We start from the raw sequence: 282,668 nt of genomic DNA, 5'->3' as shown, positions 1-282,668 counted from the left end.
TACAGTTCTGAGGCTAAGTGACCGTTGAGTGTTCAGTCCAAACTGGAACACCTGCATCACACCAAGGCCCAGGGAATATCACAGAAGTGCTTCTAACAGACTGGAGAGCCTGGGGAGTGGGAAAGGGGTGGAGTGTTGCAGAGTACTGTCTGCTGGGCATGACACGGCCTTGCATTCTTGAACTCCTGGTAAGTTGTGACTCCAAGAATAAGACATTCGAAAGCTTTGGCTGGTCAATTCTGACACGAAGATGGGAGGGGCTCTTGAGGCCCCACCCCTCTTTAAAGATTTATAGGCAGCTAACTACTATTTGTAAGGAGTGACTCATGGGGCCTCACCCCTCCTGGAGGATCTATAGGCAATTAGTGTTGCTGTGGTGGGAGAGACATTTTCTTCAGTGATGTGGCCACTGGTCAATTGCCCATGTTCCTATAAATAACTCTTCATCCTGCACAAAACCCTAATGCACACGCAGAGACATGAGCAGAAAGGGAAAGAGTTGAGGAGACTGGTGAGCAAGTAAGAGGGAGAAGAGGATAATGAGAGGTGACTATGATCCAAGTGCATCATATACGTTCATGAAAATGACACAGCGAAGCCCATTATTATGTATAATTAAAATATGCTAATTAAAAACTTTCAAAAATAGATCTTTATCAGATGCGACTGCCTGAGCTTGAACCTTTCAGCCTTCAAATTCACCAGGCAAGGGAAATCTTTTTTATAAAGCACCCACCCTTGGGTATTTTGTTATAGCAATATGACATTGTGACATCAGTTTAGAGTTCCCTGACACCAGACTGAGTTCAGATAGTAACACTGGTAGGGCCTGGGCAAGAGTATTAATGGAGACCCACATGCTACTTGCCAAAATTCTTAAAGGTTCTAAGTCAACTACATACCATTAAACTTAAAAAAGGAAAAAGAAAAATGAAGCACCCTTATATCAAATACATCTTCATGAAAACCCGAAAGACTAAATTCAAGATCCTCGGAGTTCTGACACATACAAAACATGGAGGAGATAGAGAGATGACCCTTGTCTTCTTATCCCTGGTTTCATCCTGTTCTGTTAGGGAGTGGCTCTTGTTTAAGTACCCAAGCTATTTCCACCCATCCCTTGCCAACAGCTGTCCCTCCAACACCTTTGAGTCTAAAGGTGCTGACACTATGCTTTCTGTTCTCAGGAAAACACATCCAGCCAGGAGGTGGTGGTGCATGCCCTTCAATCCCAGCACTTGGGAGGCAGAAGCAAGTGGCGCTCTGTGAATCCAAGGCTAGCCTGGTCTACGGAGTGAGTTTCCAGGATAGCTAGGGCTATGCAGAGAAACCCTGTCTGAAGAAAAGAAGAGAGAAGGGAGGTGGGGAGAGAGATACAGAGAAAGACAGAGACATATGCAGAGGGAGAGACAGAGATACAAAGAAAAATGAGATGGAGAAAGAGAGAGGCAAAGTAGAGACATGGATAAAGACAGAGGCAGATGGAGGAGGAAGGGAGAACAGAGAGAGAAACACATCCAGGGGAAGAGCCCACGTAGTTCTTGGAAGCAAACAGAGGCTTTGGGTGTAGGAAATTCCAGATACTGAGGATGGGCCAGAAGTGAGAGGCAGGGACTTTGGGTAAATAATTAATTCCCTTTGCCCCCGTGGATTTCTTATCCTAAGGAGAGAAGCTGGCACAGAAAAGGGCCCAAGCAAGACCCTTTAGACACAGGGTCCAAACCAGAGCTGCTTCTTTTTCAGCTCTAATAGAAACTGTTTATATAAATATTTATATAAATTATGGTCCAACTAGATTCTGTTACTCTGCACCTCCAGAATCTCAAAGGCCCCTGCCAGTTTTATTGTCTGTTGCCTCATGGGCCACAGTAGTGTCTGGTACAAGCCCTTATGCCTACCAAATGTGCCAGAAGCAAAGAGGTAGCTTTTGCTGTAAGTTCTGCCATTTGTGGAAAATTAGTTTAGACTGCTCATCGTGACCTTACTCTCCCAACAACGTATAGTATATATACTTTATCTCCAATTTGAGATTTTGAGCTTAATAGCCCAAATCCTATATTACCTTATTTCTGAAACTATATCAATATCATATCAAAGTTTATGAGTTCTGCCTCTCATCTGGCTTAGCATTACTCCAAATGAAAACAATGTTCAGATATTAGGTATCAAAGAGTGTGAGGTGTCCTCTGTAAGCTCATCAATCAGGCCTCAGAGCTGTCTCCCTTGGAGGAGACTCTAGCCTTCTTCCTTGGGCAGCCTTTATTGTTTTCTCTGGGATGCTGGACAGACACTTGCTGTGAGTCCTGCCTATCACTCCTCCATCCACCTTTGCATGCATAGATTGCGTAACAGCAATCTGTTCTGGACCTTACAGTCAAAGGCCACCATGAGCACGATAGCTAAGGCAGACGGGAACTTCCTGCTAGGCCTGCCTGACAACCTGACTCTTAGGAGCCTATGAGTGTGTGTAGTGATACATCCCTGTGCTCACAAAACAACTGAGCGTCATGGCGCAGGTCTGGGCCCCCAGATGCTCTGCAACAAGAAGTAGGGAGATCAGTAACCTGATGGTCAACACAGTGACATCTGCCTCTTTAAGAGAGGTAAAGAGGCAAGTGGATCTCTGAGTGTGAGGCCAGCCTGTCTAGAGAGCTGTTCCAGGCCAGCCAGGACTACACAAAGAAACCCGGTCTCCAAAACACAAAACAACAAAAATTGCTTGGATGAACACCACCACCACCCTCACCCTCCGAGCTGAGGACCAAACCCAGGGGCCTTGTGCTTGCTAGGCAAGTGCTCTACCACTGAGCACTTCTGATTTGGATTGGCCCTGACGATGTCAAATACAGAGTTAGAACACTAAGGATGTTCGGGAACCTGGAAGTTCTTCATTAACATTGTGATTGTTTTTGATTTCCTGGGGTTCATAAGTGGGAGCAATTATCAGGGGATCTTCTGGGCCTAAGGGTGTAGCTCAGTCATAGACAGTGCACTTATCATGCCTGAGGCTGTGGGTTCAATCCCCAAAACTAATAATACTAACAACAACAACATTTTAGATGTCTCAATAGCCTGTGTTTATGTCCTGTCATCAACTTTTATGAAGATTAAACAAAATTGTTGAAGTGATAAAAGGACACCTTCAATCTTGAGTTTTTCATAGGGCCCAGTACCACCGCTGTCATAATATGACTTTAGTTGTGACTCAGACCCGGCTTAAGCCAAATAAATCGAAAGGTTCATGTCAGGAACAGAGGGCAGAGGTGCTACAACCATGTATGATAGCTAACCTTGGCTGTCAACATAACTGGGAAGAGAGAGCCTCAGTTGAAGAATTTCCCAATTACTTCAGTCTGTGGATATGTCTGTGAGGCATTGTCTTGATTGGGAATTGATGAAGAAGGACCCAGCCCAATACGGGTAGTACTGTCCCTAGGCAAGGAGGCATAGGTTATGTAAGAAAGGTAGCTGAAGTTTTTGAGCAAGCCAGTAAGCAGCATTCCTCCATGGTTTCTGCTTCAGTTCCTGCTTCAGCTTCTCGCCCTGGCTTCCCTGTATGGTTGGCTGTAACCTGTAAAATGAAATAAATCCTCCCCCCTTTGGGCTGGGTGTTTAGCACAGCTGCAGGAAAGTCACTGGAACACAATGTTAGCAAGGATCTGACTCGCTCTCGGTTCCCTTTCCCTCAGATGCTTTCCCCGGTATGGACCCAGCAGATCAGGTTCATACTCCACCCAAGAGCAAGCCCATTCCAGCAGAATATAAGTTGTCATATGGTAACAGAAATTCTTGGGGACAGGCTTGTCCCATTGGGTCACATGGTTAACCTGGAACTAATCACTGAGCCTAGCTAAAGGGAATGTTTTCTTTGGTTTGGTTTTGGTTTTCTGAGATAGGATTTCTCTGTGTAGCCCTGGCTATCCTGGAACTCACTTTGTAGACCAGGCTGGCCTAGAACTCAGAGATCCAACTGCCTCTGCCTCCTGTTAAAGGCATGAGTCACCAGTGGCTTCCTTTCTTTAGAATGCAACCATTTTCTTTTTCTTTAAATTCATTTATTTTGATGATGATGATGATGGTGACGATGACGACGATGACGATGATGATGATGATGATGATGTAGGGGCTGGTGAGGTGACTCAGCTCGTAAAGACACCTGCTATGAAGCCTGACAACCTGAGTTCAATCTCAGAACCCCCATGGCAGAAGACCAGAAACAACTCAAGTTGTCCTCTATGATGTCTGAAACAGCACCATAGCATGTAATCATATACAGTAAATGTATATAGTCATTTTTTAAAAGGGACTGTAAGGGCCTGGAGCGATGGCTCGGCACTTAGTGAACACTTGCTGCTAATACAGAGTACCCAGGTTCACATCCCAGAACCCATGTAGTGACTCACGACTATCCTTAAATACAGTGTGTGTGTGTGTGTGTGTGTGTGTGTGTGTGTGTGTGTGTGTGTGTGTGTGTGTGTGTGTGTAGGCAGGAGGTGTGTGTACTGAGGCTCTCCTGACCTCTGCAGGCGCCAGGCATACATACATACATGTAGGCAAAACATACACATAAACTAAAAATAAAATAGAACCTATGGTGTAGAATGTAGAAACAATAAAGTTTATCAATGGGTCTTTAAGGTGATTTCAAAATTCATTCCTCTCAGTTAATACAGACTTCCTGGGTTATTTCCTAGTGTCTGAGTTTTCTTTTTTTTCTTTAAGATTTATTTACTTTATGTATATAAGTACACTGTAGCTGTCTTCAGACACACCAGAAGAGGGCATCAGATTTCATTACAGATGGTTGGGAGCCACCATGTGGCTGCTGGGATTTCAACTCAGGACCTCTAGAAGAGCTGTGTTCTTAACCTCCTTTGGTGTGCTTGTTTGTTTTTGTTTTTTAAGGATATTCTTTTTAAAAATACATTTATTTTATTTATATAAGTACACTGTAGCTGACTTCAGAAGAAGGCATCTGACCCCATTACAGATGGTTGTGAGCCACTGTGTGGTTGCTGAGAATTGAGCTCAAGACCTCTGGAAGAGCAGTCAGTGCTCTAACCATTGAACCATCTCTCCAGCTCCGCTGTTGTCTTTTAAAGGTAAGGTCTCAGGCATCCTAGGCTACCCTGGAACTTGCTATGCAGCCCAAGATGACATTTTCACCTCTGAAGTACTGGGATAAAGGCATGTGTGCCCCACACCTAATGTTGATGTTAGTATGTGTGTATGTGTGCATATTTGTATATGTACTATGCATGTACATATACATGCCAGTGGAGGCCAGACATTGACATCTGATGTGTCCTGGATTGCTCTCTACCTTGTTTTTTGAGACAGTGTCTCTACCTGAACCTAGAGCTCACCAGTTCAGCTCAACTGTCCCGCCAGTGAGCTCTAAGACCACACCTGTCTCTAGCCACCTCCTTCCAGCACTGGGGTTATAGACTAAGCTATGGCACTCAGCTTTCACATGGGTACTGGAGTCTTCGTGTATGCGTGGCAAGCATTTTATCAATTAAGCCATCGCTATTCCCCATGCTTGGTTTTATGCAGTACTGGAGACAGAGCTCATGGCTTCCTGCATAGTAATAAGCAGTCTGCCATCTAAGCTACAGCACTGCCAGCCCCTGTGTTCTGTCTTTTAGTTTCTAGTCTCCTGCTTCTCTCCCCAGAACTTAGCCACCACTAGGGGCTAGAGAGATAGCTCATTGGTTAAGTATTCATTGCCCCATCGGAGGACCACAATTCAGATTCTAACATTTCACAAATGTCAATAACTCTAGACTCTGCTGGGCTCTGCGGGCAGCTGCACACATACGAATGCCCACGTGCATGCAGACACACACCTAAATAAGACAAATGTTTGAAAAGGCCCACCGTTAGAAATCTCTCCTGTCTCATCCTCACACATAAAGTTGTGAATCGCCGGAATCCTTGATGGGCATCTACAGTCTCTTCTGTTGAATGATTTTTACTTGTTTTTTGATAGCTGGTGCCTTATACTTTGTTGACCAGCCTGATCCTAAACTCCTGAGTTCATGAGAACCTATGGTCTCTGCCACCTGAGGAGCTGGGACTGAGGGCCCATGGCGAGGACTGCGTTTTCTTTATTTGGCGATCTGACCAGTCTTCCCTTCTTTCCTTCTATTATTTTCAGCAATCCTGGCAGCTGGAATTTCTCCCAAAACTTTATCTAGGAAGAGATCTAATGCTCTGTGGTCTACACAGGATCTGCCGATTGGAGATTGGACCTCCGATTACTGGACCTTCTGCCTTCCGTGGAAATTTCTCCAGGCCGATTCGTAAGTGTCTCCTCCACCATGCTTTGTATCTGCTACTCAACACTGTTAGCAGCTCAGTGGAGTGCTCTGAGCAAGGAATCTCTTTACTCATGCTCTGAGCGACTTTCCCCCCAAACACCATCAACTTTCAGGTCCTCCCAAGTCGCTAGATTAACTGAATGTCCTTTCCTCTCACCTGCCCTCAGCAATAGTAATGAGACCAATGACTTTTGTCTGGGGCTACTATGTGTTTTTGGCAAACTGAATGAATTCAAAAGTATATCTCATGAGCCAGGCAGTGGTGATGCACACCTTTAATCCCAGCACTCAGGAGGCAGAGGCAGGTAGATCTCTGAGTTTGAGGCCAGCCTGGTTTACAGAGGGAGTTCCAGGACAGCCAGGGCTACACAGAGAAACCCTGTCTTGAAAAATGAAGAAGGACAAGGAGGATAAGGAAGAGGAGGGGGATGAGGAAGAGAAGGAGGGGGAGGGGGAGGGGGAGGAGGAAGAAGAGACAACCAAGATGTCTTATCTCACACTAGTCCCATCAGAGACCTGATGAGATAGCTTAGTGGTTGCCCTTCCAGTTGACCTAAATTCCATCTCTAGAACCCACATAACAGCTGACAACTGTCTGTTACTGCAGCCCCAGGGAGATCCAACGCCCTCTTCTGGCCTCTTTAAGCACTGTACAAACCTGAATTTAGGCAAAATACCAATCAATACACACAAAATAAAGATTTTAAACCTTTTTTTTAAAAAAAAAGATTTACTTATCTATTTTATGGATGTGAGTACACTGTCGCTCTCTTCAGACACACCAGAAAAGAGCATCAGATCCCATTACAGATGGTAGTGAGCCACCATGTGGTTGCTGGGAATTGAACTCAGGACCTCTGGAAGAGCAGTCAGCGTTCTTAACCGCTGAGCCATCTCTCCAGCCCCCAAACCTTTTTAAAAGTGTTGTTTTATTGCTTGCTAAAGGCTGCCAGTCAGCATCTGTCAGTGCGCTCCTGAACGTGGCTTCCGACCACCCTGCCTTCACACAGGTATCCTGACCCCAGACCCTCCAAGAGTTCACAGCTTTTGACCCAAGACCCAGCACAGTTTTGTTTTCTTGAATCACTGACAACAAGAAACTAACATTTTGGGGTTGGGGATTTGGCTCAGTGGTAGAGCGCTTGCCTAGCAAGCACAAGGCCCCTGGGTTTGGTCCCCAGCTCCAAAAAAAAAAAAAAAAAAAAAAGAAACTAACATTTTGTGTTTTATAATAAACCCTTAATTTAATATTCAAAAAATAATATGATTTTTTGTTGTTGTTGATTTTGAGACAGGGTTTCTCAGTGTTTCCCTGCCTCTGCCTCCTGAGTATTGGGGTTAAAGGTGCGTGCTACTGCTGCCTGGCTAGAGGAGGGTATACATATTTAAAACATAAAACTCAGGTTTTGGTAGAAATCTTATATCGAAGTTGTAAACTGCCAGTCTGACAACTTCAAAGAGTGGAAGGTGTCTAATAAAAGGAAACAGAGAGCGTCATCTTCACATTGGTATCTCTGTTCCCTGAGCCACTTCTGGACTGCAGACTAGCCAGCATACTTAGTAAACTGGAGGGAGGCTACAGTGTCTTTCCTCCTAAAGACCTTGCTAAGTCCTCTATCTGTACAGATACAGCCCACGTTTTCACACTGTCTTTCATTTCTTACAGTTCTCTTGAATCTTCTAATTCATAAAGGCTACCAGATGTCCCCATCTCCATGTGCAAATCATTCCATATTTTCTTAGTTGTTATACTCAGTATTGATATAGGCTTGCTTGCTTGCTTTGTCTTTTTTCGAAACAGAGTTTCTCTGTGTGGTTGTCCTGGAACTCACTCTGTAGACCAGGTTGGCCTCTTAACTCCAGAGATCCGCCTGCCTCTGTCTCCCAAGTGCTGGGATTAAAGGCATGCACTACCAGGCTGGTGACAATGTGCTTCCTCTCTAGAGGTAGTAAGGAGTACATGGACCAAATATAATCTTCAGCAATCTTCTGATAACCCCAGGTAAGCTGGAGAGATGGCTCAGACCTTAACAATATGTACAAACAGCTCAAAATGGCCATAACTCCAGTTCCAGAAGATCTGCACGCTCCTCTGGCCCCTACAGGCACCTATGCTCATGTGCACATAGTCTAACACAGAATTAACATAAAATAAAGGGTTTTTTTTAAACCTCCAGATAGATAGAATGTATAACCTATATATCCGTGGGCCATTTCTCTGTAACTACTCAGACTGTTTAACAACTATTTTGTTAAAGGTACTCCAACATGAACAAAACCTTCCCTTCTTGTAGGAATCAACTGTCCAGTGACTCTCAAGGCAACAGTAAGTCCTTCTGTGCTTGGTCATCTTGCAACTCCACCACTTTTCATTTTCTGCAGCACATGCGCCAACGAGCTTGCCCCATTTCCGGTAGTGATCGCGTGCACCGGTAGTGATCGCGTGCAGCAAGTGATGTTGGCCTCTGGGAGCGATAATTCTTTCTGTCTGGTGAATCTGGAAAGTGCCTCTTCAGGTGAGGCTGCCATCACCGCTGTCCTGCTGCTGTGCAACTTCCTCTTTCCCGCTGTTTTAGTTTCTCGAGATCCGGGTACCTGGGTTATTCAGACTTCTCCAACTCTTGTCATTTTCACGGGAGTTGAGAAGGAGGAAAGAATCAAGAATGTCTGTGCTAACCCCCAGCTCTCTTCTCACAGAGAACATATCGGGGCCACTATGCAATTATTTCACCCCATGTCTCTCTTTCTTCTTTTTTTTTTTTTTTTTTTTTTTTTTTTCGAGCTGGGGACCGAGCCCAGGGCCTTGCGCTTGCTAGGCAAACCCTCTACCACTGAGCTAAATCCCCAGCCCCCCATGTCTCTCTTTCTATGTAGACTACAAACTCCTCATTCACCACAGTGTGTGACATTTTATTAGCCTCCTCGTCAATGCTCATTGAAGGGGGCTACTAGGCTAGCTTACGGAGTACAGTAAAGGCATAGAAATTATTCTTTTCCAGAGACATTTGAGTAAGAATCAAGTGAAAGGGAGAAACTCCCCTTAGAGAGCATAGAAAAAGTGGTTCTTAGAGCTTGGTCTTCACAGATAAAAATAAGAATTCACAAGGCAAGCCAAATATGACTGTACCTATGATCAGGAGCTGAGCGATTAGAACTCAAGTCCAACCTGGGATGCAGAGTAAGACCCTGTCTGGAAAAGAAAAGAAAATGAAGAAGTGAAGGAAATAAAGAAAGAACTTACCAGGCAAAAGAAAAAATAGGGGCCAAGCCATTAAAAGAAATCCAAGTTAAGCAGAGTGGTACACACTTGTAATCGTTCAAGGGATGCAGGCAAGAGAATCATGAGCCTGATGTCAACCTGAGATACACAGAAAGACCAAGCCTAAAAACAGACAGACAGAGAGACAGAGAACAGTGTATCAAACAAGGCAGAAACTTCTTTTTCCTTTCATATAGAAGCCCAGAAGTAGGCTATCCAGATCAAATAGAAGATCCCTCTATATGCCATGCCAAGATTCTTATTTTGTTTTGTTTTATTTTATTTTATCTTATTTTATTTGAGACAGGGTCTTGGTAACCATGGCTATCCTGGAACTCTCTATGTATACCAGGCTAGCCCCAAACTCATAGAGATGTGCCTCTGGAGTACTAGGATCAAAGGTGACCACCACACCTAACTATAAAATTCTATTACCAAAAAGAAGGAGAGAATGGTTACAGCTGTGAATCCCAGCTGGAGGGAACACTCTAAACAAAGCTTTTTCACATAAGAAGAGAACAGCCTATGTGAAGAACCAAAAATGTTCATGTTTGCCTAAAATGTGGAGTGTAAGCCGCTGGACGTGCCAGGAAGCAGGGCAAGTAGGCAGAGTCCGGATCATAAGTCTGTGTCTTGTTTCACACACAAGCACCCTTCCACCTCCACCTCGGCCCTGGATCAGAGAGCAGGACAGAGAGGCCTCAGATCTATGTTCATCTGCCTGGGATGTTCCTTCCCCCACATCTTTACTTCTGTGCCTTCCTCTCCTTTGAGTCTCCGTTCAGATCTCATGTCTTCAAAATCAATCATCTTCCCTCACATCGCTAGCCAGAGGGCGTGCTCCACAGCAGCTTCTACTGTGAGATTCTTTGCTTTGTTTCAGTTTTGGGTTTTTGAGGCAGGGTCTCTGGGTGTAGCCTTGGCTATTCTGGAACTCACTCTGTAGACCAGGCTGACCTCCAACTCAGAGATCCGCCTGCCTTTGTCTCCTGAGTGATGGGATTAAAGGCCTGTGCCCCACCCCCCACCCCACCGCTGGGTCGGGATCCTCTTTTTTATTTTTGATAAGGTTTTCTTATTTACGTATATGAATGTTTCTCCTGCATGTATGTCCAGAAGAGAGTATCGGATTCCCTGGAACTGGAGTTACAGGCAGTTGTGAGCCATCTGCCACATAAGATCTGGGAACTGAATCCAGGTCCTCCGTAAGAGCAGCAGGCTCTGAGGCATTTCACCAACTGTGGGGTATCCTACTTTAATTTGTGTATTATGTGTTTATGGTATGTCCATGTATAACTGTTCCTTATGTAGAGATGTGTGTGCATACTCATGTCTGCGGAGGCCAAAGGTCAACGTCAAGTGTCTCCTCCTTTTGCTCTCTATCTTTTTTAATGAAAAAAGTTTTAAACTTTATTATTATTATTATTATTATTATCATCATCATCATCATCATCATCATCATCATCATCATCATCATCATCATTATGAGCGTGTGGTGTGTGTGTATATGTGAGTGTTTGCCTACATCTATGTGTGTGCACCAGTTGCCTGCCTAGTGCCCTTGGAATCCATAAGATGGTGTCTAGTACTCTGCAACTGAAGTTATGAAACACTGTGGGCCACCATGGGTGTTGGGAATCAAAACTTTGGTTCTCTGCACGAGCAACACCCATCGAGTCATTTCTAAAACTGCTTTCTCCCAAACCCATCTTTCTTTGAGGCAAGATTTCTCACTGAACCTGGAGCTCATCAGTTCAACCAGGCTGGCTGGCCGAGGGGTTCCAGGGATCCATCTTTTTTAACCTTTACCTGCTAACCCTCTATTCTTCCAAAGCCCAGTTACAGACACATTCATGGTACCCAGACCTCATGTAAGTGCTAGGCATCTGAACTCAGGTCCTGTGTCTGCACTGCAGCCATCATCCAGCCCCTGGTACCATATTTGAATTTTTATAAGCATTTACCACTATCTAAAAAAATAAATGTACTAAATAAATCCTTTAATTTGTTTAATTTTTAAAAATTTGTTGGTATTTGCATGTGTGTGAGGCTGAGTGTCACCGTAGGCCTGTAGAGGTCAGAGGGAAGCTTGGAGGGATGGGTTCTCTCCCTCTACCATATAGGACCCAGGGATCCAGCTCAGGTCATCAGGCTTCAAGGCAAATGATTTTACCCAATGTTCATCTCAATAAACAGTGTTTGTTTCTTTGAGACTGAATTTCATGTAGCCTAAACTGGCCTGGAGCTTAGTATGTGATCGAGGATGATTTTGAACTCCTGATCCTCCTGCCTCCACCTCTTAAAGGGTTAGTACATGTGAATACCACCATGCTGAGCTTTTTAAAACTTTTATTTGTTTTGGGGGTGTTTGGAGACAGTAGCTTGCCTTAAGCTCACATACTCCTATCTTAGCTTTCTGAGCATTTTAACACCATGCCAGACTCATTTTTAACCACTCTGAAAGAAAGCAAAGTATATCCTCTTCCAAGTTGTATCTGTTCTATTTCACCCTTTAATCTCAGCACTCGAGAGGCTGAGGCAGGGCTACACAGAGAAAACCTGTCTCCAAAAAAAAAAAAAAAAAAAAAAAAAAAAGTATGTTATCTACTTCCTAACACTTGAAGCTGAGGTAGGCAGATCATAACTTCAAGGCTAGCTTGGCTGCAGAACAAGCTTGAGGATCCTGTCTCAAAAATAACCAAGCAAAACCAGAGCTGATATGGCTGAGGAATACAGTCTGCTGTCTGAGGTCAGTATCCTTTCAGCACCTCACTCTTTTGATTATGTATACAGTGTTCTGCCTGTATATATGCCTGAAGGCCAGAAGAGAGCATTGGATCCCATTACAGATGGTTGTGAGCCACCATGTGGTTGCTGGGGATTGAACTCAGGACCTCTGGAAGAGCAGTCAGTGCTCTTAACCACTGAGCCATCTCTCCAGCCCAGCACCTCCCTCTTGAGTCATCCATTTTGTCCTTCAACATTGATACACAGTTTTTATCAACACTTGAGTTTAGGGTTTTAAACACTTCCCATTGTTTTGTTTTGTTTTAATTTCACTCCTTTCTTTTGTGGGGTAAGAATGCTGCAGTGCATTGTTCAAGTTAAAAGAAACCTTGAGTTGGTTCTCTCCTTCCATCATGTGGGTCTACGGGACCAAGCTCAGGTCCACCTTGGCAGCTCGTGCCTCTCCTGAACCATCCCATCAGCCTCCACAGTCTTTTTGTTTTCCTTAAATGATTGGGAGGGACCAGTGTGTGCACATGTTACACACACAAAGAAAAGAAACTTTTTTTTTTTTTTTTTTTTTTTCGGAGCTGGGGACCGAACCCAGGGCCTTGTGCTTGCTAGGCAAGCGCTCTACCACTGAGCTAAATCCCCAACCCGAAAAAGAAACTTTTTAAAAAATATTTATTTTATTTATATGAGTACACTGTAGCTGTCTTCAGACAACAGCAGAAGAGGGCATCAGATCTCATTACAGATGGTTGTGAGCTGCCATGTGGTTGCTGGGAACTGAACTCAGGTCCTCTGGAAGAGCAGCCTGTGCTCTCAACCACGAGTCATTTTTCCAGCCCAAAAAGAAACTTTTTTTAGTGGTTGGATTCTAAAGAAAGGAAGCCAAGATTTTTTTTTTTGTTTTGTTTTGTTATGTTATGTTTTTCTGAGACAGGGTTTCTCTGTGTAGCCCTGGTTGCCCTGGAACTTACTCAGTAGACCAGGGAGGCCTTGAACTCAGAAATCTGCCTGCTTTTGTCTCTAGAGTTTTGGGATTAAAGACATGTACCACCAAGCCCAGCTAAGATATTTTTAAGTTTTACTTATTTTTATTTTCAGTAAATATTTTGTTTCATTTAAGCAGAGTTACTTCTTTATTTGTGTGTGTGTGTGTGTGTGTGTGTGTGTGTGTGTGTGTGTGTGTGTGTGTGTTTATGTGTAGGCCCTGTCGATAGATCCCCTCTAGTGATGGTTGGTTCTGAACCACCATGTGGGTGTTGGGAGTCAAACTCTGGTCTTGTGCAAAAACAGATGCTCTTAACCACTATGCAGTCTCTCCAGTCCTTGTTTTTCATTTTGTTTCAAGGCAAGGTCCCATTCTGTAGCCCAGGATGACTTGAGGCTCACTGACTTCAAATTTCTGGCAATCCTCCTGTCTCCGTCTTCAAAGTGCTGGGATTATAAACCATCGTGCATGCTGTCTTCTTACATTTTTATTAAAAAAAAAAAAAAAAACAGTAGGAAGAATTCACTGCTTGCTCTATCTCGGTGTGAAGATTTCCTCTGTGGAAAAAGGAATCGTATGTGACACTTCTGACCACGAAGAGTCAATTCTGCCTCCTGGAATCAAGAGTGCTCTCCAGAGAAGACATCTGTGCTGCAGCAGCCATTACCCCATGTGCTTGTCATCAGATCGGCAGCAGGGACTGCCTGGGTGTCTCTGGGCTGTCTGTCACGGACCCTGAACTGAATGGGGCATTCATCACCCAGTTATAGATAGATCAGCTGACATCACGCACAGGCCCCAAGAGCCTATCAATTAGCCCCTGTTGTTTGCTAGCCCTTGTCCAAGCACACAGATACTCTGGCTCTGGTACTGAAGTCCCATCATCAGTCTCCTCCAGCCTCTGAAGAGTGATAAGGCATAGCTTGCTGTCCTCCACCATCCCTCATCTCCACTTGGATAAAGTGTCAGTTAATTAGCTAATGTGAGTAAAAATGTCTGACGCCAATTTAAAAAAAAAAGACTCAGCTAAGCCATTGTACTGGGCCCCCTACCCGAAACTCTTTCCATTCCTAAGTCTGCCCACAAGACTCGCCCTTCAGTCTCTCAGTCCAAAATCTACACAAGGGACCGGTGAGGTGGCTCAACAAGTAAACCAGGCTTGACCACCCAGTTAGATGCCCAGGACCCACACGGTGGGTAGAGAAAGCCAACTTTTGCAGTTGTCATCTGTCCTCCACACGGTGCTGTGACACATGTGCTAATACACAAACACGGACAATAAATAATATAATAAAGAAAAAGAGGAAATCAACTTATTAGCTTCACAGCACAGCACGCCCCCACATTAATCAAATTTTGGGGTAAACAGACCATTGACGGTGTCAACCACCTTCTTGTAAACAATTGTGCAGAAATCATCCCCTTTCTGCTGCACATTCGCAGACATCCCCAGCACTCAACTCAGTCCACTGTGTCTCCATCCAAGTTCTAAAGCTCTAAGAAATCTCTGTTAAGAAAGCTGATCCCCACAGGGAGTCAGAATGACTGAAATACCCCTAAAATACCCAAACCTACAAAAAATTCCCTGCGGTTTGTCCAATGTCAAAACGGGAAGGTGCCCAAGACAAATGTGCATCCCTGCCACCTACCTCCCCTCTCTTATAAGGTATATCCGTGGGATACAACTGGAAATAGCTAACCTCTATCTTAGCGCCCAATTTCCTTGGGCCGCGTTTGGGCGATTCCTCTATGCTCTCTGAGGGTCTTTAGAGAGGGGCTGCAGCGTCCTTGCCCCTGCATCCTATTATCCATTTGTATTCCTAAGGCTCCATCAGCAACAGTCCCTCTGTCAGTTCTTCCAGGTTCCCCGATTGTCCCACTGCAATCCTCCCCCTCCCCCAACCCAGCCGCGGCCCGTGGGATCACTTGAAGACATAATTATGACTCTGTTGCTTCCTGCCCCAAAGTGTTTGATGGCACAGTGTAAATCCACACTGCCTCACTCCACCATCCAAGCCATGCCGACCATCTCAGGCTGTTCCCCTTTCCTCCACTGTGACTTAGGAGTGTCTGCGCGCGGCTTGCGCCCTTCCTCCTGCATTCATGTAAGCCTTTCCTTGCGGCTCAGTGCTTCACAGCAGCGGCTGCTCTTCCTGAGGACCTAAGTTCCATTTTTTACAAAATAAGTCTGTCCTCAAAGGTCTGCCTAGATGGGGCCTCTTCCAGCAAGCTCATCCCTGAGCTCCAGGACATTTTGGTTGTTGTCCCCTTGGGCCTAACTTTGCTTTTTTTTTTTTTTTTTTTTTTTTTTTTGGAGCTGGGGACCGAACCCAGGGCCTTGCGCTTGTTAGGCAAGCGCTCTACCACTGAGCTAAATCCCCAACCCGGGCCTACTTTGCTTTTTATGGTAACTATTATGCTCAGATTTTTTCTTCCATAGACAACAGGCTGGGGACCGAACCCGGGGCCTTGCGCTTGCTAGGCAAGCGCTCTACCGCTGAGCTAAATCCCCAACCCCCAGACAACAGGCATCTTAAGAACATTCTAGCTACCGGCCCTGACGGCACTCAGGAGGCAGAGGCAGGCGGATCTTTGTGAGTCTGAGGCTAGAATGGCCTACAGAGAGAGTTCCAAGACAGCCAGGGATGTTACACAAAGAAACCCTGTCTCAAACATGGTTAGCACAGTATTCAAAGAAGCAGAAGCAGGCAGATCTCTGTGAATCCAAAGCCAATCTGATTTATACAGTAAGCTCCATGCCAGCTAGGATCCTGTCTACAGGAACAACAACAAAAGGAATAGACTTTTTACTAACCTTTGATCTGTAAGTCCACTTCCAAAAAGTAGAAAATAATTAAAAATATAAACAAAATATGGACACACAGATTTTCATCATCACATTAATTTTTTCCATGTATGTTTGTGTGAGTGTGCGTGCGTGCGTGTGCACGTATGTGTGTGTGTGTATGCACGTGTGTGTGTGTATGTGTGTGCGTGTGTGTGAGTGTGTGCGTGTGTGTATGTGTATATGTGTGTGTGTATGTGTGTGTGTGTGTGTGTGGGTGTGTGTGTGATAATCCATGTGTGAGAGTTAAGAAGCTTTGTAGAAATATTTCTTTCATTGCACCCTGTGGGTTCTGAAGCTTGAACACAAATGCCAGTGTCAGACCAACTATGTTACCTGATGACCTGCGGCCACCATTGTAACCGTTCAGTTAATGTAAGCTTTGTTAGTGTTTTATGTCTTGTTTGGTGTTGGTGTTTGGAACTGGGTTGTTAGGCTTTTGCTTGTTTGTTTTAAGACAGGTCTTTTGTGTAGCCTAGGCTGGCCTGGAACGCACTATATATACAGTAGGCTAGCCTCTGATTCATGTGGCTCTGCCTGCCTCTGCTTCCTCAGGGCTGGGTTTAAAAGGGTGCTACCATGTCCCCCTGTGCATGAGAGTTGTGCCTACATGTATGTAAGTGGATCATGCAGCAATGCACGAGTGCTACAGAGACCAGAAGAGAGGGAGAGGGCGGATCCTCTGGATATGGCATATGCTTTTGTTCTGTTCTGTTCTGTTCCGCTTTGCTTTGCTTTGCTTAGGTTCCAGGGATCAAACTTGCAATCTCACCAGCCTGAGCTTGCTTTTCTAGGATGAGATGTCACTTCAGCTACCTAAAGATCGGAACTACAGCCATGTATCCCACGGTTAGCCTTTCATTATGGCCTCATCTGTCTGTCTTATTTGTTCATTCGTTTTTATTATTGTTGTTTGTTTTGGTTTTGTAAACAGTCTCACTGAATATCCCAGTCTGGCCTGGAACTAGCTATGTAGACCAGGCTGGCTTCGAGTTCGGAGACCTGCCTGCATCTGCTTCCTCAGCACTCAGGAGGCCAGGAGCAAAGGCCAGTGCCACCAAACCCCACAACCTTTTTTAGAAAGTACTATAATTTTTTAAACCTCTATTTGTATTACGTGTACAGATGATCTGCCTACATGCATGTCTGTGTACCACATGTATATAGTGCCTAGAGAGGCCAGAAGAAGAGGTTGGATCCCCCAGGACTGGAGTTACAGATGGTTGTAGCTACAATGTGGAGGCTGGGAATCGAACCCAAGTCCTCTGCAAGAGCGTCAAGTGCTCTTAACGGCTGAGCCGTCGTCTCAGCAGCCTCCAAAATTTAGTCTTTATTTTATGTGTGTGCATGTTTTGCCTGCATGTATGAATGAGCACTGAATGTGTGCTTGGTATCACCAAAGGGGGTACGAGATATCTCTCTCTGTCTCTCTCCGTCTCTCCGTCTCTCTGTCTCTCTGTCTCTCTCTGTCTCTCTCTCTCTGTCTCTGTTTCTCTCTCTCTCTCTCTCTCTCTCTGTGTGTGTGTGTGTGTGTGTGTGTGTGTGTGTGTGTACTTTGTTTTTATGAGTCAGTGTTTCTCTACGAAGCCTTGGCTGTCCTGGAACTCACTCTGTAGACCAAGCTAGCCTTGAACTCACAAAGATCCATCTGCCTTTGCCTCCTGAGTACTGGATTAAAGGCATACACCACCATTGCCTGGCCTCCCCCTCCCCCTTTAAGATATAAGAGCTTACTATCGGGGCTGGGGATTTAGCTCAGTGGTAGAGCGCTTGCCTAGGAAGCACAAGGCCCTGGGTTGGGTCCCCAGCTCCAAAAAAAAAGAACCAAAAAAAAAAAAAAAAAAAAAGCTTACTATCTAAAGTGTCCTAGACTAACTGGGAACACAAAGTCTTCTGCTTCATCCTTCTAGTTGTTGGGACCATCTGTATGTGGGTCCTGAGATTGCAAACCCAGGTTTACACTTGCAGAACAACACTGACCAACTGAGTCATCTGGGCCATCTTTCCCAGCCCAGAGTTTTATTTATTTTATTTTATTTTATTTTATTTTATTTTATTTTATGTGTATGACTATTTTGCCTATATGTTTATTTGAGCATGTTTGGTGTCCTCAGAGACAAGAGGAGAGTATGGAACTTGAGTTAACTATAGTTGTGAGCTGTCATGTGGGTGCTGGGGTTCAAACCCAAGCCCCCTGGAAAAGCAGCGTTATTACCCTGTGAGTTATCTCTTCAGCCCAAACCTGCAAAATTTTAGTGGTCCTAATTAGCTAATAAGAATGAGGAGATTCTTTTACTATAGCAGTCTGCCTTGAGCCATGTGGACCTAGAGAAAATGTTTAACGGGTGACAAGTGAAAAGTTAGCAACCCTTCCTTCCTCCCTTCCTGCCTTCCTTCCTCTCCCTCCTTCCTCTCCTTCCTTTCTTTTTTGTCTTTCTTTTTGCTGAAATAGGTCTATGTGACCTATACTATGTGACCTGGCTTTGACCTTGATAGTTGAAGAACAGACCTATTCGGTGTACTAGACTTAGATTAGGGGTGTGTGTGTGTGTGCGTGTGTGTTACAACTCCTATTCCAAGGGATCCAATAATCTCATCTGGCCTCTGCAGACCTATGAGCAGGCAAGTTACACAGGCTCAGAAAAGAAATAGTTTATTTTATTTTAATTTTTGAGACAGTCTATCATGTAGCCCTAGATATCCTTGAACTCGCTGTGTAGACCAGACTAGATTTGAACTCACAGGGATCTACTTTCCTCTCCCTCCTGAGTACTGGGATTAAAGGTGCGTGCCATAGCCCTCAGCCTGAATATATATTTGTTTTGTTTTTACTTTTTGGTTTTCAAGACAGGTTTCTCTGCATAGCAGCCCTGGCTGTCCTGGACTCACTTTGTGGACCAGACTGTCGTGGAACTCACAGAGATCCAAACCTCTCCCTCTCAAGTGCTGGGATTAAAGCCATGTGCCACCTCACCCGGATGATAAATATACATGTTTTTTCCACGTAGAAAGGTTTAATGAGAGAAGAAGAGTAGAGGGGGGGATAAGTAAGGCCGGCCATGAGCACATGGAGGGAAATGGGGGATGGGGAGAGAAGGGACAGGGACAAAGGAGGGCAAGAGAGCAGAGAAGAGTAAGGACAAGAGACATATATATATATATATATATATATATATATATATTTTTTTTTTTAAAGACTTTGAGATTACTGATTTGGCTATGCTGATTAGTCAGTGAGCCCCAGAGATCTTTGCCTCTGCCTCTGCCTCTGCCTCTGCCTCTGCCTCTGCCTCTGCCTCTGCCTCTGCCTCTGCCTCTGCCTCTGCCTCTGCCTCTGCCTCTGCCTCTGCCTCTGCCTCCCTCTGCCTGCCTCCCCATTGTTTGGGTTACCTTACACTCACTCAGCTTTACTGTGGGTGCTGGGGATTGAACCTCAAGTACTCACGATTGAGCAGTCAGCCTTCCTACTAAGTTAACCCCAAGCAACACTTTATATCTTTAAAAACTTCTTCCCAAAGCTGGGGAAATGGGTTCATAAGCATGGTGACCTCAGTTCAAAAACCTCAGAACCTACATAAACAGCCAGGTATGGTTGTTCGCTCACCTGTAACCCCAACACTGTGGGGAAGGGGGAGCAGAGGTAGCTGTATCACTGGGTCTGAATGATAGACGTGGAACCAGTGTCCTCCTCGGGCTTCTGATGCACACAGGCACGCACAGCCCGTCCTTTGTCTTCATAGTCTCACTAGGTTTGGCTTGGAAGTAGCTCAGGCTGGCCGCGAACAGAGATCCAACTGCCTCTGCCCCCAAGTGTTAGGTGCGTGCCACCAAGCCCAGAGTGCCAGTCTTTCTTTCTTAGACAGACTCTGTCACTTCATCACATGATGCCTTTTTTAAAACATTCATTTGTTTGTCTTCTAGTGGGAGAGAGGTTGCTCAAGTACTAAGGCATACAAATGGAAGTCAGAGGTAGGTAGACTTAACACGAGGTGGTTCTCTCTTTCCACTACTACAGTTCCTGGGATCAGACTCTGAGTGGCCCTACCTGCTAAGTCATCTTGTTGTCACCTCCCCCACCCCCCACACACACCTTTTAAAGTAAAATAAAACATAGGAAATGAACACAATCTTGTGCTGAACCCTGATACGAAGATGAACAGGTACCAGCGTCCAACGGATAGTGTTGCAGCCACACAACCGAATCCCGGGATGATCGAAGCTAAAAACTGTGGCCTGCGGCCCGTCTGAAGGAAGCCCGCCTGCCCTTGTGGAGGTCTGTGGGCACATTCTGCCTACGTGCCCCTTAGATGACTGGATATGCCTTGCTGCAGGCAGTGGCTGTTTGCCAATGATCGCTGGCCAGGAGTTCAGAATGAGACTATGTTTTAGGTTATACAAAAGGCATCACCTACAGGAAACTTTGTTTCCTTCTCTGGTCTTCAGCAACCTTCCCCGACTGCATTGCTCCACTCGGGAACGTTGGTCCTAGTATTTTCCCCGTCCTCTTAGAGCACATGTCAGTTACTACCGCGAGAATGCATTACACACAGACCTTTATCCGCACCTCAGCTCCGTACTTAAGCGTGAGCCTCAGTTTTTCTCAGCTATGAGGTGGCGTAGAGTATCATCACCCTCTCTCAACAACCCAATCCCTGTGCTGACATACTATGACCGCAGCCAAAGAAACAGCCTGGCACTCAAACACAATACGGGGAGACACACCTATCTGGCCCTGCTCCATGGTAACATCAGCCTCACCCCAGACAACATTCCCTTTTCAGCCCAAGCCAAGGAACAGCCAATCAGCAATAGGTACTCGTACTCCATCCCATCTCAGGATATAGTAATTGCCAGGTGAGATTAAAAGACCCCGATTAAGGGTTTGTCTACTGGTATAGCCACTGGCGTGTTCGAAACTCAGTTCAGCTGCTCAACAATATGTTACTCTTCCTTCTTCCTACTCCGAAAATAGCACCACTGAAGACCCAAGCTGGAAATCAGCACAACGTTCTCATGAGTTTGGGGTCTTCAAGGCTCATGTGTTGAAGGCTTGGTCCTCAGCCTCTGGCTGGAATGAAGGGACATCCCTGAAGGCATGCTCTTAAGGGAGGTATTAGGACCTCAGTCCCCAGTCCCATTCTCAGGCTTGCTTCTGGCAGCCTTTAGGTAAACAATCTTCTAGGATACACTGAGCGACCACAAGTGCAAAGCATCAGAATCAAGCCCCATGCACCCAAAACTTTAAAGCCGTGATCCAGATCTTTCTTCCTTTTAAGGTTATTGCCCTGGGTATTTTGTCACAGCAACAGAAAGCTGACTAACATGTCTTCTCGCGTCTTCCATTCAGTCCACCACTAAGAGCTGCCACTCCTATCTCTCTCAGAACCATTCCTTTCTTTTCATCCAGAGGCCACCACTGGAGTCTGTTCTGCCAGTCCCCTTCCCTGTGACACTGCCACCCCATCCTCCTTTACAGCTCTCCCTGCCCTCACGCCATCGTCGCTGGGAACCCAACTCCTGCTTTTACTGAAAAACCCTCAGGGGCTGTCAGGATGAAAACAGGTCTTGGCAATTTCAAGACCCCATCATACCGTCCCTGCTTGGCTGTCTAACTTCATCTCTCATGCCAGACCTCACGTGTTGTGGTGTCCTCTTTCTCGACAATGCTATTCCCTGTCACTAACATCCTTCTTTTCATCCCAATTTCCCATAGCATTTAGTCACATATTTAGGCTTAGCTGGGACTTCTACCCCGCCAGGGCTTGGCTCTACCATTCTTCTGAAGGAGGCTAAAGGTTCTCATTACTACTTTGGAAGAATGGTTCTAAATACTGTTCTTAAACTCCCTTCTCCCTCACAACAAACCTTGTCTCTACTTATTCCTATTCCTATTTTAGGATAAGACAAGTGGGATTTGATAAAGTTGAAGAAATGTGCAAAATGGTAAATGGCTAGAGCAGACCTGAACTTCGGTTTATGTGTTTGTTAATGAAATGTATTGTCTTGAATTTGTTTTATTTTCTGTGTATGAATGTTTTGCTTTCGTGTATGTCTGTCCACCAGACATTAAGGAACAGAAGAGGTCACTGGATTTCCTGGAACTGGAATTACAGATGCTTGCGTGGTGCTGGGAATTGAACAGCCAGTGCTCTTAACAGCTTAGCTGTCTCTCCAACCCTGTCTTTCTTTTCTTGTCTCTTGTTTGCTTGCAAAGGAGTTTCCTAGGTTGTCCCAGGCTGGCCCTTAAACTCCTGGGCTCAAATAATTGGTCCTTAGCCTCTGACTCCAGAGTAGCTGTGAGTAGGGTGAACACCACTGCTCACCTGATGTGTCCTTGGCTACAAAGCTTGCTTTGCTCTGGCATGCTCTAGTCAACGTGTGTGTTCCCATGTTTATCCATAGAAGCACACTTCACCACAGACCGTCACACAGTTCTACAGCTCTGTTTCCTGAAATTGGAGCTCCATGCATTCCCTTCTTCCTGCTCCTAGCTGGTCCCCTGCGAGCAATGAGGAAGTCCGCAGGACAAGGTGGGTGGGATTAGTCCTCTCTAGCCAAACTTGTATTTGGGGCAGCTCCTCAGTGGTCTGAAGATTCCAGAATCCTCGATCCCACCAACTTTGCTCACTAATCGGAACCTTCAAAATTTCCCTTCCAAAACATGTCACAGACCTCTAGACCAGTGTCCTGCCTGCTCGTTGCCACTCCTCTCAGACTCTGAGTCCGGAGGGTTTACTGGACATCAGTTTTCTTCTCCCAGTGCAGCCCACATTAATTATCCTGCCAAGGAATTCCCAACTTCTCTCCTACCCTCAAAAGCCTGGATGGAACCAAGGGATTCCTAACCAGGAGGGAATTCCCATCTCAGGTCCCACTGCCTTTAGGTCAGAGCCGACAAGGAGCCGTACTTCCAGCCAGACCCTGGCGCCTGTGCGCCTCCTTCGTCTCCTTCACGGAAAGAATGCCTTTACTAAATCCGGAACGGATTTGCATCACTGCAGCAAGGGAAGGGCTCAAGGATCTCACAAAGCTGTAAAGTTGAGCTGAGGGTGCGTCCATCCCACCCCAACCCCAGAACTGCTGAAGCTGCTAGAAGGCAGTGAGATGTGCACACTGCCCCTGAAACCTGCTTTGTGGTGGTTGCTAGCACCTCTGCCTGTGTTTGAGCCAGACCTCAAGTTGCGCTTTAGGGAGAAGAGAAAAGAAAGATGAGATGAGAGAGAGGAGTGTGCGGGAGGGTAGGAGGGGGAGGGGGGAGCCCTAGTCCAGCACTCCCCACACACACAATTAAGAATTTTTTTAAAGACAGCCATGCCTGGTGGTACATGCCTTTATATTTTTTTAAAATGTCTTTTTTAAATTTGAATTTTACGTTTATTTATTTGTTACTTATATGAGTACACTGTAGCTGTCTTCAGACACACCAGAAGAGGGCATTGGATCCCATTACAGAGGGTGGTAAGCCACCATGTGGTTGCTGGGAATTGAACTCAGGACCTCTGGAAGAACAGACAGTGCTCTTAACCGCTGAGCCATCTCTCCAGCCCAAGAATCTTCTAGTGAGTAGTGGAGCACAGCTTTAATTCCAGCCCTTGGGAGGCAGAGGCAGGCAAATTTCCAAGTTTCAGGCCATCCTGTTCTATAGAATAAGTTTAGGACAGCTAGGACTACACAGGGAAACCCTGTTTCCCAAAACCCAATAATGATAAAAGAAAGAAAAAAGGAAAGAAAGACAAGAAAACTGAGCACTAAATGTAGGGTCTTCTCAGGTCCTCCTAGCAGCTACCTCTAGACCCTTGGGGTGTGGAGGGGTGCGTCTCAGGGGCTGCTACTGTGCTCACAGAGTACAGAAGGTTCAGACTCTCAATATCAACCTTGTCTCTCTTCATGCCTGTCTCAGAATTCCACGCCCCTCATGCTGTTTCTTAGAAAAGTCTTTCCCATGCTGCCTCAGCTAAACTTTTGCCAGTTCTTTAAGCCCATCCTAAAAGACGCCTCTGCCCTGGGCTTGGTGGCACACACCTGTAATGCTAACACTCGGGAGATCGAGGTAGGAGGATTTGCATTCAAGACCAACCTAGCAAGTTCTGGGCCAGACATGACTATGCAGTGAGACCTAGTCTCCAAGGAAAAAAGAAAAAAAAGATCTGAATCAAGACCAGAATCCACTCCTGTGGAGTACCTGGAAGGTGATGGGAAGAGAGATAGTGGCTGTTGTGTGACCTTTGTCACGTCATATTCCCTCTGTAGATCTTGGACTCCTCTCTCACTCTTAGATGGATCTGGGTGAGATGACCTTCAGGGCTGCCTCCGACTCCAGCCCTATAAAACTAGTGATTTCTTGGATCTCTCAGCATCTATAACAGGATACTATCCCAGTGGTAAAGTCTTTAACGCCCCAGGCTACTGAGGACCAGACTCACTCAGAAAGCCTGGAAGCCTCGTTTACAGCCTCCTTTCAACACGTACGCACTGTCTCATGAACACCAAAGGACCCACTCAGGGTCAGCTGGCTACTACTCCAGTCTCCAGCCATCTCCAACAAGGTTCATTCCTCCTCCCCCAACCTCAGTACCTATCACATACCCTGACTGAAGCTCTTCAACCCTTCAGGCTGGCCATTTGGACCACTGTTCCCTAAGTCTCCCATCCATGGGCTCTCATTACCTATTGAAGCCACACAGAATTAATGCTAATCTGAAGCCAAGGCCCTCAGATTCAGATAGAATCTGACTTGCCATTCCAGTTCTGTTACAGCCTAGGCAGGTAATCTTAGACATGCTATTTACCCTCCTTGAGCCTCAGTCCATTAATCTATTAACAGAGCAATGAGGGCTTGAGCGGGGAGGGGCATTTTCCTGTAAAGTGCTCCCTTAGCGTAGTCAAGAGGCCCTGGGTTCAGTCTGTAGAACAAAACTAAACACCAGAGTGACAGTTGTGGACATTTTATAAGATTTATGAAAACACACATCAATGCAAGAATGTCAAGTCGTAAGCATTATTTGTTTGCTGTTTGCCTTCATTCTCTCAGGAAACTATTTAATGGGTTCTTTGGAAGCTAGATATAGAGATATCTAAGGCAGGGTTTCTCTAAACACAACCAGGACTAAATAATTTTAAATGCAGCCAGGTACGGTGGCTCATACCTTTGATCCCAACACTCAGGAGGCAGAGGCAGACAGATCTCTGTGAGTTCAAGGCCAGCTTGATCTACATAGTGAGTTCTAGGACAGCCAAAACTACACAGTAAAATCCAGTGTGTGTGTGTGTGTGTGTGTGTGTGTGTGTGTGTGTGTGTGTGTGTATAAATGTTGTCCTAAGAACCCAATTATAAACTTCAATTAAAGAAGGTTTGAGGCCCAGAGAGGTGACATGCTTTGCCAAAGGTCACACAGCAGGTCTAAATATGTAGAATGGCAGGTAAGGAAGGGCAGGGTATGAGATAGGAGTGTGAGTGGAGGTCAGAGTAAAGACATTGAACTGAATCCACAGACAGGTGACTGAATATGACCTTCAGCTGACATTGCCCTGTTTCCCGTGCCCAGTAGGGCTTGGAATCTGGCTGTCTTTGGAGCTGCTCCTGCAGGAAGTTTGCAGTAGCTTCCCAGAAACACCAGTAAATAAGTCTATTGTTAACTAGTAACCAGCCCCAGAGCTCTGCAAGGGTCCCCATACAACTTCTCCCTCAAGATTAACAATGTGGCAACGCATGCCTTTAACCCAGCATTTGGGAGGCAGAGGCAGAGGCAGGTCGATGCCTGTGTTAGCTTACAGGTGACTCTGTTAGGCTCCTCCCAGGAACCAGCAAAGGTTACAGCATCATCCCCAGATGGGGATTACCATTACCAGCCACCCCCAGATGCAGGCAGCATATAATAAAGCTGCTCATCACCCCAGTTCTTTCTGTTCCCACGTGTACCTGGCTGGTCTCTCCCCTTTTCTGACCTCTACCCTCATGGCTCTGCTCCCATCTGTCTACCTTTACCCCATCTCCAGCCCCTCACTCCCATCCCTTCTCCCAAATAACCCCCTTTATTCCGGATCTGTTGCATAGTGTGATTTCTTAGGGGACACCTTATCATGGGTCTGCCAGGTACCCCTTACCTCATTTTGTTTCATAATAGTGATTCTGAGGCCAGCCTGGTCTACACAGCGAGTTCCAGGCTGATCGGGGCTACATAGTGAGAATTTGTCTCAGAAACCAAACACATAAACGTCTCCTTTCTCGTTTACCATCGATTTATTTTATTATTTTTGTGGTTTTGAGGGACAGCCCTTGAACCACGTGAGCTGTATACATTGCAAGGCTCAGGTTAGCTGGCTCCTTTGGATATCCAGCTCCTTCGAGAACCGCCTCAGACAGATGCCCTCAACAAGATTCTCTCTCATGATCCTTATTGTGGGACTCTGAACCCCATTGTACCCCTAGGGCACAGTCTGCACCTAAGAGAGACCCTAAGAAAAGCCCAAAGTATGTTTTGTTTCATATCTTTTCAAAGAAGGTAGTCTGACATAGGTTGTTGACCTGCAATGTAGTCAGGGGCCTCCACTAACCCCAGGGAATGTTTTGGCTTTTTTTTTTTTTTTAATTGTTTTGATTTTGATGGATTTATTTTGAGACCAGGATCTCACTGTGTAGTCCTGGCAGACTTGGAACTTGCTACATAGACTGGAGGAGCGTGCTCCCACACCAGGCTTGTTTTGTTTTGAGACAGGGTCTCCTATAGCCCAAGCTGGCCTCAGATTCACTATATAACTGACTCTGGCCTTGAGCTCCTGATTCAGTGCACTGAGCTAACCTCCAGCAATGTCCTTGGCTGAGGTTAACCCAACCACGGGGAAGCCGAAAACACCAGGAATGGTGTCAAGTAGTGACCAGGAGGGTGTCACTACTTGACATCCCCACACCTTTTTTCATTTTTCATTTTCTCTTTTTTGAGATGAGCGTCTTGCTACGTAGTTCAGGCTGGCGTTAGACTCATGATCTCAAGTGACTTTCCCGCCCAGCCTCCTGAGTCCTGCGACTCCAGCTGTGTGCCACCACACCCAAGTGTGGTTCTTTCTTTAGGCCGTGCCATTGTTTTTATAGTTCCACTCTGTCTCCACCTGCAACGCTTCCCCTGTCTTCATGGACAAAGTCTGCCTCTGTCCAGTTTATTGCAGGGTTATCACTTCAGCCTGACCTCAGGCACCCAGGGTTGTCTGCCTGTCCCCCTGAGCACACCCAGGGCTGTCTGCCTGTCCCCCTGAGCACACCCAGGGCTGTCTGCCTGTCCCCCTGAGCACACCCAGGAGCTGCTTCTTGTCTCTGTGGCAGAAAATGTGGCCTGGGCATCCACCTGACTGTGGGACTTCACTGACACCTTAAACTTCTAATTTAAGCACAGTCTAACGTGTGGGGGTTGGGCATGGGGTCTGAGATTCAGTAGATTGTCCAGCCTCTACCATTTTATCCATTTTATAGTAAAACTCTGTGAACTTTATGAATCCAGAATTACACGACCTTCTGTGTGTTTAATGAGTGTTGTTTGCTGATGTGGTAACGACAACCAGTGCCCACTTGGCCTTGGTTTTTGTGTTTATTTCTTACAAGTTGCAAGTCTCAACTCTGGGCTGTCTTCTGCGGGTTCTACTAAAAGCAGGAGGAGGAGACAGCTAAGGGAACAGAGATTTCCACTCGTCCGGGGACTACAGGCAACCCACTGCTAAACCCCAGCACTCAGTCTACCCTCCAGAACCTGAAGGCAGCAGCAGAAGTCAGCTCTCTCCCAGTCCTTTCTTCCTACTTGCCTCAGAATCCAGTGGAAGAGAGTTGAGTGGGAGACTGGTGTTGCTGAATGGGTAACTGGAGAGGGAGGGTTAAGGACAGGGCGAGGAGCCAGGGGAGGGAACACAGCCATTCCCCAGGGAGTTCTGTAGCCTTCCCCAGAGATGAGGAAGGAACAGAGGCCGGAAGTGGGGGTGTGGGTAAGAGCACTGGTAAGGGTGGGGTGACCAGTATTGCATTGTGGGCCTGGAGCTGGTTTTCCGGTGATTGACCATTAGTGACAAGGGAACTCCAGCCTCCTGCCCCAGGGACTGTCTGGTTCAGCCAGACCCTATCCTTTGACTGTTTGTCCTCCAGCCTGAGTCAGACTCCCAGAAAAAACTGATTTCAAAAAGCCCCTTCCTGTGAGGGGTCTCTGGCCCAGAAAGGAAGGAACCAGGACTGTTAAAGCATCGTGCTAGGGTTTAGGGTAAAACAAGGGTGCCCAGTCCAGATCTCAGAATGTTCCCTGAACTTCATCATCCCTGAAGAGGATGACGTGGCCCGGGCCACCTCCCAGGAGCAATCTGGACCCCCTCCTCCAGCCCTTCCGGCAGCACAGTTCTGCACAGCGCAGAGCTGAAGCTGCCAAACCCGATTTTCCGGTGGCTGCCCAAGGCTGGCTAGAGCAGGAAGCCCTCCTCCTGGCATGGACCCCTCAGGCTACCGTTCTCCTCCCCCTCACCTGATTCCCTGCCTCGGCTGTGCCTTCTGCACCTGTGCCAGCTGTCCCAGTGTGCCACCACTTCCTCCTCCACCTGCTCTCCATCTCCCCTGGGCTGCTTCCCGAGGCACCATAAGGTGTGGGCCAGTGCTAACCCCCTCTAGGATTCAATCTCCTCAGTCTCCAGATGGAGAGCAGTGGCCTTCCCACAGAGCAGACTCAGGGGAGGGGTCTAAAAGTGGAAGTGAATAGCAGAGCGCCCGCGGTTTGCTGGGTGGGTCGGCGGTGTTGGGAGCACAGCTAGGGAGTGAGAAGGAAGCGTTGCTTCTGGAAATCTCTAGGTAGAATATCTGAAGTGAAGGGGGGTGTGCTCCCTCCGGATTCCTTATGTTACCTAACCTTTGGGAGAAGGAAGAAAAGAGGGAGAGACAGACGTCCTCCTTGAAGCTGCTAGATTCCCAGCGTTCTGTCTCCCATTGAGGAAGGCCTCTCATTTTGTCTTCACCTGTCTTACCTCCAACGTGAACACCTCCCTTAAACACAGCAAGCACTGACGCTACAGACTGAGAAGCCCAGGCCCCCGGGAGAGGCAGACCAGACAGGTCCACTCATCTAACCCAGGCCCCACAGCTCAAACCCCCTCTTCCAGGCTGGGGATCAGCCCTGTCCTCAGCCTCCAAAGAACTCTGGTTGGATGAGAGCCGCTGAATTGCACCCAATCATCCGGCAGACCACCTAAACTGAAGGAGTGGGTACTCTCTGGCTGTTGCTATCTCTGAGAGCCTGGAGGGGGAGGAGAATTGGGAACCTGGAGGAGGAGGGGTAATGGAGGAGAAGTCATTGCAGATGGAGCTAAAAATAGCTAGAAGAGATGATGTCATCGAGTTCCCTCTGCTTATCAACCCCCTCATACACACGCATAGAAACACACACTCAAAGACACAGATACACAGAGACAGAAGGAAAGGCATGTATATGCACACACTGCACACAATAATATTGGGGAGGGAGACATCTGGGCCTCAGAGCTGAAAGTCAGGGAAGTCTGGTGAGTGTGTCTATGCGTGTCTGGGTTTGCACGAGTATGATTGCACGTGTCATGTCTGTATACTTGTGAACTTGTGTACTTATGTGTGGGTGTATGTATGTTTATGTCTGTGTAGGGGCATGTTTCCTGCCAAGGGGCGGCTGGGTATCTATCGAATTCTTGCTAGTGCTGACCTCTGCTTATAGATCATGTGCCTGGATACATACATTTGCTTCTTATGTTGTAGACCCGTGAATTCCTTATATTTACATGTCAATATTTGTTTGTGGACTATGTCATGTGTTTGTATGTACAGAACCCCTTATGGACCTTGGACACCAGTCCAGCCACCTTCTAACTGATAGTAATGTCCAGTAGCTTGTTTCCTTCACAAGGAGCCCAGCACACCCAAGAACCAGTGTAACTGCAAATTGTCTGCCCCAGCCCTCAGCCTTCCCCTCAGGATCCCACACTCTGGCAAGCTTAGAGTAGATGTACATAACTCAGTTTTCCTCTAAGAGACAAATGATTTTAGTTAGACTTCTAAAACCCGGAGGATAGGCCACCAAAGGTCTTAGGAATTACCCCCAGCCCCCAACTCTCACACTAGCCCATGAACATACAAATCAACACATCAGAGACAGAGACCCTCATAATGTTCCTTCCACTAGACACAACCTCATGGAAACCTATTTAAACCCGATGACACATGGGCACGCATTCAGAAATCCAAATGGAAAATCCCCAGGCCAGACAGAGTGCAACACCCTCCCCTTTTCCTGGGCTCAAACTCAGTCTTGCCCCACCCCCAAGTGCCCCAGCTCAGCAGGCAGTCCTGGAAAACGCTGACCTCAGAGGATGGCTGGGGGGGCTGAAGGTGACATGTCCTTCTCCTACACTAGCCATTCTGAACACCCCTTTTCCTGCAGGCTGCCCCCTCCCCCTCCTGACCTTCATTCTCAGCTGAGCCAATGCCATTATGGTTTGTCTCTGCCCTCTCAGAACGCTCCTCAGGCTCCCACAGCTGACAGCTGAAGCACATTCAGTCATAAAGGCACACTGGCCACATGTGCCATAATGTTCCTGTTCTGTCACAGCTAGCAATCACACCTACACCCTGACCAGCACCGTGTACCTCATTCTAGAGCACTCGTGGGGTTCTGTCTTTCATCCGGTCTCCTTTCTGTGCCTTCTTGTCCTCTCCAAGATGCCTTGTGCCCATGGGAGTGTGAGGCAGGAGAGCCCCTTATCACAGGGCAGATCAAAACACTGAGGACAAAGATGGGTTTGTCTGGCTGACCTTGTCCTGTTCCTCTACTTCGCTGTGGTCCACAGTGATCCTTGCTGCTGTCTCTTAAGTTTATCCCTAAGCGGATCCACCCCCAACCCTACCCTCATGGCCTGCATAGTTGAAACACTTCAGAATGGGGTAAGACGCTTAAGCAGAATGACTGTATTTGTTGTCCACCACCAACAGCCCTCTGGAGCAGCAGGTCAAGTGCAGGCCAAGCTTCTGGGTGTTTCTAGAGGATCAGAAAGCCCCTAGGTTGACAGAGGTGTCTGAGAACTGGAGACAGGAAAAAAGGAGGGAAAGTATTATTTAAAAAAAAAAAAAAGGCATATCTGGAGGGTGGGAGATGGTAAAGTGTTTAAAGGACCTGAAGTTAATCTAGAATCCAGATGAAAAAGCTGGGCATGGTGGTCCACGCTGATCAATGCCAGCACTGTGGAAGCAGAGACTCATGGACCCCTTCTGTCTCTTAGCCATTCTAACCTACTTGACAAACTCTAGGCTAATGTCTCCAAAAAAGGTGGATGTCCTTTGGCCTGCACATGCGTGCATGTGCCTATATGCATGTGTACATGCACACCGAAGAAAAATAGGCATTCGCGAAAACCCCACTGGCCCTTGCACTCACCCATTCCCCCATGCCCTCTAACTCAGTCGCAGTCCTGACATAGTCCACTAAAGCGCTCATTATCTGATGATGCGTGCCTTTAAAACCCAGCTTGGGTGGAGTTTCCCAGGTTGTCCTTAGAGTACATTAAGCAGGACAGAATGCTTCTGTTCTTCAAATCCCCTCCCTAAGTCACAGATTCCCCAGCTCCGTATTCCCCACTAACCTTGAGGTGAGAGGATCCACACACTGGTGGTAGTGTCCGTGTCACTGATGTTTGTGGCCACAGAAGACGGATCAGTGGCAGTTGGGCCTCGGGGTTTCTGCCGGTATGTCCTTCGGCTACACTTGAACATCTTGGGACACCGGCGCCTGGGTCCACCCATACCTGGCCTTCGGTAGGGAGAGCTCATGCCCCGAGGCCTAGGGGCTCGAACAAGCTGAGAAGGCCCCATGACTGCAGAGAGCTCCTGAGGGGCTCTGCTGGCCAAGATAACTGAGATCTCTATGACATACGAAGCCTGCCTGAGGGTGGTGCTCTTTGTTACAGGTTTGTCCCATCCCCCACCCAGACACAGCTCGGACTTCCTCACAATCCTCTTCATGAACTCTAGCCCAAGAGCCCAGCAACCACAGAGTGGTCCCTTGGTGAAAGGGGCTTTGAGAAGCGGAAACAAATCACTTGTTTTGTTATAAATTTACCCACATTAACAATACTAAGAATGCTTACCAAGCACCTACTGTGTGTCAGACACTAAGCTGAGTATGTCACAAAATATGATTTCATTAAATTCCCACCACAGACCTATGCAGAAATTCTAATATTACTCTTACTCCTAGAAGTCAATTTTCAGTCTTCCCAGCAGTACAAATACTAAAGCAGGGTATAGTAGCACAGGCCTTTAATCCCAGCACTTGGGAGGCGGAGGCAGGTGGATCTCTGAGTTCGAGGCCAGCCTGGTCTACAGAGTAAAGTGCCAGGACAGCCAAGGCTACACAGAGAATCCCTCTCTCAATAAAAGAAAAGAGAAGAAAAGAAAAGAAAAGAAAAGAAAAGAAAAGGGAGGACAGGGCACCAAGGGAAATCGAGGTATTTAACGCAAACATTTCCCCTAAAGTATATCACAGCTTTCTTATATAATAATAATATAATATAATAATATAATATAATATAATATAATAATAATATAATATAATAATAATCAGCACAGCTGGGACTATTTGGGCCAGGAACTCTACCACCACCATCATCACCACCAACAACAACAACACAAACAAAACAAAAAAAACTCTAAAAAACGCGAATGCAAAATAATGATTGTAATTAGACTGCTGGGAAAACATCGGTTTATAGGAGCTAGAACATGTTTCTGAGGACAGAAAGTCCTACTCAACAGACCTCCGCTGGAAATGTACGGCAGGCACTCAGAACCTTCACTTCTGTGGACATCCTCTGTGAGTAATTGCAGAAGTGACACAAGAACTGGTCTCGTGGTCACAAATGAATGTAGCGACTAGGTGAATCCAGGGCTATGGAATCTGAGTAATGGAGTTTGACAGTGAAAGGAAACCAGCTTGGTGAGGTGTAGTCACAGAACTAGAGGCAGCTGAGGGGCCGAACCCAGAGCGTTCGTGTTCATATTTCGCTGTTCTGCGCTCATTTATTTATTTATTCAGGTCATTTGTTAATGACCAGGAACATGGGAGAATGTGGACACCCAGGGCTCTTCCTGAGATGAAAGAGAAAGCCTTATGGATAAAGGGGAAGAGGCTCTAACTCCGGCTTCCCCGGGCTTGTAGGAAGCAGACAGGAACGGCAGTGTCTACCCTGCCCTCTGAGAAGCTGAGGAACTTAGGATTTGCCCATTTTCCCACACCTCTGTCTCTTTTCTGTCAATCTCTCTGCACCTTGGAGCCTCGCCATCCCTTGCTTTGACCTCGTTAACTTTTAGCCACTATACCTGTGAACCTCTGTCCTTATTCAGGCTCTGGGCCCAAGTCTCCTCCCTGGTTCTCCATGGATGTCACTCTCCTACCTCCTTAGAGACTCTGTGTTTAAGGTTGACTGACAGGTTGAGTTCTGCTGCTACCACTCACAAGTTATCTGGCCCTAACAAGTCCTTCAGCTTTCTGGGCTTCTGTGTTTTCCCCACATTTAAAATACAGATTAAAAAGAAAGTTTAAAATGGGTGTGGCAGCATACTCCTATATACCTAAAACCCACCAGGAGGTGGGAGGCCAGCAGCATCAGGAGTTCGAGGTCATCTTTAGCTTCATAGAGTCAGTGGCCATGATGGCCAACTTGAGACCTACAACAGCAAAAAACGGAACCCAGCCAAATAAACAGACAAAACCAACTTAGAGCGGACAAGCAGTCCATTTTATAGGTTTGTTGTGCAGAAAAACAAAACAAAAAATCCAAAGCACGTTGCTCATTTAAGGCATTCATTTAAGCCGTCTGGAACGGCTCTAGCTGGCCTGGAACTCGGAGACCCACATGCCATTGCCTCCGGAGTGCTGGGATACCAGGCACTGACCGTCAAGCTCAGCCCATTTGTTTCCATTTCAATGGGATCTCACTTCCTCTTGGCCAGAGGGTTTTAAACTTATAGGATCAAACGATCTTCTTGCCTCAGCCTCCAGAGTAGCTGCTAATGTAGGCATGTCCCACTGGCTTCTCACCTGTAATAGTATCTGCTTTCTCCCTGTCTCTACAGCTGCCTCCTTCCACTCAAAAATAACAAACTAAACAAAAATCCACTTCCGGGCTGGAGAGATGGCTCAACAGTTAGGAATGCTTACTGCTCTTGAAGAAGACACCCAGCGCCCTCATTGGCTGGATCCAATCATCTGTGACTCCAGCTCCAGGTGATCTGACGCCACTTTCTTTTGACCTCTGTAGGCACTTGTGAACACACACACAAATAAAAACCCACTTCCTTGGGTGTCGTGGCACAAGACAGAAATCCCCCCCAGTTCGTGAGGTGGAAGTAGAAGGAAGATCACTGCAAGTTCAAGGACAGCTGAGGCTACACAGTGAGTCCTACACAAGCCAGGATTACATAGTGACACTGTTTCTCAAGAAAACAAAAGTCAAGTCATAAAAGTCAATCCACTTCCTCAAGTGACAGAGCGTTTGTCTCTGGTATGCAAAGCCTTGGGTCCAGTCCCCAGCAGCGCACACACACACATGCTCTCTGCCGTCATCATCCCTCCCCTAAATCCATCCCATAATCACTCTAGTGCTGCTCTCCGTTCTGACCTCTTAGTGCTCCTTGCTGAGTCAACTATTATCTCACACAGACCAGGAAACAAAGACCGAAAAACAAATCTTGGCCGAGTAGCGGGGTGGGATGGTGCATACCTGGAACTCTAGCGTTAGGGAGGCTGAGGTAGGATGAGCAATAATTCCAGTTAGCTGGGTGTGGTGTTTCACACCTGCAATCCTAGCGCCTAACACAGTCCTTCTACTTCAGTTGTCTGAGTTTGAGGCTAATCTGAGCTACAGAGTGAGACCCCTTCTCAAAAGAAAGAAAGCCAGATTGGTGACTCACACCTATGGTCCCAGCACTCTGGAGGCAGAATCAGGCAGGTTTCTAAGTTCTAAGTTCAAGGCCAGCCTGGTTCTCTCTCTCTCTCTCTCTCTCTCTCTCTCTCTCTCTCTCTCTCTCACACACACACACACACACACACACACACACACACACACACACACACACAAAGGAGAAGAGATGGCTCAACCATTAAGAGCACTGGCTGGTCTCACAGAGGACCCAGTTTGATTCCCAACACTCACATGGGGATTCCTGTCTGTAACTCCAGTTCTATGAGATCTCCTCTCTTCTAGCCTCTGGACTGGGTACACAGACACACATCACACAAAACATCCATACATATTAGATAGAATTTCAATTTAAAAATAAATAAAATAGTCAGACACAGTGACATATGACTTTATTCCCAGCATTTGGGAGTCAGAGGCAGGCAGATCTCTATAGGTTTGAGCTGGCCTGGTGTACATAGTTCCAGGACAGATGGCCAGAGGTAGCTAGTGAGACCCTGTCTTGGAAAACAAACAAACAAACAAAACAACAAAATCCAAATAAATAAACAAATAAAAATTCCCAGGGCCCATACAATTAAGAAATTACAGAACCAGAATTTGAGCCTCTGGTCTGAATGGCTGGGGAACAAGGATTGTGAAGAACCTCTCAGCCAGGAGGAGTGGAGTGAGAAAACAAAGAGGGAGCCCCAGAAAGGACGGCTTGGAACCGGGGGACCAGTGTCTCCTTTGTAGGCCCACAGTGCCACCTGCTGGTAGAAGGACCAGGGCCATACACTGGATTCCAGAACACGGAGATGGGGGAAAAAAGAAGAAAAGGGGCGTGGCAAAGGATGAAGTGAGGGGGCTGGAGAGATGGCTTAGTGGTTGAGGTTGCAAAGGACCCTGGTTTGATTTCCAGCACCAACATGGTGGCTCACAACTTCTTATAATTTCAGTTCCAGGGCTCCAGGGGATCTGATGTCCTGCCCTGAACTCCGTAAGAACCAGGCTCACACATCAGAGATATGCAGGTAAAAGGATATAAAAAAAGGAGGAGGAGGAGGAAGAGGAAGAGGAAGAGGAAGAGGAGGAGGACCTCAAGGTCTTGTAGGTTTTGTGAAGGAAAGAGAAAAAAATAACCATTTCCTGTTCTGAGGTGAGAACAGAGGACCATGATCATTTCCTTGAAAGTGTGTGTGTGTGTGTGTGTGTGTGTGTTCATGTGTATGAGCATGTGTGTGTGTTCTCATAAGTGTGCACATGAGCGTGCATTTGTCTGCATGTGCATATGTGTGTGTGCATGAGGGTATGTGCTCACAAGTGTGTGCATACACTGATGTGTGTGTGCACACGCAGATGAGTGTGAGACGTGTCCATGCACATTCAGGAGTACCACTCTATGTTATATATGTGACTGTGAGTCTTGTGTGTAAACATATGGATGGATGGCAGCTTGAGCAGGTGTGGGTGCCAGTGAACACACGGATTCGAGGTAAGAATCATATCACACATGCTATTGTGAGCAGGGCACCCCGAAGTTCTGGGAAGCTACTTGTCCGACTCCTGACACTGCTGCCCCGCATATCCCTTTCTAGTAGAGGCAGAGCCTATGGTGACCTTTCCAGGGGGAGATTTGCTTATTGGTTTTAGTGTTGGGAACTTATCTCCAGGCAGTAGGGGGCAGCAGGGGCAAAGAAGGTTAATCAGCCTTGGGTGGGGCCAGAGGGCGGGCGAGCGGGCAGGAGGCTTTTTAAAGCACCTGCCCCACCTGTAGGCGAGCAGTGTTGTGTGAGGACTTGCCGTTCCTTCAGCATTCTGCCCGCGCACTGAGTGGCTGTTTCCTGGAGCTACTGTGTTCCTTCGGGAGTGCAGCAGATCCCGTTCAGAACCTATTGCCAAGAGCCCCGAGCAGGTGATGGCACAGGCCAGGGATTAACCTATGAAGAGATACCAGTCTGGAAACAGGTTTGGGGTGCTAGAAAAAGCCATCGGGTGGGTACTGAAGAATCTGAGATTGGTTTAGAAAGAGGACTAGGAAAGACAGGTGTCCGGAAAGGGCGTTGAGTGGTCTGCAGTGTGGGATCAGGCTTGTAATATCTGTGTAGGGATCTGGAGATAGTAAGATCTGAGAAGTAGTATAGGTGGGCATTCGTGTCAGCATAAAAACTGGAAAAAGTTCTGAGATATTAAGAGTTAAGATGCGGGGTTGGGGATTTAGCTCAGTGGTAGAGCGCTTGCTAGGCCCTGGGTTCGGTCCCCAGCTCCAAAAAAAGAAAAAAGAAAAAAGAAAAAAAAAAAAAAAAAGAGTTAAGATGCAAGGGAAATTTGGTGAGAAACAACAGGATGTTGGACTCTGGTAGGCCAGAGTCCAGAAGCAAAGCCAGCCTAGGGCAAGTGGCAGGTAAGGCCCTAATTTGTTCATGTCTGTTTCCCAGGACAGTGCACCCATGCAGTGCTTCAAATTCATTAAGGTCATGATGATCCTCTTCAATCTACTCATCTTTGTAAGTATGGAGGCTGTGGGTTTCTTACAAAAGCAAGTCACAGTCTGAACAGAACGCAGGCTGGAGAATGGGGAACTATGTACCCAGACTCGGCTCTGTAAATTTTCCTATTCGAGAAGGAAGCAGAGGGTCTTTCCAAATGCTGATTCCTGACCCCACACTGGCTGCCGCACAGAAGTTTGGGTGAAGATGGGGGAGGTTAGTGGTGGAGAAGCTTAAGTTTCTCACCTCCCTTCCAGGAAGGATCATTCTGGGGCAGGGTAGGCTAGCAGGAATGACCCTCCCCCTTTTAAAATAGGCATTTTCAGAGAGGAAAGGGGATCTGCTTAAGTTTATAGTGTAAAAGGTAATTCAGTGACCCCTGTACATTGAAAAGTTGAGAGTCCATGCCTCTTAGGATTGACTCTAAGTACGCATTGACTGGGCTGGCACTTAAGGGGCTGGAATTGTTATTCAGTGGTAGAGCATTTGTTTAGCATTCGTAAGTCCAGAAACAAAAAGGAAAACATATTCATTGACTAAGACTCAATGCTATGTGCTAGGGTAGAGCCAGGCCATTCGCTGCCCTTGAGAATCTCAGGTCCAGTAAGTCAGATAGGCTGCTAATTGTCAAATAGGCTGGTAATTGCTATAGACACTGATAATTGCAAAGTGGTACTTTTATTTAGACTTACCATCCAGGCTAAGGGAGGCCCTGGAGGGGTTTGGATCCAGTCTAGTAGGAAAGTGCTTCCTGGAGGAAGTAGCTGGAGTTGGACATTTGCATTGGGTGGGGGAGCCGTAAAGTGCGTAGGAAGGCCCAAAGGTAATGAAATTTGATATTGTTTAGAAAACCAGGAACAGATTATATAGGGCTTGTTTGAGAAGCTGAGCCATGAGGCCCAAACCCTGGAGATAGTGACAGAGATAAGAAGCAAGGGACACAGTAAACAAAGGTGGCAGAGGAGTGGTAAGACAAAGACGTGTTAGAAAGGGTTTGAGCAATGTAGGGGGAAAGAAGAGGTCATCCGACACACTCACGTGTACCCAATGGAGGGGCATGGATATATGAAAGTCTTGTGCCTGTGAGCAGCCAATGAAGTCATGGGGTCGGGGTGGGACTCTGGCAACAGTGAGGGAAAGTCTGCCTTTCATCCTTCGTGTAGCCCTGTGTGGTCTCAAAGTCAGTTCTTGGAAACTGGAAGTTTTAGAGATGAACTGAAAAATAGCCACCATGAAGGGGGTGAGGGACAGTAGGAAGGGAGGAAAAGAAGGGGTGTCTGAAAACAGTGGTCAGGGGCCGATGTCACTGGAGAATAATGAGTGGGAGGGGAAAGAATAGAGACATGACGTGTGTGCCAGTTTAGAGAAACTGGACAAAATGGTAGGTAGTCTCTTTGACTCCAATGTGGTCTGTACCTTGGGCTTCCCTTGGCTGCCAAGAACTAGGTTTCATTCAGATAACTGAAGGAAATGCTAGGGTTTCAGTAATTGGGAAAGCCAGGGCTCTGGTCTGATAGGGTTAATGGCAAATCCAGTTTGGTTTCTGTTGCCTAGGCCTTGCCAGACCGGGCAGAACAAAGTAGGAAAGGCAGGCTCCTTGAAATTTGACCCTGGAGGCTAGCAGCCCGGCTCTTTTGTCATTAAGCAAACATCCTGGGATATAGCCACAATATATATCTTTTTATGCCCATGCCAGACTGGTTTCTTTAGCTTAGTGGGAGCTGGGCACAAGTCGGTGTCAGGCTGATTCATCCCCCAAAGACCTCAGCTCAGCAAAGGTTTGCTAGGAGCTGTGGTACCAGAACCTCCATCAGAACCCCCCTCAGAGCTTCCAGATCACCTCTGAAACCTTAGGTTGAGCCCATGTCTTGAAGAGAAGCTGTAGTTGTGTTCTACCTGTTTCTCCATGTCAGGCAGTGGTCTGGGTGAAAGAGGAGACTGACAGCTGATTCCACCCTGAAGGGGGATCGAATAGGGCCTCTGGGTGAATGAACCTCTCAAGCTCAGCCCTGTTTCAAGGTTGCAAGCAGGTGTAAGCCTCACCCTGCTGTTGCTATAGTGATTACTGAGCCTGCTCAACACTACCACTGACTGCTTCCATGTGCAGGACAGTCATTCTAGACACTCACAGGCCAAGAATGAGAGACTGGATCCATTTTCATCCCTGCCTATGTGGCAGGACCCTGACAACACTAAAAGGAAGGTGCTGTACCTCCTCCCGGTCTGTGGATATTTCTAGAACTCCAGGTGAGCAGACTGGTGAATTAGTTCTAAGTGTCCAGCTTCATCTTTCTGGCACTGGTTAATGATCCCCTCCATGCACAGTAGGCTTAGTAGGTTGTTAGGTCCCAAAGTCGAAGAAAGGTAAGGTTTCCTGATCTGATGGTGCCATTTGTTAGCAATGTTTCCAAGCCTGACTTCTGTCCTCAGCTCTGTGGTGCAGCCCTGTTGGCTGTGGGAATCTGGGTGTCCGTCGACGGGACATCTTTCCTGAAGGCCTTCGGATCACTATCATCGAGTGCCATGCAGTTTGTCAACGTGGGCTACTTCCTCATCGCCGCTGGTGCTGTACTCTTTATTCTTGGTTTCCTGGGCTGCTACGGTGCTCACTCCGAGAACAAGTGTGTGCTCATGATGGTGTGTTGGACCCAGCTCCCCAGGCCCACAACCAAGGGTTCCCCCTTCATCCCTGACACCAGCCTCTGGGATCCCAAAACCCTACTCTGGATTCTGGAAGCCTCGCTGTGGGGACCCCCTGCCTCTTATGGGAGTGTGCAGGGCAAGGAAGGTGTGTGTCCCTAAAACGTGTTTCCTTTCTCCACTCAGTTCTTTTCCATCCTCCTCATCATCTTCATTGCGGAGATTGCAGGGGCCGTGGTTGCTTTGGTGTACACCACAATGGTGAGGCACGGGATGGGGCACGGGAGGAAAACCGGAGCAAAGCCCTGAGAGTTGGTGGTGGCCTGTGAATGGCTACTTCCCCTACCAGTCTATTAATACTGGCCTGACCCGTCCAGGCTGAACAATTCCTGACATTCCTGGTGGTGCCTGCTATCGAAAAGGACTATGGTTACCAGACTGAATTCACCCAAGTGTGGAACTCTACGATGGAGGGGGTAAGGTGGGCCGGGAGGATTTGGGAATGGAGAGGAGAAAAAAATCAAGGCACCATCAGTTACCAACCCCATTTTGTCTGCAGCTGCATTGCTGTGGCTTCAACAATTACACAGATTTTAACTCCTCACGTTTCGTCAAAGAGAACAAAGTCTTTCCTCCGTTCTGTTGCACCAACAACACTGACAGTCATACAGTTGAACCATGCACCGAGGACAAGGCCAAAAGTATGAACGTACAGGTATGTGCTGGTGTGGAATTAGCTTTTTCGTTTGCGATCCGGTTTCTCTGTGTAGCTGTGGATGTCCTGGAACTCGATATGTAGACCAGGCTGGGCTTGAATGGAGATCGACCTGCCTCTGCCTCCTGAGTGCTGGGGTTAAAGGCCACCACCACCACCCAGCACCAGTGTGATTGCTTTAATGGCTTTACAGTAAGGAGTAAAGGGGTTGGAGGTAGGGCACTGCCAGCTATAAATACTTTCTTCTCTCTCCCAAGGGTTGTTTCAGACAGATTCTGCAGAAAATCAGAACCAATGCAGTTACCGTGGGTGGTGTGGCAGTTGGAGTTGCGGCCCTAGAGGTAAGTCAGTACAAAGACCGGAACTGGGGTATCTATGTTTCTACCAGACCTGTAGTGATGAGCCCATCTCTAAGGCTTCTCTAGAGGAAGAATTCTAGTGTTTTCATTTCTGGCACTGAGGAAAACAGTGCTCTGTGTAGGCCGTTCAGGCAGGCAAGAAATCAATCCTTGAGGACCTCAACCATGTCCTTTCATGTCTCCCTTCCCTCCCTGTCAGCTGGCTGCCATGGTGGTATCCATGTATCTATACTGCAATCTGAAGTAAGACTGCTTCTTCCTCCTGACTTGCTGTCGTCACATGGAAACCAGGAAGAGGCACTTGGCACAGCTAAGCAGCAGCAATGGGTGGAGATGAAACGTCATTTGTGCTGGAGTGGATCTGCCTTTGCTGCTCTGGACTTCGGGCTAATTAGGGACCACCGCTCGGGCTGTGTCTGTCTTGTTCTTCCACTACTGGGGTGAGGGGGGCATCGGTCCCAGTGTCTGAGGCAGCCATGTCTGCCCATCTCCTGAGATTCTTGATGATCCCAGCACTCCACTGGTGGATGAAGGCACTTATAGCCTGGGCATATTCTAGCACTGCAAAGTCATAGAAGGAATGTACAGAAGGTGTTTTGGAACTTATAAACCAATGAAAATACTTCTAATTGGCCTGTGTATGCTTGGAGAGATGGGTCCCAATTGCCTAAATTGCACTGATTTCTGTGAAGCTGGAGACTCAGCAGGGTAGAAGGGAAGTGAGGTAGGTATTTGGGTTCCAGGCCTGGGAGGAAGAGCAAAAAGAATGTCCAAGAGTCCATGGAGGAAGTGGGATCTGCAATGGTCTGCCTTTATGTCCCATGGGAGGACTTTCGTGGTGAAAGTTCTCCCTCCTGGTGAAAGGCACTGGACCAGAAAGCTATGAAAATAACAAGCTCAAGTCAAGGAGGGGAGAACAGAATTATTGTCAGGGCTGTGCAGAGGGAGTCACTCTTTGGAGCCCTCCAGGGACTTAGATAAGTAGGTCTAAGCTATGTACCCTACTTTAGGAATCTCAAATCATTTATCCTTTGGTGGTGGCCTATCCATTGCTCTAAAGACCTATATACTTCCGGGAGGGGGGAGTATACATTCTATTGGGGGCAACATAGGAGGGGGCCTCTCCCATTAATCAGGGTATTCACAAGTTCTTTAGCAATTCCAGATTTGTGCCCTATGGGTGGCTGGACACATTGGTTATGTTCCCATCATCTTCAACAGGAACTGGTGTGGCCTGGTTAATCATGCTGGTGGCCTTAGTGTAGGCGCTGAGAGCCCCATTATAGCAGAGCAGCCACCACTGGCACTGGCTCCTTCATTCACCCAAGCATTCTTTTCCCTTTGTTCTGAAAGACGGTCTCTCAGTGTGGTCCTGGTCATTCTAGAACCTGCTTAGTAGGCCAGGAAGGCCTTGAACTCAAAGATCTGCCTCACAGGCCTCTGCCTCTGCCTCCTGAATGCTGGGATTAAAGTTGTGCACCATCATACCTGGCCAAGATCTCACTTTTTTGTTGGTTTTGCTTTGAGATGGAGGGGTCTCGGTAGCCCAGACTGCCTTTCAACTCTCTATATAGTTGAGAATGGTATAGTTCCTGCCTCGGTCTCCTAGGTGCTGGGTTTACAGGTATTTATCCATCACCACACTTGGTTTTAGGAGGTATTGGGGATCACACTTGACTTCATGTGGGCTAGGCAAGCACCCACTATACATTATAGTCTTTCCTTAGTCCTCAACTGCCAGAGCCTTTCAGCTTTTCAATCAAAAAGCTGAGGCTGAGACTCTACTGGATGGGCTCCTGTAACTGGGTGGACCTTGCTTGACACAGTAACACTCCAACCTGAAAAACCTGACCAGAATGTGCCTAAAAAAAAAAACAAAACAAAACTGAATCTCTTTAAAAAAAAAAAAATGCAGGATGTTGATGGCGTACACCTTTAACCCCAGCACCCGCGAGGCAGAAGTGGGCTGATCTCTGAGTTTGAGGCCAGCCTGGTTGGTCTACATAGTAAGTTTCAAGACAGCCAAGGCCACACAGAGAAACCCTGTCTCAGAAATAATTTTTTTGAATGCCTCTGAACTTCAAGTGACAACAGGACGGTGGCTGCCACCAAGCAAAGCCGTTTGATTATCTTCCCTCCTCCCTTCCCTTTGACACCCCCACCTCCCATCTGTCTCTACGGGCTTTTCCAGAGCAGCCCACAGCTCTCACCCACCCACTTGTCGGGCTCAAAAAAGAACAGAGACTTGGCCAGAGCCACACATCTTCAGTCAGTGAAGCCTGACCAAGAACCTACTAGGATTCTAGGTAGAGAACTGGTTGGCCTTCACCCTTTGCCAGCACACTGTATCACACACAACTCTATTCCTCCCACAGGCGCCTGTGGGAGCAAGAGGTGGAGGGGGACTTGTTTGCCCAGGGAGGGCTGCCACTTCATCATGGTCTAATTGCTTCTCCTGTGTCTACTTTGCCACCTGAAACACGATCTCTAGCTCTAGCAAACACTGAAGGGGTCAGGGTGGTGACCAATGTCAAAGCCGACCAGTAAGCCGGTCCCAGCAAGGGGCACCAGGACAGCGAAGATAAAGAGCAGGAGTTCCAGTAAGTTCCCGACTCCTTGGCAACAGTCATACCCTTCCTTACAGTGTGATCTACTCAGATCCCGATCTTAATCCTCAGAGCCTTAAAGGTCACGTTCCCCTGCCTTGGGCTATCTGACTCCCAATGGACTATACAGTCTGTTTTTTGGTGATTAACTCAGATTTCCTAGGCTCCTTTGAGTTACAAGCCTCTTGAGAATCTGATGAAAGCCACGGCCCTGTTATACAGAGAAACATCCCTATATGGAATTCTGTGCACACCAATCCAGGCCACAGAAACCCTTGCTCCTGTATCTGCCTGCCAGTATCTCCCCTCAAAATCATCTCCCACACGCCTGTGGCTGCCACTGTCTCTGGCCCAGTCACTTCCTGTCTCCATAATGGCTGCCTCTGGAGCATTTCCCCTATCACCCCACTTGTCCTTTTTGGTCTCTCCTACCTACTCTGTTTCTGGGGACAAGAACTAGCCGGATAGTAAGACAGTGAGGAAGGGGTGTGAGATGGCAGCTTGGAGCTGAGGAACAAATAGGAAAAGGATGTAAAGTCAGCTGGCACCAGGGTAGAACCCTTCTAAACCAAAAAGAAAAGACTTAAAGCTTGAGACTTGGGCATCCCCTGGTGGCCAAATGGCTTCACACAGAAGATAAAACTATGGCAGACAGGTTAAAAAAACAAAAACGAAAAACAAACACCTCACCATTCATTCCAGTGATGCTCTCCCTCACCGCCACACCATACTCCCCAACAAAACTACTACAAAATACACCCCCAGGTTTTCTCCTTTTTTAATCAATGACTATCTTTGTCCAGCTTTGGAAATCTGGACAAAGAGAAGGCTAAGAGGAGGCCTGGTCCAGTGTCTAAAGGTCTCTGAGTGAGTCTGTCAGCACATGGACCCCGAACGGGCCTGTCCATCAGCTGGGCACAGCAGTTTTCCTGAGTATGAGCCAGTCCCACCCTCAGGGCAGCATCCTGGTCCAGAGAGGAATAAAGGCCCCAGGTTGGGCCTATTCCCAAGGCCCTCGGGACAGTCAATAAATAGGTTCTGAGCCAAGCCTGGGAGGACGGGGTGTAAAGAGTGGATCAGCTACCCAGGGATCCCAAAGAGGACCTGGGAACCCTCCTGCTCTTCTTCAACAAGGAAGTAAATAAATAGACCTTAAACTCAGGAATAGGGGTGTTGGAGCAGGGGATCCTTCCCCTTAGAGTTAGTAATTAAATCCCATGTTAAAAACAAACCAGCCCTAACCCCTACCGGCATCTACAAAAATCCTACAGGATAGGGCAATGGGCTAGCCTGTCTGGGGGTACACAGTACCCAGCCCTGCAGGGTCCTGGAGGAGGCTTCATGTTTGTTCAGCAGCCCCTGGGGCTCCTTCTTCCTTTGGGGGTGGCTCCAGGAAAATAGGGGTGACTGAGGGTGGCTTCTTCACTCTGAAACACAACAGATGAATGGTACAGAGGCGAGGCCATGCTTCAGTGCCAGGAGGCCATTTCCTAGGGCAGAACAGGGTGACTCACGAGTAAGGGGAGGCTGGGACCCCCACCACCAAAAAGTGGTTCTTCTTCCGAAATAATCTCCACAGGCCCCGGTGGTTGCCACGAACGTCCAGATCCCAAATGTGGAGGCACTAGCAGGGACAGAGTAGGAGGAAGAGATGGTCAGGAAGCCGTGGAGATAACCCTCTGAAGGCCTGGCAGCTGCCTCACTCAAGAGGAAATATTATTTGGAGGACAGAATGGGCAAGGGGTTAAAAGAGAGGTTCTCTTCTTTGTTTTCTGAGACAGGATTTCTCTGTGTAGTCATGGGCTACCCTGGAACTCGCTCTGTAGACCAAGGCTGGCCTATGAGACCTGCCTGCCTCTGCCTCTCAAGGGCTGGCATTAAGGGCCTGCACCACTACCCCTGACCAGGAAGTGAGGCTCCTGAATGCACGAGAAGGTTACGAGGTTGGAAATTCTACAACAAAGACTTGCTAGCTGGGGCAGTGCCTGCGGACGAGGGTGCTACTAAGGGTGGTGCAGCCTGGGGCACCTTGGCAAGCTGAGTCCAGGTGGTGAAGTCATCATCTTTCTCCATCCGGATAAATGCCACATAGGTATGGCCCTCTGTGTCTGGCAGGAAGGAGTCTTCACAAGGGTCCTTGCTGTGGTCCAAAACCTCGGCCTCACTGCATTGGGGGTAGAAAAGTTAAGGCCAAAACAGGGCACACTTCCTAGAAGGGCCTTGGGCTTGATTTAATGCTCTGCTGCTACCTTCTTGAAGTTCTTAATAATGTCTGTACTAAAGAACTCTGATTTTCATTTTCTATACTGCCCATAAATTGTGGCACCAAGAAAGCTAGTATTTGATTCCTTCCTCCCTGCCAGGCATCCCAATTGCCCTAGGCCATACCTGAGCAGCCTGTGAATTTCCACTTCATAAGCTTCTTTCTTCAGACTAAAGGGGAGGGAGAAACGAATCAAGAGAAGGAGAGGCTCTCAGGTCCATGGAAAGGAATGGGCAGGGCAAAGGGTCACATGGGGAAAAGGTACAGCAGGGCAGAGACAAATACCCCAAGGCCCCAGACAGGAGAGAACTAGCAAGGACTGGCCATCGAGCCTTACACGTCCACCCCTTGAGCCTGCTGCCAGTCTCTACCTGTCTACATTCCTGAGCTGGACACCCGGGACTGTGTTGAACTTGTGCTTCTTGAAGTAGGCCTCCTGCAACAGGAATGAGGAGAGAAGGCAAGGCTTTCTCAGTCTGACTCACACTTGCTCACTGACCTATTAAAGATCCACAGGACCCAGGGCCCTCTGACTTGCCGTCTTTGGCAAGCTCTCACTAGCTTTAATTTAGTCTGGTCCCTTGGTTCAAGCTACTGACCCATGAACTAGTCCTTTTCCCACTGGTTTTCACCAGATTTGCTAGAGACTTAGAAGTAAAGAAATATGGAAGTATGAGAATCAAATGTTCAAGACCAGTCTCAGGATGAGCTACAAGAGACCCTGCCTAAAATAAAACAAGGGGTGGGGGATAGAGTGGAAACACACATGAGAGAAGAGAGGGGGAAGGGGAGGAGAGGGAGAAAGAGACACCCTTCCGTTGGATGTAGTCAACAGCAAAGATGAGTTAGAAGGAAGGAAAGTGCTGAGTCAGGTTCTATGAATGGCCTGAGGAAGCACTTGTCCTTCCTTGGTACATAAGGCTTTTATTAGCTTTCTCTGGGGTCTTTCTGGTTTCTAGGAGGTTCCAAGTTAAATATATCCCTTTTAGCTGTACTGTTTCAAATGCACTCTTTCCCCCACCCCCTTTCTCTCTTTTTTTCAGTTTTTTTGAGACAGAGTTTCTGTATAGTCCTGACTGTCCTGGAACTCACTCTGTAAAAAACCAGGCTGGTTTCAAACTCACAGAAATCCACCTGCCTCTGCCTCCCAAATACTGAGATTAAAGGCCCATGCCAGCACCGCCTGGCTTGCTGCCTTTATGGAGGTCCCAAGTTCAGTTCTCAGCACCCACATGGTGGCTCACAACCATCTGTAACTCCAGTTCCAGGACACGCAGTGCCCTCTTCTAGATTCCTTAGCCATCAGACACAAACACAATGCAAGTACACACATGCAGGCTAAAACACTCATATGTATAAAATAATTTTAAAACATATTCAGGGGAAGGAGAGATCACTCAGTGGTTAATATCACTTGATATTTTTACAGAAGACCGATCAGAGTTCCAGTACCCAGCACCCGCATGGTGGCTCACAACCATCTGTAGCTCCAGCTGCAGGGGCACTGACAGTGTCTTCTGACCTCCTCAGGCACCAGACACACATATAGGGCACTTACATACACACAAGAGAAATAGTCATAGATACAAAATAAAAAATAAATCTAAGTTTTTATTTCTTTGTATTTCAAGGCAAGTAGTCCAGGCTAGCCTTGAACTCAAGAGATCTGCCACCTCTGCCTTCCAAGTGCTAGGAATAAAGGCATTTTACTCTTTATCACCACTACCCCTAAATATTTATTTTAATTTCAGATCAATAATGAGAGAAGTAGTTCTGAGTTTTTGTTGTTATGTTTTTGTTTGTTAGTCTGTATCCTCAAACTCTCCTGGCTTGACCTCCAAAGGACTGGGATTAGACCCAGCTTGCTTTGCTGTTGCTGGTTTTGTTTTCTGAGACAGGGCCTCAGCCTAATGCTCTTCCTGCCTCAGCTTCTCAAGTGCTGGAATCACAAGGTTGTGATTTGGCCCTTGGCAGGCAGCATTTTTAATTCTCACCTTACAGATCGAGAGAGTGGCAGAAGTAGAACAGTAAGTGATGTGGATATTAAGGGCTGAGGCTAGGCTCCAGAGTCCACGTCCTTGACAACTAAGCCATGTAGTATCCTACTTCCTCAAACCCCAACCCCGCTTACATGAAAGTAGCCATTCATGTTGAGGCCCACGATGCCAAAGTGGTAGGATCGGGAAACATCCGGGATGATGCACTCGCGGCCACGGCGCTGTTCAGGCATCCGCATCCACATGTCCCAGTCCCACAGCTGCGGCCACAGAACATTATGAAGGCTGTAAGTTTGGAATAGGGATTCCAGCCCATTCATCCTACCCTGCTGGGTACCTTTTCTGGTGTGGGCCACTTGGGCTCAAGCTCCTCCTTGTACAGAGATTTCCTGAGCACCCATCCCAACCCAGGCATGGTCTCCACACGGTACAGTAGTGCTGGATCCTCAGCTGTGTGTTCATACCCCTAGGGACAGCGGCAACACAGAAGGCATTAGCTCAGGCCTTGGCAGACTCCCATGCTGATTGAGCCCTGGACACCCAGCCTACCTGGTCATTCCAAGCAGAGATGCAGTACAGGCTGTCGTCTTCCTCCAGCAGGTGGATGGACTGGCTCAGGAAACTGAGAAAGCCAGTGTTCAAGAGTTCAGAGAGGCAAGCCCAGATACAACGTGATGCTGGTGGTGCAGGGCTGGTAGTCCCACTGGCTCTGTTCACCCTTTCCAAATTCTACACAAGCCCAGCGCCTTCCCTGCGAGTTATGCAAGCTCTACAACTTCTCAACTCATTCGGAGCTCTCGAGCCACCTCACCACATCCTTCCCTGAGACCTAGTCAAGTACAGAAGTCCCATGTAGCTTATAAGCACTTCAATTGTGGGCGACCCGTCACCTGAAAAAGTCCACAGCGATGTCCAGGTCCTCTTCCAGAACCACAGCAAACTTGGCCTCCTACAGAGAGGGGAGGGAGGGAACATCATGGTTCCGAGGAGGTTGCTCTCCTACCATGGATGTCTGTCTTCAGACCTAATGTTCAGGCACCACCCACCCTATCCTTCAGATCGGAAGAGCAAGGGTGGGTGAGGGAAGTTTTCATGACAGTTTCTCTCCAGAGACCCAAGGACTATATCAGTGGTACTCACCGGAAACAGGTTGAAAGTGGCAGTGAGGCTGGCCTTGTAGTGCTGGGTGGGGAATTGGCAGGTAAGATTTGAGGCAGGAGGCGGGACCAGGGGTCTGCCCCTTCCACCCTTGCCAAGGAATACCTGAGACACACGGGCATTCTTGATGCTGATGGGCGTGTGCTGGATGCCTCTCAGACCAAACAGCGCCACCACATCCATTGGCTCCTGGGGACACGGTCACCAGTCACTGTGTGTGTTACCTTCCCTACCTCTGCAGGCTCCAACATGTTGAGCCTCTCATATTTCACAGCCCTCGCTGATCACTGCTTTTTAGCACCCGGTCTTGTGTCCTGCTCTGCCTGAGGCCCCCAGCCGCACTCACCTCATAGTAGCCATCAATGAAGACCGTTATCATCTGTGGAGATACCCCTTGGGCTGACAGCAGAGAGCGCAGCATCCTGAGGAGCCCGGGAAAGTAGATTAGGGCCCTTTCTCCTCTCAACTCAACTCCCGTGTTTATAAACGGCCCCATATGTTCTGTGTTTACCCATGTAGAACAGGCCTAGCATCTGCTGCCTTTCTGCCTCCTTTGAGAGTCCCTTGTACAAGAAGTCAAGCCAAAGCACTACCCACTTCCTGAGCACCCCGTCCCTGCTGAGTACAGCCCACTTCCAGACTCACCTGTACAGGTAATTGGGCCGGTTCCCTGCAATGACAGCCACAGGCACATTGAGGACTTTATTGTCTGGAAGCTGTGTGAGAAACAGCTTTTAGCTTCCCTTACTCCCCCTTCCAACTAGGATCTCCATTTAGGGAAGAATTCTCAGTGCATTGAAGGGCCTCGTTCTTGTCTTTCCACACACACAGCCCTGGTAACACAGCCTGTCCCGCCCCCAACCTGTCCTCAGAGTCCGTATACACACGCCCTCAGCCCCTACCAGATGACGATAGACAGAACCTGAGCCGGGAACTGCTCCTAAGGGCTTTTGCTAAGCTGGAAAGGAGTGCAGACCTCAGAGCTCTGGCCCCACTTACTGGGTCAGGGCTGAACTCAATAGGTGTTGGGTCCTTGCAGCTGCACACGCTCCCGTAGCCCTCGACTTTGCTGCAGAAGCGCCTGCGGCGGCGGTTCAACTCCGTATCTGCCCAGTGACACTCAGCCTCTAAGGGAGGGAGTTAACAGGATGAGGGGATCTTACCAGCTACATTGGGGAAGCCCCAAACACACAGTCAAGGAAAGAACAGCCTCACTGAGGATCCAAGCGTCCATTCTCTGCTCAATCACTGCCCGGGCCCCGCCCACCAATCCCACCTTCAGCTGAGCTGAGTGGCACATCTGTCTTCAGCAGGACCGGGTCACCCCAGGAGGAGAGGGCAGGAGATTTAGAATGCTTCTCGCCAAGAACAGGACCTGGCCAAAGGCAGCAATGAGGGACGATGAAGGCTCAGCTGTGAGAATGGCGCTCCCTCCCAACTCCTTGCCTACTTTCACGGACTCCAATCTATTCCCTCCCCACACCACCCTCTCGCCTATCATCCCCCCTCTTCCCTTGGTCCCCACACCTCCTTTTCGTCCCACGAAGGCCCAGGTGTCCCTCCAGCCAAGGGCAGGGCCTGCCTGGCTTCCCAGGCTCCTCAGCAGAGCCTTTGCTGTGTCCTTGAGGTGGAAGGAGCCCTCATCCTGGAGGACCAAAACAGAGTCACCACGACTTGTGTGGGTCCAGAGACCTGGCTTCGCTCAGTACTGGCTACATTTCAAGGACTACATATAAAACCTTTTACGTAAGTTGACTCACTGACTCCAAAAATACTATTTGGTTACTCTCTTTCACAGACAAAAAAGTATGAAGGGCTTAAGAGTCTGAGACTCACTCCAAATCACTTAGATACTAAAAGGAAGTCCCTTACCCACGTGACCAGCACCCGTGTCTTGCCACCTCTCCACACTTTTCCCAACACTCTTTTCTTGTCCAACTCCACTGGCATTTATCCTTGCTGTTCCTCATGCTTGCCAGGTACTTCCCCACTTCAGGGCCTTTTGTGTTGATTGTTCCAGAAGTTTCTTCCTAGGATAATTCTTCTTCCAGACAGCTGCCTAGCTTACTTCTCCCTTCCTCCAGTCTTCTGCTCATCTCCTATTTCCCCAAAGAGGTGTTCCTTCCCTAAAACGCAGTCACATCATTCTGCCTCTTAATTTTCCTCTTCACCTGTCATTTCCCGACACCGCTGGCTGAGTTGACTATTTTATTGCTATCACTGAGATGTGAGCTCAGGGATGTAGGAAATCTGTCTTGTATTTTATCTTCAGCATCCCGTGCAGTCCCTGGCATATAGCAGATGCCCAGTAACTGCCGAACTGATTAAAAACAAGACAAAAACCCAAGCTCCGACTGGAACGTGAGCCACCTTCCTCTAGATGTTCTTTCCGTTCCCTGAGCAAAGTCAGAGCTAGGGGCATGGAGAATAGAGCTAGGGAGACTCACTGACCTTAACTGTGCAGATCAGTACACGGCCAGGCGCCACCATGTTGAGGAACAGCACCATGGCCTCATCCTCATGAGGAGAGTACGTGTCAAACACACGCTTTGCCATCACGTGGCCCTGGCAGGAGCAAACCTCTCATGAGATGGGGTTGCTACCAGCAAGGAGAGACCAGCTTCAGCCCTCCGGTCTCCCATCCTTAAGCTCACCGTGGCCTGGTTGAGGACGATGACATGGATGCCTCGGCCCTGCTCCCGGGCCTCATCCTCTAGCACCTACGATAGCAACAGAAACAAAAGCCAGCTATTCGCCCTGGCGCTCACGGTGGCTCGGTCTCGTAAGCATGAAGCACACCAGCCTGGTGTATTATCGCTGTCTACAGTTCTAACTCAGACTGAAGGCTGACTCTCCCAGAAAGCCCCCATGGTACCTTCATCAGAAAAGACTTCATCGCTTTACAATCCACCTTTTAACCCTTTTTTGGCACCAAGAGCGTTGGACTGTCTCTGCTTAGCTCTGCAGATCTCCTAATCCTCTACCAGTGAGCCTCTCTAGGAAGGGCAAGTCCCATTACCTCTAGGACCCCAGTGCCTGGCCCGAGGCTGAAGCCAAGGGGCTTAGGAAGTGGTTACATAATAAGTAAATAAGGGAGTTAGCTGCCTGCCTCTGATCACTGCCAAGCCTTCACCACACAGCCGTCACATAGACCTTTCACTTAATCCTCACAAGTCCAAGCCAACAGGCAGAGGGCTGCAGTCCCCACCGTGTTCTGAATGGGTTGAAGACGCTGGTCCACTCACCGTAGTGCCATCTACCGCCACATACACTTTGCTTCTACTGGAGTATACTTCCACATCCAGCACGCGTCGGGGACTGCTGCCTCTGCGCCGAGGGGACTCTAAGCGTCCTAGGGCCTCATCTGGAGAGGGAATTGTTGTAACAGGCATGGATAATGACTCACCAGCAAAGTCATACCCTGTGGGATCTGCATGCCATTCCTACCACGAGATCCCAGGTCTCCCCCCACCCCACGCTCAGCCGGCCCCCACCGTAGTCTTGCTCTGGTTCAGGGTCTTCATTGGCCTCGCTGATTGCTCTCCGAGTGTCTAGGATCAACTTGATGTTCACAATGACAGTCACCAGCAGGAAAAGCACAGCTCCTGTCTGAGTAGAAACATGGGGATGACCAAGGGACGCCCTCTCCAGATCACAGAGGCCTTCTGAAAGTATGACCTTGGCTGGAGAGGACACGGGGACCTGTCTCTCCTCTTTCTGGTTCTCAATCAGGACATGGATTTGTGGCCATCTCCCAGAGAACATCCCCTGACAGGTCTCCTTCCACCAGGCCCTTCCTACCGAGTGGTCTTGTACTCTCCCATTTGAGTCTTTGGCTTCCTTGGTCCCCTCCATAACTAGTTCCTTGAGATGGATTTAGGATCTGAGAACCACAGTGGATAATCGGAAGTCACAGAAGAATGTAGGCCACACTGCCTGACAGTTGGGTGTCAGGGGCAAAGCCAGCCTGACCAGACTTCCGGTTTGTGTTTGATGCTTAGGAGGTCAGAGTTGGGTTCTGATTCCAGAATCCTGGGTCTAAAACACTGACTGAGAAGGCCACAACACACAGAGGCTTCCCCTCCAGGAATTTGCTGCCTCTTCTTGGTAGCCAAGGTAGTTAGTTCATAGTCTATGTTAGGGTAAAGTTAGGAAGCCAGCTTTTGGGACACGTGGGACCTCATGTACCTGACAGAATCTTCGCAGGGCCCGCTGGTTTGTCAGTTTATACTTCCAGGTAAGATACCAGCTCCGTTTCTTCCTAGCCCCGAAGGGCTTGATGAGGGGACTAGGCTTCCAGTCATCCATACTGGATTAGGGAATCACCCCTGTCCCGGCCAGTCCATGACTTCAGGAATCTGAGGGGACTATAGTCACATGGAGTAAGATGTTTGTCCCAAAGCCTAATGCCTTCTGAAATGTCTTCTCTCAGCAAACTGCTGAGCTGTGTGCCCTAGACAACGTGGCTCAACTTCTCTGGGTCTGGCCAGAAAATCTTTAGAGGAGTTGGATCACCTGAAAATTCCCTGGGGCTAGAGGAACTGTGTCCAGGCTCAGGGCCTCAGAGACGGAGGCCAGTAACTCAATCAACTCTTAACAATTTATCAGTCCTTAAAAGATCCAAATCCCAGTCCTTCCCAGTCCTGGGGTGGAACAGTATCACGACCTCCCGCGCCCCAATCCTCCACCCTCGCCCCATCCCATCTGGCTCCTCTCCTCTCCTCTCCTCTCCTCTCCTCTCAGGGCTCAGGGACGCCGGAAGGTTCAGAAGACCCGCCCAGCCCGCATCACTCCTCTGAGACCCACACTGGGAGGCACTTACGGCTCAGGGGCCCCTGGCCCGCTCAGGCCGCGCCTCGGCCCGTACAGCTCGGCCCCGCGCGCCGCAGTCTCCGCGGCCTCCGCCTCCTCCATGCCTCTCGCCCCTGCCCCGCCCTGGCCGGCCCGCCCCGCCGCTTCCGCCGCCGCCGCCGCCGCGGGGTGAGAGGGCGGCGGGCGGTGCTTAGGGCGGCGGCTACGGCCGGGCGTCTGCAGCGTGAGGGGAGCCGGCGAGCTCTGCCTCTCCTGCAGGGTTGCAGCGGGCAGGAGTGGACCTAGGGCAAGAGCACATCTCTGCACAGCGGAGCTGGGAGCAAGCGGCTTTCCGGGACCTCGGGCTCACTGGGCACTCCAGGACCAGAGAGCTGCAGCGCGAGGCCTGGCCCAGCCCTGCGAAGCTGTTTCCAGGCCGGGGAGGAGAGGATTAGAAACCTGCTCCGCTACTATTTTGAGCGCTTACGTTAACTCGATTTCATAAACCATGATTGATAGGTACCATGATTACCCCATTCTTTAAAGAAAACCAAAAATGCTCTGTAATTATGCGCATGTGTGTATGCGTGCATATGCAGGTAGTGTTGGTGCTCCTTGAGGAGACCAGAACTTTGATACTCCTGGAGCAGAAGTTAAAGGAAGTTGTGGACCTAACTGCTCCTCTGGAAGAACACCAGGTGTGCTATCCTGGAACTCCCTATGTAGACCCGGCTGAACTTGAACTCACAGAGAGATCCACCTGCCTCTGCCTCCTATGTGCTAGGATTAAAGGAATGCACAACATGCCCAGCAACACTTTATTTATTTACATTTGATTTTTTTTTTTTTTGAGGACTCCAAAAGTGTTGGCATCTTTCAATATGCTAACAGTGCTTGCCAGGTTTGGGAGTGGTATTGCATTCCTACAGAGGTGAGGGAAGAATCATCTATTTGAGGCAAGTCCGTTTTCATAGCACGATGCTAAGACAGACCCACGGTAGCTCACTTCTGGATTCCCAGCACTTAGGAGCTGAGGAAGGAGGATTGCCATAGATTCAAGGCCAACTTGGTCTACAACCTGAGTTCTAGGACAGCCAGGATTATAAAGTGCAACCTGCTCTCAAAAACATACAAAAAAGTTTTATTTTTGCAAGTTATTTATACTATTTTTTTCTTATTTAAAAATCAAATAAGCAGGGCTGGAAAGATGGCTCAGTGGTTAAGAGCACTGACTGCTCTTCCAGAGGTCCTGAGTTCAATTCCCAGCAACCACATGGTGGCTCACAACCATCCGTAATGAGATCTGATGCCCTCTTCTGGTGTGTCTGAAGACAGCTACAGTGTACTTATATATAATAAATAAATCTTTTTTAAAAAGCAGTTCTCACATTAGTCTCTGACCCTCTTCTCTCTCCACGAAGATCTTGTCTTCTTCTCATGATCCTTATTAATGTCCAGATTCTCAAACTTGCATGTATGGTCCTCCATTCTCTCCTGAGCTTCAGGCTCTCCCGTGTCTCCCTGCCTGCTGCGTCTCTCCACAGGACCCACAATTTCACAGCTATTGGCATCATCTCTACCTGCTCTCACATCTCTTTCAGATTCCTTTTCTTGGGAAACTGGATCAGGCCATATAGCTGGGACTCCCTTTGCCTTTTTCCAGAGATGTTAGTTGAAATCAACTGTCATGATTATTGAAATCAATTGCCATGCTAGTTGAAATAATTTGCTTTTTTCCGAACAATATTGAATACCATTTGAAACAAATGAACTAATCCAGTTCTTTGATTTGTGCCTCAAATTCTCTCCAAGCAGCCATTCCAGGCACTTTTAGTTGTTTTTGGTTTTTAGTTAATCTCCTTGACTCGGAGTTTTGCTCTGCTTCTCCAATCTTCCTTGCTTCTTGAAAAGTCCAGAGTAAGGCCACATGGTGGTGGTGCACACCTTTAATCTCAGCCCTTGGGAGGCAGAGGCAGGCAGATCTCTTAGTTGGAGGTTAGCCTGGTCACTGTAGAGTGAGTTCCAGGATAGCCAGAGCTACAGAGAGAAAATCTCAATCTCTCTCTCTCTCTCTCTCTCTCTCTCTCTCTCTCTCTCTCTCTCTCTCTTTCTCAAAAAAAAGAAAGAAAGAAAAAGAAAAATCCAGAGTAATTTTTAACAAAGGCAAATATTTTGTTAATCTCTGGTTAAAAACTTAGTTACTAACTTTTTAGGGGGGCTTCTTTGATCAGGATGTAAAGTGAGTAAATTAATTAACAGTTGCTTCTCAGTTGCTCTGGCAAAACACCATGACCAAGGCAACTTATAAGGAAAAGTATTTAAAATTGAGGTTCATGGGCAGGCAGGCATTGTGCTAGACTGCTAGCTGAGAGCTCAAATCTCATCTCTATCCACAACACAAAGCAGAGGGAACTAACTGGGAATGGCTTGGGCTTTTGAAAACCCAAGGCCCATCCCCAATGACACACCTCCTCCAATAAGGCCACACCTCTTAGTCCTTCCCAAACAGCTCCATTAACTGAGAACCAAGCATCCAAATACATGAATCTATGGGGACCATTCTCATTTAAATTAACATAAAACCATGGGTAAATAGTGAGACAGAGAGTTAGGGTAAGATGGTGTGCATTTGTGACCTCAACACTTGGAAAAAGGCGGGGTCAGAAGTTCAAGGTCATGCTCAGCTACCCACCCTGAGCTATAGGAAAAGAAAGTGCGTATATTTGAGGCTGAGTCTGTGGCACAAATCTGTGATCCTAGCACTAGGGAGGCAGATGGATCTCTAAGTCAAGGCCATCAAGAAACTCTACCTCAAAACAAATTATCCATATATTCACAGGAAGACAGTATATAATATTTAAATTTAGGAGTGGTATAAGTGTTTAGAATTATGATGGGGGGGGGCTTGGAAAGGTGCCTTAGCAGTCAAGAACACATACACTTACAAGTAGGATGTGAGTTCAGTTCCCAACAGATTTATCAGATGGTTCATACACAATTGTTAGTAGCTCCACTTCCAGGGGATCTGAGACCGATTCTGACCTCTGGAGACACTTTCACTCGCGCATATATTTACACACAGAGATGCATAGATACATATGAAGTAAATTAATAAAAATCTAGAATTATGGGGTTGGGAATTTAGCTCAGTGGTAGAGCGCTTGCCTAGTAAGCACAAGGCCCTGGGTTCGGTCCCCAGCTCAGAAAAAAAGAAAAAAAAATCTAGAATTATGAGTAGTTAAACACACACAAACAAACAAAATAAACTACAAACAACGACAAACTGAAAGTGGGTTGCCTTTGGGAAGTAGGCCTAAAGCTGTGAAAGAGTAGAGGGAAGAGGTTTTGTTTTGTTTTGTTTTGTTTTGTTTCATTATAAATCTTTCTGTAATGGTGGGTTGGAAATACTTGGATTAAAATCCCAAACAGAACAAAACAATTTTTTTCATGGTCCTTATTTACCTGTAGAATTAAGTCCAAACAGCGTAGAAACATACCTGTGTCACTTAGTGTGGTCCTCAGAGCAGTAGCATGGCCATCTCCTATAGGTCTTGGAAATGCAGGCTCTCATCGGGGCTGGGGCTGGAGATGGCTCAGCAGGTAAGAGCACATTGGGCTCTTAGAGAGGACCTGAGTTCAGTTCCTAGCACCCATGTTGCAAAGCTCACAACTGTAAGTCCAACTTTCAGGGATTTGATGCCCCTCTGTGGCCTCCTGACACCTGTACTCATGTGTACATATCCCCACATAAACATACTCAAAAAATACTTGTAACTAATCTTTAAAATTAATCTTTTTTTTTCTTTTTTTCGGAGCTGGGGACTGAACCCAGGGCCTTGCGGTTGCTAGGCAAGCGCTCTACCACTGAGCCAAATCCCCAACCCCTAAAATTAATCTTTTAAAAGGATTTTATTTATTTTATTTTATTTATTATATATAAGCACACTGTAGCTGTCTTCAGACACATCAGAAGAGGGCATCAGATCCCATTACAGATGGTTGTGAGCCACCATGTGGTTGCTGGGATTTGAACTCAGGACTTCTGGAAGACCAGTCAGTGCTCTTAACCTCTGAGCCATCTCTCCAAAAAGGATTTTAATTCCTATGCTGGTAAGGCAGTGGCAGGTGGCTATCTGTGAATTCAAAGACAGTCCACTCTACATAGCAAGTATCTAGGCTAGCCAGAATCACAGTGAGACCCTCTTTGTAAAGAAGGACGAGAAGAAAAAAAAAAAAGAAGGATGAGGAGGAGGAGGAGAAGAAGGAAGAAGAGGAAGAAGAAGAGGAAGAGGAAGAGGAAGAAAAGGAAGAAGAAGAGGAAGCAGCAGCAGCGGCCAGGCTATGGTGGCACCTGCCTATGGTAGCACATGCCTTTAATCCTAGCAGAAGCAGGAGAATCTCTTAGTTCCAGGACAGCCTGGTCTACAGTGGGTTCTAGGGCTACAGAGAGAAACCCTATCTTCAAAAAACAAAGCAAAACAAAAAACAAAGGCCCTAACTTGCCAGGATTTTCAGACTACCCATACTTACAGTCAGTCTTAGGAAACACCTCTTTTGTAAGCCCATGTAAGATGAATATCAAGACGTGTGGATCCCTTCCATTTTAATGATGGTTGCTTCTCACTGACCAGGGGGATTGCCCTCTATTACTCTTTCAGCTGATTTATAGATGCTGGGAGGTGTCTGTGAACTGAGGGGCTATGTTCTAGCCCTTGAAACAGACACAGCTCTTGAACAGAAAGCCTTCCAAAACCTCTGCAGTCGCGTTAGCTCTGATTAGGGCTACTTTTCATTCAGCAAACATTTATTAGCTTCCTTCTGTATGCCTAGCTGGTGCCAATGTAGGGAGAAGGCACTGAGCTCTCTTTGAGATCTTCAGTTCCAAATCCAGGATCACCTAGTCGCACGCCTCCAGGGCTAGAAGTTGTGTGCGCACCACTCGCTCCCCAACTGCGCGGCTTTTCTGAGCGTTACGGCGCCCTCCTCCTCCTGTTCCCCCCCACCCCACCCCACCCGGCGCGGGGCGGGCGGGGATCCACGGGTTTCGCTCGGCGTTCGTAGCAGAGAAGAGAGGACCCTTGGGAACCGGACCCTAGTCGCCCAGTTCTGTTCTGGCTTGGGCCCACATGGAGGGGACCGCGGAGTCCCAGACGCCTGACTTACGAGACGTGGAGGGCAAGGTGGGCAGGAAGACCCCCGAAGGACTGCTCCGCGGGCTCCGAGGCGAGTGCGATCTGGGAACCTCTGGGGATGTGCTGCTCCCGGGGGCTTCCAGCACTGGCCACGGCCTAGGGGACAAGATCATGGCGCTGAGGATGGAGCTGGTGAGTGTAGGTGCTACAGGCCACGGGAACGGGGACGTTTGTAGGGGCAGGGGCAGGGTCCCAGAGTTGGGCTGGAGAAGAGGGTCCTTCCCGGATCAATCCATCCGAAGTTGAAAGCAGAGTGAAGTGACGTCTCATTATTTGGTTCCCAAGGGTGAATGAAGGGTTGATAGGTCCTGAGAACTGGGAGTAGGAGGCATAGCTCTTGGAAGTTTTCCCTGCCCAATAATCGGGAGGAGAGAGGCGAGGGCTAAGTAGCACGGGGAAAAAAAAAAAAAACTTAGTACAGCGCAAATTCTTCCCATCGGCATCCGGCATCCGGGACCACCAATTTCCTCAAACCCCATTATAAGGCAAACGTTTTTATCCCCCTTCTCTAGCAGACAGGGGAAGAGGTTTTGTTCCTAAGGCCCCAGGGTGTTCATGTCAGGATTCAGCAAAAAAGAGCTTTGGTGAGGCAATACCTGCTGGAAACTGCTTGCACTGGGGCACAGTAAAAACCCGTCCTTTTCCTAAGCACCGCACCATCACTGTATTAGAGGGTCTAAGATCTTAATAGAGAGACATAGCTTCACAGTTCAAGTTGGTCCTTCTCCTGGGACTCAGTCTGGTTTACAGGCTCCCTTCTTCTTGGGGAAAGGGAGAGGAAACAGCCACACCTCCCCACCCCCTTCTCTGGAGCTGTTGGTCTAGATTCTGAGCCAAATGGGCAGCCGGGTCCCAGCGGGCTCCCCTGGGGCCCTGGTTCCGGTGAAAGAGATGAATTACACCTGCCACCACTTTGCAGCCAGTTCTGGAGAACTGAGGAATTGCCAGCTACTCGTTGGCTCAGAACCAGGAGCCCACATTGACAAGTCAGTCAATAAGTCTTCCTGGGGTCCCACTGTGTGCACAACCTGTGTCAAGCAGATCTGGAAGGGTGGAAGGAAGGACATGGGACCTCGAAGGCCAGTCTAGGGCTCTCGTTCTATGGTAAGAGAGGCTAAGAGAGTCTCCTGGGCTGAGTGGTCAGAGAGGATCCCTGTGGGCAGGATATGAATGCCAAGTGTGTATTTGGCCTTGAAGGTTGTAGTTGAGTGCCAACTTCTGCAGAGCAGGGCTGTGACTGTATTCACCTCTGAACGAGGTCTGGTTTGCCTCTTTGTACAAATTACTCAAGGCATAAAGAGAGTTTACCTAGTTTGTCCTTTGGAAACTAAGGTGTTGTGTTTTGTTTTTGAGACATGGGCTCACTGTGTAGCTCAGGCTGGCCCCAAACTCGTATTCCTCTCATCTCAGCCTCTTGAACTCTGAGATGATGGGCACGTGCTGTCATACCCAGCTGGAAATTAAATTATACGCAGAATATAAGCCATGTATTAACGTCTGGGATCGTACAAGGTATTTTTCTTTTTAAAGGATTTTAAGAAACTTTATGTGTAGGAGTATTTTGCTGGTGTGCGTGTGTGTACCACATGCATGCCTGTTGCCTGGGGACGTCAGAAAAGGCATCAAATCAACTGGAATTGGAGTTATGGATGGTTGTGAGCTGCTATGTGGGTGCTGGGAACCTAACCTGGGTCCGCTTTGAGAACAAGTGCTCTTGACTGCTGAGCCATCTCTAGCCATTCTTCTTCTCCTTGGAGGTGCTGAGATGGAACCTAGGGCCTTTCACAGGCTAGGGGAGTGCTCTGCAATCCAGCAGTACCACCACTCCTACATGATGTCCCCTTTATGCTCGGCTCGATATGAGGTATTTCATAGAGGAAAGAATGAGGTACAGAGAGGTTAAGCAGTGGCCCAAGGTCACTCAAAAAAGTAAAGTGAAGATTTGAGCCCAGATCATCTGACCACATTCATCATGAAGACATTCTTTGTGCAGATAGGTTAAGCACACTTCATGTCTTTCAAATGAGAAAAGTTTCAAATGCCCACAGGCTCGCTTCTCATACAGGGAATCCGGAGGCCAGCCTAACCTTTGACTCTCATTCTTTTTTTTTTTTTTTTTTTTTTTTTTTTTTTTTTTCAGAGCTGGGGACCCGAACCCAGGACCTTGTACTTGCTAGGCAAGCGCTCTACCACTGAGCTAAATCCCCAACCCCTTGACTCTCATTCTTAATACAATTTCAGGGAGTACATTTAACTTCTGGTTTTCATGTCTTAACTTTTGGCCTATCAGGCCTGGGGGCTGAGGTTTCCCATGAGGGGAAAGATCTCCAGTCATGCTCCTTTCTCCTTCAGGCCGAGATAGCCTTGATTTCTTGTTGTACTCTGCTCTACCCAAGAACAAGGGTAGGACAGGAGATTTGAAGGCAGGAAGGCAGAACTGATCAAGCCCTCGAATATCCTTCAGAAGTCCCTCAGCCTACTCTCCTTGTGTAGGAACAGAGGCTTGCCCATCAGGCTAAGGTCAGCTCTGCTTTTGGCTTCCTACTCTTGCTTTGTTTCCCCGGTCAGAAGTTGAGTCAAGAGCCAGATTCTGAGCTGTGTGGGAATGTGAAACAATGGCAGTCTCCCAGGCCACCCAAAGAGCTGTTGCTATGAGAAGCCACCTCCACAGAGCAGTTCGTGAAAACACACTAGGCAAGAAACGGAGGAACGGCACGGGTTCAAGTCTAGTCTCTGCCTCTGACGTGTCTTGTTGTCTTAAGGAGGGCCCTGCCCTGCCTCTTCCTTGCCTTTGGGGCTTTTTACCCTTTGGAGAAGGAAATAAGGGGGTAACCATGAAACCAGACACCTGTTAAGACCTTTTATTTTAATGATAATATTTAATACCAGCAGGCAGTTACCTTGGATCTAGAAATTGGTCTTCAGGCTTTAACCTGAGGCCTGATTTGGGTTGAGCACAGAGGGAGCCAGAGTCCTGCTGGGGACACCTGGGCTGAGCAGAGTCTGATCTACTTATGGGAAAGAGAAGGAGCCTCCAGGGAAAAGCACTGGGTGGCTTCTATTTATCTTCCGCTCTGTTTCCAAAGAGATGGCATGAAATGAGTGTTTCTTTTTCTATCGAGAAAGCCTTCTGCTTCTATTCTGGGAGGTGATGCTGTCGCAGTCAGGGAATCCCACTGTTGCAGGATTAAAGAATCTGGTGCTCAGATTGGTTTCCTAAGCAACGAAGTACAACTCAGCCTCTTGAGTCTTGGGGACCAACTGGGAGATCAGATAACGAAGGTGAGAGAATCACAGAATTGAACTAAAGGTACTCAGTGCAACCTTAGGCAGAGAACCACAAATGGGTGGACAGGAACTGCTCTCAGGGAGCTGTTGCCCTGAGTTAGGAAAGGAGGAGACAGACTGAGGCTTGTACAGGAAGAGGAATGCTGTTGGGGGCTAGGGATGTGCTCAGATGTTGAGCGCTTGCTTGCCTTTCTTAGGGAAAGCCCTGAGTTGAATCCTCTGTACTACATTAAGCTGGGTGTGACGGGGCAGGCCTGTAATCCCAGTACTCCGGAGGTTAGGCAGCAGAATCAGAAGTTCAAGATAAAAAAATGCTGGAATGAGGGCCTGCCTCTCAGAAGAGCTGACCTGGAGTGATGTGATATCAGGTGTTGGCCATTTAGAATTGGAGGAGGGTGCATCCTTTGGTTGGATTGCTTCTCTCCACTGTCAGATCAAGTCCAGCCTAACCAGTCTTAGCTCAGTCTTCCCTCTAGGTTCGGGTTATGGCCCTCCAGGTAAGCACAGTTCTCTGTAGCAGCTGTTTTCTCTACCATTTGTCATGTGGAATTAAAAAAAAAACCTATAGATATTTTTCTGTTTGTTTTGCCTGTTTATGTATATGTGTGGACCACATATATGACTGGGGCCTGCAGAGGTCATAAGAGGGTTTCGTATCTCCTGGAACTGGAGTTAAGGACTGTTATGAGACACCATGTGGGGACTGGGAACTGAACCCACGCCTTCAAGAACAGCAAGTGAAGTCAGGCATTGTGGCATACACTTTTTTATAAAAAATATTTATTTATTACATATAAGTATACTGTAGCTGTCTTCAGACGCACCAGAAGAGGGCATCAGATCTCATTATAGATGGTTGTGAGCCAACATGTGGTTGTCGGGATTTGAACTCAGGACCTCTGGAAGAGCAGTCGGTGCTCTTAACCACTGAGCCATCCCTCCAGCCCCGTGGCATACACTTTTAATCATGTGGGAGGCAAAGACAGGTGCCCTTACCAGCTAAGCCACCTTACTGGCCCTCCAAGTCCTTTTTAAAAATATGTTTCTATTTTGAAATAGTTGTCTAGGATGTCCTTGAATTTGCAATCTTGTCTCTTATCTCTTCAGTAGCTGGGGTTACAAACTTGTGCTACCAGGGTCCATTTCTATATGAATCTGGTTACTTTGGTTAACAATTAAACTAAACTTAAAAGCAATAATGTGCCAGGTGGGCTGGTGCACTTCTTTGATCCTAGGACTCAGGAGACAAGGGCACCAGATCTCTATGAGTCTGAGGCCAGCCTGGCATACATAGTGAGTTCCAGGCCAGCCAGGGTTAGGCAGTGAGACCTGTCTCAAAAACAACAAGCCTGGCAAAGAGGGATGTTAGACTCAAGCTAGAGAGACAGACAAGGACCACAGTGTGATAGGCTTGTGAATGCGGCTGCTGGTGTGTCTGGACTTTGTTCTCAGAGAGCTGCAAAGCATCAGAGCAGCTTCAGACTGATGCTCAAGAAAGGTTAGCTCAGTGCACTTGAGAGCTGGAGGGATCCTGAAGATTACACTGTGAGCCATTCTTTAAAGATTTATTTATTTATTATGTGAGCACACTGTAGCTGTCTTCAGACACACCAGAAGAGGGCATCGGATCTCATTACAGATGGCTGTGAGCCACCATGTGGCTGCTGGGATTTGAACTCAGGACCTCTGGAAGAGCACTCGGTGCTCTTAATCCCTGAGCCATCGCTCCAGTCCCACTGTGAGTTATTCTTACTTCCAGGAAACTAAATGGACACCAATGGCCCCACATCCTAAGCCTTGTTACTGGTCTTCAGGGAACAGAGAATCAAGCTAGCACCCACTTGAATCCTCAGCTCCCACTTCCTTTTGGCCCAGACTGCTTCCCATCTAACACCTTACCAGCTATCCTTTGGTTGTAAGTCATATTGGCCAGTCTGGATCGGTCTAATAGTTTACCTTGAATAGAAAGTTTGAAGCCCAGTGTCTTAGTTAGGGTTTCCTATTGCTGTGAGGAGACAGTCACCATGGCCACAGCAATTGTTATAAAGTTCAGAGATTTAGTCCATCACATCATGGTAGGAAACACGGTGGCAGGCAGACAGACATGGTGCTGGAGCGATAGCTGAGAATTCCACATCTTGATCCTCAGGAGACTGAGACACACTGGGTATAACGAGCATCTGAGACCTCAAACAACCCCCACTAGTGACACACTTCCTCCAACAAAGCCACACCTACTCCAACAAGGCCATCCTCCTAATAGTGCTACTCTCTGTGGGCCAAACACTTAAACACATGAGTCTATGAGGGGCCATTCCTATTCCAACCACCACACCCAGTCAGGTTGGATTTGCGTGTGTGTGTGTGTGTGTGTGTGTGTGTGTGTGTGTGTGTGTGTGTACCTGCACATGTGTGCTGGGTTTGGACATGCTGAGCAGGGACTCTGCATTAACTCTAACTCTGAATTTCTTTGGCCTTTTAAAAAAATTTTTTTAAGATTTATTCATTTATTATATGTAAGTACACTGTCGCTGTCTTCAGACACACCAGAAGAGGGCATCGGATCTCTTTACAGATGGTTGTGAGCCACCACGTGGTTGCTGGGGTTTGAACTCAGGACCTCTGGAAAAGTAGTCAGGTGCTCTTAACCGCTGAGCCATCTCTCCAGCCCTAAAAGTGTTTTAAGGTTTATTTTATGTATATAAGTGCTCTATCTGCATGTACATACACATGTCAGAAGAGGGCATCGGATCCCATTACAGATGATTGTGAGCCACCATGTGGTTGTTGGGACTTGAACTCAGGACCTCTGGAAAAGCAGCCTGTACTCTCAACTGCTAAACCATCCCTCTGGTCCCTGATTTATTAATTTTTTTTGGAGCTGAGGACCGAACCCAGGGCCTTGCACTTGCTAGGCAAGCGCTCTACCACTGAACTAAATCCCCAACCCCTTATTAATTTTTTAAAAGAGGTCTCACACTAGCTTCGAACTCCTTTAAAGTTTTAGTTTTTAAATTATTTTTATTTATATGTATGTGTGTTTGTGTATGTGTGTGTGTGTGTGTGTGCGCGCGTGTGCGCGCGCCTGTCAAGATCATAAAAGGGGACTGGATTTTTTTTTTTTTTTTTTTTTTTTGGAGCTGTAGTTATAGGAGGTTGTGAACCACACCATGTGGACACTGGAATTTGTTACTAGTGTTTTGCTACTTTGTGGATTTTTCTTTCTTCCACCCTTTCTCCATCGTTTTTTCTACCCTTTCAACTCCCTAACACTAGATAGGGAAAAAAGGATAGAAAGGAAAGGGGACAACAATATCGTTCAACTATTTCTTCCTGATTAGGGACATTGAGTTCCTTGGGCCAAGTTTGGTCTTCCCTGGCCAGGATATCACATTTCTTCTTCTTTCTTCTTTGCACATGACTACTGAATAAGTGGCAACAACAACCAGCAATCTACCTACTGGGGCTCTAGCATTTATACACCCTCTGAAAAGTTCTGGATGTCACACAATCGCAACTGTCTGCAGCTGGCAAGATCACGCCCCTGCTAGAGCACAAGGCAAATCACAGTCAGCTGCTGTGAACAATCGAAGCAGCCCCATATAGCACACCTGGGACTAAAATAAAAACATTCCTAGTTCTGTTTTTTTTCCTTGTTGTAGTTGTTTAGATTTATTTATTTATATGAGTACACTGTAGCAGTCTTCAGACACACCAGAAGAGGGCATTGGATCCCATTACAGATGGTTGTGAGCCACCATGATGTGGTTGCTGGGATTTGAACTCGTGATCCCTAGAAAAGCAGTCCGTGCTCTTAACCGCTGAGCCATCTCTTCAGGCCCCTAGATCTGCTTTTTAAAGAAACCAAAATTCTCACGGCAGGAACCAAACTCCAGTCCTCATCAGGAGTATCAAACACTTACCTGATGAGCCATCTCCTAAGCCCCTGGCCTCAAACTCTCTTTTTTTTTTTTTTCCCTTCGGGGCTGGGGACCGAACCCAGGACCTTGTGCTTCCTAGGCAAGCGCTCTACCACTGAGCCAAATCCCTAACCCCAGGCCTCAAACTCTTGACTCCTTCTCAGCCTCTTTTTCTGTTTGCTTGTTTGATTTCTAAGACAGTTATAGTCTTCCCTGACCTGTAACTCACTTTGTAGACTAGGCTGGCCGGGAACTCACAGAAATCTTCTTGTCTCTGCCTTCCAAGTGTTTCTCCTCAGCTTTTTGAGTGCTGAAGTTATATGTACGAGCCATATTTTTTAAAAAAAAAGCCCTCATTTTATTTTATTATTTTATTTCATTAATTTTGAAACAGGGTCTCATGAACCTCCGGCTGGTTTTGAACTGCCAATGTAGCTGAGAATAGCCTTGAACTTCTGATCCCCTTCTTTCCTGTTGAGTGCCTGGATTACAAGTGTGCATCACTACATTAGTTTATCCAGTGCTAGGGATAGAACTCAGGGCTTCGTGATGCTAGGCAAGTGTTCCTCCACTGAGCCACATCCCCCAGCCTCATATTTTAATATTTAATGTCTACAAAGACCCTGCTGTAGAACGTGCATACCTGATAGCATTTAAAATCCTTGTTCCCATGCTACAAAGTGAATGATTTAGCCTTGTTTTTTAATCAAGGAAACTGAGGCTCAAAGAAAATAGGATAGCTACTTAGAATCATGCAGCTAATCAATAGGGAAGTTGTTTTGTTGTTTTTTTTGGGGGGGTTGTTTGTTTTGTTTTGTTTTTGAGCTGTGACTTCTCTTAAGCTCTGTAGACCAGGCTGGCCCCAAACTCAGAGATCCACCTGCCTCTGCCTCCAAGTGCTGGGATTAAAGGCATGCGCCACCACTGCCTGGTTGGAAAGTTGTCTTTTTGTTTGGTGCAAGTCATGGAACCCAGGATTTCACACATGCTAAGGAGGCAAGTCGATCTCCACTGAGCTGTATCTCCAGCCTAGCTCCATCTGGAAATTTAAACAGGGGTCTCTTTGCTCTAAAGCCTGTATCTCTTCCCGTGTTTTTTTAAAAGTGAAGTGTAGCCACCTGGACCACCTGGGAAACTCATAGCCTGAAAGGGAACTAATGTCTTTTCTCACTTCCTCAGGCTTACCTGCGAGCCATCGACGTGAAGATTCTGCAGCAGCTGGTGACCTTGAATGAGGGAATTGAGGCAGTGCGCTGGCTGCTGGAGGAGCGGGGGACACTGACCAGCCATTGCAGCAGTCTCACCAGCAGTCAGTATAGTCTGACAGGGGGAAGCCCAGAACGCTCAAGGCGGGGCAGTTGGGACAGCCTGCCAGATACCAGTTCAACTGACCGGCTGGACAGTGTCTCTATTGGCAGCTTCTTGGACACGGTGGCCCCCAGAGAGCTGGATGAACAAGGACACCCTGGGCCTTCCTGTCCTGAGATTGACTGGGCAAAGGTTATACCCAGTGAGGACAGGGCCAGGACTGAGGTGGACATGACATCCACCAAGCTAGGGAGCCTAACAGCTACATGGAAACTTCCAGGGGACGGGCTCCAATGTGGACCACCTGAGCTATCAGAAGATGACAGTGCTAAGCAGGGCTTTGAGGCTCATTGGTACTGGGGACAGTGCCAGGATGATGTGACCTTCTTGTAAAAACTTTCCTACCCATTTGCACTTTGTGGCTCTTTCAACTTTTGGCCCAAGTCTCCCTCAATTTTCTCTCCACCTCCAACTAGACGGGGGCTGGAGGCTGTACTACAATCAGTTACCATGGAAGCCTGGCTTATCTCTCTGGTTCCTGGGGAGCCTCTGCATTTATCCCTCAATTATTAGGTCCCTAAGGCTATCTCCATAGAGATATTGACTCTAGAGGCCTAGCCTGTGGCTCCAAGGCTATCTCCATGCCCCTCCCCAGTGAGGTGAGTTTTATGGAATGTAGGGCCTCTAGGAGATCACTGAGGAAGAGATGGGGGAATAATCATCTCATCAAAGCCTAGGAGCCAGGAATGCCTCTTATCAAAAAATGGAGAATTGACCCTGTTTCAAAATGCGCAAACCCCCAAGGATTGGTCCGCCTAGATACCTTTGTCATTGGGAGACCAACCCTTTCATGCCTGCTGAGTGATGTCATTTCTTGTCATGATACATGAGGAGTGCTTCCTCTATACCAGTCCTGGTGGGTTTGGCACTTAAAGTCCCTGCCACTGCCTCTTGTGAGAAGGAACATGTGAGAAGGAACATGTGAGAAGGAACATGTTGCTCTTCCTGGCAAATGTGTGTGCTGCTTTTCTCAAGTTCTTACTTTTCAAACATGGTGTTTTCATGTTGTTCTCAAGGCTTCCACTTAGAGCCCAGGGCTGTAAGGATACTCTTGTCAAGTGAGAAACTCAGAGGCCTCCACCTGGGCTCCCAAATCTCTTGGCTCACTTTACTGCAGACTTTTGTCTGGCTCTGGGCTACCCCGTCACTGATTCTTGCCTCCAAATCTGTCTGCCAGGAGTTCAGCCGGAGCACCCTCACACCGTCTCAGTTTCCTTTTTAGGTCTCTGTGGGGTTTTTTGTTGTTGTTGTTTTGTTTTGTTTTTGGAGACAGGGTTTTTCTGTGTATCCTTGGCTGTTCCGGAACTCAGTCTATAGGTCAGGCTAGCCTTGACCCCAGACATCTGGCTACCTCAGCCTCCTGAGTGCTGGGGTTAAGTGCGTGCCACTGCTACCCAGCTGGCCCTCTTCATTTCTATGTGTGTCTTACCCCACTGTTGCTTGATTGGAGAGTGAAGGTCTCAGGGTTCTGGAGACGCTCTTGGGTAGTGGACAATCGTGTCATCTCTGGCTCTGTGATTACTTACCCTTCCCTCATTCTGGCCAGCCTTCCACAGTTTGGTCACAAGGATGCTTGCCTGAAGTTGAGACACAAGGAATCCCTTTGTCTGAACTACAATGTGGGAGTGTAGCAGGAAAACACAGAGGCCCTTTGGTCCCGGGCCTCATCAAGAAGAGACTATGCAAAGCCCTTTTTTAGGGCAAGCCCCTGACTCCTGGACTTGATGGGTAATCAGGACCGGCTCAAGGGTTGGCTCCCAAGGCCCTAGCTAATTATACTAGAGAAGAAATCCAGGGAAATTGCTATTCTGGGGTTCAGGCCCAGAGAAAGGGGATGGGGCATGGGCAGAGTTGAGGACAAAGGATGTGGTTAAACTGGGACAAATAAGCAAGGTGTGTTGGAGCATGCATTGGATCCCAGCACTCAGGAGGCAGAGGTGGGTGGGTCTCCCTGAGGTCCAGGCTAGCCAAGGCTATACCACATAGTGAGACCCCGTCTCAAACAAAACAAAACAACAACAACAACAACAACAATCAAACCAGAATGACTTCTTGGCAATTAATGTTTTGAGTCCCAGGCAACTGCCCTGTCTTTCTAGGGCCCTGAATTTGGATTCCTGCAGGGAGAAAGGATGATCTTTGTTCAGTGGATCCTCCTGAGTTGAAGGAGTCTTCCTCAAATCCCAGAATAACAGCCATTTTCTGCTTTTCAGAAATCCCATGTTGGGGAAAGGGAGGTAGCCAAGTTGACTGTGTCTATTCTCCTGTCTCCAAGCTCCAGTACCTCGATAGTCGTTTCAAATCCTACAGCAGTACACCTCTGGCTCCTCTCCTCCCCTGCCTCAACGTGATCACATTTCTAAAGTGACTTCTGCTCTTCTCTGTTGTTGCCAGATCTCCTTCTTGTGCCTATAGCTCTGGGACTCATACCTCTCCTTACCATGGCCATAGCTCTGGGGTTCAGACTCCTCCTTCCTATGCCCATCCATAGCTGTGGGGTTTAACTTCTCCTTACTGCGCCCATAGCTCTGGGACTCCTGCTTTCTTGCCCTCAGACTGGAATTTTTATGTCTACAGCTCTCCCTTTCCTCTTGGAAGCTCTCTATTTATTCCATTTTTTTTTTTTTTTTTTTTTTTTTTTTTGAGGCTTTAAACTGAGCTGAAGAGATTGCCTGCCTCCTGGTGGCCACTATGCAACATTGCTTGAGTTGCTGGGTGAAATCCCCAAGTTTAAATGTAATTCGGTCTAGCCTTTAAGTACAGAGAGGATTAGGCCTAGAGATGGCATAGGTTTGCCCAGTTCTACCTGTTGTGAAGCTGTAGCAATAGCAATGTTACAGACCTTACTGTCTGCCCCCAAACCCACAGCTCCTTCCTGAGGCCCACTACCCAGTCAACACCCCAAAGCCCAAAGGATTCAAAATTCGTTCCTCATTGTAGGATTTGAGACCTATCTGGGTAATCCCAGGCACTTGACAGGTGGAGACAGATCAGGAGTTCAAAGTCACCTTCAGCTACATAGCAGGTTAGTTCAAGGCCTATATGACTATATGAGACTCTCTCTGTCTCTCCCTCTGTCTGTCTCTGTCTTTCCCTCTGTCTGTCTCTGTCTCTCCCTCTGTCTGTCTCTGTCTGTCTCTGTCTCTCTGTCTGTCTCTCTCTGTCTGTCTCTCTCTCTCTCTCTCTCTCTCTCTCTCTCTCACACACACACACACACACACACACACACACCCTACCCCTAAAGAGTAAATTGAGTCTTTAGAGGACAGGGATTCCAACCTGACTAGGTAAAGGTCATGCTGATCTGGACATCAGATAGAAAAATCCATATCAGTATTTTTTTTCTGAGAAAGAAAGGTGACATGGTTCATGGGGAGGAGTTGGAACTTAGAAGCTGAGTTGGGTGAAATTAGAAAAACTGAGTTGATCTCACATAGGGGAAGGTGCTCCACAGTTCAGAAAAGATTCGAAAGTGCTGGGCAGGAGACATGTGTGAGTGATTTTGAGATTCTAGTGTTTAACTTGTTTTGAGGCAGGATCTCTCTACATAGCACTGGTTGTCTTAGAACACAACATTGTAGGCCAAGCTGGTCTCAAACTCACAAAGATCTGCCTGCTTCTGCCTACCAAGTGCTGGGATTAAAGTGTGTATCCAGAGTTGTTATTGTCTTTGAAGTTGTTTTTTAGAAAGAGCATCTATATTGTAGCCAATGTTGCTCTGACACTATGTAGCCCAGTCTTGGCTGGAACACGTGGCAATACTCCTGCCTCAGCCTCCTCAGTGCTGGAATTAACGACACGTGGCTTTGGACTCAGTTTTAGACTTCATCATCTGAGGAGTTCATGCGCCACAGTAAGCATATCCCGACTCCATCCTACCTGCCTCTAGACAGCCTGGTTGGGACCTGGGCGTCCTTGTAGCATGAAGCTTTGGGAGTTATAGGTAGGAGCTGTCTGTGAGCTCAGCAAAGTGCAGAGAGGTTAGAGGTGCAGAGACGAGACGAAAGCAGGACCAAGTCTGAGCAGAGGAAGCACGCCGCCCCCCACGTACGCTGGGGTCTTCCTCAGAACTCAGAATTCCAAGATGGCAGCTTTGGAATCGGGACCTGGGAGGGGTAGGATGGGTCTGGCTACCCTGATTTCATCGGTCCAGGCAACATGAGACCGTGGGAGAGGTCAGCTGTTAGGGTGTGTACTTGGTAGAAGTGGGGAGTGGTGGTGGTTGAATGGAAGCTGAGTGGCAGTTCCACTGGGTTACAGTGAACACGAGCTCACTGTGGGTATGGCCAGGTGCATGCTGGGTGCTCAGTTACACACGCTGGAAGAATGCTCTGTATACACCCACAAGGAAATGTAAGATATAATAAGAAAACTAACATGGTTTACACATTAAGCATTTAAAAAACATTAATTCTTAATCCTATAAACAACTCATTGTTACAACATTGTTGCTTAAAATTTGCTAATTTCAGATAGATAACAAGCCAGAGTAGGGTGAAGGTCAATGTGATTGGAAGGCCTTCCAGGAAATCTATGGCTCCGAGCTTCACCCCCCTCAGTCATTCTTTCCTTATTCTCCTAGAACAGGCAGTATACTGATTTGTTGTTGCTGATATAATGAATTACTATAAACTTAGTGGCTTAAAAACCAGTTAGGCTGGGTGTGCTGGCACATGCTGGCAATCCCAGCTCTCAGGAGGCGGGGGCAGGTGGGTGGCAAGTTTTAGGCTGGCCTCAGAAAAGAATTAGGCCTCGGGAGAAAATCTTTAGTGTTTTTAAAACCTGTAACCCTTATGACCAAGGGTTTCTGCAGGCTGGGTTCTTGCAGTTTCTCCTTTCCCGTGCCACTGTGTGGGCCTGTTCCTCCAGGCAGAGGTAATTACATTCCCACAGACTAACTCAGGCTCTCCCTGGGAAGAAGACTTGTCTCCTTTTTAAATGGTTTTTTATTCCTTAGTGGCTAATTATCATTGATACTAGACTCTTTTTTTTTTTTAAAGTTCCTGTTCCCTAGTCTCAGTCTTCTCTTGGACAGCGGTAAAAACTTAAATGGGTCAATATGTTTGGGAACGTATCTTTAACTTGTGTATGTGTCTGTGCACGTGTGTATGAATATATGATTCTGTGCTTTTACGTGTTTTAAAGTGTATAATGGTCATTTGATCATAAACTAACTTCTCTAATGAGCTGCTCTCCTGTTTCAGTGACAACACAATGCAAGGCTTGTTTTTACTTATTCACAGAGCACAGTGTTCCTGGGCTCCATCCTCCCTTGCACAAGTAAGGCCCCAGCCCCCCGCCAGTTTCAGTGTGATAGACATAAACTTCCCTACCAAGTTTTCACCACCACGTTGCTTTACTGTCCACTGATGATTAGAAAAATGGGATTTTCTGACACTCTTAATTCACTTTTATTTATAAGTCTAATTCTGTACAGAAAAACTTCCCACCTCAGAGGACCATTTAGATACTCTGAAAATAAAGTTCATACCAGTGGTAAGTGACAAATGCTTGTGTCTTCTGTCCCCTCCCCCCTTTTCTCTTTTTTTTTTTTTTTTTTTTTTTTTTTTTTTTTTTTGGGGACCAACCCAGGGCCTTGCGGTTGCTAGGCAAGTGCTCTACCACTGAGCTAAATCCCCAACCCCCCCTTTTCTCTTGACAGTCTCATATTGTCCACACTGGCCTTCAACTCACTATGTCGCTCTGGCTGACCTTGAACTCCAGATCTTCTTGCTTCCGTCTTCCAAGTACTGAGATTATAGGCCTGCTCCACTATACCTGACTTTACAGAAATAAACTACACCCAAACGGGGTCTCACTTTGTAGCTCAGGGGTCCTCCAGCCTCAGGTTCCCGAGACTAGGATTCCGTGTGTTTGCCACTCTCCCATGCCAGTTTTGAAGTAGTAATGGCGCTCCATGCGATTGTTCTGCATTAGTGTCTTTCATACTCACTGGTACGAATCCGTAGTCATTGTAAATGTAATGTCTTTCAATCATGCAGGTTTGTTTGGGTTTTTTTTGGGGGGGTTGTGTTAAATATATAAAATATAAAACACGGGGAGCTGAAGAGATGGCTCAGGGGTTGAGAGCACTTGATGCTCTTTCCGAGGACCCAGGTTTGGTTCTTTGCACACCCAGCAGCTTCTGATCACTTGTAACTCCAGCTCTCAGGGATCAGATGCCTGCACTCGTCTGCACTTACATACACATACCATACACACATACCATACACACACACACACACACCTACACACAATTAACAATAGTAAAAATTGTAAAAACTATTTTATGTGTACATATGTGACTAAATGTATGTGCAACATGTGTATGCAGAAGGGCGTGGTGGCTAGAAATGGTGTTTGATATCTTGGAACTGGAGCTACAGGTGGTTGGTTGCAAGCTGTCCTGTGTGGGCACTGGGAACTGATCCCTGGACCTCTGAAAAAGCAACAAGTGTTCTTAACCACTGAGCCATCTTTCCAGCCTTAAAAAAAATGGAACATGGGACTGGGAATATTGCTCAGGTGTAAGGTAGGATGCATTTCTGGTGTGTGTGAGTCCTAGGGTGAATCTACAGAACAGGGAAGTTAATAAAGCGCAGTATGGTGGTGTACTCTGAAATTATGGCATTTGGGAAACAGAGGCAGAAAGACTAGAAGTTTAAAGTCATCCTTGGCTATATAGTGAGTTTGAGGTCAGCCTGGGCGCCATGAGACTGTCTGGAGAAATAAAATAATCAAGAAAAAGTGGAGAAAACAGAGTAATGAATACTTATACACTAACCAAGCAACTTTCTTTCTATGAAGACTTTAGTTAATTACATTTCTCAGGGATGGGGGTGCACCTGCCATCATGCATAGGAGTGTCAAAGGACAGTGCATAGGACTTGGTTTTCTCCTCCCACCATGTGGGTCCTGGCATTGGAACTCAGTCACCATTAAAAGCAAGCGCCTTTACCCACTGAACCATCTCACATACCCAATGGACCTGGGTTTCATCCTTAGAATCCACATAAAAGAGTGAAGTCTGGTGGCCAACACTAAGGGAGGGTCAAATGAGCAAGCCCGTGGGCCAGTCTAACTAGTGGACTTGGTGAGCTCCAGGTTGATGAGACCCCATTTCAAAGTACAAGGAAGGCAGTGTACAATGACCAATACCTGGTGTTGGCAGTGCACAATGACCAATACCCGGTGTTGTCCTCTGCCTCCCAGACACCACACACACATGCCTATGCAGTTACACATACGTGTGCACCTGCACACACACAAGAACATTCAAAACCCAGCACTGAAAAAGGCTGGGCTTTGGTAGAGCCTGCCTTTAATTCTAGTACGTAGGAGGCAGAGTCAGAGTGATCTCTGAGTTCAAGGCCAGCCTAGTCTACAAGGAGAAACCCTGTCTTGAAAAACAATAACAATAGCCAAAAAAAAAAGTAGGAAACACAAGGTAACAGGCAGGTAAAGAGATTTATTGCTAAGCCCAAGTCTGATCTCCAGGACCCACATAGTGCAAAGAGGTTTTGAATGTAGTGGGGGTTGGGGGAAAGGGAGGACGGGATTCTAAGAGACAACACGCAGATTACCAGAAAATAAGGAGTTATTTTTATTTTTTTTATTATTTTAAGTGTGTTTGCCTGCATTTATACATGTCTATATCCTGTGTCCATGCCTGTCCCTGCAGAAACCTGAAGAGTTAGGTACTTGGAACTGTTGGTTGTCATGTGTTCACTAAGGTCCTCTGCAAGGGCAGCCAGTGCTCTTAGGAAGCCCCTGAAGGATTTATTAGAAGCATTGATTTATTATTGATTTATTATTCACACTGACGAACCAGCCTGCCTCCATCCTAGACAGCCATCTTAGAGTAAAGACAAAACTGGGCACATTCCTGTTTATGATTAAATCTCTATTTATCAAGAACTGGGTATGCCCAACCTGGAACCTTAACTACAAATGGTCTGTACTGTCTGTTCCAGGAAATAGCAACCCTACCTTTGTTACAAAAGGTTGCTATGACTGCCCTGTTATGACCACTTTGCAACCATGTCTTTGTTTCAGATGGTGTAATGAGTGACTTATCCTTACGTTATTTTCCTGTAACTCCACCTATTTTGCCTGCCAAGTCCCCCATTTGGACCCCCTACCCCTGAGCTCTAAAAGCCTTGTCTTCCCCACTTCCAAGACTGATCTCTTGAACCCCGCTTTTAGAAAGAGACGGCCTTCTTTGTAAAATTATTATTATTTATGGACTCTACAGTCATAAAATTAGTGTGGCAACGGTTATTCCTTAATGCGCTAATTCCCCAATAACCACACAAAGAGACTGAGATTTATTAAAATCTCATATACTGAGCAGTCATTTCTCCTCTAAAGCTCCATACGAGTCAGGCTTCCTCCCAGACAACATTCCCACATTACTTGAATTTTTTCTTTGTCCTTTCTTGATCCGGCTCTCTTCTGAAGCCTCTTCAATCTCTCCTCATGGCTCCCTCCCTCAGGGATTCTTTCTCTTCCTCTTCCCTATAATAATCGGAAGTCCTGCCTTATTCTACCTAAAGCTCTGTGTTGGCTTGGTGGCTTTTATGGGCAAGGCAGAGAATGAATGAGGAGCAGTGTTTATACAAACTTGAGACAGGAGCTTCTAAGAATGAACGTACCAGAGCCATGTCCAGATTGAAAAAAGATACGGGGGCAGAGAAACCAGCATTTGAGTGACACAAGGATAGCCTTTACACAGTCACAAAAACAGCTACACTTGTGCACAAATAAAGAATCTTTGGATTAGTTGTTTGCTTTAATTAATTTGGCCACGATGATTTGGGTTGGTCTTTCTGCTTGAATCTTTGGCATTAACGACAGTGTGGACAGAGGGACAACAGCGTGGTGTGGTGTAGGAGTATGGGCCTCAGCACCAGGGGCATGCTGGGGTCTCTGAACACAAGCAGAGCAACGTGGCAGAGGAGGGAGCCTCTTTTTCTTCTTGTGAATTTTACGGTTTTATGATGAACATGCGTGTTTGTATGTATATCTATGTGCCACGTGAGTGCCTGGTGTCCCTACAGCTGGGGTTATAGATGGTTGGGAGCTGCCATGTGGGTGCTGGGATCTGAACCTGGATCCTCTGCAAGAGCAGCAGTGCTCTTAAACACTGATCCATGGGGTTGGGGATTTAGCTCAGCGGTAGAGCGCCTGCCTAGCGAGCGCAAGGCCCTGGGTTCGGTCCCCAGCTCCAAAAAAAAAAAAAAGAAAAACAAAACAAAACAAAACAAAACAAAAAAAAACACTGATCCATCTCTCCGGGGCTTGGGGATTCTCCTTTTATACTTTTTGAGAGATGGGGAGGTTCACTCAGGAGCCTATAGCTAGGCTCTCTGATTCCCAGGCTAGAGCAGGAAGCAGGAAAAGGGGTGGAAAACAGGGTATGGCACCCCTGTGACATGAGCTTATGTGGCACTCCTTTGATGTGAGCTTATATCATAGTTTGCTAGTGTGGGCCTTATATAGACAGTGTCCCAGTAGGGGCTTGTCAGCATCTGTGAGGAGGCCTGAGGAGAGGCTAGAGTGGAACATTCTTTCTTTTTTTTTTTTTTTTTTTTTCTTTTTTTTCCGGAGCTGGGGACTGAACCCAGGGCCTTGCGCTTCCTAGGCAAGCGCTCTACCACTGAGCTAAATCCCCAACCTGGAACATTCTTTTTTTAAAGAACACACACACACACACACACACACACATACATCCATGTTTTATCTTATGTGTCCTGTGCACATATATGTGCATCGCATACATGCCTGCGGTGAGTACTATCATGTAGGCACTGGGAAATGAATTAGAGTCCTCTGCAGGAGAACCAAGTGCTTTTGACAATCAAGCCGTCCCTCCAGCCTCATGTTTTGTTTTACGTTATGTGTGTGCCTGTGTGTCTACGTGGTTACATACATGTGAATGTTGGTGCTGGAGAAGACTCCGGCATCCGATACCCCGGAGGTAGTGGCAGAGTTAGAGCAGTGTGAGCTAACCTAACATGGGTACTGGGGGTCGGGCTCCTCTGGAGGAGCTGTACAAGTTCTTAACTGCTGAGCCATCTCTTACAAGACAGAGCTCCTGAAAGCTGATGGCTGCTAGGAGAGGAATAGTCAGTTTTCTTTTGGGGCTGAGAGCTACCTTCAATCCTAGTAAGGCACTAGGAGTTAAATAGATTCTATGATAGGCAGACAGGGAGATACAGAGCACCCACATGGTGGTACTCACAGCAGGCAAGCAGGTGCACATACACACACCCAGGGAATACTCAATACACACATAGTTCTAAAAATATATACCTTAAAAAAAAAATAATGTCGGGGTTGGGGATTTAGCTCAGTGGTAGAGCGCTTGCCTAGGAAGCGCAAGGCCCTGGGTTCGGTCCCCAGCTCCGAAAAAAAAAAGAACCAAAAAAAAAATAATAATAATAATGTCAGCATCTAGCCTCTCCTCAGGCCTCCTCACAGGCCCCTACTGGGACACTGTCTATAAGGGACATGACTAGATAAATAGAGATTGTGAACTTTCAAGATGGCTGGTTGCTTCTTCATCCTCCTGACCTAAGACAAAAGCGTAGCACCTGAAAAGAGAAGCGTGGCAGACTCTTTCTCTGATTGTGAGGCCCCTGCTTGTGGATAGGTCTGACAAATTCAAGGCCAGACCAGGCCATGTTTAAAGTTCTGGACCTATCAGGCTTCCAGTCTTTGTTAAAACCTTAAAACCTCTAGCCCTCAAGAAGATACAGCTTCTTCATACAGTCCTCCCCTTCGCTTTCAAGGGTCTTTCTCTGTGTGCCTGTTGTTTGTGTGTGTGTAGTCTCCCACACCTAATAATAGCCTTTGGTTTCTCATGGTACAGCCCTTTAATCCCAGCATGGGGGGCAGAGGCAGGCAGATCTCTGTGAACTTAGGGTATAATAAAAGAAAAAGGAAAAAAAAGAAAGAAAGAAAAGATGACAGATATATGAACATACGGAATGTTTTCAGGAATATTTGAGATTCAAGTTATCAATATATACAATTGTTACTAAAAGAGTAAATATACAAATTGAGAACCTTGGGTGAGCTTTACTATTACTTAAAAAAGTGTTCATACTGTCAGAAGTAAACTAAACAATATATTAAACTTTAAAAAAAATGTAGTTATCGGGCTGGAGAGATAGCTCAGCGATTAAGAGCACTGACTGCTCTTCCAGAGGTCCTGAGTTCAATTCCCAGCAACCACATGGTGGCTCACAACCATCTGTAATGAGATCTGATGCCCGCTTCTGGTGTGTCTGAAGACAGCTACAGTGTACTCATATATAATAAATAAATCCATTAAAAAATGTAGTTATCAAGGTAGAGCAGTGCCTGCCTTTAATCCCAGCCACTCTGGAGACACAGAAGTCTCTGCGAATTCTAGGCCCTTCAGAGGTACACAGTGAGAACCAAACGCAGGTCCTTCAGAATAGCAAGAAGTGCACTGAGCCACTGTGCTATCTTTCCAGCCTCAGGCCCTCACTTTGTGTGACAAATCCTACTGACTGAGCTAGCTGGAATTCTTTTTAAAAATCTTAAAAAAATGTATTTCAAATTTTATGTTTTGCCTGCATGTATAGACATTTGGGTACCACATTTGCGCCTAGTGCCTACAGAGGCCAAAAGAAGGCATTGGGTCTCCTGGAACTAGAGTTACAGACAGTTGTGAGCCACCATGAGGGTGCTTGGAATTGAATTTGGTCTTCAGGGAAAGCAGCCAGGGCTCTTATCTCTGAGCTCTCTCTCCAGACTCCTAGCTGGATTTTTAACATATATATATCAGAGACAGGGTTTCTCTGTAGCCCTAGCTGTCCTGGAACTAGCTCTGTGGACCAGACTGGCCTCAAACTCAGAGATATTGGCCTGCCTCTGCCTTCTGAGTGCTGGACTAAAGGCTGCACCGCCACACCCATTCCTAGCAGTAATAGTTGACTGTTAGCAGCTGAGAAACTTCACAGACCCCAGGGGGTGGGGCTCTTTTCTTTTCTCTACTGTGATTATCCTGTCTTTCTAGTCTGCCTCTTCCATAGCTAGGTATGATGTCTAAGGGCTGTAATCCTGGCTTTCAGGAGGCTGAGGCAAGAGGATTTCAAATGAGTTCTAAACCAGATTAGGCTACATAGTAAGATGTCAGCATATGGCTCAACAAAGAACAAAAACAAAACCCAACCTAAACCAGAACGACACAAAACTAACAAACCCCAAACCTCCAAAAAAGTCCCTGTGAGAAAGGTGATGCCACTGTAGGGCCCTCTCCTGAGAGACCCCACCCCAAAGGGTTATCTTTTTCTTGAAGTAAAAGACTTGACAGGTTGAAGACAAACAGAATGGAAAAACCAGACTCTATCAAGTTCTTTAACCTTTAAGGGTAGAACAGACATAGATATCTGTGGGTTTCCAAGCCAGATTAAGGGATAGTAGAGCATTGTTCATGACCTTCCCTCCCACATCTACCAGAAAGCCCAGCAGGAGCAGGGCCACTCCCTACCCCAATCACCACTGAGACCCTGCTCCTCTGCATCCTGATGGCCACTGGTGTGGCCGATGGGGGTGGGGCAACCCATAGATATAGGGTTAAAAATAGGGAGGCTGAGCCTGGTGGCACAGGGCTATAATTTTAGCACCAGAAGGTAGGAGCAGGGGGATCAGAAGTTTGAGGCTAGCATTGGATACATGAGACCCAGTCTCAGAAGAAGCAAAACAAAAGAAACTACCAAATAGAAGAATTTATACATTTTCTAGGACTGGGTAGAGTTTCTTTCCTTTAAAAATATTTTTCTAGGCTGGAGAGACGGCTCAGTGGTTAAGAGCACTGACTGCTCTTCCAGAGGTCCTGAGTTCAATTCCCAGCAACCACATGGTGGCTCTCGACCATCTGTAATGGAATCCAATGCCCTCTTCTGGTGTGTCTGAAGACAGTGGCAATGTAACTCATATACATAGAATAAAATAAATTTAAAAAAAAAAAAAAAAAAAAAAAAAAAAAAAGAAGAATTTATACATTTTTCTGGAGTGGAGAGGCGGCTCAGTGGTTAAGAGCACTGACTGCTCTTCCAGAGGTCCTGAGTTCAATTCCCAGCAACCACATGGTGGCTCACAAACATCTGTAATGAGATCTGATGTCCTCTTCTTCTGGTGTGTCTGAAGACAGCTACAATGTAATTATATATAATAAATAAATAAATAAATCTTTTGAAAAAATATTTTCTGTTATTAGAGTATGTTTGTGTCCTTGATATTTGTATGAGGCTGCACATGTGCCATGTTGTACATGTGGAGGTCAGAGGACAAGTTTGTGAAATCAGTTCTCTCCTTCCACCTTTGTGTGGGTTGTGGGCACTGAACTCAGGTCATCAGGCTTGAGTGACAATTGCTTTTATCCATATCTTCGCCTCCATCCCCCCCATTCTGAGATAGATTCTGACTATATAGCCCAGGCTGGCCTCATATTCATGGCAATGAAGTTAACCTTTCTTTTTGTCTATGTGTTTTTGTTTTTCATTACGCTGCTCACAGACTTCTTGTCTCCCAGCAAGAGATTCCTAGGGAAATTCAAATTTCTTTGGTTCATTGTTCCCATAATCTAAAAGCCAAGGAAAGAAAAGTATCTCTTTAGTATATCCTCATTTCTGTCAGGAGGGCTGATGACACAGGATTATGAGTTTAAGGCTAACTGGATTACACAGCAAGACCTTGTCTCAAATAACAACAAGCCTCAGCAGTGATAGGAATTGAGCATGTGCCTTCACGAAGCTCTACCACTATGCTCTATTCCTAGCCACTGCACCCCCTCCAAACCTCACACACAAAACAAGACAGAATGGGGACAGTAAGCCCAGCTTATAGTTGAGGATATGAAATGAATTATAATAGCTAAGGGAGTTCTTTTAAGAAGATAGTGGTTAACTGTCACGGGTATGCTGTCATGGTTAGTGAGCATGGAACTATGTTAAATACTTTGAACACCCCCCGCTCCCCGCCCCCAGTACCTTCTTGGCGATAGGGTCCTTCTACAGAGCTCTCGCTGTCCTGGAACTTACTATGTATACCAGGTTAGCCTCACGGAGACCTACTTGCCTATGCCTAGTGAGCACTAGGATTAAAGACCTGCGCCACCAGGCTCTGCTACTTTGCTCACTTTAATTAGCCCCTGAGAATAATCCCTCAGGGAAAGTACTATAATATCACTTAGATAAAGGGAAACTGGTTTTTAGAGAATGGGTGATTATGCCTGATTCGAAAATCACAACCTCAGCTCCAGGAAAAGGCAGCTTATTTCAAGACATCTCAGACCAATTGGCAGTGCGGCTCCAACGTTCACCTTCTGACTGGCCACTGGCCTTGCCTGCCTCCAGCTCAGATTTCTGCTCCAGGTCTGGCGCAATAAAGATGCTCAAGGCTCTAAAGAGCCTGAACCAAGTTCCCAGAAATATGCTGTGCTTTATTAATTACTCTAGTCCAGTAGCAACTCCTCCGCAAGCCACTTCGGCGCAAACCATCTATTTGGTTCACCTGCTTGGGCCAAAGGCAGGAGCCAGGAAGGCGGGTTGGTTCGCAATTTAAGAATTCTTACACCTGCCAGTTGCATCCACCCAGTTAAGCTACAGCTACCAGTGATCTGTTGAGCCTCCCTAGGCGGAAATCCAAGACCCTTAGCAGCCTCAGCCTTAGGCCCGCCCCTTCCTTTAGGCAGGAGTGTCGAGCGTCAAGTTCACTGAACGCAGCCAATAGGGGAATGTAGCGGCAGAGTGGCGGGAGGTTCGATTGACACTGCCTGGAGGCTGTTAACGCGCGCTTTGGAAGAGGAAGAATAAGGGGAAAGATACCAGAGTCGCTCTTTGCCCATCTTCGGCTTCTAAGATTCTCCTGCTTCCAACCTGGCTCTTTTACTGGTCCTCCCCGGGTTCCTGTTTAACTTCCCACAAGGCTTTCCTAAAGTCTCTGCTTGACCTACCTCAGGCTGAGGTTTGATGTCAGTCCAGCACTGGTAAATTCCCATCCCCCTCCTAAGAATTCAGGCGTCTCGCCTTCGTACTTCGTACTTAAGTCTCTACTTTCCTAGTGGTTAGTGATACTCTCAGGGAAGCAGCCCAGCTAGAGACGTTGTTCCGACTCCACTTTGCTCATCTGCAACTTCATCTGTCTTTTCTCACATCCTAGATTTAGACCCGGCTCCGCCTGGACTTGACTTTGAGTAACTTGGGAACCGACACTCCCGGTTTGGACCCAAGCCAAGTCTCATCCCCTGGTTGCGTCCCCTCCACTCATACCGACTCTTCAGACGATATTTTCAGTGTATAGCAACTTCCTTTTATAGCATCCCCTGGTCCTGCATTCTCTGTTGCTGAGTGCTTTTAACTTAGCTGATGGGTACTTGACATTTGATGCTTCTGGGTCCAGGATGGTAAGTGTGACCATAAGCCAACTTAAGGGGCTTGGCTGCAGGATCACCACAGGAACTCACTTTTTGTTCTTCCTTACAGAGGAGGAGCTTAGCTCCCAGCCAATTGGCCAGGAGGAAACCAGAAGACAGATCATCTGATGATGAAGACTGGCAGCCTGAGACAGTAGTGAGTGTTTGGGGGAATAGGGGAAATGGTGGGAAAGTATCTTTCATACATTTTGAAGGGTTTTTTTTTTGTTTTGTTTTTTGTTTTTGTTTTTTTGAGATGAGGGTCTCACTAGGTCTGTAGACTGTGGTCTGCCTTCCAAGTGCAGTGTGTGGTCATATGCAAGTACCAGCACACTGGAACCCTATTTGTAGACCAAGCTAGCCTTGAACTCACAGAGGTCTGCTTGCCTCTGCTCCCCAGTGCTGCAATTGAAGGTGTGTGCCGGGCTGAAGAGATGGCTCAGTTGTTTAGAACACTGTCTGCTCTTCTAGAGGTCCTGAGTTCAAATCCCAGCAACCATATGGTGGCTCACAACCATCTGTAATGAGATCTGATGCCCTCTTCTCGTGTGCCTGAAGACAGCTACAGTGTACTTATATATAATAAATAAATCTTTAAAAAAAGAAGGCATGTAGGAGGCGTGTGCCACTACTGCCCTGCTTAAGTAAATTTTAGTGAAAATTTACAGTGTATTAGGCATTGAAGAAGATTAATAAAGTTGTTATCCTCCAGGTAGGCTTGCTAGAAATTAATAGACTCAGTTTTCTTGGCGGGAGTAGTATATCAAAAACAAGGAATGGTTATGTTGGTTCAAGTATTGCCAGAAGTGGGTGTGGTGGTGTCCTTCTATATTCTGTGTGCTTCCCTAACTACATAGTATATTCAGGCCAGCCTGGGATACAGGAAACCTGCATTAAAAATAAAAAAAAGTAGGGGTTTTGGCAGGTGAAAGCTTTAGGGTTTCTCTGATAGCCTTGAATGCCCCTGAAACTTGTTCTATATATATCAGGCTAGCCTCAGAATTTAGAGATCCACCTACCGCATGCCTGGCCAGGGTTTTTTTTTTTTTTTTTTTTTTTTTTTTTTTTTCTTTTTTTGTCTATTTTGAGACAGGAATTCTGTTATGTAGGTCTCTAACTGACTTAGCACTCACTGTGTAGACCAGAGATCCACCTGCCTCTGTCTGATTCATGCAGGGATTAATGGCATGTGCTACCATCTCTGACCTTAGGAGGCACTTCTTTTTGTTAGGGTATATGAGTACAGGCCTGTGAAGAGAAGGGCCTGGTAACTGTTTCAGGTGATTCAGACAGCTTGACAGATTGGTATAAGTGTGCTCTTGCCTGATGGACTGGCGTTCACTTTTTTTTTTCTTTTCTTTTTTTTTTCCGGAGCTGGGGACCGAACCCAGGGCCTTGCGCTTGCTAGGCAAGCACTCTACCGCTGAGCTAAATCCCCAACCCCTGGTGTTCACTTTTTAAAAACTTATTTTGTAGGGAGTATGTAGATGCCATGGCACTGGGTTTGGGGATCAAACCCAGGTCACTGGGCTTGGAAGCAATTGTCCACACTGCGTAGTTGTGAAACTGTGTAGTTGTTTCACAGCAAACCCTCTCCACTCTCTTTTGAGACCGCTTCTCTCACATAGCTTAGGCTGGCCTCAAACTCATGGTATAGCTAACAGTAATTTTAAACTGTGAGCTTCCACCTTCCTTCCACTTTCAGAGCAAACCAACATTCCTGGCCTGGGGTGGGGCTCATTAGCATTGCTGCTTTGCAGGGAGCTTTTACCTGTAATGGAGGAACAGTGGCTCCCTCTCACCATTTACAAAAATCTCAGGTGAACTTGGGGCAGCGTTCTCTGCAGGTGAGTCATGAATGGAGCTGTATTTGGATGGTTTCTCCTAAAAGTATGGGTTTGGTTGGTTGGTTGTTTTTTTTTTTTTTTTTTTTTTTTTTTTTGTTGTTGTTGTTGTTGTTGTCGTTTTGAGACAGGATCAATTTTTTTAAGAATTATTTTATGTATATGAGTAAACTGTAGCTGTCTTCAGACACACCAGAAGAGGGCATCAGATCCCATTACAGATGGTTGTGAGCCACCAAGTGGTTGCTGGGAATTGAACTCAGGAACCCTGAAAGAGCAGCCAGTGACCTCTTGAGCCATCTCTCAGGATTGAATTTTTTAATCTAAGCTGGCCTCAAATTCACACAGATCTAATCCAACTGAGTGCTGGGATTAAAGTTGTGTCCCACCATGCCCAGCAAATTTCAGTTTTCTGACTTGGTAGATGAGGCTAGTAAACATAATATCTTAGAGTTGTTGTGATTGTCATACATGATAATAGATGTTGAGAGTTTAGTGTTAGGCTGGCGAGATGGTTCATCAGTCAGGGGCACTGACTGCCCTTCCAGAGGACCTAGGTTCAGATCCCAGCACCCACATGGCAGGTCACCCTGCCTGGAACTCCAAGATCTGCCATTCACATAGACATACACGCAGGCAAAACACCAATGTGCATAAAATAAAGGTAAATAAATAAACAAGAAAAAATTAAAGAAAACATTGAAAAAAAGAGTTTAGTGTGGTGCCTGACAATAAATACTTTTGTTTTTGTTGAGACAGGGTCCTAGGTAGCATAGGTTGACCTCAAGCTTGCTGTGTGGTCAACAATGGTTTCTCCTGTCCCCATTGCCCAATGCTGCGATTACAGGTGTGTGCCACCATATCTTGTTGGTACAGGTTTTTTTTTTTTTTTTTTAAATTTTTATTGATTCTTCATGAGTTTCCCGTCATGCACTGCATTCCTGCTCATCATTCTGTCCCCTTCCAAAATAAAACATACAAACATAATAAGAAAGAAAGAAAGAGGGGTGGGGATTTAGCTCAGTGGTAGAGCGCTTGCCTAGTAAGCGCAAGGCCCTGGGGTCGGACCCCAGCTCTGAAAAAAAAAAAAAAAAAAAAAAAAAAAAAGAAAGAAAGCATCTCCTTGTGGAAGCTGTAGTGTGTCAGTGTGTCCCACACTATATCCTTCTGTGCACACATCTTCACTTACAAATGAGTCCTTGTTCTGGTTTGAAATCTTTGCCTTCTGTGACACCATTCATATTAGATCCTCACCAGGATTCTTCCTGGTTATTCTGTTTCCCTGTGTCATGGAGATCCTGCAGCTTTTGAACAGCAGGACCAGCCATTTCATGAATCCTGGCCATTTGCAGGTGATGTAGATGTTGAGGTGGCCAACTCAGAGCCCTGGGTCTGAGCCTCGGTGGCAGCTGAGCTGTCAGCCCTGCTCCCTTATCTGCACCACCGGGATGAGCTCTCCAGTGCTGCTGTGGCCAGGCCACCCAGTGCCTCCATCAGCAGGAGGCAGGGGCAGCTCTCCTGTTCTCATGCCCTCAGGGCCAGCTCAACCGTCCCCACACCTCTAGAGCCAGGTCCACTATGCTGCCCAGGGTTTGGGGTCTGCTCCAAATGCTGCAGCCTGTGTGGGTCTGGGCCAGCTCTCCCCTTCATGTTCTCATGGCTGGCTCACCTGTGCCTTCACTATCAGGGCCAGCTCCACTGTGTTGCCTCTTCCAAGTGCTATAGCCAATGACGGGAAGGGATATCTCTCCAGCCTTCCTCATGACCTCAGGGTCAGCTCTCCCAGTACTGCAGGTGGTAGTGGTGGTGGTGGGGCATCACCCTTCACCCATGCCTCCTCATGCCAGAGGAGTGGTGGGGCCAGCTCTCCCACTCATGCTCAGAACTGGCTTACCTGAGCCCCCTCAACCAGGACTAGCTGGACTGTGCTGCCCATGGGAGATGCAGGGCCAGCTCTCAGGTGGCCAGAGGGCAGAAGGCATCCCCTACCTCCCAGGGCTGGCACTTTTTTTGGTCATGCCTCCTAGTACTGGCTTTATATTTGCTAGACAAAACTCAACAACTGAGTGATGCTGTCAGCTCACCTCAAGTGCTCAGGAAGCTGGGACTACAGGGGCTCAGCACCACTCCTGCCTCTAATAGGTTCTTTAAATGCTGGTTGCCATTTGAGTGCTCTCTGGGGTTGCCCAGGTGTTGCAATGTAGCTTTCCCATGTCTCTCCTAGACCCCTAAAAAACGCAAGTCCACTGCCGAGACCCAGGCCCAGCAGTGTTTCCTGTCTCCTTTTCGGAAGCCCTTGACTCATTTACTCAACCGACCGCCTTGTCTGGATAGCAGTCAGCATGTAAGTCACAAGTACAACTGGCTTGGTTCTTTGTGCGTGTTTCTTCTTCTCCTTCTTCCTCTTCCTCCTTCCGTGTGTGTGTGTGTGTGTGTGTGTGTGTGTGTGTGTGTGTGTGAACTAGAGTTACAGGCAGCCATGTGCTGCCCGATGTGGGTGATGACAGCTGAACTCTGTTCTGAACTGAGCCATCTCTCCAGCCCTTTGTGTTTTAGGGGTAGCAGGTATACCGTGGTACAGAAAATCCATTTGGATGGGAAATGGAGATGGGAAAGCCAGTGAGAAGGTACAAGGAGTAAGACAACGAAAGGATGGCCTGGACTTGGGTGTGGGAATAGGGAAAATATATTAAGATAATATTGAATATGAATATATTATATTTCTATATATGGAGATATATAGAAATCTTTTTGGATTGACAGGTCAGGAGAGAGACCCTTGAAATGAAATTGGGATTTCAGACAGGCAAAGGAGATGATACCATTTACTGAGGTAGAAGTAGAAAGAAGAAAGGCCTTGGATGGGGGACATAACCACACAGGCATCTAAGTCATGGGGCTTATGAGAATACTTAAGGGGCCCACAGGATCCTTTACTTTCTTTTCAGAGTAGCTCATTGGTTTAGTTGTTTTTTTTGTTTTCTAATCTGTGTATTAAGGAGATATTTATACACTTCAATAATTGCCTAAGTTATGCTCTCCAGATTGAAGCACATGAACATGTGATGACATGTAAACATACGATGACATGTGCGCATGTGATGAGTGACATGTGAACATGTGGGGACTGACATGTGAACATGTGACAGCTGACATGTGATGACATGTGAACATGTGACTGACATGTGAACATGTGATGGCTGACATGTGAACATGTGACTAACATGTGAACATGTGATGGCTGACATGTGAACATGTGACTAACATGTGAACACGTGATGACATTAAACATACAAAGTCACGAATGCCTCCGGAGTGTTGGGATTAGAGGTGTATGGCACCACTACATCCAGCTTTACTGAAACACTTTGATTTGCATTAAATATTTTTCCCTTCTGCATTTTTGTTATTCTCTCATAAACGAGGATGGAAAACTGCTAATATATCTGATTCTTAGCCCCTATATTTCTGCTTATAATCATATACTTAGATACTTCTGATCCCATGGGGAAAATTCAGAACTACCACTTACAGAAGAGATTTATTTATTTAAAAATGTTTAATTTGTTTGTTTTGAGGCAGCAGCTCGTAAAGCTCAGACTGGCCTCAAACTTATTATAGCCACAGGCAACCTTGAACTCTGGGTCCTCTTGCTTCTCTCTCTCAAGCATGGCATTGCAGGCCTGCCCCAGCTTGCCTGATTTGATTCCTTTTTTTAAATTTTTTTTTCTTTTTTTCGGAGCTGGGGACCGAACCCAGGGCCTTGCGCTTGCTAGGCAAGCGCTCTACCACTGAGCTAAATCCCCAACCCCCTTTTTTTTTTATTTATATGAGTATACTGTAACTATCTTCAGACACACCAGAAGAGGGTATCAGATCCCATTCCAGATGGTTGTGAGCCACCATGTGGTTGCTCTGGAATTGAACTCAGGACTTTTGGAAGAACAGTCAGTGCTCTTAACCGCTGAGCCATCTCTCCTGTCCCCTGATTTGATCCTTTTTTTTTTTTTTTTAGATTTATTCATTTATTTTATGTTTAAATACACTGTATTTGTCTTCAGATACACCAGAAGAAGGCATTGGATCTCTTTACAGATGGTTGTGAGCCACCATGTGGTTGCTGGGAATTGAACTCAGGACCTCTGGAAGAGCAGTCGGGGCTCTTAACTGCTGAGCCATCTCCCCAGCCCGATTTGATCCTTTTTGACTGAGTATTTTGCATCATAGTGGATTCTTTGCCAAGGTCTCAACCCCTTCCTCTGTCTTCCCCTCTCCATACCCATTCCCACCCTCCCCCTATGCTCTTTTGTTATTGTTTCTAGATTTCTCTGTTGTAGTCCTGGCTGTCTTAGAACTCATTTTGTTGCCCAGGCTGTCCTCAAACTCAGAGAGATCTGCCTCCCTCTGTTGGGATTAAAGGTTTGCCTCACCATGCCCATCTGGTCCTTTAACATGTTCTCTGCCAGCATTTCTCAACCTGTGGGTTGTAATCTCTTTGGCAAGCCTTTGTCTCCAAAATATTTACATTATAACTCATAACAGTAGCAAAATTACAGTTAAAAAGTAGCAATGAAAATGATTTTATGGTTGGGGTCACCAAAACTTGAGGAACCGTGTATTAAAGGGCTGTATTAGTAAAGTTGAGAGCCATTGCTCTATACTGAGCTGTACCTCCAGCCCTGTTTTTTTTTTTTTTTTTTTCACTTTGCCTTGAGATGGGATCTTACTATGTTGCCCAGGCTGGACTTGAATTCTTTGCTACTAGATGTCTTGTGGCATAGTTATTACACATTGATAGGGATAACATAGAAATAGCTGTTTCCAAACAAAACCACCCAGGCATGGTGGCGTACTCCTTCAATCCCAGTATACAGAGAAAAAGACAGGTTAGCCAGGCCTGTGTGTAGTGAGCTCCAGGCCAACCAAGGATACATAGTGAGACCTTGTGTCAAAAAAGCCGGTTGCCACCTCTACCGGGAAAGTTCAGCCAGCACTTGTGGGATAGAAGTCTGTCTTGAAGGTCTCAGCAGTTTTTCATAGCAGACCAGATAGATACCCACAGGGAAATTTGTTTGCTGGACTTCTGATAATGTTTCAGGAGTATCATGAGGTCAGTTGTGGATGTGCTGTCAAGGGTCCTTTGTGATTGTTTGCCTCGGGTGTGTTTTCCTATTGATAGCAGATGTAGGTATTTTGCTCTGTGGCTTCCCTCTAGCAGATACCCCTCAGCTCGGATGGCCTTAATGCCATCGATTGGCCGAGGCTAACTCTCATTGTGTAGCTCACCGTGTAGACTTTTACTTCCTTTTAGAATAAGAAGGAGAAGAATTATACAGGCCTTTGTGCAGACCATGTTATATTAGTCTATTTACCACTAAAGGCATAGAAATGGTTTTGACTTTTCTGTTTCAGACCTGTCCTAGTCTTTAATAACCCCCCCCCCCACACACACACAGAATTTTCTTTCTTTTTCTTTTTTAAATGGTAGAATTGTCCAGGACTCACAGAAGCCTTAATGTGGCCTTAGAGACGAAGACTTTATCTTTGGGTACGATGAGTGTAAAGGGTCAGTACATATATATTTAGAGGCTGTGCAGACGTGTGTGTGTGTGTGTGTAGCCTAGGAGTATGGGATAGATTAGAAAGATATTAGGTAAACTGGTCGGGGGTGGCACATGCCTTTAATCCTAGCACTTGAGAGGCAGAGGCCAGCTTGGTCTGCAGAATGAGTTCCAGGCCAGCTAGCACTGCACAGAGAAATCCTGTCTTGGAAAAAAAAAACCCGGAGTAAAAAATATATTAGGTGATCGTTGGCACAGAGATGTTTTATTTGATATCTCAACCTGTGTTGCATTGCGTCGTTCAGGGTGAATCTACAGTTGGAAGAGATTTGGGCTTTAGTCCTGGGTCCTGAGGAACACTGAGCTTCAAGGGCATTTAGATGGTTCAGGCAGAGATGGAAACACCCACTGGACTGAGCATGCGTGAGATTCCAGAGACGTGCGATAGTGGGAGGGCATATGTGAGAGGCAAGAATGGTTAGCTTTGTTAAGATAAGAATGGAACTTGTTCATTGGAATTAGAAGCATGCTGACACAGCCTTGTGCAGAGTCACGTATGAAGAGTGGAAGTCAGATAGGGGTGGGAGATAAGAGAGGGAGCCATTAAATTCTTTCCAGAGTTTGCCTGTGGAAGGGAGAGGTAAATGACCACAGGCATTTTTGTTGTCCAGGTAGCAGAGTGCTAAGCAGGCTGGTAAGGAAGAACTAGCAGGGATGGAGCAGTGGAGATGGAGAGATGGGTATAACTGCCCCTTGAATCTGCTAAAGTAGAAAACTGGGGATGTGGAGGATGTGCTGTTCTGCTCCCCTTCAGAGGGAAAGGACATCAGAGAGCAAATAGCCACCCACCATCTTCATTAGATAAACTTGCAGTAGGTAGGGATCGGCACTGGTGAGATGCTCTCTAAAGAGGAGGGGGATGGGTTGCGTGACAGGGATTGGGTCCCAGCCACACCATTCGTTTGCAGTTCTCTAATTGTCTGTGTCCTGGGGAAGAGTAAATGGAGAAGGGCTCTGTCATCCATGTGGGTGAGGACTTTCCAGTGTCATTGCTTTGGCACCCAGGCTCCTGCCAATAGCCCATCCTCTGTTCCCCTTGGGCAAGCCAGATAAACTCATTGGTTTCCTAGGGTGAACTTTAATGGGATTTGGTTGGTTGTGAGGAGGAGGGAGTAGACACTGCTCCCCAGGGAAGGGAATTTGCAAATATATATGGCATGAATTATCCGCAACTAGGGGAGCGAGAGAATGAGGGCATTCTGTGCTGCCCGCATCTATATTGTAGACCAGATCCCCACGCCTCGTCTTGTTAAGTCCTGCTGCCGCTAGCTAGCAGATGGTTTAGCTTCATAAATATGAACACCCCAGACAGTAATACAGCCTGCTCTGTGCCCTGTAGATCTATGGCTTTTGAGTTCTATTGGAAATGTTTAAAAATTTGGAGTACTAGACCAGGCTGGCCTCAAATTCAGAGATTCTCCTGCCTCTGCGTCCTGAGTGCTGGAGTGAAAGGCGTGTGCAGCCAGTACTCTCACACTCTGAGTGCTGGAGTGAAAGGCTTGTGCAGCCAGTACTCTCACACTCTGAGCCATTGCTTTAGCATCCTCTGCACCTCCCTCTACCCCTCCCCTGGGGGTGGGGATGACAGGTCTTTGTAGCCCTGGACAAGACTGGCCTCAAACTCACGGAAGTCTGTGTTTCTGTCTGAAGGAAGTTTCTCGTTAGCATCTTTTGTCGTCTCTATGAGCCTGGATCCTAGTTAGAGGTGTGAGCTACTGTAATGGACTTGATAATGATGGCAGGAGATAGAAACTGGTCAGGGAGGGAAGGAACCCCAAAGCAGCTGTTCCATTCCCTGCTGGAGGCCAGGAATGACAAGAAGTCATTGCTGTTACTTCCCGCACATCTGCTTTCAGGCTGGAGGTTTCTGTGACTGAACTGGAAGAGGCATCTAGATTAACAAATTTATTCCTGTTCCATGCCTCACCCCCGTTTCTGCCACCAGACTAGATGCTTTAACGGTATCCTATATCCTGAGACCCTCCTGTTCTGTAGGATCTCTGCCACTCCCTCTCCTTTCTCTCTCCCTCTCTCATCTTCCTTAGGCTCCCCACCATGAATCTGTTTCCCTCTAAAACTCAGCCTCTGGGGCTGAAGAGATGGCTCAGCAGTTAAGAGAACTGAGACGGACCTGAGTTTGGCTCAGCCATTAATCACTGCAACTCAAGGGGATCTAGTGCCACGGACCGTTGGGGCAGCCCAGGGGGACTGGTTTCAGGTGGGCAAGGAGTCGTCGAATGACAGACAGACACAGGTGCAAGGTGGTCTTGGATCTGAGTGTGATTTTACTATTCAAGCATCAGACTTTTATAATCACAAAGCAAAGCGAAAAGCAATGTTGCACATGCACAAGAACGGAAAGGACAAAGGTTCCCAGGAACAGTTTTACAATGTTCTTATTAGATATTCATAAATTGGACCCAACTCTAAGAAATCAGTAAACCATTATTTGCAAGGAACATGTGAAGTTGATGTTATCTCTAATGTTTGAGACAGTAGCCAAGTTGGCAAGCCACTCAGTGGTACTTGTGGTCAGCAGTTAATTATCTGGATTTTACAGTAACCTCCTTCTTATTGCTTTGTGAGCTGACAAATTAGATTCATCATATATGGGCTTCTTTCTAATTTCTTCTAATATATTATTCTAACACTAACTCTACTTAGGGGCTGTTGTAACTGTGTAATGATACTATATTCTCTTTAAATAATTAACACCATGAGGGTCATGATTGTGCCAATTTCTCCATAAATGGGAGTGAGTAATATGATACTTTTTTCCATTGTGATTGATCCATTGATTCCCAGATTCATCATAAACTCCTATATATGGCAAGGGATCAAGGGGAGCATGCTGTGGCCCCATCCTGCTTACAGGGGGGAAACCACCATTTCCCTGCTATAAGCCATTGCCATCTGCCATCCACAAATCTCTTAGGAATGCCACAAAGCCCTCTTTTTAGGGATTTCAAGGTCTTATGAAGGAAATTCATAAGAGTGAGTGACTGGAATAATTTCCTGTCTAACCATCCCCACTTTCAAGGGCTATATGTCTTTACAAGGGGTTCTGGTAAAGCAATTCTTACTGCTGTAGTTCAGTCAAAAGTCCCTATTCCTTAAGGGAAATGGTGACATTTTCCCACAGAAAGGCCACATCCCAAGTAGGGTCAGTGGTTACCTCTATTGCACTTTCTGTGATCCTTCTTTGTCCATGGGAGGATAGTAGGGCAGAATGTGCCCTGAGCAAAAATACACAGGATAGAAATGAGATAGCAAGAAAAGATGTTCCAAGCATGGCAGCCACAACGCGTGAAGCACGTATCCTTCTGAGAGCACAGCCTACCCCTCCAGGAGCCTGACTTCCTTGAAGTCGTCGCCCCGGGTGAGTGTGCCAGGCTTCCGCCCAGTCACAGACTCCACTGGAGGGAGTGTGGCAATCTAGCACCCCTTTCTGGCCACCATGAGCACCAGGCATCCACACAGTGCACTTAAATATATTCAGGCAAAACATTCATACACATAAAAATAAATAAGTCATAAAAACATCCTTACCCTCTCTGTCTGAAAATTTAATTGTTTGAGCTTTCAAGACATCTTGAAAACTACTGTCTCAGGGTGGCTTGGCGGTTGCCAAGTTCTCTGGGATACTAGTCCCTCAAGCAAACAAAGCTCACTAAGAGCTGAGAAAAGCTTCGAGATGGCTCTTGTGACACCCAATATTCCTGTGATACTAACATTGTTTTCTAAAGGTACTGTCTCATGTAACCAGGCTAGCCTTGAATTACTGTCTTATGCCTTGGGCCCTTGTGCTGATATTAAGGCAAAATTTACTTGAGGCCTAGCTTGTTAGCATTTTTCTTCTTTCCTCTCTTTTTCTTTTCTTTTTTGTTTGGTTCCTTCTTTTTCTTTCTTTTTTAAGACATAGTTTCTTTGAGCAACTCTGGCTGTCATAGAACTTGTTCTGTAGACCAGGCTGGGCCTCAAAGTCAGAAACCCACCAGCCTCTGCCTCCCAAGGGCTAAAGGTGTGTGGTGTAGACTTTTTTCTTTTTCTGTTATTGTTTTTATTAATGATTATTATTGTTGTTCATAACTACAGTACTCATGGTAATTAAGAAATCATGGCCAGGTGGTTGTGATGCACGCCGTTGATCCCAGCACTCAGGAAGCAGAGGCAGGTGAATCTTTGTAAATTCAAGGCCGGTCTGGTCTACAGAGTGAGTTCCAGTATAGCCAGGGATACACAGAGAAACCCTGTCTTGAAAAACCAAAAAAAGAAAATCCGAAATTTAGTTAGAGCCAGACATGTTTGCATACACCTAAAATCCCAGCAGTCTAGAAGCTGATGCAGGAGGATTGTGAGTTTAAGGTCAAACTGGACTATATATGGATCTCTAGACTAGCCTCTCAGTAGTTAGTGTCACTGTTTTCAAAAAACAAAAGTTTTCTTTAGATGCAAATAGGTGAGGTTTTTTTTTGCCACATTGCTTAGTGATGGTGAAGGTCACTTACCAATTCTTTCATTACACCACAAAAATACATTTTTTGGGGGGCATGAAAACATTGAGCTTCTAGAAATTTATAATCTGAATATGTAAAGAAGTTAGAATGTAAAGGTAAACATTTCACAGCAAAATAGGCTTGCCTTTGTCTCTGTGAAGTTACATTGTGGCAGAAAGGAGTTTTTTCATTACTGCGTTTTCCTATAATCTAGCCCCATTAACTGTCCAAATATGATGGCTCATGCCTGGGATGCTCGTGCTCTGGAGGTGGAAGTAGGAAGAGTGTTGTGAGTTTCAGGCCAACCTGGGTTACAGAATGAGACCCTTTCTCCAAAAACTCAATAAAACCAGGGCTGCCAAGACGCTTAGTGGTTATAGTACCCAGCACCAAGCCTGAGGGACCCATGTGCTTGAAGAAGAGACAGCACAGAGTGCATTGTCCTACATAGCACACACAGAGAACCAGAGCTCTAGCATGTTTGCTCTTGACTTCTCCTTCAGTATTGCCAAGGCTGACAAGCTATTGTAATTCCCTGAATAACCCGGGTGTGTACAGATAAAGAGCAGACTTTATTGGGAGCTGACGTTGAATTCATCGTTAATTCTCTTGTCCTAGACTCCTCCCTTTCCCTCCGCTTTGCCTCATTCTGTTGAGTAGTTTGGATTTCGGGCTAGCCCACACTGGGTCTTCCTTTCTAGGGCCCGCATTGTCTGCTCTCTGCACCTTTACCTAACTGGCCTTTTTACTCAAGAAGATGACCTTTTAGCATGTTGTTCCCTGTCTTAGACAGGCTTCCATGGCAGGAAACACGCACTGGCTTTGGGCTGATATGCATGGCCTTAAGTAAAAGATTAAGTAAGAAATCACAAGTAAAGACTGTGAATCAGGAAGAGTCTTCATTTATCATAGCTGGGTAGTGTGTGTGCATGTGCGTGTGCATGTGCGCGCGCACGCAGTATACGTGTGAGTGCAGGTGTGTGTGCTGTGGCACTTGTGGAAGTCAGAGGACAATTTGTGGGGATCTGTTATCTCACTGTGGACCCGTGGGGGCCAAATCAGTTTGTTGAGTGTGGTAGCAGATACCTTTATTTATTTGTCTTTGTGTGTGTGTGTGTGTGTGTGTGTGTGTGTGTGTGTGTGAATGTGTGAATATAAACGTATGCAGTGTTGGGTGCCGTCAGAGGCCAGAAGAGGGCTGGATCTGGAGTTACTGGTAGTTGTAAACCTTCCCAAACTGAACTTGCGTCCCAGAAAAGCAGGAAGCACTCTTAACTGCTCTCAACTGCTGTGCTGTTTCTCCAGGCATCTTATCCCTGTTTCCCCCCTTTTTGAAAAAGGATCTCATGTAGCCCAGGCTGGCCTCAAAACCCATTGTGTAGCTAAGGGAGAGCTTGAGCTCCTAGTCCTCTTGCCTCTTCCTCTCAAATTCTGGGACGAGGTATGAACTACCATACCTGGCTTAACTTTCTTTTGGGGACAAGGTTTTACCCAGGCTGGCTTCAGTCTTAGCGCTCGCTGTCCTTGGCTAGTCTCCTGACTACTAGGATTATAGGTTTGTGTCACTGCTTGCCTGCAATGACAGCAGCCTGTGGACCTCATGGGGGCCTTAGTGAGGATTAAATCATGATAGGAAAGTGGACGTAGTACATGCCTAATCTCAGTACTCAGGAAGCTGAGGCAGGAGGACTGAAAGTTTGAGGCCAACCTGATTGGGACCCATAGGTAAGACTCTTTTGGCCCTGCCTCTCAAATTGTGACAGGATGATAGAGACATCTTAGCCGTTATTGTCATGTTTCTCTGTTAATATTTTACTGATGTTACTGTTTATATTCTAATCTTTGGGGTGTTAAAAGGAAGCTGATTTGGATCTATGAAAAGAAAAGAGTTAGCAGAAATAATACAGCAACAGATGTGTTTGGGACTGGAAGGCTAGCTTGGTGTTACAGTGACAAAAACACCCATACATATAAAATTTATAAATTAATAAAATTTAAAAAACCTGAAGTGGAACGTGTAAGATCATTGGTTTATAACATCAACAATTCAATGTCTTGAATTTCTATTTTTCCTTTTCCTTTTAGGAAGCATTTATCCGAAGTATTTTGTCAAAGCCTTTCAAGGTCCCCATTCCAAATTATCAAGGTAAAATGGAGACTCTATGGGTTTTCTTATTCGGTTAGTTGTTTATTTGTTTTTGTTTTTGTTTTTCAAGTTTATTGTATGTTTTGGTTGAGAAAGGGTCTCTCTGTATAACCGTGGATGGCCTGGAACTTGCTCTGTAGACTAGACTGACTGACTTTGAACTTACAGGGATCTGCCTGCCTCTGCCTGCTAAGTGTGAGTGTATGTCATGTGGCTCTGTGTGTGTGTGTGTGTGTGTGTGTGTGTGTGTGTGTGTGTGTGTGTGCATGTGTGTTGTGTGCTCATCTGTCCGTTCATTTGTCTGTTTGTCATTTGTTTATCTCTTCACCTGAGGTCCGAGGCATTGGGTCCCTGAAGCTGGAGTTACATGAAATTGTGACTTGCCTGACTTGGGTGCTGGGAATCACACAGAGATTCTTTGGAAGAACAATGCATGCCCTTAATTGCAGAGAAATCCCCAGCATCTGTTTGTTTAATGCAGGCTTTTGTTATATAACCCAGAGTGGCCTCAGTCACAGCAATTCTCCTGCCTCAGGATTCTAAGTAATGGGATTACAAGCAAGCATCACTTCAGGTCTTTTGTTTTTTGTTTGTTTGGTTGTTTTTGAGTCATTTGTGCCTGAGTAGATTGAACACACACACACACACACACACACACACACACACACACACACACAACACATATGCTAGTCTGGGCATTAAAGATGTCAGTCCATTGGTGGATATGCTTGATGTGATCTTCCTGAGGCCTGTGTGAAGGCTGTCTGCATTTGGCAAGGACTGCCAAGACTAATTGCCCTTCATTTTCTTAGTGGGGCGTGTCATTGCTCAGAGAGCTTTTGGTGGGCCCCGGGGCTAATGGTCCGGGCCTTCATTCAGTTTAGCGTGTTCAGTGTTTCTTTATAATATTGACTGGGGGAGGTCTAATCCCACAATTTTCCTTTGTCTTGTTTAGGACATTGCATTATGCCTGAACTAGGACTGGGGAGGGAGTGGCTAGCTTTCAAGTTTTCATATATGAAAAGACTGTGTTGAGTTTTTTTTTTTTTCTCCCAGAGCTGAGGACCGTACCCAGGGCCTTGCGCTTGCCAGGCAAGCGCTCTACCACTGAGTTAAATCCCCAACCCCCTGTGTTGAGTTTTATACTTTGGCTTACCATGAACTTGAGAAAGCCCTCCACAAGTTTATAGTTGAGTGGGAGAAATAAAATAGCAAAATGCTTGAGGTTTGAAGAGATAATGGTTAAAGATGTATACACGGTTTCAAGAAGTTATGGGAAAGAGGTTGAGGTATCCCGAAAAGTTACATGAAGGATGGAAGATGGGTCACATCTGAGTTGGGCCTCCTAGGAAGGCTGAGTATGGAAGGTTGGCTTATAGGTTGATTGCTGATTTCTAGGTCCCCTGGGCTCTCGCGCATTGGGCCTGAAGAGGGCAGGCGTTCGTCGTGCCCTGCATGACCCTCTGGAAGAAGGTGCCTTGGTCCTGTATGAGCCTCCCCCACTGAGTGTCCATGACCAACTGAAGCTTGACAAGTATGCACAGTGGTATTTTTTGAGTAGTTCTGGTCCACTGAAGTGTATATGCCTAGGAGGATGGCATGATTTTTCTCTCCCTTTGGGATTGACATAGATTGTCAGAGCTGTCGTGGCAGCTACTATACTGAGAGCCAGTGGTTGGGAAGGCGATTGTCTGTGGGAGAGTGTGTGGTTGTGGTCAGGTTATGGGGTTCCTCCTGCCTTCTGCCATGCACATTGGGAGGGGCCAGTGATGAGGTAAGGACAGGAGTCTTACCCATTCTGAACTTTCTGACTCTCAGAGCAGGACTTCACTGTGGTTTATTACTGATGGAGGGTGCTGTCTGGGTCAGCAGAGGAATTATGTACTGAGGGTTACCTTGCCCGAATCTGATCAACATTCAACATGGTTTTTCTTTCTTCTCTGCTGTATTTTCTCAGAGAAAAACTCCCTGTTCACGTGGTTGTAGATCCTATTCTCAGTAAGGTGTTGCGACCTCATCAGAGAGAGGTAAATGAAAGTCAGCAGAAGGGTGTGTGTTGGGGTGCTGGGGGCTAAAAATGAGAGTCAGAGGAAGGGCATGTGTGGGGTGCTGGGGGACAATGAGGGCCCAAAGTTGACTAAATGGTGTTACTCACCAGGGAGTGAAGTTCCTTTGGGAGTGTGTCACCAGTCGACGAATTCCTGGAAGCCATGGCTGCATCATGGCTGATGAGATGGGCCTAGGAAAGACACTGCAGTGCATCACATTGATGTGGACACTTTTGCGCCAGAGCCCAGAGTGCAAGCCAGAAATTGAGAAAGCAGTGGTGGTGTCACCTTCCAGCCTGGTGAAGAACTGGTACAATGAGGTTGAGAAATGGCTTGGAGGGAGGATCCAACCTCTGGCCATCGACGGAGGCTCGAAGGATGAGATAGACCGAAAACTGGGTATGGAGCCTTAACAAACATGGCTGTACTCTTCCACCCAGGTGTTTTATGTGTGTGTTCACTTGTGGGCAGCACTGATAGTGGTATGGGGACAAGTGGGGAAATTGCCATTGGAAAACAGCTGAAATACAGGCAGTTCTTTCTAGGCTGAGTTAAACAGCCATTAGTCTGTCTTTCTTTAAGATCCTCTGATGTGTTCTGTGCCACCTTTCTGTAACAGAAGGATTCATGAACCAGCGTGGAGCTAGAGTGCCTTCCCCCATCCTCATCATCTCCTATGAGACTTTCCGCCTACATGTTGAAGTTCTTAAAAAAGGAAACGTTGGACTGGTCATATGTGACGAGGTACTTAACACTTTGTAGTCTGGGAGGGAGACAAACAGGATGTCAGTCTTCACTAACTATTACTGTCCCAGGACCCCACCAGTTATTGGGGAATGCTAAGAACAGAGAGTGCTGCCCTGGAGGGCACAAGTGAGTGGAGTCTTTGACACCAGTTTGCCAAAAGAGGGATAAAACATAATTCCAGCACTCAGGAAACAGAGAAAGATGGATCTCTGAGTTTGTGACTTGGTTTGCTGTAGTGAGTTCTAGGCTGCTTACCTAAAAACTGAACTTGAATTTTTTCACTTCTAAACTGTATAATTTCCATTTGTTATCAATTATGAGGGAGTCAGGGAGAGTCATCTATACCATTGTCCAAGGCAGACTGAATAGAGCAAGTCCGGTTTGTTCATTGATTCTTTCACTGGCAGTTGAGGTTCTCTTTGTTTGGTGAGTGAGTGAGTGAGTGAGTGAGTGAGTGAGTGAGTGAGTGGGTGAGTGAGTGGGTGGGTGGGTGGGGTGTGCACACGGCTTTCCCAACATGCAACTGAGAGGAAACTGTTTAGAGAGACCTTTGGCTTGCTCTTGGTTACATGGTTCTGAGGGAAAAAGTCCTTTTCTACCTTCTTGAAAATAAATGATTTCAAGAGAAGTTATAGAGATGACTGCAGAGAGGACAGGTTAGGGAAGAGCTGTAGAACTGTTAAAGGGGGGTGGGGGACCTGGAGAGATGGCTCAGTGGTTAAGGGCACTGACTGCTCTCCCAGAGGTCCTGAGTTCAATTCCCAGCAACCACATGGTGGCTCACAACCATCTGCAATGGGATTAGGTGCCCTCTTCTGGTGTGTCTGAAGATAGCTACAGTGTACTCATATACATAAAATAAATAAAACTTTAAAAAAAAAAGAGCTGTGAAGGGAAGCTCTTTGTTTGTATACATATATACGTGCATATATAGTATTGCAATATTTAATATATGTTTAGTATGTTGAATATTATATAACTATCATGTATATTACATAACATTATTTAGTTATATATTATATTAATTATGTAATAGCACAATATAATTATCGTATAATACTCATTACTATATAATTATATTATACATGATAATTACATAATATATTGTATATATTAATATATTGTACTATATATTAGCTATGTGAACTCTGCCTGAAGGTGGAGTGCAGCTGAGTTCTCTTAGCATCCGTGGCTCACGGAGGACATTAACACACCTGGCTCTGGGTTACCTGGACTGGTGGGGACGGGTAGGATTTTCTGAATGTCTATGAGAGAATGGGCTAGTAGTAGTCTTGACATGGAGAACAGAGGGAATCCTTGCTCTTTTGGATGTAGCATTGGTCTACCTTGTGAGCCTAATGCTTGTGAGCCCATTGGGTAAAGAACCTTATGCCGGCATGCCTGGTTCCTGCACCTTTAGGACCTGTAATGTTTGTGCTGTCTGCAGGCTTCATTATCATTTAAGAGTGTGGACTCATCCTAAGTGAGGATTTATTATCTTGCAGGGCCACAGGCTAAAGAACTCTGAGAACCAGACTTACCAGGCTCTGGATAGTCTGAATACCAGCCGGCGGGTGCTCATCTCCGGGACCCCCATCCAGAACGATTTGCTTGAATATTTCAGCTTGGTGCACTTCGTTAATTCAGGCATTTTAGGTAAGAAATTCTGCCTGCTTTGTCCTTAGACTATAACTTCAGCTAAGAAGATTTAGGAGACATTATCAATTAGGTGTGGATCACTAGACACTCTGGTAGAAAGGCTTCTCTTGTCAGCGAGCAGCCAAGCCATAGCCTGTATCTCAGCACCCGGGAGCCGGTGGCAAGAGGACCAGGAGGTCAAGACCATTCTCAGCTACGTGGGGTGTTCAAAGTCTATCTGGACCACATTCGAATTTTTCTCAAAAAGGAAGAATTGGGTAGGGACTCTAGCAAAGCAGTCGGATGGCTTTAACTGTGAGCATCTCAGGAGGACCCGCTTACGCCATCTCTCTTGTGCAGAGGCAGTGCAGCTGTGTGGGCATGGTTCTTGTGTGCCATATGCTAGCGTGAGTACTTGTGTGAGAGGGATGGTTAGATGTGTGCCATATGCTAGTGTGGACACTTGTGTGAGGTCTCTTTGATTGCTCTCTGCTTTAGCTTTTTTAATCTTTAAATTAATTATTTCTTTAAGGATTTTAAATGTATTTTTAAAAATGTGTATCTGTGTGACTACTTGCCGCATGTTTGTATGCACACTACCGTGCGTGTGTGCCTGTCATCCTTGGCATCGGATCTCCTGGCATTAGCGGTGTACATGTTAGTCACCATGTAGGTTCTGTGACCCGAGTCAGGGTCCGTCATACGGGGAGCAAATGCTCTTAACTGCTGCGGCGTCTCTAGCCCTTTATACTTATTACTTTAAATATGTGTGTATGTGTGTGGGTTTGTGTGCATTAGTGCAGTTGCCCACAGATTTCAGAAGAGATCTCCTGGAGCTGGAGTTATGGTCGGTTGTAATCACACTTGTGTGTTCATGTGCTTTCCAGAGGTGGAGTTCAAGTATCTTTCCCAAATGCTCTTCGTCTTCTTTTTTCCTTTTTTCCTTTTATTTTGAGACAGAGTTTCTGTGTCTTTGCCCTGGCTCTCTTGGGCCTTGCTCTGTACACTGAGCTGGTCTCCAACTCAGAGGTCCACCCGCCTCTGCCTCTTGAGTGCTGGGACTGAAAGAGTGTGCTACCACTGCCTGCCAGCGAAGACTGGTCGTGAGGTCAAGCGTGTCGCACGTCTGTAATTCCATCACTCAGGAGTAGCAGGAATACAAAGAGGACCCTCAGCCATAAACAAGCAAATAAAATGGGAAAGAAAAGACAAAGGCCAGGCATGGTAACTTTATGTTATAGCTGTAGTCATTATACTTGTCAGACTGAACTGAGGGGAACTTGAGGCATGTTCTATCACATTCAGCTTAATACAAAGGTGGAGCTTCCTAAATTCCCACCCATTGTCATTAATATTCTTAGCTCTTTGCATTCCTATGTAAATACTGTTTTTTTCCTTTTGAATAAAAATGTTGCTTCATTAATACAAAGTGTGTCCGCAATAGGTAACAGGAGTACATTCTAAGTTCTAATTAATCTGCTTTGAAATGTTCAGGACTTTGTCTTTTCTTTTTACCTTTTTATTTTCTGTTGTTCATTTGTTTTTTGTGTTTTTGAGACAGGGTTTCTTTGTGTAGTCCTGGCTGTCCTGGTACTCACTCTGATCTGCTTGTCTCTGCCCCCTGAGTGCTGAGATTAAAGGCATGTGTATTAGTGTTGTGTCTTTGTATTCACATGTGTACAACATGTCTGCAGTTCCTGTGGAGGTTAAGACAGCATCAGATTCCGTGGAACTGGACCAACCATGTGGGTGCTGGGAACTGAACCTGCAAGGACAAGTGCTCTTAATCACTGAGCCGTCTCTCCAGCTCTTTCTACCATTTTTAATGTTTCCCTTTGTTTGTTTGTTTGTTTGTTTGTTGTGTGGTATATGCACATGCCAGAAGAGGGCAACAGATGCTCTTATAGATGGTCGTGAACCACCATGTAGTTGCTGGGAATTGAACTCAGGATCCTGGGGGATGAGCCAGTGTGCTTCTAACCGCTGAGCCATCTCACCAGCCCTTTCTACCTTTTCCTAAGTCTTTTTATTCCAACAAAACATCAGACAAAAGCTCTTTTCTTTCCGTAAAGCCATATTGGAACAATTACAATTGTTCTTCAGAATTTATGTATCAGACACAGTAAGCTAGAGATTAAGCTCAGTTACTGTAAGTGCTGAGGTGGATGACTTGTTCAAAGCCAACATAACAATATCCTGTCTCAAAAACGACAAAATCCGCCTACTGGGCCTTGCTATGTGGCTCAGGGTGAGCTAAAACTTGAGATAAGACTTCAGATTGCTGGATTTATACAGGAAGTGCTACTGTTTATCTGACCTAACCTTTTCTTAAAATTAAAAAAAGATAAAGTTTCGAAACTTTTTGTTTTGGTTTGGTTTGTTTTTTTGAGACAGAGTTTCTCTGTTTAATAGCCCTGGCTGGCCTTAAACTCAGAGATCTGCCTGCCTCTGTCTCCCAAGTGCTCCACCATGCCTGGCTCTAAACTTTTTTGTTTTCCATTTTAATCTTACTGTGTAGGATGTCAGAGGGCAGCTTACAGGAAGTCGGTCCCCTCCATTCGTAGGTTCTGTGGATCAAACTCAGACTGGGCAGCAAGCACCACTGAACCATCTTGCCAGATAATCTTCTGGTTTATTGAGATAGGTCTTGCTTTCCTGATTTCTAGACTGACAGATATGTAACGTGACCAGTATCTTAAAAACAACAACAACAACAACAACATCCCAAACCATGTTTACTTTCCACTCATATGTGCTTGGCCTGCACGTGTGGCTATGCACCATGTGTGTGCCTGTTACCCACAGAGCCAGAAGAAGGCCTAAGATCTCTAGGGGTTAGAGTTACAGATGGTTACGAGCCACCCTGTGAGTGCTGAGAATCGATCCTGGGGTCCTCTGGAAGAGCGGCTACTGAGTGATCTATCTCTCTGTACCCCATACTGCTAGCATATTTTTCCTTATTTTATGACATGACATTACATGGTCTTACTGTGTAGCCCTGGTTAGCCTATGTTGACCAGGATGGCTTTGAACTAAACAGAGATCCACCTACCTTTGCTGGGAGTAACTGAATACCACCATACCCAATCTCTTTGGGTTTTTATTTGTTTTATTTTTTTTAAGACGTGGTTTCTCTGTGTAGCCCTGGCCACCTGGAACTCACTCTGTAGACCAGGCTGGCTTTTATTTCACAGAAATCTTCCTGCCTCTCCCTTCCTGCCTAAAGGGGTGTGTCACCATTGCCTGGCTATTTTTTAAAATTTGTTGTATGTGTGTATCAGAGAGTGTATATGAATGAATGTATGATACTATATCACACATCTGGGGGTCAAAGGACAACTTCTAGGGCTTGACTCTTGTTAAGGCAAGGACTTTCTTGTTCTGGTGCTGCTGTGTTCTCAAGCTCTTAGGCAAGGCTCCTTCCTTTCCCTTACCTCCCAGCTCCCATAGCAGTGCTGGGATTACAGACGTGTGCCGCTCCATCTAGCTTTATCATGGCTTCTGCAGATGGAACTTGGATTGTATGGCTTGTGCTGCTAGTGCTTTTACCCACTGGGCCGTATCCCTAGCCCGTGTCTTTATCTTATAGTTGGAATTTTAGTCTATTTACAGTTATTGGGGCATTACTATCTAACTATATTGAACTACTCAAGTCTTCCCTGCTTTAGTGCCTGATTTGTTGAATCAAATTGCCTGCATTTTGTTCATCATTGTTCTCAGTGGGGAGAGAGGGAGGGAGACTGGTCACAAGGTGATTTGTCGTTAGCAGTGAGAAAGTCATTCTACCTTACATTCCTTAATATTCAGTTCTCTCCTCTGTTTAGGAACTGCCCATGAATTCAAGAAGCATTTTGAATTACCAATTTTGAAGAGTCGAGATGCAGCTGCCAGTGAGGCAGATAGGCAGCTTGGGGAGGAACGTTTGCGGGAGCTCATCAGTATTGTGAATAGGTAATAACTTCAACTCTGGTTATCCAAATTGCCTTCCAGGCCTTCTGAGAACTGCTAGATCTGTGGGCTTGGCCTGTCTGGAGCCTTTAAGGACTGGCGTTGGAGGGCAGGAGTGGGATCTGTGCCATGAATTGTCACTGTATAAATAATATAGTTATACAGGGTAAGTTACCCTTTGGCCTGTGGCTTGGTTTTTTTCTATTATCCTCCTGAAAAAGCTCTTCTGTGGTTCAGTTAGCCTTCCTGAACCAGATGTATTCTTTTTTTATTTTATTTATTTCACGTATGTGAGTACACTGCAACTGTCTTCAGACACACCAGAAGAGGGCACCAGATCCTATTACAGATGGTTGTGAGCCACCATGTGGTTGCTGGGAATTGAACTCAGGACCTCTGGAAGAGCAATCGGTACTCTTAACTGCTGAGCCGTCTCTCCAGCCCAAGATGTATCCTTGTTAGGGCTTCAGAAGCTTCTTGACCTAAAGCATCAGGCTTTCTCTGTGCAGACTAGTGTGGTGGTGGGTTAAAGAGCTGAAGAATTTTCGTGTGGCTCCCAGGCCAAGAGTGCTTATTTTTTTCCAGTGGGTTTCAAGTGAACCAAGGACTCCTGTTCTTGGTATGAACTGCTCATTACCAATGTTCTGCCCTCCCAACTTCACGGCTACCTCTTCCTACTAATTTCAGATAGCAGTTACTGTGTTTTATGAATCTGCTGTCCTCCTGCCCCCCCAATCTCTTTCTTTGAGATTGTATCTCATGCATCCCAGGCGACGTCCCCGATGACGGGATTACAGGCATGTGTTATTGTGCCTGACTAGGTAGGAGCTCAGAAGATCCCTCTCTAGTCTTCCGAGTCTGCTCAGGAGATAAGGGCTTGCTGACTCTGGAGTTAGGTGACAGCTTATGCCTGTGTAATTCAGATAGAAGCCTCCCAATAAAGATCTATAATTTTAGGCACTGGAGAGTTGGGTTGGCTTAGTGGTCAAGTGCATGGATTGTTCTTGCAGAGGATTTCCAACACCTACATGGTAGCATCCGTAACTCCAGTTCCAGGAGAACTGGTACCCTCCTCTATCTGAGGACACCAGGCATGAACTAAGTACACAGACACACATGCAAAAAGAATACTCATGCTCATTTAAAAAAAGAGAGATGGCTCAGTGGTTAAGAACCTTGACTGCTTTTCCAGAGGTCCTGAGTTCAATTCCCAGCAACCACTTGGTGGCTCACAACCATCTATAACGAGATCTGATGCCCTCTTCTAGTGTGTCTGAAGACAGTTACAGTGTACTTATATATAATAAATACATTTTTTTTTTTTTTTTTAAAAAAGGGTAGGGGCGAAGTTTGTGATCCACTTTTTTTTTGACAGCTGCATGGTGAATGCGAGACCTTAGCTTTCTTTTAAAGACCAGCAAACAAGATGAACAAAAGGTGTTGTCAGTTTAAACTAGGCAATCTTGAAGGTCTTTGTTCCCATGATTGAAACCCTGAAATAAATAAATTAATCTCATGAAGTGATGGGCGTGTCCGGTCATAGAAATGATAGGTCTGGCACACTGTAAGGTAGAGTGAGTCTTTGACCTTTAGCTTTTATTCTAGTGCGTGAGTTTCACCACCCTCTTGCCTTTTCTCCTTTCCCCTAGGTGCCTGATACGGAGAACATCTGATATCCTCTCTAAGTATCTGCCAGTGAAGATTGAGCAGGTGGTTTGTTGTAGGTACTGAACTTGCTGGAAAGGCGGACAGTGAGTGGGTTAAAACTTAGCGTCTGATGTGTAGCTGAATTTCAGTGCTCTTAGAGTTGCTGTGTGTGCACCAGTCTTTTCTATTGAGCTGCCTGCCCTTTTACTTTCAGGCTGACACCCCTTCAAACTGAGCTATACAAGAGATTTCTAAGACAGGCTAAGCCTGAAGAAGAATTGCATGAGGGCAAGATGAGTGTATCTTCCCTGTCTTCTATCACCTCTCTAAAGAAGCTGTGTAATCGTGAGTGTAACCACACCCAGTACCTTCTGTGTGAGGGAGCGAGGAGTGAGAAGTCCCTGTGAACAGGTTGGTGACCTTCACCAACACTTACAAGAGACCCCATGGAGGCCACTGTAGACTATTCTGAATTACACCTTTGGAAACTTTACATTGTTTTCTGCCCAGTCCACCCTTGATGCTTGGAAGGTGCTGGACTGTGTATGTGAGTGCTTGTATGCACCCATCCTCTTGTCCAACACGAGGCAGCAAGAAAAGTAACAGATGGTCCCTTTTTTTGTTGTTGGGAGAACATAGTAGTGAGTGATGGTGGGGCTTCCAGATGATTCTGGCTCCACCCTGTGGGAATTTGGGAGGGTATACCCCAAGTGAGTCTAGTTGTAAGTGAGGCCTTATGTCAGCCAGATATCTAGAGGGTAAGCACCTAAGTACAAGCTTCAGGAAATCAGAGGTGCTAGAATTTTGATATGGGTTTTGTTTGTTTGATTTTTGTTTGTTTTGTTTTCAGATCCAGCTCTAATCTATGACAAGTGTGTGGCAGAGGAGGATGGCTTTGAGGGCACTTTGGGTATCTTCCCCCCTGGTTATAACTCTAAAGCTGTAGAGCCACAGTTGTCGGGTAAGCCCTCCCCACCAGCAGATGGTCTCCTTGGAGGAGGAGCTAGAGGAGAAGGCTAGGAAATTATCTGAACTGAAGCTATCCTGTCTGAAAACAGGATATCAAGTATAACAACCCTGGGGCCACAGGGATGACCAATTGTGAGGACTGAGAATAGCCACTCTTCCCAGGTAAGATGCTGGTCCTTGACTACATTCTGGCCATGACTCGAAGCCGTAGCAGTGACAAAGTCGTGCTGGTGTCAAATTATACTCAGACATTGGATCTCTTTGAAAAGCTGTGCCGGGCTCGAAGGTAGGGAAGTCTAACCAGGCTAACAAAGGATGTGTCTTCCTCACTGACACTCTGGGAAGACTAGTTTTCTGATTATTGGATGTTCATCAAGGTGTGGCTTTATGAGGACTTTCTCTTACCTCGTGGCTGTGATGGCAGCAGCTCCATCTTTCCACAGGGAGTCCTTTAAGTTCTCCCACAGATCAGAATCATGCCCTTCTCTGTCCTTCTCAGGGAAGTCTCAGACTATTCATGAGCAGCCTCAAGCATGATTAATCTAGTCTTCTTGGTAGCCATAGTTCCAATCGATTCATCCTTCTTGAGTCTTGATATTTGGATCTCCCTCAAGGTACTTGTATGTTCGCCTGGATGGCACGATGTCCATTAAGAAGCGAGCCAAAGTTGTGGAGCGCTTCAATAGCCCATCGGTAGGTACAGTAGTGCAGTAACATTGTTAAGTGTTGGGTTTTTTCCCTCCCATGTGGAAAGGTTTAATGAGAGAAGAGTAGAAGAGCACATGGAGGGGAGTGGGGAGAGAAGGGCAAGAGAGCAGAGAAGACTGTTAGGTTGTTAAGTGTCGACAGAAGCTTTGCGGTTGTGCTTCGTTGTTTTAGTTTTGTTTTGTGTTCTGGTGGGAGCGAGAAGATGAAGCTGATCGGTGATGGCTGACTTAGGAACTGATTTTGTGGGTTAGAAAGTTGAATGGTAGACAGACCGCTGTGGTCCTCGGTGTGAGTATGGAAGAGTGGGAGACAATGTCGGCTGAGCTGAGAAGGATCCTAGTTTAGGTTCCAAGTGTGTACACCCTACCCCACCTTCTTGTTTCTTTTCTTCCCAGAGCCCTGATTTTGTTTTCATGCTGAGCAGCAAAGCTGGAGGCTGTGGGCTTAACCTCATTGGTGCTAACCGGCTGGTCATGTTTGATCCTGATTGGAATCCAGCCAATGATGAACAAGCTATGGCCCGAGTCTGGCGAGACGGTCAAAAGAAGATCTGCTATATCTACCGACTGCTCTCTGTAAGGATGGTGAGGGTGCTCAGAGAGGGGTGGGTCATCTTAACCGTTTATCAGGGTCTTTTTTTAATCCTGTGGACTTAACCCTGAGACCTTTATTTTTCTGTTCTCTTCCCTTCTCTTTTCTGTCCCTATCCTCCAGATGCTTCTTGCTGTATTCTTTGGATGCTTGGTCAGTACATGTTTTTCATAGGGCACTGTTTTCTTTCATACTGTGTCATGTGCTTTAAAATGCCTCACACTCCATGTCCAATTGGGCTAAGAAGTGGTAAATAATGTTCTCAGTTATCCACTACAGTCATGCACACTGTTGTCTTTATCTCTACCTCACTCATGATGTTGGACATTTCTTTCCCAAATCTAGTAACTATGCTTTAACAGAGATTATCTTTTTTTAATTAAAGATTTGTTTATGCATGTGAGAACATTGTCACTCTCTTTAAACACAGCAGAAGAGGTCATCAGATCCTATGAGATGGCATCAGATGGTTGTGAGCCACCATTTCTAACTGCTGAGCCATCTCCAGCCCCCTTTCTAGCTTTTTTTTTTTTTTTTTTTTAAAGATTTATTCATTTACTATATATAAGTACACTGTAGCTGTCTTCAGACACACCAGAAGAGGGCATCGGATCTCTTTACAGATGGTTGTGAGCCACCATGTGGTTGCTGGGAATTGAACTCAGGACCTCTGGAAGAGTAGTTGGGTGCTCTTAACCACTGAGCCATCTCTCCAGCCCCCTTTCTAGCTTTCTTATATTCACATATTTACTTTACCCCATTGTTTCTAGAATCTTCTACCTTGCCCAAGAAATCATCCTGCCTCAGCCCCCTACATAACTGACCCTCTTTGTTTCTTACCCCATTATGCCCAGTTTACTGACTTTGCTCTTGGCTTCTAGTCCATCTCTCCTGCACCCCATCCCACCCCACTTGCCTCCCCCTGAAGTCACTCAAAGAGAATCTGTTTTCAGGATTTTCTGAACTCAACTCTTTGATCATTCCTTTCATGAGACGCTAAGTATTACTTACAGATTTTTGCCATTGTACAAATCTATTTATACAGCCTGCGTATAGAATGAAGTGCTTGCTCTGTTACCTCTGTGATAGCGATATTTTATTCTTTCTTGCATCCTATTACTAGTGTACGACCCGACATAAAATAGTCAAATGAAATTGATAATGAGAGTTGGGCTTGTTGTGGAAGGCACTTTGATACAGATAACCTGTTTACCCTAAATATGTTCAGCCAGGCCCTGACACTCTCTCCACTGATACAGAAAATGGCTGGGACAGACAAAGCAGCACAATTCTTGACACTAGAACTAGGAAAATGGATCTCAGCAGAGGCAGATAATTGCCCTTTCTCAAGATGTTTTCAACCCCTGGGTATTTCTGCTCCCTTGGTGTCTACAGGATTGGTTGAGTCCTATATTTCATCCCATTTCTAGGCAGGAACAATTGAGGAAAAGATCTTTCAGCGGCAAAGCCACAAGAAGGCTCTGAGCAGCTGTGTGGTAGATGAGGAGCAGGATGTGGAACGTCACTTCTCTCTTGGTGAGCTCAAAGAGCTGTTTACCCTGGATGAAGCCAGCCTCAGTGACACTCACGACAGGTATGTGGAGTGCCTTGTCATTACCTCTTTGCTACCTGAGCAGCACAGAAATCTGTAGTGACCCAACTCTGTCCTCTGACCCCAGACTGCATTGCCGCCGTTGTGTAAACAACCGCCAGGTCTGGCCACCCCCTGATGGTTCTGACTGCACTTCAGACCTGGCTCAGTGGAACCATAACACAGATAAACGAGGGCTCCAGGATGAGGTACTCCAGGCTGCCTGGGATGCTTCATCTACAGCCATCACCTTCGTCTTCCACCAGCGTTCCCATGAGGAGCAGCGGGGTCTTCACTGCTAACCAGCTGGTCTGGATGAGTAGTTTGGGAAAGGATACAGGGAAAAGGGGGTCCTCTGCCTCACGAGGCTCTGCTCAGTTTTGTTCTCTGGGAGAAAATCATCAAGAAGGGCTGCATGATGTTTGCCCAAAATTTATTTTATAAGAAAAACTTTTTTGGTTAAAAAAAAAAAAAAAGAAAGGAATAAAGGCATGAAAGGGATTGAGGCCTGGGACCAGACTGGGAAGCCCAGGAGGGAGAGGCCTGGTGGTAGGCATTCCTATACTGCTCTAAGCCTGGGTGCCTGCTTGAGGAGTGAAGCAGGAAACCCCAGAGCAGGGGTAGGGGCTTTCCTCAGTGAAGACAGAGACCCATAACCTGGCCTGGGGTTCCCAGAGTACCGAGTAAGTGGCCCAAAGCCTCTGAACTCAGCTGTGGGAATGCCTTTGCTGGGCCTCATTGAGGCCTCCAGGACCTCAGTGCCAGGAAGATGAAAACAAAACAGAAATAGACAAAGTGGCAGGAGGAGGATGACAGAATCAGTGGTTAGGGGTTCTGGGCAGCCCATGGCTCAGTCCCTGCAAGCTGACGGTACTGAGGATGGGCCTGTGAGGTATGGGCCCCATCACATGGTGCTGACATAATCTGCAAAGGCCTGGGTTGAGTCCCATGAGTCGCTAACCACGTGGCAGGTAGCCCGGAGTCGCCGGATTGCTTCTCTTGCTGTTACTGCATCCTGGTCCAGCCAGTTCTGGAAGAGGCGTAGGTGACCAAAGGCTCCACGGCCCCAGCGCTCCAGTCGTTTGGCAAACTCCAAAAGCCCATCTGGCTTGATGCAGTTGGAGCTGGTGGGGATGAGATGAATTAGATATCCAGGAAGCAACCAGGCTTTCGTCTCTATTATATCCCTTTCTCCCCCATCCCTTGTCTCCCAGTCCCTAGCATACCTGATGTCCAGCTGACAGAGAGAAGAGGAAGAATCCTCTGAGAAAACATCTGCTAGGGCTAATAGGCCAGCATTCCCTGGAGAGAGAGAGGAATACTCATACCTCTGCCCACGAACAGGGAAACAAGGTTTTCCTATCCCAGCTCCAACTTGGGAGGACCTTAGTCCTAGCAGTTCTGAACACCTAGGACTCAAATACCTATATTGCAACCTTAGCCTTCTCAACGGACCAGTCAGTACCTTTACCCCAAAAGTTTCTAGGTCAAAGGCCTAGTTCCTTTCTTCCTTCCTCCCTTCTTCCCTCCTCTCCAGGGTATGGTCCCTACCTAGGCGGTTCCCTGGTAGTCGAAGGCCCTTCAGTGTAGAGTTGCCCTTCATAGCAGCAACCATCTCAGGAAGAAATTGGGCTGGGCGCTTCTCAAACAGACGACAGAAGGAGAAGGTAATCTCTGACAAGAGAAAGTAGAATATTCGGATAACTGAAGCAGGGGTGGTGCTGTCCCTCCTGTCCTAGGTTGGATAGTACTGTGAATATTTATATACACCTGAAAAGGATAATCTGTAATGATCCGAGCAATGTTGAAACTCAATTTAAATAGGATATTAAGCCTAACTGTTTGAGGAACATCTCTGCATGGATAACTTTTTATCCACTTCCCCCTCTTTATAGTAACTGATGCCTTTGCAGGGTGGAGATTAGTTACGAGTATCTGAAGGGAGCATCCACACACAGTAGCACAATTATTTCTCCCCATGATTTTATTTTTTAATTGAACTCACTCAGGTGCTACCACCCTTGATAAAAACAATAAAACTGGGTGATGTACTAACTTTTGAGATATTAGAAGGAAGGTCATGCAGGTTCTTTATCCTTTATAGTCAAGGAAGATATAAGACTAGGAAAACATGGTTTGTAGACTGAGATAGTGACAAAGCTATGTTGAGGACAGAGGAACGCTCAGGTTCTGGGTTAGGATCTTACCTTGAAGGGTCAGATTCTTTAACAAAAAGAGCACCTCACTCTGACAGTCTGCAAGATTCATATCATGGAAACTCAGCCTCTTCAGGGACAGGTTGTATTCTGGATAGGAGACATAGCCATGGGTGGTGGGGCTTAGTTTTCCCAGGGAACAATGCTAGGTCCCTACGTACCCTCCCTCACCATTCCTACCTTTGAGTGTTTGCAAAACAAGCCCAAAATCTTGAGGAGAGGCAAAGGTGGCACTGTCGAGTGACAGCTGCTGTAGAGAACCTGAGGCCTTCAGAACAGAGCAGAGCAGTGGGGCTGGCTGGGCTCCTCGTGGAAATCCCATTTCCAACTGCTCTAGGCAGTTTTCTGTACGTGAGAGGAAGAGGACATTCCATTTAGCTTTTTCTACCTCACTTAAAAATACTTATGTTTTAGGTGTGGTAACATACACCTTTAGTTCCAGAACTTAGGAGGCAGAGGCAGGTGGATCTCTGAGTTCAAGGCAGGCCTGGTCTACAGAGTGAGTTCCAAGACAGCCAGGACTACACAGAGAAACCCTGTCTTCAAAAAATCAACAGCAGACCTTTATGTGTGGGCATGTGCGTACCACAGTGCTCATGTGGGGCTCAGTTCCATGTGCATCCTGAGGATATTTCAGGTACGGTGGTAAGTGCCTTTTCAGACTGAGTTGCCTTACTGGCCCTCTGCTTCTACATGTAGTAGACTCACTAGGAAAATGGTTTATCTATTATCTTATCCTGTTCCTGCTATGTCAGACATTAGTATATGTAAGTTCTAGAAATGGACCACTAAACAAAAAAATCTTGTCTTTGCATTCAGAGATAAGACACAGCAAATAAGAATGTGCAAGAACTTGAGGGGTTGTTTGCGGTGTAAGTGTGATTTGGATTCCTAGAACCTATATAAATGGCAGGCAGGCCTATCCTGGCCTATACCTGAAATTCCAGCACTGCAAAGGTGGAGTAAGGCAGGTCTTGTATTCACTGGTGAGCCAGTCTAGCCAAAATGGTGAGCTCTCAGGTTCAGAAAGAGACGCATTTTCAAAAACATAAGATAGAGGGTTGGGAGGCTGGAGAGATGGCTCAGCGGTTAAGAGCACTGACTACACTTCTAGAGTTCCCAGCAACCACATGGTGGCTCACAACCATCTGTAATGGAATTCGATGCCCTCTTCTGGTGTGTCTGAAGACAGCTACAGTGTTCTCTCTCTCTCTCTCTCTCTCTCTCTCTCTCTCTCTCTCTCTCTCTCTCTCTCCTCTCTCTGTCTTCTCTTCCCTTCAAAAAAAAAAAGATGAAGGGCTGAAAATATAGCTCAACGGTAGGGTGTTTGCCTAGCGTGTAAAGTCCTAAGTTTAATTCCCAAAATTACAAACTCCTTGGGTTTTATTCAGGAGGTAAAAGTGTTTGCTGTACAAATCTAGGTTTAGTCTCTGCACTGCACAGTGGAGCAGACCTCAAACCCAAAAGTTGTTCCCTGATTTTTACAGTGGTATACATGTGCACACACATAATAACACAGTAAGAACAAAATTTTTAAGAGGACTAGATACCCAGTGTCAACTTGTGGCCTCCCCATACATATAGACACGTACATACACGTAGATACAGATAACAAATGCATAGTACTGTAAGAGGAGACAAAAGGAAATAGAAACATAATGAAAGACCACTGGATCAAGATTAGGAATTATCAGTTTAGATCCTCTTTTTGGAGACAGCTTTCCTGGTCATGCTCACAGCAGTCTTGGGGTCTGTTTAACATAGGTTATTTTATAGAATGACATCTTGTAAAGGGGGAAACAACAGGACAGCAGGGTTGAGAGGAAATGGACCTGCAGTTGAAGTTCCCGTCACCTACCCACCCAAACACAGTTGTACATGTAGAGAGGAGTGTGTGTGTGCGTATATACTTCACCTGGTATTTCTTCATCTCCAATTATGTGTCCAGGGGGCCCAGCATTCTCTGGTACAGCAGGGTTGTCCCTCTGGCTTGGGTGATCAACACGAATAGACAGGACCCGCAACAGGGGCAAGGCTCGCACAATGGCACGGGTCAATTCCAGGATGGGCAGTGGTGAGAAAAGGTCACTGAGATGCAGGGCACGGAGACGACATCCAGCCTGGCCTGACAGGACCCGTAGGCTGTCCAGGAGGCGGAAGATATTGGAGCCCAGACCTATGGCAAAAGAGATTAGGTTACACATGTGGGAAATTTAAGCAGAATATTCAGTGAAAACTCCACAAATATTTCTCTTGATTACTACCAAGTCTTGAGCTTTTTATAAGATGCCAATTTTTAGTTCTGAGACAAAGCTCCAGACCTTAATACTTCCTCCCTTGCTTCTCCAGGGCTATGATCATAGGTATGCACCACCATGCCTGGCTATGCGTCATATTTTTAATGAATTCTTAATTATTCATTCTTACCTTTTCCTCAGTAACTAGCAAATTGCTATATGCTATACTATACTCTAGAGACATCAGGAGAATCCCAGAGAGACAGGATGTGGTTGTACCAGTAGTAGTAGTAGTAGACCCAGAGAGCTGCGCCAGTACCTAGATATAGAGTCTAAGCAGCTTGCTAAAGATGCATGGCCTTGAAGGGGGAGAGAATTTTGGATAGTCCAGGAGTAAACAAATTGAGTGGGGCACTGGACACAGCTCTACAGTTACTGGGTCCAAATTGTGGAATGTCTTGAAAGCTAAGCTGTAAGCTTGATCTCACAGGTCACAGAGTGTACTTGTACATTACTGAGAAGTAAAGATGGTCCAACCCATCAAACTATAGGTGAGAGTGACAGAAAAAAAATTGGTAGACTGGATACACATTAGGTCAGTGGTAGATTACATGCCTAATAAGTATGAGTTGATATATGCTGGGTTTGATATAACAGAAAGAAAAGAAGGAAAAAAAAAAACCCAAAGTATTCTCCACAGAATGAATACAAAAAATTTTCAAAGGTGTGGTAGCATGCTAATAATCTTAAGTAACCTTGAAAACCAGTTCCCCTTTCTTTGTATTGTATGCTGACACTGATGTATTCATTGAGGTAAATTTTAACCAGCATTTTTTCCCTCTCCTAGACAGAAGGAGCTCATAGTATTACTGTCCATGTAGCCTGATAAAGCAAAACAGGAACTGAGGAAGCAAGAGCACAACGGATGTGTAAAGGATGCATACTCAACAGTGTGGGGTTTATCAGTAAGGCTTCCCAATTCAGCTTTAAATGCTATAAAGGAGATAACTACAAGGGAGAAGAAAGTGTTGGCAGAGAGAACTTGATATTTAGAGGCCTGAGGTCTGAGCCTCAGGTTCTAAACTGGAATATGTGGTATGTAAGGCATGAAGGGCAAACAGGAGTGAACATGAGCAGAACAATCCACATGGGAGATCGAGGCAGAAAGATTGTGAGTTTAGTGGCAGCCTATGTTATATAGAAAGACAGTGTGTCTTGTGTTTTTCCAAACTAAATATGTTGCCAATGATAGCCTTAACTCCATTACCTTCCTGCCCCCACTTTCCCAGTACTGCCATGCTTGGCCTGTGAAGGACTGGACTGTGAGTGAACAAATGGGTCAAACTGTGTAAAGAAATGCCTGTACAGTACCTGGGATTGTATGAAGGAAGGACTGCTGAAGTCAAGTCAGGTGAGGAGGAATGATAACCTGAACTAAGGATACAGATATAACTGGATTTTGAAAATGTAAAAGTGGGGCCTACTGACTATTTTGGAAGAGACAGAATCTTTGTTTCTTTGAGCGACTGGGTCAGTTGTGATGTCATTTTAAGCAGAAGGATCAGTATAGCGATAGTGTATTCAGGCTGGAAATGAGCTGGAAGGGTGACACCTGGTAGTGAGCTGATTAAATGGGTCTGGATGATCCATAGGGCTAATGTCTTCAGCTGAGTGAAGGGGATATTAGTATCAGTGGCCATCAAAGCTACAGGAATGGATAATTGTCTAGAAAAGGAGATAAGCGGGAGAAACTAGTAATTAGGAAGAGAACCATTGAGATAATGGAAATATTTCAGGAAAAAATAGTTTGTTTTTTTTTGTTGTTGTTGTTTTTTTAAGGGGTTTATCTTTATAGCCCTGGCTGTCAGTGAACTCACCATGTAGATCAAGCTGGCCTTGAATTCACAGAGCTCTGTCTACCTCAGCCTTCCAAGTTTGTAATAAACATGTACCACTACATCCGCTTCAGGTCAGGAAGAAATAGTAAATAGAAGACAGAGTTGGGAAAGTGCACGTGAAACTAGCAGCAAGGAGGACCTTTAGTGACTACCCCCTTCTCTGTGCACTGGTGAAGGTGTTTGAATGCAGATAGTAGAGATAGCAACATCTTAAGGGAAGGGAAGGGAAAGGAAGGGAAGGGAAGGGAAGGGAATAGAATGTTGGTGTAGAACAGGATTTAATGTCCTGGTAGTGGAAAAAGCAGTAGAAAGGGAATATGATAATTTAACAGAATGGATTCTGAAGTCAAATTACCTGGGCTTGAATACCGGGGCTCTATAGTTTGCTAAGCAGAGTTGTTGAGGCAAGCCACTTCATAAGGTCAGTGTTAAAAATTAATTAGTATTTTGAGAATAGATATAGCCTAAGTATATGAAAATTGTTAAGGCATCTGAGAAGCATGCCTCCCCAGCGAAGGAGGAAATATAGAGCTAGAATATGAGGGATTAGCTTCAGATAGGTTGTCTTTTATTGTGGTGAGGAAAGAGGAACTCAGAAGTAGGCTAGTTGAAGGAATTCATGTAAGACTTAGGTCATCTAAGAGTTTGGAACTGGCAGATTGGAATGGGAGCTGATGTTGCAGATATAATGAAGGACATTAGGTGATGGCCATGAGTGGCACAGCATGTGGCTTCTGAAGCAGTATTAGCAATTCAGGTAGTTTTAGTCAGATTATAAATTTTACCTTATATGTTACTGGTCTGGTTTTTTTGTCTTTTTCCCTCCTTCCCTCCCTCCATCCCTCCCTTCCTTCCGTCCATCCTTCCAAAAGAGTCAGTTGCTTTAATTCGACTGGTGTGATACAGATCCAGAGCCCAGTCTGTGTCTGGATCGCCCTCTGTATCTGACTTCTCAGTCCCTTAGCCTTTCTTCCAATAGTAAATCCAGACTACAGACCTCATTTTCCTTTCCTAACACTGTGTGCCAGTATCTTTTTTGTTTCCCTTTTGCCTCCACGAGACACAAAGAACCACACTTCCACCTCCTTCATCATACAACCCACTCTGGTAGGCACAGTGCTGTTGAGAGATGCAAGCCCAGCCCTGTTCCTTCAGTGCTTACCATTGTAGGAAAGTGTAAGGCTCTCCAGTGATACCCAGGAGCTCAGCAGATGGCACAGTGTCAGAGCTGCCTCTGTGGAGAGAGGAACTGTGAACAGCTCCAGGGTGGAAATGCTGCGGAATCGCTGGGATGCCTCTAGTGCTGGGAGCCCCAAACAGCTGGGATCCGATCCATCCAGAGCTCCGCAAGCTACTTCCCCAATCTCCATCTCTTCACCATCCTCTTTCTCACCAGCCACAATAAAAACAAAGTCATACAGGTCTTCAGACTCTGCACCAGACCCCTGACGGGTGCGGGGACCTTTCTTCCCTGTAGCTCGTTTGAAACGCTTTAAGGGCTTAGGCTGTGAGACTGAGCTAGCTGGAGCCCGTTTGGATGATGTGGAAGAGGAGGCTGCAGTTGGAGCAGAGGATGGCTGCTTAGTGCCAGAAGCCTCATAAGAGGTGGCTGGGGGGTACAACTCCCTCTTAGAGTCTGTTCCACCTATTGTCAGGCTTTCTTGTGTGCTGCGGCGTGTTACACGACTGGTAGGGAGAGCCCTGGGCATCTGCTTGACTTCACTCTTCCGCCGGGTGGCCATCAGTGCTGCAGCACATCGTTCTGCTGCATCACGCCGAGGCCTGCGAGAGCCTAGCAACAAGGACCCTTCATCTCTAGATGGGGCCCGGCCTCGGGAGGCTTCACCACAGAGGCGGCAAGGCAAGCTACCAGGGCCTGGCTGCCAAAAGCCAGCACTCATGGTAAGGATAAGGATGAAAAGGGCTGACTCGGGCACAGGCCAGGAGTACAGCGAGACTTGGCTAACAGCCCCATGGTGGATGAGCTGATGCAAGAGCTGTCGGAGTGACTGCTGAGCGGCCACATCCGAGAACAGCAGGTGGCGGAACTTGAGGGTGTGCAGAGAGCTGGCCAGGGTCTCCAGAACCCTGCGGTTGGGCTCTGCCACTAGCTCGGTCGCTCCCTGCAGCATATTGCAGATGGTTAGCTGTCGGACATGGCGGGAGCTGTGCAGGAGAGGTGAGAAGCGTTGATCACAAAGACGCTTATCAGAAGACACATCAATGGTTCCACGGAGAACATGGGAAAAAAAGGCCTCCATAAACTTGGCTCGCCAGCAAGTCACACTCTAAAGAGCAAAGAAAACATCAGAAAATCGTCAAATGCCCTCTAAGTTCCTTTCCTGTAGCGAACATTTCTGAGTCCTCACTAAGTTAGTGTTCACACCTTTGAGGGTGTTTGACTAGTGGCCCCACTTGACAAATAAGCAAGGGATATAAACAGGAACATGTTTTAGTTCTTTCTGTAGGGTAAATGTATAGTCTGACAAGTGATAGTTTTTGTCACTTGTGGCTATATATATAGGTATAGAGGCCAGAGGTAGTCATCCAAGCATTGCTTCTCAGGTGCTGTCCACACCTTTTTTGGTAGATGTTTTTTACTGGGTTGAGACTTGGGAGAATATGTTAGGCTACCAGGCCAACAAGCTGAAGAGATCTGTTTCTCTGCACCACTGGGATTAAGTGTGCACCACTTGGGAGGCAGAAGAAGGCAGATCTGAGTTTGAGGACAGCCTGATCCACAGAGCAAATTCCAGGACAGCCAGGGCCACAGAGAAAAAACGTTGCCTTGGGAAACAAAACAACAAAAAACCCACCAAAGGACCTGGAGTTGGTGGTGAATGCCTTTAATCCTAGCAGTTGTGAGCTAGAAAGCCTGATCTACACAGTTGCAGGACTGTAGAAAAACACTGTTTAAAGAAAAAAGCAGGGGGGTGGCTGAGCAGTTGGGAGCGTTCAGCTGCCCCTGCAACGGCCCAGAGTCAGTTCCCAGCACCTACATGGTGGCTGGCAGCATCTGTAATTGCTGTTTCAGGGGATCCAAGGTCCCTGTGGAAACAAGGCTCCCGTACACATACATAAAACAGTCAAACTTTTTTTTTTTGGTTCTTTTTTTCTGGAGCTGGGGACCGAACCCAGGGCCTTGCGCTTCCTAGGCAAGCGCTCTACCACTGAGCTAAATCCCCAACCAGTCAAACTTCTTAAGGGCACTGCTATACCTAGCTTTTGTGTTCATGCACATTGATGTCAAAGGACTAATTATTTGAGGGTAGCTGTCCAGTGAGTTTCTGGGAATTCTCCCATTTCTCAGTGGGGTGTACTGGGATTATAAACAGCTATGTTGTCTGGCCTTGGTTCTGGGGATCCAAACAGGTCATCAGACTTAACCTACTGAGCCCACTTTTAAGGGAAGCTCAGGGGATCAGTCACTTTATTGGTTAAGCTATCCCCTAAGCCTAACAGTTTTGTCTACTGTATGCATAGTAAGTGAAACTTGCTATAGGACACTACTATCTAATGTACGTATAGGTCAGCATGTCTCTGGACAGGTCCAAAGAGAGTGTGGGGAGTCCCTGTAGTTGAGCTGCAGGTAGTTGTAAGCTTTTTGTAGGAGGCAATGCTGGTACTAAAGCCAGTACCCAATTGAAATAAAAATCTTGAGTGCTGGGAATCAAACCCAGGGATCTTCACATGCCAGTTCCTTACTGTATTACTGACTTTCCCCAGCTGAAATAAAAACCTACTCCTGGAGAGAGGACAGAAGTTATCACAGCAGTAATCAAGACTTGGACCCAAGAAGTCTGGTTCCTAGGAGCAACCTTCATACATGTATGTCCTTGTGGCTGCCTTCGACACTTTGCTTACTTCACGTTTTAAGGGAGGGTCTCACTTGAACCCAGAGCTGATTTGACTACTTTAGCTGCCTTAATTTGGGAACCCTATTTCTGTGTTGGGGCTATAGGCAGGTGTCATGCCCACTCAACATTTACCCTGTCTCAGAAAAACAAGCTCTGAAGGGAACAATTTTTTTTCTTTTCTTCTGTCTCTTCTTGAGACAGGGTTTCTCTGTATAGCCTTGGCTGTCCTACAACTAGGCTTGTGGGCCAGGCTGGCCTTGAATTCAGAGATCCATCTGCCTCCTGGGATCCAAGGTGTGTGCCACTGCTGCCTAGATTTTCAATATTTGATGTACACCAAAATTTTCTGTACAGTTGTTTTCTTCAACCACTATCCCAAAATGCACTTAGCTTTCCAGACTTGGTGCTCCATATGCACCATCTGAAGCACAGCCCAAACATCTTTATCTTTTGATTTATTGAGACAGGGTTTCTCTTTTTAACAGTCCTGGCTATCCTAGAACTCACTCTGTAGACCAGGCTAGCCTCAATTTTAGAGATGTCTGCCTCTGCTGGAATTAAAGTTGTGTGCCACCATGCCTAGCTAAACATCTTTATTTTTTTTAAAGATTTATTTGTTTATTATGTATATAAGTACACTGTAGCTGTCTTCAGACACACCAGAAGAGGGCATCAGATCTCATTACAGATGGTTGTGAGCCACCATGTGGTTGCTGGGATTTGAACTCAGGACCTCTGGAAGAGCAGTCATCACTCTTAACCGCTGAGCCACCTCTCCAACCCCAACATCTTTATTTTTAAAACTGTTCCCCCAAATGATTCTAATGTTCACCAGAGATTAGGAAGGGCTAGCTAACTCTAAAAGACACCAAGCAGAGTTTGTTTTTTCAGATTAAGTTTTATGGTTGTGCAGCTAGGGAAGTTCATGTGGTGGTGCTGTGTGTCTCTCTGTGTGTGTGTAGTCAGTTTTAAATTTATGTAGGTTCTAGAGCTCAAACTCAGTCAGGGTGCCGGGCATGTTAAACAAGTGACTTTACTCTTGCAGCACTGGAAGGCTTTTTGTTTTGTAGGTACGGCCTTATGGCCTTACCCGTTTCCCAAGTGCTGGAACTGTAGGCAGGTGCCATCACATCCAACTCACAGCCTTACAGTTTCTAATGGAAAGCAGCTAGTCCCACCCTTTCCTAACGTGTGTAGAGTCTGCTGGCTTCAGAACAGGCTCCAGTTCTCATTCGTATACTTGACCTCTTTCCTTCTCTATGATATAGTTATTAAGATATAGCTATTATCACCTGCTTTATGGTGAAGATTGCTACATGGATCAAATAAGATGAAGGCACTTTAAAAGACAAAATGTTAGCTGGCACAGCAGCTCATTATCAATCATGAGGGATACAACAAAACACAGTTCTCTGACCCTTAACTAACCCATGTCAATCTTCCCTACCAGAGCCACACCCTCAATTCAAATCAGGAGTTAGGCCCCTAGTATCCTCAGGCAAAAGTCTGGCCTTTTGTGCTAGGCTCTGCCTGCTTTGTTAATATTTAGGAGTACTTTCATGCTTGAGTCAACCTACATATCTTGTTTACCTGCAGGACACTGGGGAAGCAAGAAAACTTAGCTGGTAACAAATCAAACCTCTCTTCTCCCCCTTTTGAATGTTGGGCATTGAATCTAAAGCCTTCTGCATGTTAGACAACAAATTTTAAAATTTTAAAATTTTGCTTATGTGTATAACTGTACAACTTGCCTGGTGTGAAGAGACAGAAAGGGCCACTACGTAGGTGCTAGGAATTGAACTTGAGTACTCTCAAAGACCAACAAATACCCTTAACAACACATTTTAACACTGGACATTTCTCTACACTCTGCTTAGTTTTAAGTGGTAGCAAAGGGTGTTCTTGAGTCCTCAGGCCTCACTAGCACTTTGCCTGCATACTGGATTTTTTTTTTTTTTTTTTGTTCTTTTTTTTTCGGAGCTGGGGACCGAACCCAGGGCCTTGCGCTTCTTAGGCAAGCGCTCTACCACTGAGCTAAATCCCCAACCCCGGTTTTGATTTTTAGGATAAGATCTTGCTATGTAGCTCAGGCTTGCTTCAATCCTGCCTCAGCATACTGGGAATGCAGGCATGTAGGTAGCTTAACACACACAGGCTTGGAGACTGTTTACGAAGCTGAGCATGGAGGCAGATGGCTTTAATCCTGGGCAGAGACAAGCAAATCTCTGGGTTCCAGGCTAGCCTGAGCTACATGAGATCCTGTTTCAAACAATGTCAATAAACCCTCATCTTTAAAGGTAAGTTATATGGCCATGAAAAATATGGACAAGAGTGTGACCCTAGCTACTTGGCTGTTTCTGCTGCAAGGGATAATGAACATGTAGCTGAAACAGCTGGACTTTTTCAGATCGGTTGGTAAAAGTGTAATACCTCAAATGTGGTAACTACATGAGCAGCATGGCAAAATTAATAGAAACAAATACTCCAAAGCCAAATTGCTTCAAGCTAGGTTTAGCATGTACTAACTATAGGAAGACCTACTAATCATCTGTAAAAACTATTCTAACACAGTAATTGTGAACTATAAATATATAGTTCTAATGGCTTTCTCAAAGACCTCATGAATTATTACACAGAAGTTATTTTATTCCATTGCTACTTTTAAAATATGTGCAAAAAAATTGATGCTGAAACATACCTGAGAAATCTAGTTCAAGTAACTCATTTTGTGGACTAGAGTACAAGAATACAAACTGAATTAAACACCCTCTTGTGGGGGTAACGGGAATGACACACTGCCAGTGAGATGACATTTGTCCACTTTGGCCTGTCCTCCATGAGCTCACAGCTCAAACACTGATAGTGATGGGAATATGTGTACAAATGAGGAAGGGCCAAATACTTGTTAGTATTAATAGATGTTCACAGACTTTGTCCATTTTTCTTCTGTCCGATTTTATTTATTTGCTGTTGTTGAGGTTTGAGGTTTTGTTGCCAGGGCTGGTCCCAAGATTGAATTCCTTATCTTTCCCACCTCTCCCTCCCTAAGTGTAGTGATTACAGGTACACTTCCAATACCTCCCCATTTCCCCTCAGAGTTTAAGTTTTTATGTGTATAGGGATTTTGCCTTCATTTATGTCTCTGTCCAGTGCCTGAGGAAGTAAGAAAAGGGTTTGGATCCTTGGGGCTAAACTTACAGACAACGTTAATATATTATGTGCATGCTAGAAACTAAACACGGCTCTTTTGGAAGAGTGGCCAGTACTCTCAAACACTGAGGCATCTCTCTACCCTTCAAAAGCTCCATTTTAATTTGACTTTCTGACTCTGCATGTGACTTCACTTTCACAATGATTTTTTTTTTGCTCAATAAGGAAAGTACACTTGATCCTGTCATGAACACATTAAGCACACATGGAACTACCACAGGCTGGTCCTGTTGACATATATTTATTTTGGATGATCTCATAAAGGTGATAGTTCTCATACATGAATCCCTTGCAGTTAGCCTAGGCACATATCGTGCTCCCCAACTTTCTTGGTATAAAGGTAACAATCCTATCTCTAGGAGTTCAGATAACCTAGTTTTGTTAGAAGGTTAGAACAATAATATGTCAAATTCTAGACTATTCTGTATCCCTGGAAGAGGAAAAAAAGACAGAAAAATAATTTAGAACTAAAAATCAGGTAATAGGCCAACTCTGGAGTTTGTGTATAATGTTATACACATATTGGTTTTTATGACAATGAGACAAATTTGAGCATTATTCCATGCATTTAAATGTTTTTATTCTTTCAAGATGTAGCCTTGTACCACCAAACCCAACAACATATTTTTAGAATGATTTTAGTATTTGAAATACAAGATGTAACAATCCTGTTATTGGCTATTATTTTCCTAATCTAGAGAGGGACCCCCCAGACCTTGCATATGCTAGGAAAATGCTCTACTTCTAAGCCAGACCTTTATCTTATGAATGCTTCAATTGTTTCTAGTGTTTTTGACATTAAACCTAATAAATCTTAATACGCCAGTCTGATCTACACAGTGTGACCCTGTGTCACAGAAAAACAGTACTTCATGATTTTGTTTATGAAGCACCCATGCTAACCTATGTATTATTCCAATTTTAGTATAGTTGTTGCTGATTTCTAGTCAAAGGGCCTGAGTATTTCAAAGGCTCTTGACTTACATAACTAGACTGTCCACTAAAGAATTATAACAGAGCCAGGTGTGCTGGTACAAACCTTTAATCCCAGAACTTGGGAAGCAGAGACAGGAGGATTTCTGTGAGCTTGGTAGAGCCAGCCTGGTTCAGTACTATATAGTTAAGATCCTGCCTTAACAAGTAAATGGATGGATGGATGGATAATAAATATTGTGACAGTTTGTTCCAATCAATATAAAGCTTTAAGGCACAAATTTCAGGTGTCTGTTTGATATCTGAATGACATTCTGTAACCAAAAAAAGGTTTACAAACATGAGGTAAAATTCTACTATTCCACATACTATTATGCCATTGAATGTTTTTTTTTTTTTTTTTTTTTTTTTTGAGACTGGGGACCAAACCCAGGGCCTTGTGCTTACTAGGGCAAACGCTCTACCACTGAGCTAAATCCCCAACCCCTGAATGTTTTTTACTTCACAGGAGTTTTTTGAAGTCAGGGTCTCAGTCTTACACATTGAAGGCTGGCCTTGAAACTTGCTATGTTGCTAAGGACAATCTTGAACTTCTGATCAACTTTTCTTCTCGGGGTTGGGGATTTAGCTCAGTGGTGAGCGCTTTAGGAAGCGCAAGGCCTGGTCCGTCCCAGCTCAAAAAAAAGAACCAAAAAAAAAAAAAACCAAAAACTTTTCTTCTCCTATTCTGGGGACAGACAGGCTGACTACTACAGAACCAGACAAGAATATCCTCTCCCTTGTCCTATACACTCTTCACACAGATCAGGGTACACAACGAGTAGCTTCAACCACTGATGACTAGTCCTTAATCATTTTTATTCTTTAATTTTATGTGTATGATTGTTCTGCCTACATGTATATCTATGTATCATGCACATGCCTGGTGCTCAGTGAGGCGGGAAAAGGGCATTGGATTTCTTAGAGGAAGCGTTACAGACAGTTGTGAGGTGCCATGAAGGTGCTGGGAACCACACCTAGGTTATCTGTAAAAGCAGTCAGTGCTCTTGACTGCTGAACCGTGTTCCTCCAGACCCTCCCCTCTTAATCCTTTTGTATAGCTTCTCATAAGCTAGATGAATGCACCAAAGCCTTGCAAACCGCACTTTTGAACTTAGCAAAGATGAGTTGGTTTGTTCTGTTATTTTAATTCTTTGCTGGCTTTTTTTTTTTTTTTTTTTTTTTGCATCAACTCATCAAAACTCAAGAATCATGGGTCTGCATTCCATGGGGATCGTAACCTTTTCTGTTTTGTGTACCCTGTAACCATGGTGAACAAGTAAATGCTAAAAGTCAAATGAGCCAAAACCGTGTGACAAGTCACCTGAGCTCAGCTCCCATATCCACTCCCTGCACGTCTCAGTCTCCAGTTTGTGTGTGTATGTTTTACCTGCTTTTACTATGCAAGGTTAGGCTTGGGTTCTTCCTGGTACCTGAACTTACCTCCAAACTGGAAGGCCTTGTCTTCATCAGCTCATCCCAGAGTCGGCGCCAGATGGCTTGAGTAGAGAGACCTGTAGGAAGAGGTATTACAGTTGGCTGCCTGCTGCCCACCATGAATGAAGTATATCAGCCTTTCTTTTAAAGAAGTTGTTTTTAAATGTATTTATTCTTTTATGTTATAAGTACACTGTCGCTATCTTCAGACTCACCAGAAGAGGGCACCAGATCCCATCACAGATGGTTGTGAGCCACCATGTGGTTGCTGGGAATTGAACCTTTGGAAAAGCGGCCAGTGTTCTTAACTGCTAAGCCATCTCTCCAGTCCATCTTGCCTTTCATAGTGTTCTCTGACCTCAGAGGAGATACAGTTACCTGAGTAGCTAAGACTGACTCTAAGGACAGATGACAGAGGTTTAAAGATTAGTAGACTATTTGAAAGCCGTATGGTCTTGGGAAAGCTACTTGTCCCCTCATCTATAAAGTACAATTAACGTCTATTTCCAGGACGTCTGAAAAAGAATAAAGTGAGCAAATGAATTTCTCTGGATTAAGTACCTAGAAAGGCTTGGCCAATCAAGGTTATAAAAATATTAGCCAATGAGAAACAGCTTGTTAAAATAGAAGAACTAATGTCCGGAAGTTCTAGCTATAGCTTGTTAGTGGTTTAACAGCATAAAAGTGAGGGTATACATGTGTTACGGGACACTATAGGAAGAAATATAGGAAAAGAGATGTGAAGGTACTTTTTATAAGAGATGTATTTCTTTTTTTCATGTGGTATGTTTTGCTTGCAAGTATATTGTACACCACATGTCTGATGCCCACAGAGGCCAGAAGTGGATGTTGGACTGTGACAACTGGAGTTATGTAGTTGTCAACTGACATATGGGTGTTGGGACCCAAACCCAGGTTCTTCCTAAGAGCAGCAAGTGCTCCTAAACCACTAAGCCATCTTTCCAGTACTATGTAGGGGTCTCTATCTTTTGTTCTTTGAGATATGATCTTACTATGTAGCCTTGGCTGGCCTAAAACTGAGCCTGTAGACCAGACTGGCCTCAAATTCATAGAGATAAACCGGCCTCTGCCTTCTAAGTTCTGGGATTAAAGATGTGTGACACCCCACCTAGCTAAGGTACTTTTTTGAAAACCAAAAAGTTCTAATTGATTATCAGTTACCTGAAGAATATCACAGTGCCTTGTTCACAATCATTGACTGAGAAAGAGTAAGACACTTACCTTTTTTGAGAGCAGTTTCCTCAATCCTCTCCAAGTAATATATATTGAGCAGAGGTAAGATGCTTTGAAGTATTGGGCCTGGGAGGGCTACAAAAACCAAAACAAAAAGTTTACTTTTCCCCCTCTTGGGTTGTAAACATTATCTGTCTTAAGGCAGCTGGGAATTCAGAGGAAAGGATGAGTTAAACAAACTGCCTGCCTGCTCACTGAGGTCAGTATACTTCTGCCCAAGGAACACCGGGCTCTGAGTATACTCTGAGCTATTACCTTCCTATGGAAATTAAAGATAACTAATCTCTAAATCCATTATATCTTAAAGAACAAAACCAGTTTTTCCCTGGAGACAAGAGAATCAGGAATTCAAGGTTAGTCCTGACTATGAAAGTTTCCTTATTCTAGTCTTTTGGGTTGCTTTCATTTATTCTTCCCCGCTTGGCCTCAGTACAAAAAGCTGTGCTGGGGTTGGGGATTTAGCCCAGTGGCCTAGCAAGTGCAAGGCCCTGGGTTCAGTCCCCAGCTCCGGAAAAGAAAAAAAAAAAAAGCTGTGCTAATCTTAAAAGAGAGATGGGGGGGGGGTTTGGGAAAAATCTTATTCCACCATTTGAGGGGCTGGGCAGGAGGATTGGTGCAAGTTCAAGTTAGCTGGATCTACATAATGAGTACCAGGACAGCTAGGAATAATATAGCAAAATCCTGACTCAATAAAGCAAAATAGAGGTGTGTGTATATGGGGGTTTGTGTGAAGAGGGAATAGATTAGAAATGACTACCTCATGACATTACAGACAACGCTTGTAATCTGTTTCACACAATACCTGCCCATAAGAAGGCCAGTGAATCCTGGCTGCTATTACATTCCTTCTGTCTATGCATCTCTAGTCTATTAAGCTTAAGATCTTGCAGCATACCAAAACGTTCATTCCTTGATCTACTTTTTAAAAAATACTTTACTTTAAAATTATGTGTATATGTATGCATCTATATGGCAGTATGTACAAGTGAGTGCAGGTGCCTATAGAGGCCGAAAGGTGTTGGATCCACTGGAACTGGAGTTCTATGCAGTTTTAATCTGATATGGGTGCTAGGAACTGAACTGTCCTGTCCTGTGTAAAAGGAATACTCTCTCCTGTACCTCTGTGTTTAAAAGACAGGGTCTTACTCCTAGCTGCCTTGTAACTTGAGGCAATCCTTCTGTCTCAGCCTCCTGAGAACTAGGTTTATAGGTGAGTCAACACACACAGCTTTTCCTCAGTGAATCTTTTCTTGACTTGAGAAATAACTGAATCATGAGGCCCAAGAATCTAGTGTACTTTTTCATATCTATTAGTACTCATTAATATTCACTGTACCTATTGAATGAGAACATTAATTCCCTGTGCTATTACAGTAATGTAGGCCTATCATCTGACAGTTTCTTTGACCTCTGACTTTATATTCTTTCTCTCTCAATCTTGCTCTTCCTGATGACACACTCTGCTCAAAACCTTCCAAAAGCTCTCTACTTCATTCAGGATAAAGTTCAAATCTCACATCCTGGTATTTAAGGCCACACACCTTATTCTACTCAACTTTTCTCATCGTACTCTTGAGAGATATGGCAGAGCAGGTATGAGGTCGGAGGACAACCTGTAGGAGCCAATTCTCCTATTTGGGTCCCAGAAGTTGACTTTAGGTTGTCAAGGTTGACAGCAGTGTCTGACCTGCTAAGCCATCTCCCTGGCCCATTGTTTCAATTTTTTGTTTTTCACTACAGTCTTGTGTTGCTTCCCCCTCTCCTCATTGCTAGTCCACTAACTCCAAGAATCCTTCGTGACTGTCCTAGCTAGCTCACCCTGAGACTTCCCTCTGAAATAGCAGGCTTGACAGGCCTTTTTCTTGGCACCTCTGAAAGTTCTTATGAGAGTCAAGCTCTGACCAGGTGGCTGTTTACTGGACCTAGCCCACTACAGGCTCTCCTGTCTCCTCTCACAAGGAATAATGAAATAGTGATGAGGACACAGAGAAGTCATGCCTCCAGGGCTTCCGCTTCTCCTCTGGACTCTGCTCCCTTCTGCTTACCAATCCCTCTCACACCTCTCACAGGAATTCTCACCTCTTCTAGCTACAAACTCTACTGTTCATTTCTTTATTCTTAAGACAGGTTCATTGCTTCCTTCTAGCCATACTTTTTTCCCCCCCTTTTAAATGCTTCCTCTTTGCAAGCCAAGGCCTTCATAACACTCAACTCCTCTTCTAACCAAGATTAGCATTTAAAGAATCTCCAGGCTGATAACAAGCTGCCACATTTCCAGGACTTCTCTGAGACCCTGCTCAGTCCCACTGAGGCCTTTCTCCATTCACCGTAGGGTCAGCCTGACCTTTTTCTCCTCAGCTTGGCACAGGGCCTCCACAATCTTCTCAGCTCACACAGGCCCTGAGGACTTCTTACCCTTTCTTCTCCCCCCCCCCCAATACAGGAAGGCGCTTGGGCCTTCTCAACAATGGTGGCCAACTCCAACCACGAAAGGGCCTACCTGGCCACTCTAAGGCCTTACAGCATATTCTGGAGCAGCAACCCTTCAAACCCAACTCCCCATGGTTTAAAAAGCCCTCACTCTCAATTCTTAACTGACCAGGGCCTTCCTTCAGGCAAAGATGTCACCACCACCCTGGGGCCTCCTGGTGGAACATCAACATCCCCTGTACACTCCAAGACCAGGAGCCTCCTTTAATGTTACCCTCTCTTCCTCCACCTTCCATTTGGCCTGACCTGTGATTTCATCCAACTTCAGCCAGACTCTACTCCACTACCACCATTCTGTCAGGCCCATGGCCTCCCTTGTCTGTCCTGAAGCCCGGACTGCCTCAGAAGGCCCTAACTTTCTCTTTAACTCTCTCCTATCACTTTTCACATTGTGGACCCTTTCCCCTCTTAAGTTGCCAGGCCGCTGGCTTGCGCTATCCTCCTAGAGCAGGGCCTCCCTGAGACCATCTGGTTGGGGCGCTCCAGGCCGCTGGCCTTAGCTCAGATCGGACCGTGTGGACAGGTCCAGCCCTTTGGTACCAGCCGCTCTCAGACCTGAGGCCTCGGTTCCCTCCTATTTGGACCAAGGCCTCTTCCCCATGACGCGTCTTATCCCACTCCGGCTCCACAGCCTGGAATACCCTGGCCCCTGCCCCGCCTGAGGCCTCCTCGGCCCTTCCCGCCGGCCGGTCTTTCGGGCCTGTCCGTGCTTACAGAACCTCTCCCGGACCCCTCCACTCACTTTCCACCCTTCTTCACCACCCTGGCCCAGCCAAGAGGCCTCCGGCGCTACCTGCTCTGCAAGCGGATCAGCAGCTCAGTTTAGCAGTGAGGTCTAGGGCGTCGGTGAGCTCCCTTCAGCCCTCCGGCCGTCCAACAGGCCACGGCGACCCCAGCCTTTCGGCTTCTCCCCTAACTTCACTCCCTTGCTCTTCGCTCCGCTGTCTCACCCCGCCCATCCGCTGGGCTTCGGGAGTCTAGCTACGGGTGGTGTGCCCGGCAGACAGCGGAGGCCCTGGGCCGTCAGTACAGGTGGCTCCGGGTCTGGCCTCCTTGCCTCAAGTCGGGCCTGCCAATTTCGGCCCTTGCCCCGAGGCAGCACGGCCATCCCTGCCGGTCGGTTCGATATCCGAGAATCCTCAGTTTAGTCCGGTCCAGCCCAGTATCAGTTCCGAGCCTGCGGCTCTGGCCTGCCACTCCAGCCCCCGTCGCTAGGGCCCTGACAGCTTTGCCCCATACCGGGCCTTCTGGCCTCGCCCCCCGCGCCCCCAGGCCAGCCGTGGTTCGGGTTCACTGGCTCATTTGGTCTCAGTATTCACTCTGTCCAGCCCTGTCAGTCACGGAATTTATGTTCCGACTCAATAATCTGACTCCCGGTGCTCCGGGCTGGGCCTTGCCCCGGGCCTCTCGGCCTCGCCCCCCGCGCCCCCTAGCCGCTGGGCCGCCCCCGCTCGCTGCAGGAGGTAGCCCCTCACTCCGCGACTTACCCCACACCCCGCTCTCCAGAACCCCCATATGGGCGCTCACTGCCCGCCCGCACAGCTCGAACAGGGCGGGGGGAGCGCTGGGGCCCGAGGCCGAGCTCTTCGCTGGCGCCGCCTCCCGGGACGTGGCCTCCATGGTCGTTGCTGCCGCTACCTCACAGAACCAGCAACTCCGGGCGCGCCAGGCCTCGGGCGCCGCCATCTTGGGGAGGTGCGCGAGCCCGAGAATGACACCCGCAGACCGCCATCTTGAAGAGGTCAGCTTTTAGGGCCGCTCCATAAGTGATATGGGTAAGAACAGGAACTATATCAAAAGACTATCAAACAAATTAGCAGATATTTTAAATATCTTAGGAAACACTACTTGAAAAACTACTTTAGGTCAATACGTTTGGGCAGAAAGTGACCAAAAAGGTGTTTCTTAGCAAATTCTTTGCAGGCATATATACCAGCTTCCCCTACGTCTTGCAGCTAGCGAGTAGTACAGGCCAATTTGTGGGTGTGTTCGAGACTACGATGAGTATGCCGCACTTCCGGCCAGGTCGCCGGATATCCGTCGAGTGACCCTTACAAGTCCTTCTTAAACCTGAAGTGGAGTAGGTACCGTTGTTGCTCTTGGTGTTGAATCCCAAACCGTCTCCGCCATGGGACTAGAGGATGAACGAAAGATGCTCACTGGCTCCGGAGACCCCAAAGAGGTAAGGCTAAGAAGTTGGCAGGCCCAGGACCTAGCGTCTCAAAGCACCTTCCGGGGCTCTCTTAATCCGGTTTTATATACTATGGTTTGCGGGGTCCAGAAAGGTGGTTTCCGCTCCTTCAGAATTCTTATCTTCAGAATTCTTTGACTGACCTTGGACAAATTAATAGCTAGTCTTTCTCGGGACTGACTTCCCCATCCCACGAATGTGAAGGTGTAACGAGTTTATAATGCTGTACTGATAAACTTACGTAAAGAAACAAACAAACCCAGTTTTTTTGAGATTCTAATTTGATAAGTGTTTTGAGGTTCTAATTTGATAAGTATGTGAAGCAAAAGACCAACGTTAGTCTTTAACCTAGGTTAGGTCAGGAATTCCTATTTATGGAAATTTCGGGGACCCCGGTCTTAGTTATACTAACACTTTGTGAAAAGTGGTTTCAGGAGTTGGAGTGTAGCTTCACGTAAAATGCTTGCCTAGCATCAAGAAGCCCTGTGTTTGATCCCCAGCACCTCCAACAAAAAGCGGTTCTTTATCTTTTGGGATGGAGATGGTCGAGGACTTGTGTCTTTGGGGACAGTGTAAGAAGAATATGTAGTGTAATTCTGTGGTGAAAGAGGGAGCTCTTTCCCACGTTAACCATCAGTGTGATAAATATTGACTGCTTATGTTCTGAGTGCTTTATGTGTATGCACTTGCAGTTTTCCCATGAGATAAGTATCAGGCACATTATTTTTGTCATTTTTATTAGATGAGTCAGCAAGCAAGGGAGTTTATTATTTTGTCTGAGGGCACACGACTAGAAAGACAATGCAACTGGGACTCTAACCCAGACGTCCTTGCTTGAGAGCCAGAGCTCTAACCAGCGACTCACTTTGCTTCCATTTCCTGTTTATTTGTCCTCTGTCTACTTCAGGACAAGCCATCCAGGCTTAATGGATTTGGAATTATTTGGAAAATTGTTTATCCCTGGTTTTTTCTAGTCTTCATTTTTCAGAGAGTGCTGAGGCCAGGCTCAGAAAGGTTAACAGGATACCACAGCAAAATATAAGTTTTAAAATTAAGAAAGTTGGGCATGGTGGTCGGTGCCTTTAATCCCAGCACTTTGGAGGCAAAGGCAGGAGGATCTCTATGAGTTCAAAGCCATCCTGGTCTTCATGTCAAGCTCCATGACAGCCAGGACTATAGAGATCCTGTCTCAAAAAGCCAATAAATCAACAATTAATAAAGTGAAGAAAATTGAATTAATTTTATTAAAATCCATAATGAATGGAGATTAAATCCTTTTATTCAGTGTTTTTATTTAGTTTTTCTAATTGGCGGAAACAGTCTATAATTAGACCCATATTTGGATTTGTTTAACATGGTATTTTTAACACATTTGCATTGTAGTGATGCTAAATGATACAGTTGTCTTGCTTCTAGAAGGTTAATTTCGGTTTCTTTACCCAGTTTTATTTTTTACTTTAAGTGTTTTGCTCACATGCATACCTTTGCACCACTTGCATGCCTGGGCCCTCAGAGACCATAAGAGGGCACTAGATCCTCTGGAACTGGAGTTAATGTTTGTAAGCAACCATGTCGATGCTAGGAAGAGCCTGGGTTCTTTGGGAAAGAGACAAGTGCTCCTAACTGCTGAGCCATCTTTTGTGAACATATATAGGTTTTGGTGTGTGTATGAATCTGTCTGTAGGTCCTTTCACATAGGCTTCTGGGATCAAACTCAGGTTGTCAGACTTCGTAGCAAACAATTTTACCTAATGGTTTTCGTTCTTGGATCCAGTGCCTCAAATATTCTAAGCATGCTCTTTACCACTGAGTTCTGATGCCAAGGGCTCTTTTTAGGGGGATACTCTTTCTTTGTGAATTTTTAAAAATAATTTATTTTTATGCATATGACTGTTTTACCTACATATATGTGGCTGGAATATGGTGTTGGATCCCCTGGGACTGGAATTAGAGATGGTCTTGAGATGACATGTGGGTGTTAAGAGTCAACTCTGGGGATTGGAGAGATGGCTCAGTGGTTAAGAGCACTGACTGCTCTTCCAGAGGTCCTGAGTTCAATTCCCAGTAACCACATGGTGGCTCACAACCATCTATAAATAAAATAAATAAATATTTAAAAAAAAAGAGTCAACTCGTTCAGTGGTAAAGAGCACTGGCTGTTCTTCAGTTCCCAGCAAGCACATGGTGGTTCACAACCATCTGTAATGTGATCTATGTAGATAAAGCACTCGTATACATAAAATAAATAAATCTTTAAAAAAGAGAGTCAAAGCTGGCTCTTTTGCGAGAACAGCAAGTTCTCTTAGCTACTGAGCCATCTCTCCAGCCCTTTAATAAATTCTTGAAAGGCGTTTTAAGAAACTTGATGAAAAGCTAGAATTTATATTCTACGTAACACCTTTACATTTAGGAGACACCTTGCCCACCATGTAAAGAGTAAAGAGCAGAGGTTACAGTTGAACCTCCTGTCCTCCACTTCTAGGGAACTGTCTTGTGTTAGGGTTAGGGAACCATGATTGTGGAGCCCATCTTTTTATTTCCCTCTGTACCTTTACTTTAACTTCTCCCAAATGTGGCAGGCAAATCACTGTGCCATGCACCAGGTTTAGGACCAATAGGTATTTTGTTTTTCCTTAAAGATTTATTTATTTGGGGTTGGGGATTTAGCTCAGTGGTAGAGCGCTTGCCTTGTTTGGTCCCCAGCTCCGAAAAAAAGAACCAAAAAAAAAAAAAAGATTTATTTATTTATTGTTTATATGAGTACACTATAGCTGTCTTCAGACACAGCAGAAGAGGGCATCAGATCTCATTACAGATGGTTGTGAGCCACCATGTGCTTGCTAGGAATTGAACTCAGGACCTCTGGAAGAGCAGTCAGTGCTCTTAACTGCTGAGCCATCTCTCCAACCCCGGGTAATTTTTACACTTAGGGAAAGGAAACTAATTAAAAGTTATATACTGGAATCAGAAATAGATAATGTGGGGCCTGGTGTTCCCTTTTGTCATTTTTCTGCAAGTTAAGTTGGCTAAAGAAGGATTTAGGTTTGGCCATATTCCTATTCCAAATTCAAGTTAAGAGTCTAGAAAAAGTGCTGGAGAGGTCAGATCCAGTACTGCTCTTGCCAGAACCTGAGTTGAATTCTCAGTACGTACACCAGGTGGCTCAGAAATGCCGTGACTTTGGTTCCAAGGAATCTGTATTGGCCTCTACAGGCACCTGCATTTTCATAGGTATGCATGCACGCACACATACACACACACACACACACACACACACACACACACACACACACACACACACACACTGTGGTTTTAAAAAAATGAAAATATGGGGTTGGGGATTTAGCTCAGTGGTAGAGCATAGAGCGCTTGCCTAGCAAGCGCAAGGCCCTGGGTTCTGTCCCCAGCTCCGAAAAAAAAGTGAAAAAAAAAAAAGTGAAAATATTTTTAAGTTGGTTTTCCTCTAAACTTGATTTGGAATGTAAGACAAAGTTTAGCTAATTTTTAGTTACTATAGTTTTAAGACAGGGGCTTATATCATCCAGGCTGGACTCAAACTTGGACTCCTGGTCCTGTGCTTGCTCTCCCCCCGAGCTGGGGACCAACCCAGGGGCCTTGCGCTTAGGGCAAGCGCCCACCACTGAGCCAAATCCCAACCCCGGTCCTGTGCTTAAGTGCTGGAGTTTACAGGAGAGTACCCCACATCTGGTTAAACTAAGGCAGATTATTTTTGTTTTGTAGATAGATATGATGTCCCATCCCCCTATTGGCCTCCATGCACAATGATACACACATTTGTGCAAATGCTGTACACACACACACACACACACACACACACACAAACACACACACACAAAGAGCCAAACTATCTTTTGTAAAAATTGGGAAGAAAACTGGATATGGTGACTCATATATATAATTTCAGTACTTGGGAAGGGGAGGTAGGTGGTCTATTACAAATGTGAAGCCAGTCTGGGATACAGTGAAACCTCATCAAGTACAAATAATCAGGAGAGAACAAGGTTTAGAGCCTTGGTTCCTGTGGGGAGCAATGATGGAGACAAGGTAAACAAGCTTGATCAAATTAAGGATTGGGTAGTTCGAGTAATTTTGGTGAGCTCTGAACTATGGTGCTGATCCCTTGTTGACCTTTGGCTCTGGTTAGGGGTACTACAAAGTGTATGAGATTTGCCTAAGAAAGTGATTGGGTATGTGGGTTTTAGATTGGTGCGTGAAAGGTATGTTCTCAGGCAAAATGTATATTATCTCTAAAAATTAGCTGGTTCCTGGAAGGCAAGATTTAGCACTGAGATTGAAGCTAGGATTATGAGTAATAATCTCTTCATAATTATGGTGTAAGTGTGATTGGGGAAATGCATGTTATAAGATTGCTGCTGACTTAATTTTATTTTCCTTTTATAGGAAGAAGAGGAAGAATTAGTGGTAAGAGTGACCTCCAGTTTGGAACTATTTTACAAGAATTGGAAGGTTGAGCTGGGTATTTTAAGGAATCTGTGACAACTTGGGGAAAATGATGGGATGAGCCTTTAATACCTCCTGTGCAGTGGAGTCTGTGGAGTGAGAGCTTAGAAAGCTATGTCTTCTCTAGGTCTGCGGCCTCTTTGGTCCTGCCAGGCGTCAGACAGCATCTTGCAGGCCTGGCACTCATCCATCATTTGTGTTTAATAAAGAGCTCTACAAGGGGGGTTGGGGATTTAGCTCAGCGGTAGAGCGCTTGCCTAGGAAGCGCAAGGCCCTGGGTTCGGTCCCCAGCTCCGAAAAAAAAAGAAAAGAAAAAAGGAAAGAGCTCTACAAGGAAATTTTCTTAGTTCTCCATGTTTGCATTTTTCTGACTTTGCTTGTAGGGGGCTATGCCTGACTCTTACATAAGAGAAATTGAATCCTAAATGCTGGGTTAACAAACAATGCCTCCAGTAGATCTACTTCCTGTTTGACAAGGTTTCCTTTACTCTCTTGTTTCTCAGATAGGACTGAGGCGTTCAGTGTATACTGACAACCTTTGAAGGCAGAAATTTGAAACTTCCTTACTGCTTAAACATCAAAGGATTAAATAGGTGCCATTTCTGGCTATGGTACAGCCCTGCCTGCTGGCCCGCATGGGAACTCAGAGATAGCACCTTGTTTGTTGATTATACTGCCCAAAGACCAAAGTGTTTATATTTGGAAGATGTCGCCTGAAGCTTCCATTTTGTCCCTTTTTCTTTTTTCCCTGTTTCTTTGTCAGGACCCCCTAACAACAGTGAGAGAGCACTGTGAGCAGTTGGAGAAGTGTGTAAAAGCCCGGGAACGACTAGAGACGTGTGATAGGCGCGTGTCTTCCCGATCGCAGACAGAAGAGGATTGTACAGAGGAGCTCTTTGACTTCCTGCATGCACGGGATCACTGTGTAAGTCTGAAGATCGGAATGGCAAAGCGAAACAGTAGCTGTCAGTCTAACAGGCTTTACATTTTATACCTCTAACCATTTACTATAGGCCCTAATGTCAGGTTTTGTGACAAGCATTTTATATACATGGGTGTCCCATCCTTACCACATATGCTGGAGGAGGGTATCACTGTCTCCATCATACAAATTGAAACAGACAGGGAAAAAGATGACCTCCTAACACGCACTGTTGAATACGCAGGAAGCTGGATTTTATACATTGTTTTCTGTTAGTACTAGAGATAAAGCACAGGCCGTATGCATGCTAGGCTAATGATCTGTCCAGACCCCAGCCCTGGATTGTATATTTAAAAAAAAACTTAAGAAATTGTTATTTTAAAATTAATTTTATGTGTATGGGTGTTTTGCCTACATGTATACCTGTGTACCCTGTATGTGCCGAAAGTCAGAAGATTTCTGTAACTGGATTTGTGGACAGCTCTGACTTGGTATGTGGGTGCTAGAAACAGAACCCAGGTCCTCTGTAAAGGCAGCTGGTGTTCTTAACCACTGAGTGGCTCTCTCTCCAGGCTCAGATGTTACACTCTGAATGATCTAATCTTTCTGCGTGTGTGTGCCTTCAATGTCTTGTACCCAGTTTGTTGTATAGTTTTTTTCTTTTTAAAGTAAGTTTGTGCTTCACTCCTTCCTATAACAGTATTTTATGCGTATTACATACATGAAGAATTTGGTAAGATTGGTTCTGTTAAAACTGGTTAGGGCTGGGCACTGGTGGCAACACCTTTAGTCCTAGCACTAGGGAGGTGGAGGCAGGTGAACTCTGAGTTTGAATGAGTTTCAGGACAGCCAGAACTTCATGGGGAAACCCTGTCTGGGAAAAAAACAAAACAAAACAAAAAAACCATGGGAAACCTTATTAGGTAAGCTAGGTGTAGTGGCTCAGATCTATAATCCTACACTTACCATTTAAAATGCTGAGGCACGAGGACTGCCATGAGTGAGGCCAGTCCAGTTTAGGCTATAGAACGAGATCCTGCCTCAAAAGAGAAAAGAAAAAAAAAAAGGACAATTGATTGGTGGCAGCTTGCTGAGAATATATTCTGTGTGTAGATGGAGAGCACTTGCTTGGTGGGGCTTGGGTTTGATCACCTGTAGGGGTAGGGTGTCTAAAGGGTAGTTTTACACAGTGGAGAAATTTGGGAAAAGTGGCGATTTCACACTCTGCTGATAGAATAAGAAGTAGCACAGCCGATGTGGTAAATAGCTTGGCAGTTCCTCAGAAAGGCAAACGTAGAGCCTGCTTGGCAGCACACGTTTGTGGTCCTAACTACTTAGAGTCCTTGGCAGAGGTCACTGGAGGCCAGTTATTTGACGCCAAGCCTGATCTAAACAGGGAGACCGTTCTGTTTAGGGTAATGAGTGAAGCCGGGTTCTAGCATATGGCCACATTTAACCCTGAGCAGCAATTCCATTCCTACATACATATCAAGAGGAATACAGAAGGGTTTAGGTTCTAGTAGGGTGGCGGCACATCTCTGCCATGGTAATTGCAAAACCAGGTTTGTGTGGTGATGTAGGGGAGCTTGCAGGAGATTACATGCAACTTTTTTTTTTTTTTTTAAAGATTTATTTATTAAGTATACAGTGGTCTATCTGCAGTATGCCTGCAGGCCAGAAGAGGGCACCAGATCCCATTACAGATGGCTGTGAGCCACCATATGGCTGCTGAGAATTGAACTCAGGACCTCTGGAAGAGCAGTTGGTACTCTTGACCTCTGAGTCATCTCTCCAGCCCCTACATGCAACTTCTAAAAGAAGTAAAAGATAGGGGCTGGAGAGATGGCTCAGTGGCTAAAGCACTGACTGCTCTTCCAGAGGTCCTGAGTTCAAATCCCAGCAACCATGGTGGCTCACATAAAGTTTTTTATAAAAAAAGATATTAAAAAAAAAAGAAGAAGTAAAAGATAAAAAAATTCGGAGTTGCGGACAGGGCAGAGTCATGGTTCCTAGGGCCTGTGGGTGGATAGGGTGCTGAAGCATGAGTGTCAAGACAGGAGCTCTACTGTTGCAGGCCATGAAGGACCTGTGAGCTGTGATGTTAAAGCCAAGTGGTGACATTATTCTCTTTCTCTTGTCTAGGTGGCCCACAAACTCTTCAAAAGCTTGAAGTAAACGTGCAGAGTCGCTTGCCTCAGCCTCGTCACTGGGAATCGGAACAGCTCGCTGTGCTTTTGAACATTTGTTTCTAACGTAGGAAGTTCTTGAGAACCTCCTTCATTTTGGCAAGTAGCTTCTCTTCTGTGAAGTTAGCAGAGATTCCACCTCAATAAACTCATCCACAAACTTGCTACTTGTCCTTCCTTTGCCGTAGCCCTACTTTATTATTATATTTTAAATATTAAAAAATTTTTTCTCCATAAAACTGAACCCATAGTATTGTACACGGTAAGCAAGTACCTTACTGCTGGACTGCATCTCACCCTTCTATTGCAAAATTGCACTTGTTACAGGTAGGTGACATAAACTCAGTTCCTTTGAGATTCCTCCCCTGCCCTGTGTGTGTGTGTGTGTGTGTGTGTGTGTGTGTGTGTGTGTGTGTGTGTGTGTGTGTGTGTGTGTGTGTGTGTTTCAGGAATTGAATCCAGGGTTGAACTTCGTGCAGGGTATGGTTATGCGTGTCTGTAATCTCAGCAGTAGGGAGCCTGGAGCAGGATGAGTTCAAAGCCAACCTGGGCTACATGAAGAGATCCATCCCTATCCCATCCCCCAGAAAATGTTCATTTTTTTTTTTTTTTTTTTTCCGGAGCTGAGGACCGAACCCAGGGCCTTGCGCTTGCTAGGCAAGCTCTCTACCACTGAGCTAAATCCCCAACCCCAAAATGTTCATTTTCAAATATGTAAAGGATAGAATGTAACCAATTCCTGTTACCTAGCAAGTAAATTATCCCTAGTAATAGGATGAGTCTGTATATTTGTGTATATATAAAATTATCATACATAAAGGTAAAAGTAGTTGCTAAATACCTAGTTTCTCATCTCAAAAGTATTTTGTCTTTTTTTGTTTGTTTGGGGTCTTTTGTTGTTGTTGTTAAAGATTATTTAATTTGGGGCTGGAGAGATAGCTCTGTGGTTAAGAGTACTGGTTGTTCTTCCAGAGGACTTCTTGAGTTCAATTTCCAGCAACCACATGGCGGCTTACAGCTGTCTGTATCTACCACACAGAATATGCTTGGCCCAGGGAGTGGCACTGTTAGGGAGGTGTGGCCTTTTATTGAAGTGTGTCACTGTTGGGGTGGCCTTTTGAGACCCTTTTTTAAGCTGCCTGGAAGTCAGTCTCTTCTGGCTGCCTTGGATCATGATGTAGAACTCTCAGCTCCTCCTGCACCATGTCTGCCTAGACACTGCTATGCTTCCGTCTTGATGATAATGAACTGAACCTGTAAGCCAGCTCCAATTAAATGTTTGCCATTGGGGTTGGGGATTTAGCTCAGTGGTAGAGCGCTTGCCTAGGAAGCACAAGGCCCTGGGTTTGGTCCCCAGCTCTGAATAAAAAAAAAAACAAAAAAAAAAAAAAAAAAAAAAAAATGTTTGCCATTATAAGAGTTGGGCATGGTGTCTCTTCACAGCGATGGAAACCCTAAGACTGTAACCATAACTCTAGTTCCAGGAGATCTGACATTTTGACACAGACGTACATACAAAGCACCAGTGCACATAAAATAAAAAAACTAAGATTTTTTTGTGGGGCTGGAGAAATGACTCGCCGGTTAAGAACACTGACTGCTCTTCCAGAGGTCCTGAGTTCAATTCCCAGCAACCACATGGTGGCTCACAACCATCTGTAATGGGACCTGATGCCCTCTTCTGGTGTGTCTGAAGACTGTGACAGTGTATTCACATACATAAATAAATCTTTAAAGAAATTATATGTATGATTTGAGAAAGGGTCTCATGTAGTTCTGGCTGGCCTGGAACTTGCTTTGCAGACTAGACTGGGCTAGCTTCAAATTCACAAGAGATATGCTTGTCAATGCCTCCTGAGTGCTAGGATCAAAGGCATGCTCCTGCTTACTTGTTTTGTTTTGTTTTTTCCAGGCAGATCTCATTTTACAGCTTTGATTGTCCTGGACCTCACTCTGTAGACCAGGCTGGCCTCAAACTCACAAAGGCTGCCTCTGCCTCCCAATGCTGGGATTGAATGTATACAGCACTACGCTAAAAAATTTTATTTCATAACTATGTATGTTTTGTTTGCATGTATGTAAGTGCACCACGTGTGTGCCTGGTACCCTCAAAAGCCTGAAGACACTTGACATGGATGTCTAGCTACTACATGCATGAGCACAGAAGTGCTCACACAAGCATAAAAACAAAACTTTTTAGAAAGGAAGTCAGCTGGATAGTGTTGTGGATGAAAATACTTGCTTCCATGCCTGTTGACCAGTACACGAGCTGTGACATATGCATGTAACCCCACCCTACCTCTGACACTGCCACGCCCATAAACAACACACAAATATTTTTTAAAACAAGTGAGATTGGACATGGTGGCATATTCCTGCAATCCCAGCTTTTAAACAGTGATCCTCCTGCCTTGACTCCTTAGCTAGGATTATCTCAGCTATTTGGGGAACTAAGGGATGAGGATCATTTGAACCAAGGAGTTTACTAGCATCTAGACAACATAAACCTCTCTAGAAGAATTTTTAAAAAGTGAAGGAGCCAGGCCGTGGTGGCACATACCTTTAATCCTAGCATTTAGAAGGCAGAGGCAGGTGAAACCTCAAATTTGAGGCCAGAATGGTCTACAGAGCTAGTTACAGGGTAGCCACGAGGGCTACACAGAAAAACCCTGTTTCAAAAAACAAATAAAACCATCAACAAAAAATTAAAAAGGGGGGGGTTGGGGATTTAGCTCAGTGGTAGAGCGCTTGCCTAGGAAGCGCAAAGGCCCTGGGTTGGTCCCCAGCTCCAAAAAAAAAGAACCAAAAAAAAAAAAAAAAATCTAAGAAAAATTAAAAATGAATGAGTGAATAAATAAGAAAATAAAGGAAAGAAAAATAAAAACCTAGATAGAAAGTGAATGAAAATTAGTGCCTTGTACCTGAACTAGTAGACTACTAATCAAGTACAACTAGTGAAACTGAGGAGAGCACCACAGATGAACATTGTGGTAAAGACTTTTGCTGTGGTGCATGTCTTTAATCCCAGCCCTTGGGGAGGCAGATGCAGTGAGTTTGAGGCCAGCCTGAGCCACCTAGCAAGCTCCAGGCCATCCAGGACTACATAAGACATGACTACGTAAGACACTGTCACAAAGGAAACTTAAAAAACTTAAAAGGTCTTATTAAAATTTCAAATGTACAGTAAAGCCGGAACCTTACAGTGTAAAACCTACTCTTGACGGTTTTTAAAACGGCTTTAACCTCTCTTAGCCCATCACCTACCAGAGGTAGTGGGAAAGAAAGAATACAGGGGAAGTGGACCTGTTTAGAAATGCTCTTTGGAGCAACTCTTATCTGTGTTGTCAGGAAGTCTGTACTTTATAGAAGTCAGTAGCGGCAGCTTGATTTGCTTGTAAACATTTTGTAGATATATCAGTAGTCTAGTTTGGTAGAGACTGGATAGCAGACACGAATTAGCAGACATATTATGTAGTAGAGACTGCCAGGCCGCAGCCTCGGCATGAGTCGGCAGGAACGCCAGGAGACATCCCAGGTGTACCTCTCTCAGCAACGCAAAGATCAGCAGATACCAGACTAGCTCTATGAGCAAGCCAAGCTCAGCCTCCGTCACCATCTGTAGGGTCCTTTCTATACTCTTCCTCTACAGGCATTGTGTCTGTTTCAGCTGACATCACTTGGTCAATCAGCCCAAGTCCGAGGAAGTGGCAAAACACTGCAGCGTGCCACTATGAGTCCCGACAAATACAACTCAGCTACTCAAAGTAAGGCGGACCAATACATGCTTATGGTTAGCAAAGAATCCTTCATCAAGTGTCCTTTCACATGCTTGCTTTAGCAGAATATCCTTTCTCCTGTGTCTGTTTCAGCGAGTAGCAAAACATGCGTCTGCCTTGGCCTTTCACCTGTGTCCACTTTAGGAACACACTCCACGTGTTTGCCCCAGCAAAACACCATCCAACATAACTGACTTTCTAAAGAATCCTTAACACTTCACTCCCCCTATACCATCACCCAGATTTTAGTATGATTAAATTATTATATTTGTGTTATTCAAAGAAGGAAACCACCCGGAATTTTGCTTAGAGGGTACTTGAGTCTTGCTAAATTCAAAACTACAAATGAAGAAGACAAAGCTCCCTGAAGCATGGCAAAAAAACTACTAGGTAACTGTAAACTGAGCAGTTCCTACACTTAACAAGGACTGGGCACATTTCAGTTGTAACCAAGTCTTGTGAAACTCTTGTTGAACTTTATGCTGTGGTTAAAACGTTCCCAGAACACAAACAAGAAACATGTCCATGTAAAAGATTCTATAAGGCTAGACAGATTAGGATTAAAGAGTTGTGGGTTGGAGAGATGGCTCAGTGGTTAAGAGCACTGGCTGCTCTTCCAGAGGTCCTGAGTTCAATTCCCAGCAACCACATGGTGGCTCACAGCCATCTGTAATAGGGTCTGACACCATCTTCTGGTGTGTCTAAAGACAGCTACAGTGTACTCATATAAATAGAATAAATAAACCTTTTAAAAAAGGATTAAAAAGTTGTAATGTTGCCCATCTAGAGACTGATGACCTTGGGCCATTTTCAGTTCCCTTAAGTCATTCACTGCCGACTTCTATACCTGACCTTACGTTCCTGTGACTATATATAAAGCCTTTTGGGAGGTCTTCACAGAGCATCAGCTCCCACCAATCTAAGAGCTGAGAATATTATCACATAGCATCTGGAATCCATTGATTTCTCTGCTTTGCTGTATCCTGTCTACCTGGTGCTTCTCACCAATTCCTTTAAGGAATCAACACTGATCCAAGAAGCCAAACATGGTGGCTCACGCCTGTAATCCCAGCACTCGGAAGGCGCAGGAGGATCAGAAGTTCAGGTCTTGCTGAGTTACATAGTACATTTGAGACCAGCCTCAACTACATGAGATCCTGCCTTATAAAACCAAAAGTAGGGCCTGTGAGATGGCTCAGTGTGTAGAGGCTGTCATGCCTGGAGCTCAAGTTCAATCCCAGAGCCCACTGGAGACTACATGCACCCATATTCACCTAAATAATTACTTGAATTTTAAAAAGCAAAACCAAACCAATAAGGTTGACATGAGAACCAGAGCATTCAAACAGCCCCCTTTTCCTTAAAATTCATTATCTGTCTGTCTGTCTATCTAAGACAGGATCTCGTTATATCCTGGAACTCTTTGTAGACCAGGCTGGCCTCACTCAGATATCCACCTGTCTCTGCCTGTCTCCGAAGTGCTAGAATTAAAGGCATACACCACCATGCCAAACACAATTTTTAAAATTTTCATATTCTATTTATATGAGTACACTGTAGCTGTCTTCAGACACACCAGAAGTTGCTATGTGCACATTATTGCAAGATGCCTGCAGAAGTGTGCCCATACACTCACTACAAACATGAAGCATTGACTGGAGTCTGTCTGGGGCAGGAGTGACAAAGGCTTTTGATCTGCCTGAAGTGGGTGCTGGGGTGTGCGCAAGTCTTCTTTGAAGAATAGTTCATATTCTTAATTGCTGAGGCATATCTCCAGGCTACTTATAATATTTCTCGGTCCCAGTATTATTGGTATTTTGGGTCTGATAATTCTTTCTTGTTGGGAAGGGCTGTCTTGTTACCCATATGCTTAGCAATATCCCTCTATGAGATAATAGAAACACAAAAAGTTGTAGCAATCCAAACTCTCTTCAGATGTCACCAAATGTCCCCTGCTGAATAGACAAAGTCACCCCTAAGAACCACTACTTGTATGATGTGGTGGTTCATGCCTTTAAATCTCATCACTTGGAAGACAGAGGCAGGTGGATCTTTGGGTTCAAGCCTGGTCTACAAAGTCTAGGATGGTCAGGGCTACACAGAGAAACCCTAACTCAGACCAAAACAAAACAAAACAAAAAGAACAAAAACAATGTAGGGTGTAGTGGTGCATTTTGTAATCTGACTTCTAAGTAGGCTAAAAAGCAAGAGGATCAGGGGTTTGAGACCAAGGTCAGCTCAGCTAAAACACACACACACACACACACACACACACACACACACACACACACACACATGCACGCACATGAACACACACAAAGGAATAAAATACCAATTCAAGGGGAGGGGATGGGATAGGGGACTTATGGATAGGAAAGGGAATAACATTTGAAATGTAAATAAAAAATATCCAATAAAAAAAAAAAATACTGGGTTGGGGATTTGGCTCAGTGGTAGAGCGCTTGCCTAGGAAGCGCAAGGCCCTGGGTTCGGTCCCCAGCTCCGAAAAAAAAAATACCAATTCAAGGGGCTGGAGAGATGGCTCAGTGGTTAAGAGCACTGACTGCTCTTCCAGAGGTCCTGAGTTCAATTCCCAGCAACCACATGGTGGCTCACAACCATCTGTAATGGGATCTGGCGCCCTCTTCTGGTGTGTCTGAAGACAGCGACAGTGTACTTACATATAATAAATAAATCTTTAAAAAAAAACAATTCAAAATGAATGGCCTTCCATCTGCTCATCAGCCTGACACTAGCCCTTCATCCATGCTCTTGCCCAAGTAGTCTAGCTAAACCACTGGCTCTCCACGCCAGGCTCGCGTGCAATTATTTTGGCCTTTGATTGGTGTCCTATCTGGAGTGAACGGATTCTTCACACCTCCGTAGGAAAAGCCTCACGACACATGTCCCATCAATTTGTTCTGATCTACTGAATGTGAAACACTTGGGAGATCTGCATCGTCCAGTACTTACTAACCTACTGTGTCGGCAAGAGATCTGCTCCGAGTACATGCGGATGCACTGTTAGTGTGACGGTACAGAAATGTCTTGATATAACTCAGAGTCTTCTAACGCCGTCACTGACCTTTAAGGAAACATATTTATCAAGTTTGGATGTGCTGTCAAAGAAGGAAAGTTAGGTATTAATGCCTCAGAAGGCTCAAGAAGCAAACGTGGCACTCTGTCCTCTATTAAACGGAAAGGTAACAGAAAAATGTGTTTAATTTTTTAAGTATGTGTATGGGGCGTGTGAGTGTAGTATCCAGAGAGGCCGGAGGAGCTGTGTCTCCTCCTCTGGGGCTAGAATTACAGGTGGTTGTAAGCTGCCTGTGTGGGTGTTGGGGACGAAGACCAGTTCCTCTGGAGGAATAAGAGGCATCACTAAGCAAAAAGCCATTTCTCCACCTCCGTTAGCAATAGACTTGTAAAAACGGCCAAAAAAAAAAAAAAAAAAAAAAAACCAAAACCAAAAACCAAAACCCACTACTCCTATTTCTTTTGGAAAATTTGGCGATTTTTCATAAAACTACTTAATGTGTTATGGACTAATTATTTTATTTTATGTATGTGTACCTGTGAATACAGGTGTGCATGAAGCTAACGGTTCATACTAGGTGTCTGTCTCAATCACTCATTTTTTCCAGATAAAAATCTCAGTGAACCTAAGAGCATGCTGATTGGCTAGACTGGCTGGCCAGCAAGTCCCAAGGACTTCCTCCACAGCCCTGAGATTGCAGGCACCATACTTTCTCTGAGGTGCTGGAATCGGAACCCAGGTCTCGTAATTGCATGGTAAGCCCTTTACTGAGCCATCTCCTCAGTCCTAAGTGAGAGTGGGTCTCAGTGAAATAAAATGAAAAAATAGAACAGTTGGGCAGTGGTGGGTCACACCCTTATCCCAGCACCCGGGAGGTGAATCTCTGAGTTTGAGGTCAGCCTGGTCTACAGAGTGAGTTCTGGGATGGCCAGAGCTACCCAGAGAAACCTTGACTTGTCAAAACCAAATGAATGAGTAAATATGATGACACTGTTTTATTAATCTCTAGTCGATCACACTTTAGTAGACAGACAAGCTTTTGGAGGGTTCTCAGTCATTCAAAGGCTGAGGGAGGGGGATTGGAGATAGCTCAGCAGTAGAGTATGCGGTCTTAGATTATATCCCCAGCAGTGTAAAAATGTAACAAAAAGACCCGGAAACCACAAGAATGCAGTTCAGGGATGGGGGAAAAAAAAAAAGAATGCAGTTCAACGCTCTTTTGCTTTCCCATATAATTTTTTTAAGACTTTATTCATTTATTTTTCTTGAATAAAAACCCTTATGTGGTAGCCACAGCTGGAGCCTGGGTCCTCTGAACAGAGACTCTGGTGTGGGTTTTCACAAGATGGTCAGTGAATTCCTGATAAGGGGACTTGGTGAACGCAGTCTCTTTCCAGAGGTCAGGGGTCAGGTAGCTGTAGGTCTTGGAGATAGCATCAAAGGTGACTTTGGCAAAGTTGCCCAGGGTGGCAGGGCAGCCCCTGGCTGAAATGTAGCAGTCATCTATACCAGTCATCATCAGTAGCTTCTTGGGCACAGGAGCAGAGACAATGCCAGTGTCTCTTGGGGGGGGGGGAACAGAGCCACAGCGGCCTGTCACCTTGCATGGCACAGTGTGGGTGGGGCTTGCCAATTTTGTTCCCCCAGTAGCTTCTCCGCACTGGGATGATCGAAAGCTTGGCCAGGATGATGGCCCCTAGGATGGCAGTGGCTTCCTCCTTGGAGCACTTTAACACCAAGACTAACGTGGCTATTGTAGTCCCCAATAGTGACAAAAGCCTTGACCCTGGTCCGCTGGCCAGCCAGAGTCTGCTTCTGCACTGGCATGATTTTCAGAACCTCAGCCTTTAGAGATGCACCCAGGAAAAGTCAATAATCTCAGACTCCTTAATGGGCAGGGAGAACAGGTAGATCTCCAAGGACTTGATCTTCATGTCCTTAACCAGGCAGCTCAGCTTGGTGTCGGAGATCCACTCCTTGTCTTCAGCTTTACCTCCACGAGCCCCGCGGCCTCGACCAGGGCCACGGCTAAGGCCGCTGCTGAATCCTCCGCAGAAGCTGCCGCGGCCTCCTAATCCTGGGCCCCGGGGTCCTCTGGACCCTCCTGCTGCACCGGCATCATCTGCTTTTTGGTGTTTTCCCGAAGTAGGTCCCATATAATTTTTAAAATTTCAAAAATATATGGATCATCTGCTTTTTGGGTAGCTATAAAAAAAAAATATATATATATATATATATATATATATATATATATATATATATATATATGGGTGGCACGTCGGGAGGGGACACATGCCATGACCCTCCTCTGTGGACGTGAGAGGACAACTTTGGGAATTGGTTTTCTCCTTCTGTGATGTGGGTCCTGGAGATTACACTCAGACTGTCAGGTGTAAGAACACACTGAGCCGGTTTTCAAGGCCCACATCCTTCCTCTTGGAGCATTCGGGAAGGCTAAAACAGGACAACTGCTGAGCTGGAACCAAAGTGTCTACACACTGGACTTTAAGCCAGCTGGGGGTTGCATAGCCAAACCCCTTTGTAGAATAATTACATAACTCTTAACATTCTCTTGAGGTAAGATGTCATATCTGGAAAAATTGTCCAAAGCTTATAAATAAGCAGAGGAAGATTGCTAAGACTTTGTTTACTGTATTGCCAGGGTACACCTCTGGTTTATTTTATATTGACGAGGCTATCTTACGTACTTTTGTTCTTTCAAAAGATTCGTGGGTATGAATGTTTTGCTTGCATGTATGTATGTATGTTTATAAGCCGTGCAAGTGCCTGATAACTGCAGATGTCAGAAGGCCTCACATCTAGAACTGGAATTAAAGATGGTCGTGAGACTGAAGACTGAGCCTGAGCCCTCTGCAAGGGCAACAAGTGCTCTTAGCCATGGAGTCATCTCCCCAGCCCATATTTGATGTCTTTGCAGGAACTGAACTTATACAGAGCTGATGGCGCTGTAATTATTCTTACCCATGGAAATGTTAATGAATTCTGCCCAGGAAAGATGGATTTATGCCAGGTCTGGCATGGCCTCGGTAGAGACAGAATGATGGTTCCTGCCCCTAGGTCCATCTGGGCCAGCAGGTGAGGCCTCCACAAGTGTTGATGGTTGCTATGGACGCAAGGCTCGTTTGCATAATACTGTGTGTACTTTACATTCTTCTCTCAAGGAATGTCCTCTCTGTTAACCGGAGGCAGTGGGTGTCCTGGAGGCGAAGGTGTGGCTAACACCTCAGCAAAATGATAAATGCTGGGACCGGCAGGACAGCCCTTAAGGCTGTGGGAAGAACTCTAAAAACATGGGTTCAAAAATAAATAATTTCTCAAAAAATAAGGATGCAATATGAATTATTTGAGGGGGCTTCACAAATCTAAAGGAACAAAGGCATTAATGAGCCAGTTTGTCAGAAAGATACAAAGGCAGGCAGATTCCTGAGTTCAAGGGCATCCTGGGACACAACAAATCCTGGCCAAGGCTTGGTAGAAATGGTAATTTCAAAAGTCAGGTCCCACCCCACTATTTTATCATCTGTGCTTAACAGAGGCTGGCAAATCTCTTTTGCAATGTTTTAAAAAAAAAAAAAAAGTGCTTGGGGCTGAAGCGACTGCTCAGCTGTTAAGAACTCCTGCTCTTCCAGAGGTCCTGAGTTCAAATCCCAGCAGTCGCATGGTGGCTCACAACCATTTGGAATGGGATCTGATGCCCTCTTCTGGTGTGTCTGAAGACAGTGACAGTGTGTTCATACACATAAAAAAATGTGCTTGTTTCTTAAGAAAAGATATCTAATTTCTCCTATTTTGTGGATGATTACTTAACCAGCAACCAACCAGCAACCCATCCTGCCTCTTGGGGCCCTAACATTTCTATACCCTCTGAAAAGTCCCCAGAATTCCAAATATCACACAATCGCAGAAATTATCTGCTACTGGCAAAATCACACCTCTGCTAGAGCTCAAAGCAAATCATAGCTTCTGTGGACAATCTGAAACAGCCCCTCCATATCCCACACTGTGGATTAAAATAAGAACATATTCCCATATTCCTGTGTTTTTCAAAGAAACCAAAATTCTCACTATGTTCCTCTGATTACATTAACAACAACGACAACAACAAAAGAGACAGTATTTTACTATACATCCCTAGCTGGCCTTGAACTCTGTGCAGAACAGGTTGGTCTAACTAAGAGATCCACCTGACTCAGACTCTGAGAGTGCAGGGATTAAAGATTTGAGCCATTGGCTGCAAAGGGGATAGGAACTCCACAGGAAGAACACAGTAAACTAACCTAGACCCTTGGGGCTCTCAGAGACTGCACCACCAAGCAAAGAACATTCACGGGCTGGACCTAGGCCTCCCCACACATATGTAGAAAATGTGACCCCCCCAATCAGCAGAAAGTAGTCCAATGATAACATGGCCCCCCTTTCCTTTCTATCCTTTTTCCCAAACAGCTGGAGCAGAGACTGTCTCAAAAGCTTGTCTGTGGGATATGTTCATCCAGCTGGGCTGCCTTGTCTGGCCTCAGTGGGAGAGGCCACACCTAGCCACTGCAGAGACTTGACGTGCCGGGTGTGGTGGGGTGGGGGGATGGGGTGGGGGCACTCAGAGGGGACACCTTGGGGGGCCTCCACCCTCTAGGAGAAGAGGGGATGGGGGGATTGTGGGAGGGAGAGATCGGTAAGGGGCAGCAATTGAGATGAAAGTGAGTAAATAAAACAAAAGGACATGAGTGATCATGGCCTCATTTGCTCACTAAAATTTTGAAACTCAAATTCTCACTTATTTTATTTTCATTATTTAAGATAATGAGAGATATGTGTGCGGCTTGGATGATGAACACAATTTTTGGCAAGTGCTCATTTTATGAGTTACATTTTGGGCACACAACCTTTAATCCCTGTGCTTGGGAGATGGAGGCAGGCAGGTATAATTTCCAGGCTAGCTCAGTCTATATAGAAAGTTAGAGGTCAGAATTGGCTATGCAGTGAGATCCGTCTCAAAAAAAAAAAAAAAAAAAAAAAAAAAAAAAAAAAAAAAAGTGTGTGGTATATGTCTGTGTATGTCCACGCATATGTGCATATGGAAGGTCAGTACATGTCTTCAGATGGTCTCACGGAATCTGGAACTCACCAATTCCAAAGAGTTGGCTGGCCTAACAGGTTCCAGAGATCTGCTTGACATTTTAACATTTTAAAAATTATGAGTTGACTGACTATAATATATTCTGGGAGGCAATACATTATAAGAATAAAAGTAAGGCTACAGAAAAGCTGTTAAAACTTGAGATATAATACATATTAATTTGTCTTTGGTTTTTCTGAGATTAAGTCTCCTGTGGCCCAGGTTTGCCTCCAACTCTCTTTTACTTCATTTGCCAACAGCTAGGATTACAGGTGTCCTCCACCAGCCACACCCAGCCGTATTTTATAAAAAAAACAAAACAAAACAAAACCTTGGGATGGAGCTGTTGGGGATTGAACCCAGAGTTTCACATATGTCCTATGCTACTTTAGGTAAGGCCGATGCGTTCTACAATTCTATCAATTACTGAAGTCCTCTCTGTTCTCACTGCCAGTACACTAATCCAAACCATCATCTCTCTCATCTTCCTTTTCTTATTCTTACCTACCTAGACCATCTTTCTTTGTGTCTTGTCTGTCTCTCGCTGTCTCACTAGAAACGCTTGCTGTCCTGTAGCTAGGAAAACTAGGTTTGGCTTGGAACTCAGAGAGTTCGCCCGCTTCTGCCTTCCAAGGGCTGGAATAAGACATATGCCACTGTGCTCAGCCAGACGATTATTTCAAAAAATAGTGATCACCCCTTTCTCTTCTTGGATCCTGAGTGATGGTGTCAATTTGAGAGTCTAAGAAAGAACACAAAAGTAGGTACCGAGTCTTGAAAAGGACCGTTAAAAGTCAGATCTTGAAACAAATTTCTATGGCTTCCTTGCAATTCCACTTCAGTCTTCAGTATGGTCTAATTTCGTTCTACCTTGGCATCTTTCTTCATGCAGTTTGAGCCCAGAAGGCCTTTCCTGCACCTCCTAGGAGCCTCTTTAGATGCTCTAGCAAGGCCAGCCACTGCTTCGGGTGAGCCCGGTACTCTCTGGTGGGCGGGGTGTGAAGGCAAGCGAAGCTCTAGGGGCGCGGCAAGCATAACCCCGCCCCCTTTGCCGCTGTTATTCTAAGCAGCTCTCAATTCTCCCCGGAACCCGCGAGAGTGCAGCTACTATTTCAGTCGGAGTTATTGGCGTTGCTAGCTGACATGGCTGCGCCCGTATTAAGAGGTGTTCGAAAGCTGCTGAAGCTCGTGGACTTCACGCCAGTCCCGCGGAGACATCGATATAAGAAGAAATGGGTAAGGTCTGACATAGAGGGAGACTTATTCAGCCCTTGCGTTTTCCGTCACTCACGGTTGCATTAGGGACATCCACTCCGGGGACCGAAGCCTTCTTGGAGCTCTTGTCACGCTTCTGCCTGCCCTTTTAATAACCACAAGCCTCCTCTTCCGGTTGCATAAGCAGCCCCCTGACTCCGCCCCTCTCTGTTAAGTCACTGCCTGAGCTTTCATTCGGTGACGTCACATCGCCTCATGTTATTTTTTCTTGCTTACCTTCATCTTGCCCTTCCCACCGTTCTTTTTCCTTTCCCTTCCTCCCTCTTTCCCTTCCCCTTCAGTCCCATGACCTCTTCCCCTCCTTTCCTCCTTAAAATTTCAACCCCTGCAACTGCACCTCAAGCTGACTGTCCTAACAACTACTCCTTCCCTCCTGCGTCTCCGTCGTCCTTCAGGAAAGGATTCACCCCTGTTTACACTGTCCAGGTGCCTGTGGCGCCCGGGAAAGAGTTCAGCGATCACCTTTCCTGTACTGCTGGCCTTTCTCCAAATGCAGGCAACAGATTCACCAACCCCCCTTTCCCTTGCCTCACCATTTCTTCTCCTTGCTTACCTCGACCGATGCCCACCCCACCCCCTCCGCCCTCGTCACTCTCCTCCCCACCCGCAGGGGAGAGGTGTTCTTTTGAACCCTTTTCTCCACTCCTAGGAAGGCTGTACAGCCAAGAGCCAACTAGTTCATCCCCTTCGAGTCCTTGTTTTGACCGATTCAGCCTTCAGGGGCCACCCTCTCCTCATCAGCGGGGCCATTATTGCAACTGTATTGGTTCCCCAGAAGCTCCGCGTTCATGTCCTCAAAGTCCGCGTCTTTGTTACGTGACTTCCCCACCTCTCATTCATCAGCCCCCTAGAGCCAGCCCAGTAACTTCCCCTCAACTTACTCATATAGCCTTGGAGACAGGCCCCGTGATTTCGACTCCTCTTACGTCAAGGTCCCAGAGAAATTACTCCACAGTTTCACCTCTTCCCCATCGGCCCCTGAGAACTGGCCTTCCGGTTTCATCTTCCCTTCCTCGCCCAGCTGTGGAAACTAGACCTCTAACCTCTGCAAACATTTCTCATCGCGTTTTGGAAACTGGGCCTGCGATGCCCTACTGGTCCTCTGGAAGAAGTTACAATGATCCTCCCCTTTCCTCAGCATCTTCCCCACCCTCTGGCAACCCTTACCATGATCATCCTCTCCCTCCAGATTCTTGTGAACCTAAACCACAGCTTGATGTATCTCTTGGGAAAAATTGCTGTGGCCCTCCTCTTTCTTCTCAGGCAGTCGTGTCTGGCTCTCCCATCTCACCCCAAGAGGGCTGTATTCATTATTCTCATTTATGCCCAGATTCCCAGATATCTGTCCCTAGGAGTCCTTACTGTGTCATCAACCTACCACCTGAGAGTGCTGATTCTCCTAGCTCCTCCCTGCCTCAGGCTCTCCACAAGCCCTGCTTAGGGTCCTTTCTGTGGGAGCCTGGGGGGAACTCTTACCTCATACTAAGCCCAGGTACTGTCATTTCTGGCCCTCCCTGCCCCACAGAATCTTCACCTTCTCAGTATCCTTATCCTTCCCTGTATTTCCCAGCTCCCCCGGACAATCAGTCCCCTAACAACCCCGGACAACCACCTAAGTCCCCTAAAGGTTATAACAAATCCAGTCTTCCTACCCCAGTTACCCCTCAAACGAAGCCCCCAAAATCCTTGGAATCACGACGCGCTCCCTGCAAGTGTCGCTCCCTAGTGAACACACCCCACCACACTCCCCCTAACCATCCTAAATCCCACAAGACCAACCCTTGTCCTCAGCCTCCCTCCCAGCCCTTTGGCCTCTCTAGTCTGCTTATGGAACCCTCCATCACAACTACTTCAAATTCTGGCCCAAAAGAACTTCCCCGAGAGTCTGCTGTTCTCAAAACTGCTCCTACTTCCTGTCCCCATAGCTCACCTTGTAATCCTGCCTTGTCCAGTAGATATCCTAAGAGCAGTCCCCAAGCACCACCTCCAGTATCCCCCTGCAATACTCATATGTATTCTGTGGTCCCTCCTACCTCCCATTTATCCCCTCTCTCTAGTCCCCTAAATCAGTCTACACATCTCCCTAATGACCAGCATGTGATTCTCCCTTGTGGCACTTATTCTGCTCCTAGGGGTCCACCACCACCCTATAGCAAGCCCGTGGCGCCTCCTTGTTCCACCCACATCTATTCTTTTATCCCTCTGAGAACACCCTTTGACCCTCGATGTTTACCTATTGTCCCTCGAGCTCGGTTTTGCTCCACTACCATTCCCTGTGGCGTTCATACCTATGCTGTGACCTCTCCAAGCCCACCGGCCAATCCCGCCCAGATTCCTTACAGCTGTCCTTTCCCTTCCTCCAAGTCCTCCTCCAACTGTTGTAGCACTTCTGCCAGTTCGACCATTGTTTGTAGTGACTATCAGAGTAGTGACAACCAAAGTAACCACCAAAACAAAAGTCAGAGCCAGAGCAAGAGCAGCCCCCCTCATAATCCAAGCAAGAGTCCCCCAAGAAGGGATAAGTTTGAGAGCACAAGTCGGAGCCGGAGCCATAGTCCTCCCCAAAACAACACTCAGGACTGTAGCGAGAATGCCCACACGAGTGCCATTCACCATAAGAGAAGTTGGAAGCAGAGTAGCAGTGCTCCAGATGATAAAAACAAGAATCAGAGCAAGAGTTCCCAGCATGGGAAAAATTCAGGACAGATCAAGAGTCCCAGCGTTAAGAAGAAATAATGACCAGAACACACGTTCTGGCCAGAACAAAAACCCAGACGAGGGCAGAAGTTGCACTAACAAAATGCCATCAGTAGTATCTCAGTGGTTGCAACAAGGAACAACTCAGACTCCTCGTCTCAAGTCTTCAGTTTTTTTCAGTCTGACCCCAGTCCTTCACTGCTAGCCCATAGCAGTCATCCTAGAAGTTTCTGCTTTGATTCTTACCTTAAGACTCTGTGAACTGTCTTTATTCTGCCTTCCTGGGGTCTGGGAAGTCTAAACCATCTCAGCTCTGTGATTCTGTGCATTATGTTGTCTGTTCACTGTGTCGTCTTAGGTAAGTGACTCGTTGCTGTATCAGGTGTGATAGGTTATTTCTATCCTACTGAGTACCATAGAGTTCTCTCCTAAGCAAGTAGTCAGTGACAAGGTTTTGAAAACAGGATTGTAAAGAATAAAAGTGTCAGGCATGGTGTTGCATGCCTTTAATTCCAGCACTCAGGAAGCAGAGGCAGGTGGATCTCTGAAGTTTGAGGCCAGCCTGGTCTACAAGTCAAGTTCTAGGACAGCCAGGTTTATGCAGAGAAACCCTGTCTCAAAAAAAAAAAAAAAAAAAGGCTTTTAGCCTCAAGTTTTTCTAGGACCTTCACAGCTTCTTTAAGAGTTCTCCCTTTGGGGTTGGGGATTTAGCTCAGTGGTAGAGCGCTTGCCTATCGAGCGCAAGGCCCTGGGTTCAGTCCCCAGCTCTGAAAAAAAGAAAAAAAAAAAAAAAGTAATGTTAAAGCAAAGTAATATTTCTTAGGTTGGGGATTTAGCTCAGTGTGGCGCTTGCCTGCTGGCGCCTGGTTCAGTCCCCCAGCTCTGAAAAAAAAAAGAAAAAAAAAAAAAGTAATGTTAAAGCAAGTAATATTTCTTAGGTTGGGATTTAGCTCAGTGGTGGCGCTGCCTAGGCGCAAGGCCCTGGGTTCGTCCCCAGCTCGAAAAAAAAAAAAAAAAAGAGTTCTCCCTTGGGTTACTTAAGTTCCCCTTCACCTTTGCAGTGTGAGGTATCAAATCTAGGGCATTGTTTATGCTAGGCAAGCACTGTCACACACTGAGCACACATCTCAGGCACGCAGACACATCTCAGAGCACATACATTGAGGTACATCTCAGTTCAAGCCCTCAATCCCTTCCTCCTATTTTTTTTGAGATTTTCTATGTCTCTTTGTGTGTGTGTGTGTGTGTGTGTGTGTGTGTGTGTGTGTGTGTGTGTGTGTTTGAGATAGAGTCTCATCTATCCTGATTTGTCTTGAACTCTATGTAATCAAGAATGACCTGGGGTTGGGATTTAAGCTCAGTGGTGGCTTGCCTAGCAAAGCGCAAGGCCCCTAGGTTAGGTCCCCAGCTCTGAAAAAAAAAAAAAAAAAAAAAAGAATGACCCTTATTTCTACTTCCGGAGCGGTAGGATTATAGGAGACTTTTTTTTTTAAAGGATTTATTTATTTAATATGTGAATACACTGTAGCTGTCTTCAGACACACCAGAAGAGGGCATCCTATCCCATTACAGATGGTTGCGAGCCACCATGTGGTTGCTGGGAATTGAACTCAGGACCTCTGGAAGAGCAATCAGTGTGCTTTTTTTTTTGTTGTTCTTTTTTTTTTTTTCAGAGCTGGGGACCGAACCCAGGGCCTTGCGCTCCTAGGCCGCTACCACTGAGCTAAATCCCCAACCTAAGAAATATTACTTTTTGCTTTAACATTACATTTTTTTTTTTTTTTTTCTTTTTTTTTCTTTTTTTTTTTTATTTTTTAATTTTTTTCCTTCTTTTCTTCTTAGTCGTTTATATTTGCCCTTTTTCTCTTTTCCTCTTTTTTTTTTTCTTTTTTTTTTTTTCTTTTCTTTTTTTCAGAGCTGGGGACTGAACCCAGGGCCTTGCGCTCGATAGGCAAGCGCTCTACCGCTGAGCTAAATCCCCAACCCCTCAGTGTGCTCTTTTTTTTTTTTTTTTTTTTTTTTTCCGGGCTGGGGACCGAACCCAGGACCTTTTGCTTCCTAGGCAAGCGCTCTACCCCTGAGCCAAATCCCCAACCCCCAGTGTGCTCTTAACCATTGAGCCATCTCTCCAGCCCTAGGAGACTTTTTAAAATGACATTTATTGGTGTGGGTATGGTTACATGCATGTGTGCATGTATGTGCTGTGGTACACCTGGGAGGTCAGACGACAAGTAGGGGAATCAGTTCTTTCCTCTGCCCTGTGGGTCCCAAAGATCAAACACAGGTAGCCAAGCTTAGTGACAAAAACCATTCCCCATTCAGCCATCTCCCTAAGAGACTCCTGATGGGTAATTCACCCTGGCCTCTAGTTTGCTTTTGCAGCCCCAAGGTTAGCTTTGAACCCTAGATCCTCCTGCTGAGTACTGGGATTACATGTGTGCACACTGTGCCTAGCGTTGACTCTCTTTTTTGATGACCCCTTTAGAGTGTGTCCCTTCCAATCCTGTGATATGAAGGCTACTCTTCACTCTCTCCCAGTTCCTCCTCTGGTAGGCAGAGGCAAGAACAAAGAGAAGAGAGAGCACTGAGCAAGTTTGAATTTGCCTCAGGGCTCTGAGGTATTGCCAGATATGCTGGTTAGTTTTATGTCATCCTGACACAAGTTACATAGAGTTATGTGAAATGAGGGAACCTTAGCTGATAATTTGACTCCATAAGATCCAGCTGTAAAGCATTTTCTTAATTAGTGATTGATGGAGGAGGGCTTGTGGGTGGGGTCATCCTTGGGCTGGTGGTTCTGGGTTCTATAGGAAAACAGGCTGATTGAGCCAGGAGTAAGCAAGCCAGTAAGCAGCAGCTCTCTATGGGCTCGTGTCAGCTCTTGCAGTTTCTGCCCTACTTGAATTCCTGCCGTGGCTTCTCTCAGTGATGGAGTGTCACCTAGAAGTGTAGGCTGAAATGAACTCCCTCTTCCTCAGGTTGCCTCCGTCATGATGTTTCATCACAGCCACAGAAACTGAAGCTAAAACAGTAAAGTCAGATGATACGAGATAGAGTCAAGACTGGAACGATTAATACGCTTGCCCTTTCTCTCTTAGGCTACCACAGAACCACAATTCACTGCCAGCCGGCTTGCTCTGCAGAATTTTGACATGACTTACAGTGTACAGTTTGGGGATCTTTGGCCATCAATCCGTGTTAGTCTTCTCTCAGAGCAGAAGTATGGTGCACTGGTCAATAATTTTGCTGCCTGGGATAGTGTGAGTGCTAAGCTGGAGCAGCTGAGTGCCAAGGACTTTGTCAGCGAAGCCATCTCTCACCAGAAACTGGAGCCTGAGAGTGGCCTCTCTCCAACTCTATCCCAGGACTGCAGCCCCAACCTTCGATGCTTCACTTTTTCCAGAGGGGATGTCAGCCGCTTCCCTCCTGCCAGGTAGGGGCTGGAACCCTGAGGTCATCTTGAATGCCTGCTACAGAGGACAGGAAGAGCTTAGCTCCTGCCCTCAAATACAAATCAGTATTGGTGTTTCTGGTGTGTTTAAGACGAGGTGTTTGTCCAAGTGCTGTACATGTCCTATCTCTTTGTCAATGCCTTGAGGGAAATAACATCTGCTCTCTTTTATATTTGAGATACAGAGAAGTTAAGGAACTTACTTGCTTTTGATTCTCCAGAGAGCAAGTGGTGTATTTGGTATTTAGTCCCCAGAAATTCGAACCCCAGAACCTGCTCTGCGTTCTGTAGAAAACATCTGCCTTTCACAAGAGAACGCACTGCATCCTTCCCAGGGAAGATGTGTTTCCCTTCCCCTTTTCCCTGTCAGGCACCTGTGAGAGGAGGAGGAGAGGAAGTGGACTTTGATAGGAAATAGGGGTTGCCTAGGAGCACAAGTTAGCAACAGCCTTGAAGAAAACAGAACTTCGTCTCTTCTAGAAGTGGTGTTTATGTGTATGAGGTTGGGTGAAAAAAGACTGTACAGTTAAGTGCTAAATTGTGCTTTATGCCTTGAGAATAGGAAGCTGGGTATGGTGGTGCAAGCCTGTGACACCAGCACTTGTTAAAGCATAAGAATGGTGGGCTCCTGGAATGGACTGCACACACACACACACACACACACACACACACACAGCGAGAGAGAGAGAGAGAGAGAGAGAGAGAGAGAGAGAGAGAGAGAGTGCTCAAGCGCTGTAGAGCAGGAAGTTAAGGAGCCTGAGAGCCTGAGGTCATTACTAACCCAAAAGAACACAAAACTAAAAAGTCCTATCTATGGCAGCAGAGACATTTTCTTCTGCTGAGTGGAAAAGCCTAGGTATGGAGAAGTCATTTGCTAAAAGTCACACAATTAATGAGAAGTGGGTTTGAGATGCAGAAAGCCTGGTTGTGGGACGCAGATTTAACTATGTTGTAGGATTGTGGAAAGGAGGAAGTGAGTTTGGCATACGTATAGCATTCCTCAGTGATCCCTCTCACAGCCAGGCGCAGCGGCACTCCTCTCTGATCACAGCACTTGGGAGGTAGAGGCAAGAGGATCTGGACTTTAAGATGACACTTTAGCTGCCCGTGGGTTTCAAGTCCAGCCTGTACTATGTGAGAGCCAGTCTCAAAAAGTTAAAAAAAAAAGGGGTTGGGGATTTAGCTCAGTGGTAGAGCGCTTGCCTAGCAAGCACAAGGCCCTGGGTTCAGTCCCCAGCTCCGAAAAAAAGAAAAGAAAAAAAAATTAAAAAAAAAGAAAGAAAGAAAGAAAAAAGATCCTCAGTATTTTCATTGGTTTCACTTAAGATCATTTTAGATACTGTCTGTATCTGGATAGATTGGGTGAATATTGGTAATTAGTCCTAAGGCATTGGCTGTCGGCAGAGCCATGAGCTAAAAACCATGTGGTCTCCTCAGTTTTTGAGGCACCCATTACAGGGGTTCCTTCTCAGGGAGAGAAGTGAGCAATATGGCAGATTTGTAGATGTTAACCAAAATCCCTTTTGAACCCCTTCTCCCATTGGGCTTCCTATGAAATTAAAGGGGGCCTTACTCTTAGCAGTTCAAGGAGCTTCGTGAATTTCGGAATAACCTGATAATATCTGTGACATTTCGTGCACTCTTATTTTAAATTTATTTTAAGAAGAACTGTGGTTTTTAGCAGATTCCCGAAACTGTGAACCAAACAGTTTAAGGATAGAAAGAAATGGATGAGGATGGCTTTTATAGGCTGTTGGCCTGTATATTCGCAATTCTGTGTGGTTTGACTTTCTCTCATTTCTCTGTCTTCTTGTGTAGAGAGAATATCTTGTGTATTATATGGCCCCATGGCCTGTAGGAAAGGGTAGAATAGAAGAGATGTCTGGTAGGCAAAGGATTAGGTAGAGGATAGATAGATTGGGATAGAGCCAGGCATGGGAGATTGGCCCCAGGACATGAAGGAGGACAGAGGAGTTAGAACTGAGCAGAGCTAACCAGCACACGTGGCAACACTTAGAACACAATGATGGGATGACGGGCCAGTCAGAGAACAGCCAAAGCTACGGCTAAGGTGTTTGTAAATGTAACTGAGTCTCGGAGCTTAGAGCCAGGAGGAGGAACCCCCCTCAACACTCTTGTTAATATTTCTTTGAGAGACATGATGTGCAGAAAATCCTAGTGTGGTTTGACTTTGAAAGTATCCACTGGAAGGAAGCCTGAGCCTCTTTGTGAAGTAAGGTGCTATAACTTGGGATCGTGGCTGACTAGCAATGGCGCTGCACCATGCCTTATTAGACCCTTCTCCCAGGGCCATAGTCTTGTTGGTTTTCTGCATCCTTGAGTCTGTTCCAAGGCTGCCCATGTTGAGCTCCATCTCAGGAAGGGAGATGGGATGGCTGCTCGCCACCAACCGTCCTCACAGTGACAGACAGGCCTAGGAGCCAGGAAGTCCTGGGACAGTTTGGGTGCAGTTGACCACCCCACCCTCCTGGCCTACCCAGCTCTCTAAAACCCAAAGCTAGCTACCCAGGTGATTTTCCTTAAAAACTTTTGATAGCTTCCTATAGGTTATAGTCCAAAATCCTTAAATAGGGTTTAAGACCTTTTGTGTTGGTCTTGCCTTTCAACCCCAGTCTTAGGCTTTTTTTCCCCTTCTTGCAACTAGGGATTAAACCTCATCCATACTAGACAGGCATCGTACCACTGAGAATTATACTTTTTAAATATTTTTATTTATTTGGTTTTATTCATTTATTTATTTGTTTAAAGATTTCTTTATTTTTAAGCACATATATATGTGTGTGTCTGTGTGAGTAGATGCCACTTATGTGTGGGTGCCAGCAGAAGCCAGAGGTATCAGATCCCCTAGAGTCACAGGTGTGAGCCACCTGATACAGGTGCTGAGAACTGCACTTGGGTCCTCTAGAGGAGCAGTGCACATTCTTAACCACTGAGCCACCTCCCTGTCCCCAAACAAGGAGGGGCTAGATTAATGGGAGAGTTAGTCACAGTCTCTGGTTTTTCTCTTTTCTCTCCCCACCTCACCCCCCAGAGTCTCTCTCTGTGGCCCTGGCTGTCCTGGAACTCCTCTGTAGACCAGCCTAGCCACTGAACTTAGAGATCTGCCTGCCTCTGCTTCCCAAGTGCTGGGATTAAAGGCGTGCACCACCGCCGCCATGTTATTTTTTATTTTTATATGTGAGTGTAGTATGTGCCCCATATGTGTGCATGACAGAAGAGGGTGTCAGATCCCCTGCAACTGGAGAAGATTTCGAGCCTCTGTGTGGACGCTGTTGGATTTGAGTGCCCTCGACTGCTGGACCATCTCTCCAGTCCTTCTTACTAATTAAAAAAAAAAAGATTTATTATATATACAGTGTTCTACCTGAGTGTTTTACACCCACAGGCCAGAAGAGGGCGCCAGATCTCATTACGGATGGTCGTGAGCCACCATGTGGTTGCTGGGGATTGAACTCAGGACCTCTGGAAGAGCAGTCAGTGCTCTTAACCACTGAGCCATCTCTCCAGCCCCTTTCTCACTAATTCTTAGAGAAGCTTTGAGTTTTTATTCTTTTGTATGGTACTCATTCTATTCTCTTTTCATTTTTTTACCTAGTGAATGCCTCTGATTTTTTCATCAGGCCCAACTTAGGTAGCTCCAGGGCATATAGTTGATGACCGTTCCTTCTGAATCAGTGAAATACTTTGTATCTTAAAGTGTAACCGGATGAAATTGAGTTTCTGCTGTGTGCATGGTTTCAGGTACTGGGAAATAGTACAGGGAACAAAAATCTTTGCCCTCTCAGAGCTATATTCTAATATAGGAAAATAATGGGAACACACACACACACACACACACACACACACACTCTCTCTCTCTCTCTCTCTCACTCACTCAAAAAGTGAGGAACAAGTGCTTTAAAGAAAAATAGTGTAGCTAGAGATAGATAGAGAGTGATAAGAAGGAGAGGCTGTTATTTTAGACAGACTAAACAGGGAATGGCGGTTGCTATGAAGAGGTCACTTTGAGGCAATGCCTGACAGAAGTAAGGATGCACACCAGGGATATTTAAAAGGAAAGTGTTACAACAAAAGGCCTGAGGAGCATGTGTGGCCCAATGAAGGAACAGCAAGGTGGCTAGCAAGGCTAGTTCTGAGTAAACTGATCTGTTTTCAAAAAGGACCACTCAGAGATGGGGATGTAGCTACTTGGTAGAATGCTTACTGAGCATGCCCAGAACCCTGAGTGTTCTCCATATTGTATAAGCCAGGTGTGGTGGCACAAACCTGTAATCCACAGTTTGTCGGTGGAGGAGGAGGATCTGAACTTCAGCGCCATTTTCAGCTTTATAGCAAGCTTGAGCCCAGCCTGGGATACATGAGACCTTGATCCCATTTTTTAAAAGAATTACCATGGATACTGTATGGATGGATGGGTGTCTGAGAAATAATTTACTGAGTGGAGCTACTGGCCCTAAAGGGCATGCAGTTGCTCGCCATGGCTCCCAGTAAGTGTGACGGTCTTCTCTCTTCCAGTGTTGGCAGCCTGGGTCTCATGGACTACTACCTGATGGATGCCGCCTCCTTGCTACCTGTGCTGGCTCTTGGTCTGCAGCATGGAGACATTGTGCTTGACCTGTGTGCCGCTCCTGGGGGAAAAACACTGGCCCTACTTCAGACGGGCTGTTGCCGTAAGTCAGTGGCATGGTATCCTAGGCAGGCAGGGATCTCCACTTCACTTAGGAGGACACACTGAATGTGATAAGTTTAGTCTCAAGGTCAGGGAGGAATAATATTTACTAAGTGTATTGTCAGTTGGTCAAAAAAAATGGCTGACAAAGGCTTCTACAGGCAGATTAAATCCGGGCTTTGATAAATCCACCACATGATCCTCTCACCCTTTTGTACTGCTAACTTGTCTCTAACTTCTTTGTAAAAGTCTCACTTCTTTGTATTTTTAGCTTTACATGTCACCTGTGAGCTTTTGGAGCTCCCAGCACACCTGCTACCTTTGCTCCTGTTACACTTTCTCTCAAGAATCCCCCACCCCACCTCGGCTGTGTGATCTAAATCCTTTTAGCTTTTGAGCCTCAGTTCAAGGGTGCTGCCTGCATGAAGTGTTCTCTCGTAGCTGCTCTTGGCTTGTTCAGAATGATTCCTTCCTGTGCGCCCACACTGTGAGCATCACCTGTTAGCACATTACATTATTAGCCTTTCCTCAGAGATTTAATGGATATGTCTTCTCCCTCCTCAAGATCATGAGTTCCATGCTGGGTGGTGGTGGCAGCGCATGCCCTTAGTCCCAGCGTTTGGGAGGTAGAAGCCCGTGAGTCTACTTGACTTTGAGGCCAGCCTGGTCTACAGAGTGAGTAAGCCCAGGACAGCAAGGGCTATACAGAGAAACCTTGTCTTGAAAAACAGAAATAAAAATTCCAAATTCCTTGGGAACAGGCTGAAGCTTCTTCATGTGTTTTGATAATAGGTAACCCTGGCATTCATAGGCTCACTTTAGCCGGCCTCTGGCCAGCAGCCTACCTTAAAGTACAACTTACCAGGCTGGAGAGATGGTTCACTCATTAAGAGCACTGACTGCTCTTCCTCAGGTCCTGAGATCAATTCCCCAGCAACCACATGGTGGCTCACAACCATCTGTAATGGGATCCAATGCCCTCTTCTGGTCTGAAGACAGCTAAAGTGTACTTATATACTCATATGTATAAAATAAATATAAAAAGAAAGAAAGCTAGGAAATGTATACAAAGTCCTCTATTGATAAAGTTAGGGTTCTCTTATTAAGAAGTAAGATAATAAGGGGTTGGGGATTTAGCTCAGTGGTAGAGCCCTTGCCTAGGGCGCAAAGGCCCTGGGTTGGGTCCCCAGCTCCGAAAAAAGAACCAAAAAAAAAAAAAAAAAAAAAAGTAAGATAATAGTAAATTCTGGGTGAATAATCGATAGTATCTACTGAAGACCAAGAGAGACATATTATCCCATTTTCAACTTGACACAAGCTAGAGTTCTCTGGGAAGAGGAACCTCAACTGAGAAGAGGTCTCCATCCAAATTGCCTGTAGGCTGGAGAGGTGCCTCACCAGTTATGATGTAATTATTGTTATGGAATGGTCCAGCCCTCTGTGGGCAGGTAGCCCTGGGGTATACAAGAAAGCAAACTGGCCAGGTAGGTAAGCAGTTCCTACATGGTCTTTGCTTCAGTTTCTGCCTTCAGATTTTTGCCTTGACTTCCTGTTCTGACTTCCCTCCATGAAGAAGTGTAAACCAGAAGCTGAAACAAATCATTTCCTCTCCAAGTTGCTTTCAGTCATGGCATTTATCACATTAATAGAAACCCAACGAAGACACAAGTGTTTCAGAGAGATTAGGTATCAGGCAGTGTCACACACATGTAGTCCCGGCTACCCAGGAGGCTGAAACTGAATTGCTTGAGAAGTTCAGTCTCCAAGGACAATCTAGGCACCATAAGAATACCCTGTATCGGGCTGGAGAGATGGCTCAGTGGTTAAGAGCACCAACTGCTCTTCCAGAGGTCCTGAGTTCAATTCCCAGCAACCACATGGTGGCTCACAGCCATCTGTAATGGGGTCTGATGCCCTCTTCTGGTGTATCTGAAGACAGCTACAGTGTACTTATATGTAATAAATAAATATTTAAAAAAAAAAAAAAGCTATGGACTAGTTTCCCTGGCATAGGAAATATAAAGACAGCATAAAAATAAAAATAAAGAGGAAATTTGTAATAATTAAAAAAAAAGAAAAAAAAAGAAAACAAAAGAAAAAAAAAGAAAAAAAAAAAAAAAAAAAGAAAAAAAAAAAAAAAAAAAAAAAACCCAAACAAACAAAAAAAAAGAATACCCTGTATCAGAAACAAAACAACAATAAGTTGGCATGGCTAGTGTGCCTGAAATTCAGCATTGAGACAGGATGATCTCAACTTCACAGCTGGTCTAGGCTACAGAGGAAGACCCTATCACAGCAATGTAAAACCCAACCAACTCCATTTTTGAAGTTCCAGGGGCTAAACTCCAATTCCAGGAGGAAAACCAGACAGTGCCCTTGAGCAGACATCCTATGGCAGCCTCCCACCCCAATCAGCAAGGTCAATACATGTAGATAACCTAAGACACCCTGCAGGAAATAGAGAACTTAGCCATCCTGATGGTCAGGTGGTTTTGCCCCCATGTTTGGTTCCTGCAGATTACGTCAGAAACGCAGTTTTTAAAATATTAACTTTCTGACTGTACAGAAATCCCCCAAACTTGCTGTAACTGCAGTAAATAGCATGCACCCCTAGACTACTCACTTTTCCTTTCCGTCGATATTAGTCTTTGTGACCTCTGCTCCAGAGGGGCGATTTGGTGCCACATATGTAACAAGTATCCCTGCCCCAGGGTCTTTGTTGACTGGGTATAGCTAAGTATCGGTTTCATTTTCCATTAACACCTTGTGTTGGTGCGATGTGACGACGTTGAGTCAGAGCCGCTAAAGATTCTTTATTTCCACAGGTAACCTAGCTGCCAACGATCTCTCTACCTCCCGAACAGCCAGACTACAGAAGGTCCTTCACAGCTATGTGCCTCAAGATATTAGGAAAGGGAACCACATTCGAGTTACCTCATGGGATGGCAGGAAGTGGGGAGAGCTGGAGGGGGACACCTATGATAAGGTAAGTGACCTCTGACTCTGTGTTCTGGCCCCCGATCCCAGGGGTAAGATCCAGCCCCTAGGTTTTGAGTGTGTGTGACTGTTTTCAGACCTAGACAGTTCTCCATGAGTGATTCGGAGGAAAGCCATTTGCAGAGTTCTCGGTTCAGCTTAGATGACTTGCTACTGTTTTCATTAGAGGGAGTTGGCAGCAAAAAGAATTGGAACCAACTGAGTGTGGAAAAAGTTATTAGGAATATTTTATTTCTGAAGTCACTTAGTTTCTTGGAACCCCTTGCAACAATGAGTATGAATGAGAACATTTTATTTCTGAATATTAACATCACATATCATGCAAAATTCAGGAGGTATAAAAGAATATCCAGTGGAAAATAACTTTTTAGACCTGTACACAGCTATCTTCTTCCTCTTCCTGCAGATAACTGTTTTTATTTTTATAGTCTTTATGCAATTTGTATATGAAAATATAGATCTGTGAGTTTTTAATAGAAATGGCAGCATGTGGTATTCATTCTGACATCTATGACTTTTTAATTAATTAAAATATCCTCAGGTGTAGTCCTTAGTTTTATGAATTTGAAGCAAAATTGCTGGTAAATGGTTTCTATCAGTTAAGATTTTGACAGAGTTTGAGAAATCCTTTAGAAGTTTGGCCAATCTTGCTTTCATTGGCAATAAGCAATTTTCTTTATCTCATTAGTATTGCTTTGTCTGTTTTTTGTTTTGAAGATTTGTTTAATATATATCTATATATATCTATATAGTACACTGTAGCTGTCTTCAGACACACCAGAAGAGGGCATCAGATTCCATTACAGATGGTTGTGAGCCACCATGTGGTTGCTGGGAATTGAACTCAGGACCTCTGGAAGAGCAGCCAATGCTCTCAACTCTACTGAGCCATCTCTCCAGCCCTATTGGTCAGTTTTTAATCAAACTTGCAGTACCTCTCACATTCCCCTGTTGTGTATGTTGTTGAAACTCTTTATATTTTACATTCATTTTCTTTTTAAAAATTCTTTTAGATTTATTTACTTTTATGTGTATGATTATTTAGCCTTCATGTATGTGTGTACCACATGTGTGCCTGGTGCCTTCAGGTCAGAAGAGGGAGTCAGGTTCCCTGGAACTGGAATCACAAGCAATTGTAAACCATCATGTGGATGCTGGGAATTGAACCTGGGTTCTCTACAAAAGCAACAAGTGCTCTTAACCACTGAGCAAGCTCTCCAGCCCCTAGTCACTTTCTTTTAATTAGCATGCTATAAAATCACTTATTTGAAACATGACTTATAATCACTATATATTGTATATATTGTACATGTACATGTATAAAATGGACAAGTATATGGCAGGGCAGTGGTGGTGCACGCCTTTAATCCTAGCACTGGGGAAGCAGAGGAAGGCAGATCTCTGAGTTTGAGGTCAGTTTGGTGTACAGAGTAAATTCCAAGACAGCCAGGGCTACACAGAGGAACCTTGTCTTGGAAAACACCAAAATTAAAATACAGTCTGTAGACTGCATGGCATGAGGGCAAGCCCAGGTATTTGTATTTTAGAGTCAGGCTCCTCGGACTGCAGTCCTGGCTTCATGACTTGCCAGCTGGAAGGTGTTGTGTGTTACTTCAACTTTGAGCTGTGTTAAACTTCTTTGGTGTGGTACACTGTAGTGTCCGTCCCATAGGTGCTTAACTAGGAATGCCTTTGCACAGTGTCAGACTATACAAGTATCCAACGTTGTTTTCATAGTCGGACTCCTGTCACTTTCTGTTCACTGATTTTAGCTGTGCCTTGTGGAACAGTAGAGAATGAATTCCCTCTTATTTTACTTGACAGTGCTTCAGGCATTTGAATTAGCTTTGATGCTTGAAGATATCTTCATTAATTTATTGTTTGAAGAAATCGTAGTGTGCAGTCTGCTGTGTGCAAAGGAAGTGTTAGACACTTTGGATGCAGAGAAGAATGCTACCTCAGGCCTCGACAGACCTGATGACCCCATTCTTTTTTTTTTTTTTTTTCTTTTGTCTTTTTTTTGGAGCTGGGGACCGAACCCAGGGCCTTGCGCTCGCTAGGCAAGCACTCTACCGCTGAGCTAAATCCCCAACCCCAAATGGAAACTTCAACTAGTGGCCCGTACGGGGATCGAACCCGCGACCTTGGTGTTATTAGCACCACGCTCTAACCAACTGAGCTAACCGGCCAACTGACCCCATTCTTCTTCAGTCGTGTTTGTCCATCAGTTGGAGAGAGTCCAGCACTCTGCATGTTCACAGAAGGGCAATCACCCCTCCCTTCCATTCACACATTTCCTTCATTCCTCCCTTCTTCCCTTCCTTCCCAGGTTAAAGTTTATTTGAACATATTTTTCTCCATGTTTTCTCATGGGGGAGTCCAAAAGTGCACTGGAGGCTGAGAGCCGGCAGTGTACCATCCTGGCACACGGCTGCTAACCACACGTCGGCCTGCTGCTGTAGACATGCCTATGCTGTAGCTGATGTTGAACAGCTGACACTGATAAGCAATACCTGGGATGTATTGGGACCAAACTAAAGATCTATTCACCACTTATTTTCTATTCTCCTTGAACTCTGTTGTTCACATGCATGAGGACTCAGGACCCCAGCACCCATGAGTGCCCTCTTTCGATCTCCTGAGTCCAGCCACCTTTTGAAGAATTGTAAGAATTTCCACAACTTTCTCTACTTCCCTGCCCACTGCCCCACTTTCTTTTTAGGCAGGGTTTCATGTAGCTTAAGCTGGTCTCAAACTGGCTTTTATAGCAAGGGGTGAGCTTGAACTTTGCATCCTCCAGCCTCTGCCTCCTCCTGCTAGGACTTCAGAGGGCACCACCATGCCCTGTTCATTTTCCCACTGTGTGTACTGTGGTAATTCACCAAAGAATATATCAGTATCAAACACTGCGCAGGTCTTGCTGGCTTGTTTTGGTCTGGTTTTAGGTTTTTCACATCAGCGTTTCTCTGTGTAGTCCTGGCTATCCTAGAACTAGCTCTATAGACTGGGCAAGCTTCGAACTCAGATCTACCTGCCTCTGCTCACTGAGTGCTGGAGTTTAAAGGTGTGTGCCACCATCACCTGGCAAAAAATTGGGTTATTTTTAATTTACTTCTACTTTGCCAAAAATATCTTTCTGGAGATTATTTTACCCTTTTCAGACATATATGTAGGGATATTTAAAAACATTTTTCTGTCTGTCTCAGGTATCTAGTATAGAAAGGGCTCCTGGTAAATTAGTGAATGATTTTGTATTTCTCACCTTAAAATATTTAAATATTGGGAACCAGATGTGGTGATATGTAGCTGTAATGCCTTGGGAAGCTGAGGCAGGAGAATTGTGAGCTCAGGGCCAGCCTTTGCTACGTTGTGTGCATTTGTGTGTGTCCCAGCTTCGGTTCCCTCCAGAACTAGAGTTACAGGTGAAGCATCTGACGGGACGGGACTCAACTGCAGGTGCTCTTGGCTCTGAGCCATCTCTTCTGCCTCTCCGCCCATTTTTCTTTTTAAAACAGTACTGGGGATTGAATCTAGGGCCTTGCACTCTGACATTGTTTTAAGATAATTTTGAAATTATTTTATTGTTTTATTATGTAACATGTAAATTGAGTGTTTATCATGTATAAATTGGATGTTTTCATTAAATAGCCAAGAACAGAACCTTGAAGTACTAAGATTTTTTTCCTAGGTTGATATCAGTTATGTAATAACCATTATTATATGCAGCTTTTTTTTTGAAATAGCATCTCATGAAACCTAGGCTGGCCTCAGACTCACTCTGTACGCTGAGGCTGGCTATGATTCCTGATTCTCCTGCCTCCACCTCTCAAGTACTGAACGCTGTGTGTACTACCATGCAGATATTTTAATTTAATTTTACCTTTTGAGATGGGGCCTTACTCTGTCCCCTGGCCGGCCTGGAAAACCAGAGACTAAGTTACCTTCAAGTCTGTAGCAGTCCTCTTGCCTTTGCCTCTGCTTTTTGATCAACCGTGAATATTTCTAAATATACTGTTTTTCCTGCTCACTATGTCACAGTTCTCTGTCAGGTTAAAATGAGAGTCTTGTCAGGGACTCTGCAATGGAGGGATGGGTAGAGGAGTATCTCCACTGAACTTTGTCACCTGGGGCGTAAACTGCTCTGACCTAAGCCGGAAGAACCCAGAAGGAGCTTTACCGCTTTACCTTTTGGCCTTCTGGGCAGGTGTTAGTCGATGTGCCGTGCACCACGGACCGCCACTCCCTTCATGAGGACGAGAACAACATCTTTCAGCGGTCAAGGAAGAAGGAGCGACAGATGTTGCCTATGCTGCAGGTGCAGCTTCTTGGGTGAGTGACAGAATCTCAGACTTTAGGGTCTAGTCACCTGCGGTCTCAGCTGTGGAACTAGAAGCCCAGGCCATCACGTAAGAATCCTGGCTGGAGTTTGCCTGGAGGTACTAGGCTTCCTGAATTGGTCCTTTTTAGAATACTAACTTACTCTACCGCAGCATTTTACCTCAGCGTCGGTGACTTGCACATTTTGAAAAAGCAGTGGTGCATATCCGTGTCCTTTGATATTTGTAAAGCTGAGGCAGGGGAGTACCTTGAGCCTAGGAGTCTGGGCCATCCTAGGTGCTGACCTAGGCAACATAGTGAGACACTATCTCAGAGAAAAAAGGGAGACTGGAGAGCTGGCTTAGCAGTTAAGAGCACTATCTGCTCTTGCAGAGGACCCAGGTCTGGTTCCCAGCACCTACATGGCTGCTCACAACCATCTGCAACTCCACTACCAGGGGATCTGATGCCTCTTCTGCCCTCCATGGGCTCCTGCACACAAGCAGTGCATATCCATACATTCAGGCACACACATACACATAAAATAAGTAATAAGTATTTTTTCTTGGGTTTTTTTTTTTCGGGCTGGGAACCGAACCCAGGGCCTTGTGCTTGCTAGGCAAGCGCTCTACCACTGAGCTAAATCCCCAACCCAAGTATTTTTTAAATAGAAAAACTACTACATTTATTTATTTTTAAAAAGAATCCAGACATGATGCATGCTTTTGATCCCAGAGCTTTGAAGGCAGACACAGGAGGATATCTGTGTTTGAGGCCAGCCTGGACTACATTGTGAGTTCCAGTTCAGCTAGGGCTATATGGTGAGACCTTGGGGAAAAAATAAATAGAAAAAAGAAGAGGAAAAAGAGAAAGGGAGGAAAGAAAGAGGAGAGAAAAGGGAAGGGGGCTTAGAGACCAGGGGTCTGTACAACCGAGGAAAGAATCCAATTGGTAGCCATCGTTAGGATTTAGTTCATAACTAGAATCAGGCTTCAAAGGGTCATTCTTTTCTTTTTATTACTTATAATTATGTGTATGCATGTGTGTCTTCATGTAGGTATGTGCACACTCATATAGGTGCCCATGGAGGTCCAAGATTTTAGAGTCCCCTGGACTTGGAGTTATAGGAAATTTTGACATGGGTGCTCCACAGAGTAATATTTGCTCTTAACTGCTGAGCCGTCTCTCCAGCCCCATCAAAAACTTCTCTGAAGGAGGGTTCGTAGAGGTGGGTGTGGTGGTATGTGCTTATTATCCTAGCACTTGGAAGGCTGAAGCAGGAGGATGGCAACTTGGAGGCTACTCTGTGCTATATAGCAGGGTTGTATCTCACAGGTAAAAACAAAAGCAAGACCCAAGCAAACGTACAAGGCTCCTGGCAGGACTCATCTCCTGCTGGCTACTCCATTGGGTAGTAGACCACCTTCCCTGTGTTCCTAGCCCTGGTTGCTCTGACCCTTCCGAGAAGGATACTAATTGCTTTTCCCCTTGGTTTCAGGGCTGGACTCCTTGCCACCAAGCCCGGAGGTCACGTTGTCTATTCCACTTGCTCACTGTCACACTTACAGAATGAGTATGTGGTGCAGGGGGCCATCGAGCTTCTGGCCAATCAATACAACATCAAGGTTCAAGTGGAAGACCTGTCTCACTTCCGAAAGCTTTTCATGGACACATTCTGTTTCCTCCCATCCTGCCAGGTTGGGGAGCTGGTAATACCAAACCTCATGGCCAATTTTGGACCTATGTACTTCTGCAAATTGCACAGGCTGCCATAGTGTCACCCCGTCCCTGAAGTAGGAAGGTGATGACTCCATCAGAGGCACTGAAGCTGAGGCTGGCGGCAGGTGTGTCCCAGGCCTGTCTCCATCCATTACATCTAAAGATCGCTGTACACGGCAGTGGGTAGGGACCGCTGCCCAGCTGAGTTAGCAGCAGGCTTCTAACTCATACTCTCACTTCTAGCTTTTAGCCTCTACTAAGGCCCCAGCTTCAGTAGGGATTAAGACAGACTCTGTGAATAAGCCCATAGTTCAAGCTGTAAACTGGGGAAGAAACATTTAGCCAATAAAGTTGTTGAAGTGCTCAAAGGGCGGGCCTGCAGTTGGGAACATCACATCAGTCTAAGTTCTGTTACGTTTGTCAGCTGAAGCTGCCAGACACGCTCTCCAAAGTGCCCAACTGAGGCTCCCCCCTCCCACATGGTGAGTTCCATTTAATCAGCCCGCAGGCCTACCAGCCTCCTCAGTGTCTCCATATGGCACGTAGTCTAATTTAAGTCTAAGTAACTGAGATGGTTGAACCTGTGGCTGATGATCCTCTTACAGTGAGGAGGCTTTCCTAAGCTCAATGCCTCTGGCTCTCCTTCAGATGCGGCTGCAAAAGCTGCTTCTGGTACAGGTCGGTTTTGTATGTTTCTTCCTTTATTTCTTCATATAACAGCGGGTGTTCTGTGAATTCCCGTATGACAGCTATGGAGCTGTTACAGAGATGGTTGGGACTATGGGGAATAGTTGGGTTTCCTCATCTTCAGAATGGCAACCTACTTCCTTTCACCTTCCAAGTACCTAGGAATTTCCTGACATTTTATTTCAAATGTCTTGTTTTTATTTCTAGTCTGTGGCCCAGCTCTGGTGCCTGCTTTGGCCCATCTCCAAATCCTTCAGAGTTCTTCCGCAGAGCAGGCCTTTACCTCACACACAGTGTTTTGGGGCGACCTTACATAAGGTGCTGACTTGCATGCTGATTGTTTTGTAACACTTGTCAAAACAAAGCAACTTTTAGTGCCAGGAAGTAGTAAACATTGCTTATGGTCAACTCTGTGTGTGTGTGTGTGTGTGTGTGTGTGTGTGTGTGTGTACCTTGTGAATAACTTGAACCTTGAACGTTTCTTTTTTTTTTTTTTTTTTTTTTTTTTTTTTTTTAGCTTTTTTTTATTAAAAATTAATTATTTTTTTTTTTTTTTTTTTTTTTTTTTTTTTTTTTTTTTTTTTTTTTTTTTTTTTTTTTTTTTTTTTTTTTTTTTTTTTGAGCCATCTCTCCAGCCCTCTTTTTTTTTTTTTTTTTTCGGAGTTGAGGACCAAACCCAGGGCCTTGCGCTTGCTAGGCAAGTGCTCTAACCACTGAGCTAAATCCCCAACCCCAACTTGAATGTTTCTTGGCCCTTCCCACTTTCTTTATCCCTCCTTTATTGCCATTCTTTTTGTCTTTCATGCCTTCCCTGTGAATCCTTATTTGGTAATTAGAAGTATCCATGGGACATTGGCAAAGGTTAAGACATCTCCTTTCTTGAGATTTGTATTATAACTGAGGACCCTGGAAGGCCTTCCAGACTTTAAATCAAGTGAAACTAGTGAGGTAGAAGGGCAGGGAACTTGGCTGATGCTCTGAGTGGGACTCAGCAGCCTCTATTCATGGCACATAATCCCTGCCTGCTGTTTACTCTACGCTTAGTATTGCTGAAGCTGAGAGACCTTGGTGCCTGGGCTTCTGCTCTTGGCTCTCCCTGCTGCTCAGCAGTAATCACTGAGGAAGAGAGGGTCTGCTGGTCCTTAGACCATGGTCTAGTGGAGGCCTGACAGATCGGGTAAGAAACGCAGAACTACTGCATTAGGCAGGGTTTTCTAGATGACCAGAACTAAGCATGTGTATGCGGACACACACAAGCACATATGCATGTGTGTGTGTGTGTGTGTGTGTGTGTGTGTGTTTGTAAGGGGGATTTATTGGATTGGAAAAAGGCTGGATAGCCCACCAATGGCCGTCTGCACACTGAAGAGGCAGAGAACTAGGTTCCCAAGAATATCTGAGAAGTTTCAGTCCAACACTGGTTTGGAAGCTTCTTGGAAAGTTGTGGCTATTGAGTCAGTGATGAAGAACTGAAGACTTGGTTTGATGTTTGGTGGACAGCGATGGCAGGTGGTGGTTGGAGCAGAAGAGACTTGCTGGTTAATGTGTTGCCTTCCCCTACTTACGTTCACCATCTGGGCAGTTTGCCCTTTTGAGGGTCCCACTCATATCCAGGGTGGATCTTTTCCTCACTACTCACTGTCCCATGTGCCAGTCCTCTCTAGAAATAGCCCTAGAGGCATACAGATGTGTTTCACCAGTCTGAGGCATCTCTAAATCCAGTCATATTGACAGCTCAGACCAACTGTCACAACTACTTTGGAAAATGGTTTGTCTCCTGTAATTGAACATATGCTGCCCTCCCACCCAGTTACTACAGCGCTAAGGGTAAATTCAAGAGAAACTCATGTGTGCAGTGCACCTCTGAGAGATGTTCATTGTAGCCCTGCTCACAAGCAAAGCCTGGACACCGTCCACAGGTCACTGTGTAAGAAAGTGGATAAATAAACTGGACGTTCACACAATGGAACGGATGATGCATGGTCTTATTTATATTACCTTGCAATCCATCTGTGTGCTGCTTAGTGAGTCTTGTATTTAATAACAGCCATAATCACCAAGAGATATGGAAAATAATCCTATCCTTAGATGTTACCCTCTGATCTTTGCACTTTTGTTTCTAGTCTCAGTTAATAGCTGATCTGCCTTCTATCGCTGAGGTTGGAAGATGGAGTTGATTTATAACTAGATGAAGGTTTCACCTTTATCTGGGCCGCTGGATTTTGTATGTCACTTTGAGTAAGATAAGAGCATTAGGGTTATTTAAAGTCTAAAGATCTTACTGTGGGTTTGCAGCTGGTCTAACTGGTTAAGTGCCTTCAACTTAATCACTTCCTCGGGTATCATAGAGCCTCCTGGGAGCTTCGGATCTGAACTTTCCCAAAGCCAGGATTCAACCATAGCAAAAACCCTTGATGATGTGCGGTGCATGCCTTAATTGTAGCACTTGGTAGGTAGAAGCAGGATTATCAGGAGTTCAAGGTCATCCTTAGCAACTCAGTAAATTCCATTCCATGCATGGGCTGCATGAGACCCTGTCTAAGGAACCAAAACCCAAACCAAACCAAAATAGCGGGGCTAGACCCAGGTGATGGGGCACATTGATGCCTCCAATCCTAGCACTGTTTCAATCCCAGGTAGGGGCAGGCGAATCTCTATAGAGTTCGAGGTCAGCCTGGTCTGCAGAGTTGAGTTCCAGGATAGCCAGGACTACACAGAGAAGCCCTGTCTTGAAAAACAAGCAAATAAACAAACGAATACAGGGCTAGAATACTTACCAGGCTACACAGAGAAACCTTGTCTTGAAAAACCAGTAAATGTGCTAATAACAGTTCTAAGATGCTAGTGGGAACGTTAACATGCACATTTAATATTTTGTTCAAAGAAATTACAAGAATTATAGCAGCGGTTCTATGTGTTAAACATCATAAAGTTATATGTTTAAGAAAAGAAAAAACAATAAATAAACTAACGAATGAATGCAGGGTGAGGGATGAGGCTCTGTGGTAAAGCACTTACCTGGGATGTGTATGGTCCTGAATTTAGTCTCCAGTGTGCAGAAACAAAAATAAGCCGCCAGGTGGTGGTGCGTGCAGTCTACAGTCTTGGGAGGCAGAGGCAGGATGATCACAGATAATTCAAGGCCAGCGTTGTCTATACAATGAGTTCAAGGCCAGCCAGGCTTAGAAAGTGAGACGTTCTCAAAACTAACAAAAGCTTCAAAACAACAGACAACAGCAAAACCCTTGGAGTGTGGTCTGTGTGGGGAACTTGCACATAGGTCTCATGTCGCAGGTACTGCCTGTGTCTTTTGCTGGCTGTCCTTTCTTATTAAAGTCTTAGGTGATCTGTGAAGCCTCCCCGTCATGCCACCTGACCTTGGGAGATGTCTGTGCACATAATGGAATCATACAGCATGTGACACTTGTGTTGTCTTCTATGAAGTCTGGTGTCTGAGATTCATTCTGCTGTGTTGATGCTCTCTTTCCCTTTGATCCTGACTTGTATCCCACAGTCACACCACACTCCCTTTGCTTATGGGTTGGTGGGTTCTCATTGCTTCCACTTTTCCTGTCATCAGTAACACTGCTGAGAACATACACATGACTTTAAGAGTTCACATTTTTTTCCTGAGTAAATATTTAGGGGTAGAGTTGTTGAGTCATATGGCTAGTGTTTGTCTTATTTAAAATTTACTTTTAGCCAAGCGGTAGTGTATACCTTTAATCCCAGCACTTTGGAGGCAGGGGCAGGTGGATCTCTTGAGTTCTGGAACCAGCCTGGTCTACATAGTGAGTTTCAGGACAACCAGGGCTACACAGAGAAATTCTGTCTCAAAAAAAAAAAAAAACAAAAGAAAAAAATGATTAATTTTTAATTGTGTGTATGTGGGTATGTGCATGAAGGTACCCTCTTACAGCTCAGTAGATGGTTATCAGGTCCTGGGGCTGGAGTTAACGGATGATTGATTGTCCACAGTCATACATGCAGGCAGAAACACCTGTACACATAAAATAAAAAAAGATCTTCCAATCAATAAATAATCAAATGAGTTGAATGGTTTCCAAATAAGCGATATAAATGATTAATATGTTTTTAAATGTTCAACATCCTTAGCCATCAAGGAAATGCAAATTGAAAGCATATTAAACAATGTATATTATATATAATTTTAAAAGTAAAGGAAAAACAAACCACATCAAGCAGTCAATGATGGCACTTGCTGCTAATGCCAGCACTCAGGTGGTAGAGGCAGGCAGATGTTCAAGGCCAGCCTGGCTTAAATAGTGAGACCCTGCCAAAATAAAAAGAAGCCATCTAATCCCCTAGAACCAAGGTTACAGACGGTTGTGAGTGGCCATGTAAGTTCTGAGAACAGAACCTTGTCTTCTGGGAAAGCAGTCAGTATTATTAACCCGTGAACCACTGTTCCGGCCCAGACAGCCTTTTAGCTTGCGATGTAGCTGAGGATGCCCTGAGCCTTTGCAGTTGCCTCCCTGGTACTGAGGTTACAGGTGTGCTTGCCTGCCTGCCTGCCTTTCCAAGTCTGCCTCCTCTTTTCCCCTCACGCTTTTAGTTCCTATACCAGGCTCTTTGATCCCTTCTGAATTGATTGTGTTCAGAGTGAGAGAGAGATCAGTTTCATTCTCCTGTACATGAATATCCATTTTCCCAGCACCACTTGTTGAGGATGCTGGCTTTGATACGATGTGTATTTTTGACAATCTATCAAAAATTAGGTAGCTGTCAGTCATGGCGGCTCATGCCTTTAATCCCAGCATTCATGGGGCATAGATGAGGATCTCTGTGAGTTTGAGTACAACATGGTCTACATAGCAATTTTCAGGACAGCCAGGACTACACAGTGAGACCCTGTCTCAAAATAAGTAATCGGTGGCCTTAGCTGCCTGGGTTTCTTTCTAGGTCTTCCGTTCTGTGGAAGCAGCGTGTCTAGCTGACTTAGATGAGAAGTCAGGAAGCACCACTGCCTCGCAGCCGTCTGGAGATGGCTGAAGGTGAGGCTGAGCCACATGGAGAAAGGCAGAACCGAGCAGATAGCTGAGGATCTGCTCGGACCCTGGCGAGGTCACCCTGGTGAGGTCACCATCACGCTGGTCTTTTTCACTTCAGCTAATTTAAACCACTTTTGGTTTTTCCAACTGAAAACAAACTGACAGGAAATACTGATGGAATACACAGAACCTACTGTTCTACACAGAACCTACTGTTCTTCAAAGACTAGAATCACACCCCAGGTGGCTGTTGAAAATATTGCTACTGTGGGTGAGGAGATGGCTCAGGGGTTAAGAACACTGGTTTACTTTTCCAGAGGACCAAGAGTCCATTCCCAGCACCCAGATGATAGTTCCCAACCAAGTAATTCCAGTTCCAGGGGATCTTCTGAGGCACGAGGCGCGCATGTACACAGGCAACACACCCAAACATAATTCTAAAAAGCTGCTACATCAGTTCCACATTAATTGATGCAGCTCTTTTTTTTTTCTTCCCAGCTTGGTTCATCATTCTTGCTTAGGGCTTCTCCACAGCATCCTGGGGAACCACCTTGGTTCCTTTTGCTGTCTTATGCTGATTTTCTTTTCTTGTTTGTCTTTTCTTTCCATTTGATATTGCCTTCTACCTGCTAGTAGCTAAATGTTTCTGCTTTACCAACAACTCGGCCTTTAAAAATTATTTTTAGCTATTTTAATGGAGACAGTAGGTGTACATGCTGCCATCTGGATCCAGGAATCTTTAATCTGAACATCTGTGTCCTTTACTGATTCTATTTGCTTTTCAGAAGAGGTTTTACCCAGTGGCGGAGGCTGGCTTCCCAGCCTCCCCAGTGCTGCCGTCACAGATTGCAAGCAGGGCTGCCTCACCTGAATAAACTGGGTCTTGGAGGAGAGTGAGTTTGTCAGGCAGTATGTATTGTAGAGTGGGGGTTTTGGTTAGAGGGGAAAGACAAACAAACAAACAAACAAGCGTCAGGAAATAGGCCAAGGGGAGAGTCTGCACAGAGTAACAGTGGAACCTCAAACACTGAGGGAGTCAGGCTGAGGATTTTCAGGTTCTCCCCTCATGTCGGTGCTTACCCGGTCTGTCAGAACCATCACATAGAGACGTATGCTGCTTCAAGTTAGAGCCAGATACGAGAGCATCTTCTGGAGCAAGTGACTTGGCTTCCTTAGATGTTTCTGTCCTGACAGGTGTTCCCAGTATTTACTGCAGCCAGACTGATGGCGTAAGTACAGCCCAGTCACTGGGAGCATTCCTCCAAACCGGAAAAGAGAGGGCAGGTGCCAGGGCAGGTGCCAGGGCCTGGGGGAGAGCCTCTTAAGGGGTGAGGGAGCTTCTTGGAACACTGAGTCACACTGAAGGTGACTGGAACTTGTGGGAGAGCAGGGCCCGAGTTCTCTGAGAGAAGCTTGGTAATTGGAGAAATGCTAGTCAGCATTTTAAATATCCTGTAAGGATCACTAACCCCCCTCCTGTCCTCCCTCCATCTCTCCTTCCCCCTCCCTTCCTTTCCTCTGTCTTCTCTTCTTCCTTCTCTCCTTCCCCCTCCCTTTCTTTTCCTCCTTCCCTTCTCCCTTTTAAAAATTTTACCTTAAAATAAAATGAGGGGTTGACAATCAGTGGTAGAGCGCTGCCTAGCAAGCACAAGGCCCTGGGTTCGGTCCCAAACACCGAAAAAAAAAAAAAAAAGGAAAAAAAAAAAAAAAAAAGAAAGGGCCTGCTTCTTTAAACTCAATTTATACACTTATACATCAATTTACACATCATAAGTCAAGGTTTAAATTGAAGGTGTTTTCTTCTCCCAATACTTGGAACTCATGAGGGTTTTCACTGCTTGAGAAAACTAACAAAGAGAATTCAAATAGTCGTAGTTCCCATGGGGCCCTACTTAGGAAACTAAGACTGCCTTTGAAATCCCACTCACCAATTTCAAAAGACAATGTTTTACTGAAATTCATCTTTCCCAATGTCTCTGTTTTTCTTTAAAACTTCTCAAAGAGGGCTGGTGAGATGGCCTATTAGGTCATGGTGCTTACTGCTAACCCAGACGATTTGAGTTTGATCCCTGGAAGGAGAGAACTCCACAGTGTTGTTCCTCTGACATCTACACGCATGTGTGGCAAGCACCTGACACACACAAACAAGTATATGTAAAAAACAAAACAAACTCCAAAACATCTAAGAAATTCAGTTTTTATATTTTTAAAAAATTTACTTATGTGCATTAGTGTTTTGCCTACATGTATGTATGTCTGGGTGAGGATATCAGATCTTGGGGTTACAGGACAGTTGTGAGCTGCCATGTGGGTGCTGGGATTTGAACCTGGGTTCTCTAGAAGAGCAGTCAGTGCTCTTAGCCTCAAAGCCATTTCTTCAGCCCTGAATTTATATATATATATATATATATATATATATATATATATATATATATATATTATAAAGTATTTTTTAAAAATTTTACCTTTACATGGTCACTTTTGCTGTGATAAACCCCACGGCCAAGGCATCCTATAAAACAGAGTTCCATTGGCCTCACAGAGGTTAGAGGCAGTTAGAACAGGAGCTGAGCGCTCACAACCTGACTGACAAGCACAGGGCAGAACGTGCTAACAGGATGATGAGCGTCTTTCGAAACCTCAAAGCCTGCTTGCTCCCAGTGACACACCTCCTCCAGCAAGGCCACCATTCCTAACCCTTCCCAAACAGTTCCACCATCTGGGGACCAAGTATTCAAATGTATGAGCCAATGGTTCTCATTTAAAGTTTGTCTGTCTGTCCCTCCCTCCTCCTCAACCTTCCCTCTCTCCCAGTTCCTCTTCCCTATTTGCTAGGATTACAGGCATAAGCCACGGTGATTTGTGAAGACTTTTCCCAGGTGAGTTCTCCATGTATCGTTGAGCTACACACAGTCTACACGAACATGTTCTCGGTGAAATACATTAGCATGTGACGATATCTCATTAGGGCTTCTCAAGAAAGAAAGCATGTGCTTTTTTTGCATATCTGGGTTTCAAAAACTGGTTTGCCACCTGCGAGCTATCTCCCACTCCATCTTTGTTGGAAGAGTTACGGAAAGGCGTGTGAGCTGGCTTATCACAGTGATGTCTCCAGCTCACAGTGAAAACGGTGCTTCAAGATCAAAGTGTTCCTCCATTTCACTGCCATTGCCGTGGCTCCTTTTCACACACACTATTCTGTGTTCTTAACGACACGTCAGGTACTGTTCTAAGGATTTTAAACATTGGCTCATTTAGTTCTTGTGGCAAAATAGTTCACTTTTACAGTTGAGGAAACTTAAGTATTGGTCAAGAGACTGATCTCACAATTTCAATTAAGTTATAGAAAAGAACAAACACAACCTTGGTTTGCTTATTCAAGACAGGGTCTCTCTCTATAGTCCTCACTTGGTGAGGTATAGACCAAGCTAATCCTCCTGCTTCTGCCTTCTGAGTGCTGGTATAAAAGGCAGGTGCCGCCAACTGGCTTCAGAGGTAACATTTCAAGTAAGGTGGGCATGGTGGCTTGCCCATCGTTCAACCACTTGGGAGGCTAAGGCAGGAGGATTGTTGAACCTAAGGCCAGCCTGGGCTACACATTAAGTTTTGATTCAGAGTGAGACCCTTTCTCAAAAACAAACAAATAAACAAAATGTTTCCTGTACATGCAAACATGCAAAGTTAGCAAAGCTTAAAACGGGGTGGGGGAAACAGATTAAGGCGTGGCATGGCTGGTAGATTTCCAAGCCCATGGCTAGCTTTTAATACCAGTTGTAGTCTGTGTCTGTGGCAGACATGGAGACGGGAGGATGGAGGCTTCAGTGGGTGGGCAGCTTTAAGTCAGCTCCTTGTGAGTTTATGCTCCTAGTCACTCATCTGAGCATCTAGTAGTCTGCCTCCTCCCTCCCCTTTCCTTCTGTGACAGAGGTGACAAGAGTCTTACAGTGTAGCTCAGGCTGCCCACAAACTTGTACTCATGCTACTCTAGGTTGAGCCTTGTGAGCATCCGTGGGAGGGCAGTAGATCATTATGTCCAGTGAAGCGAGTGTTTTGTAACAAGATTGTGGGTTAGTTGGCTGGTGGCTCTGCTAGCTCATTTGGGCTTGGTGAGCTTCACCCTTGTGTCTGTAGTTCTGACTGCCTGGTTAATCTGTGCTATGTAAGGACCTGAGCAGTCTCTCTCTCTCTCTCTCTCTCTCTCTCTCTCTCTCTCTCTCCTCTCTCCTCTCCTCTCTCCTCTCTCTCTCTCCTCTCTCCTCTCTCTCCTCTCTCTCCTCTCTCTCTCTCTTACAGACTAGATTGGGCTTGTTCTCTGGCAGTGCTGGGGTACTCTAACCACTTATGAGGCATGGGCAGAGGGGTCACTAGGTTCAAGACCAGCCTAGGCCCATCACTTTGTAGTTCAGGATGAGTTTGTGCTTCTGGGCCTCCCGCCTCCGCCTCCGCCTCCGCTTCCGCTTCTGCTTCCCAAGTGCTGGGATTGGAGCCACCGCTCCCAGCTTTATTGGAGTCCTTTCACAATCACTACAGTGCAGAAGTCAAACTCCAAACTCAGAAGGGTGCTGGGAGGCCTCAGGCGCCCGAGTTTAAAGACCAGACAGTGCCTTGTGACTTGGAAGCAGCCCACAGCTGGCAGGGCTTCTCCTGCCTGTGCCTCTTACTTTACATTCGGGGCTGGAAGTTCCAGTATTGGTGTTTGTGCTACTCTAACAAGATGCCTAAGGCTGGGTAATTTACAAAGATGAAGAAAAAGTTCCCTACAGTTCTTACCGTGTGGGAGTCTAGATCGGGGCATCAGTAGATTTGGCATTCAGCAGGGACTCGTTCTGTGGGTGGCACCTTGTTGCTGCCTCCTCAGATGGCGGAAGAGGCCTTCCTTATGCCGCCTCAGTACTGCTAGAGCTCCACCCCATCCCCAGACCTCTTCAGTATCTCAGTCTTGTTAGCCCAGCATTTCCTTTATAAGGCTATTAATACAGTTGGGGCTCGAAAAATGGCTCATCAATATTGAGTACATAATATTACTCATAATATCACAGGGACATGAGTTTGATTCTCAGCACCCCCACACCGGGTGGCTCACAACCTTTCAGAACTCCAGCTCCAAGGGATCTTGCAACCTGTTTGGCCTCTACAGGTACACACACACACACACACACACACACACACACACACACACACACACGGCAGTTAACCCACATACACACACATAAAAACCATAAAAACAAGTCTTTAAAAATCTATTCTTCATGAGATTATTCAAGGACTAACAATTCTCTGAAAAGCCTCATCTTTTAATATCTTGCTAATTAGGTTTCAACAGACCAGTTTTGGAGTAACAAACATTAAAGCCACAGCCATAAGGATGACACCGTATGCTAGGGAGAAGGCTCAACTAAAGAACTACAGGCAACTAAAATGCTGAGAGAAGGAGAAATTGTCCTCAGGGAACAGCACACCAATTGATTATCCAATAACAAACAGTTAGCTCAGAAAACATACAGATAACATAATCTGGACAGAGCAGGTTATATTTATTTAGGAATATATAAATATAAACACACATATGCATATATAACAGAAAAAGATGAGGTTATGAATTTGAAAGAGCAAAAGGGGAATACATAGGATTTGGAGGGAAAATTGAAGATGGAAATAATTTAAATGTCTCTGTATAATATAGAAAACATATATGAATATATATTAAAATAATCCACAAGTATTCCTTGCAGCAAGACCTGCTGTCTCCTTGTCTGTGTGTCTGAATCTGTGTGTTTCTGTCTGTGTTTTCCTCTGTTGCCCCTGGGAAAGCTCACAGAAATGAAAGGGAAAAGAGCAATTAAAGCCCCCTAGCCCCATCCCCGTGTTGGTTGTGGTGTCACAGGCCTTTAATCCTAGCACTTGGGAGGTAGAGGCAGGTGAATTCCTGAGTTTGAGGCCAGCCTGGTCTACAAAGTGAGTTCCAGGACAACAAGGACTACACAGAGAAACCCTATCTCTAAAAGCCAAAAAATAAAACAAAATGAAACAAACCAAAAACCCAAAACCCTTCCCCAACTCCCAGAACAAGGCAGATTTTAAAGCCCTCTGGAATATGCATAGCTGACTTTTTTTTGGGGGGGGGACTCTCCCCACCTCCAAGGAAGCTTAGGGAAGTATTATGTCTCCTGCCTCCTCACTTGATGTTTAAGACACACGTGACTTGGCTCAAGGTCACCAGTTAATTAGAGAAGGACTCTGATCTTGTTCAGAGAAGTCACCAGGATCCATTGTGCTGTGGTATGAAGGTCAGCTCTCCCCTGAAGGAATGGAGGGGGTGCAAAGACTTGCTGTTCTGGTTCTCGCAGTGGCGTGCTGTTGCCTCACCTCACAGCTACCTTCCAAGGTAGAGAGCCTTGGAACCCTCTCCCCAGTGAGCGTCACATGAGCCTGCTCTTCCCTCCCAGGCTTCATGCTCCAGCTTGCATGGAGCAATCCTCCTCCACAGGGCCTTCTCCCAAACGCTCGGTTGCATCAGTCATAAAGGAAAGAGATAGCGCATTTATCAGACCCTTATCACTGGGGGAAAAGCTAATGCAATCTCCTTCCGTGAACTAACTTGTTTAACGTCCATAGGCCTCCATGGTTACGTAGTATCCCTGTTTCACAGTGAAGGAAGAGGCAGAAGAGGTTAGCATGACTTGAGTCATGGTAAGTAGTAGATTGAGGGTTTGAATCCAGGCAGTCTGCTTCCTGAGTGTGAGCCTCTTGGACCAGAAAATCCCCCTCAGTAGGGCTCTATTTTTCTAATAATAGCAACACTGATTTTGGCCAACATGCCAGCCTATAATGGCTACATGCTAGACCATAATGGCTCTGTTACATCCACTAATTTCTTATACAAGTCCTAGAGTGCTGAGAGGTGTTGTAATCTTTATTTTACAATTAAGGTAACTGAGGCTCAGAAAAATCTCGCAGGGAGAGGGATAATGAGGCAGTCTAACTCTAGAGTGCTATCTGCTAAATTCCTGGCGTTCCAGCCCAAGGCCCAGAATCCAGGACTCTCTGGATTTATGCGGCATGATCTTTTAATTGGGTGGTTTTTGTTTGGTTTCGTTTTGGGGTTTTGGAGACAGGGTCACGCTCTATTTAGATTTCGGGCTGACCTTGAGTTTGAGACCCTCTAGCTTAAGTGCTCGGGTTAGAAGGCTGCAGGGCCATGTCCTACTTACCAAGGCTTTTATCAGGTCTCCATTTATTTCCGTTTCCCTGACTCACAGCCATGGCCTGTCATTCAGTAGCAGGGCTCAGTGAATCACTGAATCTGAGAGTATGAACCATATCAAGAGGGGATCCTCTCTCCTAGGCTGCCCACCAGATCCTCTACATGAGACTTGATCAGCCCAGACTTTGCTCTTTAGTCTTCCAAATCCACTCTCACCTCCACTCCCACCTCTTTTGTAAAGTAAATCCAATTTCATATGTTCCCGGGGAATTTACTGCTTAATGAAGCCATCGTTACAGAAAACACAAAGGGATGTTTGCAAATGGAGTTCCTGAGACAGCAGGCAGCAGGATAACAAACTGGGCCACTAGGGCTAAGAAATGACCACTCTCTCAATTTATATCCCTAGGGGCATTGCAGGCACACCCACCTAAATTACTCTAAAAAACAGTAAGTAAATAATAATTTCGTTTCCGTTTACAATGAAAAGAAAGGCCAGTGTGGTTGCTCTTAACGTTAATCCCAGCATTTAGGGGAAGAGGCGAGACAGGTGTATCTCTGAGTTTGAGGCCAGCCTGGGCAGGGAGGGAGGGAGGGAAGGAGGGAAGGAGGGAGGGAAGGAGGGAAGGAGGGAGAGAGGGAGGGAGAGAGGGAGGGAGGAGATTGAGGCTTAGCTTGTGATGGAGAACAGAAACTTTAATTGCAGAACCTCACAGACTCCTGGCTGTCCTCTAAGGTTGCAAAATTACCGCCCCTATCAGATTCAAAGGTAAAGAAACCCAGCGACTTTGAGTTTCTATTCAGAGTTCTGAGACACCCGACTCCACAGTGCCTCACTTCCAGAGGCAGCACTGGCAACACAGCCTTAGTGGTTAAAGCACCTGCTTTGAATAAGACTCCAATCTTCGCCACTAGTGTGACTCAAAAAAAAGTCATTTTATCCTGCTTGCCCTCAAGTTACCTCACTAGTAAAGTGCAAATCATTTCTCACAGGATTTCTAAGGGGATAAATGAATCACATAAAATTCTGCGACAGCAATCTAGCCATAATTAGGGTGTGCCTGGCCCTAATTTACAGCCCCCAGGAATGGGTACGAGATCGATGGAGAAGACTCCGGTTCAGACGAAGTTGCTGGGTGTGACCCAGGAGAGGATGGGCTATGGGGATCCTCTGTGTGAAGTGGATGAGGAAAAAGACGTGGGTGGTACGGTGCCCGAGTAAAAGGCTCAACGACTGGAGGGTGGGTAGAAAAAGAAAGGCCACCTGGTGGACGCCTCAGAAGTTCCTGCAGTCCAGAGCTCAGGTGAGATGGCCATCCAGCTCTGCACAACCTCGACAACTCTCGGCTCCCAGGAAAGATGATGCTGAGACGTTAATAAGGTCCACTGCCCCCCGTCTCTTCTTGGAGGACCTGTTCTGGAGACTCGGGCTTAGCCGGGTTTCTCGGGAGAGAGTTGAAGCTGTGGGGTGTCTAGGGCGGAGACACAGCTGGGCCGGGTCAAGGAAACCAGCCGCCCTGGTGTTTTTGAGGGTGCCCACGCGGAGCTCAGCTGCTCCGCCTGCCTTAAAACGCTGGCACGCCGGGAACCAGGCCAGCAGGGGGCCAGGCTTGACCTTGACCGTTGGAGCTACTAGCTTGGCTCTCGCTGCCCGGCAACGGCGCGCTCCCCGCGGGCCCGCGGCTGCGCCTGCCCCTCCCTCAAGCGGAATCGCGGGCGATCCAGGCCGGGTTTTGCAGCGGAGCTGTTGGTTTGTGCGAGCCGAGTTCTCTCGGGTGGCGGTCGGCTGCAGGAGATCATGGTGCTGAGCGAAGTGTGGATCACGCTGTCTGGGGTCTCCGGGGTTTGCCTAGCCTGCAGCTTGTTGTCCGCGGCGGTGGTCCTGCGATGGACCGGGCGCCAGAAGGCCCGGGGCGCGGCGACCATGGCGCGGCAGAAGCAGCGAGCCAGCCTGGAGACCATGGACAAGGCGGTGCAGCGCTTCCGGCTGCAGGTGAAGGCGGGCGCTGGGGCTGGGGTGGGCTGGCGTGGGGAGCACGGCGTGGGCAAGGCAGCAGCGCCAGGGGTCCGGCTGGCAGGCAGCGCAGCTGTGAGCCCCGGAAGAGAAACCCCCTCCTCGAGCTAATGCATTCGGTCCTCTTTCTGCGCCAGGTGCAGCGCAAGGGGAAATGGAAAAGAAAAGGACAGGTGGTGGAGGCTGGGCGCTGTACTGGGTCAAAAAGAAGCTTTGTCCCGGGCCTTAGAATCTCGATAACCGACTATCAAAACGCTGGGGGGAAAAAAACCGTTAGCCTGAGAATCGATAGAATTCATTAGGATTTAGGACTTTGGAATCCTGGAGTGATGACCCAAGAAGTCACGTCGATGGCCAGGACACCCAGAGAGCTTAAAGTTCATGTTTGTTAATTTGTACATAGGGATCATAAAAGAGGAGAGAAAATAGACGCCTATATACACAGGGAGTTAGTGGCCAAGCCCCTGTACGCCTTCCAGGTTTCTGCCTCCCGCATATTAGACACCTCGCAAACCCTCCTGTGAGCATCCTTCCAGTGGCTTCCCTGGATGACCCGGTCAGCAGACTTCACTTCTCATTCCCCCTTTGGATATTTCAGTGTACACGTTTTGGGGGTTGAGAGAAAGATGAGAAGGAGAAAAGATATCATCTTCAGGAGGGGAAACACACTGACCCCAGTTAGAATCCCAAATGCTGAAGTCTACATGTGTTTATGTGCTGAAGGATAGAAGAGTTGCTGTGGGTATTTGTGGGATCTGACAGGGAGGGATCTCAGATAATGAGGACAGCAGGAGTCAGAAAGGTGTTTCTGGGTCAGTATCAGGGAGGAATGCAGGTGAAATGCAGGTGAAAACTGCATTTGGCCGGTCCTCAGTTGCAGTGAGTGAGTTTTGAGCAAGAATGGCAACCAAGTGCTTTGTGGAACTCTTAATTCCTAGCAGTGGAGAGTGATTAAGAGGATTGGTCTCTGGATACCCAGCTGTGGCCCTGACTGCCGGCAAAACTTTGGCTTCCTGTAATCCTCTGTATTATCCTCCACCTTCACTAAGTCCAGCGTGCGGTCTTATGTCTCTATTGGAATAAAAGTCTATCTGGTTCCAGCCTACCCAGGCAGTGTTTGGAGCTGGCTCCTCCTAGGTCGGGAGGTTCTGATCCCACACCGGCCACCTCCTCTACCTGAGCACAGGCTTTTTGGTTATTCCTTGCTGGTGCCTTCTCAGGATCTTCATGCTGATCCTGGACTAGGCCTGGGGAGCCTTGGCTGCTCTCTCATGTCCTTCTGTGCAGCCAGCTTTCAGAACAGCTTGGGGAGCAGGCGCGGGAATCTGCCCACAGTTCCTGCCTACGGGAAGGAATACTTCTAGGCATAAGGAATCCATTTGGCTGCGAGGGCTGGGAGGGCTGGGAGGGCTGGGAGGCTGGGAGGCTGGGAGAAGGCTGGATCATCCTGCATTTCACCTCCCCTATTTCTTCTAAAAGAATTGCCCTTCAGTCTCTTAAAGAACAGAAGAATTTTCTTGCTTTCTCTTTGTTTCTCTCTCTCTTTCATCCTTTCTTTCTCCGCCTTTTTTTTTCCCCCCCGACACAGGGTTTCTCTGTTTAGCCTTGGTTAGAACTTGCTCTGTAGATGAGGCTGGCCTTGAATTCACAGAGATCCACTTGCCTCTGCCTCCCAAGTGGGAGGGATTAAAGGTGTCCACGCCACCATCACCACCATCACCACCATCACCACCACCACCTGGCAAGAATCTTTTTTTTAAAGAATGTTTTAGGGCAGAAGTTTTGGCTCTAAAATGCAATGTTGTTTTTATAATTTCCAGGGGCTAAAATTTAGCTGCGGACACCAAATTAGCTTTTTCAAGGAGGGAAGCTACCTTTGGAGTTTTAGGGGCCGGAGCCAAAGGAATCTCTGTGGTGGCTTTGAACTCGAAATATAGCGTAGGGTGCACTTGAACTCCTGGTTCTCCTGCCTCAGCCTCTCACACGCTGACCACAAGTTGCTGCACTCATTTCTCTGTGTGCTTCTTAGCAAATAAAAACCATGTTCATATTCACACAGTTTTCAGTTCTCCCACACTTTTCGTTCTGTCTTGCTGTCCAGACTGAGTTAGAGACCAGCTCAAGAGACCCTCCCGTTTTAGCCATTGATAACTGGGACTTCAGGTTTGGCCTAGCACACCTCACTAAGGGTCCTGGTACACCTTATGGTAGTGCTCAGGAGATAGGGTTTTGTTGAAAAATCAGCCCAGCCTTGGGTTCAGCCCCTTCCCTTCTTCACCCCACAGAACTCTTCCTACCCAGCTCTGGCTTCCTTGGAGAAGAGAGAGGTGGCACCCGAGGCTGCCTCTGAAGCCTCTCTTCTAATACTTCCTCCGCCCATCCCTGAATAGCAAGGGGCACCTGGGAAGGTAGGACCCAGTGTGCTGGGAGGACAAAGCAGTTTGGTTCCTCTGATAGATACTATGCAAAGTTAACTTTGTGCTAAGGTAGACACAAGCTAGATAGCAATAGGACATGAACGTCTGAGTCACAGCGGTTCACACAATGGCTCAACTTTCTCAGACTCAGGAGCAGCTGTGGGGAGAGGTGTATTTCTGGTTACTGTTGAACAATGGAAGCTTATCAGCAACAACCTTTCCCCTACTTTTCCCAGATGCTCCTGAGTGAACTTTTTAAAAAATACTACTTTTTATTTTTTTATTTGTGTGAAAGTTTTGCCTACATGTATGTTTGTGCACCATGTGCATGCCTGGTGCCTGCAGTGGCCAGAGGGGCATCAAATCCCCTGGAAATGCAGTTATAGAAGATTGTGAGATACCCTGTGGGATTGTGGGAACTGAACCCAGGTCCTCTGGAAGAGCAGACAGTACTATGAACTTCTGAGTCATCTCTCCAACCCCTTTCCCCCATTGTTTCTACGCTGCGGACACGAACCACAAGGAATAGACTATTAGCTAGAAGAGATGTCACAGGACATGATTCCTGCCCCAGGGCCTTTGCACATATGATTTTGTTGTACTGTCTCATGCATTGTCTTGGTAAAAGTTCACTGACTCTCCCTACAAGTGACCCTCCCTTTACCAGATCCACAGTGGCTTTGTCTCCTGGCCTTTTTCAAGCCTTCCTTGCACCTGTCTTTAAGATGATTCTGTTGACGAATTGAAAACACCATTGAGAATCTCTTCATCATCATTGTGATCAAGTGGAAGAAGCTTAAAATAGTACACAAGGGATAAAAGCATGAGAGAAAATGAGACAACCCGAGAGTCTGAAATTAGGACAACAGATAGTTCAGGAGGGGAAGAAACAGTTGGGAGAGGGGCAGTGCTTAAAAGATAGGTACAGTAACTTGTTTTTATAAAAAAAATTTATTTATTATATATAAATATACTGTAACTGTCTTCAGACACACCAGAAGAAGGCATCAGATCTCATTACAGATGGTTGTGAGCCACCATGTGGTTGCTGGGACTTGAACTCAGGACCTCTGGAAGAGCAGCCAGTGCTCTTCACCGCTGAGCCATCTCTCCAGCCCATAGTAACTTCTTCTTAAAAAATTTCTCCATGCTGGGTGGCCATACAGTTAGCTGGAGGAAATCAGTGCCTGGCTCTCTGCTTCCCTTCCTAATATTCACAGATTGGCCTCTCTCTGGTGCAGGCTTAGTTTGGTGGTATGGGAGAGAGATGATGTCTCAATTGCCTGATGCTAACTGAAGATTTAAAAATAGCTGTTAGTAACCTCGTTATCTGCTGTCAACAGGGAAGGCACTAGGAAGAAGGGAAGTAGTGAGAATGGGAACTGTCTTAGGGTTTCTGTTGCTGTGAAGAGATGGTACTGTTCTGTGACCATGGCAACTCTCTTGTTGCTGTGTTTTGTTTTAGAGACAGGGTTTGTCTGTGTAGCCCTGGCTGTCCTCGAACTCATTCTACAGACCAGGCTGGCCTAGAACTCAGAGATCTGCCTGCTTCTGCCTCCTGAGTGCTGGAACTAAAGGCATGGGCTACCACCACTGGCAACTCTTATAAAGAATTTAACTGGGGTTGACGTACAGATTCAGAGGTTTAGACCATTATCGTCGTGGCAGGAGCATGGTATACTGGCAGACATGTTGCTGGAGACGTACGTACCAGAGAGTTCTACGTCTGGATCAGCAGGCAGCAGGAAGAGGGAGACACCAGACCTGGCTTGAGCATCTGAACCCTCAAAGCCCACCCCCAGTGACACATTTCCTCCAACAAAGCCACACTTACCACAACAGGGCCACACCATCTAAAGGTGCCACTCCCCTGTGACCAAACATTCAAATCTGTGAGTCTATGCAGACCATAGACTTCCTGGTCAGACCACCTGAGGGCTTGTTGATAACTTCGAGTTGATAACTTCTCGAGGAGACTTGCCAAGGGAGGGACTTGGCAGGCAGCTTTAGCAAGGAGGGAGGAGTGGCAGGCAGGCTGCCAGTGGTAATTGCCCCGGGGTAGTGGGTACTGTGCTGGTTTGGACTTTCTTTGCTCTATTTCAGGCATTTTTCAAATGAAACAATGATCACATGAAGTATTTCAGAGACTCATGTATTCCAGGCTGGGTCTGAACCCATTATAGACATTAAAGATGACCTCAGACTTCTGACCCTCTGTCCTCAACCATGTCTGGTTTTTGTTTTTGTTTTTTTTTTTTTCTTTTTTTTTTTCGGAGCTGGGGACCGAACCCAGGGCCTTGCACTCGCTAGGCAAGCGCTCTACCCACTGAGCTAAATCCCCAACCCCATGTCTGGTTTTTGTTTGTTCGTTTGTTTATTTTTTGAGACAGGGTTTCTCTGGTTAGCCCTGGTGGTCCTGGCACTTGATTTGTAGACCAGGCTGGCCTTAAACTCAGGGATCTCTCTGTCTCTGCTTCACTTGACTGCTGGGATTAAAGGCCTGTGCCACCACTCCTGTCTACCATGCCTGGTGTTATGTGATGCTGGGGAATCACACCCAGGCCTTTGTGAACACTAGGAAATGGTTCAGTGTATCCTTTTTTTTTTTTTTTTGGTTCTTTTTTTTCAGAGCTGGGGACCCGAACCAGGGCCTTGCGCTTCCTAACAGCGCTCTACCACTGAGCTAAATCCCCAACCCCTCAGCTGTATTCTTTGACTTTTATTTTACCTTCTTTTGTTTAAAAATGTGTGTGTGTGTGTGTGTGTGTGTGTGTGTTGTTTGTTTTTGTTTTGCAACAGTTTACTCTGTAGCCCAGGCTGACATCAGATTCATGGCAATCCTCCTGCCTCCACTTCCCAAGTACTGGGATTACAAGCATAAGCCTCCAATGCCTGGAACAAATATGAAGCCCAGTTTGGGTTCACTGTGGGAAAGGAGAGGCAAGAGGCAGTACTTTAGCAGTATGGTGGCTTTGTGAAAACCATGAGTACGGACAGCAGTGATGTGGGTTTTCACAAATGAGGGACCCGAGGAGTGTATCTCTCTCTATCCAAGAGAAACTGAAGACAGTGGCTTATGGTCGAAAGCCTCTGAAGACCTGAGCAAAGCCCGGAGGAAGATACATATGCTTAAGTATTTGGTGGGCCTGGTTACGGGAGGTTGCAGGAAGGGTGGGCTGAGCTGTGGGGGTGGTGAGTCACTGATTGGTCTAATACCCTGGAGGAGGACCCAGGAAGTTGTTTGTGGGTGGTGTGGCTTGGAACCTCCTTTCTTAGAAGTTACCACTCTCCAGCACACCCTGTTTTTTTTTTTTTAATCCCTTACTATCTAAAATTCATATTTGATTGTGTCTCAGTTTGTGTTTTCTGTTACTGTGATAAACAGCACGACCTAAAATAAGTTCGGTTTATTTCAACGACAAGTTGTAGTCCATCACTGGGGGAAGGCGAAGCAGGAACTCCAGGCCGGAATTGAAGCAGAGACCATGGGAACACTGTTTCCTAGTGTGCTTTCCACGGCCTGCTCAGATGGCTTTCTTACAGCCACTGTCGGAGGTGGCACGCCCACAAGCTAGTCTGATGGAGGTGGTTCCTCAGCTGAGGCTCCGTCTTCCTCAGCACAGTTACACAGTTACTTATTATCCCCTCAGCCTGGCTCCCGTGAGCTCCCGTGGGCCTAGCTGTTTGCTTACTGCTGTGGTGCCATAGACAGCAGGCTCTTCATGCCTGTCTAGCCATGGGTATGCCAGTTATCTCCCTTTGGGTGTGGTCTTCAGCCACACAAAGCTCAACAGAGGCTTTTCTTGTGGTTGCACTTCCTGCCAGGGCTTGTAGGCAGTGGGTGTCCTGTGCTGGGTGGGTAGGACATCACTGCCTATGTTGCTTAAAAAAAGAATGTATTTCATGTCTATGAGTGCTTTGCTTGCATGTGTGTATGAGTACCACATGTGTGCCTGTGCCTGCAGAGGTCAAAAGAAGGTATCAGATCTCCCAGACCTGGAGTTACAGATGGTCGCAGGCCATCATGTAAACCCATCCCAGGTCCTCCGCAAGAGCGAATGTTCTTCGCCACTGAGCCATCCCTTCAGCCCCATGCCTTACCTTTCTGATCTTAAACATAGCACTTCTTTTCTTTTAGTTTCAGTCTTTAAATCTGTGCAATGGGAATGTTGGTAAGAGTTAATCAAGACGCTGGGCAGTGATGGTGCACACCCTTAGTCCCAGCACTCAGGAGGCAGAGGCAGGTGGGCTAGCCTGGTCTATAGAGAGACTTCCAGGACAGCCAGGGCTATCCAGAGAAGCCTTGTCTTGAACACCTCCCCCCCAAAAAAAAAAGTTAATTAAGACATAGAGGGTCATAGGCTTGGTGTTAAAGACCGTAGTTCTGTCTCCTTTGAGCAGTGGGGCGGGAAGATGGTGAAAGCTCAAGGCTAGCCTGGTCATAACGGAGCCCTTCTTTCAAAAAACAAACATAACCAGGTTTGGCGGTGCACATTTTTAGTCCTAGCACTTGGGAGAGGCAGGCAGATGTGTGAGCTTGAGGCTAGCCTGGTCTATATAGCGAGACCCTGTCTCAAAACAAACCCAAGTGGAACACTGCAAAATCTTCTGGCTAGGCCTACCATGGCGTTACAGAGGTGAGCACACACCACCAGCACTACACCAAACAGAAACCAACCAACCAAAAGACACCTTGAAGGAAGTAGGGGCAGGGACAGTTGTTGGGAGGAAGGAGTTCAACAGGTATGTGCGTGTGCACGGTGGGGCAAGGGGAAGGGGGATCAGAAATGAGAGAAGGTAATGGGGGAGGGGATATGATCGCATTGCATTACGTAACAGGAAAAAACTGTCAGAAATAGAAGAAAAGAAAATGAAAAATAAGCATGTGAGTGGGGGGTGGGGACCCAAAGCAACAAACCCTAATCCGCACTGTGCCCTGCGGGGCGGGCGGACGGGAGGCAGGCAGGCAGGCGTGCTCAGTGCAACCAGTGCCATCGCCAGCCAGCAGACTTCCAGAGGCTACGTTTGCCTGGCCTGGCTTGTCAAAGGCCTGTCTAGTGTCAGGGACATTAGCAAGTGACAGAGGGCACCAGCTTGTTTACTGAGGACAGAGTGGCGGACTCAGTCCCTGGAAAGGGATGGGGGATGGGGGAAGGGGGAGATGAGATTGGGATGTAAAGTAAATGAATAAATTAATGGAAAAAATGAAAGTTGCATGTGTGAGATGATACAATACGTTATCCTCAGAATCCTGATCTGGACTCGGAGGCCTTGCTGACCCTGCCCCTGCTCCAACTGGTACAGAAGTTACAGAATGGAGAGCTGTCCCCAGAGGCTGTGTTCTTTACTTACCTGGGAAAGGTAAGCCCCAGGCTAACCAAAACCTCTTCTTCACCGGCTGAGGGGAAAACCTGGCCTGGAGTTGTCCTGCTCTGGGTTGTGGTAGAACATCCGTGCCAGGGACTACCAGGAAGGGAAGGAGCCTGTGTGCGTGCATGCGTGTGTGTGTGTGCGTGTGCGTGTGTGCGTGTGCGTGTGTGTGTGTGTGCGTGTGTGTGTGTGTGCGTGCGTGTGTGTGTGCGTGTGTGTGTGTGCGTGTGCGTGTGTGTGTGTGTGTGTGTGTGTGTGTGTGTGTGTGTGTGTGTGTGTGTGTGTGTGTGTGTGTGTGTGTGTGTGTGTGTGTGTGTGTGCGTGTGTGTGTGTGTGTGTGTGGACACTGAGCATGCTGTCTTAGCTAGAAACATGGCTTTCAGCCCAGATTTCCCTCTCCCGCCTCCACCTCTGGTCCCCAAGTCTGTTTTGTTCCCTTCTGTCTCTGGTCCCCACCCACCTTTAGCCATCCTGGTTTTCACTTCTCCCCTCCTCTGTGAGCTGCGGCAGCCTCCTGGCAGATGCCCGTCCAGATCTTCATCCCCAACCATCCAAGTTGAACTCAGGGTCTGCCTTGCTTTGCTTGCTTTGTGCTGGTACTTTGTCCCAGGATTCTCTTTCTTTCTGCTTGCCCTCCCAGGCCATTGATTCCCCTGAGTCTGCCCTGCTAGGTCCCTGCTACCCCCCCCCGCCCCACCCCCCCGCCCCACGCACACCTCCCATTCACAGGCAAGGCTCAACTCTGTCCCTCCTTAGGTTCTCCCCAGGTCCCGTGGACAGGGATTTCTTTAAAAATTAAAAATATGTGTATTTGTCTGTGTGAGGGGGTATGGGTAATGTGTGTGGGTGCTCTTGGAGTCCAAAAGAGAGCACTGGGACCCATGGAGCTTAAGTTACAGGTGGCCGTGGAGCCGCCTGATATAGGTGCCAAGAAATCAAACTGGGGTCTTCAGGAAGAACAGTCCTTAGAAAGAACTCTAAGCCACAGAGCCATCTCTCCAGCCCTGATGGAAATTATTTCCCTTTAAGCCTTCGCGCCAAACACATTGTCTTTCACATAAGAAACGCTCAGGGATGGCTCAGTGGTTAAGAGCACTGACTGCTCTTCCAGAGGTCCTGAGTTCAAATCCCAGCAACCACATAGAAGCTCACAACCATCTGTAATGAGATCTGATGCCCCCTTTTGGTGTGTTTGATGTATATTTATTATACTGTGTATATAATAAATCTTAAAAAAAAAAGCTTAAGAAAAACGAGTAAGACAGATTGTGCATTCTGGTACATTCTAAGTGTGATAATGTGATTGACGGTGACCCCAAGTAAGTGTCAGTGTCAGGGGGAGGTGTGTTATGATGTTAAAAGGGATGAGCAGCCAGTGTCATTGACAGAGACAGGGACTCCTGAGGCCTTGAAGAGGCCCCTAGAGAACAGCGTTGTAATTGCACACAGGCTCCTCCCTTCTTGCCTTGGATAGCTTGGTGACTGATGTCTGCAGTTTTGAATGTGGCCCCACAACCTACTCTTCTCCAGTTGTCTTCCAGGAGCAGGGGATATCGCTAGGTTGAACCTAGGTGTCCCCTCTCTTGTTTCTGGGGCCCTGGGCCCGTTGCTGGAAGTTCTAGATATCTCCTGTCAGTATATCAATTCTTGGTGGAGCCTTCCACAGTTACCAGGCAACAGCCAGGTATGCCTGGCTTACCATAAAAGGTGCCTCCTCCTTCTGTCTTATTCTCTCTGCCCCTTCTTTCCCTAACCCCTTTCTCCCTCTCTGGCCTTCCCCTCCCCCTCCCCATGTGTTCCTGGCTGGCGTCTTCTCTTCTCCTTCCCTCCCTCTCTCTTCCCACTTTGCAGCTCCCCTTCCCATGCCCTAAATACACTCTATTCTACACCACACCCTACTGTATTACCCAGGGTGCACTATATTCTAAACTATACTGTCATATAGCTGGTACCTCAGGGGGAAGGGATGCCTCAGCATGGGCCTGCAGAGGCACCCCCGTCCACCTTACCATACCTGGCTCTATCAAACATATCCTTGGTTCTTTCTTTTTTTATATAAAACACAACAACCACACAACAATAACCCTATTTCTCTATTGAGGTCAGTCATCTGTGTGACTCAAGAGCCCCAAGGAAAAGGGAGGCTCAGCTTGGCCAAGGCTGAGGCCTGGCACTGGACAGAGGAAGGAGTGTCAGGGTCTGGTCTAGCCTAACCGGGCAGCAGCTAACTCCTAGCATGACCTGGAGCGGAAGTGGAGGTCTGCTTCTGACAGCCTCCTGTCTATCTCCCTGGTCAGAGACATGGCTTGGAAGTATGGGAGCAGTGGCCAGTGGTCATCTTCCTAGCTACTCTCTGCTGAGCACTTCTGAGGATGACCTGGCCCAGCCTGGGTGAAGCTGGTGCAGCCTCTGAGCCATGTTTCTGGTTACCCTTTCCCTTACATGAGGTGTAGAAGGAGGAATGTTAAAAAAGAGAGGAAGCTGGCTTCCTTGTGTCCATTTCCCTTTCCCTAGGCCTGGGAAGTGAACAAAGGGACCAACTGTGTGACCTCCTATCTGACCAACTGTGAGACTCAGCTGTCCCAGGCCCCACGGCAGGGCCTGCTCTATGGTGTCCCTGTGAGCCTCAAGGAATGCTTCAGCTACAAGGTACACCCTGCTGGCTCTCAGCCTTCCATACTGCCTCTGTCTGCATCCAGCTCCGGGGGCCTTAAAGGACATCTGGGGTCCAGCGGCCTTGGAGGTTCTGTCTGGCCAGTGTGGTGGTGGTGGGCGTATCCCTGGGCTGATGAAGGGTCCTGAGGCATTGCTGGTGTCTTCTTTGTACCTGTCTCTTTCCCTAAGGGCCACGACTCTACACTGGGCTTGAGCCTGAATGAGGGCATGCCATCGGAATCTGACTGTGTGGTGGTGCAAGTGTTGAAGCTGCAGGGAGCTGTGCCCTTTGTGCATACCAATGTCCCCCAGTCCATGTTAAGGTTGGTCCCTCAGAGTTGGTCTAACCATGAGGGGGGAGTAGGCAGAGGACAGTTGTTGTTGTGACCTAGGCTGACCTTTTTCCTGCTTCCTCCAGCTTTGACTGCAGTAACCCTCTCTTTGGCCAGACCATGAACCCATGGAAGTCCTCCAAGAGCCCAGGAGGTTCCTCAGGGGGTGAGGGGGCTCTCATTGGATCTGGAGGTTCCCCTCTGGGTTTAGGCACTGACATTGGCGGCAGCATCCGGTTCCCTTCTGCCTTCTGCGGCATCTGTGGCCTTAAGCCTACTGGCAACCGCCTCAGGTATGCTGGGGACAGGGAGGGCTTGGACTCCTAAGGAAAGCGTGACTCGGCTCAGCCTTTAAGCTCTCTAGGCAGCAGGAGGGAGTCACTGACCAGCATTTGGTGAGGGCGTGGGAGGGGATTAGTTACCACCAGCTATGGGTGGTTTCCCTTCCAGTGCTGGGAGTTTATAGAGACATGGCTGGGTTTGAGGTGAGCATAGGGTAGCCAGCGCTTGTTTCCAATGTCTTGTGTTTCTGACCAGCAAGAGTGGCCTGAAGGGCTGTGTCTATGGACAGACGGCAGGTGAGTGAGGTCTCTGGTACTCTTGGTGCCCTGGAGGGTGTGTGGGGGAACATCTTGATTTGCCTTTGCCCCTCTTTTCTCTGTGGGTGTTAGCTGATTGCCAGGCCACTGTAGGTGTCAGTCCTTACTGCCCTTTCTTGCTCACTCTGGAGCCACAGACCAATCCTTACTCAGACCTAGGGCTCATTGGAGGTCAAGTGACCTCTCTTCCTTCCTTCCCTACAGTGCAGCTTTCTCTTGGCCCCATGGCCCGGGATGTGGAGAGCCTGGCGCTATGCCTGAAAGCTCTACTGTGTGAGCACTTGTTCACCTTGGACCCCACCGTGCCTCCCTTGCCCTTCAGAGAGGAGGTGAGTGGGGATGGGGATGGGCAAGGGGAGGAGACTTTAGAACCCAGGTGGAGTGGGCAGGTGGCAGCTGCTACTGCACCTCTGGCCACCAGGTGGCACCAGTGCCTGAATTTGGAAGCTCTTAGGCTTTTCCCCTAAGGACCGCTAGTTAGGGACTACTTAAACCTCGGGAACTCCTCGGAAAGAAATTGTTGAGTTTGCCCTTAGTAAATAGCGTCCCTTAGAGTATTCCTGCCCATCTCCCCAGAAAACAGGCTGCCTGGCAAGTAGGCTGAATGAGGTGAGAACAGTATGGAGTGTGGACTTCCCAAATATCAGACAGAACTGAATGGCTTATTCCCTGAAGCCTGCCTAGTATCTAAGAGGGAAGGGCAGGGTGGAGCCAGGAGTGGGCTAGGATTAGGTCAGGGCTATGATGTAACACTCGGGAGCTTTCACTGAGAGGGTCGGAGTCTTGGCGAGCTGGTGTCCCTGACTGTTAGCCACTGATGAGCTGACAGGGAATCAGGGAATCGGGGAGATCACAGAGGTTATCTTCTCTGTGTACAAAGCTTTTGGGAGTAGTCAGAGCTGATGAACAGTGTCTCATTCATGTCAACTATGGGAGACAAGCGCCACTTCCAGAACTCCTGCATTTCCCTCTCCCGGTGCAGGCCTCCTGCTTTTCCCAGTGAAGCTGCCTTGAAGGGGTTGAGGGTCCCCATGTAGTGAGTGGCATAGTTATTTTTAGAAGTTAGGGCAGGCGGGAAGGTCTGTGTGGAGTGGGTTTGTCTCCTTAGCAAACAGGTTCAAACAGTTGTAGCCTGAACCCCTTCTGAGAGGGGAGAGGTGAGGAGGTGGAAGAGCTTTTTACAGGAGTGAGGGCAGTGACAGACCCTCCACTCAGAAGGCAGAAGGCATGGTTGGGCTTCTGTCGTTGGGTAGCCCGGGTTTCCTCTTATGACTACTGGGAATGCCTTCATTCCCGCTGAGTCCCTGGGACATTTTGTGAAAGGGTGCGGATGATCTGTTGCTAATACAATATAGCTCAGGGGAAAGGATGTCAGGATTCAGACTGTAGCCTTGTAGCTAGAGTGGACCTAGAGGGTCTCCTTCTCTAAGCATTCTGCATGGACCCTTCTCTTCTGCCCCAACCCCATTTCTTATGTTTGCTTCTAGGTCTACAGAAGTTCTAGACCCCTGCGAGTGGGGTACTATGAGACTGACAACTATACCATGCCCAGCCCAGCTATGAGGAGGGCTCTGATAGAGACCAAGCAGAGACTTGAGGCTGCTGGCCATACGGTATGGGGTCTGCTCTGCTTCAGGGGAGTCTCCTATGCCAGTTCCTCCCAGGTCCCTTCATTCCTTGCTATGTAGTCATCTGGGATGAGAAGTTTGGCTATGCGAGACCAGTCTAAAGATGGCTGAGGTGGGAGTACTGGGGAAAATAGTTGGTGGGGGACTTAACCTGTGCTGGGAATGTGTGAGTGCATGTGTCAGTGGTGTACAGCTTTCTAGAGATTCCTGGGGACATGAGGCTGTCGGCCAGTGGGCATGGTTTGTTAATTCTGAGACGACTTCATGTGTGGATCCAGACTTCTCATGAGGTTGTAGATCAACAAAGCTGACCTTTTAGCTTTGTGGTCATGTGACACCGGTCATCCTCAGGGCTACCAGGGCAGCATCTGAGCTATGGGAGCCGAAGGCCTTGTAGTATCTGTGGGCCTTACCTGCTTCAATCTCTGCAGCTGATTCCCTTCTTACCCAACAACATACCCTACGCCCTGGAGGTCCTGTCTGCGGGCGGCCTGTTCAGTGACGGTGGCCGCAGTTTTCTCCAAAACTTGTGAGTGCTGTTGGGCTTGAGGATCTAGGGGGATCAGAACAGTGCAGGGGCCTGTGCTCAGTGGTCATGAGCACGGGATGTTCTTCCAGATGATCCAGATTTGATTCCCAGCACACACATGGCAGCTCACAACTGGCTGTTAACCCAGTTCCAAGGTATCTGATGCCCGCCCGTCCTCACCTCCGCAGGCACCAGGCATACACGTGAAGCACAGAGACACATGCAGGCAAACACTTAGGCACATAAAATAAATTTTAAAAAAATGTGCAGACCCAGGGAGAGCAGGTAGGCCCAGGATGCACACACGGAAGATCTGGACGGGGACCTTGCTGTCCTTTGAGCTATGCAAGTTGAAACTGGAGATACCGTACCACAGAGACATGACACGAGGGGAGGCTGGAAGGTAAATCCATGCCCCTCTGAGCTAAGCGTCCTGTGGTGTGCAGGTGTGTAAAGGCTTCCCTGTTGTGCGTTAAGTCTGGACAGCAGGCTTTCCTGAGCCAAGTCTTTCTTTTCAGGCCTCAGTTTTCCTTTTTCTGAATGGGTATGTGGAGGCTTACCCCGCGCTTGGGAGGCAGAGACAGGAAGATCTCTGTGAGTTTGAGGGCAGCCTGGTCTAATGAGAGAGTCTTGGATGACCAGACTAGACAGAGAAACCCTTTCTCAAAAAACCAAAATAGATAGATAGATAGATAGATAGATAGATAGATAGATAGATAGATAGGATAGGAGGCTTGCTAGAGAGCAGCTAGTTGCAGCTGTTTGCAGAGGGCTGGCTCAGGTCATGAACCTGCTCTTTGGTCTCACTGTAGGTTTTTGGGGAGCCTATCCTGCAGCCCCATTCAGAGATGTAGGCTGGCATCAGGGCTGAATAGAAAATGCGGAGGGAGGTAGTTCCTCTGTCTGTCTCCACTGGTCTCCACTGGGCAGAGTCCAGGCACTTTCCAAAATGTGCTTTGCAAAGAGGCCAAGGAAGGACCTGGATATCAGCACTCTTGGAGTTGGGTGAGGAAGGAGGAGAACAGGACCGCCCAGTCACAGGCTTGCAGTGACGGGAAGGGAGGAGGGGCAGAGGAGCAGAGCATCTTAACTAAGCTTTTTGTCTTCCAGCAAAGGTGACTTTGTGGATCCCTGCTTGGGAGACCTGATCTTAATTCTGAGGCTGCCCAGCTGGTTTAAAAGACTGCTGAGCCTCCTGCTGAAGCCTCTGGTGAGAGTACCAGGCATGCAAGGACACACCCTCTGGGTCCCCATCTTATGGTACCTCATGGTCTCTGGTTCTTCCTTCCTTCTTCCCCTGGTCTCTAGGTCTAGACAGGCATGGTCTCCTCATCTCTTCTACCCTGACTGCTTTTTTTCCACCCTGTAACAAACCTGTTTGTCAAAAGGGGAGTGGCTTGGGGCTGGGAGGTGGGAGAGCATGGAGGAGGTGGCATTGGTCACCAGTTACTGACCCTGTCTGTTCTGGTGCAGTTTCCTCGGCTGGCAGCCTTTCTCAACAGTATGCGTCCTCGGTGAGAACTTTTCCTGTATCCTAATGCCTGCCCCTGTGTTTCCTCAGTGGTATAGTCTGAGTCCAGGTGGTTTTGACAGAAAAATCTCCGGGAGAAATAGATGCTAAGGTTTAGGTGTTCCAGGCAGGGAGGTCGACCTGTGACCGTCAGGTGGGACCCTCAGATCTGGATGATCTGAGGACGAGGGCCTGAGTGCAGAGCAGGTCCGGCTACATAGGGGGAGGCATAGGGAAAAGGCAGAAAGGAGTTAGCCCGAACTGTGGTGGGACGGGGACTGTGGGTACCAAGGAGACAGGCAAAAAGCTGTTAGGACTCTGAACTGAACTGGTCTGGACCTGGTCCTACCTGACCCTTTGTAGCTGGTCTTCAAAAGAAGGATGATCCACCTCAGTCCCAGCATGATGTCTGTGGACATAGTCCTCCGACCTCCAGATATTAAGGACTTTTGACAGCCCTATCCTCTCTTGTAGCTCAAGGGTCACGAGGAATCAGGCCTGGTCTAGTGCTGGTTTAGCTATGAAGTCACTAACCCACCTAGCCTGAGCCCTTGAAATCCTGGATTTTTCCGTCTGGACAGCAGGGCCTTGATTTCCTCCCTTGGAGCTCCCGTGGGGTTGAATGAGCTCTTGAAGTGATGGGAGTAGGGTGTCTGATGTTGATGCTGATGGCTGTGACCTCCTCTATCTCCTCAGGTCAGCTGAAAAGCTGTGGAAACTGCAGCATGAGATTGAGGTAAGGTCTGAGCCCCGGGGAGCAGGGCAGGGTGCAATTGCATCCGCCAGCAATTTTCTCCAGATGCTACTCCCACTGGGGCCCTGGAGTGGCCTGCTTTTCCTTCCTCCCCAGTGACTGTGGCTTGGGCCCTTCAGTGATGTTCATTTGTCTGGTATCCGTCCTTGGAGTCTGGCTCAGACTAGGGCTCCTGTCCTGGGCCCCTCTTGGTTCCTCTGGGACTATCTGTGTCCATGTCAGTAAGTGGCTCCACTTTGCAGAAAGTGTTTTGTCTGTGGTGGAAACAATATCCTCAAGAGGCAGCCCTTCCCGTCTCTTGGTGGCTCCGCTCAGATCTAGTAGCAAGTGTTAGGGCCAGAGCCACCTCAGTTGTCCGTTGGACATCACGGGATGCCCTGGCTCTATTTGAGCACCTCCCACCGTGTGCGTGTGTCCCTTCAGGTGTATCGCCAGTCTGTGATTGCCCAGTGGAAAGCAATGAACTTGGATGTGCTGCTGACCCCCATGTTGGGCCCTGCTCTGGATTTGAACACACCGGGCAGAGCCACAGATGAGGCCTACTGCCCCTCACTAATACTCTCATTCCCACCCCTTCCAAGTTCAGCCCATGCACTATAGAGCAATGGGGTAGAAGAGGAGAAGTTCCAAGGGAACACATCCTCCGTGGAGGGGCAGCTTGCCCTTTTGGGCCTCACTAGCTTCGTCAGCTAAGGAGATGGAAGATGTGGGGAGAGCATGAGCTCTCTAGCCTGAGCACTGTGCACGCAGGACGTCCCCTTGCAGAGTCTGCAGTTTGGGGAGATGGTGTTTGAATCTAGGTGGGATTTAGATAATCCAAGAAAATAGGAACAACATTCCAGGGGACACTGCGTGGATAAAGGCACAGAGGAGCATCAGGAAGTCTTGCTGGCCTCTGTGCTTTACCACAGACCTTAGGCCCAGGAGAGGGACTTTTCCTAGCTGTGGATGCAGGGCGCCATTCTATGTGTGGGATAAGGGTGACTTAAGGCCCAGAGAGGAAAGTCAGCACTGCAGGTGTCAGGGCTTGCCACAGCCAGTGTGTTTTCTTCCCAGGGGCTATCAGCTACACCGTTCTCTACAACTGCCTGGACTTCCCTGCGGGGGTGGTGCCTGTCACCACTGTGACCGCTGAGGACGATGCCCAGATGGAACACTACAAAGGCTACTTTGGGGATATCTGGGACATCATCCTGAAGAAGGTAAAGCCTGCCTGTCCCCTAGTTCTCTGCTCCCCAGACCCAGCTGCTGTAGAGGACAGAGTCCTACCACTCGCAGGCTTTGCCAGCCTTCCTTAGCAGAGCTCCATGACTGCTGCTGGCCCTCCCCAGCAGAGTCTGGACCTGGGGTGTGGGCTTACTGCGTTTCCCCATCCTGATGTCTGTATCCCATTGCAGGCCATGAAAAAGAGTGTCGGTCTGCCTGTGGCTGTGCAGTGCGTGGCTCTGCCCTGGCAGGAAGAGCTGTGCCTGCGGTTCATGCGGGAGGTGGAACAGCTGATGACCCCTCAAAAGCAGCCATCGTGAGGGTCGTTCATCTGCCAGCTCTGGAGGACCTAAGGCCCATGCGCTCTGCATTGTAGCCCCATGTATTCAGGAGCCACCACCCACGAGGAAACGCCCAACACAGGGAAGAGGTGTCTACCTGCCCTCCCCTGGACTCCTGCAGAAGCACAGGACTTGTCTTCCACAACCAAGTCTGGACCTTCCTCCCCGTTATGGTCTACTTTCCATCCTGATTCCCTGCTTTTTATGGCAGCCAGCAGGAATGACGTGGGCCAAGGATCACCAACATTCAAAAACAATGCGTTTATCTATTTTCTGGGTATCTCCATTAGGGCCCTGGGAACCAGAGTGCTGGGAAGGCTGTCCAGACCCTCCAGAGCTGGCTGTAATCACATCACTCTCCTGCTCCAAAGCCTCCCTAGTGCTGTCACCCATAAGATAGACGTAGGGACATGTCCTTGGCACTTGACTCCTGTCCTTTCTTTCTTATTCAGATTGACCCCAGCCTTGATGGACACTGCCCCTGTGCTTCCTTCCTCATTCCACCTCTCTGCCGACATGCCCTTTTTATGGTTCCTCTATTTGTACTGAGAGACAGGGTTTCTCTCAGTAGCCCTGGCTGTCCAGGATCTCACTCTGTAGATGAGGCTGGCTTTGAACTCACAAGGCTGCCTGCCTGGGTGCTGGGATTAAAGGCGTATGCCACCACAGCCTGGTCTGTTGGGTTATCTTTTAGGGTCCTCTCTGTGACCCGTCTTCTACTTATATATCCACAAATCAGAACACTGGACCAAGGAGGAAGCTTGTCCCTCTGGATACCTGCCAGGGAACACTTTTAGAGACAGCAGTGTCATCCATTTGAGCTTCCCAGCCAAATATGTCTCCAGTCTATACTTGTTAGCTTGCCAGTATTGGCCTGTCTTCCGAAGTCTCCTACATGCGGTAACCTAGGATACCTTAAGTGAGTGATACCACTTGTAGTCTGGGCTCTATAAGGTTTATCATTGTATGCCTAGCACCCAGCATGGTCCCGGGCACTTAGTGGGCAGCCAGGGAAGGCTTGGAGGGATGGCAGCTTTATCCTAGCAAATCCATTTTGTCACCTCCTGATTACGTCCTTGTGTCACCCATAATAGGGAATTTCCCAGGTTGTCTCTGACCTGCTTCCCTTATCTAACCTACTTTCTTCACTTTGATTCATGGACACAGGGACAAATATCTCCTCGTCTGTGATCAACCTAGAACTTTCTCCTGGTCTAGAAAGCTGCATGCATCAACTTCCACCAACCCTGAGCTCCTCCACCCTTTCTTCGTCCAGCCCATAAGCGCGTTAAGTTCCTCCCACACTATGCTCAGGGTAACCAGACAGAAATAGTCCCTGCTTGAATGGTTTTTTTAATTCTACCAGCAACTGTGTAATTACATCTTGTGTCCCAAGTGCTATAAAGCAGAAGTCCCTGGGTATGTTGTTGTCAAGCTCGTGTGCAAGGGTAGGTGTGTCAGGGAGTGCTTCCTGTGTGAAGTGACACATAAGCTGGAAAGCGCGTGGTCAGTGGGAGCTAAGGAGCGAGTATTTCAAGAAGGGCGGGTTGACGTAAGTGCTGCTGATGTAACAGGATAAGGACAGGTGAGGAGGGAGGGAGAACTCCGCCTGCCATCATTGAATTGAGTGCCCACTGTTTGCCAGACACTTTTCAAAAGGCTGCTGAGGTCCTTGCTTTTAGGGAACTCACTTTCTAGACAGGGGGCATGCAAATTCGACCATAAATAAAATAATTTCTGCTGATAATAAGAGTGAATAAATAAAAGAGGGGGCCTCGCAGCCCAAGGAAAGATGAGGGAGTGAGGTCCAGGTGCCCAGGGTATGGTGCAGCTGTCACAGGGCCTTCCAGAGGGGCCTGAGGGCATCACCAGACAGTATTTGAAATAGAACAGGTTAGGATAGCAAGAGGTAGAACGATGGATTAGGACGAGCTCTGGAGGTGTCTTGAAGGTGATTCAGCATCCACATCCAAGTGACTTGAGGCTCAGATCCAACAGTGTTAACCACAAACTTGACTCCTATGTCTCCTGACTTCCGGGTGAGAAGGTAGTCACTAGTCCCTTGGTCACAGTGGCTACACTGTGACTAGCTTCTGGATGGCTGTGACTCCTGAAGCAGACTGAATTGAAACATCACAGGGTTCCTAACGCGAGTGCACTCTCTTGCTCCTGGCTCTTTTTTTTTTTTTTTTTTTTTTTTTTCAGAGCTGGGGACCCAACCCAGGGCCTTGTGCTTCCCTAGGCAAGCGCTCTACCACTGAGCTAAATCCCCAACCCCGCTCCTGGCTCTTATAGCTTTCCTTTTCTCCCCATCCTTACCACAGACCCTTTCTTTCCTGGGAGGCTGGATCCCTAGGATCCTAGCTGACTGCCTCAGTCCTTACTTTCTTGGGTCATCTGGGCAGTTGTGGGATAGGCCTGAGGAGTCTGTCCATCTCCTAGGTGACCCTGTCCTCCATCTCCACTGAGACAACCTAGTCAGCACACTCTCCTGTCCACATTCACCTCACTCCATTCTGGAAATGTTTGCCGCGCATCCTACAGAGACTTGAAAGCATTCAGACAGCCGTTGCAGCTGGCTGGCTGGGATTGACAGATGAAAGTGGGCTCTGGGTACATCATATCATAATCCTTCCTAGGATGGAGGAGAGAAGATGGGGGAAAAGGAGCAATGAGACATAGCCTTGGATCTGCTGTGTGGCCTAGGGCATGTGACAGCCCTCTCAGGCCTTTGGGCTCCCCAGTTTGGAGTCCTCAGTTTGGATAGCATGTTCCCTCTAGGGTTGGAGATAGTGTCAAGAGGTATGGAGTCCCGTGTACTGAAGATCCAGAGCGTCCTCTGCTGTCCCCTCTTGGTGATTGATGGCCCCAATGGGCAGCTTCTCTGCCTGAGCTGCCGCAGTTGCTGAGAATGTGTATTAATATTAATTGGGACTAATTAGTTGGATAAATCAATCCACCCCCAGAGAGCAGCAATCCCTCCCAGACTGATGAGCAGGGAGTCTGGCTAATGGGGCTGCTGTGGCGAATCCACATGATGGAGAGGACTCCTGGAGTGGAGGCCTCAGAACCATTACCGTGAACGCTGCATGTGGCTCCCGCTGGAGCTTCACCGTGCTGGGTTGAGCGTGGGTGTGTGTTTGCGTGTGTGTGCGCACACACATGGCTGCATGCTGCTTGTGCATGTGTGTGCAGTGGTGTGTGTACCTGAGTGTACGATACAGCAGTTTCCTCTGATTGAAACATTCCCTGTAGAAGGGAGGAGAGGGGCTCATGACACTTGGGAGGTAATCAGACCCTGTGAGTCTAGGCAAGCTATGACTTGGGCGTTCATGAGGCCCCTTCTCCAGAGTTATGGACGCAGTAAACAGCTGCTCTGGAGAAGACTGACTAGAGTCCTCTCAGACTTGCAAAGCTCCCTGCAAGTTGTACGGAGAGCTCCAGGGTTGTAGCATTTGTGAGTCGTCACCTGTGTGGGGATGGGCTTCTCAGTGACACAGCTGCTTCTGTGTCATCTCTGCTCTGTAACACTTCACCCAGACTCCTGTAGTAACCCCGGTTAAAACTCATTGGTCCACAAAGTTGGACGTAAGTGAAATTGTTATCTTAGTCTACTGTGGATCTTCTCTTGGGGTGAGTAGATGTGTATGAGTCGTGTCTGCCCAGGAAAAGTCTCTTACACACAGTCTGTGGTGTTAACTTCGTGGAGTGTGTATGTCTTGACACGTGTAACTGAGGTTGATCTGAATGTTTGCCAAATGTATAAAATGTCTGATAATTGGGAACAGCTGCTTCCATGTGGGGTTTGACACCTAGCCGGTTAACCACTGGGATGTGTGTCTGGCTGGATGGAGGGGGGTGGGATTGGAGGAGGTCATCTATCTCTAGGCTCAGACCTGCTTCTTGGCCCTCAGCACCTTGTTCTCTCCTACAAGGCCACAAAGGTCTGCCCTGGATGGCTTCCCAGCCTGACCATCCTCTGATGGGAATGCCCTCAAGACCTCAAATACGCAGCTTGATGTCCCAGGAAAGGAGGAAAGTCAACGCCTCAAACAACCTCAGTTCAGCTCAGTGTTGCAAAACTTCACAGGACTCTGCTCAATCCACCCAGATTTCTCTGGGTCGGTCTTTGTTCTGGTCCCCATAGTAATTTTTTTTTTTTTTTTTTTTTTTTTTTTTTTTTCCTGGGGCTGGGGACTGAACCCAGGGCCTTGCGCTTCCTAGGCAAGCGCTACCACTGAGCTAAATCCCAACCCCCCATAGTCATTTTTAAAGATGGAGGCAGGTAAGACACCTGCCGTGTAAGGGTAAGAACCTGAGTTTGAATCCTCAGAAGCTGTGCAGAGCTGAGCACCACTGCACATTCTGTAGTCCCCGCACTCCCATGGCGAAATGGGGGATGAGAGACACGGCAATCCCAGAGTCACTCAGGCCAGCTGACATGTAGTAGAAAGCCTACTCTCTCCCCCAGGCTGGTCTCAAACTCCTTGGTCTTGGTTCAAGCAATCCCTTTGCCTTCTCAAGTCCCGAGCTGGGACCACAGGGACACACCACCATGTCTGGCTTGAGTCTTTCTCTGAGATCAGTGATCTTTCCCTTGGGATGAATCCTCTGCTTTTTTGCTCAATCAATAGCTGTTATGCTCCTAGGTTTCTCGCTCTTTCCATATAGCTTAGCATTTGCATGGTCAGGCATCTGTGGTGTCAGCCAAGTCTGAGCAGTTTTGGTAGCATGTTATATATAATAAATGGTGTTGACCCCCTGAGAGGTTATATAAAGTGGCAATGTGGCCTCTGTGTCTCCATTTCCCTGCACTGAAATCCCGAGTCAGACACTAATATTTTGAAGAATTGCTCTGTGCCTTTATTTATTCATCTCTTTAATGGGGAGTGTTCATTACAGGGTTTTGAATTTTATGTGTACGAGTGTTTGTTTGCATGCATATCTGTGCACCACTTGCATACCTAGTACCTGCAGAGGTCAGAAGAGGACATCAGCTCTCCTGAAACTGGAGTGTCTTAGTTAGGGTTTCCTTTGCTGTAAAGAGACACCACGACCAAAGCAACTCTTATAAAGGACAATATTTAATTGTGGCTAGCTTACAGGTTCAAAGGTTCAGTCCATTATATCACCATGGCAGAAAGCAGGACATCACCCAGACAGGCACGGCACTGGAGGAACTGAGAGTTCTATATCTTGTTCCAAAGGCAAACAGGAGAAAACTGGCTGCTTAGTTTTCTAAGCATGGGAGTGCGGGGATTACAGAATGTGCAGTGGTGCTCAGCTATGCAGAGAAAACCCACCCCCACAGTGACCTATTTCCTCCAACAAGGCTACACCTCCTAATAGTGCTACTCATTGGGCCAAGCACATTCAAACCTTTACATGGAGTAACCAACAGTTGTGAACTACCATGTTGGTGCTGGGAATGAAACTGTGTCCTCTGTAAGAGCAACAAGTACCCTTTACCCCTGGAGCCTCTCATCACAGTATTCATACAAATACACAAATGCTAACCGTGTACACAGGTCCTAAGGAGATGTTAACAGTGTACACAGGTCTGATGAGATGTTAACAGTGTAAACAGGTCCTGAAGAGATGCTAACAGTGTCCACACTTCCTGAAGAGATGTTAACAGTGTACATAGTTCCTGAAGAGATGTTAACAGTGTACACAGGTCCTAAAGATTTTAATCAGAAAGCTAGTGCCCATGAGCAGTGGATTTTAGTGAAGGTTTTTGTTGTTCTCATTTTGTTTTGAGATAGACTTTCATGTAGCTCAGGCTGTACTCGAACTCTCTAAGTAGCCAAAGACAACCTTGAATTCCAAATCTTCCTCTACATCCCAAGTGCTAAGATTGCAAGTGTATACCAGCATACCAAACTCTGGAGTGGGTTTTGTAAGTTTTGTTTTCTAAGGAGACTTATTGGCAGGATTTTGTTGATCACCCATTTACCAGTATGTCTGCCCTGCTAGTAGAAGGGCAGTTTCATCAGACTCCTGAAGTTGCCCCATGCACTCCCTGACCTCTCCCTACCTTACCACTGTTCTCCTAGAGCCAAAGGTCTCAGAAGCTACCATACAATAACTACAGGAGAGCCTTGCACAGGGGTCCAGGCCAACATGCTAAATACTTAGCTATGGATGTGCCTCCTGTCCAGATACTTCTGTGAGAACCGGGATTAGTGGGACATGAGAGACAAAGACACTGGTGTTGGTGGTGAACCTGTGGACTAGGGAGTGCTGGGACAGTTTCTGTCAGGGTTTGCTAGGGCTTCCTAGCCTGGGGAACAGGCTAGGGATGGGACAGACTAGACCTTGTCAGATCCTTAAAGATTCAAGGGTTGTGCCTAGAGTGTTTCTAGAACCTTCTTGCTAGGATTAGCTCTTACCTGATGAGCTATGAGGAGCCGTATTCTAGCCATTGGCACAGCTGTGGAGGTATATTCTAGCTGAATGGTAGCCCAGCTCACAGGGATTCTTATCTGGATCTAGTGAGATTCTTAGGACACACAGGTTGTGGATCTCTAAGCAGAGGCATGGCAAGTTGAGCAATTTGGCAGGTGAAGAGAGAGCCTTCTGGAGGAAAAAGTCCTAGAGACAGTTGGCTAGGAAAGGGAAGAACCCAATATCTAGTAAGGGCTTCACCAAAAAAGGCTTCCCCAAGAGCTGTAGTGGTGTCATTAAGGCTACAAATGGCCTGGGTTAAACACCAACCTTCTAAGTCTTCATGGAAAGAAGAATTAACCCCTTTGTTACCAATCGACCTCAGCAATCCTTTTGTCTGTCTAGATAGATCTTGTGAGGAGGCAAAGAGAAGCTCCTTCAGTAAGTGCCTGTCTTAGGGTTCCATTGCTGTGAAGAGACACCATGACTGCTACTCTTTTTTTTTTTTTTTTTATTTTTATTTTATGTATGTGAGTACACTATCACATTCTTCAGACACACCAGAAGAGGGCACTTGATCCCATTACAGATGGTTGTGAGCCACCATGTGGTTGCTGGGAATTGAACTCAGGACCTCTGGAAGGGCAGTCACTGCTCTTAACCACTGAGCCATCTCTCCAGCCCAGGACTGCTACTCTTACAAAAGAAAACATTTAGTTGAGGCTGGCTTACAAATTCAGAGGTTTAGTTTGCTATCATCATGGTGGGAAGCATGGCAGCCACAGTGCTGGAGAAGGAGCTGAGAGTTCTTTCTACATCCGAATCAGTAAGCAGCAGGAAGAGAGAATAACACTGGCCCAGCTTGAGGTTCAGAAATCTCAAAGACCACCCCTAGTGATGCACTTCCTCTAACAAGGCCACACCCACTCCAAGGCCACACCCACCCAAGGCCACACCCACTTCAACAAGGCCACACCAAGGCACCTAAGAAACACACCTAACCATTAGGTGCTTTTCATTCAAACCACTACAAAGGTCAAGACAGACCCAGAAGATTATAGCTCCAAACTCCAAGAGCAAGTGGCCTACACAGCTCAAGCCTTTAGAAGCCGGAAAGGAGTAGGGTATTGAGGTGAACACCTGTAATCCCAGCACTCTGTAGGGGCTGAAGCAGGAGAACTGCCCAAGGAAGAGAGAGCATAGTCCTAGGAGAGGGCCTAGGATGGGAGTGGTGGTGGTGAGGCCCAGGAAGAGACAAATGGGTCAGAAGTATTATGGCCTTTCAGCCATTGGTGCAGCCCGTGAGGAAGCTAACGGAACCAGAGAAGGGCACTGTAGACAAGAGCAAGGGAACTGGAGGGAATGGGAAAGAGGCAGAACCTTTGTGGGGAGTGCACCAAATGCTATGCTCACCCATTGGAACACTTGGTCTCCAGCTGGTGGTGCCCTTTTGGGAGGTTGTAGAACTTTTAGGAGGTAGGATTTTGCTATTGGAATTGCTGAATGGCGGGCAACCTATATGGTATAGCCCATTCCTGGCTCTGGCCTGAAATTTTCACTGTTTTCTGGCTGCTGGTGCAGTGCAACAAGCCACCCCCTCCCCCACTCCTGCTGCCTCAGGCTGCTCCTGCTACCACGTCTTCTTGCCATGATGGGCCAGACCGGATCAAACCCTGACACAAATAAATCCTCCCACGCTTCAGTTGCTTTTTACCTTAAATACTCTTTCTGGTGTTTTTCTTTTTAATCACAGGGACGAGAAAATTCATAAAGGCAATCGGTGCTGCAAAGTGGGGTTGCTGCTGTGACCATTTGGCCATAGGCCTTTGTGTCTGGTTTGTAGACTGTGGAAGGATCTGAGGCTGTAGGCTGGGAAGGCCTAAGCAGAGGATGTGGTCCGGTGGGACAGCCCTGGTGGATGTAGAAGACCACATTTCTGAATATGGAAAATAAAGAGTATGTTTATGTGGTTTCAGAGGGGGACAAAGACTTGGACTGGAAGCCATTCATTCTGCACTCCAGCAAGGCATCTGTCTACCTTCTGCCTGTGCTCTGAAAATCTAACATCGCTAGAAAAATGGCTCAGCAAGTGAAGCCTTGCCCTCAAGGCTGCCAGACTGAATTTGAGGCTTTGAACCCACTCGGTAGAAGGAGACAGCTGACCCCAACAAGCTGTCCTCTGACTCCCACAAGTGTCGGTGGCATGTGTACTCCCACGCACAGACAAAATAAATGAAAGCAATAAACATCTGTCACGGGACTGAATTCCAAAGGAGTGGATTGACTTGTTTGGTGAGCAAAGTGTTAAGACAGCCCAGCATCCAGATGGTATGGTTTTTACTAATTGCCTTTAGACAGGTTTATAGAGAAAACAAAGACCCCAAACGTGCCATTTGGTAAGCAATGGAATAGCCACAGAGTGAAAGTTGTGGGCAAGGTAGCTGAGAGTTGCTTTGGTTGTTAAAGAAATCAGCACAATTAAGGAGAAACTGTAGTTCGCACAGGGGCAATGGGAACCGTGCCTTGAGGGCAGGACCCCACCCACGGAAGGCTCAGGGGTATGAAACTGGAGATCTTCCCTTAGGTAGGAGAGTGCCTGAAAGTTGCTTACAGTCCACAACCTAAAGAAACCATTGTTTCTGGCTCAGCTGTAGCTCTTGTCACTGCGTCACTCTCCAACGGGCTAGGGTGTAATCATGAGCTGGCAGCACAACTTCGTGCCGCCCGTCCACATACTGCCTCATGGAGGCTTGCATCACATTTCCAGAAAGTTAGGCAATGTGTAACAGGGTCCACCTCCCTTCCTGAAGATCCTGAGTGAACAGGAAGCTGAGACCTAAATTACAGTGGAGACCCTAGGGTGTTATACGTGTCGAAAACACGGATCATCTGCTGAGGAAAGCGACAGGCAAGGGATGGACACAACCAAGAAAGAGGCCACGTATGTCCCAGGCAACAGCTGTAGGGGAAGGGTTCTTCAAACCTGTTGGAGCCCAGATGGTGCCATCGTGAGCCCCAGGTTCTGGACGTGGGATGCAGGGTTTGGAGTTTGCCCAGTTGCATCTTGATCTTGTTCTGGTCCAGTCTTACTTTTCCTGTTCCTCTCTTTTGGAATGGGAATGTTTACTTAGTGCTGATAAGTTATTTCTCCACATATGTCAACTCAAGCCAGAGTAGGGCATGTAAATGCAGCTTTATTGGAAAGCTGCTTTCAGCCAAGTTCACTGGCCCCAAGGCTGGAGATCAGAGGAGTGGACCATAGGGGGAGGGGAGAGGGGGAGAGGGAAGAGAAAGAGAGAAAGAACAAGCACAGGGAGAGGAAAGGAGAGCGAGAGTGAGAGCGAGAGCGAGAGCGAGAGCGAGAGAGAGAGAGAGACAGAGACAGAGACAGAGACAGAGAGAGACAGACAGACAGAGACAGACAGAGACAGAGAGAGACAGAGACAGAGACAGACAGAGACAGAGAGACAGACAGAGGCAGACAGAGACAGACAGAGACAGAGAGACAGACAGAGACAGACAGAGACAGAGACAGAGAGAGACACACACACGAGTGGGGGAGGAGGGTGTCTAAGTTATATAAGGAGGAGCCTTTGGAGAAGGGCGGTCCCTCCCTGGGGCTGGAAAGTTCAGGGTTGGGAATGGGGTAAGCCTGCTAGGGACTGAGGGATGCTGGGAGAACCTGGAGTCCAGGTCTGCTTTGGTGCGTAAAATTTACCTTGTCCCGGCTTGAACTCCAAGTGTCATGGTACACTTGGAAGTGTAACTTGGTTTTTGATTTTCTGAGGCCTCACAGTTAAGAGTTTGCCTTGAGTTTCAGAAGGGACTTTGGATTTTTGAGCAATGTTGGAATCGTATAGATTGGGACTTTGGAAGTTAGATAACACCCGGAATGGCCCTGAGCCAAGTGAGGAATATTAGATTGCTTCTTCAGAGAGTTTGTTACAGCAATGAGAAAGAATATGTAAGGCAAGACTAAGATCCTTGGAACTGGGCTACCTGGTTGTAGATCTTCTGTCCTGTCTTTGGACCAACAGCTTTCCGCCCAAGTGTCTTCTTCACTGCAAACCCAGAAAACAATGTTGTGTACTAGCAGGGCTACTGCAAGGAGCATTGTGAGCTATAATAGGTGAAATATTAGGGGCAGCGACTAGCACACACTGTATGTTGTAATACATTTTGTAATAGTCTTACTTGTGATTATCATCATGATGGTATCAGAACTTGGATATGAGGGAAGGGTCCAGAATGGTTCTATGGCTGTCACTTTGGTGACATGACATCAGTTTGAAGATGAGTGGGTGAGGAAGTCTGGAGTCTGAGCCAGGGTTAGAGGAACAGGTAGGACTGCTTGTGTTCCCTAGCAAGTGTGGGCTGGTGGAAGAGAGAAGGCCACACTCTGAGAAACGCTGACATTCCAAGAGACTGAGAAGGATCCACTAGACTCTAATGATTAGAAGAGCCTTGGGAGCTTTCATGTTGCCTTGGAGACAGACTAGGTCTGCTTTTGGTGGTGAGGACAGGTATAGGAACATGTACTAAGCATGCAGGCATGAGTACAGCCCTGTCCAATCAGAATGTGTGATATGTAGAATGTTCAGAGGGCCTGAAACAGTGGGTCCTTGCTATCTGCTCCAGGAAATGCTGGTCCAGAAGCTGATAGACTAGAGAGTTGAATGTAAAGAGCATCCTCTGTGGCTATTTAGAGGAGGAGTCAGGACCCTACCCAAGGCAGGAAGGAGAGAAGTGACTTGTTCTATTTAGAATCTTCAAGGGACAGGTATGACTCTGCAGTTGGGGCTAGCTTAGAAGGGGACACGTGTCACGCATCACTTCTGTTCTGTTCTGAACCACGGAAGTAGGAAGAGCTAAGTCGGAGGACTGCTCTGGCATTGGCTCTGACCTTGGACAGGCTGCTTGTCTCTTCACTGTTTCTAGTGACTGAAGGTGAGTTAAAAGGTGGACTTCCTGGAGAGTGTGAGGAGCAACTGAAGGCCCTAGCATGGCTTAAGGACAGTGAGAGAAGCTTTCTCTACAGTGTCTCCATGAGTCTCAAGAACTCATGTGGCTTCATGGTGAGCCCACTTGTATGACTCAGGTATATGTATATACATGAACTGCTGAAACCTAATGGCATCTGATTTTGACATTGGCCAAGTCACTTAACCAAAGATGCATAATTAGATATTGGAAACCAGCCAGGAGCAGTGAGGCATGCCTCTAATCCTAACACTTGGGAGGCAAAGGCAGGTAGATCTCTGAATTTAAGATCAACCTGGTTTACATAGTGAGTTTCAGGCCAGCCAGGGATATAGAGTGAAACTTTGTCTTTAAAGAGAAAGAGGGACCAGAGGGATGTCTCAGTGGTTAAGAAACATGGGTTCAGGGGTTGGGGATTTAGCTCAGTGGTAAAGCACTTGCCTAGCAAGCGCAAGGCCCTGGGTTCGGTCCCCAGCTCCGAAAAAGAAAAAGAAAACATGGGTTCAATTCTCAATTCTTAGTGCTCACATGGCAAAACACCAATGCCCATAGAATTTTAAAAAATCATTAAAAACATTATTAAAAATAAATAAAAGTAGCATTAGTGAAAAAAAGAGAAAGGAAGGAAGGAAGAAAGGAAGGAAGGAAGGAAGAAAGAAAGAGAGAAAGGAAGAAAGAAAGAAAGAAAGGGTAAACTCAGCAGTTGGTCCTGTCTCTCTAACAGTCAGGAAACAGAAGGATAAATGAACAAGAGTGTTCAGCTTGCCTTCTCCATTTTATAAAAACCAAGACCCCATCTAGGGGATGGTGCCACCCACAGTAGGCTGATTTTCCCACATTATTAATGAAATCAGGGTAATACCCCATAGGCATGCCTGAAGGCCCATTTCCCAGGTGATTCTAGATTCTGTCAAGTTGATCATTAACACTAACCACCTTAATTCCACTCCTTGTCAACTTGACACATCACTCCTAAATCATGAACTTTCATCCCTTGTTCCCAGAGACTCATGATTATGTGATACTATAAGATGTATTCAACCCAATTTAAATGTCCCCATAGACTTCAACAACTCCAACACTTTGAAAGTACAGTGTCTCTTAACTCTGGTCACCTATAAAATAAAAAAAAAGCCACATCTTCTTATATATAATGGAGTAAACATCAATATTCCAAATCAGGTAATAACAAAGAATGGTCGGATCAAAACAAGACCAAAACCCATCAGGGTAAACATTAAATCTTGCAGTTCCATGTCCAGCATTTGGAGCTCATGATAAAATCATCTGGCCCCTCTCCTCCAGATCTGCTGTCTGCTGTACACACGGATTCTTGTTTTATGCCTGTAGCTGTCAAAGACAGACAGCTTGTGGTCCAGGTGTCTCCAATATCTTACATCCATCTGCAACTTTAGGTTTTACCATTACAGCTTCATACAAGGACCTCTGCAAGTCTTGCAGAGACTCTGATCCCGCACAGACAGTCCAGATTGTCAGCCGCTCTCTTAAATCACGACGCAGTACCCCAGGACATTGCCAAGTTCTGCTGCCAGCTCAGGATGGAGCCCCAACCCCTTGGATCACAGCTACGTCAGCTTCTGTGTCTTGTCCCTGGGGACACTGCCCTAGGATGCTGTCTTGAGGATCAGGGACCCTCAGTCACATTCTCAGTTCAGGTTTTCTCCATTCACATTGGTCACTAGGAATCAGATAGCTTCACATAGCCATTTCCTAGACACCCGGGGCCTTCCGGCTCTCCACCAGGCTGCTTCTGGGATGCAGAACACTGGATAGGCTTGTCCGGCCCTGGAGGTGTTGTGGGGAGAATGGAGAGAAGGGGCTAGGCTGGGCTTCTTTGGAAGAAAGGCCATTATAGCAGAGTTGGACTGCTGGCATCACCGTGTCTCCCTAAATTACTTGGAGAAGCCCCATAAAGCAGAGGTGGCCTATAAAGAAGGTAGCAAACCTCCCCTCCTTAGCAGAGAAGACACAGGATTCCCATAACTCCTTAGCTTGGTTTCTGTGATGCGGATAAGGTGGCTTAAGGAACTGTGCTCCTGACCCAGTTCCAGCCCCATCTGCCTCCCTCCACCTGCCCCCATTACATGCTTTTCTTCCCTCTGAGAATTGCTCCTTGATTACACACTTTACAACGTAGTCCGGGCTAGCCTGGTACTTGACCAGCTCAGGCTAGTCTTAGATTCACAGCAACCATCCTGCTTCAGTCTCCTGAATGCTGAGGTTACAGGGGCACACCTGTTACTTGATCTCGTGCTAGCATTTACTTTGGCTCACCGTTTGAGAATTCCGTCCATCTTGATGTCACGGTTGCAGCAGCTTGAGGCAGCTGGTCACATTGCCATCCTCAGCCAAGACACAGAGAGTCGTGAGTGCCGTGGCTCTGCGTGGCTTCTCAGTTTTATTCAGTCAAGGATCCCAACCCCAAGGAATGGTGGCACCCAGTTAGGGTGGGTCTTCCCTCCTCAGTTAATCTAACAGAGATAATCCCTCACAGGCACAGCTGGGAGTTTGTTTGTTTGGTGTCTAGATTCTGTCGAGTTGACAATCACAGTTGACCATCACAGGCACCACAAACAAGTTGGGCTTTCTCGGTCTCCAAGTTAATACGCTAAGCAGCACTGTCTTTCCTGGGTCCCTGTCTCAGGAAGACTTGTGATTTCCCTGGATTTCTAAAGTTGGCCTCCCTTATTAAGGTCCCTTATTATTTCCTCCCTAGGTCTCCAGATTTGTAGATTTGTAGAGTGGGAGGTGCGAGTCTCCTGCCTACAGGGTTGTCATGGTGGATAGGAACTGAGGATCACGTGGTTACAGTTGCTCAGGGATGAGCTTAGACTTTGCGATTAGGTTAATTTCTTTTTTAATAAGGGTCTCAAGCTGGCCTCAAAGTCCAGGGCTGAAGTGATGCTCTTACCTTGGCCTCAGAAGTAGCTAGGAGTAAAGGCACATGCCATTGTACCTAGCGTAACTAGGTCTTGAGATCATGCCTGACATCATGCAGGATTAAGGTTGGAGATCTGACTAACATTGAGGTGGTTTATGCCTGGGACTACAGACTATAATGGAGTTAGGTAGAGGGAAATCCTGGGCTTGAAGCTAAGGTTAGGTTTTGGCTGAAGCTGATTTGTTTGAATTGGGATTGGGTTAGGGGCAGAAACAAAGAATTCGGAATGATGGGAGTAAGGTTGGAGTTGGGATGGAGCTGGAATCAGAAGTGAGGCTGGGGGAGGGTCTGTGTTGGGCCTGGGCTTGCCCTTGACTTGGCTGACTGTGGCATGAGTCAGGTGCTGCTTTTGAATTGAGACCCAAGTGTCTGAGCACTAATGAGATGTTTTCCAGGTTAAGGAAAGGAGCCTATGGTTTGGGAGGGTGGAGGCAGCCCTTGGGTCCCTATAGCAGTCATTTCTAGCTTCCACTCACTTTAAAAATGATTTTTAGAGAAATGATAATTTACAAATAATAAAGTTCACCATTTGAACATAACTTAATTTTGACGAGATAATTGCTTTCATAATAAATATATAGATAAATCTTTAGAATTTATAGAAGGTATATTTCTATCATATATTAGTGACTTTTCTTCTTTTTTTTTTTTTAAAGATTTATTTATTATATAGAAGTACCCTGTTGCTGTCTTCAGACACCAGAAGAGGGCATCAGATCTCCTTACAGATGATTATGAGCCACCATGTGGTTGCTGGGATTTGAACTCAGGACCTCTGGAAGAGCAGTCAATGCTCTTAACCACTGAGCCATCTCTCCAGCCCCCGTGACTTTTCTTCTTGCTGTGACAAAACACCTGGCCAAAGCAACTTCCGGAAAGAAGGGTTACTTAGCTTACAGTTTTGAGGGTACACATTCTGTCATGGTGGGAGAGCAAGGCAGCAGGAGAGAGGGACAGTCTCTTCATGTTGATTAGCAGTCCAGAAGCAGAGAGAACAGGAAAGGATGCCAGGGTATACAACCTCAAGACCTGCTCCGGATCAACAATCCACTTCCTCCGTCAAAGCTCCACCCACTAAAGGCGGGTCTTCCTGAAGAGCTTCCCCAGCTGGGATGAAGTGGGCAAACACATGAGCTTATGGAGGGCAGTTCACGTCCGAACCACGACATGCCACCTCCAAATTTCCATCATGTGTCTTCGCAGTTCACTCTGTGCAAACTTTTGGTGACCACTGATCCTGTCACTATGGACAGAAGTTTCTAGAGTTTCATATAAATGAAACAGAAACGATGAGGAGTTTGTGTTTGGCTTATTATTTCCTTTAGCATATTCGTTTACTCCTACAAGCTCTCTGCCTCCTCCACCCCAAGGGGTGTTTTCCGCATAGACAACTTGAAACACACAGGTCAGGACAGGGCAGTGCCTGGGACGTTCCTGACTCTCCCACACACATGCTGATCTCAAAGATACTGCTCTTTGCAGGATGAATGAAACCCAACTTCCAAACCCAGATCGCATTTCTCCCCTGACCTTAAGAACATATCCTCCTAGCTCTCCCCAAAGTCTCTGGCCCATCCGTCTCTCGCCCTCCCTTCACAACAGTGAGTGACAGCTGCGAAGGAACTTTTTCAACGCAGGATTGCACAGCACCCACCTCCCCCCACACATCTGGATTCTAGTGCATAGGAGGACGTGGACTAATCCCTCCGCTACCACTAGTTGTAGCTTTGGAAACGCCACTTAACCTTTCTGCCGCCCCCATTTCATCATTTGAACCCAGGAGAGAGTAATCCCCACCTACAGTAGGGGAGAGAAGTCAGAGACAGTAATGGAAAGAGAGCAACCCAGTAATGGGTGCTGAGTAAGGCTCCTAGGATGCTAATTCCCTGTCTCTCGGCGCTCTGGAAGACTGGGAGAAGGCCCACGTCGGGCAGGGGTCTTCTGCTGCCATCCAGCCATTCAAAACCCACAAGCCTGTAGTTCCGAAAAGTACCGGCAGGGGGCACCCACTCATGGTCTTATCTGAGTCAGATGTCCCGAATGTGTTCCTATGTCTTTCTGCAGAAAGCGTCTCCTATCTGAGCTTGCAGGACATCTTGAACTTCCCCATGTATAAAGGTGAGAAAAAACTGGCCTTCTGCAAGGGCTGTCACCAGGAAGATACTGTCAAAAGTTCCCAGGAGGTCATTTTTCTCTACACTTCTTCACGGGAGTTTCAATCCTGGTGAAAGCCTGCAGGGAGGGGTTGATCAGTCTTTTTTTTTTAATTTTTTTTTATTCACTTTACATCTCTCTCACGGCCTCCTTTCCATTCCCTCCCTCCCATAATCCTTCTCCCCTTCTCTTCTGTTCTGAGCTGATGGGAACACCCTGGGTATCCCCCAACCCTGGCTCATCTGTGAGGCTAGGGACATCCTCTCCTACTGAGGCCTCTGATGCTTACTCTTTATCTCTTCTGGTAAAACTTTGTTCCATCTCTGAAGACACACTATTTGATCTGTGTGACAGCCTGGCCCTGTCAGGAGGAAACCACAAAACCGAGGCTGGTAAGATGGCTAAACTGGCAAAGAGGCTTGCTGCCAATCCTGATGACCCAAGTTTGATCCCTGGGACCCACGTGGTGATAGGAATCAGTTGTCCTCTGACTTCTACACATTATGACACACACACACACACACACACACACACATGCGCACACACACGCACACACACACACACACACACACACACACTAATTTAAAAGAGAAAGTAGATCTTAGAGGCAGGGAGAGTGGAGTAGGGTGAATGGCCCTAGGCAGGAGTTTATCATTTACCTGAACTGGACATTGCTCTCTGCAAACACATCTGTGGATCTCAGTTTCCTCACCAGGAAAATGGGACTCAAGTTATCCACCTTCAAGGGTTGTACCGAAAGTTAAACAGAAAAGCACGAAGCAGTAGCAGGAGGCTCTTGCGTGGGAAATGATCAGTGAATTCTAGGACTAATTTATAGCTGAAATGTCATCAGCATATTCAAGGGCAGGATCTAACACAACCCAGAGAAAGGGAAGAGGGGTGGGACAGGAAGAATGGGTATGTGTCTGAGTTGGAAGTTACTTTTTCTGAAAATTGATTTTAGCACAAGTTACCTGGTAAATGTGCTGACTCGAGTTCTGAGGAAATAATAATGACATTGTCTGAAGTGTTTTGAGCTCTTTCTCTTTCTTTGAAAAAAGGTGTGTGTGCAAATATGTGTGTATGTGTGCAAGTGTGTGTGCCCGAGCACGTATTGTGTGGTGTGTGTGCATATGTGTGTGTTGAGTGTGTTCATGTGCCTGTGTTGGTGTGTGCAGGTGTGTCTAAGTGTGTGTGTGTGCTCATGTGTGTGCGTGTGTGCAAGTGTGTGTGCGTTGAGTGTGTGCATGTGCCTGTGTTGGTGTGTGCAAGTGTGTATAAGTGTGTGTGTGTGTGTGTCATTAAGTCCCCGTGAGGAGTCAGAGGTGCAGAGAGTGTCCCTCTATTTGGGAACTGGTGATACAGCCAGTTGAAGCGCAGAGCCAGGGTCTGAGGCTGGATGACCTGGCTCTGGAGACCAAGGCAACTGACAAGCACACACTAGGTCATCGAGCAGTGAAAACCTGTTTGAGTTCTTATATGGATGTACGAGTTTCATGGCCAAGAGTCTCAGCCCTCATGGTCCTGGATGTATGTTTAGGGTTAAGACAATGCTTTCTCTGCAAAAACGGGCTCAAGATCTGACCGGGATTTGCCATTGGTCGGGTTTCCATGGCCGCCCAGTGGATTCTCACTTTTACGTTATCATTATGGTGAGCATTTTACACAGGGACTACATTTTAGATGATTACGCAGGAAGCCGTGGACGAATCAGCAGACTTCAGCTTTCTCTGAACTCCAAGGAAAGTCAGAACTCAAGTTGGTACATCTCACCTTATCTGGGGACAAGATAATAAGGCAAAGGTCAGACCTAGACTAGGGACTGGTGTAGAGAGAAGAACACAAGGAAGTAAGAACATAACCAGAGGACTGTGAGCGTGGAGCAGAATCTGTGTTCCAGAATCTTCTCTCTGAGGGCCATGAACTTCTGGTTCGTGTTAGACTTCTGGTGCATTGCATCACTTTGCCATGGGGAGATGAGCTGTGTCTCTAAACCATGAAGGAGGTGGAGACGTTGGTCAAGAGCCGGGTGGGGACTAGAAACGGAGCTCAGGGGTAGAGCATTTGTGTGACAGGCCTGGAGACTGTCCTAGATCCACACTCAGTCTGTCCCATGTCCTTTTCTTTTCACGAATACCATAGTGGCCTCTCGTCTCCTCTTCTCTCAACTTCACAGGTTGCTTTTCTTTGTGGTTTGCTGTGTGGGTGCTCAGTTCACAGACTCCTCACCTTAGCCCAAGATGGAGAGCAGGATGAGGGACTTGGTAGATTTTTTTCTGCCAGCTGTCTTTGTGATCTCTGTCAGTTTCTGGGAATCCAAGGCCCTCTTCTGACCTTTGAGGTCACTGGGCATACACGTGGTGTACATACATAACAGACAGGCAAAAACACTCATGTACAATAGATAGATGGATAGATGGATAGATAGATAGATAGATAGATAGATAGATAGATAGATAGATAGATAAGATTTGGCTGAGATGAATAACCCAGGTATTATGCCACAGGAGCTGTTCTGACTCTGAGCCATTACAGTGCAGGCTAGACAGAGCTATTTCTGACATCATTAAGACATTTCCATCTCTTCAGCCCTCCTGGAGCCCAAGATCCCTGATGAAGAAAAACCCCCTTTTCAGATACTTAGTAAGAAGGTTAAGGGATTCTCTAGTCAGCTGCCTCCCGCCCTTGCCTTCCAGAGCTGGTTACAAAGTATGGACAACAGAGGGCAGCATTGAGCTTCACATAGCAGAGCCATTGCCTTCTGCTCTCAGACCTTCTTCCTTCCGATCCTTCAGCTCCATTCCACCGATGGGGGAAATCAGTTCTTGGAAGGACAGAGGGGAGACTCAAGAATAAGTTAGACGATTTGACATTGGGATAAAGTTCCCAGGCTTTAAGGTAGAGGGAGGGGAATTCTTTGGTGTTAGGGGTGGGGGTGGGGGTGGGGTGGGGGTGGGGAATTAGCTACAGGAAAGAGCAGGGGATACCGGCTCCAGAGACTGAGGAAATAGGAAGTACGATCACGTCACGGGGACAGACCTTTCTTCAGGACTGGCTTTTCTCCAGTCTATTGACTTAATGTTTCTTTCTCCTTTTTCCCAGTCCAGTTTCATCCCTGACTTTAACCTCTGTCCCCACTACACAGCAATGGCGCTGATCTGAGTGACTGTGAACAGTTTTTCCCAGTTCTTCTCTGGGGGCCTCTCTGAGGCCAGTGTTGGGATGCACATAGAACCCTTTGGAACAGGACAGCTTTTACTCCCTTCCCAATCTTCTGGCACCCTAGGAGGCTTGATCTGGGCACAGGTAGGTCCTAGTTTGGCTCTGTCACTCTGTGACCTTGGGCAGGTAGCCCAGCTCCTCCAAACATCTCTAAGAGGGCACTAAAGATTCCGTGTGCCACGGACGCCTGAGGCTGCAGACCAATCCATAGTGGTGAAGGGCAGGTGGAAGGGACCTGGATTGCCAGCTCAGAGTCTGTGAGGCAGGAGGCTACCTGTCTAGGTGTCAGAATTCAGAGCTCTTAGGGAAGAGCTGGCCTCTCTTGGGAGTCTGTGAGAGAGCAACAGGGCGTAATGACCCACCGCAGAAGAATTTAATTCAGAAACAAGAAAAGTTCTTGGTGTGATGAGATCTCAGGTCCTGGGGCCTCACACCCACACCCTTTAAGAAATAGGGTTGGTTGTCAGAACTCGAGTTGTGTGTCTGGTGGAATGCTGGTAAAAACTATTGTCCCAGTTCCAGCCTCAGTTTCCCCTTTGACTGTGTAGGGAAGAGGTCCCTGTATTTACAGTCCTTGTTTCTCCTGGAAGGTTCTACCAGCGCGGTCTCGCCTCAGTCCTGCAGCCTTTTCCTCCACCCAGTGTCCTGCTCCGCAGACAGGACCGCAGAGCGGGCGTCTGCGCCTCCGGGGGGACCTGGACCCGAGGGCCCGGTGGTGCGGACTCGGCCAGGCGGGCCCGATCGCTCCCGCCGTGCTGCAGCTCGCTCGGCGCACGGCCGCCCCGCCTGCCGCGCCTCCCCGGGCGCCCGCATTAAAGCGCATATGCAAGCCATGAATTATCAACTGAAAGGAGTCAATTACCGGCTCTAAAAACGAGTGTCTGCGCCCGGAGCGCCCCGGGCCATCCGCCTATTTACGGAGCGATTTCCCCCGCCCCACTGGGGAGGAGGCCACGGGAGGGGGAGAGTTGAAGACACGGAGCCCGAGACTGAGGGAGAGCGGGACGGGAGAGAGGTCTAGAGACAGGAGTGGGAGATGGGCGGGGGTGGGGTGGGGGTGGGGGCTGAGGAACCTTAAGGAGTGAAGATCGGGAAGGGAGAAAAACAACCCTGTCCCTTCCATCTTCAAAGCAGTATGAAGTGGAGTCTCAGGGACTTTCAGGCCCTGAATGTCTGTTTAACGACCCAGCCCTGGAAAGGGTAGCTCCTAGACCAGGCCTAGATAGGGTGAGAGGAGAGGCCATTCCAACCTTGCAGGAAAGTGGGGGAGCAGGTTGCCTCATTGTCCATTAGGAGTGACCACTGAGGAAAAGGCAGGGGGTGTGAGGAACAGGGACCCAGTGTTAGTGGAGTCCAAAGTGCGTGTGTGGGGGTGGGGTGGGGTTGGGTTGGGGTGGGGTGGGGGGGGGGGCGTCTGCACTGCCCCTTAGCAGTGACAGAAAAATAGCTGAACCAATCCCACTGACCTCCGGAAGTTCTTTGACCTCCTCTCTCACTCCAGGTACCCTCCTCCGGAAGTGCTTTTCTTGCCTGCCTGTTGTTCCTTCTCCTATTCCTGCACCTGCCTCTGATATAGCACACACTCCATTCTGTTCCTTAATCAGACAATGGGCACCACCAGGGCAGGACCTGTCTGTCTTGCTCAATATTGCATTTGCCAAGGGTGCTCCGTAAAACTTTTAACAGGAAGAAAGGAGGAGTGAGTGAAGTAGCCAGAGGGTACTTTGGCCTACCTGTGACCAGGATAGCAGAAAGCATAGACCCAAAACAGGTCTGTGGGGTTGGCTTCAGGCTCACCCAGTGTGGGAGGGGTGGGAGGTGAGAGGGGGTGGAGACAGGCCAGCCCTTTCTCTGCAGCAAGGGACAGGGGAAGTGGGAGAGGGAGCAGGAATCAGGAGACCCAAGGCCTCCAGCGTTAGCTCCAGCCGTTAGCTCCAGCCATCGCTGCCAGGGGCCCTCAGCTTTGCCCTGAGTGTGCCCTAAAATCCTAGACTTCCTCAGAAACTTCCTATAGACCCATCTACGCTGCGGCAGGAGAAAGTGTCTTGAACTTGCAGTTAGCCTTTCTTTTCTAGGGTGTGCTCTGCGGCCAGGCCTCTAACTTGGGAGCCTTGGGTTTCATATTGAGCACAGGTGTGGGACATCCTCTAGTTCTCACACTTTCTAAATGGGGTGAGCCCTGCTCAGGAGCAAGAATCGTTGCCAAGCACCCAGCAATGGCTTATGGCTCTCACAGTAACTGGAAATTTCTAGGTCAGTTTGCAGATGATGACGTTCCTAAAGAGGCTGGGATTGACAGCATCACGTTTGGGAACTGGCCTGACACCGGAGATTTTTTAGCCTGTGTCCCAGAGCCTCCTGGCCTTAGTCCATATCCCCACAAGCCCACTAAGTCTTTCCTGTCAGCTGGGGGTGGTGTCACAGGAAAGTAAGGTAGTTCCGGTCTAGCAGAGGTGGCCCCTGGAGTCCTGTTCCTGCTATTGCGTGGGCCAGGCCTCCAGCCTGACAAGTTTGCAGCCCCGCCAAGCCATTACCAGGCAGCCAGAGGGGGTGTCTGTAAGCACCAACGCTGGGGTTCCTGAGGCCGCTTGCCTATTAGTTGCTGGTGGCTTCATGGTGATTTATTGGGGCTTCTTCATTTCCCCTTGGCCCGCTATAAACATATTTATACCACCAGAGTGACCGATAAATTTCCCTTATGAATCCTGTTATCTCCCCTATTAACCATTCGTCACCTTTTATGCAGCCACAATGGGCCAGGCCAGGGCACTGGGGCTGGGTGGGAGGCCTGCGGCCCACAACCCCTGAGCCCAGTGAACTCTTCACCTCCCCCACTGCTCCTCAGGCAGGGCAGCTGCTGCCGCCTTTAGGATGGGGACAGGCTGGACCAGGCTTGAGGAGAGATGGGGGTGACTGAAAGGTGGATTTCTCTAGGATCTAAGGATGGGAGGTGCCTTTTAGGGTTAGCTTGAGTCTCTTCTACTGTGGCTCTGGCTTTACCTCCTTTTAAGTGTCCGGTGTCCTCGCAAGCTGTTGCTGCTTTGCCTGTTTGCCTCATCCACAGCCCCTGACCTCATTCCTCGCTGTGAGCTGAGACACAGTGTGCTCAGAGGGACCAACTGTCATTTGTTGAGCCTCCTCTGTGCCAGTCATGTTATATGAAGGATGCTGTGTAGCCCTCCTCACACACCAAGGCTAGGCTTTCGTTACCCCAGTTTCCAGAAGAGAGCAGGAAAGCGACACTCAAGAGCCTGGGCTCACCTGGAAGAGCTGTGCTTTGGGGAAGGTTTCTCCGGCCCTGGGTTTCCAGTCTGTAGACGTCCTCCTCACAAGCCGTGGGATGGGCAATACTCACCCAGGGAAGTCCTGGAGAGGTTACTAAGGAATAGAAGAAGGCGGGGGGGGGCAGACTCAGTGGAGGGCCAGTAAAACGAAGAGAACACATCATGGAATTAGGAGTTAGCTCTTTTTATTTCTAGTCGGGTACCTACCTGTTAAGTGAATCTTGGTTTAAAACCTGTGGCTGGGAAGAGAATCAACAGTACATGAGCCAGGTAGTGGCAGAGTCGAGGGGGAAAGAGTGTATACAGTCTTCTGGGTCTGGGGTGCTCCCTAGTTGAGAGGAGACTAAGCTCTCTGAAGGATCCCTAATTATTTCTATACCCAGTAACAGTGTCCTGAGTGGTCGGGAGATGGCTGGGGTAAAGGGAATTAGGGGGTCTTAGTATCCCAAGAAACAGATTCTCTCCTGACCAGAAGAAGTAAGGAGGTCGTTCTGGCTATACCTTTAGCTGTAGTGATCCATTTGTACTCTGAATCCCACAATGACACTTAGCAGGCACGGAACCCATTCTGGGAGAAAGGAGTCCTGGGTTCTACTTTGTCCCCGACCCACTGTGACTCTTTCTTGGCCTCACCCCTTAGAGAACCTCTAGCTCAGACTCTGAGCGTCATACTTCCCTACCCCATGGGGACAGTCCCTCCTCAGACTAGAACTCCTGAAGTGGGTTGGGGATAGGCAGGGGCAAGCAGGCCATTGCCAACCGGTGGCTCTGGGTGGCTTTCTTGCTGTTGTTATCTGTGCTAACAGTTGCTTTCCTCTCTCTGTTCTCCCTTTCCCACTCTGTGCCATCATCTGTCTGTCTGTCTGTCTGTCTGTCTGTCTGCCTGCCTGCCTGCCTGCCTGCCTTTGCGCATGGCAAGGCATTAATGCCCACCCCAACAAGGCTGTTCTCCCTTGGAGAGAGTCAGGTCTTGAGCAAAAGTAAGATGGCAGTGTGCACACTCCCTCCTCTCCCTCTCCACCCCTCCCCCGTCTTGTTCTCCCACACTCACACACATACAGTCTCCCTCAGTCATTTTCAATGTCATAAATTTCCACGTCTCTCTCCTCCACACGGCTATTACCTGCGCCTCCGTCACCGGGCAGCGCTCTCGCTCCCAGATGGGCTAGGCCATCTCCGCTCTGCAAATGACTAAGAGAGAGAGAGAGGCAGGGAAGGAGGGAGAGGAAGGAACAGAGAGATTGAGAGAGGATGAAAGAATGTGGGTGAGCAGAGCCAGGCTGAGTAGAACGGGAGTGAGAGATAGCCTCAGGGAGGGACAGTTAGTCCCCAAGTCCCTTCTCCCTCCTCTGAATGAGGTCACTGCTGCCTGGGAGCTTACAGCTGGGGCAGTGTTACCACCATGTCCTCTGGCACAGTGGACCTTGCACAGCCCTTCCCCTTCATGCCCGGTCCTCTTGGGTGCCAGCTTGCAGAGGTTGGGTGGGGGGTAGGGTGCTGCTGCTTTCGAGGAGAGCTAGATTGAGAGGGATGTGGAGGTCTTAGAGCAAGACTTTTTCAGCAACCCAGCAAGAAGGAATGTGAAGGTGAGGAAGGGCCCAGGGAGAGGCCAGGAGGAGAGTGCTCCCCAAAAAGGCTCTTCAAGGCTTCCAAGACCCCCAAGGTGCTGCTGGAAAAGCCCTCAGGAAATACAGTCTACTGGTGCTGTTTCAAGTGGGGACCTTGCCTGAGACACTGGGATGCACAGACCCTGGGCCTAGAGCTGACCACATCATCTCCTGAAAGGCATTGTGACCACTGCTCTCAATACTTCCCATCCTAGACTGAGCACAGGGTGGGGCTGGGGGATGTAAATATGACCTGCCGTGTTCTTTCTTCTTTTGAGATGAGTGTGTGGGCCCTGTTCTTCCTTCTGTCCCTCCTCTGACTCTGCCTCTTAGCAGGGCTTAGACTGTCCAAGACCTTTGGCTCCCTGCTCTCCTCTCTCCCTTGGGCTACATCATCTCCTGTTCAAAAGCCACTGTAACGAAGCTGACCTGACCCCTGCTTCCTGTCTCCTTTTGGAACTCACTATGTAGCACAGGCTGGCTTCAAATTCATGGCACCATACCTGCGCTCTCTCTCTCTCTCTCTCTCTCTCTCTCTCTCTCTCTCTCTCTCTCTCTCTTCCTTTTAAAAAAGAAACCTTAAGAAAGTAAACATTTTCCAGTAATAACTGTAAAAGTTAACACATTTAAATAACAAGAAATTCAAATTAAGAATTTTACATATTTCTTTAAATCTTCTAACAGGGGGCAGGGAGATGGCTCAGGATAAAAGCACTTGCTTTGCAAACATGAGGGCTGGAGTTTGGGTTCCCATTACTCACATAAAAGTCAGGCAGGCAGCTGGCCAGCTAAACACACACACACACACACACACACACACACACACACACACACACACACAGGCACTCACTTCCAAAAGCTCCATACCATTCCAGAGCAAAACTGAAATATTTTCTGGCCCTGTTCTTCCTTCTGTCCCTCCTCTGACTCTGCCTCCTAGCAGGGCTGAGACTGTGTCCAAGGCCTTTGGCTCCCCGCTCTCCTCTCTCCCTTGGGCTACATCATCTCCAGTTCTAAAGCCACTGTAACGATGCTGACCTGACTGTCTCACCAGTGGCATGTCGATCCCTTTGTTATGGCCGTAAGAATAGTTACTTTGTAGCATTTTCCTGCTCTGTCACTGTCTGTTTACTTAGCCTTTTGTTTGCATCTGTCCCTTTCAGTGGATTATATTCTATGACATCTGGGACCGTATTTGTTCCTTCATCAGAGGGTACCTGCCAGACCAAGAGACTCTAGGAAGTATTTATAAGCCAGGAGTGATGGCGCATGTCTGTAATCCCTTTGAGGGGTGGAAGCAGGGGGATGTGGAATTTGAGGCCAGACTGGACTACTTAGTAAGACCCTGTCTCAAAACAAACAAACAATTAGTATCAGTGAGTGAATTGGTGTATTATTCTGTCCTTGGTTTAAATGGAGCCCAATAGATTTTGAGCTATGGTGATGGTCTCAAGCTTGATGTCCCTCTGAAGAAATGTCGGCATGATAGACCTCACTCCTAGGGGAAAGCACGCAGCTCTGAGGCAGAGGGTCTAGCTTGGGATAGGCCTATGATCACAGAAAAGTTTGTCCTTGCCTGGACTTCCTTCATCTTGGGGTGAACACGTGCACATTCTCACAGACACACTTTCACAGAGTCACATGGGCACAAAGTGGTCTAAGGCGAGCCACAACCAAGGGCAAAAATCAGTTGTACATGAACACAAACACCAAAGCACATGGAGCGAGCCATCCAGTTACTCTTGTTTCTGCCCAGGAAAGACACACCCCACAGGTGTGTTTGTGATCAGATACACACACACATACTCTTCCAGATGTATACTTGGATACATTCATCAAAATCAATATAAACTCTTAGACATCAGCGGAGGAGACACCTGTTCCTTCCTTACTAGTTCATTCCATAGAGTGATAGTCTGGGTTCCCAGCTCGCGATGGAATTCTCTACACTGAGTGCTCCAGCCGGCTCTGGCCTGTATACACACACACACACACACACACACACACACACACACACACACACACACACACACACCCCCTCTCCATCACCCCAGCTTTTATACTCTTGTGAGACTCTCAAGCTTCTGAGGGAGTTCCTCTGGCCAGAGGCGTCTCAGCTGGAATTGAGATCAGAGCTTAGTCTGTCGACAAGGTCAAGATTCACTGGGTAGATGGGAATGAAGATCTTCCGGGTCAAAAGTCATTCAGGGGCTGATTTCTTTTGACGTTCTGTCTCTCTGTTCACAAATCCACCCGCCCCTATTCGTATCATCTCGAGCAGCAGCTGCAGGTAGGACCAAGACTCAGGGTCCGCATCATGAGCCTCTGCAGCTGGTGGAAGGTGGGGGGGCAGGTGGGGGCCGAGCCTGGGCAGATAGCTGTGAGGTACGTTTCCATCTCTGCGGGTCGGGCAGGCGAAGCCATTTCCAATCTGCTCTCTATCATTTTCAATATCATTAATCCCAGACACTCTATTTTCCATGCCTGCGCAGCCAGGCCCCCGAGTGTGCGCTGTGTAAAGTGACACATATTCATCACCGGCTCGTGGCGCCGGCGCCGACGCTGATACAATATTAGTGTTGCCCCCCCGCATGGGGCCCGCTCCGCCCGGCTCCCCGATGGCACGAATCCATCACCTGGAGCCCGTGTCACTTTCCCCAGCAGCCACATTTGTTTGGGCACTTAGGAGGTAATTGTGGCACATTAGCCAGGGTGGGGAAGGGTAGGACGCTGGGCATCTGCAAAACAGGGGAGAAGGAGACATCTTCACATACAACACCAACCCATCCTGGCCCGGCCCAGCACCTGGCTTTGGCTAGGCTCCTAGAAACCTGGGTTCTTGCTTAGTTCTGCATGGAAGGCATAGAAATGGACCCAGCGTTGGGAAGATGAAGTCTGGGCCTATCAGGAAGTCTTAGAGGCCAAGGCTTAGAGGTGATTGATGGCTTCAAAGTCTTTTATAGCCAACTTGATCCTGTCCTAGAACTGAAACAGGTATGACAACCTGAATGCCTCTGCCTCTATGTGGAGTGGGTGAGTGAACCCAGCTCTTCGAGAAACTCTGGCTCTGGCCTCAGAGCCTTTTCCCAAGAGTGTACGCTCTTTCTCTAAGAGAGATTACAAGATTCGGTCAGTCCTCAGCAACCCTGAGTCCATGTGCAGTGGATATCACCTAGCCTAATTACTAGAAGTGGGTCAGATCAGGGTTCTTCTGGGAAGACTGCCTGGAGGTGGTGAGCTACACATAGGGGTAGCTTCTGGGTACAGGGAGTCTGAGTACAGGCTAGAAGGGAAGAGCAGTAACCAGGGCCATTGATCTGAGCAGAGGCCAGACCATGAAAGGGCATGGGTTCTCTCTCCCTAGTCCGCAGGGATAACACCCATTAACCTCGTCAGTAGACAAATTGCCCGTCTTGTCAAATTCCCATTTAAAATGCAAACTCGATTTGACAGTGTAAACTGAGTGGAGGTGGCATCGAATAATCCAGTGGAGGCTCATTATCAGGGCCCAATGAGAGGGGCCTTCTGGATGGCCTAACGAACCCAGCATGATGAACCTCCCAGCCTGTTAATATCTTATCACCCACTCGATACCCTGACCAGCCTGCTCTACTGCCTTCCCCTGCCTGCAAAGAGTCTGGAGGGCCCCAGCTATCTGAGATGGTTCATCTAAAGGCTTTGCAATTACAGACGAGAATCTCTGCCCGTTCTCTCTCTCTCTCTCTCTCTCTCTCTCTCTCTCTCTCTCTCTCTCTCTCCCCCCTCCCCTCCCTCCTCCCCTCCTCCCTCCTCCCTCCTCTCTCTCTCTCTCTCTCTCTCTCTCTCTCTCCCCTCTCTCAACACTTCCTGGGTCTCACTGGGATCCTGTATGTGTATTATGCTACTGGACTTGGACTATAGTTGTCCTGTGAATTAGAATTATCAACTCATTTCCAACCGAGAGACCCGAGGCTCAGGAGGCCTGAGCTGGAAGCAGAAGGCAGAGTGTGGTCTCTGGGAAAAGCATCAGATGCCGTCAGTCAGGCTTGCAACTGCTGTCCTATGCTCTGCCTTGGTCATGAGTGGATGTCCTTTCCTCAGCCTCCCTGGTTTCTGTGTTGTCACTTGCTATGTGAGATTAGGTAAAGTGGCATCTTTTTAAGCCTCATTTGTCCCATCTGTTTTTTGTTTGTTTGTTTTTTGTTTTTTTTAGAAGTGAACAACAGCCGAGACATTTAATAAAGTTCATGGCTTAGTGCACCACTTCCATAGCATTTGCAGATGGTTTACCCCGGGGTGGGCTTGGAAAGGGAAGGCATGATGGGGAGAGACGAAGGCTGCTTTCTGAGGAAGCAGCAACTGAACGGGCCCCTCCTGACTTCCAGAACCAAGGGACCCCTGGGCTCGTGTGTCCTCCCGCCTTCTAAGTTCCGTCCCAGGCTAACACAGTAAGAAGCCCATGGTCGTTCTCCAGGCCTGGAGTGGAGCTCACAGGTCTTGCATCTCAGAGGAGCATCCTGGAACAGAGGCAGGAACTGCCAGCTTGGTGCGTTTGCTGCCCTGTACTATAATTGGGCCACTGTCAACCATTCCTAAATCATATAACAGATGAGAAGGGGACCCAGAAGGGCAACTATGGTCAGCTAATGGTCTGTAGTTTCTCCCTATCTCCCAAAGCACTGTAGCTGTGCTCTCACACAGGGGCATAGGGAGCCTCCATCCCAGGCTGTTGTCCCTGTGGCAACGTGGGGACTTATGCTGCCTGAAGAAGCTTGGAGCTGGTACGCGGTGACCTTGGGCAGTGTCCTCTCTAGGTCTTACTGGGGGCATCACTTCTCAGTTTTAGCTCAGTCTCTGCCAGTCCTTCCCAGGTACCAATGGCTCTGTACTTTCCTTCTGTGATTCTTTACTTCCTCCAGGGGAGGGTTTGGACTCCTCAGCCAGCATTCAAGGCCCATCTCAATCCGGCCTCAGTTTATCTTCCGTCTTTCTTTCTTATGGCAGTTTCCTGACTTCCCCTGTCTCGTTTGCCAGCCTTGAGTTACCCCCATATCTTCGTTTGGGACTCCTCTGTATTCAGTAGCCCAGAAGAACACTTCCTTTGACCTGCTCTGCCTTTCCTCATGTAGTTTTATCAGTGGTCTGGAAGGGACCTAGACCCTTTCTTGGTGTGTGTGTGTGTGTGTGTGTGTGTGTGTGTGTGTGTGTGTGTGGGTGGCAGGGGGACTAAAGAGGAACAGGAGAGAGGTAAATGGAATGCCCAGAGTCCCTTCAGTTGTCAGCCCAACCATCCTCTGAGGCTGGCCTAATTCCCTTCAGAGCCCAGCTCCCATCTTCAGGGTGGTGCTTTGGGAGCCGAGAGAGCCCAACGCTAATGCCTAAGAAAGTCGTGGATGGATTAGAAAGCTAGGGGGATTAGGGCCAGAGCTGGTGGCTGATGTGAGAGCTGCGCCCCCTCCTCCTGAGGAAGAGGAGGCTAATCCTGCTTATCCACTGAGAAAGAGCTGTGGTGCTTCATCCACTGAAGCTTGCCCCCAGCAGGCAAGGAGGAAGAAAGATCCAGCCCTGTCTGTCCATCACCCTTCTTCACCCTGAAAACTTTTCACCCTGCTGTGTCCACTCACACACTGCCTTGTCCAGCTACATCCCCAACTCTCTCTCTCTCTCTCTCTCTCTCTCTCTCTCTCTCTCTCTCACACACACACACACACACACACACACAGGGTCAGGTCAGGTCAAGCCTGGGAAGTCCGGAAGAGGGTGTCAGCTCCCCTGACACTGGAGTCAAAGGCGGCTGTGAGGTTCTGAACATGGGAGTTGGAAATCAAAGCGTAAGAGTTGAAGTGCTTTTAATCACCGAGCTTTCTCTCTACCTCCACCCCCTGACTTTTACAACCACCTATTTCTTCATACACTGAGCTATCTCCGTGTCCCATCCATCTATCCATGGTGCCCAGAGTGTCTGTTGCAGGCGTCCTTGGGGGCTGTTAGATCTATTCATTCCTGCAGCTCCTGGGAGTGTTTGCTGCTGACCACTCACATTTGAGTTTCTCCTCTGGATTTGTGCTCAGCTGCTCTCCCAGGGCCACGCCCTCCTCAGATACAGTCTATAGATCACAGGGTAGTGCAAGAGTAGGATAACATGCCCCTCCCCCAAGTCAGTCTGGGACAACTCTGAAAGGCTATCCTGGCACTAGATTGGGCTTTGGAGTTGACTGAGTCCTTAGAATCACACTGGAACTCTTCCTCAACACTGCTGCCCCTGCCAGCACTCCCTAGAGCCTTCCCCATAAGCTTCCTATACACACACACACACACACACACACACACACACACACACACCCTCTCAAGGAAGTCCCACCCTTTCTTCTTCAAATCCTACACTGTGGAAGATGGACACAGATTAGGTTGGCCTGTGAAAGGCCTGGTTTTGGAAGCTCCTGACCTGGATGCTAGGTGGATAGGTGTGGATCAGCAGCCCTTCACTGGGCCCTAATCCTCTGGGCTCCTTTCAGTGTACCCCAGTGAATGTAGGGAGACACATGTACTAAGCTAGGGCCAAGGCGCTGTCGCTGTCATGAGACCCAGACTGAGATCCTGGCTTGAAGGAGGCCCGGGGGAACTGATTGAAGACCACAAAAGGCTATCCTTACCTGAGGGTTTAATATGGGGTGAAGAGAGCTCACCTCCTGGGAGTCTGGTCTGAACAGAAAGGGGAACTGTGGTTTATGAATCAGCACTGAGTAGGAGAAATGATACAACACAGAGCTGGTCTCTGGACCAGAAGAGGCAGGCTGACTCAGCCTGCCTACTCCCTGGGCTGTCACTGTCTGCCCACCAAAGTCTTCCCCTGCTGGGCGTGGCTTATTTCCCAAGAAGCTTCTTTGCAAATGTGGTGCCTGCCCTAGGAGGATGGGGCTTTGAGGTGGTGGTGGGAGTGTGTGTGAGGAGGTTAGGAAACACCTCAGCTAGCTGGCTCCTTAGCTCCAGTTGCTTGATGCTCTGTGGGAAGAGAACATTCTGGAGCCAGGGCATCAGAGAAATTCTGGAGGTCAGGGGCAAGGAGCTGGATGGATTGACCTCTGAGAGGCAGTTTGGGATGTGGGGGTCAGTGGAGGGGGACACTCATACTCTGCTCCTTACCTTTGATGGACAAATGCTAATGACATTACCAGCAATTGACCAGAAACAAATAAATAATTCAGTCTGGCCTGAAAATGGGAGAAAAGTACTTAAATGCTATTGACAACCCAGTCCCTGGCCTCATTACCCATGCAGACTCAGGCCTCTACATCGACCATGCCCCCAGATTCCTTCCAACCCCACTGTGGGCGGCCTCAGGCTCAGGTTGGTCTTGAGAAGAGAGTGACCCAAGGCAACCAGGTGGAGAGCTAGGCTCAGGCCACCTGCAGGAGGGAAGGTAGTTACCTAAACTCCTTCCCTTCTCTCCAGACCCACAGCTCTCCCTGTCCAGCCCTGTCCAGGTACACATTCAGGAGTGTGGGGGACGGCTATGTGTTCATACATGCATGTGCAGAGCGGGCCCACAGCTGCTGTATCCTCTTTCAGGACACAAGAAGACTAGTGACCCCCTGGGGCGGCTGTCAGTCACCGTGCTGTCAGGGGAATACAAACTCATTAAATGTTTCCTTGCCTGTCACGGGGGTCCTTAGTCCCCAAGTCAGGCCCGAGGAGGAAGAAGAGGAGAAACATCGTGCAGCTGATCCTCTAAAAGCACACCCAGAATCTCTGGCTCTGAAGACTGAGGGCGTGAAGAGGCTGTGGGCCCCTGGGGAGCTGCCATTTTTGGCATCACAGCACATCTATGCTCCCCCTGAGGCTGCCACTCTGCAGAAAAAAGATGTCTTTCCCTCCAAGTCGTTGTCTTTGTCTTCCCGTCCGGCTTGCCCTCCAGGCCATCTCTCTTGGCATCATCTGACCTCTTTAGGGAAACTGGGGGGCTACTTTTTATGGCCCCATCTCTACTGGAACATATTTATGCCAGAGCCCTAGTGATTCTTATAAAGTGGACAGTCAGAAGCCAACGCCCTCCACTGGTCAGAGACTGGGACCCTCAGGACCTTCCTCATCCAGTGCCTGGGTCCCGGGCGAGGATTCAGAACAGGAGAATTTGGAACGGAGGTCTGTGACCTGAGCCTGAGAGGTGAACAATGTTCCTGATGTTTCTGTACAGCTTGGACCAGGAAATGGTTCTAAAAGACATCCATCTTCTAGTGTGCCGTTTAACCCTCTCTGTGGGGCGGGAGTAGGAGTTTGGTAGCTCTCAGTACCTACCTATCTCAGGTACCATGCTTAGCTCTCTCTGAGACCTGGTAAGACCACTCCTGGTGGAGACTGGAACTCCCACCCCCGCAGTATGCTGGATTCTGGTGTATGTTAGGGCTCGTCTCCAGCCCATGTCTCCCTCCTGCTCTCCTCCCTGATGCTAGTGGATGGCCCCAGTGCTCCCTTAAACTAGCCATTTCTTACTATTTGTGCTACCCCACAGAGCTCCAGGGACATCTCAGTGCCCCTCACGCTGGCTTCTGGACTGGGGTGAAAAACTCCTCCCTGCTGCTCACCATTCATAATGCTCTTTCTCTTCATGTTTCTTCCACCAATGTGTCCAATGTGTCCCACGGGGAGTCATTTATCCGGATCGACTGGCTCTCCTCCGTGCAAACATTCGTAGAGCATTAACAAGCCTAAAACCCAATTAGCCTTCAATTACTCAGGCCTTAGCCAGATTTTCTGTGGTAGGGACAAGGCTAAGGAATGTATCTGGCACTGCTTGGGTAAAAGTCTTCCAGTCCTCTGAGCCAACCTGCTCCCTTTAACTGCTGGCCGTGTCCTAGCCACACTTCAGCCCCCATTCTCCCTCCTGCCCAGTGCAAGCATTCTGCCTCTAACCTCTCATTATTCCTTAAAAATCTATTTCATAAATGTACATAACCAAACATGACCTGAGAAGACTCAAGTAAACAATGTAAAATATACAGAGTGAAAAGCTAACCACCATGTCACTTCCTGTTCCCTAAATCCTACTTTGAGTAATTTAGGGGTTCTCATGTCCCCCCCCCATCTTTGAATCTATTATGCATATGCCCTATATAGTTTTCTTTTTTTTTTTTTTATTAACTTGAGTATTTCTTATGTACATTTCGAGTGTTATTCCCTTTCCCGGTTTCCGGGCAAACATCCCCTTCCCTCCCCCTATATAGTTTTCTTTTGCATTTTATTTAGGTGTGTGTGTGTGTCTGTGTGTGTGAGTGTGTGTCTGTGTGTGCCTGTGTGTGTGTGTGTGTGTGTGTGTGTGTGTGCCTGTGTGTGTGTGTGTGTGTGTGTGTGTCTGTGTGTTGTGTGTGTGTGTATGTGTCTGTGTGTGTCTGTGTGTATGTGTGTGTATGTGTCTGTGTGTGTATGTGTGTGTGTGTGTGTGCTGTGTGTGTGTGCCTGTGTGTGTGTGTCTGTGTCTGTGTGCCTGTGTGTGTGTGCCTGTGTGTGTGTGTGCGTGTGCCTGTGTGTGTGTGTGCCTGTGTGTGTGTGCCTGTGTGTGTGTGTGTGCCTGTGTGTGTGTGTGTGTGTGTGTGTGTGTGTGTGTGTGTGCCTGTGTGTGTGTGCCTGTGTGTGTGTGTGCCTGTGTGTGTGTGTGTGTGCCTGTGTCTGTGTGCCTGTGTGTGTGTGTGTGTGTGTGTGCCTGTGTGTGTGTGTGCCTGTGTGTGTGCGCACACACATGCTGTGACCCGAGTGTGTAGGTCAGAGGACAACTTTCAGGACTTGGTTCTCTTTCCATCATGTAGGTTCCAGGAGGTGAACTCGGCCTGCCAGCCTTGGTAGCAATTGCCTTTACCTGAGCTGTCTCTCTGCTCCCATTTTAAACATTTTATTTTAGTGGTTTGCCCGCTCTCTCCCTCCCAATTCCCACCATCTTCCCCTCCCCTCCCCTTTCCCTCCCCTCCCCCTTCCCCCCCCCCCCCCTCCTCTTCTTCTTCCCCTTCTTCCTCTTCTCCTTCTTGTTTTTTTAGACAAGGCTTTGGGTGGCTTGGAACTCACTACATAGACCAGGCTAGCCTCAGACTCACAGAGATCCACCTGCCTGTGACCACCAAGTACTGGGATTAAAAGTATGAACCACCACACCCAGTTTCACATTTTAACGTTAGAGCCGTACTATGAATATTGCTTAATGACCCACTCTAGCCTCTGTTCGACGCTGTTTTCTTTGATTTATTCCTTTCACTCCTAACCTGCCTTCCTTCCCTCTTTGGCTGTCCTTCCCTTCCACGGCTCCCCTGTTCCGGAATTACATCTCCCGCCTTGCTGCCTCTTCAGTTACTCTCCGTCCTAACCTTCTTCTTCTCATCCACCTCCTCCTCCATTTCTCATTCTTCCCTCTCTACAACCCTTCCCCCTCCTCCCTAGGTACTGTAGCCTGGGGGGGGGAGGGGTACAGCCAAAGCAGCTATTAGCTCTGCACCCCTAATACCCTGAGTCTCGCTGCCTCTTAACACCTCCCGAGCCGGGCCTCTAAGCCCCATCTCCCTCTAGTCTTCCTCTAATCACTGAGGCTTATTTCTGATTTTCTGAAGTGACAAGGAGCCGGGTTTGGGGGAGGAGGGCTGTCAGCAAGCGTCTTCGAGGATTGAGGGAGAAAAGGATGCAGTCGTCTGGCTGACTGTTGCAGCAGCAGAAACCAGCCAGGGCCACCTTACTGAACAGGTGGCTCAGTGGTTTTGTCCCTGCTGTTTATGCTTACAGTGTGCCCTTAGCACAGCAGTTCTCAACCTTCCTGATGCTGTGACCCTTTACTAAAGTTCCCCATGTGGTGGGGACCCCCAGCCATAGAATTACTCTCATTGCTACTTCATAGCTGTAATGTGGCTACCGTTGTGAGTCATAACGGAAACATGTGTATTTTCCCAGGGTCTTAGACAACCCCTGTGAAAAAGACAGTTGACACCATGGGGTCGCGACCCACAGGTTGAGAACCCACGTGTTTAGTGCGTTTCTTTCAAGCTAGATTCTATTTTCTCTGCCTTCCTCTGGAGAAAGGAAAGTGACTTCCTCATTTCACTCACGTTCTTGTGGCCAGTGTCTGTCTTCCTATACCGCATTCTGAGCCCATCCTCACTGGCACCCTGCCAGGAAGATGGCTCAACCTCTGGCCCATCTCTACATGCCTTGTCCCTTTGATTCTAAGAGCAGCAAAAGCTTCCAGTCTTCTTCCCACCCTGTAGAAATCTCAGTCTTCCTCCACTGTCTCAAATGCATTCCTTCCCAAATGCAGAGGACTGGCAGAGATTTAAGGACAGCAGTAAATCTCTTTCAGTTTTCGAGATATCTAAGATTTAAAATACATGTTTAGAGTAGAGGTCTCGAGAGAGGAGGGCAGAGGAGATGGTACACTGGAGCCCCAGTTCTAGCTCTGCTGAGTACCTTGGATGTTCCCTTAGGTGTCTCTCTGAGCCTTGGTTTTCCTCCTCAGCTCTCTGGAAGTTTTAAGAGGCCCAGCAGGAGTACCTGGCTCTTGCCTGGAAGTGTTCGCCCGGTGCTAATTTAATTACATGGCCTGACTGGCCCAGGCTGGGGAAGTGGTTTAATGGCAGCTGCAGAGACAGTGGGTAATCAAGAATTAATTAAGCGTTTCTGGGGATTCTCAAGTCCGGGGTAGGGTATTCCTGGCAGCCCGTCTGTGGCTACAAGGAGGATGGGAGAGAAGGGTTTCAGCCTTCCCTTTGGTCCGGTTCTGTGTGCTTAGGGGTGGGTGAAAGAGCGGACCATAGCTCCTGGAAGGCTTTGAGTTTAGGGCCACCCACTAAGGCAATCTCTGGTCAGCAGGAAGCAGAAGACAGAAGACAGCAGATGGCAGGCTGTGTGATGTTGGGCAGGAACTCTGCCCACTGCTATTAAGGGTTCAGATTGTGTTGATTTTGAGGCTGGTCTATATCGAGAGGTGGGAAGGTCAAGCAGCCACGAGTTTCAGTCTCAGTTGAACTATATACAATACACACACGGTCTTCTTGGGTTAGGGTCTTCCCTCCCACCTTGCCTTTGCTCTCAGACTCTCTCAGCATTGGCTTCTCCCAGCCATCATGATTCTACGAACACACTCTTTAAGGAGCCCAGGACTACTTATTTAACCCCTCTCCCACCACCCCGGTTACTATCAGGTCATGGGGACTTTATTTTTCTGCTCATTTATTTCACGTTTCTTACGTGTACCCCTGCCTCCACCAGAATCAAGTTCCACGGAGACAGAAACAGCTGCCTCACAGCGGTGTCTTCAGAACTTGAAATAGGACTGGGGTAGATGGTCTTCAGAGAATAAAGGAACCCCTCTGAAATCGCTTTGCTTGTCTAGAAAATGGGGAGAATACAGGTTCGAAGATGTCGTGTACTGGGAAGGCGAGAGATCTGGTGTCTCTAATGGAAGGAACCCGCAGGGCTCCTGGTCAAACTTGCCCGCACCACTATGGCCATAGGACTTGCTCACTGACGATCACTAGCGCGTCTTAGGCTCAACCTCGAGGCGCAGCGACAGCGCCAAACCCGGAGCCCCGCCCGCCGCGGGCCAGGCTCCTTCCCAGGCGCCCCCGCGCCGCCGGCGCTTTGAAGTCCCAATCCGGCAAATAGAGTCAATCAATTATGAAGGGAACAATCTGGCGGCCCCTCGGGGAGCGGCGGCCGAGCGATCCCGGGGGATTAGGCCGCAAATCGCGCTGAGCTTCCCTAAGTGACAGCGAGAGAATCGCGCGCGGTGGCGGCGGCGGTGGCGGGAGCGGGAGGGAGCGCGGCCGCTAACCCGATTATGCAGATCCGCAGGGGGCGCGGATTAGGCCTCGGGGGCGGCTCGCCCTAAGCGGCTAGAGGATTTGGGAAAAGTTTACTCGGGCGGAGGGGGCGGAGACGAGCCGGCCGGCTGGGTGAGCTCAGACCAGCCTGGCTGGGGAGAAGCGAGCCCCACCGCAGCCGCATTCTTCCGGGCACACCAGGGCACACGCGCAACCCTCGGGCGGACAGTCTCCACGCGCACACAAACCCGCAGACGCGCGCTCTGGCTCAGCCACCAGCCCAGCCACCGAAACACCCGTGAGCACACACCCACAGTTGACATCTCGCACAGCCAAGCCCACCCACCGTGGCTCACACTCACTCTGTGCTGGCTCATGGTCAGGCGAGCACTCAGAATCACAGATACGATTCAGATGTTGAGGCTCCAAGGAAAGCCCGGCAGAGACCCACCAGTGACACACAGTCCTACACCTGACATTTCGTTTCCCCTAGATCTTTCCCGGCTCCTGTATTCTGAAGGTCCTGAGGACAAGTGGATGATAGTGTCTGTGAGCCTGTGTGTTTTCTAATGTGGCTTCTATCATCTCTGACATCTGGGCCTAGTCTTGGTTGGTTTCAGCGACCTAGGACTGCTGGTGCGTGCGTGTGTGTGTGTGTGTGTGTGTGTGTGTGTGTGTGTGTGTGTGTGTGTGAGTGTGATTTTGTTTGAGAGAAAGAGAGAGACAGAGAGACACAGAGAGAAGACAGACAGACAGACAGACAGAGACAGAGACAGAGACGGCGGTCCAGTGGGCTTGGAAAGAAATGCATTCCTTGGTGATTCTGGCTAGGAGGTCTTCTCTATAGGACTAGACCAGCCAAGCTTCTCTGGGCCTGGGCCTGTTGATTTCAGGAGTCTCTCTCCTCTCCTCCTCTCCTCTCCTCTCCTCCTCTCCTCTCCTCTCCTCTCCTCTCCTCTCCTCTCCTCTCCTCTCCTCTCACCTCTCTCTCTTTCCTTTACCCATCTGGGAAAAGGACAGAGAGAACCCAGGTCCAAGTGCACTGAAACCAGGCAGTTTCAAAGGCTTTTCCCCTGTACATCTGTCAGTGTGGCTTATATAGGAGCTGACACTCGGTCTGTGGTAGCCGTGTCCTTGGATAGTGTATGTTTTACGTTTGTGGGCAGTGGTATGTGAAGTTCCAGCACCACAGCTCCACGAACATCACAGTCACACGCAAAGTCTGTGGACGCACACTGACCATACAGGCACGCATCTTAGACACCTCGTGCACACATCAAACTCCTGAGAAAGTCAGCATGGACAGACAGCGGACACAGAAGTGCTGCCAGCGTGGCAGAGAGCAACGACCGTGGCACAGAGGACACTCCATTCCATGCCTCAGGCAGCAATGAAATGCCTTTGGGGTGACCAGATCGATACAGAGGGACAGGTCAGGGTCAATGAGTCTTTAGCAAGCAGAGTTCTGACTGCAGTTCCAATTTCCCATGCTGTGTGTGTTTTCATGCATGTGGCTGTGTGTACATAATAGTCACCTTTGCTGTCGTGGTGTGTGTGTGTGTGTGTGTGTGTGTGTGTGTGTGTGTGTGTGTGAGATCTGGGGTCTATAGTGAGGGGGTCTGGCTGACTATTGGATCTGGTCAATAGGGATGAATGGGTGCTCTCTCACTGGTGAGGTGAAATGTATTTTGAGTATTTCTGGTTATGATGGTGATAGTGATGGTGGGACTTTCCTTTCCCAGTGTAACCATACCGCCCTCTCCCCTTTCCTCACGCTTTCTGAATCTGAGTTCCTGGTAGGCAAAGCTGGAACATTCATGCTGTAGGGGGGAAATGACAGAGTACTCTCTTCCCAGCCTCTTCACCTACTGGACAGGACTAGCCAGGAAGTCCTGCCCACAAGTCCACAAATCCATCAAACTTCCTGGCTCCACTAAGCATGGTGGCACCCACCTTTAATCCCAGCGTTTAGGGGGCACAGTAGGCAGATCTCTGAGTTCAAGGCCAGCCTGGTCTACAGAGTGAGTTCCAGGACAGTCACGGCTGCACAGAGAAACCCTGTCTTGAAAACAAAACAAAACAAGAGTACTGTCTCCCCATAGGATAATCGGGTTGATGCCACTCCCAGGAAGGACTCCTCTGGTCACCCATGAGACAGATCTGGTAAGATAGCTTCAGAGGGTGCTTGGTTACAATCGGTGACCAGGCTATGGGGAGGAGCCCACTCAAGTAGAAGCCTCATCTCAGAGGCTTCCAAAGGGAGGGGTTCTTCTAGCTTGTGTGGGGGGAGGAAAGAGAATAGCAAGAAGCACTGTTTTATACACCCAGTGTCTGTGGAACCTTGGCAACATTTCACAGTTCCTGTCTGAGCTGTAGACCTCCTCCTCTGAGCCTTGCCTGGTCTGAATCCTGCCACCCTATCTAATGAATGTGTCCTCTCAGGACAGGTCCTTAGCTACTTCACACCTCTGGCTCTGTGCTGATACTTGGCATAAAATAATGCCTTCCTCCTAAGATCTGTAGAGAAGGAACCACACAGCATGTGTGGGAGAGAGGTGCATAGTAGGTGGTTAATCTGTGACTCTTTCATTTATTTATTTTTTATTTGTTTTTTTGTGAGACGGAGTCTCTCTATGTAGTTCCAGAACCCTCTATATCAATGGTTCTTTTTTTTTTGTTTTGTTTTGTTCTTTTTTTCGGAGCTGGGGACCGAACCCAGGGCCTTGCGCTTCCTAGGCAAGCGCTCTACCACTGAGGTAAATCCCCAACCCCTATATCAATGGTTCTTAACCTGTGGGTTGCAACCCCTGGGGTTGGCATATCAGATAATCCTGCATATCGGATATTTATATTATGATTCAGATACATAACAGTAGCAAAATTGCAGTTATGAGGTAGCAACAAAATAATTTTATGGTGGGGGAGGTCACCACAACATGAGGAACTGTATTAAAGGGTCACAGCCTTAGGAAGATTGAGAACCATAGGACCATGCTGGCCTTGAATTTCACTGAGATCCTCTTGGCTCTGCTTCCTGAGTGCTGGGATTAAGGACATGCATTGTGGTGTCCAATGTGAGACTTTCTTTTTGCTACTAATATTTGTAGTTCAGAATATGCATGCTGCAGAAAAAAAAAAGGAATCCGATAACCAGTCAGATCTTAAGAAAGGTTGCTACAATGTACTCTTCCCCATTCAGTCTTCTCAATGGAATGGACAGTCAGACGGAGCTCCCTGCCCTATCTCTGCCAAAGTGCATGCAGGTGGGTGGGGAGGAGAGGCTGGATCCGGAGTGGCTCAGTTGGTTCCCAGCGGAAGCTATTACCTTCCTGGAGAGATAAGCCCACGGTCCATCTGAGGCTGGGGGCAAGGGTAAGGAGTACAGATTGGAGTGGGATCCAGGTCTGCCCTCAGGCCTCCTCCCCTTACACTTTCTCTTTCTGTGCCCAGAAGAAGCCAAGTCCAGCTCCAGCTCGGGCGAACGCTCCCTCTTGATCTAGGTGATGGGGGCAGGTGGTGCAGCAAAGACCGAGAGAGGGATTCCTGCTCATAGCACCAACTAATTGATTATGCCTACTGTGTGTGGGGCCCCAAGCTTCCTCTGTTTACTCTGTACCCTAGACACAGCTGGAAGCCAGCAGGGACCTTTTCAAAAAAGCCATCCAGTTATCTAGCCTGGGGGCTTAACTTGACAATGGAAATGAGAGGAGGGGGAAGGGAGGCAGATGGGGGGGTGCTTGAGACCTTGCATGATGGCTTTGCAGAGCAAACTTGCTCTTTTATGAAGATTGCTGGCTTCTTTGGGGCAAGAGGATTGCTGGTGATGGAGATGAACGCTACAGACCTGCTCTTCCCCCCCACCCCCAAACTATCCTTTGATACCACCTCTGGATTTAAGACCAGGAAAAGCCCTTGACTACCAGATATCAGGCCTAGAACCTGCCTGGACTCCAGATGCTTTCTTTCCCTTCGTTAAGGCATGGTCTCACTGAGTAACTCTGGCTGGCCTGGAACTCACTATGTAGTGGAGGCTGGCCTTGAACTCACAAGAGATCTTCCTGCTGTGATTAAAGGCAAATGTCACCACAACACATCTGCCCCCCACACCCCGTGTGTGTGTGTGTGTGTGTGTGTGTGTGTGTGTGTGTGTGTGTGTGTACGCGTGTGTGATCTTGTTATGTAATGCAGGTAGCCTAGAACTCTCAGTTCTTCTGCCTTAGCCTTTTGAGTGCTGGCATTACGGGTGTTTAGCACCATCCATGTCTAGACACATGATTGTGTCTAGAAGATTCTTTTACAGCCTGCGTTGAGAGCAGCCTGAGAAAGGCTTCTTTGCTTCTTTATAAGGGCTTTCTCGGCTTTTATCAAGTGCTATGGATACTCCAAAGATAGACTGACCAGGGCCTCTTTCCAATGTGTGTCACTGAGTCTACCTCATGCCCTCCTGGCTCCTGTCCCCTTGATGTTTGCTGCTTTTGGTTTCTCCTCATGTCTGTCTCTCCTACGCGTAGGCCTGTGAACTATCTCTTACTGACTCTCTCTTCATCTTTCTCTCTGTCTCTGGGACTCTATCCCCGACCTCCGAGCATTAGTACCTTGCAGGCTGTATCTCTGGCTCTCTTGAAGCTCGTTGCTGTTGGCGAGCCTCTGTGTGGCTCTGTGTCATTTTTAGGCTCAGGTTCTAAGGCTCCTGTAGCCGAGAGCTGAACAGAGAAGGAAGCTGACCTTTCCTGAGTCTTGCTTGCTTAGAGACCTGCTGTGGGGCTTTCCAGAGTCTCCATCTAGACTCAGGTCTGGCCAATACCAATGGGGAACATGCAAACCTCTCTAAAACTGTCAAAGCCTTAGGTTCCCCCTTTAGACTGGGTTTCAAGGTCCAGGCCGCCTGTCTATTCAGACAGGTAGCCCATTTTTATGTTTCCTTCTTCTTTATCTTTCTTCTATCATACTCCACGGAGAAGCTGTAGAGATGATGTTTGAAGGTTGTCAAACACAAGTCCAAGTTCTGGATCTGCTGTTCACAGGCTCTACCAGGTCAAGTTATTTGATCTCTCCCGCCTTGGACATTCCCTTCATCTTTAAGAAGGGTATAAAAGCAGGTGATATCTCCTAGAGTGAGAGGAAGAGAAAATGAGATAGGAATGGTAAAGCACACCACACGGAACTTAACTCAAGCGCTAGAAGCCATTTTTTTTTTTTCTGGAGCTGGGGACCGAACCCAAGGCCTTGCGCTTGCTAGACAAGCACTCTACCACTGAGCCAAATCCCCAACCCCTAGAAGCCATTTTTATTGCCTGTCTTCATTTATACAGTCCAACACGAGCATAGCTCCACAAGAGTCCTATTGAGCACCGCACATTTCTCTCCTCCATTTCCTTCTTTCCTATCTGGCTCTACTTCCTTTTATCTTTCTCTATTCCCGAGTGTGGGAGCTGGGTCATAAGATGCTCCGAAGCCAGGTACTGGTGCACATCTTTAATCCCAGCACCGGGAGGCAGAGGCAGGTAGGGAGTCTGATGTCATCCTGGTCTACATAGTGAGTTCCAGGCTAGACCCTGTCTCAGTAGTAGTAGTAGTTATAGTAGTAGTAGTAGTAGTAGTAGTAGTAGTAGTAGTAGTAGTAGTAGTAAATAGTAGTAGTCAGTGAGCTGAATGAAGCATAAAAGCCAACAGAGGCCTCTAAACAGGAAGGCTTCAGAAAAGGTCAGCTCCCCTCTCTGTTCAGTTTTTGAGCACACAACACAGAGCCTGGCTCTGGAAAGAGTGAAAGGCTCCACAGCTAATGAGACCTAAATGTGGGGCTTGGCTCTGAAAATAAGAACAGCCTTAGTAACGTCTCAGACTCTGAAAATGGTAACACACTCTGCAAATTATCAGAGTCTGGCAGACGCAGGAATCAGCAAGGAGCGGTGCTCTGTGGATGGCAATTGGCTCTGCAAACACTTATGAGCTTTGCATATGATTTCAGGCTCTGCAAACAATGTCAGGTTCTGTAAGCAGTGATGGGCCTTTGAAATAAGAACAGGCCGTGAGCAGTAATGGGCTTTGCAAACCGGGATGGGAAGTTGTGATGGGCTCTGAAAAAAAAAAAAGGTCTTACCTGTTGAGGATAAGAAGAACCTATGGGATCCCTGAGAAAAGCGGTGCCTTAGTGTGTTGGCCAGCAAGGACCTCCTCTTCAGAGAGACCTCCTCCTCCTTTCCAGCTCTTTCTACAGACCCTGTGTCCATTTGCCAACTGGAGTTGGGGGACTAGGTGGAGTGGGACAAGAAAGCATGAGGCTGTGTCACCACTCCCAAGGCTCTGAGAAGATGAGGCTTCTTAGTGCTCAAATCGGAGCTTGTGTCTGTGATGGCAAATTTATTCGCAGCCCAACTATTCACAAGGTGGAATGTGTCTTTCTACACTGGAAGCGCTCAGAATGCTAAAAGGGTGTTTAAACCATTCCAGGCTCTCTAGGGGAGCCACACAGTCAGCTTTACAAAGCACATCTATCTTACAGGCTCCAGCCAACCTTAAATTCCGGCTGGCACCTAAATATCTTGGTAACAATTTAAATTCCTGTCCATTCTTCTAGGTCTGGCCAGCATTAATGGAGAGCACGTACATCTCACAGAGCACAGGATCTGGAGGGGGGGGATGGGTAGAAAAAAGACTGTTCTTGGTGGGCTGTGAGGACCAGTGCTGAGGAGTTAGTACCGGAGGCTGGGAGGAAGGCGATGATGATCAACCACAGAGGCTGAGGTAGCCAGCGAGGAGGCCGTTATACCGAGTGATTGCAGAGGTGTTAGGGAAGCAAGATATGGTAACAGTTAAAAGGTAACCAAGCCTACCGTTTCTAAGGTGACAAGATTGGTGTATTAGCCAAGAGCACAACCTGGGCTCACCTTCAGGTATGGCCTTTGCTAGCTGTGGGACACTGGGTGATTTATTTCAGCTTTTCATTCCTTGGTTTCTTCATCTATAATATAAGGATAAGAATAGTTCCTATTCCACAGAGCTACCATGAGGATTAAGTCAGTTAACCTGTAAATCTTAAAATAGCTCTTGGCCTACAGCTACTTAAGGAAGGTAGAGGGGGTGACAGGAAGGGTGTGTGGTAGGGGTGACATTAGTGATGGGGGAGTAGAGATAATAGGATGATACTAATAATATCATAGCCAGCTATGGTGGCATACACCTTTAATCCCAGCACTGGGAGGAAGAAGCAGGAAGATCTCTGAGTTTGAGGCTAGCCTGGTTTATATAATGAGTTCCAGTTCAGCTAGGGTTATCTCAATCTCCTTCCCCTCCTTAAAAAAGAAAACGTTTAAAGGCTGGGTCTGGTTCACATTGGAATAATTCAAGCTACTTAGGAGGTTGAGACAAGAGGTTAACAAGTTCAAGACCTGCCTGGGGCCTGGATACATAGTAAATCAAAACTCACCATGGTTAGTAACTTAATGAGACTTTGTTTCAAAATAAAATGGGGCGGGGGCATGGCTCAATGGACAAACTGGCAGCAGCACAAGTGTGAGGACTTAAGTTTAGAGCCCCAGCATTCATGTAAAGTAAAAGCAGACAGGCCTGGTGGCCCAGCTTATAATTCTAGGGCTAGAAGGTAGACATAAGAGTCTTCTGGGGCCTAGTCAGTCGGTGAGCTCCAAGTACAGTGGGAGGCCCTCAAAGGGTGAGTGGGAGAGCGATACAAGAGGACACTGGATGTCTCTCTAGATCTGGCTTTCATAAGAACATACATGGATAGATGTCCATAAAGGCATACAACACACACACACACACACACACACATACACACACATGCAAGTACGCATGCGCGCACACACAGGCACAAGCATTAGGTATGTTGCAGGATCTGAGTTTAATCTCAATTACTACAAAAAAGGAGAAACAAACAAACAAACAAATGCTAGGACAGAAAAGAAAGCTGAGCACTGTGCCCTGCACTGCTCTAAGCGTCTCACAGGCGGCAACTTGCTTAATTACTAAGCCCCTTACGGTAGCCAACACTGTCTGCATGTGAAAGGTGATGACGCTACAAGCTCAGAAGATAACGCAGCCAGGAACCGGAGGAACTCTCAGGGCCGAGATCTTTGTCACAGCATCAGACGATGATGATAGAACTGGTAATCATTATGTACAAGCGGAAACAGGGTTGAGTTGCAGGGATCAGGGATGCCCATGAGGGTGGCTTGGGTGGCATTAAAGGAGGAGGTGAAGGTGATGGTGGCATGCAAGGGCACAAGAACAACAGTAATTGTCACCTATAATCCCAGCCCCTGGGAGGCTGAGCCAGGAGCACTTTGAGCTTGAGGCCAGGTTGGGTTACTTAGTGAAACTCTGAAAAATAATTTAAAAGAAGAAAGAAAGAAAGAAAGAAAGAAAGAAAGAAGGAAAGAGAGAGAGAGAGAGAGAGAGAGAGAGAGAGAGAGAAAGAAAGGGAAGAAGGAAGGAAGGAAGGAAGGAAGGAAAGAGGAAAACCCTGAAAAACATGCGGTGGCTGTGCTCATCTTTTTGGCCGGAGGAGGATCACACTCTTCCGGGTTTTTTGGGCCTCTGGGAGGACTGACCTTTATTTATTTATTTTTTCTTTTTTTCGGAGCTGGGGACCGAACCCAGGGCCTTGCGCTTGGTAGGCAAGCGCTCTACCACTGAGCTAAATCCCCAACCCCTGGACTGACCTTTATTAAGACTGACATCAAGGAGGGGGCAAACATCATATTCTATTGATCAGCCAGGAGCTTTGGGTCCCAGGTAGTGAAAGGATGGGGGGGGGTAGGCAGTACTGCAGGGGAGTATGCGGAGCCGGTTTTCTTCCTGCTTCTCCTGGCCTCTGGCACTCTCTAACCCCAGTAACCACCCAGCATATCTGCTATCCGTGGCCCCCACTGACGGTGCAGACAATGCCACAAAGCCACCTATCCCATGACGGAACTCTGCCGGCCTTGCCTGCCCAGTGCAGGCCCGCCTGCTTCTTCCTGGCTGCAGCACTGAGCAGAAGTCTTAATAGAGAATCCGCCTCTGCGCTGCAGCTCCCCACCCGCCCGCCCATCCCTATTATCGGCACCATCAACGGCGGCAAATGACACTCTCGGAATCTTGACTCCAATCTGATGCCTGGTCCCCGGGGCCGAGGAGAGGCGCAGGCCAGCTAGGCTGGGGGGCTGGGGAGGGGGTGTGCAGTAATAGGATGTGGCCGAGGATAGTCTATTAGCATTGCTGGAAACGTTGATGAGCCCCCTTTCTGGCCCCTTGTCGTCCCAATCCTCGCTTAGCCGGGTACCGCACCGAGGAGGCCTTGGTGGGGGTTGCGGGGGGGTAGCTTGTGGGGCTGGGGCTGGGCTAAGGTATCTTCAAGTCCAGATATCAAGCCTCCTTGGGGACCATGGAGGTCAAGAAAGGAGGCTATTCAGCCTTCTAGCCTTCTGACCACTGATCTGGGAGGAAGAGGGAGTAGGGTCCTTTCTGGTAGGCAGCGTGTGATTTTCCGTTTCCAAAACAATGGGTCTTGGGGCTTCAGGTCTGGAGGGAGTCGGGCTTCAGGTCTGGAGGAGTCGTCCCCCCCCCTGTCTCCATTTTTCTGCCGCTTGAAAACAAGCAGTTCGGTTCTTCCCTGGGATACCTGCTTTCTGTTTCCTCTTTGGAAGTTCTGATTGGCTTTTCTCAGTATCAGCATCCTGAGACCCCTAGAGGACACCTACCCACAAGCCAGCTTCCCTGGGTTTGGAGAGGAAGTTAGGTCTCAAGCCCGCTCTCCTGGGGCTGTCTCGGTTCCTCATGGCCGCAAACCTGTTTAGCCTGTGTGTACTGTGTGTGTGGGAGAGTAGTAAAAGGCTTCACCTAACCACAGGTACAGAAGAGGCAGGGGAGACAGTGGGCAGAACCCTGGATAAATGAAAGCAGAACACTGGAATTCTAACCCAGTTCAATTGCTTTGTGACCCTAGGAGAGCTACACACTGCCACCCTAACGACTGCTGCTTGCCCTGCTCCCTTCAACTGTCCTTCTTAGGCTGATGAGCTACGAGTTGTGGTACACACCCGTATTCCAATACCTGGGTTATAGAGGCAGGACCACCAGGAGTTCAAGGTCATTATCAGCTGCATAGTTCAAGGTCAGCCCGGGTTACGTGAGACCTTGTCAAACAAACAAACAAAAACCAAAGAATAAACCAGACCCCAGATTTGAAGAGATAACAAGGAGACTGAGTAGTTCAATCCCTCAATGCTTTGGGAAGCCATACATTGGGGCTCGATAACCTACAGTAGAATCAAGTTAACACCTTTCCTCTGTCCATGAAAACAGCACAAAGGGGATGAAAGGAAATGAGAAAATGAAGCAAAATGTAGACTGTGATGTTGCATCTGGCTGTATGTGACAGGCAAATGGGTGAGAGGTTAGAAGTCCTATCCTGTCTGGCTCTGTCCTGTCCTGAAGGGTGTCTGACGACTTGGAAGCCTGAGCACCTGGGCCAGCAAGACTGAGCTTCTTGTCTTTGCCGCAGGAAGGAGAGGTTGGGACTCGCTGATCCAGGGAGGGGAAGAAAGAGCCACAGCCAGCTCACCCCTCCCCCAAGCCTGGGCTTCTAAGTATCACACCGAACTCAATCTGTTCTGCCCACTGCTTCCACCATGCCCCAGAGTCCAGAGGCCACAGACGGTCAAGCTGTTTGCTTCTGCGGAGTGGCTGCCCTCGGTGCCCCCAGCGGGGGCTTGGCCATCAGTCACAGGGCTGGCAGTCCTTAGGACTGGACATAGAGCTTATGGGCAGGGATAGATGTAGACTGTGGATAGTGGGCAGCAGGGGGGCACTGGCTTCTGCTCGTGGGCCCCCTTGGTGGCCTCTGTTCCCTTTGCAGCTCCCCTGGTCCAATTTGTTCTTCCTCAGTTCACTTGTGCCCTCCCATCTTTCCTTCCCCACTTCCCAGCACCTGTCAGCCTCACCTGTCTTGTTCAGCATCCTCTTCTCTCTATGACCTCCCGACTCACTCCTTCTTTCTTCTTTCATTAGATTCCCTTCTCTTTGCTCCCAATTCCACAGTCTGCGGCTCACATTGATCCAGGCTTAGTGTTTATTTATTTGTCTGTTTTGAGACATAGTTTCTCTATGTAGTCCTAGCTGTCCTGGAGCTTAATATGTAGTCCAGAATACCCTTTGAACTCACAGAGATCCACCTGCCGCTGGCTCTCAAGTGCTGGGATTAAAGCTGTGAGCCACCTTGTCTTGCCGTCCAGTCTTACTTTTAGTTTGTGAGGCCTCTACTCAGCCTGACCACCTTTGTCTCCCCATTAACTGTAGAGGATTTTTTTTTTTTTAAATTCAATCTAGGACTTCCAGGGGACAGAGGAAAAAGCCTTGTACCTTGGACCATGCAGAGAAAACTTAGCTGGGCACTTCAGGAAGAATGCATTTTTAAGAATCTGACAGCAGGGGGCGCTGAATCCTTGGTACTTCTGGTTTGTCTCTAGTCTCACAAGCAAACCCAAAGGAGTGTGTTGTAGGTGGAAACCTAGAGGGTCCTCAGCAGGGGTGGGTTTGTCCTGATTTGATGCTGCCTTAGGTTGTTAGGCTTTAAAAGAAACCTTCATATGCTCCCTAAGTCTTTTGTTTGTTTGTTTTGAGTCAAGGGTTTATGTACCTCACACTGGCATTGAACTCCTGATCCTTCTGCCTCCTGCTCCCATCTCTCCTGAGTTCTGGATTATAGTCATGCTCTACTATGCAAGATCATGCAATTTGTTTACCTGTAATTCTAAAAAAACATTAATAGCCCAGGTTCTTTGGATTCTTCAAGCGAATATTACTGGTTCCCTGGAGAGGATCATTTACACTTACCTCAGTCCTAAGGGACGCTCGCCATTTGGGGAGAGATAGGTAGTAGAGACCGCCACACAAACCGCTAAGCATCCTTCCTATTATCTACAGGCAGTGTCGTGGGCCCACAGACTTCTCATACCCATGACAGCTTAAGGAGGAAGCAAGCCTTAAGGCAAACCATATCCAAAATGTCCCTACAGACTTCTTGGCAGGTGCACAGAGGAAAAGGACAGGCCTGGGAGGGGAGGGACTTATCTCTGTGACAGCTTATAGTTGGTCCATTTGTAAACTGTATGTGCATTATGTGCCTGGGGGGGGTGATGGGGGAGAAAGCACCCAAACTTGGGGTGAGGTCAAAGTGACTGGGTGACATGGATTCCAAGAATGGGAAGCAGGCTCCAGGCCTGCACTGCCACTGTCTTGGTCCCCAGGGCATGAAGGGTCATCTCAGTTCTCAGGAAGGAAGGCAGGAACCTCCAAAGCTTTGAAGTATGATATTATCATTACTGCTCTGTGATGGGGCAGCAGGAAGGCCCAGCAAAGGCCTGGGGGAGGACCTAGGCATCTGGAGACAGAAAGTGGCAGGGGAGACTTCCCGAAGGGGCTAGGTTGATAGAGAAGGGATTTCAGTTAGCTCTGTGTCTGGGGCAGGCAAGAAAGATGGCCTGCATCAGTCATTTCAGGGCACAGCAACACCTTTCTAGGCCTCCCAGAATGCTGGGAACTGGAGTTGAAGCCCCCACTCTCCACCCTAAGCTGACCATGGGTGGTTAATAAATATTGTAATCAGATTAGTGAGTAGAGGAAGCAGAGGTGATGGTGGGAAAATACGCTGTGCTGGGCTTCGTTCTCTCCTGGGAATCCAACCCTTCCCATGTGGCCCTAAAGCCACCCTGGCTCTTTAGCACCCTCTGTTGGCCAGGAGTAGCTTCCTGGCACCTGACCTTCTCTGGGCATGGTGGAGGTTTCTGTATCCTGGGTTTCCCAGCCTAGGGAGCTCTGGTGACTCTAGCTCCTCAGAATGCCCCTCTGCTTCTTCTGGCCACTGTGCTGCTTACCTGTGAGATTCCAGGATGGTCATGCGCAGTGGAGCGTTTGCTGGAGAAAACCTACAGTTCCTCAGGGATGATCCAATCACTGAGCTGAGTTCAGGACAGAGGCACAGGGAAGGGAAGCCTGAGTAGATGGACAGATGAGGCAGACCCATCCAGCCACCGGGTTCTCCTGGGAGAGGAAGAAGCAGGAGAATAGGGATTGGTATTCTAGGAAGTTGGCTGTGGAGGAACTTGGTGATGAAAACCGGAAGGATCGAGGTAGAGTTGGGGCTGGGAGTTAGGGGAGGTAGAAGTGGGGTATCTGAGGGCTTGGGAATCTGGGGATGGGGGCAAGAAAAGGGAGGCTGAAGGATTGGAGGCAAGAGGGTCTGGGTCTAGACTGTGGAGAAATGAGCTATTGGAAGGTATAGGATTTGGAGCATCAGCAGACTTAGGGGCTGGATGTTAAGAACTGAGTTGTTAGGAGGTGGATATCGCATCTTAACAAGAAGAGGCTGAAATGTTCAGGGGATGAGGGGCTAGAGTAGCAGAGCAACTGAACCTGAAGAAAAGTAGTAAAGACACAGATTGTTTTGGGCAGAGGGCTGTCCAGGGAGCATGAAGAGTACAGGGCAGCCCCAGGCCAGGCCTCCCACAGCCCTTGGGTCTGCCGAGGCCACTGGGGGCAGGCAGTTCTCTCCTTGTTGGGCTGTCAGAGCGGGTTAGGCTTGGGGGAATTGGTTCTCTGGATCATCTCCTGGGAGCCAGCCCCTCCTGGTAGCTTTGTCTGGCAAAAGCGCAAGGATTAGCAGGGCTGCCCCCACACCACCTCCCAGCCCGCCAGCTCCTGGCGCTTTCATCCCCCAAGGTTGCTGAAGCTGCAGCGCTTTGAGATTAGGGCCCACAAAGGGGCCCCTTGTGCTCCAGCCAAGCCTTGGGGGCAGGAAGAGGAGGGGGTCCCAAGAACTCAGGGCAGGCCAAGTCCTGAAGACAAATCCTCTCCCTTCCTGGAACATCCAGAGTGGTCCTCAAGCCAAAGGGAGACCCCGAGCACACACCAAAACTTGGCCTTCGACTGAGCCTCTTGAAGGAGCACTCCAAGGACAGCTTAGCTCTCACAGCGTTAGGCACCCATTCATAGTCATCGCCAGGTGCAGCTGGGAGGTGAGGTAGGGCAGAGAGTGCTAGGGGAGCAGAGGCTGGAGCAGGTTTAGAACATGGATGGAGAAAGAACCTTGGTCCAGTGATCACTGAGCATTCAGGGAGACTGGCCTGGTAAGAGAGGCTTGTCCTGGGTCTGAGGGAGCTGAGGTAAGAATGTGGAGCATCTCACTATTCACTAGGTGTCTAAGGCCCAGGTCAACAGGAGCCCTGGAGAAAAAGGAGTGGCTCTGTGCCGAAGAGTGGCACTTGGATTTCACAGGGCAATCAAAGACTGTTTTCCATGTGGGTTGCAGGAAAGGGTAATGGTCCTTATTTTAGCCATATAAATGCAAACAGGAAAACTACCAACTGCTGTAAGCACCATTTCATAAGGGAAGGGACATCTTGGCGTGGGAACTAGGAAAGATATGATCCCAGACTAGAGATGCCTCAGTAAATGCACCTCCATAAAAACTCCTCACAATTTTTCTTATAGTTTATTGATATTGGGTGAAGTGTCTTGGGACTTCCCGAGACAGTGACTTTTAAGAAGGTGTCTGTTTCAAGGGGTTGAGGCTCCTAGGTTTGTGCATTTACTGAAACTCCGCCCACTTCTCTCTGCAGCAGTAGGTGGATGGGTGGGGCAGTTGTTTGAGGTGTGGCCCTGGGAATTCGGGAGAAGCTGCTGCTGGCTGGGGGCTCTGCTTGGATGGTGGCACTCCTAGCCTTAGCTTCCCCATTGCCAAGGAGACTTAAGAGGAGGGGGAGGGAGTGGGCCTGACTGGGTCGATAGAGGGAAATTTCTTCCTGTCTTCTTGCTCATAAAATGTTTGTGGTCAACATATTGCACAACATTCCCAGAGAGACCACAAAAGGCAGCAGAGTCAAATGGAGCACACGGAGCTTGGTCTGTCTAATCAGGACACAGCTGGGTCACCTGTCAGGGATAGTGATAAGAAGCTCAGGGTAGTTGAGGTGGTGGTGGTTATATGAGATCAGCAGGAGACACATCAAAGGTGCCCAATAAATCCCCCGTGAGAAAGTGACCCTATGAGGGGGCTGTCCATCAGGGATAAAGGCAGATAGAATTAGCCGAGTCAGTTTTTTTTTTTTTTTAAGATTTATTTATTTTATGTTTGTGATCACACTAGAGCTGTCTTCAGACACACCAGAGGAGGGCATCAGATCTCTTTACAGATGGTTGTGAGCCACCATGTGGTTGCTGGGAATTGAACTCAGGACCTCTGGAAGAGCAGTCAGTGCCCTTAACCACTGAGCCATCCCTCCAGCTCCCCCACCATACACACCCTGAATTAGCCAGTTCTTATGCAGCATTTACCACATACCAGGCTCTGTGCTGAATTTCAACCTGGTTAATCTTTATGACAACCCTGGGAAGTAAGTATGATTATTTGGTTATTTCTCTCATTTTATAAGGAAAACATAAGCACAGAGGTTAAGCGACTTGTCTGTGGTCATACAGCCAGTAAGAGCAGACCCCAGATTTGCACCCAGGTGGGCTGGCTCTGGTGTCCAGCACCTTTACTATGGATGCCTTACCAAGAGCAAAGGTTCCTTGAGTGGCCACTGTTCCCTGGCCATGTTTGACCACTACAGGACAGCTCCACTGTTTTCCAGGAAGCATCAAGAGGCGCTTACCATCTTGTAGGTATTGGACAGAATGGAAATGTACCCTGGCCTCAAAGTGGAAGCTTTAGACAAATCATGTCCATAAATCCTTCTCTGTCCTTCTCTAGTAATTGATTTTTTGTGAATTTCATATTACATTCAGTGAGCACACGGTGTCTGCATCATTTCCTGTTATCTCTCTGTCACCTCCATGTCTTCCCATCTCCCATCCTGGTCCCTTCTACTCTTCTGTTTTTATTACACACACACACACACACACACACACACACACACACACACACACACATGCACACACACACACAGACACACACACACAGACACACACACACAGACACACACACACAGACACACACACACACACACACACACACACACACACACACACACACACACACACACACACACAGACACACACATGCACACACACACAGACACACACACACAGACACACACACACACACAGGCATACACACACACACACACACACACACAGACACACACACACACACACACAGACACACACACACACACAGACACACACAGACACACACACACAGACACACACACAGACACACAGACACACACAGACACACACACACACAGACACACACATACACACAGACACACACAGACACACACACACAGACACACACACACACATACACACATGCACACCTCTCTACTGAGCCCATTCCTTGCTAGCATACGTACGTTTGTTTAGGGCAGAGCACTTGGAATTGGGTAATTTTATCAGGGGATTTGTTACTGGAGATTCTCCTTCCCTTAGCAGCCGTTGACTATTCGAATTTATTCATCTGGGGATGCGTCTCATAGACTTTCTCCCATTCCATATCCATAAATTCTGTAATGTAACTTCCTTTGAGAGGTAGAGCTTAATTTCTTTCCTCCATGTGTGGACTAGACTTAATTACTTGCTTATAATGAATAGAATTTGGCAGAGGGATAGAATGTCACTATAACATTTTTTAAATTACCACATGTGTGTGTGCGTGCGCGCGTGTGTGTGCGTGCTTGTGCTTGTGTGGCATGATGTGTCTGGAAGTCAGAGGACAACTTAACAGGACTTGGTTCTCTCCTTCTGTCTTGTCCACATGGGGCCCCAGGACCAAGCTCAGGTGGTCAGGCTTAGCAACAAGCGCCTTTGCACTGAACATTCTCAATACATCACTTCTGAGGGTAATTTACTAAAGATTCACATTCTCTTTCTTTTTTTTTTCTTTCTTTCTTTCTTTTTTTTCCAGAGCTGAGGACCGAACCCAGGGCCTTGGGCTTTCTAGGCAAGTGCTCTACCACTGAGCTAAATCCCCAATCCCTTCACATTCTCTTTCTTTTTCAAACTCTCTATGTCATCCTTCTCTATCTCTATCTGTATCTGTAGCTCTGTCTCTATCTCTCTTTCTGTCTCTGTCTCTGTCTCTGTCTCCATCCCTATATCCCATCCTGCTGGATAGAGCCCTTGGAAGACAACTGAGTCATTTGGCAGCCAGCAGCAGCAGCCAACAGCCATAGCTATACAAATGAGCCTTCCCGGAAGAGGACCCCCGCTGCCCAGTGGAGGTTAGAGCAACAGAGCCCTGGCTGACAGCCTAACTACCACCTCATAAGACCCTGAGTCAGAACCACCTGGCTAAGCTTCTCCGACTCTCAGAAACTGATTCAGTAAATGTTGTAGGTTTCTATGCAATTTTGGTTTTGTTTTCTTGAGGCTAAATGTTATTAAATAGCTCAGATTGACCTGGAGATTGAGAAGAGGAGCCTCCTACCTCAGCATCCCCTAAACTGCTGAACTACAAGCCTGCATCACCATGTTTAGCCATAGCTGTCCTGGGGGAAGGCATTGAGGAGAGACGAGCTCTTTGAGAGGTTTGAGTAGGACCCAGGCTCCAAGGATCCTCCCATTTCGAGTCCCTTCTGTCCTGGACTGTCTTATTTTCTTGCTCGTTAACGCCTACAGCTTCATTTGTGGGACCCCTTAGCATCATTCAGCCTCCCTTTGAGTCCCCACCCAGAAGTTCACATGCATCTGTGTTTCGTGGTGTGTGTGTGTGTGTGTGTGTGTGTGTGTGTGTGTGTGTGTAGCAGGAGAGATTTGTGTGTAGTGTGTATTAGTGTATTAGTGGCCTTCATGTAGCATGGGTTGATTTGTAAGTTTTAAATGTAAAGGAACATGTGTTCAGCTGTATTCCTGTATTATTTTGGATAGAACAGGGATGTCTGCAGGATAGCTGTATCAGAGGGCCAGCGTGGGAACCTGTGCACTTTATCTATGTGTCTGCACTGGCTAATTCTGGGACGTGTGTCTGGGTTTTCATGGGCAAGCGTTTTCAAGAGCTTGAGCTGTGGTCCTCAAAGGGTTAAGGGAAACAGGCGCCACCATAACTCTTAATCATAGCTTTGCAAGCTTAGCCAGTGCCCCTGTTGAAAAATGTTTCAAAAAGCAAAATAAATGATCTTTTAGTTACAGAAGTATTGATTTTGCCCACATCTAGTAATAAAGAGCAAGTCACCTGTAGCTAAAACTCTTGTAAAATATATTTTATACTCTAATAGTCTGCAGATAGAGTCACCCGCTGAGCACAGATGACAAATCTCCCCAGTGCGGCCCGCGCCCCCCATATTTCACGTCAGGGACACAGTGGTGGCGCAGCCACAGCAACTGAGCTGGGCCTCCCTGCGGGCGAAGACACAGCCTGGTTGGCTGGAAAGAAAGAAAAGAGGCAGGTTCTTAGCACAAACAGCCCCCTGCCCCTACCAGGGCCTTCAGTATCAGCCTGCTTGAAGCAGACTGATCAGTCCTCTATGTCTAGAGGTCACAAAAAGAGCTCCTCTGGTTTCTTCAAACAAGGAGATGTTTTTCCATACCACTCAGTCCCAGAAGCTGATAGTTTGGGAACGTGGAAGCTGCATTCATGAGTGTGTGTGTGTGTGTGTGTGTGTGTGTGTGTGTGTGTTAGAGAATATTATCTTACGTCTGCTCAATCATGTTCACACATGTAGCATGGCTTGATCTTTTCCAAAGTCTCTGTGTTTGTGTTAAGGGATGATGTTGACCCCCAGTGCACTCATGGGCAGGGTAACCCTGCATATGCGCAGAGGGACACACTTGATACTTTCTATTGGACATGTACCTACCCGGCTCTGTGTAGTCATGCAGACATATTGGACTCATCCAGTCCCTTCATGCAGATCTGCTGTTTATCTACAGAACCAGGCTGCATCCACTTTCTCCTGAATTCCTTGGAGAAGTAGACTTTGGTGTGAAATGACCAAACAGTTACTTTAGTTTGGGGTCTGGAATGTGTACCACACTCTTCTGCCTTTAAATAGGTAGGAAGCTCAGCCAAACCTGAGCCTGTCATAGGCCTGTCTCTCCCAGCCCTCCTTACAATGAAGGGAAATCACTCAGTGGGACAGCTGGCCCCTGTCTTCCTCTTACTTCTCAGAGGGGATGCCCCCAGAGAGGAAGCCTAAACTTCGGAGGCTGCATGCTTGGCATGAGTCTCCCCTTGCTCCATTTTGATGTGTATACCAGAGCAGGTCTCAGCACTTCCGTGAGCCTCTGTCCTCATAAAGTCCACTATCTTCTCCTGGCATCCAAGTCTCTTAGAGAAGGCCATTTGCTGTCTTCCCAATGAGGGCAACGTCAGAGAATCCAGGAATCTCCCTACCTTCTACTCTGTGACTTCTGCCCTTCTACTCTGTGACTTCTGCCTGAAACACTCAGAAGTGTCTGTTCCATAGCCCCCACTTGGTATTAGATGGATGGGATTAGATGCCACCCCATCGTCCCCACAGGAAGTATCCTGGGGGCAGAGTAGGCAGGCAGAAGAAACTTGGTACTCAAAAGCACTACAGGGTACCCTCACATGGAAAAATAGAGGGGTTTCTATTGATGGAGGTTGAAGGAGTAGACAGATTTAGGGAGACTGCTGGGTTTAAGGCAGTCCAGAGGAAGGGTAGGCAATGTCTGGTAGTATAGGAGAGCAGGTTGGGAGGCAGGGATGGTCAGGAGCTCCAGGGGGATTTGGAGAGCTCTAGGAAATGGGAGAGGTAGAGCAGGGAGCAGTTTTAACTATGTAGGCACTGGCACACTGGGTATTCGTGTGTGCCTGTATGTGTGCCTGTGTGTGTGCTTGTGTGTGTGTGTGTGTGTGTGTGTGTGTGTGTGTGTGTGTGTGTGTGTGTTGAGGGGGGTTATTTGGGATGGAAAAGCCTGGAGGACACAGGAGACTCTTTAGCACCAGGGGCAGTAGTTTGTTGGAGGGAGGGGACAGAGCAGGTCGCTGCCCCGCGCGGGGATGGGGAAGTGGGGGTGAAGGGGTGGGGAGGGCTGTTTAAGCGGCCGCCGCGCTAATAACCTGTCCAGGAGATGGCTCGTGGCAAATTGCTTTGTTAGTCTTGTCAGCGCGGCCAGGGCCGCCGTCAGAGCGCGCCATGGATCAAGATGATGAATCGCCGTGGATGGCGCAGATGCGGGCGGCCCGCGGCCGGGCCCGGGGGTTGGGGTGGGCTGTGGAGGGGGCCGCAGGGGGCCCGGCCACCGCCATTAACTCCCGAATTAGCTCTAAGCCGCCCACCACCTAGCCACTGCCCTGGGGAACGCGGGGCCGTAGGGGCGGGAGCGAGCCCAAGATGCAGAGAGGCTGCTCGCGTTCGCTTGCACACCCTGAACCTGGACCCCAGCCTCCAGAATCCTGACTCCTCCGGCTGCTCCTGGATTCCTCTGAGTGCGTTGAGAGGGAAAGGACCTCCAGTCAGCTCTGCGAATCTGCCTCCGTTTTAGCTCTCTGTTGGGCTTTCATAGGGTAACCTTTGCTAACCAGCTGCATCCCATGTATTACTCCCAAGCCCCGATGTAGTTAGCAGATGGGACAGGAGAGGTGTGAGCTGCAGTTTGCTCTCTCTCTATTTGTCTCTCTGTCTCGGTCTCGGTCTCTCTCTGTCTCTCTCTCTGTCTCTCTCTTTTTCTGTGTCTCTGTCTCCCCCCCTTCTAGTGTGTGTGTGTGTGTGTGTGTGTGTGTGTTTGGATGACCTGTGGGGGGAGCGGGATTTTCAGAGACCACAGATGGAGTTTAGGGGGACTTAGGCCCCTCAATTTCCAGATGCTTACTTCAACAAAAACACCCAGGACCCCCTAGAGTCCCTGGAAACGTGTGGGTACTCACTTCTCCCAAGTTCCTGAATGGCCTTATCCCTTGACCACCCCTTCTTGTTTTAATTTAGAAATGTCTCCCATAACATGCACGCACACCTAAGCAGAACCTACATGTTTGCATATGTATTTATCTAAACACATTGTGTAAAAATGCGTATATATTCATAATACATAACAGGTTGATGAATTGAGCAAACATACAAGCGAAGTCAGGTCAATTTATTGGGGGTGGGTCCTAGTTTTTCTGGGTATGCCTTTCTCTTAAGCTCTTTGAAGGTGTATCAGCCATAGCCTGGGGCAGGTAGGTGGGTGAGGAGACTGTAGGAGTGGTCTCCGGGAGGAAGGTCCTGAACCATTTTTATTTCTTGGTTTTAGTCTAGACAGTGGCATTTTTGAAATGCCTTTGTTAAACCGGTAGGACCCCCCATATTGTGGCTTGCCAAGCTTGTCACAAAGGCCTTTCCCAGCCCTCTTTCTTTCCTGGAGTTTCTATCTGAGCAGGTGAGCTCATCTGTAATGTTGCGGCTCCTCTCCCCAATCCATAGTAAACTCAGGAGCCTGGACCTGGGCTACAGTGTCTATGGGAACCAGGGTGGAGGGTAGGAATGTGGCGGAGTGACAGCCAGCTCCCTCTGTCCCTGGTATCCTCTTAGGTGAAAGCCCTTTGAAGGTAAGTCTAGCCTGGCACTGTGGGCTTCTCCAGGTGTCTGGAATTTTGAGTTATATGAGACTTGACTTGTTTAATGAGAATGATATTGGCCACTTAGCCACCATCTTCAGACCCGGGATGACTGTCCTGATGGGGGTCTCTGCAGCCTGAGATAAGAAGAAAGGGGACTCGGTGGCCAACAGATCCTTCCAACAGCAGGTGCCTAGTTGGGTCTGATCCTCATCATCTGCAGCCTGCAGCACGGAGTCTGTGGGTCCTCAACCACTCTGTCCTCTTTGGCACAGGGCATTCCCCTTCAGCTTGCCCAGTGGTCCTCTATTCTGTCCAAGGTGGGGAACTAGGGGAGGATGAGTACAGTTGGGTCACTGAATAAGGACAGAAGATACTTGCCTCACTAAAACAAGGTTTCTCATTGGATGGGGGAGGCAAAGTACTATTTCTGGCCTTATCAAGTAAGGATTGCTTGAAGGGAGGACTCCACATCTGTATTACCTTGGAGGGGGCTTGCACGTCTCAGTAGTATGCACTGGTGCTCAGAGTTGTGTGACCGAATAAGTGTGTGTGTGTGTGTGTGTGTGTGTGTGCAAAGCTCTATGATTTTCTCCAGGATGAAAAATGTGCACGCATGTGCGTGCGTGTGCATGCACATGTGTGTGTGTGTATGTGTGTGTGTGTGTGTGTGTGCGCGTGTGTGTGTGTGTGTGTGTGAAGGACAGTTGGGTGGAGGCACAGTGTGGAGCTCTAGTGGTAGTCTTGATTACCTAAGCCAAAGAGGCAGCCTCACTCCCCTCCGTCTCCTTCTCTCCTCTCCCCTTCTGCACTAGACTGAGATCCCTGAAGAGAAATTAAAAGGTTATTTAAAGCCCCCGCCTCCGCTTTTTTTGTCCCTTTAAATCGAGCCTAAACGGTTTTGCTTTGGCAGAAGAAATCTTTTCTGGAGCATTGAGGTGGGGGGTGGGGGATCCTGGTGGGAGAGAAGAGTCTAAGCAGCCTAATCCTCTTATGCCCCCTCCCCTTCCCTTTCTTTGGAGCCTCCTCCCCCTCCCCTCAGGCGCCCTGCCTCTAACTCTGGGTTGAAGATCGGTCCAACCTTTAAATCTGTTGGTGGCTCCTTCTGTTCCACTAAGGCCAACATTTCTGACCCTCTCAACTCAGCCTGGGATTCTAAAAGTCTACGGTTAGTACAGCAATCTCCTCCATGCCTCAGACCCCAAGAAAATAAATAGCCAAGCTCCTCAGAGCCAGACCAGAGAGCTTTGCTTGTAGACCTGAGCAATGTCAGAACCAGGATCCAGCTGCCGGCCTGTCCAGCCACCTGGATTACAGTACACTCGACCGGAAAATCCCACAGAGAAAATCCCACAGTCACACACAGACCAGGGTTACATGAGCATCAGTAACAAAGACACAACCCTCTCTAGTCCCAGCCACTGAGGCCAAAGACACGTTGACAGACTGGCCACACAACACACGTCCTTTCATTGATGCAGCCAGGAACTCTCCAGGTACCACAGTACCATCATATAGACACAGCCTCCCAAGGCTTCCATAGAGTCATAGCCACAATAGCTGAGGTTCCCACACTAGTGGGGACACGTGACCCCTTGGCACACACCTCAGACACACAAGGCCTTGTCTGGTTCCATAGCTTGCTGCATAAAGACCTCTTCTTATGAATCAGTGGCACCTGGAAGGAGAAGGAGGCTGACAAGAACTCCAAACCCTATCCAGGGATTCCCCCCACCCCTTGTGAATCATTGGTGTGTGTGTGTGTGTGTTCCTTTCACACTGAGAAAGGTGCATATGTTGTATGTGCATGAAAAAGTGAGTTCCACATAGTCAGCCTCCTAACCCTCTCTAAGAGCATCCTGCTGTCACAAGTTCCACCCTATATGGGTTGAGCTTGGGTGGTACTGAGTGCACGTTGTGTTCATGTGGGTGTTGTGTTGTTACCAGAGGTGTGTGTGTGTGTGTGTGTGTGTGTGTGTGTGTGTGTGTGTTTGCTTGCTTGCTTGCGCACGCAGTCGCCCAGCTCAACCTTGTTGTGACAGCTTGGGTGGGAGACAAAGCTGCCCCTTAAGCCACTGCAGAACACCCCAAGGTCAAGGGAGACCAGGTAGACCTAGGTGAAGGTTTCTCAGTACTCGTCAACTCCACCAGGATTGACCTGCGGCTTTACCGCCCAAGATCCCGAGACTCAGAGCCAGCAATGACCGAACGACGTTCTCGGGGAAATGATGGACGCAGGTGGGGTCCCTAGTTCCTCTAAAGGTTTGACCCAGGCTGCCTAGGCCTTGAGCTGCTGACTCCAGAGGGGCTGGGCGGGGCCGGGGCGAGAGTGGCGTGTGATTGGCAGCCACGGGGGCCAGTAGGGAGCGCGCGGCCCCGCGCCTTGCGCCCGGGAAACGCGGTTTAAAACTCCAGCTCCAGCCGGGACGCGCGTAGATGGCAGCAGCGGCGGCGGCGCAGGCCAGGGAGACCAGGTGCGAGCGGGCGGGGCTGGCGGGGTGCAGCCGGGAGGGGCCCCGGGGCCGGGCGGGGATGGGAGGGCGCGGGCCGTCAGCTCCAGGGACCTCCTCTGCGTTTGCGGTCCTGCAGTCTGGGACCCCGTAGGAGGATCGCAAAGTTTGTAGAGGGTGAGAGACTTGGAAGGCGACAGACACTTAAGCCTTAGGGGAGACGAGATCTGAGGCAGGAGGAGGGAGCTGCAGGGGGAGAAAGAGGGAGCGATCCCTACGAGTGCCGAACACGAAGCCAGAGCTAGCAACCCAGGGAGACCGAAGGAAAGAACTAGAAATTCCAAGGCAGAGATGAAGGCAAGTCGTGGGTAGAAAAGCGCTGAGGCGGAGACGGAAGCCTCGGCCGCCGAGACGCAGGCACCCGCAGAGAACGCTTCGGATCCGTCACGGTTTTGCCTCATTTGGAAGATATTACTTCGCCCCTGAAAAAAAAATAAATACAAAAAAGGTTTGGATATTAAGCGGAGACAAATCCTTTTCAGTTTGGAAGGGGGCGGCGGGTGGGGGGTGGGTAGTCAGGGTAATGCAGAGCAGATGCGCCCCGAGGCGTCACGCAGCCCGCGGCCCGGGCTGGGGAGGGGGCGCGGTCCTCCTCCCAGGTTCCGTGCCCCCGGATCGCCCGGGGCCACCTACACCTCCCAGTTTTCCCGTTCCCGAGTACCCCGCAATACTGGGATTTAGCTCGGATCTCATCCTTCATGGCTACCGAGGGCTCCTTGTCTCCTGGGATTGCGACTTTACACGAATTCTTGGGCTGGGGGTGGTTTGGCGCTCAGCCTGCCTCTGTCCTCGTAGACACGACCTCAGGTTAGGATCGTTCAGGTGGGTGTTTGGTCCGCAACGGCCTTAGTTCTCAGGAATTCGTTTGGCCTCTCTGGGCCTATTTTGGCGTGTGTCGGGCGAACTCCAGCAGGGAATGCGGGCTGGGGCGGCGCTTGGAAGGCGGGGATCAAAAAATAAGGGGCTCTGCTAGGGTCTCTCCTCTCTGGGCCTCTCATTCCGATGGTCACAACCCATCTTGGACGGCGACAAGCTAGGGCCTCTAATGGATCGTTCTGGATCTTGGCTGAAGTTTCATAAGTTCCCAGACCTTGATCAGGGGCCTCCAAGGCCCGGGTGGTTCCTTTAGAGCGCTTAGAGGGAAAAACATCTGCTTCCTTAAATTCCTATCAATCTGGGGACCCAAATCCTACTAGGGGACTGAGGGCTCAGGCGTAGTGACTTGTCGGAGAAACGAATGCTAGACTCGGGGAGAATTGTATCTAGAGGCCGGGCCTTTCGCCCTTTCCGAGTTGGGAGCATTCCAAAACTGGGAATCCGCGGGGCCTTCAGTGTTAGCCTCAACGCAGGTTCTGCCCGGGGCGGTAGAAGGACTTTTTCGTTTTAGAAAAGCTGACGAGGGCCCAGGGGTCCTCTGGGCCAGTACTGGTGTTCTGTGAGCAACTCGGGTTTGAGGACGTCACGGAGAGCGGAGGTCTTTACTTACTGGATAGGCCTTGGGGCGAACAGGCTGTTCGCACCACTGAGGTTGCAGGCGTAGCTGCAAAAATTGTAGAAGCTCCCGGTCGGTCGTCGCGAAGGTGGGAGTGGGATACGTGTCTTTTTCTTCTTTTGTGCTGTGCCGGGGATCCTGTGCGTCGCAGGCGGGTTGGCTCTATGGGGCGCTGGTCGAGGAAATTCTATGGCCTATCCGTTTTAAGTGATTAGCAGTGAGCTCCGTTTTCAGTGAATCCACGCTTCACTTCCTTGCGTCTCTAGGTTTTAGAAGGGGGAAGGCACGCTCCCTTAAAGAAAAGTTCCTATTGCCCTCTCCGCTAACCAGCTGTGCTTATGTATGTGTGTAGGCGGTCAGGAAAAAAAAAAAAAGCAAAATTTGCTGCCTAGTGAGAGCAAATTATCCAGATGATTTGCTCCAATTTCTCTCCTCTGTCCGACTCTTCGGATAAGAAGCAAAGCACCGCAACTTTGGACGGAGATGGTCACCTAACCTCATCCCTTCAGACCTCAGGGGCACGGACTCTAGCAAGGACGCAGGAACTTGGTTGAAAGTGGAACTGAAGGGCAAAGGTGCGAAGAATTGGAAACCCGCCCCAGGCGAAGGCCGTCGGAAAGTGAGCTCGCTGGTGTGGGTTTTAGGATGGCTCTATTGCCTCAGGGGTCAGTTTCCTGGGCTACGAGTGTTTGTGGGACCCCTCCCCAACCCTCTCTGTTATTTTCAAATTACGGTGATTCCACATGAGAGCAAAATTCAGAGGCGTTTCTCTGCGTAAAATAGGTAACAGGAGTTAGGCTTGTGGTCGAACACATAGAGACTGAACTGGAAGGGAGTTCCCGCCGAACCTCTGACTGGGATGCTAGGTCTGAAGTGGGTACCGGACCCTGGCTTTGGCTGGGGATGTTTCTGGTGGCTGGGATGTTGGGGAGGGGCAGATCCACAGATCCGGAAGGATCGCTGGAGCTCCTATCCGGCTTTGAAGGCCAGGGGAGACCTAGACGCAGTTACTGCAGCAATCCCACCCCTCTGGTAAAGTAACGTAACGTAACGTAAAGCTGGCCTTCACTTCCCTGTGTTAGAAAGGGGTTGGTCTACGTTAACTTCACACTGGGTGGACTTCTGGCTTATAGTGACCTGGCACACCGAAGTCACACAAGGAGAAAGGTCTTCTGGACACAAATTCTCAGAATCCCCTGGTAGACACAGTTACACATTTCTGGGTTAAGCTCTCACTCGTAGGTAACAGAGAGACAGCCCAGACTAGCCACCTCACCTTGACAGCCCAAGGGCAACGGGGTAACTTTTTGTCCGACCTCCATTCCCTTATTTCCGTCTCTCCCAGGAGCCTGGCGGAGGCACGCTACACTTCTACTCAGCGACAGTCCTGGAGGAGGCACTCTCGGCCTCCCCCGAGTTCCCATTCCACACCCCTCCTCCCTGGTCCAGCCCCTTCCCCTAGTCCCGCTCGGCCGCCCCGCGGTGCCCATGTAAATGACAGCAATAAATATCTAATCAAGGCCGCGGGCGACGCTGCGGCCCTCCAAAGCCCATTACGAGCGGGCAGGCTGGCGAAATGGGAGGGGCGATGGGTGATGGGGAGCTTTGGGCTGGGTTGTGTTCTGGCCTTCAAATTCATCCTGCTTTGAGTACCCCTCGTTGCTGACCTTGAGCGAGTCTCAGTTTCCCCTCCTGTCAAAGGGCACGGTGCTGGGCTCTCCTCCTGCTCTCTCTCTCTCTCTCTCTCTCTCTCTCTCTCTCTCTCTCTCTCTCTCTCTCTCTCTCCCTCCTCATTTGGCTATCCGTCTGGTTTTCTGACACCTCATTTGGTTGAGCTCGGGTCCTGCCTGGTGGTCAGTTTACCAGCTTGCAGAACCCTCATTCCAGCTTTAGCCCAGGTTCTGTATGGAAAAGGAAGAGGGGCCCTGAACGCTCGATCCGCACACTTGGCTTTTTCCAGTCGTGGTCACTCCCGCCTCTATGTGCGCCACAACCGTTTGCCCTTAGGTCGCCGGGGCTCACTCGGTCTCCTAGCCCCATCTAAGCACCGTCGCTCCAGCTGTTAGGGTTTGGCGACCGACTAGTCCATCTGAACAGAAATCTGCGAGCAGTGCGGGAATCGCGTGCTGGGCGCTAGCACCACAGGACCTTGAGGCGAATCCCCACCAGATGTCTTGAGATATCTTCTCCACCGGAGGTATTCTACACCCAGGAGAACCTTCTCCACAGAGAGACTCTACAGTGATTACTCCGGGTCCTGGGTCTGCACAACCTCAGAGCCGCCCAGCTCACGCCTGCGGTGCTCCGGGTCTGAGCAAACCCGCCGAGCCCAGCAGTCTTTTCTGCCCTGGAACACTGGGGTGTCTGACCCGGTCCTCGGCTCCACCACAACTGTGCCATGCTCTTGGTCTCCCGGGCTCTTTGCCTCTTTGAGAGAGGACACAGGAAGCCGAGAATCAAGCAGTTACCTCCAGAGCTGGAGTTACTCGCAGCGACTGCAGTCAAGTTCGACAACCCGTTCTCAAGAGCAGTCTCTCTCTCTCTCTCTCTCTCTCTCTCTCTCTCTCTCTCTCTCTCTCTCTCTCTCTCTCTCTCTCCCTCTCTCCCTCCCTCCCTCCCTCCCTCCCTCTCCCTCTCCCTCTCCCTCTCCCTCTCCTCTCTTTCCCCACTCCACGGTCGCTGTTTTCCTTCTTTTTAAAAATTTCAGCCAGGGGCTGGGGATTTAGCTCAGTGGTAGAGCGCTTACCTAGGAAGCGCAAGGCCCTGGGTTCGGTCCCCAGCTCCGAAAAAAAGAACCAAAAAAAAATTTTTTTTCAGCCATCTGATATCTTAGCACCCTCAACATTAAGGACCTCAGAAAATCGAGGACTGTAGGCAAAGGGGCCTCCCTCAGTCTCGGCCCATTAGCCTGTGGGGGGCTAATTACCCCAATTAGCAGCTGATTTATAATTAATGGCTCGGACCGAGGAGTAATTGGATGTTAATGGATAACAGTGTGTGTGTGTAGGGAACTTTAAGAGACTGAGCTTCTCAGGGGGCGGCAGGCTAGGTCATCCTGAGACACATCCCCATCCTTCTCCTGCCTCCATCCCTGAGCAGAGAGGGATGGTCAGGGTTTTCTCTGAGCAGTTTTCCCGGGGCTCAGTGCCTGTTGATCCTGAACCTCTCCTGCCCTGACCCTGGTAAACCCACATGTGTGCTTTTCTTGGCTCCAACTCCAGGACCGTTTGGGAGGCTGCTCTGCAGTGAGGATGGCTGGGATCCCGGCGACCTTAACAGTGATAGCTTGATGTCTATCTGGTGGGGACTGTGGATTTTTCCTGCTGGGGTGGGACAAGGAGGAGCCCGGCCAAGCGTTCACTGTTCTGAGCTCCAAGCTCTTCTCCTGTCTCAGCGGCTCCCTCTCACCCAGAGCATCCACACAGCTATAACTCCTGCATAATCTAAACCTTCACACTGGAACTCAGCACACTGAAGTGCACACTGTAGGCCAAACAGTGGCTCCATGCTTATTGGTGGAATCAATGCCAGATTCTCTGTGCGTTGCATTCTGGGAACTGAGTAGCAGCTGAGAATTCAGACCTTGCAGTAGAGGGACCTCAGACTGGGTAGACTGAGAACTCTGGTGGATACTGAGTTCGCATTTTGGAGTCAAATTTCTTGGATTCCACACTGCTTAAGCAGCTTACCTATGTGGCTTTGGGCCGGCAGGTGATTTCTCCTCTGTATCTTGGCTTCTTTATCAGTTAAGTGGGAATTACAATGTTGTAGTGAGGATTCAAAGTGTGTGTATGTGAACTTTGGGCTACTGAGCTGCTCCAGGGGATGACAGGCCCAAACCCCCAACTCCCTCTGCTTTTAGAGACTATTATATAACTTGTATCAACAGGTATCTGCAATCATGGTTGATAAAACTTGTGTGAATCTTTGGTAGAGGACAGGCAAATGGGAGACTATACAATTTGATCAAGTAAAGTTTTGACAGAATTCCTTAAGATTTATTTATTTTTTATGTATCTGAGTACACTGTCGCTGTCTTCAGACACACCAGAAGAGGGCATCAGATCCCATTACAGATGGTTGTGAGCCACCACGTGGTTGCTGCTTAGGACCTCAGTGCTCTTAACCCGCTGAGCCATCTCTCCAGCTAGGGACAGAAATTTAGAGGTCACCTGATTCGTCCTAGAGGGTCGGAGAGGCTTCCTGGAAAAGGGAGGTGACTAAGCCTAAGCGGACTTCTCCAAGTGATGCTGATGAGAAGACAGAATCCCCAGAGGAGCAGGAAGCAATGGCCGAGCTGCTCTGAGGAACAATTCCTCCTTGGCGGGCGGTAATGGTGCAGTGGGTTAGCAAGGAGCAGCAGGGGAGCGAAGGAGATGGATTTGAATATGCCTTTCAAGAAAACCTGGCTTTGGTCCCAGGGAGACTGAGAGATGGACAATAGAAATAGGATTGAATGTTCACTGAAGGGTTAGTGGAGCAGAGGCGGTGACACAGGGAGTGAGGGTCCGAGGGAAGTGACTGTGCCCTAGACTTCCTAGCTCTTACACAACGGAAGCAAATGATACCATGTTTCTAGCCATTAGCTCTTGTCTCTCCCTTTTGGATGCCTCCTTAGCTACTCCCTGTGGTCTTAGCCACAGGGACTCATGAATTGCCCCCAGGTCCCAGTGGGAAACATGTCGGGGAAGAGCCAGGTCCTGGCAAGAAAAGAACGAGGCTGGTTCCAGGCCTTGCACCACCTTTGAGTGCCTGATTTAGATTAAACCATGGGGGCACTGGGAAGGCTGGCCATGACAGATCTGGGGATCACTGAGCTTCTACAAAGCAAACAATATCTGAGGAGTAGCTGGAATGTCTGAGTGCCAAGCCTCTACCCAGATGTTGTGCCTGAGGGTCTTCAGGCTGGGAAGGCAGGGGCTCCACATCCCGCACATCATATGCTCATTGCTGGTTCCTCAAATCTGAGAACTAAGGACAGATGTGGGGATGGGGCAGTTACTGGGGTCACACTCAGCTGTTCCTGTTTCTAAGCAGTCAGTGAATTCTTTCTTCGCCTCAGCTCTTCATCTGTAAAGTAGCAGGAATTAAAAACACCTACCTAGTTGAACATGGGAAAGAAATTAATGTGATTCCCAAAGCCAAGTGTCTGGCAAGTGCTGGGCACAAAACCGAAAATCTTGGGCCAAGCCACTCCGAGCTGGAAGATAGGTCATTTATATCATGTAGTTGTTCCACAGTGCTTGTAAACTTAGGCACTCACATAGGGGAGAAGCTCTCTTCTTTGGCCTCCCTCATACGATGTTCGGCCTGACTAAATTAAAGCACCTTCATGGCAATCCTCCTTCAGTCTCCCAAGTGCTAGCCTTATAGGCATGGGCCACCGTGCCTGGCTTGGTCACGCACTTGTCATGGTAAAGGTTTCTCTCTCTCTGCTGGGGTAAACCAACGAGTCAATGTCTTATCAGAACAGGTAACACAAACCAAGATCACATAGCAAGTCAGAGTCTGTGTGTAGGTATGTGCGTGTGCGTGTTTGTGTGTATGTGTATGTGTGTATGTGTGTGTGTTGTGAGTGAGTGCCTGTGTATGTGTTGTGTGTGCCTGTGTGTATGTGAGCCTCTGTGTGTGTGTGTGTGTGCGTGCGCGCGCGCGCGTGAGCCTGTGTGTGCATGCGCACATACGCACACAGGCAGGGGGGCTCTGGCTTCATGTTCTATATTCATGTTTTTATATTTTCTTACTTCCCAGTGCCAAAGTCTTTTGGGAACTCAAACTGCTAAGTAGGAAAGATAGCTGCAAAGGCTTATTTATCCCCCGAGAGGCTAGCCTTGAACCTCCAAGGGCTAACAGGGCAGCAGTGTTTCTCAGGGAAAGAATTCCCTGGCAATAGGCTCCACTCAGGTAGTTACTCCATCCTTGATGCCCAGGGCTAGTTCTCACTGGGGCCTACCTGATTCTTGGCCTTATGCTAGAAATTAATGCTCAAAAACTCCTTGGAGACTTAGGCTCCCCCCTCCTGCTACAGCTTGCTAGCTGTGAGATACTGGGTAGTGGACATTTGTCTCCCCAAGTTTCACTTTCTCATCAATGTTAACAGGGACAGTAGTACCCATGGAACAGGACTGTATTGAAGTTTCTTCAGTGAGAGTACAGTGCGTAGAACAGAACTTGGCTCAGAGGGAACCCGGTGTAAGATAACCATCATTGGTACTAAGGCGGCAATGCCTCAGGATGCCTGGATCTGGCAGAGAAAGGAGGCGTAAAGAGTGATGGTTTCCACACTTGTTTTCTTTCTGTGAAACAAAGTTGTTCTGCCTTGCTTTCCATCACTTGTGGGGATGAGAAGAAATCGAGGGAGAGCTAAATGTGCTGAGGAAGAGAGGCAAAGAGTAACAGAAGCGGTCTGTGGGGTGGCCAAGCCGGCTGTGACTGAGAGAAGGCCTGTGGGGTGTCCGAGCAGGGTGTGACTGAAGGAAGGATCCACTTTCCTTTTAATCAAAGACGCTTCGCATGTGGTTTCCTGGGAGTGCTGCTGTTAATTTATAAAAAATGCCCCCTAATAAAATTCTGCTTGATTCTTCGATTGGCTGGGCATTAGGCCGCAGCCAGCAGCGACGCGGGGACATAACGGATGCATTTGCAGATTTGGAAAATTAAAGCCATCTATATGGCGCCTGTGGCGGGAGATCCGCCGATCTGCTTGCTTAATGAAATATAAAGATTCTTTTAACCAATGTAAGCACAATTCGACAGCTTGTGAAACGCGGCCGCACCATGATGGATGGCTCTCCTGGCTCGCCAGGAATTGCAGGGCGGCACCTTTTAAATATATAATTGATTCTGTTTGGAGTGTGCAGTGGGCTGAGCCCAGGCAAGGCCCAGCCTGGGGCTCAGCATGCAGGCCCCAGTTTAGAGTCTCCAGCAGGCCCCGCAGAGCATTGACCTAGGTGGTTCTCACAACCAGATGTGGGCGGATTCCACATGCTGGGCTTAGCTGAAGACCCCAGGCAGGTGCAGGCTGTCTGTGCTCCTGGGAAAGGGCCCAGGTAGGACAACGTCTATCCATCTACCACGGTCATGGAGACAGAGCAGCTGGTAGGGCTGGGGTTCCTTCCCATGCCTCATAGTGAGCTATGGTGACTTTGTCTCTTCCATATCTTGACCTAAAATTCTCATCGATTTAATACTTATTATTTGCTAAGCCAAGATGCCTACCAGGCTCTGTATTATGTGTTGCAGAAGGAAAAAATAAGAGGGTAAAATAAATCTATGTATTTTATGTTAAACTGTCCTCCTTTTAGATTTCTTTCTCTCCCTCCTAATCTGTCTCAATTCCTGTTCACAATTGGAGGAGCTGTGATACATTGGCCGAGCAGTGGGACACAGGGCCCACATTACTTCCTAGAATGACATTTTGAGTGCGTTTCTCTGGTTACACACACACACACACACACACACACACACACACACACACACACACACATTTGTATACAGAGGGTCACAGTTACGCTTGGCTGCAGAGGCAGGTAAAAAAGAGACATACAAAAATGCAGACGGATACACACACCTTTGTGGTGGATTCCAATAGTGCCGTTTCTGGGTGTGGACACGCATGGGTACTGACATGAGTTCTGAGTATATGACAATGTGGTACCACATGTACACAGTTTGGGTGGGGACTAGCATCCCTAGAAAAGGATCCCTCTGGGACCTGAGAGGAAGCTGGAGTCCTCATGTCCAGCCGAGCCAGAGTGAGGAAATGAATATGGGCTGGAGAGATGGTGAAGCGGTTAAGAGCACCTACTGCTCTTGCAGAGGACCTAGATTTAGTTCCCAGCACCTTACATAGTGGCTCATAGCATCCATAACTCCTGCTCTGGGGGAAATCCAATGCCCTCTTCTGGTCTCCACAGGTACTGCATGGGTCTAGTGCACATATATACATATATACATGCAGGTAAAACACAAATAAATTAAACTAACTGAATCTTAGAGAGAGAGAGAGAGAGAGAGAGAGAGAGAGAGAGAGAGAGAGAGAGAGAGAGAGAGAGAGGAGTTCAGCCAGGAAGACCTGGCTTACACAAACATCATCTCAAAGGGCACATGCATGTACATGGACATATACACACATTCATAAACATATATGCTGGTGGGGAATGAACACCTTCTTTCTGCTTGTTTTGGATCCAATCAGAGGTGACAGAAATTGAGGAGTCGCATATGCTGAGGTGCAGTTCTGCGTGCCAGGTGTGTGGGAGACACTACTGCCGAGAGGAGCTTTACCTGGGGAAACATGCCATTACTTTCTGGGATTATACGATGATTCGTATCTCCCATTTCCATGTATATAAGATAGGAATACTAGCAGTTTCTACCTTGTACGGCATTGGAAGGATTGATGGTGATGTCTGAGTTTCGGAGCTACTTAATAAATAGTTGTCATTAATTCATTCATCAAACCCTAATCTCCCCAGCCCCGATTTTGTGCGAGACCCTGGCAATCTGGGCTGGAATTGGGGTGTCCAGAAATGCTTGAGGTATAGTTTCTGCTACAAAGGAGTTGTGTAATGGGGGAACCGGAAGTGTCTTTATGCTCTGATGTAGATGCTAGAATTCAGAAAAGCAGTGTATGCAGGGAGTGTTGGCTGAGTGGTATAGCGCTGTTGAGCATGAACTGAATCTAAGGTTTCCCCAGCAGTGGGGAAAATAAAGCCGTGTGAGGTGCACAGTATTGTATCTGGTACAGGAAGCGTGTCCTATAAAGGGGAGCTGTTGTAGTTACCATTGTCATCCTTTTCGAGCCTCAAGTATACTTATCTGCAGCCTGGAGAAGGAAGAGGTGTCTTCTTATGAGGCTGCAAGAACAGAGCCTTCCTGAGCCGGAGTCCTTGAGCTAGGACTGGAGAAGCAAGAGTTTCAGTTAAAGGGGAGGAAAAGTCTGTATTTCTGGGAGATGCTTATGGGAAAACGTGACAAGGAGAGGCAGGTAGTGAGGCACTGCTGGGTGCTGGGAAAGAGGCAGAGCATTAAGCTGGATGGAGAGGCGGAAAGAGGGGAAGCCAGATGGGAAAGCCCGAGGGACCAGGGACCACTGCGATGAGGCATTTATGGGGCTGAGTCATGTACATCTTGGCTCACGTAATCAAGATGCCCTGTGCTGGGGTGGGAGTGTGCACCTTTACTCTCAGCACTGAGAAGCAGAGACAGGTGGGTCTCTGAGTTTGAGGCCAGCCTGGACTACATAGGGAGTTCCAGGACAGCCAGGACTACACGGAAAGACACCCCCTCCGCCCCCGGGGGGAAGACTTTTTGTGCATCAAAAACTGTGAGATCAGCAACCATTAAGTGAATTTAAAATGCCACTGCACCTGACAGTATGCTTTTAAGCAATAAAGCCCCGAGTTTGTTGGGAAGTGACACTGTGGTCACGGGGCTGGGGAAGACAACAGATAAGATTTTTCTTCTTCAAATTTTTTTCCCCTGCCTCATCTGGAGCTTGCGACGTCCTTTGAAACCTCATTCCATTCCTGCATCATTGGAACCTATGAATAACCCCCCACCACTCACGCCCATACCAACGATAAGAGGAGATCATACATACAATATATATATATATATGTGGATATTTCTTGTAATCCCATCTGCTATCTCTCGGAGATAACCCCTGTCACCATTTCAGGGTGTCACCTTCCCGACTTTTTCCTATGCATATTTATTCATACATTACAAAAATGAGATCGCATCAGGCACTCTGTCTGTTCCCCATTTCTTCTACCCAGCCACATATTGCGAGCATCATCACATACAGACTCATAGTATTGTTTTACGCTGTGCACTGTATTTCCTTGTGGGCTGTGACCAGACCTCCATCTACTGAGCTAATCCTTTCTCGATGGACAGTTAGCTTTTCAATTGTTTGCCGTCATAAGCAGTGATGTGATAAGTATTCCCGTACACGTATCCCTGCATACTTGAGGGATAAATTTGTAGAAATGGGATTGTTAAATGAAAGATGATATATTCTCTGAAGGCTTTCGATGCAGAGAATAAAGAGCCTTTTCATCGCCGAGGTAGGGGGAGGAACACTTACCACTCCTCTGTGTAGTAACCCCGGATGATAATTGGTGAAAAATAGATTATTGCCCCCCTCCTCCCTGTGGCTATAGCTAAGGACTTTGTCATATGTCAGTTGGCTGCTCATGTTTCTTCCTTTATGAGATTTTTCTTCCTTTATTTAACCTGCTTTTCCTCGAGGCGATCATCTTTTTGCTTCTCTACCAAAACTCCGTACATTCGGGCTGGAGATACGACCCGGTTGGTAGTGTACCTGCCAGCGTGCCCGAGGCTATGGGTTCAAGTTCGCCTGTGCTGAACAGGCGGAGCTAAGAGCAGCAGCGTGACGGGCAGAGTGAATTTGAGGCTAGCCTGTCTTGAACAAAACAGAACAGTTTGGAGATACTCTTTAATTTTCGTATTTGCTATGTCATCGATGTGTCTTATATTTTCCTAGGTTGATTGTCCACCTTGAGCTTTGCAGCTTCTCCTGGTATACTTAGGTCTTGTCTGTTTCGTTTTGTTTTGTTTTGTTTTCTCAAGACAGGGTTTCTCGGTAGGCCTGGCTGCCCTGGCACTCGGTCTGTAGATCACAGAGATCACAGAGATTGGCCTGCTCATCACCGCGCCTTTCCTTCTCTCTCCTTAGGCTTCTGCTCATGTTTACGGGGCACAGAGCGGGCTTCTGTAACTGCAAAGACGCCAGGCACCAGCTCCAGACTTCTATGCGCAGCTGACAGTGTACACTCTTGCTTGCACGTTAGATCCACATTTCACAGTCGCCATGGCTCCTCCAGATTTTAGTTTTACCCTCTTCCCTTTCACTCGGGTGTCATCCTCAGTGCTCCTGATTCTGCAAAAGACTCAGCTTCACTCAGATGCTAGGGCCACAAACTGCAGTTCTGTCTGTCCCCTTTGCTCTCCTGGCTTTCTCCCTATCCCACCCCCTGTCTGTTCTGCCTACAGTAACACAGTGAGGTGGAGGGGCTTTTTGTTCGATTTTGAGACAGGGTTTTACTATTTAGTCCTAGCTGGCCTGATCTGGCCAGAGATATGTCTGTCTCTGCTTTTGAATGCTGGTGTTGAATAGCCCTCCACCACTGTTGGTGTGCTTTGGCCTATGAGGAACTTTAAATAAATAAACAAATGAACAAACAAAAAACAAAAAGCAACCTCCTGGGGCTGGTGAGATCAACTCCCCAAAATGGTTCTCTGAACTACACACACACACACACACACACACACACACACACACACACACTCACACACACACACACATCTAACCCAAATTATTATACTGTCTTACTTCTCTGTAAAAGATGCTCTAGGGACTTTCCACCACACTCAGGATAAAAATCTAAACTCCTAGGTAGGAGGTGGTGGTGCAGGCCTTTAATCTCAGCACTTCGGAGGCACGGGCAAGCAGATCTCCGAGTTCAAGGCCAACCTGGGCTACAAAGTGAGTTCTAGAACAGCCAGGGCTACACAGAGAAAGTTGCCTTAAAACAAACAAACAAACAACAACCAATCAACAAAACAAACAAAAAGCCCAAACCAATCAACCAACCTCAGACAAAAAGCCAAATAAAGTCATTGCGATGGACCAAAAGGTCTCCCAGCAGCCCACCCACACAGCCACTTTCTCTCCAGCCTCAGTGCATCAGCTTGCTGTCTCCTCCTCCACCCTTGTGTTTTTTTGTTTTCCTTTTGTAGGATTTATTTTTTTTTTTAATGTATGAATGTTTTGCCTACACATGTCTGTGCTCCATCTGTGGTGACCAGGGCCTCCAGAGGCCAGAAGAGGGCGTGGGATATCTGGGTGTTTGTCAGCCACCATGTGGGTGTTGGGAAGAAGACATGGGTCTTGAGCGTCCTCCTCTGGTCCCAGACCCTGGTTTTCACAGACTCCGTCTTGTTCGCACTTCAGGGGCTTTGTCCGTACGGATCCTTCACAGGAAGGCTGTTGCCTGAGCTTCACACGGCTTACCTTACATTACAGTTATTGGATCATAGGAGAATCTCTGAAATAACCTTCTCTCTCTTGTCATTCTCTTTCCATGACTCATTCAGAACATTTGTTCCTACCTGACGTGTTACATGTATTTATGCACACACACACACACACACACACACACACACACACGCACGCACAAAGGTGGGTGGGAGAGAGAGAGACAGAGACAGAGACAGAGACAGAGACAAAGACAGACTCACTACCACGCTGGGGCATGATTATGGGCATTCATGCTGAGCAAGCCCCCCACCAATGAACTACATGCCCAGCCCTTTTTGTATTTTCTATTTTAAGACAAAGCTTTGCTAAGTTGCCTAACATGACCTTGAACTTGTGATCTCAGGCCTGAGTCTCTAGATAGTTGAGATAAGAGATCTGTGATGTTAGATCTAGAACATTTATATAACTTTATTTTTATCCTTATTTCCGTGAAATGTAAAGTCCATGGAGTTAGGTGCTTGGTAGGTGTGTGTTTAATAAGTAGTTGTTAAACACATGTACCAGTGGTCTAGTGCCTGTGTATAGGTGTATCCGCTGTGTAGGTAGACCCCTATGGAAATGTTTGTATGTGGAACTTGGAATAATGACATCGAATTGAATTTTGTGTATGTAAGATGGCTTCTGTGAAGGCTTTGCCAACAGTGTCATGCTTTGCATGTATCTCTGTATGGCCTTGTCTGTGCTTGTATGTGCTTGTATGAATGCTGTGGATGTCTGGTTGTATATACAGACACACATACATACATATACACACAGACAGACACACACAGACAGACAGACATGCATACATATATACACACAGACACACATACACACATATATACACAGATACACACACACACACATATATATATACATAGACAGATGCACATATACACAACAGACACACATACACATATATATACATTACAGACACACATATATATATATATACATTACAGACACACACACATATATATACACAGACACACACAGACACACCCACAGACACACACACACACACACACACACACATATATACATACACACAGACAGACAGGCAGATGGACACACATATATATATATACAAACAGACACACACAGATGGACACACACACACACATATATATAACAAACACACACACATATATATGTATATATATACACACATATAGACAGACACACACAAACACACACACACACACACACACACACACACACATATATATATATATATATACAGACACATATACGCAGACACACACACACGTCTATTTCAGTAAGAATGGGGAGCTGATATACCTGGACATGGTATATACATGGACCCCTGGGAAAAGAACATGCATTACCTCAGGTTTCCCTTCCCACCTCCAATACCCAGGGAATAAATACACCTTTGTGCTTTTGGGTGGCTACAAACATGGAGTCACTTTCCAAAAGTGATGTCACTTCAAAAGTCACTTTCAGGCTGATGCAGACAGGGGGCTCAGATGAGACAGCAGGGTCCAGTGACCTAGGGCTGATGGGGGCCTGGACGGCCTCTCGCTCACACAAGACATCTGACTAGGAGAGATAGGTTTCTTGACACATCTTTCTTGAAGTAATTGGCTGCAGAAGAAGGCAACCTCAGTGACATGGTGCGGGGCAGGTCTCAGTTGACCGGTGCTTTAACACAGCGTTCTCCCTTCTCTAAGTCTGCAAATGGGGGTTGTGGTTCTTGGCTTGCTTGCTTTTTGG

At 47.3% G+C, this 282,668-nt stretch overlaps 10 protein-coding genes, 1 long non-coding RNA gene, 1 other non-coding gene and 1 pseudogene across 15 annotated transcripts; 8 read left to right on the top strand and 5 right to left on the bottom strand.

Moving 5' to 3' along the window:
- Positions 1-13,487: 13,487 nt before the first annotated feature.
- On the bottom strand, positions 13,488-32,247 carry P3r3urf (PIK3R3 upstream reading frame). Of its 2 annotated transcripts, none has more exons than XM_032899640.1 (2): positions 31,773-32,247; positions 13,488-13,863 (listed from the first exon to the last, which is right to left on the bottom strand). In XM_032899640.1, exons 1-2 carry the CDS (start codon positions 32,149-32,151, stop codon positions 13,841-13,843), a joined length of 402 nt encoding a protein of 133 aa, XP_032755531.1. In that variant the 5' UTR covers positions 32,152-32,247; the 3' UTR covers positions 13,488-13,840. The 2 variants fall into 2 exon arrangements, with proteins under 2 accessions (XP_032755531.1, XP_032755525.1); XM_032899634.1 differs by lacking the exon at positions 13,488-13,863 and adding an exon at positions 31,079-31,215.
- Positions 29,583-36,167, top strand: LOC116898336. Of its 2 annotated transcripts, none has more exons than XR_004387648.1 (3): positions 29,583-29,669; positions 34,264-34,414; positions 36,047-36,167. It is a non-coding gene; the product is annotated as an uncharacterized LOC116898336 (long non-coding RNA). The 2 variants fall into 2 exon arrangements; XR_004387649.1 differs by lacking the exon at positions 29,583-29,669 and adding an exon at positions 32,854-33,001.
- Positions 36,168-37,528: 1,361 nt separating this feature from the next.
- On the top strand, positions 37,529-41,919 carry Tspan1 (tetraspanin 1). Its single transcript, XM_032899624.1, has 7 exons — positions 37,529-37,594; positions 40,007-40,213; positions 40,403-40,477; positions 40,594-40,692; positions 40,776-40,931; positions 41,189-41,272; positions 41,490-41,919. The coding sequence occupies exons 1-7, from the start codon at positions 37,538-37,540 to the stop codon at positions 41,535-41,537; spliced, it is 726 nt and encodes a 241-aa protein (XP_032755515.1). The 5' UTR covers positions 37,529-37,537; the 3' UTR covers positions 41,538-41,919.
- A 2,738-nt stretch (positions 41,920-44,657) lies between these two features.
- Pomgnt1 (protein O-linked mannose N-acetylglucosaminyltransferase 1 (beta 1,2-)) lies at positions 44,658-54,228 on the bottom strand. Of its 2 annotated transcripts, XM_032899607.1 has the most exons (22): positions 54,137-54,228; positions 53,503-53,681; positions 52,809-52,923; positions 52,560-52,678; positions 51,969-52,034; positions 51,766-51,879; positions 50,842-50,959; positions 50,591-50,689; positions 50,314-50,441; positions 49,960-50,030; positions 49,661-49,736; positions 49,420-49,503; positions 49,297-49,338; positions 49,047-49,105; positions 48,706-48,778; positions 48,494-48,622; positions 48,291-48,416; positions 46,531-46,595; positions 46,285-46,329; positions 45,925-46,060; positions 45,411-45,520; positions 44,658-45,323 (listed from the first exon to the last, which is right to left on the bottom strand). In XM_032899607.1, the coding sequence occupies exons 2-22, from the start codon at positions 53,620-53,622 to the stop codon at positions 45,236-45,238; spliced, it is 1,983 nt and encodes a 660-aa protein (XP_032755498.1). In that variant the 5' UTR covers positions 53,623-53,681; positions 54,137-54,228; the 3' UTR covers positions 44,658-45,235. The 2 variants fall into 2 exon arrangements, with proteins under 2 accessions (XP_032755498.1, XP_032755505.1); XM_032899614.1 differs by lacking the exons at positions 53,503-53,681; positions 54,137-54,228 and adding an exon at positions 53,116-53,184.
- A 4,897-nt stretch (positions 54,229-59,125) lies between these two features.
- On the top strand, positions 59,126-68,250 carry Lurap1 (leucine rich adaptor protein 1). Its single transcript, XM_032899597.1, has 2 exons — positions 59,126-59,429; positions 67,685-68,250. The coding sequence occupies exons 1-2, from the start codon at positions 59,232-59,234 to the stop codon at positions 68,204-68,206; spliced, it is 720 nt and encodes a 239-aa protein (XP_032755488.1). The 5' UTR covers positions 59,126-59,231; the 3' UTR covers positions 68,207-68,250.
- Positions 68,251-82,674: 14,424 nt separating this feature from the next.
- Positions 82,675-111,776, top strand: Rad54l (RAD54 like). The gene is made up of 19 exons (XM_032899587.1): positions 82,675-82,895; positions 83,069-83,312; positions 83,392-83,478; positions 87,390-87,509; positions 97,368-97,428; positions 98,827-98,962; positions 99,386-99,455; positions 99,587-99,875; positions 100,096-100,220; positions 101,729-101,879; positions 105,686-105,812; positions 107,459-107,533; positions 107,671-107,801; positions 108,307-108,417; positions 108,588-108,711; positions 109,040-109,118; positions 109,529-109,708; positions 111,155-111,318; positions 111,404-111,776. The coding sequence occupies exons 2-19, from the start codon at positions 83,310-83,312 to the stop codon at positions 111,615-111,617; spliced, it is 2,247 nt and encodes a 748-aa protein (XP_032755478.1). The 5' UTR covers positions 82,675-82,895; positions 83,069-83,309; the 3' UTR covers positions 111,618-111,776.
- Positions 111,732-132,606, bottom strand: Lrrc41 (leucine rich repeat containing 41). Its single transcript, XM_032899580.1, has 10 exons — positions 132,374-132,606; positions 128,385-128,471; positions 127,149-127,219; positions 118,829-119,954; positions 115,447-115,707; positions 113,712-113,876; positions 113,523-113,621; positions 112,867-112,989; positions 112,542-112,617; positions 111,732-112,439 (listed from the first exon to the last, which is right to left on the bottom strand). Exons 1-10 carry the CDS (start codon positions 132,570-132,572, stop codon positions 112,220-112,222), a joined length of 2,427 nt encoding a protein of 808 aa, XP_032755471.1. The 5' UTR covers positions 132,573-132,606; the 3' UTR covers positions 111,732-112,219.
- Positions 132,607-132,880: 274 nt separating this feature from the next.
- LOC116898210 (cytochrome b-c1 complex subunit 6, mitochondrial) lies at positions 132,881-140,832 on the top strand. Its single transcript, XM_032899573.1, has 4 exons — positions 132,881-133,068; positions 137,500-137,520; positions 138,323-138,484; positions 140,624-140,832. Exons 1-4 carry the CDS (start codon positions 133,015-133,017, stop codon positions 140,654-140,656), a joined length of 270 nt encoding a protein of 89 aa, XP_032755464.1. The 5' UTR covers positions 132,881-133,014; the 3' UTR covers positions 140,657-140,832.
- Positions 140,833-148,759: 7,927 nt separating this feature from the next.
- Positions 148,760-149,636, bottom strand: LOC116885783 (annotated as a pseudogene).
- A 4,023-nt stretch (positions 149,637-153,659) lies between these two features.
- Positions 153,660-174,154, top strand: Nsun4 (NOP2/Sun RNA methyltransferase 4). The gene is made up of 6 exons (XM_032899563.1): positions 153,660-153,850; positions 159,685-160,019; positions 164,574-164,728; positions 167,553-167,713; positions 171,929-172,053; positions 173,540-174,154. Exons 1-6 carry the CDS (start codon positions 153,758-153,760, stop codon positions 173,814-173,816), a joined length of 1,146 nt encoding a protein of 381 aa, XP_032755454.1. The 5' UTR covers positions 153,660-153,757; the 3' UTR covers positions 173,817-174,154.
- Positions 153,966-156,704, top strand: LOC116898190 (sperm head and tail associated protein-like). The gene has a single exon (XM_032899557.1). The coding sequence runs from the start codon at positions 154,085-154,087 to the stop codon at positions 156,623-156,625; it is 2,541 nt and encodes an 846-aa protein (XP_032755448.1). The 5' UTR covers positions 153,966-154,084; the 3' UTR covers positions 156,626-156,704.
- On the bottom strand, positions 169,840-169,913 carry Trnai-aau. Its single transcript has one exon. It is a non-coding gene; the product is annotated as a tRNA-Ile (tRNA).
- A 14,021-nt stretch (positions 174,155-188,175) lies between the features above and the next one.
- On the top strand, positions 188,176-207,762 carry Faah (fatty acid amide hydrolase). The gene is made up of 15 exons (XM_032899546.1): positions 188,176-188,656; positions 196,342-196,455; positions 198,979-199,113; positions 199,309-199,442; positions 199,538-199,744; positions 199,989-200,029; positions 200,255-200,379; positions 201,538-201,663; positions 202,110-202,207; positions 203,318-203,417; positions 203,681-203,721; positions 204,414-204,453; positions 204,895-205,003; positions 205,528-205,673; positions 205,869-207,762. Exons 1-15 carry the CDS (start codon positions 188,462-188,464, stop codon positions 205,995-205,997), a joined length of 1,740 nt encoding a protein of 579 aa, XP_032755437.1. The 5' UTR covers positions 188,176-188,461; the 3' UTR covers positions 205,998-207,762.
- The last annotated feature ends 74,906 nt before the right edge of the window (positions 207,763-282,668 follow it).

The sequence above is a fragment of the Rattus rattus genome, chromosome 1, assembly GCF_011064425.1.
Source record: "Rattus rattus isolate New Zealand chromosome 1, Rrattus_CSIRO_v1, whole genome shotgun sequence".
In the NCBI taxonomy this organism is placed as follows: domain Eukaryota; kingdom Metazoa; phylum Chordata; class Mammalia; order Rodentia; family Muridae; genus Rattus; species Rattus rattus.
Note: the sequence above shows the minus strand (reverse complement) of the source record. Positions and strands in the feature narration are given on the sequence as shown.

Bases quoted from the DNA above. Each gene is read 5' to 3' on its own strand.
- P3r3urf (XM_032899634.1), bottom strand. From the start codon at position 32,151: ATGAAGAGGATTGTGAGGAAGTCCGAGCTGTGTCTGGGTGGGGGATGG. The intron at 31,216-31,772 runs GTTAGTGGGGAA...TCCTGTCTCCAG, and splicing joins GTGGATCCTCTCACCTCAAG to TTCTCAGACACCTCTGTCAA.
- Tspan1 (XM_032899624.1), top strand. From the start codon at position 37,538: ATGCAGTGCTTCAAATTCATTAAGGTCATGATGATCCTCTTCAATCTA. The intron at 40,932-41,188 runs GTATGTGCTGGT...CTCTCTCCCAAG, and splicing joins CCAAAAGTATGAACGTACAG to GGTTGTTTCAGACAGATTCT. The intron at 41,273-41,489 runs GTAAGTCAGTAC...CCTCCCTGTCAG, and splicing joins TTGGAGTTGCGGCCCTAGAG to CTGGCTGCCATGGTGGTATC.
- Pomgnt1 (XM_032899607.1), bottom strand. From the start codon at position 53,622: ATGGATGACTGGAAGCCTAGTCCCCTCATCAAGCCCTTCGGGGCTAGG. The intron at 49,504-49,660 runs GTGAGTGCGGCT...CCGTGTCCCCAG, and splicing joins TCATTGATGGCTACTATGAG to GAGCCAATGGATGTGGTGGC. The intron at 46,061-46,284 runs GTATGGCCTAGG...CCCCCAATGCAG, and splicing joins GAAATTCACAGGCTGCTCAG to TGAGGCCGAGGTTTTGGACC.
- Lurap1 (XM_032899597.1), top strand. From the start codon at position 59,232: ATGGAGGGGACCGCGGAGTCCCAGACGCCTGACTTACGAGACGTGGAG. The intron at 59,430-67,684 runs GTGAGTGTAGGT...TCACTTCCTCAG, and splicing joins TGGCGCTGAGGATGGAGCTG to GCTTACCTGCGAGCCATCGA.
- Rad54l (XM_032899587.1), top strand. The intron at 101,880-105,685 runs GTAAGAAATTCT...TCCTCTGTTTAG, and splicing joins CGTTAATTCAGGCATTTTAG to GAACTGCCCATGAATTCAAG. The intron at 107,534-107,670 runs GTACTGAACTTG...TTTTACTTTCAG, and splicing joins GAGCAGGTGGTTTGTTGTAG to GCTGACACCCCTTCAAACTG.
- Lrrc41 (XM_032899580.1), bottom strand. From the start codon at position 132,572: ATGGCGGCGCCCGAGGCCTGGCGCGCCCGGAGTTGCTGGTTCTGTGAG. The intron at 119,955-127,148 runs GTAAGTTCAGGT...TTTGCTCTTTAG, and splicing joins CAAGGCCTTCCAGTTTGGAG to AGTGTGACTTGCTGGCGAGC. The intron at 113,877-115,446 runs GTGAAGTATATA...TCTCACGTACAG, and splicing joins TGGAGATGAAGAAATACCAG to AAAACTGCCTAGAGCAGTTG.
- LOC116898210 (XM_032899573.1), top strand. From the start codon at position 133,015: ATGGGACTAGAGGATGAACGAAAGATGCTCACTGGCTCCGGAGACCCC. The intron at 133,069-137,499 runs GTAAGGCTAAGA...TTCCTTTTATAG, and splicing joins GCTCCGGAGACCCCAAAGAG to GAAGAAGAGGAAGAATTAGT. The intron at 137,521-138,322 runs GTAAGAGTGACC...TTTCTTTGTCAG, and splicing joins AAGAAGAGGAAGAATTAGTG to GACCCCCTAACAACAGTGAG.
- Nsun4 (XM_032899563.1), top strand. From the start codon at position 153,758: ATGGCTGCGCCCGTATTAAGAGGTGTTCGAAAGCTGCTGAAGCTCGTG. The intron at 164,729-167,552 runs GTAAGTCAGTGG...TTATTTCCACAG, and splicing joins ACTTCAGACGGGCTGTTGCC to GTAACCTAGCTGCCAACGAT. The intron at 167,714-171,928 runs GTAAGTGACCTC...CCTTCTGGGCAG, and splicing joins AGGGGGACACCTATGATAAG to GTGTTAGTCGATGTGCCGTG.
- LOC116898190 (XM_032899557.1), top strand. From the start codon at position 154,085: ATGTTATTTTTTCTTGCTTACCTTCATCTTGCCCTTCCCACCGTTCTT.
- Faah (XM_032899546.1), top strand. From the start codon at position 188,462: ATGGTGCTGAGCGAAGTGTGGATCACGCTGTCTGGGGTCTCCGGGGTT. The intron at 200,380-201,537 runs GTGAGTGGGGAT...GTTTGCTTCTAG, and splicing joins CCTTGCCCTTCAGAGAGGAG to GTCTACAGAAGTTCTAGACC. The intron at 201,664-202,109 runs GTATGGGGTCTG...CAATCTCTGCAG, and splicing joins TTGAGGCTGCTGGCCATACG to CTGATTCCCTTCTTACCCAA.